The sequence below is a fragment of the Schistocerca nitens genome, chromosome 2, assembly GCF_023898315.1.
Source record: "Schistocerca nitens isolate TAMUIC-IGC-003100 chromosome 2, iqSchNite1.1, whole genome shotgun sequence".
Lineage (NCBI taxonomy): Eukaryota > Metazoa > Arthropoda > Insecta > Orthoptera > Acrididae > Schistocerca > Schistocerca nitens.
Window position 1 is genome coordinate 600,368,942 of NC_064615.1, and position 288,358 is coordinate 600,657,299.

A 288,358-nucleotide genomic window follows, 5' to 3' on the forward strand; every position below is an offset into this window, starting at 1 on the left:
GCCGAACTTCCCCAGGTGGTGCCTGCCTGCCATCAACAGCCATACAGTCATTTCCTTTCATTTTCAAAGCCTGATATTTTACTAGCTATGGCACTGTTGAACGACCTGTTAACTGTCATCTGAGTCCAGTTAGTTATATGAGTACCTATAGTTTAATATGGGAACCTAAAGAAAGTCCATTTCAGAGCTGTTTTTCATATACAGATAGCCAAAGCAACGTCAGAAGAAAGGACAAATGACACAAAAATATCAGATATCCATACTATTCAGTAACAAAAGACGAATTCGCGTAAGCCGTGCTTCAGGAGATGTATTGTTACAGGAAGTGCATGCAGCAATTCCTCTACCAGAACATTACCAAATCCAATAATCAACTTGCCGACCCCTTGAAGATATGAGATATAGGCCAGTAAAGAAAGACGACTCTGAATATAATGTCTTATCTATAATTGGCAACTTTTACACGATTAAAAGAAGAACCGAACTCTATTTAAATTCGCACTGTATAGATCACGGCACCGTGAATAGCGGGCGACATATAGTTACATTAGCTTCTTTCCAAATGCTTAGGTGTAAGAATATGTTCTTAGACTTCAGAAAAAATTCACTGTCCGCATCTTATGAAGATATCCCTACCCTTGATGCGCAACACTTTTCTTATAAAGTTATTTACTGTTGTTTAATGACTATTTAGGGGACTGATGACCATAGATGTTAAGTCCCATAGTGCTCAGAGCCATTTAAACCATTTTAATGACTATTTCCGTGACTTTCTTGTGCTGACTAACAATCGTGTAACAAACTGCACAGCCACCCAACGTCCTCTGAAATTTGTTTTGCAGTTCTAGCCCTTGTCTCCCCTTATACGTCCCCCTCTACTCCTCGTCCTCCTATTTCTGAATATCGTAGCATATATCTCACTAATCTGTTACATTTTCAGATAAGGGTCTTCCATAGACTCTTTTCCTCACATAATGAATTTAGTCCTTCTTCGTGTAGTGCATTACCAGTAACCCCACCCTCGGTTCTTTAAACAATCGAAATTCAAGTGTAAAACAGATTCAGACATCTGATTACTTCACGAATGAGTTGATGCCTTAAACATTTAATGTTAAGCAAGTAAGACCCATATGGATGGACACGAAGAACCATAATTTTAACGTAAGAAGAACGAAAATGTCGTAAAGGATAAACGATATCAGTTTCGTTATTTCGTGCGACTGGAAGCGAAAAAAAATTATAGAAAAGTTTTGAAATTATGTTTAAAGTGTGTTGTGGCTAAGTGCTCTCGTTATCAGCTTGCGCTCCTCTTCAAGAAACGTAGTTTTTCACTAGTGTTAATGTTTATGTCGTACAGTGATATAATTTTTGCAGGTATATTCAGAAGCATATATGGGTACCCTCTGCAAAATGTGTTGCGAAAAGAGTAGTAAAGAAGTAATGAATCAAAATAACTTACTTGATGCTACAATTCTGCTGCAGGAACGGCGAAAAGAGAGTAAGAGACAAACGTTTTTCCTTTCATTATTTTGGAGGAGGTGTCAGCAAGAAAGTTTTGAATTATGCCTAAAGTTTCTTGCAATTCGCTAAGTGCCCTCATTTTCAAATACTTGATGAATATCATTACGGTAATTCGCACGCCAAGAGATACGCTGTCTCGAGACGTACGCACAGTTTCTACGTACCTGTAATGCTTGTCTTATTGTGTTAAACCTGCAACATTATGTTATACCTCCTAAGGAGTAGATTACGTCAACAGTTTAGATTTTTAAATTTGCTTAGTAATTATATGAAATACTGAAATACTGAAATTTTTGAAGAACAACGTACCACTCCCATGAAGTGTTGCTTCCAGAGGTATATTTTGAGGAACTAAAACTCGTTTCCATTTTAAGATCTGGTTCCAGCACAGTTCTTTTCTTGACGAAAGTTTTCTTCATCTGTTTCAGTTTACTTCTGATGTCTTTCTTGCCACCCTTTGTAATGTTTCACTTCTTTCACTCATGTATCGTTTACAGCTTCGTTGTTATCGAGTCGTTACCCTCCACTGCACTTCCCCTCGTCGATTTTACTTTGTTCATGCTTAAGGCATATACTGCGCTCAGTAAGTGGTCTGTTCCTTTGAACAGATGTTCTAAGGCTCCCTTGCAACCACCTAGAATGTCAAGTAGCATACTAGTACTAGAAACTTTCTGATACTTCAGTCACCGCAGAAGACTCGGTTTCTGTGAATACCGTTATCCTTCTGGATATCCACCTGCGAAAACGACCTATATGCAAATGTCTCTTGTCAGTGGAGAGCTGTTCCTATAGAAAAATTTCCAAGATCTAACTGAATCTCTATATGCGATAGCACAGCTGGTGAGAGTTACACCATTCTTTTAGCACTGACGTGACAGGGCCAAAATCCGCTGATTATACGTGTGTGGAAAACGTTTGTAAGTGCCATATCTGACGTTTGACAGAAGAATGACAAAACCGTATACCTCTGTTAGTACGTACCTGATTTGTATCCAAAAAAGAAAAAAAAAGAAGATATTCTGGTACCACAGAATTATATTGTTTTTCGCATCTCCATAAGAAATGAAGGTTCAAATGGCTCTGAGCACTATTGGACATAACATCTGATGTCATCAGTCCCCTAGAACTTAGAACTACTTAAACCTAAGTAACCTAAGGACATCACACACGTCCATGCCCGAGGCAGGATTCGAACCTGCGACCGTAGCGGTCACGCGGTTCCAAACTGAAGCGCTTAGAACCGCACGGCCACACCGGCCGGCAAAAATGAAGGGACGAACTAGAAAATAAATATACTTTATTAAGAGCGTTCTAAGAGCCATACCACAAAGCTGACTGGTTCTAAGAGCCAGTATGAAAGTTCTTACAAACTATTCCATACCAAGAAGAAAACAGCAACTAGCCACCGTTAATAATGCTATTTTTCACACAAATAGTGCCGTTACCGGTTTCAAACTTACAGGTTCATCTTCAGGAGGCAATGTTACATTTGTTGTTGTTTACATTAGTTGTTGCAAAAAACTGCCAACAATAAATGTAAACAGCAACAAATGTAATATAAACGTGAACAGCCGTCTCAAAAAAAAAAAAAAAAAAAAAAAAAAAAGGTTCAAATGGCTCTGAGCACTATGGGACTTAACATCTGAGGTCATCAGTCCCCTAGAACTTAGAACTACTTAAACCTAACTAACCTAAGGACATCACACACATCCATGCCCGAGGCAGGATTCGAACCTGCGACCGTAGTAGTCGCACGGGACAAAATTTAATTTATTTTATTTTTCGTCTGATGTCTTTCCTCCCACCACAATAGTCATTTACCCCAAAACAACAAAACTCATGTGCACTTTCTGTCTGTGAATAGTGTAAACTTGGTTTTGTATTTTATCGTAGATTAAATGTGTACCGTATTTACTGAGGTGAAGACTGGGGGCCAGCCCAGTATTTGACTAATGAGCTGGAAAATCGCTTAAAAACCACACGGACCGACTGCCGTTAAATCTCCTTGTGAATTTGATCCCACTATTGCTCAACTACCTGTCTCGCTTGCTTGTGCCGTGCGCGTTCTGTTATACTAGTAGGAATTAGCTTCCTCCTAGAGTACAGAAAGCGAAGATGCCATGAATATAAAATTAGATTCGAGCTCGTACGGAAGCTTATGAACAGTCCTCCTCTCCACATACGGTTAGCTACTGGAATGGGAAAAGGGAAGCGTGAAGTGGTGCTGCACAGTCAGGCTACACGCGGAGCATAGCTCTAGATGTTCGTGTTATAGCGCTGCTGGGAATGTAGCTTTCGTATCCATGAAATTGCCTGACATGTTTTAGCTTGCACGGGATACAACAGTGCTTTGATGTCAGGCGTTCCACAGGCTCCCGAGAAGACGCTGTAGCTATAGGTCAGAACAGTGTTTTGTATGGCTGGCTCTGAGCACTATGGGACTCAACTGCTGTGGTTATCAGTCCCCTAGAACTTAGAACTACTTAAACCTAACTAACCTAAGGACATCACACACATCCATGCCCGAGGCAGGATTCGAACCTGCGACCGTAGCAGTCCCACGATTCCGGACTGCGCGCCTAGAACCGCGAGACCACCGCGGCCGGCAGTGTTTTGTATATTGCAGGACTTACATACGACCCAGCGTATCTGTACGTGCACCATCGTTCCTTACACAAAGATCAAAGAGTCTCCACGTCCTCCTTGGGATCTTGCGGAGCTTCTGTGGAGCTTCGCTTCGAAAGGCTTCATCAGTGCTTTTGCGCGTTTCTTCGTTAGTCCTCTATCGACAGTGAGCACATGGGATCTGATTATTGCCTACAATGAGTTGTCTGGTGTGGCAAGATCCAGGCCTTGGGGTCGTCATTTCAGTGGTGCCGGAGATGATGTTGAACCAAGTCTAATCCAGTGGACTCGAAGAAGTTGTTCATCAAGGAAGTCACGAAACTGGATAGCAAAGAGCGCTGCTGCTCCGTCTTGTCATAAACACACACCACTTATGGTTACCTGGATTCGAGATGAGATATTAACGACGTTTTCAGTTTGTTCAGGTAAGAATTTCCATTCACGTTCCCTTAAAAGGAATGGGCCTGAACGTCGTAAAGACATCCCGATCCACATAAAAACCTGAGATGAGACCATTTCCAGTTATTGCGTGAAGAGGAGATTTTGCTTAAAACAGAAAAGGGCATCCTCTTGAGTGAAATGCAATATATTGCACATTAATAATGGGTCAAATGGCTCTGAGCATTATGAGACTTAACATCTGAGGTCATCAGTCCCCTAGAACTTAGAACTACTTAAACCTAACTAACCTAAGGACATCACACACATCCATGCCCGAGACAGGATTCAAACCTGCGACCGTAGCGGTCGCGCGGTTCCAGACTGAAGCGCCTAGAACCGCTCGGCCACTAGCGGCCGGCCCATTAACAATGTAAAAATAAAGTTCTTGAATGCGACCCGGAATTTGTATATATTCCCAACATTGCACGGCAGCTTGTTACTTGCTGCCCTACATCGTTGTCAGACAATTCTTTCACAAACATCATTTAATTTCCTTTACTTTGAAATATTTTTTAATGTGCTAATGTGTTATTGACTGCAGTAATCGAAGTTTAGCAGCCCTTTTGCCAGGGGACACCAATTACACAACTGCAGTATGCTCCTTACTATCCAAGTTAATGCGTGCACAAGACTGTACAGATTAACAAAACCACATTCTAAAGTAAACACTGTTTTCACCGGAAACAGCTACTTTTCCGCATATGGAAAACATATCACATGTCTTACCTTACGCGTTACGTATTGGTAACTAATTCACGAAATTACGCATAAAACTTACCGTATTTCGTATCAGCCGCTTCCAGTTCACGGCCTGACACTAAATGGAGCGTCTTCAGTTCACAGTCTCTACAAGGCACAAACGTCTAGGACTTGCACAGGGGAATGAATACATAATATTTTAAATAGGAAACCATGTCAGGAAACATACCGTTTCCTTCCTACGACGGTTTCAATTCAGATGTTTAACTCATTCACTTCCGCTTGAGGAACTGAAGTGGACGTGACGCAGTACAATTGTTAAGTAACAATTCGAAAGTAAACACAACGAAGCATCCCTTTATCACTTACACACATTTGTTTGTATTAATACAGGGTGTATATACAGTCCGGGAACACTTTCAATTATTCAATTATTTATTGCACAAGAATTAAACATTGTACATATGTTATACATATTAAATTTTGAAGCGAAACTCTGAAAGGTTTTTTTTTTTCAGACATTCGATATGCGAACCATGAGCGACCGGCAGGCGTCAATACGGTAATCGAATTCTTACCATACCCGTCCCGTACAATGTTTGGTTCTTGTGCAATAAATAATTGAAAGTGTTCCCCGACGTTATGTACACCCTGTACTTAAACATTACGTGTTTATATTATTCGAAAACAAGAACGAACCCAGCACACTGTGCGTTCAAAGCAGTACTGATGCATTACAACACCCGGTGACAGTCTGACGCCCTTTCTACACTACTGGATACCAGGACAAGCAACTCTGAAACTTTTCTCTTTCCCTCAGCAGATGTGAACAAGTTACATATCCGAATTGAAACCGTCGTAGAACGGAAACAGTGCGTTTCCGGACGTGGGTTCCTATTCAGAATATTATGTACTCACTCCCCTCCACAAATGATAGAAGTCTGTGACGGGAATTTCCGAACACCCCATATATAAAAATTGTTACGGAACGGTTTTTCCCAAAACAACTTCGAACCCTAATTAATAACTCATTCAGTTCTATAAGATGATTAAGCTAATCTCAAGCACCGCATGAGAGGATGCAGATAATTGAAGTAAATAACTGTTGTGGCAAAAAGAGAAAGTATTTGGTATCTCATTTCTTTCTGCAGCGAGGGTAGAGTTGAGTTCTCTTGCTAACTATGGAAACAGGAAGGATCGCAGGAAAAGAACGGCAAGTGCATCGTAAAAATGCTAGCACTGACAGCCGGGACTGTCTTGGGCCGGCGTTCCACACCAGGGTGTCGCAGAGAAAGGAGACCAGCTGCCAAACTCTGCGAGTTTTAAAACTGCATTCAGAAAAGCAGTCGAAGGGACTCCTTCCAAAAGAGATGCTAAGGGACGAGGCGACAGACCATCATCCGAGGAGCTGACTTTTTGCATCAAGGTCTGTCTAAGCATTTAATTACTGCCTAAAATTTAACAGGAGATGACATGCCTTACCAAAATAAGAATGCAGTGGGAGAGCGAGTATAATACACGGGGTGATCAAAAAGTCAGTATAAATTTGAAAACTTAATAAACCACGGAATTATGTAGATAGAGAGGTAAAAATTGACACACATGCTTGTAATGACAAAGGGTTTTATTAGAACCAACAAAATACGAAAGTTCAAAAAATGTCCGAAAGATGGCGCTGGACAGCAAAACGTCAGTGACTGCGCATGACAATCGTGTATAAAAGGAGCTGTAATGAGAGAGAGAATCAGATGCGCCAGCAGTCGCAGCATATTGACGTTACCTGAAAAGGCGCTTTTAGAGAAGCTGTATTATTAGAATGGGGAATGTGCTAGTTCAGCGTTACGATTCAATCGCCATAGGAAGTGGATTCGAACGGGTAAAGGTCCGTTGACAAATGCAGCTGTGGCAAGAATGATTTCGATTGTTTAGATGATAGACCCCGTAGTGGCCGACCGAGCACAAGGCGTAATGCAGCTGAGACAGTTCAGGAAGAGATGGGGACAGTAGGGGATTCGTCAATGCACGGGGAAGTCAGCGCTCGTGCAGTCGCACGTCGCACCGTATTCCATACACTACTGTTTGGTTGGCACTTAGGCGTACCCTCCGATGCTATCCGTACAAAATCCATCGGCATCATGAACTGTTACCTGGCGATTTAGTGAAGCGGAGGGCATTTGCGGTGTGGGCGTTTCAAAAGGTGGCGGAAGAAGACGATTGGTTGAGTAACGTGTTGTGGACCGACGAAGCTTATTTCACGCTCCGAGGGTCTGTCAACGCCCACAACTGCAGAATTTGGGCCACCGAAAATCCTAGAACTGTCGTGGAAACTCCATTGCACGACGAGAAAGTCACGGTATGGGTTGGATTTACCACATGCACCGTTATCGGGCCTTTTTTCTTCGAGGAAATGCGTGATTCTGGTTTTGTAACTGCTACCATGACGGGTGAGAGGTACGCTGATATGTTACAGAATCGCATCATCCGCAGCCTAGCTGAAGAACACCTTCTGGAACGTACGGCGTTTATGCAGGATGGCGCTCCACCCCATATTGCTAGACGCGTGAAAGATCTCTTGCGCGCGTCGTTTGGTAGTGATCGTGTGCTCAGCCGCTTGGCCTCCCAGGTCCCCAGACCTCAGTTCATGCGATTATTGGCTTTGGGGTTACCTGAAGTCGCAAGTGTATCGTGATCGACCGACATCTCTAGGGATGCTGAAAGACAACATCCGACGGCAATGCCTCACCATAAATCCGGACATGCTTTACAGTGCTGTTCACAACATTATTCCTAAACTTTACTTTGTTATGCTAATTATTGCTATTCTGATCAGATGAAGTGCCATCTGTCGGACATTTTGTGAACTTTTGTATTTTTTTGGTTCTAATAAAACCCCATGTCATTCCAAGCATGTGTGTCAATTTGTACCTCTCTATCTACATTATTCCGTGATTTATTCGGTTTTCAAATTTATACTTACTTTTTGACCACCCGGTGTAAGTGCATGAAGTGTTATTGCAGAGATGCGAGAAGGAGTAAGGAGTGGAATTAATTTTCTTGTTGCGTCTCAGCTGCATCAGTCAACTGGTTAAGGATAAATACACTGGGTGTGCAAGGAAGGAGGCTGGTTGTCTAGGAGTGATCGTCGGTCGGCATTCGCAAGATCTGCTGCCATTCGGTAAGCTAAAGAACGCAGAGGAAAAATGTGGGAAGACGAGGAGAAAAAAGATCTTCTAGCCAGGAGTGGCAAGGAGGAAGATTTATCATTTTGTTCCGGATGAAAAAACTTGATTATTGGTCCATAGCGCCCGGCTTACAGATGATGAGCCGCACTCATTTTTTCGGCTAACACCGCAGTCATTCCCTGGCTCTGATTGTGCGAGGTATCGTAAGCATATGTAGCACTGTCGAACGATATTTCGTGGGGACGTTAGTGATACAACGAAAGAGTCGCCGCAACGAGGTTCGCCGCGGATGGCGAAAGGGCGTCGGGCGTACGTGCGAGCAGGGGCCGCGCTCGCTTTTTACACTATTTGTGGAAGCGGAGTCATTGTCCAAACAAAGGTGCGGGTGATCGAACCAATAAGCGAGTGCCGCCCCCTCCCGCGGCCCCCCACCCACCGGCCGCGGTCCGCGCCTCGCCGCGCCGCGCCGCACCACACGCCACACGTCTTCGGCGGGCGTCCAGTACGTCATCCGCTCACAGACACAGCTGCGACACCGACTCCGCTGGCGGCACCACACAGGTACAGCACCACGCCGCCGCCGCCGCCGCCGCCGCTGCTGTTGCTGCCTCCTGGTCCCACTCTCCGCAGACGTACGCTTCTGTCCTCCGCCTCGTCTTAACTTGCTATTCTCTACGGAACAAGTAGCCGTTTTCATACGTAAACAAATGCTCTCATAATGTGTCTTGAATTCGGTCGCTAACGTGCAGAACACGCTCTGTCTAAGGAAAATTTTTACCAGATCTGATCTCAGACTCACGCTTTCCTGGGTTCCGCGAGCAGTCATTACGGTGTCAGTACCCGTCCGTTCACCTGACTCAAATTTGCGCTACGGTTTCCAAACACCACCATCAGGCTTCCTCCCTCGAGTTATGTGGTACATCACCACTGTGGGGGCCGGCTGAGGTGGCCGAGCGGTTCTAGGCTCTACAGTCTGGAACCGCGCGACCGCTACGGTCGCAGGTACGAATCCTGCCTCGGGCATCGATGTGTGAAATGTCCTTAGGTTAGGTTTAAGTAGTTCTAAGTTCTAGGGGACTGATGACCTCAGAAGTTAAGTCCCATAGTGCTCAGAGCCATTTGAACCATTTGAACCACTGTGGGTAGGGAACGATCGTGGCTAAACTCTCCCGCAAGCGACATGCACGAGTGTGGAATGAAGTAAATACCCTTGTACTAGCGTTAGAAAACCGTACGTAGAAACAAGTGGACATGAAAGTTCTAGTTACGCGTGGAGGTGTTCTCAGATAGCCTAGAAAATTTTAAATCCTTTATTAATTTTATCTCTCGCTGAATCATATAATACCGTTTCTCCACAAGCCAAGTTCGACAGCCAAAGATATTGTCTTAGTGTTTCTTCTTTCCTGCTTCTCTCAATATAAATATGAGTCGTTTTTATGAATAATAAAAATTTGTATCGTTATAAGACTAGAACCATTGTTTCCTGCTTTTCGCCATCAGTCATATTAACAATTTTTTTTCAAAAACTATGTATGTAGATGAATAACTTACTAGTTTTTGAAGTAGGCCTACGGTTTTCAGAACATTTTTAACAGATAACAAAAATATACATGGAATATGAAAGCTGGGAACGCTACCAGCGATTGCAGTTTTCATCAATTTTTCCCCGTCATCCACACATTTCAGTTCTAAACATTCTGTTCATTTCATCTTAAGTACAGCGTGTCCTTCCTGACGAGAACAGCTCAAATATTTCATAAACGGCTCAGTAGGTCGTAAAAAATTGCTTAACGCTTCTACTGACATGTTTGTTAAAGCTTTAGAATACTTGACGACATTGATGTGAGGTTTTTAAATGTTAACATCGAAAGCTTTCATGCAAAAATAACCGGGAATACAATTACTTGAGGATTTTTCAGGTTGCCAGTGATACTTCTCGTGAAACTTGCCGGTAAATTTTCTGAATGCCAGTGTCAGTGCGTCAGTCTGATCCCATTTATGCGACGTTTACCCCCCCCCCCCCCCCTCCCGGCAGAGATGCACATTTGCTGTGTTTCCAGCTTTTATCCCCGTACTTGCAACATCATTATGCCACTTTGCAAAAATAATTTACTTTACAGATCTTTTTTCGCTGCACTATTCCTTTCAAGAGAAATAAAGAACTCCGCTCCATTAGATAGCTAAATGCCCTTGCATAACCTTAAAGCTTCACGAACTGATTGATCAATCGCTAAATAACAGCTCATGTGTAAAATCGCATGCATGCTGAGAATGCTGTTCATCTTCCGTGTTTTGTTTGAACAGATGTCGCGTGCTTTTTCGCCTGAGTTTGTTCCGTAATGCAGAAGGACACAGAATTTTGATGCAGTATAAAATAATATATTAATGTGCCCAAGTTTTCAACACTTTTACAGTTAGATGATGCCGTTGTTGCTCATTGCTGAAATGCAGCTTCCGAAACATATTTTCGTACGTTAATAAATTTAGCGGCAGTGATTCTTTAGACGTAAAACGTAGCTTAAATATTCCGTTCGTAATATTTTATATTTGTATCTGATACACAGTTGATTCTCCTTGCTGCTGAATACTAGCAGGCTCTCTTTGGTTGTATAAAATCCATTTTGTCTGTCGATACTATTTGTGTACTTCTGTGATACATTGGAGGTAATTCCACAAATGTCAAGACTGAATACTGACGTCATCTAAAGTGTCTTCCGGGACATTTCAAATTTCACTAGAGACCTCTTCCGTAAACACTAAAGAATGCACTGCCCAAATAAAAGTTCAGAAGCGTAGACGGTATCCGTCTGTTTGTGTGCTCCTGGGCGTCACTTCGATAATCAACACCACGCGGCCACACAGGTGCGTGGGGCAGGAACAGGCGCTGAAGATTAGATACTACGCACCTGCCAGCGTACTATCAACGCAAAAAATTTATCCAGAGGCATTGCCGAGTCTGTATACTTGTTTCAGTGTCACTTTTACAACCGTTTGACAACTATATATAATTTTTCATACTAATTTCCACTCGAAAATTGTTGCCTATTGTGTAGAGGGTTCGAAATGACCCTTGGTGCAGTTTTCGACCTCCTGTCTTACGGTATGTAGCAAGCACTCACTTCCCTCACATATCTCTAGTATCAGATGAGTTTAGCAAAGAAAGGCTGGCTGAGAGGCGCTGAGATTACAAAAACTGCAAGCCACGCTGCTGAGTGTATTTACGACGTAAACCTTACCTGCAGTATTTTATTATTATTAAGAATGAGGAGTAAGAATAAATTTGCTTACTAACTGATTTCTTTACACAAGCCTTCCATTTGGTCGCCATTTTGGCGGACTGTATGACTGACGTCATATGTGTATCTGTGTTTGTCTTCTTAATGACGCTGAGAGCGTCAGCACATGGCCCACTATTTAAAACACAAGATCGTTTCCAATAGGCTGTTATTTTAAAATAATGCAGCTAGCTTAGTCACACCTGAAAATGACGTGCAGCTGCATCGTAGAAATTTTGTGCAGTTAGAACAATACCGTGCGACGGAAGCCCCGACAATCTTTCAAACATTTATTATGTCAGGAAAGTCTCACACCACACTATAGTTAATTATTAAGCTAGCTTAGAGCGTAGCTCATTATAAGCTGCAAATGTGGATACATCATACTTGTAAAACAGAAATCACATGCCGTGCACGGTTACCGTAGCACAGACGTCACTGTACACGATCTCGTAACAGGTAACCAAAACCACACACACACAGAGAGAGAGACAGTTTGCAGTTCCACAACATGTATCCACATCTATTACGCACTTGAGAAATAACACCGCTTGAAACAAGTCAGTAGAGATTAATAAAGCACTACTTTAGAATAACAGGCCTGTGGAAAGAATGCTGTTCTTTAGACTTATCGAGGGCATGGTGTTCGCCGAGGAAAATGTGAAGATAACCTACTCTTGGATAGCATCAAGCGAGTCACCGAACTTCATTTTCCCAGCGTACGAAAGAATAGCCACAAATATTGTCACATCGCCTCACTGCATGAGCCGCAGCAAACAGGTTTCGAACTGAATTCAGGGCAGTGGCACAAGGCCTTTTCTAAGAGCTTCCAGGTGCCTTTGCTCTCTCGAAGATATTATTTCACGATTAGCGTCAGATGAATTTGTTACAAATGCAGCCGTCTCCGCATCTCAGAAGCCAACCTTCTTGATCAACTCACTATCCGGCGTGTGGTCATCGGACTGTGATAGCTTCTCGAACTCCCACGCTCCAGTTCCGTTTATTCCAATGTAATACTTACAGTCCTCATCTTCTCTTCAGTACTGCTCTGTGTACACTTGTTATTAGTATGTTTGCTTCTAAAAGTCCTGTGTTGTAATTGATATTCATGTCATGCACTACAATTTAAGTAATAACAAACGTAATGTTTTGCCTTAAACCGTTTTAAAGATGGTCCATGACGGAAACCAGTAGATATTTTGGTTTGAAATAAAAGCGGCTGATGGTCAAACATGCATTTCATATATCCATTTATTCCGTGCTTTTTTCGTCCCTTCGAGCTGTGTGTACTTTATTATTGTCTTCTGCCATCTGTTCAAATCCGTGTTCTTAACGAGCTGAAACCGCTAAAGTCCGTAATATCCTAAATTGAATTCTCTTTCATGTTTATTGATTCCTTGTCTTATATCTTAATGTTACTCCACGGCGCAGCTGCTAGTTTTCCAGTTTCGTTGCTTTAATTTTCACTTATTCCACATATTTTGCATCATATGTTCTTATACTTTCAACCATTGTACAACTCCTGGTATTCCTATTGCATCGTTACTTCCATGCACTCTATGTAGTTGTTTTATTGCTGTCCTACCGTGATCAACTCTGTTCTGCTTCAGTGTCTCCTTATTACTCTTGACTAATTGTGTAATTTAGTACATTTTATTATTTCTTGATCTGTCCGTTATTAATTACCATTGCCACAAACTACTACGTATTTTGTCTTGTTAGCAAACCCCCAATAAACATTTCTTTTAATTTTCATGGCATACGATGTACATCATCTTCATATGCTGCTAGGATCTCATGATCGTTGGCTAATTTTAGGCGATAGACTGCACTTTCTCCAGAAGGTATCCGAAAATCATGATGTTTATTACTACAGTTGCCCAGAGCATGCTGCACGTAGATAATGTAATGTTGGGCATATAAAACATCCTTGCCTTAATCCCTTAGTGACTTACTTAGTTTCACTAAGTTCTTTCCTCACGCTCATATCTGCTGGGACGTTTTTGTACATATTCTGTACAAGTGTTTTGAGCAGGCAGATTAAATGATTTGGTTTCATAAAGCTGGACAGCATTTTATTTGTAGTGAAAACCAAAACTACGTTTTCCGTTGAGAGTGAAAAGCACCATGCGCTATTTTAGTTTGGATCACCAGAAACAAACAACAAAAGCGAAATGAAAAATATGAAATATATCAGAAAGGGAACCTGAACGACAGACGCCCAGTATAACTAATGAATAGCGTGCTGCTGTCTTGACACCATCATCTCATGTAGCTGTTGCTGTATATCGTCGATTCTCTGACTTTCTACTCCGTATTTAAATCTGCACCATTTATAAACGATTGAAAAGTCATAGGAAAATTTCGTTCCGGTAGTTATGAGGAGCTAACAACTACTAGACAACCGTCAAATTAAAAGAAAAAAGACCATTGTTTTAAACGTAGCTACATGAACAACAAATTGAAAACATGTACATCTCATGGTACAACAGCATAAATTTATTGGCAATGGGTATTTGGTTCAAATACAACAAAAGCGAGAAGGAAACAGCAGCCAAAATATCGCTATTATTGTGCTTTAGGTTGATGGAAGACACACTCTTAGTTTTTGTCTTGAAAGTTATATGTCACTTTTGCGAAGGAGGTCTAAATTGCAAAATTACTTTTATTACAGCAGAAATGCTGGTTTTCTGCAAGTAAATTTTATCACTATTACCATTATTTCTTTAGTCTTCTTTCTCTCTACAGCTATATCTACATCTATATGGATACTCTGCAAATCACTCAAGTGTCTGGCAGAGGTTTCATCAAACCATCTTTACAATTCTCTATTATTCCAGTCTTGCATAGCGCGCGGAAAGAACGAACACCTATATCTTTCCATACGAGCTCTGATTCCCCTTATTTTATCATGGTGATCGTTTCTCCCTTTGTAGGTCGGTGTCAACAAAATATTTTTCGCATTCCGTTGAGAAATTTGATGATTGAAACTTCGTGAGAAGATTACGCCGCAACGAAAAACCCCTTTATTTTAATGATGTCCACCCCAAATCTTGTATCATTTCAGTCTCCCCTATTTCGCGATAATACAAAACATGCTGCGCTTCTTTGAACTTTTTCGATGTACTCTGTCAATCCTATCCGGTAAGGATCCCATAGCGTGCAGCAGTATTCTAAAAGTGCACGGACAAGAGTAGTGTAGGCAGTCTCCTTATTAGATCTGTTACATTTTCTTAGTGTTCCTATACGGATGCTACCTAATCTAGTGGTGCAACTATTCCCGATGATTCTTAGTAAGGTCTTAGCACAGATTTCGTTGATTTCAGTGTACCTAACTGAAAAAAGAATTTGCGATACAAAAATAAAATCGATTATTCACGCTCATTAGCCGTCTAGAGAAAGCAACAGATCACTGCTGCCTCGTAAGCACTCTATAGATGTCTGTAATAACTACTAAAGTGATGAGTAGCGTGTTAACTACGCTGTATGTGCAGTTATCTTAAGCCGCTGAAAATTTTAAGTGAGTGAAAGATGACAGAGCTTCGCTATTTCTGACTAGCACAATCAGCTGGCAGCGCAGTGATACCCGACGGGCCAATGTTTGATTTCGTTTATATGGGGATTATCCGAAGGTATGGGAACACCAAAACCACAACACATTACCATGCCTTAGACAGTTTAGGAAACCCGTTGGCATAGAAAACGGATTCAAGTCGTCTCGGAATGGATAAATGCAGGTTCTGAATGGTTTTCAATAGTTCCTACAAAATAGCTGGAATTTCAGGTAACGATGATGGAAATGGATAGCGATCACACAGAGATCTCTCCAAAGCAGAGCACAAAGGCTCAACGATATTGAGATTTGGTGACTGCGGTGTCCCGGGTAGATGCTACAACTCATCCTCGTGCTCACAAAACCAGTCCTGGGCAATGCTAACTGCTTGACCATGAGCCCTGTCGCCTTGGAACGCAGTAACACCATTGGAGGACAAATCTTGTACGATGAGATTTACCTGATTAGTAAAAATGGTCACATAATCCTTGACAATAAAGCAACCTTGCAGAGTAACAGTGGCGCCCATGGGATGCCACGATATGGCTCCCCAAAGCATTACCGAGCCTCCGTCATGTTTTACTCTTGGGACGTAAACTCGGACAGAACTTGGAAACAGTGCGAAAAAGGTTCTTCCAACCTGATGACATTCTTCCAATGCTTCAGAGCCCAGGTTTTACGGCTTCGGCACAGCATTTTCTTCTTTTGGGCATTTGCATCACTGATGAGTAGTTTTGGAATTTCACCTTGCCCTGTAATTCGCCGCTTATGGAGGTCCCTTCGTGGTTTGGTGTTGACAGGATTCATGAGCGCGGTATTCAGTTGTGCAGTGATTTTTGCAGCTATCTTCCTCCATTTTTCGTCACAGTCCTTTTCAGTAACAGTCTTCCACAGTTACTCAACACATATTTTCATCCGCGATCTGACTTAGCGGATGATGATCTCCTGCTTTCCCTACATGTGGTATAAATTTTCCATATGGTGCCTCTTGAAACACCGAACACTTCGATATCCTTGGTTACGGAAGCCCCCACCATACGAGCACCAACAGTTTACCCATGTTCGAATTCATTTAGTTCCGAAATAATGCACACACTACTACACAGAGCGGTGTCCTGTCCACTGATACTTGCAGCGTATTGAGGACATCGCACAGGTGTCGTTCGTGGTCAAATACAACAGCGCAGCCTGGAAGTTTGGCTGTTGTTGTTGTTGTGGTCTTCAGTCCTGAGACTGGTTTGATGCAGCTCTCCATGCTACTCTACCCTGTGCAAGCTTCTTCATCTCCCAGTACCTACCGCAACCTGTACATCCTTCTGAATCTGCTTAGTGTATTCATCTCTTGGTCTCCCTCTACGATTTTTGCCCTCCACGCTGCCATCCAATACTAAATTGGCGATCCCTTGATGCCCCTGAACATGTCCTACCAACCGATCCCTTCTTCTAGTCAAGTTGTACCACAAACTCCTCTTCTCCCCAATTCTGTTCAATACCTCCTCATTTGTTATGTGATCTACCCATCTAATCTTCAGCATTCTTCTGTAGCACCACATTTCAAAAGCTTCTATTCTCTTCTTGTCCAAACTATTTATTGTCCATGTTTCAGTTCCATACAGGACTACACTCCATACAAATACTTTCAGAAACGAATTCCTGACGCTTAAATCTATACTCGATGTTAACAAATTTCTCTTCTTCAGAAACGCTTTCCTTGTCATTGCCAGTCTCCATTTTATATCCTCTCCACTTCGACCATCATCAGTTATTTTGCTCCCCAAATGACAAAACTCTTTTACTACTTTAAGTGTCTCATTTCCTAATCCAATTCCCTCAACATCACCTGAGTTAAATCGACTACATTCCATTGTTCTCATTTTGCTTTTGTTGATGTTCATCATATATCCTTTTTCAAGACACTGTTCATTCCGTTCAACTGCTCTTCCAAGTCCTTTGCTGTCTCTGACAGAATTACAATGTTAAGTTTGGCTAGCATCTGCATTTATGTTCAGGTACGCATCTCTCAAGGTGTTTCCACATTTTTATTCAACTTCTGTAAGTCTAGCGCGATCGCCATGGTCCAGAGTCTTCTTACCAGTAAGAAACCATTTTATCCGCGTGTTCTCGGTAGGAATTCGTTACGTAAGCCTGAAGTGTTATTGTCTCACACAGTAATAACATTTGCGCAGAATATTCTTGTTTCTACGGATGTTTTCGAAATCCTGCCATAGACAGTGAACAAATGAAATAACAAAGTCCAGAACCTTGCTCGAAATGTCAGGTGCTGAAGGGGAGAGGTGGCAGAAACGTCTACATGAACGAACGTAACGAAGAGCATACCTAGGATAGAGTTGGTGACATTTGTCGCGTCTAGACCTGCTATGACTTTAGCTGACGTTACGTACGAGTGTCAAAAAGATCAGGGCAGTCTTTTAGTAGAGAAAATTTTCATCGGTATACAACCTCAGGAAGTTTCACAAATGCGAGAACTTGATATAACAAGCAAAATAAAAGAGAATTCCCGTGCAACACTTAACTACAGAGACAGTACAACGTGATTACTCACATTTACTTCCCACAGATGTTCAGCAGTAAGCATTGGACGTTTTACACTAAGGAGTGGTTGTAGAAAGAAAGTAATCCACATCATGACTGTTCGATTACATTAATTACTATGAAGATTACATTTCGTTTACCTTTATTCCAACTCTTGCATTCGTACACCGACAAAGCTGCCTCCCCCTCCCCATTCACGTCTCTCTTTTAATTCTGACATACTCATGCTGAAAAATCGAACAAGCTGGCACCGTGGCGAAACTCTGTACTCGTAATCGACAAGAAGGCAGTTCAAATCCCGGCCATCCATACTTAGGTTTTCCGTGCTTTTCGTAAATCGGTTACGAAGAATTCCGTAATAGTTTCTCTGAAAGAGCGCGGTTCATTTCCCTCCCCATCCTTCCCCAAAACGAGCTGCTGTTTCGACTCTGAATGCAAGGTACATTAAACCCTAATCTTCCCTCCCTCAAGCTGAAACGAGATGGTTATTTATGAGTGTTCTGATGTTACAAATTCTTGCATTCTTAGTTATAGCAAGAATTTTCTGGACATCCTTGCAAGTAGTAATCGGCCATTCTTTGATGGAATGTTTTCTTGTCTAGAAGAATATGCGGTGCGGGACTTACGAAACGCTCGTGAAATTACAGTACTAAAAGTAAATGGAAAAATACTCAACAAAACTGAGAATGTAGTGTGTAGTTTTTGCTAAATATTCCATGCCAGCGAATGTTACATCGTTGACTGGCAGCATTTCAACATACATGATTTTTTTTTTCTTAGTCGAGTTTTGGTTATGAGTCGTGATAATTGTAACACTCCTAGAGTGTTCTCTTGATATTTATGACTGTAGTGATAGCAGACATATGCTGTTATACATCTACGTACATACTCCGCAAGCCACAGTATGCTGCCTGGCGGAGGGTACCTTGTACTGCTAATAGCCACTCCCTCTCGTGTTCACTCGCAAACAGAGCAAGAGAAAAACGACTGTCTATGTGCCGCAGTACGAGCGCGAATTTCTCTTATCTTCATGGTCCTTACGCTAAACGTACTTTGGCGGCAGGAGAAACGTTCTCTACAGTCATCTTTGAATGCTAGTTCTATAAATTTTCTCAACAGTGTTCCTCTGAAAGAAGGTTGTCTTACCTCCAGGGATTCCCATTTGAGTTTCCGGAGCATCTCCTTAATATTTGAGCATTGTTCGAACTTACGGTAACAAATCAAGCTGCCCGACTCTGTATTGCTTCTATGCCTTCCTTTTATCCGACCTGGTGGGGATTCCAAACACTCGAGCCGTATTCAAGAATGGGTGGCAATAGTGTTCTATTCGTGGTCTCCTTTACAGATGATTCACTCTTACCCAAAATGCTCCTAATAAACGGAAGTCGACTATTCACCTTCCCTATTACAGTCCTTGCATGCCTGTTCCATCGCTTTGCAACGTTACGCCTAAATGTTTAACCGAAGTGACTGTCAAGCACCATACTACCAATGCCGTATTCGAACATAACGAGATGGTTTTGCCTATTGATCCGCATTAATTTCCATGTTTCTACATCTATAACTAGCTATCTTTCATCACGCCAACTAGAAATTCTGTAAGTAGACATGAATGTCTTACGGAGCGCTACTAAATATATATAGATATACAGATAAAGGCTTCACAACGGTCAATCGCAGTGATGTTGCTTCTTTACCATTACCGCATAATGAGGTTTATTTTAACACGATAAATTTACAATATTGCTTCCTATGACAAAGTTTTTGTGGCTAGATGTTACACATACTTCAGGTTCTCATAATTAATAGCCGACTTATATCATGCTTGTTACATTTGATAATGGTGACTGAGTTTCACCGAAACTAGTTATGTAAGGTTTCTGTAATTTACTGCGACTATGGCTTGACTACTGCACTGAAGTCAAATAAATTTGAAAAAACTAGAGATTTTGTCTAAATCATTTTCTATCCTCGTACAACTACTCAGCTTCTTTACGTTCGTGGCCAGTACATCACAGCATCATCAACAAACAGCATAAGATTGCCGCTCACCCTGTCCGCCATATCATGTATGTATATAGAGAATAAGAGTGGTGCTATCACCCCTACCTGGTGCAATTCTGACGATATCGTTGTCTCTGATGAATACTCGCCGCCGAGGACAACATGCTGGTCCTATTACTTAAGACGTATTCGAGACACATATCTGGGTACCCATTCCATGTACTCTTACATTCGTTAACAGCGGTAATTCGTATCAAACGCTATGCGGAAATTTACTAATGTGGACTCTGTCTGTTGCCTTTCATACAGGGTTCGTTGGATATCATGTGAGAGGAGGGTAAGCTAAGTTTAACAAGAGTGATGTTTCTAATACCATGCTGATCCGTGGAAAAAAGCTTTTCCGTCTCAAAGTAATTTAGTATATTCGAATCGAGAATATATACAGAAACTCTGCAGCAAACCGATGTTAAGGCTATTGGTATGTAATTTTGCGGGTCGGTCCTTTTACCCTTCTTATATACAGGAGACTTCCCGCGAGAGCTTCTCGATAAATGCAAGCTAAGTAAGGGACCAGTGCTATAGAGTACTTTCTGTAAAACCGAGTTGGGATTCCATCTGGACCTGGTGACTTATTTGTTTTCAACTTTTTTAGTGGCATCTCTACGTCTGAAATGCATATTACTATGTCCTCGATACGGAGGCTGTGCGACGGTCAAACGACGGTATGTTTGTACGATTTTCCTGCATGGATGATTTTTTAAACAGGAAATTTAAAACTTCAGTTTTTCTTTTGCTATCCTCTACTGGCACGGACTGGTGAATGAGGGACTGGATGGAAGCCTACGACCCGCTCAGTGGTTTTACGTAGGAGCAGAATTTTCTCAGCTTTTCTGCAAGATCTTTCGCCAGGGTACGATGGTGGTACTTGTTGTATGCTTTATATACTGATTTTTTTAGAGACGCACGAATCTCTACTAACCTTTGCCTGTCGTCTTTGCGCTTTATCTTTTGAACTGTGAGTCTAATAGTTCTGCTTCCTCGGAATTTTCGATTTTTGTTATTAATCGGCGGTGGGCCCTTTCAGTTCTTTCTCCACTTACTCGGGACATACTTCTCCAGAGAACGGTTTAGAATTCGTTCAATGGTTGCCCATAATTCCTTTACGTCCATCATACTGTTCCGCTCTTGTCCGCATGTTAGCTCGAACCCGATCTGTAACGCCCACTAGCATAATTTACTGATTTTTCTCTAGGACTATGGAGTGCTGTGATGCACAGTTTTCCTGTGGTGTTGTAGTTGTTATCAGCTTCGTGGCATTTGAAGCGGGTCTCGATGGCACTCGAGATTGATGTTATCTGAAAACGTATAGCGAGTACTACCTTTCCAGCAGTTAATAAATACTGTTAAGCCTCCTTCCACTTAAATAATATATTTTTTATTGCTTCATCTTCACTTAATGGTCATCTGTATATAAAGTGTTGCATCAATGGCAATGGAAACAATGAGAAAACTGAAATAGTTTTGTTTTCATTCTATCATTACAAGATAGTTAGTGTATGGAATGTTTTACTGGTGTTGCATAACTCTGGGCGTACAGTTATTGAAAGTGTGATCTTTATTTGCCGCTCATATATTTATTGTTCAGTATATACGACTAATATCCCTCTTCTCTTAAGTAACCATGAGCAAAACGGGAATGGGTGTTGTAGTGTTAACATATTATCGGAAATGTCATTGCTCGCCTCTTACTTTCCAGAGCCCGGTGTTGTTTTCGCAGCGAAATTTATCAAATATATATTTAGTGTAAAATAAAGGTAGGTTTTTACATTATTTTAAATGTTTATGTACAGCATACAAATTACAAAACTAACTATTTTACAAAATCACTATAGCTTGATTAGAAGCCATATATTTCTCACACAGGTTCAAAAATTACCAAAGAGTTTTGCGCGAATCCAACCATGTGCAAGCAACACAAATTTCTCTGCGGGAGGAACATGATAATATCAGAACAACCACGCCGTACTTTATAAACATACAAATTACATATATTGTGTTCGAACATTATGAATTACCTCGAAGAAAACGGTCTACATGGGTTTAGAAAACATCGTTCCTGCGAAACACAACTAGCTCTTTATTCACATGAAGTGCTGAGTGCTATTGAAAAAGGATTTCAAATCGATTAGGTATTTCTGGATTTCCGGAAGGCTTCTGACACTGTACCAATGGAATATCGTCTCAGTTATGTGACTGGATTTTTTATTTCCTGCCAGAGAGGTCACAGTTCGTAGTAATTGACGGAAAGTCATCGAGTACATCAGAAGTGATTTCTGGCGTTCCCAAAGGTAGTATTATAGGATCTTTGCTGTTCCTTATCTATATAAACGATTCTGGAGACAATCTGAGCAGCTGTCTTCGGTTGTTTGCAGATGACGCGGTCGTTTATCGATTAATAAAGTCATCAGAAGATCAAAACAAACTGCAAAACGATTTAGAAAAGATATCTGAATGGTGCGACAAGTGGCAGTTGACACTAAATAACGAAAAGTGTGAGGTGATCCACAAGAGTGCTAAAAGGAACTCGTTAAACTTCGGTTACACGATAAATCAGTCTAATCTAAAAGCCGTAAATTCAACTAAATATCCAGGTATTACAATTACGAACAACTTAAGATGGAAGGAACACATAGAAAATGTTGTGGGGAAGGCTAACCATAGAATGCGTTTTATTGGCAGGACACTTAGAAAATGTAACGGACCTACTAAGGCGTCTGCCTACACTACGCTTGTCTGTCCTCTTTCAGAATACTGCTGCGCAGTGTGGGATCCTTACCAGATAGGACTGACGGAGTGCATCGAAAAAGTTCAAAGAAGTGCAGCACGTTTCGTATTATCGCGAAATATGGGAGAGAGTGTCACAGAAATGATACAGGATTTGGGCTGGAAATAATTAAAAGAAAGGCGTTTTTCGTTGCGACAGAATCTTCTCACGAAATTCCAATCACCAACTTTCTCCTCCGAATGCGAAAATATTTCGTAGACACCGACAACATAGTGAGGAACGATCAGCACGATAAAATAGGGGAAATCACATCTCGTACGGAGAGATATAGTTGTTCATTCTTTCTGCTCGCTAAACGAGACTGGAATAACAGAGAATTGTGAAGATGGTTCGATGGACCCTCTACCAGGCACTTGAATGTGATTTGCAGAGTATCCTTGTAGATGTAGATACAGATGTAGGTAAACGTCCCCTGAGACTTTTACTTCGTGATCGAGAACTTGTCACTATTACTTACACTTTTTCTTAAAGTTAAAAGAGGAATCCTGTGGAATGAGTAGTTGATATCTGTAGTATAAAATCTGAATCACCCACTTCCGTTAAGAGATTCTCATCGTTTGCACTATGCAACGCGTTCTTCCCACAGACTTTTGTCGTTGTGTAAGTAGGCTGTTTAGGTTTTTATATTGGTAACGCCACGTAGCGCTCTGTATGAAAATCACTGGCTGTGCTGTGTGCAGTCTGTGGCTGGTTGGCATTGTAATATTCGCCATTGTAGTATTGGGCAGTTGGCTGTTAACAGCGCGTAGCGTTGAGCAGTTGGAGGTGAGCCGCCAGCAGTGGTGGATGTGGGGAGTGAGATGGCGGAGTTTTGAGAGCGGATCATCTGTACAGAGACAGTAAATTTGTAAGAATGGATGTCATGAACTGATATATATATATATATATATATATATATATATATATATATATATAATGACTTTTGGACACTATTAAGGTAAATACATTGTTTGTTCTCTATCAAAATCTTTCATTTTCTAACTATGCCTATCAGTAGTTAGTGTCTTCAGTAATTAGCATCTTTTATTTAGCTGGCAGTATTGGCGCTCGCTGTATTGCGGTAGTTCGAGTAACGAAGATTTTTGTAAGGTAATAATTCATGAAAGGTAATAGGTTATTGTTAGTCAGGGCCATTCTTTTGTAGGGATTACTGAAAGTCAGATTGAGTTACGCTAAAAATATTGTGTGTCACTTTAGTGAATGTCTGAGTACGTTCAGTTTTGCTCAGCTGTTTGAAAATAAAATAATGTAAGACGTTTATCAGCACAGTAATTCACTAGTTTTTCTAAGGGGACGTTTCAGTTGCAAAAATGTTTTAGGTCATAATTAAGTATCAAAGAGCCGGCCGAAGTGGCCGTGCGGTTAAAGGCGCTGTAGTCTGGAACCGCAAGACCGCTACGGTCGCAGGTTCGAATCCTGCCTCGGGCATGGATGTTTGTGATGTCCTTAGGTTAGTTAGGTTTAACTAGTTCTAAGTTCTAGGGGACTAATGACCTCAGCAGTTGAGTCCCATAGTGCTCAGAGCCCTTTTTTGAAGTATCAAAGAGATTGGACATCTCACTTAATGTAAAATACAGTTATTGGCTAAATGTCTTGATTTTTATTAAATCGTACAAAGATATAACGCTTTTTTTAATTGGTGAAGCGTGTTGCAAGGTTCGTTGTATTTGGCTAAATTTGGACTTAAGTATCGTCGACGAACAACGTGAGGCACTATTTAAATCAGTGGAATCGTACTAGGGTGCACAGCAGTTTAAATACCGTCCGATCATTCAGATTTAGGTTCCCTAAACCTAAAAAAAAAAAAAAAAAAAAAGAATGGCTCTGAGCACTCTGGGACTTAACATCTGAGGTCATCAGTCCCCTAGAACTTAGAACTACTTAAACCTAACTAACCTAAGGACATCACACACATCCATGCCCGAGGCAGGATTCGAACCTGCGACCGTAGCGGTCACGCTGTTCCAGAGTGAAGCGCCTAGAACCGCACAGCCACAACGGCCAGCCCCTAAGTCTCTTAAGACATGTGACAAAATGGCTGCTTTGTAAAGGACACAGCCGAATTCCTTCCCTAATCTGTCCCGACCCGAGTTTGTACTGCGCCTGTGATGACCTCGTCGTCGACTGTAATTAAGCCCTAATCGTCTATCCTTCGTTAACTATGTAAGGGCCTGTAAACAATGAGCCTAACAACCGTGAAGAGTAAGAATTGTACACTAATATCGGCCACTTTCGATTACAAATATACCACACCAGAAATCGTCATTTTTTGTGTACTGATGGGGCAAAAGCTCGAGTAGGTGCAACTGTCATTCAAACACAAAAAAAGTTAGTACTCTTCATACTCCGAGTTGCAAGTGAACTGACTTACAATATAGGCTGTGTGGTCCTGTTCCATTGATTGCCACTTGTTGAGAGGTGTTTCCAAAGTTCCGTTGCCCATCAGAATTAGTTCAGCTAATATTTTGACACAAATACAGATGAAGGGTGAAGAGCATTGTCACCAATTGTGAAAATTAATTTCTATTAGATACTTTGTTTTATTTTCTGCCTAGAACTCGTTTACTCAAGCAATAATAAGCTCCAAGATGAAAACCAATCAGGCTTCCGCCAACATCGCAATACAAAATCAGCTTAAATAAAATTGACAGACGACCTGAAATTAGCCACTGACAGACAAGAGGCTACCGTCAAGCGCTTTTTTAAATTTTAGCAAAGCTTATGATATTATTGACTTCGACATTTTAGTTACAGCTCAGAATCCTAACTTTCTCACCAAGTGCAGTGCAATGGTTTCGATCATACGTGACATCTCGCCACCAACGCGTCACGTCTTGGAACAGAAAGTAGCGATGGAGACAGGCGTCGTCGCCAGTTGTGTCTCACTGTGAATATCACGAAGACTTCCAGTGCCACTTGAATGAAAAACCTGACGACTTGATGTCAGCTATGGAGATTGTTAATTCTGTGTGGCTCAGTGAGCAAGTTCCAGAAACAAATCCAGTGGTCTGGGGTTTCATCCTCAGTCGATTCTGATGTTTTTTCTGTCACTCATACTTTCTTTCACCTCTGGAAATGATCTAATAGCTCGAGATATGACAAATTGCAAAATTGCACCATGGTTCCTAGTCCACGTAAAAATGTATGTCTCGAATAACTGGCTGAGTCTAGCCACAAGAAAGGTTGGATGCAAACAAGAGCATGCCATCTCCTATGGGACTGCAGTGTTGAAGTCATCCTTATGGTTTACGACAGCTATACCCTTAGGAATCTAACATTGTAGAATTCGTATGTTATAGTAGAACAAATACTGTCAAGGCACACTTGTAGTGGTAATGTTGTCCGGCTGTGCACTTCTTGGATGATACCTGCGTATAGAAATAATAAACTTGACTAGAGGCCCAGCATATAGTGTAGACAGACACGACATGGCCATGTGTTGTCATCGTCGCGAGGACGACACCGCAGATGCATCTGTAACGAAAGCCGCGCCCAAACTGCGGTCATTGTCGTCATAAGAGACGTCACCGGCCATGACTCACTGGGTCCACATACGTCGAGACTTAAAAACGCACCGTCATTTCGCTGAGGTGCTCTACCACCCCTCTGTCGCAAGACATAAAAGAGATGCCCTTCCTCGAAAAATGTTAGTTGAAATTCTGCTACAACTTCAGAGGTGACTAAACCTCATTTTCTGTCCGCAATTAGTTTCGGACCAGTCCATTTTCGGCACCGTTTCTTCGACACATATTTTATTTATCTCTAAAACTATAGATGACCGTCGTATTTACTGTCTTATCTTACTGACAACAGATACATTTTCCATCTACGCGGTTTATTTAAAGTATAAGGTATACCTCAAATATTTAAGAGAATCGTTGACAGTCCACTAAAGGGTGGACTTCATACCATCAATAATTAGCAGTTCGAGATATATTTATTTTACATGAGTTATAATCTCGAGGAACGAAAGAGAAAAAAGTGCGCTTCTAGGAAGGAAGGCAAAAAAAAAAAAAAAAGAAAAAAGCCGAAGACCACAGATTTTAGTGTCGAATCTATAGGTTTAGATGTCATTAATCTCCAAAATTCAGATTTCGAAATATATTTTACTTTTTACTTTATATATTGTATCCAGAATCTTACACTCTGTAGTGGAACTTGCACTGTTCTGAATGTTTTTAACACATTAAAATGGTGTTCCCAATCAAATACTCTGATTTGACTGTAAATATATGTACATGTATATGAAATTAAGTTGAATTTACACTATACACATGTTTGATTCCTTTTCTAGTGTAACAAAAGTTGAGAAAAGTAAATTATCGACTAACGGCATGTAATATTGAGTGTTACGGGTATTTTATACAGCGCCTCTACAAAAACATTATTTTGTTAACCATTGCTTTACATAAGAGCTAGTTCCGTTTTTCTTTTATGTTACTTTGTTGGAAGCTGTAGCAGTCCAGATAGATCTTTGTGTAAAATAAATTTCCGGATTTCAAAAAATGGTTCAAATGGCTCTGAGCACTATGGGACTTAACATCTGAGGTCATCAGTCCCCTAGAACTTAGAAATACTTAAACCTAACTAACCTAAGGACATCACACACATCCATGCCCGAGGCAGGATTCGAACCTGCGACCGTAGCAGTCGCGCGGTTCCGGACTCAAGCGCCTTAAACCGCTCGACCACCGCGACCGGCTTCCGGATTATTTTATTCTACATTTTTGTCCTCTGTTTTCTAGAATTAAGTGTCCTACACTAGGTAGTTATACTAAAAATACTAGAATTCCACGTTTCTTTGACCACGCGTTTGTAAGAGATATTTTCAATATTTAAAATTATCTGACGGAATGAATTGAAGATTCTCCAATTTCCAGTTTCTTACCGCTCAAAACAAAGGATAATTATCGTATAATATGTAATAATGTCGGACTTAATATCCGTTAGGCGTATGCCATTTCTGGTTGCTAACTCTGCTGGCAACTGCTTTTTCACTTCTACACTATTTGAGAGGTTCCTCGAAGCTCTACATTGATTTTCTTTTTATTACAGGCCACGCTTCTGACACCTCCAATCGATATTTATAAATCCATTACATTACAATCCTGCTGCTAATATTTTATACGAAACATGGTATCTTTCTTATTTTCTAATATGTCCCTACTCAAACTGTTTTATTCTTTATTTATTGGCGACAGAAATCGAAAACTTCAATGCAACATCTTTGCATGATATTTAAAAATTGGCAATTGGCTATTCAGTCATTGCATCTTATTTCGTAAAGCATAGGTTGTGCGTGTATTTTATTTGCAACTGCAGCGTTAAGCGTATTCCTAACATCTGCTAGTACTGCTATAATTTATGAGACGATCGTGGCGCGGGCGCAAAAGTTTGTGTCTCTAGCACACACTTATGATACACTTGCTGTCTAGGCGTGTTCAGTGTACTTCAGTTGGCGAATGCACGTTTGTTGACTGATCATTTACACTACTGTATAGACGCTTGAGTACTCGACCCAGTCGCAAAAGGTGAGCATTATTTTCTCAATAATTCCATTGGCCTTAAGTTCCCGATATGCATGGTGTAAACGATAGCTGCTTACAGAGTACCATAGTACAGGCGAATAATTTAACACAGGGCACTTGTGGTCTATCAAGGCGGGAAACAGCCTTCAACTGGGCTACAATAGCCACCTAAGCTGTAGCGCACGGATTTTCAATACCGTCTCTCTCACGCCACCGGCTTGGTTGACTACCTCATTAGCACTGTTAATTTAAACTTTCCCGCGAAACCAATGAGAGAAAAAAAGACGTTTGTGACAGTTCTGCAAAAACTAATTACTTTTACAATTTGATCTAAACTTAGCCCTTAGAAGTACAGTAATTTCGCAGTAAGAAGGCTAAACAAACAAAACGATTTTATTGTTAAAATTTTAAGACTAGTTTCGGCAACGTAAATTGCCATCTTCAAAACATCTACATACATCGGCCATTGTGCCACTCAGTGCAGAGGACTGTCGTCTAGTCATAAATATATTTGGGAGACACTCGTTGAAGAAGACGTACCAGTGTTATATCACATAAAATAAAAACATACTCGTGGTAAACACTCTCAAAAGTTTCTGATGCATTACATTTGCCTTATTATGTACCTTCAGCTGTCAATACAGACACAGCAAACTAAAAGTATTTTATCAGAAATTTTTGAAAATGTTTACCACAAGTATTGTTTTATTACATATGATTAAACACAGGTGCATCTTCTTCAACGAGTGGCTCCCAAATATATTTTTGACTAGATGACAGTGCTCTATACTGAGTGGCACAGTGGTTGTATATGTAGATGCTGTGAAGATAGCAATTTAAATTTCTGAAACTAGTCCTATATGTATGTATTTATTGCGATGTGGGGAAATAAAACTTCTCAGTTAGCTGTATGTCACTGTGTTATACCTACCAGTTTCGGACCAACAACAGGCCGTCGTCAAGCATAAAAAATTATTGGACGCATAACATGTAATTAATGTCATTTCTTATGCCTGAGGATGGGCTATTGTTCGGCGGCGTAGTTTTAATTAACGACCTACAGGTACTGTGACAAATTAAGATTTTCCGAAAATATCTGTTAAATTCTTAGATTATTTACTTTTAGATATTCGTCGCTGTGAGAATTATGTTTGGGCCTTTTTAGTATCAAGATAGCCTCAGCTCCTTTTAAAACGATTCCTGTCAACTATCATCGCTGGATGAGTGACCCAGGCAGTGGCACAATCGCCTAATAGAACAATATTTATTTATTGGCTCTCGTTGCCACAGTTCTTTCGCTATGTAGTGTCTGTTGAGTCATAGATGTGTCCGACGTTACCGACTGTGGTAGTTCATGTAGAGTAGTGAGTGTATTGACGTGTTGATATCGTGAGAGAGAATAAAACCGTGCTAAGCTCGCCATTACCCCCTATGACAAGAAGGCGACTTTCAAAGGGTAATAATTGTTAGTTGACTTCATTTTATTCTTACGTATAAATTTTATGATAACCCGCTTCTATGCATGGATAATGGAAATAGAGAGCATTGGCCACCCAACATGGCATAAACCAAAGTTGGCAGTAAGTATTTGTAAACAGCAGCCTCAGTTTCACTAATGCTTACACATGCCAAAGTTATATTGTAACGTGTGTCGTTATAAGTATGTTGAGTCCACATGAGTACCTTTAACGGTACAGCTGTGAAATGATACTTGGTTAGTGTGCTTTTTCAATGCCTGAGGCTTGCGTTATTTTTGTATTCATAAAACTGATGATGGTGGTGCCGTCAACCGAAATCAAGATCTGCAACAAAACACAGATGACATTACGACCGATGCTGACCTTCTTTCTGACTTGCATGTCGATTAATAATACATGGATGTCTCGTGTGTATGACTTATGGGTAGCATATAACTCAGTTTGGCACAGGAGAAGAAAAAAATTGGTACAATACTCATATTTATGTAGATGTTTTGATTTTATACGTGGTCAATAAATTAAAATTAAATACCTATGAGTCGTCGTAGGCTCCTTTTCCGCATCACATAGACATTTATTTACACTGAACTAAGCAAGGATGGCAACTTAGGGTATAATAAGCGCACAGAACATATAAAAATACTAATTCCGAAAAATTTCTTCTTATTATTGAAGAGGATGTAGATGAAGATGAAATGGGAGATAAGATACTGCGTGAAGAGTTTGACAGAGCACTGAAAGACCTGAGTCGAAACAAGGCCCCAGGAGTAGACAACATTCCATTAGAACTACTGATGGCCTTGGGAGAACCAGTCATGACAAAACTCTACCATCTGGTGAGCAAGATGTATGAGACAGGCGAAATACCCACAGACTTCAGGAAGAATATAATAATTCCAATCCCAAAGAAATCAGGTGTTGACACATGTGAAAATTACCGAACTATCAGTTTAATAAGTCACAGCTGCAAAATACTAACGCGAATTCTTTACAGACGAATGGAAAAACTGGTAGAAGCGGACCTCGGGGAAGATCAGTTTGGATTCCGTAGAAATGTTGGAACACGTGAGGCAATACTAACCTTACGACTTATCTTAGAAGAAAGATTAAGAAAAGGTAAACCTAAGTTTCTAGCATTTGTAGACTTAGAGAAAGCTTTTGACAACGTTAACTGGAATACTCTCTTTCAAATTCTGAAAGTGGCAGGGGTAAAATACAGGGAGCGAAAGGCTATTTACAATTTGTACAGAAACCAGATGGCAGTTATAAGAGTCGAGGGGCATGAAAGTGAAGCAGTGGTTGGGAAAGGAGTGAGACAGGGTTGTAGCCTCTCCCCGATGTTATTCAATCTGTATATTGAGCAAGCAGTAAAGGAAACAAAAGAAAAATTCGGAGTAGGTATTAAAATTCATGGAGAAGTAGTAAAAACTTTGAGGTTCGCCGATGACATTGTAATTCTGTCAGAGACAGCAAAAGACTTGTAAGAGCAGTTAAACGGAATGGACAGTGTCTTGAAAGGAGGATATAAGATGAACATCAACAAAAGCAAAACGAGGATAATGGAATGTAGTCAAATTAAATCGGGTGATGCTGAGGGGATTAGATTAGGAAATGAGACACTTAAAGTAGTAAAGGAGTTTTGCTATTTAGGGAGTAAAATAACTGATGATGGTCGAAGTAGAGAGGATATAAAATGTAGACTGGCAATGGCAAGGAAATCGTTTCTGAAGAAGAGAAATTTGTTAACATCGAGTATAGATTTAAGTGTCAGGAAGTCGTTTCTGAAAGTATTTGTATGGAGTGTAGCCATGTATGGAAGTGAAACATGGACGATAACTAGTGTGGACAAGAAGAGAATAGAAGCTTTCGAAATGTGGTGCTACAGAAGAATGCTGAAGATAAGGTGGGTAGATCACGTAACTAATGAGGAGGTATTGAATAGGATTGGGGAGAAGAGAAGTTTGTGGCACAACTTGACTAGAAGAAGGGATCGGTTGGCAGGACATGTATTGAGGCATCAAGGGATCACAAATTTAGCATTGGAGGGCAGCGTGGAGGGTAAAAATCGTAGAGGGAGACCAAGAGATCAATACACTAAGCAGATTGAGAAGGATGTAGGTTGCAGTAGGTACTGGGAGATGAAGAAGCTTGCACAGGATAGAGTAGCATGGAGAGCTGCATCAAACCAGTCTCAGGACTGAAGACCACAACAACAACAACAACAATTATTATGTTAAGTTAATATTGTGTGTGTGTGTGTGTGTGTGTGTGTGTGTGTGTGTACGTGCATGTGAGTGTGTGTAAATGACTTTTTATTGTGATACAACGTCAACAGTCAAATACATACATATGACATTGCAGTATTCTACATTTGCTATACGTAAATAATGATGAGTGGTTAATAATTATGAATGTTTTCGTGTAGGGTACATTTAGTAGTAATGCTTAGTATGCGGTTATTTGTTAGTTAGAGTTTGTATTAGGACTTAGGTCTATTATCTGATATTCCTAATGAACGGCTGATGTAAAATGTGAATCATTCTATAAATAACATAAATAGATAGATATGCAACTGACAGGGGGTAAAAATTATGTGGGGATGGATCTATTGGGTCTTCTGTGTCAGACGAGACAACTGCATATTTGGAATTGTTTTCTTTTGTCGTCTGCTCTCAGACAGACCATAGGTTACCCAAAAGTCAGCCATACAGAACATCCAAGCCCTATTAACTTAATGGTGGAGGTAAAATCCTCCGAAATGCTCAGTGAAAAGTAAAATACAGAGAAATGGACTGGTTGCAGCAGTTTCTGTTTCCAGTTTATAAATTACGTAAGTTAATTCCCACACGGATCTCTTAGTGCGACGTGTCAAGGAGGCGAATGTGAAAAGTAAATCCTACCGTCAGCGACGGTGGCAAACTGATGCAGCGCGCGTGACGGTTTGCGCCTCGCGACAGGCGGGCCAGTTGCCGAACAGTGAGGCGTTCCGTCGTCGTCGTCGTCGGCGGCGGCGGATCTCTTTATCAGCGACCGACATACAGAACAGCCCGCCTTTCCTGTTCGTCATTGCCGGCAAACATTCCCTGCCCTTGTGGAACGGGTTACCTACATTTCAGTTGTTTCATTGGATACTGGAACGCGGATGTCACCCGTTGTCAGATTCCGTAAAAAGAAAAACCTCTCGGGTTTTAGTTGTCAAATATTTCATCATCGAGTGCGTAGCGATAGTCATTTTCTCAATACCAAATTCCTGCTCGAGATGAAACAGGCTTCGACGAAAACACTAGTGCATAGTTTCGAGAAGGCGTTGTTAAAAGGAGCGATCCTGACAATAATAAAGAATTTTATGTAAGAGTAGATTTTTTTCTATTTGCTAGATAACACATCTTGGTCACCCAACTCTTTTATGATTGCTAGTTTCGAATCTCACAGAGTTACCTCCAGATCAAAAAGGACACTACAAAAGCTCTGCAGTCACCTTTCTGATCAGAATCGATAATCAATAAATTCTATAAACATGGGCTCTAAAGTGTATACCTTAACAACTACGAACATCTTTCATCTTCATCCAAATACGCCACGTGCTGTTGACATTTTCCCCTTTACTTTTAAGGTAGAGGAGACAGATGGGGTGGAGTGTTGTTTCTTCGCGCCAAAGGTTTTTGATTCAGTTCTCAACTTCTCCACAGTGTCTCATGAAGCGAAGGCATGCGACATTGTTAATGGTGATCCAGTCGTTGGCTGGGGACGTTGAGCTCCGAGGCCCCGTAGTGCTATTTGAGAGGATAGCACCGTGTTTCACACTTTCTTTTCTCTCATCTCATAAAACGCAATCATGAGACCACACTACACACACACACGCGCGCACACACACACACACACATTACATTCATCTACAAGTATCAAATGCGCGAAACACACATATCTCACATTTCGCAAAGGAAATGTGCCAGTGAGCCTGAATAACAGAAAAATCGTATTCAGTTAGCCTGCTGAACCTGACTCTCGGGGTGTCCCAGCCAATCATGTCATACGAATTTACTTTGATTCATTGTTATGTGATATCATAGATCTGCTTGATATTTTGCCCGTCCTTCTGCCTGATATTAACAGGTGACTCTCATGTGAATCAGTTGATAAGGCTGGCAGTGAGAGAAATGCCGGTAATTTATTTTGACATAAGAAGTGAAACACTAAAAGGATAAATAAAACATGCAAAGAAAAGTCGCACTATATCTCGAGTCTGAAATGCTAAGGACTGAACATGCACGAAAGAATCATTAAAAGATTAATAATACGACGTCAGGTTACTATTGCTCACCTGATCGAGCTGTATCGAGTGAAGGTCTTCTCTTATCGACAATTTCTTCAGGTTCGTAATACAGCATGTCCATACATTATCTTTAAATCTTTAGATCATAGTAACTTTAAAAGTTACACTGCACAATAATAATTGTTTTTCAAACCATTACAAGGTAACACACAAAGTTTTGATTCCTCATTCGTACACGTCATGCGTGGACCGCCACTGGCACGGACAACGTCCAGTCAGTATTCATTTCTCTCCAGGCACGCTCCAGGAACTCTACGGCAACATGTTCAGATCCATTGTGAATGCCTGTCTTCAAGTTCTATAGATCTGTAACATTTATTTGGTCCACTTGATCCTCTACAAAACGTCGTAGGAAGTATCTCCATTGTTGTGAGGTCTGGTGATACTGGCAGCCACCGAATCGGACCATCTCGTCCATTCCACTTCTGGACTCTTTTCATCCAGACATTTAGCGGCCAATGCGTGGTGCCCCACCCTACTGGAACATGATGTCATGTTGTAGATATTCCAATTACGTTACGGCAAATTCTTGTAACATGTCCAAGTAAAACTCATTGTTGCCAGTAGACTCGCTGAAAAAGTATGGACTTATGATGCAGTTGACTATCTCTTTCCATTTCACGTTTAATATTAGAACAGTAAAATCCCCATACACAACGATATAACGGTTCAGTTTTCCCGTAACATGAAAAACTGTCTCATCAGAGAAGCAAATCTTTTCCAAAAAGTTGTTCACGACAAACTCAGCTAACATATTCACTGCAGACTGTTCACCCTGAGTTTTGTCCGTCAATTTTAGTGCTTAAAGGAGCTGCATTTGCTAATTATAAAAGCGTCGTAACCTACTATGCAAGACTCTGTGCATTGTTCACTGCGGTATTTTCAGGCCTCTGGCCGCCGTCTGCACTGAATTTGCCGGACACCTTGCAAACGGCTGTCGTTCCGAATACTTGGTCCAACGACGGTTCCCTTCCGTATTGTGTCCGTAACTGTCGCTACACTTGGGCATCGGACTTCGTCGCTATGAACCAGGTTACATACTGAGCTTACTCATGTGCTGAACCTGTAAAATAAAACTAAAAGAGTATGAATTATTGTGCCATATGTTGAAAACGAGTTGTTCTCATACATATATAGTTTTAAAATAGTCTAAAATTCTAAAGATGGTTTATGGGCACCCTCTACTTCCAATTCTGTTTCAGACTGTACATGCATGGAAGAAGGTGCACTTATGCAACTGCTCTCGCTTGACCCTCCCTTAACAACGGATCCCTCTGTTCTAGGCGTGGCTGAGTAGCACCAGAAGGCAAGCAGGTCTTCACAGCCAGCGGGTATGAAACACCTGCTGATGACCGCGGAGCGGCATTCTATAGTAAGTACACCACGGACGTCCACGTCTCCTCCGTGACTGTCACTTATAGTCATGGAAAAACAATTATTCTGGACGAATTTTCTCAAAACTAATGCTCATTTTACAACGTTAATCATCTGAAAAATATTAACCGTACTTTAATCGTCTTGCCTACATTTATCAGTACACAATTACCAGTGTTTGTGAATTAACAACTCCTTGACTGATTTAATCGAGGTGTTTAGTTACCATTTATTTTTCAACTTCTCACTACGAGTATAAGAACTACTTTCCGTTGTTTACTTTCATAATGTCAGTTTTACACTGAAGAGCCAAAGAAACTGGTATACCTGCCTAATAGCGTGTAGGGCCCCGTGAGCAAGCAGAAGTTCCGCACCACGATGTGGCATGGACTTGACTAAAGTCTGTAGCAGTGCCGGGGGAAACTAACACCATGAATCCTGCAGAGCTGTCCATAAACCCGTAAGAGTACGGGAGAGTGGAGATCTCTTCTGAACAGCACGTTGCAAGGCACCCCAGATATGCTAAATAATGTTCCTGTTCGAGGAGTTTAGTGGCCAGCGGAAGAGTTTAAACTCAGAAGAGCGCTTCTGGAGCTACTCTGTAGCAATTATGAACGTGTGGGGTGTCGCATTGTCCTGTTGGAATTGCTGAACTCTGTCGGAATGCACAATGGACATGAATGGATGCAGGTGATCAGACAGGATGCTTAAGTACGCGTCACCTGTCACATTCGTATCAGGGGTCCAATATCACTCCAACTACATCCACCCCACACCATTACAGAGCCTCCACCAGCTCGAACAGTCTCCAGTTGACATGCAGGGTCTATGGATTCATGAGGTTTTCTCCATACCCGTTCACGTCCATCCGCTTGATACAATTTGAAACGAGGCTCGTCCGACCAGGCAACACATTTCCAGTCGTCAACAGTCCAATGTCGATGCTGTCAGGCCCAGCCAAGGCGTAAGGCTTTGTGTCGTGCAGTCGTCAAGGGTACACGAGTAGGTCTTTGGCTCCGAAAGCCCATATCAATGATTTTTCGATGAATGGTTCACACGCTGACACTTGTTGATGGTCCAGCATTGAAGTCCTCAGCAATTAGCGGAAGGGTAGCACTTCTGTCACGTTGCACGATTTTCTCCAGTCGTCGTTGACACCGTTATTGCAGGATCTTTTTCCGGCAGCAGTGATGTTGGAGATTTGATGTCTTACTGGATTCCTGATACTCACGGTCCACTCGTGAAATGGTCGTACAGGGAAATTCCCACTTCATCTCTACCTCGGAGCGCTGTGTCCCATCAGTCGTGCGCCGACTGTAACACCACGTTCAAACTCACTTAAACCTTGATACCCTTCCATTGTAGCAGCAGTAACCGATCTAAAAACTGCACCAGATTCAAATCAAATGGCTCCAAGCACTATGGGACTTAACATCTGAGGTCATCAGTCCCCTAGACTTAGAATCAAATGGCTCTGAGCACTATGGGACTTAACATCTGCGGTCATCAGTCCCCTAGACCTAGACCTACTTAAACCTAAGGACATCTCACACATCCATGCCCGTGGCAGGATTCGAATCTACGACCGTAGCAGCAGCGCGGTTCCGGACTGAAGCGCCTAGAACCGCTCGGCCACAGTGGCCGGCACTGCGCCAGACATTTGTTGTGTTACACAGGCGTTGCCGACCGCAGCTCTGTATTCCCCTTGTTTACATATGTCTGTATTTGAATACGCATGCATAAACCATTTTTTACGCGCTTCACTGTATATCGATACTGTTTGGAAAACATGTCGATATATCGATATTTTATCAACAGCTCTATTTCCTTCATCATTTTTTTTTACTAGTGTAATGCGACCAACGTTCTCTCGAGAGTAAATGAATTCTTCGGTTCGTGTGCGAAACTTCTGCATGGCCAAACTGATGACTGGCCGCAGAAGAAGCAGTTTCCCTGGTGTGCGCGAGCTGTGTGTAGCGCAGGGGGAGTGGAGCGCTGCGAGTGTACCGGCCCAGCTGTCCGGGCCGGTGTTTGCTCTAGATAACGGCGACCTGGCCCGCTCGCGGCGCTCACCTCTACTCTGCTCCGCTTCCAGGGAAACCGCAGCAGTCGCCTTAACGCTCTCGCTCTGACGCTCTCCACCAACTCTCGCACCGCTCACCAGACAGTGGCGGGCCGGTCGTGTTCTGAACTGCGAGCAAGAGACCAGTGGACGTCTTTCTACACACAACGAGTCCCCTTCTTAAAGATGCTGATCCTCTGCCTGCCCTAATGGTAACAGCTTTTCCTCTCTAATGTTCACTACATCAAGCGCATTTTCTCCCTCTACATCTGCCTCTATACAAGTACTCTGCAGACCACCACAAGGCGCATGGTGGAGAGTACGTTGTACCACTGCTAGTCATTCCACTCCCCTTTCCATTCCCAAATGGAGTGAGGGAAAAAATGTTGTCTACATGCCTCCGCACGGGCTCTGAATTAGCTTGTCTTCGCTGTGTATGTTGGTGGCAGTAGGATCGTTCTGCAGTCTCTCACAGATGCCGACGCTCAAAACTTTCTTAAGTGTGTTTTGCGAAAAGAACGTCTTCTTATCTCTAGGGATTCCCGTTTGAGTTCATGAAGCATTTCTTTAATACTCGTGTGCTGATTGGATCTATAATTATAGTAGAAAGCCTCTGAATTGCTTCGATGTCTTCCCCTAGTCCGAATTGGTGGCAATTCTCGAACAGTACTCTCGAATGGGTCGCACATGTGTTCTGTATGCGGTCTCCTTTGTACGAGGCTTATTCGAAAAAAATAAGGACCCTTCGGTCATGTTGTTGTTGTTATGGTCTTCAGTCCTGAGACTGGTTTGATGCAGCTCTCCATGCTACTCTATCCTGTACAAGCTTCTTTTCCGGTCATAAAAGTATGTATACATTCCTTAGAAGAAGGAAACACTCTTATACGTAGGACATCAACAGCTAAAATAATTATACGTACGGGAAGAAACACACGATCATATGAAAATATAGTCAGGTGTTAAAATGCTGGTAAAACTCAATAGAGTCCAATTTGGCGCGTTAGCTGTTTTATTGTAGTCGCTCAGGGTGTGACGCAACCGGTTTCGTACCATGTAGGTACATCCTCAGCTGTATTTAATGCCTAATTTCCCATGTTATCTAAACGTTGTTCAAAGGTGAAACGAAGAGCACCGCTGACGCAACCACTAACGCAAGTAAAACTTAATAAAGCCAGTAGTCACTGTTAATTTACGTTTGGAGAGCACCAGACGTCCCATGAGGTAAGGAGAAACCGTCTACACTTTCGAACATCTGAATATTGAGATGACATCCAGAGTACAACAGTGTCTACCTCTCCCGCTTCGAGAATACCTAAGTATCGTCAGAAATGGTAGGTGTGTTCCAGAAAGTGCTGCTCTACATGTGTAACTGGAATGAACATTCATTCCGCATGGTAGTAAGGCCGTCAGAACTGGTTTCCTGGGTTTAAGGACGACATAGCCTCCGTGAAGAACATACGGAGTCCCCATTATCCCTCTTAGAAGAAGCTTTTATTAGCACTTTTATTTGCCAACAATGAAGCATAAACTCCTTCAACCTGTCCGCATAGACGTTCTCCACCCAGGAATTGAACCAGCTGACAACGGTGTTCTTGAGTATCTCGTCGTCTTTAAACAATTCTCCACCGAGACACTGTTTCAAGTGTTAGAGAAGACAATATTCGCTGTATTTGAAGACTGAACTGTATGGCGGGTGTATAAAAGTTCCCAAAGGAATTGCTGAATCTTAACCTTGGTACGGACAGCGATGTCAGAACGTGTGTTGTTGAGGTGGACTGTCCCAGGCACGTCCGGTACGAGGCAGTTAATGGCAAAGCGGCGACTGTCAATGACATCGCAATCTGTGATTCATTTGTTTTAAGATTTTATCGGACTCGATAATGCACCTCCACCCTGCTTTCCATTACGCACATTTCTTCGCCCAGTTTTAAAGTATCGACACCATTGCGCAATCTTTCCTTTGCACATGACAGCAGGCCCATAAACTAGGTACAGCTGTAGAGCAGCTGTAGATTCTTTTGGGCACTTACATCACGACCTTCGCAACTGGCGGGAGCAACGCTTTTTGCAATCACAGTTATTTGCTTTTACCTACATGTAAATGATTGTGGAAGCAAAACAATGACTTCTGTAGCTTCGTAAACAATCAATGGGCATTGCTACCTTCGTGGAACCTTGTTCTGGATGGCCAACATCCAAACATAAGTAAACCGTCCTTAATTATCGAATGTGCCTCGAAGATGAGCTACACTTTCCTAAGATTATTCCAGTTAATCGAAGACAATCGTTTTCTTTCCTTACTACCGTCCTTGCATACTCGTCCTGTTCATGTTGTTTTGGAATTTTACGTCTAGATGGTTAATCGATGCGACTGGGTCAAGCAGCACGGCACTAACAGTGTTTTCGAACTTCACAGGATTTTTTCCTACTTATCTGTATTAACTTACATTTTTTCCACATTTGGAATAAGCCGCCATTCATCTCTACAGCGTCATCAGCAAGCACTCGCATTTTGCTGCCAACCATATCGATTAGACTGTTTCAGTAAATAGATAACAAGAAAGGTCCTGTAACACTTCCTTTGTGCACTCTCGACGATACCTGTGTCTTCTATGAAGACTCATCGTCCAGGCCAGCGTACTAGGTTGCACTTCCAAAAAAGTCCATGCCTGACACATATTAGAGATCCTATTCCGTATACTTGGGCCTTCGTTCATAGACTGCAGTGTGGCACTGTTTCAAACGCTTTCCAAAATCTCCTTCCTACTTACTGTTCTCTTTTCAATGAGAGAGGAAGGTTGGCTTCCTGCAGCCTGTCAACTTTACGGAGGGACCTATCGGTTCGGATAGGATCCGAGGTATGGATTTCAAATAAATAAAGGATTGCCAGTGTTAAAAGTTGAGTCAACAGACGAAAATCGAATCCGAAATCCTCGAACTTACAATCCATCTAAAGAGCCACAAATCCAAAACACTAACTCCAATAACTTATTCGAGCCGAAAGCTCTCTTGCACGCTATTTATCATTGCATATTCCTTTATGAAATGCAGAAAATGAATCGTATTCATTTATTCTTCAGACTAAATAACTTACGTCGTGGACTTTACCTCATTAAAACGTACGTTCTTTCACTGACATCCATGTTTATTCCAATAGCAGCTTTCTCATCTTGAATCACTGCTATTTGAAAGGACGGAATTTCAGGGCAGACAGTCCCGATGGTAAAGAATATTTTCTTGTCCCTCTTCGTTCCGCTTGTTCTTTTCCTTGAGTTACCTCTATGTACAATAAATACTTCAAAGGAAATCTTATTTTGTCATCTCAGCATTAGTTAAGTTGAGAGCTTGTAGACTAACTTACAGGTCATGTTTGATATTTCGGTTTAGTAGTCATCTTCAAGCATTTTATTTCAACACCGATGCATATAATTCAGCGAAAGATATACAGCGGTGATAATATCGGCGTACTTAACACTGAAAAGCAATGACTGATGTTAGTATCAATCTCCCGTTTAGTCAGGGAATTTTCTGGCTGCTTACAACTGTAATGAGTCGGGAATCAAATCCCGACCTTCGTCATTCAGAGGAGATGATCTTGCCACAGAACCATCCACGACGACTATCACTGTTCCAATATCTCAGTAACCTTTTTCCTACTTTCCAAACTGCAAAACAGCTGGTGAGACACTGACAGGCTGTTTCGTTAGCTAAGCACACAAGGCAAAAAAATTAGTCACCACCCCACCCCCACCCCTCCAACAGACACCGCGCCATTAGCGTGTAACTCTGCCTCTGTCTTGATAACGGCCTCAGTCCGGAGAGTAACAGTCCATAAATTTTTTACAGCTAAGCCGTGTGCAGCTGACGCAGCTCACAGATCACTAGATTCCGTAGAGGTAACAAATATGGGGAATGTTGAGTCTCGTGTTTCATCCTCTGCCCCAGGTAGTCACAGACATTTTCTGTGGGATTAAAGCAGGGTGTTTTACAGACCATTCGACATGCGTTAGGATGCTTGGAGTGTACGCCATACCAGGAGCGTATGCATGCAGCTGTGTGAACAGGCTGCTGCAGTCTGGACGACAGTACTGTCCACAGCACACTAATCATGGTGATGTAGAAGAAAAGGGCAACAACTGGTCGCTGATGATGTTTAAATAAAAGTTCTGCATCATTCTGAAAAGATAAAACCGTTTTACCTGTAAGTCTTTTATTTATAGGCGCGACCTGTTTCGCAGCACTTTAGTAATAGTCCAATGTTTGTGCGTAGGGAGTTCAGAAGAATGGGTTACAATGGTCGAGCGGTTCTCCATAAGCCACACATTTCTATTTTGATAAATGAAGAAACTGCAGAAGAGCTGCTTATTCAACAAACGTTTTGTTGTGTGCGCCACCGGTTTCGGAGCACCTAAAAGTTCTATTATCTGATGTAAAAGAAAGTCACTTAAACATTTGAGATCATCCTCATTCCAATGTTGTCATGGAACCAAAGGCTCCATGACAAAAGGTTAAAAGGGACAAAAAGACCACTCCTCCGTGCTGCGCGACCGGGAACGCAAACAGGAAAGCTACATAATTCTCTTGTTTACATAGTTTCTCTGGCTGTTAAGGAATTTCTGTCCCTTTTACCATTTTGACATGGAACCTTTCGTTCTTAGACAACATTGGGGTGAGGATGATCTCAGATGATTAAGTGATTTTATTTATGATGGAGCTTTAAGTGTTCCAAAGCCGATCGTGTACACAGTAGAAAGATTGTGGGTTAAGCATATGTTCTGCGGTTTCTTCATTCTTCAAATTGGACTTGAACAGTTGCGTCTGACTCATAAGAAGACCTCTTTCTACACATTTCTATAGTTATTGCTAAGTGACGTTTGAGGTGGTAAAAAGAACGATGCCACTGGATGGGTGATGACTGAAGACGAATGTTTTAGAGTGGTGAATCACATTATACCCTGCGACAATCCAATGGAAGGGTTTCAGTTTGGCAAATACCTGCAGAACTTCACCTGCTATCGTGTGTATTGGCAACTGAATTACGGAGGGGGTTATGTTACAGTACGATAGTTTTTTTCCTTGGGTATAGTGTTGTCCACTTCGCCCGCATCTCGTGGTCGAGCGGTAGCGTTCTCGCTTCCCACGCCCGGGTTCCCGGGTTCGATTCCCGGCGGGGTCAGGGATTTTCTCTGCCTCGTGATGGCTGGGTGTTGTGTGCTGTCCTTAGGTTAGTTAGGTTTAAGTAGTTCTAAGTTCTAGGGGACTGATGACCATAGCTGTTAAGTCCCATAGTGCTCAGAGCCATTTGAACCATTTTGTTGTCCACTTCCTGTACTTAAGCAAATACTAAATGCGAAAGGATATGAATACAATTTACATCATTGTGTAGTGCCTAAGATAGACGAACACTTAAGAGATAATTGTTCGTGTCAGCATGACAATGCTCCCTGTCAGCATTTTTGAGACAATGGCTCTGAGCACTATGGGAGTCAACTACTGAGGTCATTAGTCCCCTAGAACTTAGAACTAGTTAAACCTAACTAACCTAAGGACATCACAAACATCCATGCCCGAGGTAGGATTCGAACCTGCGACCGTAGCGGACTCGCGGTTCCAGACTGCAGCGCCTTTAACCGCACGGCCACTTCGGCCGGCTTTGAGACAATGATTTGTGGAAATTAAGTCCTGAAGAAGACTGTCCGGTCCAGAGTCTAGACCTGAACCCATTGTAACAGGTTTCGGATGAGTTAAAACGTCGAATTCGCTGCAGTCACCAGCATCCTGTATGACTACCTTCTCCGGTTTCGGCTCTTGCGAGAGAATGGGTGAAGGGCGCGCATACCTCACGTTAATGTCCACTAATAGGTGTCCGGATACTTTTGATCACACAGTGTGTACTGAGAACATAGAATGAATGTTTCAGTTTCTCTCCAGTCACTGTTAATATACTCATACACGCTCAGACAGAGAACTACAAGACAGCAGAGAACGCTGAACGGCCTTGGCGGGTGTCTGGTGAGGCTTATGAGCTGATGTGTCCTGCAGGAGCATCGGCACGCAGGCATCGCCATGGACGGCGCCGGCGGCAGCGACGCCAAGCAGAAGGCGGCCCATCACCACCACCAACAACATCAGCAGCAGCAGCAACAGCAGCGCGCCTCTGGGCAGCAGGCGTCCGTCATCACGTCAGCTGCACCGGGCTCGAGGAGGGAGCTACAACAGGTGAAGCCCACTCTCCTCAATAGCTTCACAAGTTCTGAACCTGCCTGACCACCAGGCGAAACAAGTCATGAGCCCCAGAATGAAATCTCACTCTGCAGTAGAGTGCGTGCTGATTTAAAAACGCCTGGCAGATAAAACTGAATGCCAGACTGGGACTCGAACCTGGGACCTTTGTGTTTCGTGGGTAGGTGCTTTGGTGACTGAGCTATCCAACTGTCATTAACAGAATAGATACAAGAATACATAAGGGGGGGGAGGTTACATGTTACACTGTTCGACAATTTCTAAGCAACAGAGACATTGTTGGACAGGAATAATCACAGCCAATGTTGGATGACTTGAAACGTAGTACGTATGTAACAGAGGTTGTGTGGTATATTTATAACGAAAAATGGTACAGACATCACTACATGGGAATGCAGGACAACAGAGATAATAAACGTTCATACTTGACACAGGTCAGACTCCCAGCATAAAGGTCCATAGTGCACTCCTAGGGCACTAATGCATAATTTTCACTTATTCATGCTGGCTAGCAATCTGTTGAGGGGTCCTTGGAGAATATTTTCCCACTCGTCTCTCAAGGCAGTTTTCAGTTCTTGCACAGTTCGGGGAGGGGATTTTTGTTGAGAAAAGCGTCTATCAAGAGCATCCCAAGCATGGTCAAGGGTTTAGGTCTGGGAGTACACAGGCCATTCTGTATATTCAATATCTTTCTTTGTGGCTTTAACACGCCTCAGTCCTGTGTGGGGGAAACATTGTTGTGCATAAACAGAAGGTCGGGACCTACCACATCCCTAAACAGATGCACATGATCAAGAATAATCTCCCTGCAATACCTATGCAGTGGCGTTCTGCCATTGTACGTAGCTCCTGCCCACACCATAACGCCTTGGCCGTTTCGATGACGCTCGTGAAGATTCAGCGTTGTATAACGTATTTCCCCCTCTCTCTCTACACCAATTTCTAGTCAGAATGACTTGCCGCAGTGAAGTGTGTTTCGTCGAAGAACATCACTCTCAATCACTGTTATTGACCCCAACCAGTATGTTCCTTACGCGAGCGAACACTTTCTCGACAAAGGCGCCATTGAAATGCGATGTATTTAATAGGCTCCGAGAATATAAAGCCGCCTGATTTAATCACCTCATAGGCAGAGACACGTGTACTGGTAATGGATGTAACATCTGCAGCGATTTTCCTAGGAGCGATTTGTCGGTTCCTCTATGAGACTGTGGCTACATATCGATCGTCTTGCGGTGTGATGGTCCATCTACAATCACCAACATGCTATCGCCTAGTGTTTCTACTTTCAGCGGCCTTTTTTAATCGCGAGATGACACTTTTGGACGTATCCATTACTATGGCCCCAGCAGTGAGACTCTGAGCATCTTCGACCAACCCAACAGTTTGTCCACGATTGTTAGCAATCAAATATGTCTTGCAGACATGTTTCAGACCAAAATGAATCTCACATTAATCGGCTCCACAACTACCTTCCTCAAACACCGTACTGCATGATGAAACTGTATGGTTCCGGAGACTATTTCAAGTCTCAGACATCTATAATGTACACTACTGGCCATTACAATTGCTACACCAAGAAGAAATGCAGATGATAAACGGGTATTCATTGGACAAATATATTATACGAGAACTGACATGTGATTACATTTTCACGCAATTTGGGTGCATAGATCCTGGGAAATCAGTACCCAGAACGACCACCTCTGGCCGTAATAACGGCCTTGATACGCCTGGGCATTGAGTCAAACAGAGCTTGGATGGCGTGTACAGGTACAGCTGCCCATGCAGCTTCAACACGATAGCACAGTTCATCAGGAGTAGTGACTGGTGTATTGTGACGAGCCACTTGCTCGGCCACTATCGACCAGACGTTTTCAATTGGTGAGAGACCTGGAGAATGTGCTGGCCAGGGCAGCAGTCGAACATTTTCTGTATCCGGAAAGGCCCGTACAGGACCTGCAACATGCGGTCGTGCATTATCCTGCTGAAATGTAGGGTTACGCAGGGATCGAATAAAGGGTAGAGTCACGGGTCGTAACACATCTGAAATGTAACATCCACTGTTCAAAGTGCCGTCAATGCGGACAAGAGGTGACCGAGACGTGTAACCAATGGCACCCCATACCATCACCTCGGGTGATACGCCAGTATGGCGATGACGAATACACGCTTCCAATGTGCGTTCACCGCGATGTCGCCAAACACGGATGCGACCATCATAATGCTGTAAACAGAACCTGGATTCATCCGAAAAAAATGACGTTTTCCCATTCGTGCACCCAGGTTAGTCGTTGAGCACACCATCGTAGGCGCTCCTGTCTGTGATGTCGCGTCAAGTGTAACCGCAGCCACGGTCTCCGAGCTGATAGTGTATGCTGCTGCAAACGTCGTCGAACTGTTCGTGCAGATGGTTGTTGACATGCAAACGTCCCCATCTGTTGACTCAGGGATCGAGACGTGGCTGCACGATCCGTTACAGCCATGCGGGTAAGATGCCTGTCATCTCGACAGCTAGTGATACGAGGCCATTGGGATTCAGCACGGCGTTCCGTATTACCCTCCTGAACCCAGCGATTCCATATTCTGTTAACAGTCATTGGATCTCGACCAACGCGAGCAGCAATGTCGCGATACGATAAACCGCAATCGCGATAGGCTACAATCCTACCTCCTTAAAAGTCGGAAACGTGATGGTACGCATTTCTCCTCCATACACGAGGCATCACAACAACGTTTCACCAGGCAACGCCGGTCAACTGCTGCTTGTGTATTAGAAATCGGTTGGAAACTTTCCTCATGTCAGCGCGTTGTAGGTGTCGCCACCGGCGCCAACCTTGAATGAATGCTCTGAAAAGCTAATAATTTGCATATCACAGCATCTTCTTCCTGTCGGTTAAATTTCGCGTCTGTAGCACGTCATCTTCGTGGTGTAGCAATTTTAATGTCCAGTAGTGTATATACGCAGACTGAAGCGGCGAATGAAAATTTTTACCAAGGCTGGGATTCGAATCCGGATGTCCTGCTCACTAGGCAGATGCGTTAACCACCATGCCACCCAGGCACAGTAGTTTTGAGGGAGAATTCCAAGTGGGTTGAGGTGTGGAAGGGAATTTGGGTTGAGGAGGGAATCGTGCTAGGGTAGTCCAGGCAGTTGTGGAAAGCCACTGTTCCAGGGTGGTGTATCGGTTAGCGCATGTGTCTAGCGAGCAGGAGGCCCATATACGACTCCTGGTTTTGGTACCAATTTTCATTCGTTACTTCAGTCTGTATAAACATTATACAGCATGAACTGTCAAATGCATACAACGAGTTCATACACAGGCTTCGGTACCATTAACACGTCCCTTCCTCTACATTTCCTTTTACTATCGTTGGCCGGTATTACCGTAGCAATTGTAGATTGTTCCGTAGCAGTTGGCAGTAGGCCATTAGCAAGTGTCAGTTGTTCCTTGGCAGTAGTGTACATACACATTCATATTCATAATCTGACATGGCTGCACTGTGCAGAGCCCGAGATGTGGGTGGTGACAGGTGTGTGTGTTTGCGCTGACAGCCGTCCCCGCAGCCTCCGCAGCAGCAGCAGCAGCAGCCGCGGCAGCAGGTGATGCGCACCATCACGACGTCGGGCCTGATCGCGGTGGGCCCCGTGCCCGACGAGGCGTCGCCAGCCGCCAGCCCGCAGCACCAGGCGCAGGCCGTCAACGGCCGCAGCCCCGCGACGCACAGCCCGCCCGCCTCCATCAAGCGATCGCCCGACCACCACCCACCCCCGCAGCAGCAGCAGCACGCCGCCTACGCCGCCCACAGCCGCTTCTCCTCGCCGCAGCACCAGTACTCGCCGCAACAGGTGCGTGCGTCTCTTTGACCCTTTGCATTGCTTACAATTGGGCACAATATCTTAACAGAACTTTTGAAGACACTAAATCATTCAACATAGAGAGAGAAGCAAGACTGTAATCGAGTTATCAATGAGAGGAGCTACAGCATTGGTGCTCACGCTGAGGCATAAAGTCTGAAACTTACGCTGAGGTGACAAAAGCCATAGAGTACCTCCCATTACCGTGTCAGACCTTCTTTTGCTCGGCGTAGTGCGACATTTCGATGTGACATGGACTTAACGAATCCCCTGCTGAGATATTGAGCCGTGCTGCCTCGATAGCCGTTCGTAATTGTAAAAGCGCTCCTGGTGCAGGATTTTGTGCACGAAATGACCTCCCGGATTTGTCCCATATACAGGGTGTTACAAAAAGGTACGGCCAAACTTTCAGGAAACATTCCTCACACACAAAGAAAGAAAGTATGTTATGTGGACGTGTGTCCGCAAACGCTTACTTTCCATGTTAGAGCTCATTTTATTACTTCTCTTCAAATAACATTAATCATGGAATGGAAACACAGAGCAACAGATCGTACCAGCGTGACTTCAAACACTTTGTTACAGGAAATGTTCAAAATGTCCTCCGTTAGCGAGGATACATGCGTCCACCCTCCGTCGCATGGAATCCCTGATGGGTTGATGCAGCCCTGGAGAATGGTGTATTGTATCACAGCCGTCCACAATACGAGCACGAAGAGTCTCTACATTTGGTACCGGGGTTGCGTAGACAAGAGCTTTCAAATGCCCCCATAAATAAAAGTCAAGAGGGTTGAGGTCAGGAGAGCGTGGAGGCCATGGAATTGGTCCGCCTCTACCAAACCATCGGTCACCGAATCTGTTGTTGAGGAGCGTACGAACACTTCGATTGAAATGTGCAGGAGCTCCATTGTGCATGAACCACATGTTGTGTCGTACTAGTAAAGGCACATGTTCTAGCAGCACAGGTATAAAATCATGGCGGTGAATCGAGGAAGTACAGTACATACTGACGAAACTAAAATGAGCTCTAACATGGAAATTATGCGTTTCCGGACACATGTCCACATAACATATTTTCTTTATTTCTGTGTGAGGAATGTTACCTGAAAGTTTGGCCGTACCTTTTTGTAACACCCTGTATGTTCGATGGGATTCGTGTCACGTGATCTACGTGGACAGATCATTCGCTCGAACTGCCTGGAATGTCCTTCAAACTAATCACGAATAGTTGTTAGCCGGTGACATGGCGCACTGGCATCCTTAAAAATCCCATCGTTGTTTGGGAACTTAAAGTCTATGAATGGCTGCAAACGGTTTCCAATTAGCATGACATCCATTTCCAGTCAATGATCGGTTCAGTTGGACCAGAGGACCCGCTCCATTCCATGTAAACACATCCCACACCGGATGGGAGAGACAAACAGCTTGCACAGTTCATTGTTGATAGTTTGGGTCCGTGGCTTAGTGGGGTCAGCGCCACACTTCCGTCCCATTCGGATAATTCCTTCATGGCGCGTCAATTTTTGTTTCTTTGTTTTGAAGTGTAAATAGGGATCTGTATGACATCTCTGCAGTGTGCTTGCGGTAAATGCGCAAACGTGACCTATGGCAATGTTATTATCAAATGCATTCAAACACCACGAAAGTGCTGTTATTCCTTTCTTGGCTGCCAAAGGACAAACACGGGTTTACGTCCATCCGAGAAAGAAGAATATGTAAGCTGCAGCATGACTGTAATTATCGTTCTGAAACGGTGAGACAAGTTCCGTGCTGGTAGCGATTCGACACAAGACAACAGGTAGTCTGGGAGGTGAACCTCATCCACCACGCAAACTCGAATGTGAGGCACTAGAGCACCCGCCCTATAGTCTTGATCTCTTCCCCACGCAACTATCATATCTCTGGTTCCTTAAAAAAGGCACTTAAAGGTTGACAATTCCTGTCGGGCGAGGACGTGCATCAGGCAGTTACAGACGCCTTCACGCACCAAGACACGATCTTTTACCAAATGGTGTCTTCAATCCGCTACGTCGTGGAATGATTGCCTCAGTGCTCAGGGCGATTTTGCCTGATTGGCATATTGCTTCTGGGCTGTACGGCCTTCAAATGGACACTTATTTATCTCCCCTTATACGAGGTGCTATCCAAAATTTTCGGGACTGGTGCTGGCATCTGTTGAAAACATTACCGTCACCCTCGAAGTAGTTACCATCAGCACGTACACACCGGTCCCGGCCGTTCTGCCACTGGCCAAACATTTTCTGGAAGTCCTATTCTTTGAGGGTGTTTATCACCGCCAGCGATGCTTCTTGAATCCTCTCTAGAGTGTCGAACCGACGGCCTTTCAACTTGAGTTTCAGTTTTGGGAATAGCGGGAAGTCGCAAGGTGCCAAATCTGGCGAGTACGGTGGGTGGGGTACAACCGACATGTTGTTTTTTGCCAAAAGGTCCTGGTGAGCAAGGACGTGTGACAGAGCGCGTTGTCGTGATGCAGCAGCCAGTTCCCTTGACGCCAAAGTTCGGGTTGTCGTCACCGCACGTTTTCACGGAGCTGTCGCAAAACGTCACAGTAGTACGCAGAGTTCACTGTTTGATTGGGTGGGACGAATTCTTTGAGCACAATCGCCTTGGTATCAAAGAAAACGATGATCATGCTCTTCACTTTGCTCTTCAGCTGTCTCGCTTTTTTGGGTGTTGGAGAGCCTGGGCTCTTCCACTGGGACGATTGCTGCTTTGTCTCTGGGTCCCCCAAACACTTGTTCAATCATTGCAAGAGTCTCCGTAGCACTTTTCCCGAGATTCGCACAGAATTTGATACACACGCGCTGTTCTGTTCGCGAATCCATCGTAAAATCACCACACACCAAACACAGAGTACTACGAAAATCACTGTGGACACACAGCATGTCCTCTCAGATGAATGCCACTCCGCACACTAACTCACCAGATATGCAGCTCTCGCCACCTAGCTGTGCAAAGATCTAAGTCTCCTATTTTCCAGAAGGCAGCACCAGTCCCGAAAATTTTGGATTCCACCTCGTACTTAAGAATACTGTCTGCTTCTTTTCTTGAATTAGTCTTCCACATTTCTATCTGAGCTGGCGGCTCTCTGTGTATGACCTATTCGTCCAGCCTCCCTGTGTGACGAACGCAGAGCCCCCTGCACAGGTGGCGTACTCACCGGCGAGCGTGGCGGTGTCGTCGCCGTACCAGCACCAGCAGCAGGCGGCGACGCCCACGGACCAGTCGGCGGCGGAAGACGCGGGCTCCAGCCCCCCGCAGCTGCTGGAGGCGGCCGGCGGACACCGCTACTCGGCGCGGCCGCAGCCGCAAGCACAGGGCCAGCAGCGGTTCGCGCCGCCGTCGCCGCACCAGCCGCAGTCGCAGTCGCAGTCGCAGGCCCAGCACGAGGTGCTGGCGACGCGCTACGCCCACCACGACGACTACCACGGCCAGGCCACCTCCATCACGCCACCGCCGCCGCTCGAACACATACACCAGCCGCACCACCAGATCACCTACGAAGACCACCAGGTACGGCTACTGTTCTGGCAGTCTTTGGGCAAGGCATATCTCGCAGGTCAAGAACAGATTGCAGTATATAACTCCTAGCCACTTAAATCAAGACTTACGATGGGAAATCATTAAGGGAGGGTAGGACGTCAAACGGGCCGACTTGGAGCAGGAGAGGCACCACAGGACATTTTAATTTCCACTGTCTATACTTTTACAAATAAATTCAGCATGACCACGAAGGATTCAGAATTCACACTCATAGCAGTGGAAGTTCGAAAACATAACGAAGTAATTTTTTTTACATGTGAAATTTCATCATTTTTTTCACATACTAATGGCAGCATTTGTTGCTATAGGTATACTTTTCTTCATAAGTAAGAGAGATGGTTCGATGAATTTTGCACAGCATACAAACCATAATTATAGGTGTATGAAACTCTAGAATTTTCCAAATAAATTGAAAACTGGGGTAAAAATTGAAGTAATTAACTACAAAATTTGTGTTTTTTCTAAACATGAAGTTTAAAATACAACAGATCATTCGTTTTTTTCATAAATTAAATAAATTCTAGAGTTTCATACACCTGTAAGTATGGTATGTGTGCTGTGCAAAATTCATCGAAGAATCTCTGACATGAAGAAAAGTGTACCTATAGCAACAAATGCAGCCATTAGTAAGTGAAAAAATGATGAAATTTCACACGTAAAAAAAATTATTTTGTAATGTTTTCGAACTTCCACTGCAAATAGTGTGAATCCTGAATCCTTCCTGGTGATGCTGACAAAGTTTTATGAATTTATTTGTAAAAGTATAGACACTGGAAATTAAAATGTCCTGTGATGCCTCTCCTGCTCCAAGTCGGCCCGTTTGACCTCATACCCCCCTTAAGTTTTAATTATTACCGCCAAGAAACAAGCTGCGACCATGAAGCCCATTGAGTTTTAATTATTACCGCCAAGAAACAAGCTGCGACCATGAAGCCTATTGAGGGTGTTAATCCAACTCCTCGCATACTATATGATCAAGAGTATCCGAACACCCCTATTAACGCCGAAGAGACCACTAGATCCAATGTACGGTCTACTCAGATCACTAGATATTATGAGAGACGACTCAACCGGCATAAACGTAAGCAGGCAGTATTTTATGTTAGTAGAGAAACAGTAACAGCAGAATGGCTCAGTCAGGAGCGCTCAGTGACTTTGAACATGGAATAGTCATTCGATGTCATCTGAGTAACCAATCATTCGGGGACATCTGAGCCCCTCTAGAGTTGCCCAAGTCACTTGTTGGTGGTTGTGAAATGGAAACACAAAGGAAGATCCACAGTTAAACCAAGACCATGCAGACCTCATGTTCTGATGGATAGGGACGTTTGAACATTACAGAGGGTAGTTGTACAAAAATCGCATGAAATCAGTGGAAGTAATCAGTCGCGAGTTCCAAAGTGCTATCAGCTGTCCGGCGAGCACACTGACAGTTCGTAGGGAGTTAATGAAGTTGGGATACAATGTTCGAGCAAGTCAACGATAGTCGAAACTTGAGGTGGTGTAAATTGCGACCCCACTGGACGAAGGATGATTGAAAATGATTCATATGGAGTGAAAAATCACTCTATAATTTGTGGCAATCCGATGGAAGAGTTTGAGTCAGGTTAGTCAGGGCAATACCTCAGCAATGTTAGTTGCCATCATGTGTAATGCCAACAGTGAAGATGAGGGAAGTGGTGATCCAGTATGGGGATGTTTTTCGTTGTTATTGCCCTTAAGAAACCGCTAAATGCGAAAAGATATGAACACGTTTTACGGCAATGTGTATTGAACGCAGTGGAATGACGGTTCGAAGATGCTCATTACTAGTATCAGGATGATAATGCACATCTGTCAGGCATTGGTTTGTGGACAGTGACATTCCGAAAATGGGCTGACCTGCCCAGAGTCCCAACCTGAACCCACTCGAACATCTTTGGGATGAGTTAGAACGCCAGCTTCGCTGCAGATCCTAGCGTCCAACATCACTACCTTCTCTGGTTTCGGCTCTTGCGGAGTAATTGGCTACCATTCCTCCACAGGCAATCAGGAACCTCATTGAACGTGTCCGCTGCAGAGTTCAAGTGGCCATAAAGGGGAAGGGTGGACACATCCCATATTAATGCTGACTAACAGGTGTCCGGATAGTTTTGATGACATAGCGTTCATTTTTGTTATTCGTGAAACGTTTTACTTCGAAAATCAATTCGTTGTCATTCTGGAAATACCTGCCCGACAATGGCTTCCTGACATGAGGAAAGCTGCTGTGCACGTTGTCAGGGGAATATGGGAATAAAGTAAAATTTTATAGCCCAAAAAAGCAGCACGTGCAACTCTGTCCTGTGCAATGATCTGCTTCCACCTCCTGGCAGTTCGCCTTCATAGCCCCCCGTAACCTCGACGGGCGACTCAGAGTATATTCTTGTGACCGTTGCCCCTTAGGAGCATAGTCTGTTAGCACCACTCCAAAGCAGTCCGAAGAAACTTTCAGCTTGTCCTTGCCCGTTGATGTTTAGGTCTTCTCCTTTTTCTGTGGTGTTGAATCCGCAAATTTCTACTGCTTGCTTGTCTCCTTTGTCTCAAGCTAAATAAGTTATTTGTATTGTCTGAGACTGCTGCAGTATTTCTGTTGCTGCTTCATTTCAGTGGGCTTTTAGAATGGGTGTTAGCAGTTGCAGAACGCAGACAACGGCGACCTTTGTCATGTTCAAAATGTTGAAAACAGATTCGTGAACAATTTCCCTTCTTCCAAATAGTCTCAACTGTGACACGCCTTCTCTGAGAACCAGGACTTCTTGCGATTCGGTGTTCTTCACAGAGAGATTGTCTTCACTTAGTTCTTTGCCATTAGTTACTTGACCTTAATGGAAGAGTCTGCTCCTCCTAACAAATACCTCATATGATGTACCCTTCCACATACTCAGCACGGATTGTTGCGCCGTTGTTCTCAACGAAATACAGTGGAATGAGGCATTTAATTTTGGGTCTTCAGCGATGTGCGAAAGTACAGTAACATGGGAATTTCAATATGAAGCAGGACTGTCAGAATATACCGGGAAACAAGCAAAAAATTAATTGCATAACTTCATTTGTCCGAGCTGATAATTAAAAACTTGTGACTAAACCTCTATTTGGAGATGAAATGTTAAATTGGCTTTCTCATTGAACAGACTCACATTGTAGGTCTCACCTTGTAGGTCAGTGGTTCCCAACTTCTCTGTGGAAATTACCCCGGAACGAGAAGCTACGTCATTCAATATCCTCAACGAAATTTGGGACCCAATTAAACATTAGGCTGGAAGTAATCAACACTTTTTTAAAGTGACAAGTGATTTCATTTAGTTAATATTCACATAAATGGAACTCAAAAATTTTCTATGTTTCTCACTAAACCGAGCGTTAATGAGACAATGAAGTGTCAGGTAACACTTATTTCTAACAATTCTTGCTTATCTTTGGTTTGGTGTCCACCACTGCACATTGTAAGTCATGAGCCAAGTTCATTTACTTCCGCGAAGGTCTGTTTTCGCACCTGTAAATTTGGCAATTCTTAAGAGGTCTTCCGTTATCAGTGACCACTAACCATCAAATTTTTGTTAAAACAATGCCAGTACTGCTTCATGAATATCCGTTTATTAGTGTGTTAACTTTCGAGGTCCAAGAAATTGTACTTTCACTCGAATTTCGCTCTCCGAAAATATTTCTTTATTTACATGAATCGGTCTTAGGACCCAAATATTTAATTGTCAATGTTCCAAAACAGAAAGATAATTGCTATTAGAATTTATGACTCATGATGAGTGATAGCTATTACCGCTGGATTAACAGCAAAAGAAGCGAATAGAAAAGTAAAAACGGCATTGAGTGCTCTTGGTAAACTAAATAAATTTTCAAAATGGAGCTTTCATTATGTATGAAACTGAACATTTAGAAGCAGTTAACATCAACAGATATTAGTCATGCCACGAGACTTGGGTGTTTTTACACGAAGACCATTCAAAACTTGAGGGTGGCTCAGTGACAAATGGAGAGAGGTATTTGACGGATTATTGGGAGTCACAGGATTGCTTGGAAATGGAGTAGGAAACAAACTAGAATGGAAGACGTAGCCATGATATTGGTGAAAAAAGTATAGGTGAGCTGGAGAGGAGTTAGAAAACTGATTGGCAGATGGCCCAAGGAAGTTTTTTTCTGGATTCCTAGATATAATGGAAGATTGAGGAGATCAATTTATCGACTGTAGGCAGACAGCATTAGACAATATGCACGAGCGATTGGGATTCGTGTCGTTGGATATCGTACTACATGGAAAAACCTGGAGGAGGCTTTTATCCAGCAGTGGATGTCAAATGGCTCGTGAAGATGATCTGCCATTCTACAGTAATAGTAATAATAGCGACTTAAAAAAAAAGAATTAGAGTGGTCACTAAATTATCTTTGAAGCCGAAGTTCCATTTTAACCTTCATAGGATAATTACCCCCAGGTTTATAACCACTGTTCTCGGTTGTTATGCTGCGTCATGATCCTCTTTCTTTTTACACAATCGACTTTTCGACCGCTCTGCTGGGATCCTCTTCAGGATCTTCTGGTGTTACCGGTTAGCTGAAAACTGTTAAAGACCAGTGTCGCGTCAACTGCCCAAGAGCAACATACTGATGCAGAAAAGGAAGGTATTAATGAGGTCAAGAGAAACGAAAGGATGGTGGTCACGAAAGCGGATAAGGGAATGCCTCAGTTGTTACGGACACTATCAAGTACTACAAGATGGTGGAACAAGTACTGTTTACGGGAAATTAAATAATCCGAGAAACACAGTCGTTAAGAAATTGAAAAATCAAACTTCAGAATGAATAGATCTATTAGAATCTAATGTCCCAAATAGATCGCTGCCAAAATATATTGCCTACTCCAGATACACAAAGAACAACTCCCAATCGGACCTATAGTGAACGGAATTATCTATCCAACTTACTTTTTAGCAAGTCATTTATAGGGGAAACTGGGACATCGCGTCTTTGTTTTGGGATACGCCCACCGCCCCATATATACACATCTGCTAGTTGCACGTCGCAGGGCGCAGAGATAATCACAGGTTCCAGAAAGTCGCCATTGCAGATTCGTACAAAACCATATGACTGACTAGCCGCGGTCTGCTAGCGTACTTCCCACTTTCCAACAGAGCACTGTGTAGACTGCTTATGTCAGCTGCTATACAATTTTGAACAGGCGAGAGATTTTCTGCAATCTTACCCAGATGTTCATTACTTCTCTTACATTTTCGCCTTCAATGAGCGATAGCATATGGATGGTAAAAGTCGTTGACATACTAGGTTTGGTGGCTCCGCCAAAAGCAGCGGTAACTACGCCATGTGACCACGTGCGAATCAGCGACCTGAGGAAATACGAAAATGCCACTATAAACAGCCACAGCGGAGGCGAAAGCTAACTCTCTTCGGGAAACTCCCTCAAGCACGTCATCGCCAGTTACAAATCAGTTAAACATCCGATGGTTATAATCGTCCATTCTGGGGAAAATAAAACAAATTACGTAAACAACATCCATTCAAACAAGGAAACATATTTATAGATATGATGCCTAAAAATTATGGCTGGTCTATATTCCTAGACGCCAACTTATCTGAAAAAAGGAGGTTTAAACATGATAAGTAGTACGGTTACGTCCTATTTTCAATAAATGAAAAGCACCAGTTTATAATGTTGTTCTACCAAGAACCGACGGAAGATTCTGTTAATATATCCTAATTTTTCTTATGTCTGAGGGCTAATAGATATGAAGAAGTTCTCAATATAAAATTTAACGACCATACCCACGGATTAGCCATCTCTTATTTCATGCCACAACCTTTTTATGCCTATTTAATCTACGAATTCGCATCTCCTTTTTCTCATTCCAGGAAGACCTCCAAATTCGTGACAATGTGCACGGCCCGTAATTTGCGTGTGCCAAGCGTTTTCACTTCAGCAACGTTGGAATGTGGCACCCGATGCACAAGGAGGAGTGGCCTACTGAAAACACTAAAAAATTTCTTAGGCGATGCATTTCGTTCACTGGATTGTCAGTGGACTTTTCGTCTCACATGAAAAATTCTCTGCTTCGCGTGTCGCCGATTGCAGTTCTTTCTAAGTTATATTGGACGCTTAATATTATCAAGAACCAGCAGGTTTATGATAACCGGTCGCCTAAGCCACCGTCTTCTCCCATTGCCGCTGGACACTGAGATATCGCTCTGTTCCGTTGAAGTCTGACGATTTGTCATCTCATCCTGCTGTAATGCTACGAGACTTTGATTGTGTCAGTAGGCTACAGTTGGTAGAGTCGGAAATATTTTCTCTGGATACTTCTCTTACCTTGTCCTGGGTCGTGTGGAACACTAATGAAACGTTCCCACAACCTTATCAAGTCTTACAGATTGCATTGTGGTAGACGCTGAACTTATGGACTTTCAAGTGTGTTTCGTCTGTTTCATTTATTTTCTTGTAGACTTTTAATTATTTCCAGATACATAGTCCGGTGATTTACACAGCAGTGATGTCTGATGGTCAGTAAAACTGAACAAGAAAAGAATTTAATTATTGCTGTAGGTTGAAATACGTCAATAGAAAATCAAACAGGCCATGAAAAATATTTGTAAGCTAAGAAACATGTAAATAACATTTATAGTGTGTAAGAAAAATGTTAAGAAAAACGTTTTGTAAAATTTATTTAAGTTCTTTGCATATCGATGGTGACAGTGAAGTATCCGCACCAAGCTCTTTGTTGGCGGGAGAGCCCACGCATTGATACATAGGGAGCGTGGCGAGAAGCGCGCAGCATTGTCGATAGAACACTCTTTGAGTCAACCTTTGTGCAGTGAAGGTGTGGGTAGAGACAGAGCGGTGTGCCTGTTCACCCACAACTTATATATTACTTGAAGAATACTAGAATTATATAATTCGTAATTATTTATGAATTATTAAAAATCGATGTCTTGAAGACATCAAAGGTATTTGAGTGCTAACTGCATATTATAAGTTCGTTGTTACATTTTTAATCTATTTTATGTAAACGATCCCCAAACTAAAGTCTTATAAATTTAATCATTGTAAAGAGCTAAAAATTTATATTCACTCGTTTTTAGAATAGATCAGTTTATCTCAGTCAATATCGTATTATTTTTCAGCGAACCCAGTAACCACAACATTTAACTTTTGTTGAGTTTTCTCAATTTTTGTTATTTTAATAATGACATCGAATTTTTCACCAGTAACTTAAATCAAAAATGCAAATGAATAATAAGTACAGTTTCAGCTCAAATATTTGCAATCCCAGTAAATAAATGCCAACACAAATAATTATCAACAATAGATCAGTGTGAGTATATTCAGACATGCAGTCAGATGACGTTATGCAGAGGCGACCCAGTAAAATAAAACTTAAGGAAAAAAGATATGTATGTTTCCAGGTTCACTGTATAGACAACCAGTACTAAGGGCCATGACATAAGCTTATGTGTTCACGTTGAAATAATCTTCTTTTGATCAGTCATATTAATGTTGTTACCAATAAAGGCACAAGGCGTACAAAATTGTGTACGCTAAAGACTATCAGATCAGACACGTTATCAAAAGCAAGTACAGACAGGAAAGGTGCAACGCACAAAAAGTTAAATTCTCTTTCTTTCTTTCATTAGATGAAAAGTAAGTTAAATTGTTTAAATTATTTTATTCGACGGGAAGGTTTCAAGGTTACAGGAGCTACCATTGGCATAGTTGTCGGTGACGTTTGTCATTTAAGTCGGTATTGCTCGCGTTATCTGGCTCCGGCGTCAGCGGTTTCCCCCCAATCGTAGTACCCGCGGTACGTACTCGACTCGGTAGCATCTGAGTATTCAAGTGCCCGCGCGAGATCTTAGATGGATTTTCCGGTGCATCGGGCAGCCCCGATGTGGTGGCGACGAAACGTGCCGACATTACGCGTCCTGCCCACTTTACACCTCTGCTGACATGCCGACGGCCAGTAGAAGCTATGACGTCATCACATTTACGTCACCGAACTATTCTATTCGCCTTAATCGGTCTCTCTCGAACGTAGCAGCAACCGCTAATTTCATTGCTCGTGAGAGTTCATAAAAACTACCAGCTGGCTTAAGTGCGTTTACTCATACAAGTCTATGTTCACTGCTGAGCTGATGCCGCCACATCAGCGGGGCGCCAACATATTACTGCCTTCTCACAGGGCCAAAAAAGTGAGGAAAGAAAAGAAAGCACATAACACGAGAAGCCTCGCTGGTGTCAATAACAATACAGAAAAAATTTAAAGTAACTGTCATTTTATTTCAATTATTCTAATTTTTTTCGAGCTTTTGCACGTCTTGAAGTGCATCATAATAAATTATCGTTCCTCTCACGTCATTCTCCAGACAACCCAGCTCACGGCCTCTGCCAAAGAGGTAGACGTGTCATAAAGAGCCAACAAACTGAAATGACATAGCAATGAGGCATAACAGTACAGACCACGAGTTCAAGCAATCCATCATGAGTCACAGGAGTTACTCGAGCCCGCTGTTGGCTGTGCTATTGTTAGGCGAAAATGTTAGGGAAGCACTAAACCGGTCATCGTCCTGGTGTGCCCATGAAGATAGCTGACAGGGCTCCCTGAAATCTAACGTAGACTCTGCGATGCATTTCGGAGACTCGCGCTTTCCTACTATTTGGGAAGACGTACATTGCAGTTCATGTACAATGGCCAAAAACGGAAAGAAACACTGGAAAGCGAAATGACTCGATTTAACGCTCACTCTGACAGTGATATTAACGGTTTCGTTAGTCCGTGAAACAGTAAAGGAAGGTTTTGGATGAGTTACACTGCGTGACGTAACGTTCGACTGTGCAAGTGTGGCTGTGTTGGATACACCCCTTACTCTATTTACATGGGGTTTTGATGGTTATTTGGGTTCGGACAACTGGTTTTGAATTATCGCAAAATGTAAGCAGGTGTTTATGTAACCTTTTCAGACAATGGCAGGTGTCACACAATGCAGCAATAGTTTGAAAAAGGGCTTTTTATCAGCAAAATAATATTAATCCGCAAAGCAAAGACCAATAGGTCTTTATCGACCGCTAGGTCGACTTTTACGCCAGAGAAAGACCCAGGCAGGCTGAGTGGAGCTGGCGCCGTCGTGGAGGGAATGGAACGAAGAAAACTGCCCGCCCCCATCCGGGATAGAGCCCAGTACCTCCAGAGCCAGAGTCTAGTGCTCTACTCTCTAGATTACCACGGAAATACGAAGCACGTTTCCTAATTTCTTTTATCAAGAGCCCTCCTCAGAAACCACTGGACATGTCTAGGGTTAACCTTAGTGTCGACTCTGTGCCAGATTCATCGCCTGGAAACACGGCAACGGCATCGAGAGACACATTCTATAATCCTATGCAAACCAAGTCGGGATTTGCGAGCGGACGGGCTGCACAGCGGTACACCAATGGGTGCCTGATATTTTCAGCTCCCAATGTGTTGCCACGTGTCACTGCGCAACGTGTTGTGCACGCCAGTTCTCAACTAGAAAACTTTTCCCAGTGTGAATATTATCTCTAAGGTAAGAAAATAACGTAACTTTGACCTAAATCAAAATTAAGAAAAGATGATAGATCGACATCACAAGCGAATTTCTGAATTATTAGTTTTGTAGGAGATAGAACTTCATACTTGTTGCGAGTTAAAAGTCGACAAAATAGCACAAAAATCGCTGTTTTCCGTAGCTTATATGCAGCAGACCCAACGTGATGTGAAACTTCGCAAAGATGCTAAGAAGGGTATTCAGTCAAAAAGAATGTAGTTAAGTAGTTCTCAAGATACGAGAATGCCGTAATAAGTTTGGAACATTTTCCCATGTGAGTAAACGTCATCTGTTTCAAAAAAATTAACGTGACAATGGACCTAATTAAAATAACAATCAGATTTTTTACACAGTCAGTAACTCCGTAGATATATACACAATTTTGAATTTCCGATGTTTTTAGGAGTAGATAATTTAAAGTGATACATTATCGCCGCACAGAGAGGAATGCTGTAGTGGCTGTGTTCAAACAGCATTTGCAACTTCGAAACTTAAACATGAAAAGCCAACTAATTTAAACGAGATTGGACACTGATGAGGCAAAATACTGTGACCAGTCCCCACAGTTAGACTGATGCCACATAATGGAGCTACGGGCACATCACGTGGTAAGAAAAGTATACAGTATAAGCGGAGCAGATACAAAAGTAGAATCGTTATAGCGGTGACACAAGCCGAAAATGGGGGAATGCATTGACAAAAGCGGCTTTGACAAAGGGTAGTTTGTTATGGTGCCGTTCCTGGGAACGAACATCTCAGAAACAGCGAAACAGGCAGGTTGTTCGCTTGCTTCTGTCGTGAACATCTGTGGAACATGGTTGAAGGACGGTGAAGCGACGACTAGGCGACGAGGTGCTGGACGTCCTCCCCTCACCAGAGACTGTGCAGAACATAGACTTGCCCGCTCTGTAATGTAGGACAGACAGCGATCTGCGGCAGATCTCACGACAGAACAGGTACAAATGTATGGGAGAGCACCGATCATTGCACATTGTTGAACATGGCGCTCCACGGCAGATGACGTATGCGTGTTCTCATGTTGACCCGACGCCATCGTGGATCGTGATTGCAGTGGGCACGGGATTATCGACAGTGGAGTGCGGATCAGTATGAAAGAGTCGCCTGGTCGGATGAAGCAGGTTTCTTGTTACACCACGTCGATGGCCTTGCCCAGATATGCTTCTCGAAACATGTACCGTACCACGGGCTTCCGAGGGGGGCAGTATAAAGTTATGTGGGACATTCACCTGGTCTTCCATGGGACTTGTAGTAATCGAACGCACCGTGACAGCTGTGGACTATGTGAACGTTATTACGAATCACATGCATCCCTTCATGCATGATGTCTTCCTTGGCATCGATGTGCTCTTCGAGCAGAATAACTGTGTGTCAAAAGGTCACAATTAAGCTTAAATGGCTTTAGGAGCATGATCGTGAACTGACGTTGATTTCTTGCCATCAAAATCAAATCTGCCTTATCTGTACTCGAGGGCCTTCAAACTACCGATCCGTAATTTTCGAGAATTGCATGAGCAGTGAGTAGATATTGGACGCGATATACCTGCGGAGAGCTACTGGGAATATTCCGATACAATGTCAAGCAGAATCGCTGCTGTATTGCGACCGAAACGTGGAGCCACACGATATTAAGTACATGGTCGCAATGTTTTGCCTCATCGGCGTAGGTCACTTCTGCAGCTAGTTTGGCCTGAGAAGTTCTGATGCGGTTGCAGGTGGTGGAGACGACGGAGCTGCTGCAACTGAAGACGGCACCGCTGTCGCCAACAGACGGGGGCGGCGGCGGGGGCGGCGCGCTGTCCGGCGACGGCACCTACACCACCCTGCAGACCGTGCAGCTGGGCACACACCCCGGCACCTACCAGGTCCGTGCCGTCTGCCTGCCCTCTGCCGTCTACTCCAAACTTAAACACTGCTCATCTAACATTATGTTCACTGTTCCATACTTAGAAAAACAATTTAGCGATCCGTTCAAAACTAATAAAAATTGTAGTTACAAATTTCGACAGGTTATATGATAAGTACTAAACCCCGTGTGATGTCGTCAGACATACGTCGCCTTAGAGATCAATTAGCCGGATGCGATTCTCTCGATAAACGAAACAGAAGAACGGCTGTGTTAGCCAAAGAGTACACAGCCAGCCGCAGTTCTTTTGCTTGCCGCGAGGCGCCGCTAGGCCACTTCATGTGTAGCAGGAGAGTAGTGCCAGTCTACAGAATATAGCCGAGCTCAGTGGTCAGCCAGCACCGAGGTTAGTCAGTTATCGTCTGCAGCCCAGTCATTGCTGCCATCAAGTCTTTGTAGCCCAGTGCCAAGTTAGTCTTCAAATTCACCGGATTCGACATTCAAGATTACGAGAGATTAATTCGTCACTGCAAGATTTGTGACTTGTAAATTATGTCATCCTACAGACGCTTAGTCTAGTCGTGTCTTCTATAATTGTCAATCAACAGATCATGGACTACAACAAAGTTAAGTAACAAATATTTTCTTATTTTGTACTCCTGCTAGTTAATTGTGTTTTCCTGTTGTAGCTACCAAGTAGTCTTGGCATAGTAGAACCCACGTTTCCGCCTTCTTGGCTACCTCATATTTGCTACCTCATGTTGATGGACTCGCTTATGGTGGAAGATCGAGAGCCATCACGCCACACCCTTGTCTTTTGAAGGATCCAACTCCCATGTATAAAACAGCTCCAGACATCTGATTACTTTGCAAATGACATAATGTGTTAAACATCTGGCACTAACACCACAGCGATAAAAATTAGAAAATGTTTGAAATTAAGTTTAAAGTTTGATCGAAGTCACTAAGTGCTATTATTATCAGTCACTGTATGTGTGTATTCCAAGTAATTTGCGCTCCGTTTTAAGCAAAATCTGTCCGCATCTGGTGCGTAGTGGTCACCGGCCTGCCATGCAGAGAACCCGGATTCGATTCCTGGTAATGCCAGGAATTTTTTATTAGTAGGAGGACTGTTATAGGTTGCACTCAGTCTCGTGAAACTAAGTGAGGAGCTACTCGATCGATTATAAGCGGTGTCAAGATCAGGAAACCCGACAACTGCCGGCAGTGCAATGCGATGACCACCTGCATCCAGTGACGCCATTGGCGGAGGATGACACGACGGTCGATCAGGTCCGATTGGACCGCCTAGCCACGACGTGCCAAACTTCACCCGTACAACGTGTGCGGGCCACGTACAGGCCAAGGCCCGGGCTGTCACTCCGCCTTGCTCGGTCCTTCTCGGAAGTACTCGGAACAGCGCGAGCTGCGCGAAGTGGCCGCGGGGTTAGAGGCGCCGTGTGTCGGATTGCGCGGCCCCTTCCGCCGGAGGTTCGAGTTCACCCTCTGGCATGGGTGTTTGTGTAGTTCTTATCATTAGTTAGGTTAAGTTAGCTTGAATAGTGTGAAAGTCTAGGGGCCGATGACCTCAGCAGTTTGGTCCCTTAGGAATTGACACACATTTTGAACAGCGCGACATTTGATTTAGCATTGTGGTGTGCCGCATTTCGGTCGGCACAGGACGCTCATTGCGGCAGAATCACTCTGCAAGCACTGTTTAACCTTTGCTATTCGTTCGTGGTGTGAAGGACATCACAGATCTAGTGACTGTTTGCACAAAAACAGGTGGTCTAGCGATCTGTCGTCGCAATCCTTTAAAATCAATGGGAATGAGAGAGGAGAGGGAGAACTTTCAATTCGCATAAACGACAGGCACTGCATATTTGATATGAAACGAAATTACAGTACCATTCAGGAAGAATTTAAAGATCTAGTTGACAATAAAGGAGCAAAAAATTACAACGATTGACAGACAGGATTCATTATTCTGCACATCAAGTAGCACTTGTGCTAGACTTCCAGGACTGGGGCACGCGAAAAAATTGGTGGTACGAACAGTAAACTTTCTGAAGTCGCACGCATTATTCCATTGTCAGTTGCAAATTGATTCAATGGAAATGAACGGAAGAGTTTGGAGGCTTAATATATAACTGCAAAGTACGTTGGTTAAGTCAAGGGGTGTCCCTGGGACGATTTACCGATTTCAAACTCGCTATTTTTGAATTTATGAAGGTAACGTAGTGCAGGAACGAAAATTGGAACATCCACAATGGATTGCAGACTTCGCATTTTAAGATGACTTGACTGCACACTACCAGCAGTAAGAGATTGTAACATAACGTCTTTCTAAATTTATGGGGAGGTATTTAAAAATGAAATCGCGTTATAGAATGGACACATTCTGGCAAAGAATGTCCAGTTCCCCAAGCTTACTGACATTAAAGAAAACGCGAGATCTGAAGAATTCATTGTGGCCTTTAAAGAATTTCAAGGGTAGTTTTATAACGATTTTGAGAACACCCTCAGCCTTACATCTGCTTCTGTGATGTTTTCGAGACCGTTTGCCGTTTCAGTTGAAAAGTGCCTCTGCGCATGTCCAGATGTATCCAACTGATTGACCTGCAAGAAAACTCCAGCTTTAATGCCAAATATTTTTACGTTAAAACTGTCCAGGATGTCTGCAGTGCTTTCCTCAAGTAGAGTTTACAAGTCTCCATAATCATGTTCGTGTGAAAGACCTTTTTGAGGCTATGAAACTAAATAAGTTTTGATTAGTTGCAAATTGAGTGCGAAACTCTGTCAAGCAGTCTGCGTCTGTTTCCATGTCGAGAGTTTGTACCAGATAAAAATTATATTATGTCTTAAGCGCACAAAAATAAATAATACTGAAAATTTGTGTTGACTGTGACCTGTATATTGAGAAATGTCAAATATAAAACAAAGTAGTATGCACTGCGATTGCTTGTCGTTTAAATGCGGTGTATTTGCAGGTTTCCCTCTCTCCCCCCTCCTCGCCATCAGGCAGCGGGGCCGGGGGGGGGGGAGGAGGGAGGGGGAAGGGGTAGAGAATATGCAGTTATTTTGAGCGCTTTGGCACTCTGGTCCAGGCCTGGGACCAGCGCATGAGGCGAACAAAGTTTCGGTTGCCCATGGTCTAGGGCCTCAGCGCCAAAGTTTAACCAAAAGCTAGATTTTCACGCATCTCAATGCTTATGACGTCGTTTCTCCTGACCTACGTGTCGTACAATGATACAATTTTTGCAGGCACATTCAATGGTGTACGTGAATACTACCCTCAAATGTCTTACAAGTAGAATAATACTAAAGTTTCACTGACTCAACAGTGAAAATGTAGTAAGCGATAATTTTGTTTGCTTTTATCATTTTGTGGGGGGGCGGGGGGTGGAGGATCAACAAGAAAAAGTTTCATGGATGTTTGGATTAATGTGCAAATTTTGTTGGCAATCATTAAGTGCTCTCATTCTCAAATACTGGAATAAAATACTGTCGGTAATTTTCGTGCCGTGAGTTTTTAACTGTAATATTTCCTACTGTGTTAAAACTTTAATATATGGTTATACTTTTTAATCAGTACACTATGACAGTGTTCTAAATTTTTAGATACGTCAGTAATAGTACAAAATATTGAAAATCAGATTTTCATTGCCCACGGTAGCAGTTAGACTGGCCATGGCCATGGCCATGGCCCATTCACCATCATCCGGTTTAGTAAGGAAGAAATGCCTAGCAGGAATAATAAGACATATTTTTGAGAGTCGATATCTCTTTCTTCTCCTTCCGCGTCTTCCTTCTCTACTTCCCTTTCTTTTCGTTGTCTTAGCAATTTTCAAGGTGTTATTTAAGTTTCAGAAGGAAAATTCCAATTTCGACACTACAAAATCATGTTATCATTACCTTCGTGTATCAGCTCTCCTTTCGTATGAACACTGATACATTTTTAACGTTGCGTACCTAAATCGGTGATAACGGAACCCGTATAGAATCACTTTCTTGTCCTTCTGTCGGTCTGTCTGACTCTTAAATACGCTTTTTCTGAGGATTCGGTAGACATACCAAGTTTAAATTTGTCACATACTAAACATCTACGATCCCTTGGTGGTATAACAAGTTGAAACTCCAAATTTAATGCAGTTAAAAGACACAGCCAATTTCTGTCATATAATTTGATCTTCACAAACTCACTCATCAAAACCTATAGGGTACTTCGCGTTGACCTAGAAGCATGTATTATCACAAGAAACAATGTTCGACGGTAAAAGTAAAGAAAAGAATCCAAAAAGTGTTTATGTGACTATATTACAGGAAAACATTTCTTTTGTCGTTTGTTATCTGTTTTCAAAATCAAAATTAAAATATTCTCGAAAGCCTTGACATTTATGTGTTGTGGCTGTGCCCTCTTGTAATGTTTTGTGATTCCTGGCCGGATGAGGAGAGTCTGTTATGATAGGTGGGTGGCCGGTTTTCTCTCACAACACGAAATGCACATGTGATTAAAATACACTTTATTACAGGGACCAATGGAGTACTTACTTTCAATGGTGTACAATCTGAATTTCTCTGGCTAACAGCAATCAAATACATGTACTAATTCTTCAATCTTGTGCGTGTCCATATCACAACTATATACAATGAGTAACGTTCCCTCACAGCTAGATAAGGCGCGAGACGACGACTATCACTGTGGAAGACTAGACCACTGTACGAGGTATTGAGGTGCAATGCGAACTGAGTTCTGGTGCGACGTACTGAGGTACGTGGATTGAGCGATCGAGACAGCTCGGTCGGCGGCGGCGGCCTAGATGCTCGCTGTCCAGGAGGCGTTTGTCTTGGTCTTCTCTTGTCATAGGCGCGCCTAGTTCAGCGTCTGCTGCACAATGTTTCATAGTGCCGACCGGCGTGCTGGTGAAGGCGTACGCCAGCACACTATGGACCCATATCTTGCCAGTATCAACGTCGATAACAGCCAAAAATCGTTAAGATTCTCGATTCTCAGAATGGATGAACTGTCATTATTAAAAATCAAGTTTGTATAAACACTCAGAGCGCGAGTCCTACTCGCAGCATCTTTGTTTTATATGCTGTGTACCGAGCAGCGTAATGTTCTTGGAAGACAGAGCTCGCTTCCAACACCCGTTGCAGATGGTGTTAAGATATGTTGCGCATACGGATGTGAGAACAGAAAGTAACGGTTCAAACTTTTGTTTATCTTCATTTGTTGACGAGCTGGCTATTTGGCCTCTCGTTTACCCTACGGTATTGAGAAGGGAAGCTGGTGGTGGAGCCTGGCGTCCACCCTGAGGTGAGCAGCCCGTGGTGACGCCGTGTGTTGGGCCTTTGGCAGGTGACGTTCGCCACCGACCCGTACCCGCCGCCGGCGAGCTCGTCCTCGTCCACGTACCACTACCACCAGCAGGTGACGTCGCAGGCGCACTCGCAGTCGCACCAGGTGGTGCACCGCGCGTCTCCGCTGTACCAGCCGGCGGGCAAGGTGATGGGCGTGGTGGGCGGCGAGACCATCTTCCTCAAGTCGGACCCGACGCTGAGCTCCTCGTCGTCGGTGGTGATCAAGAGCTCGCCGTCGCCGCCGGGCTCGGCGCCGCAGGCCATGATCTACGGCTACGAGCCGGCAGCGCCGCCGCCGCAGCCCAGCTCCCCGCAGATCGCGACGCTGTACGGCGCGGGCGGTGCCTCCTACCAGATACCCTCCTCCAGCAAGGAGCCCGCCGCCTTCCTCTGGACCACCGCCGGCGACTACATGAGCGGCGCCACCGGCACCGCCTCCGCCGCCTCCGCCGCCTACGGCGCCGCCGACGCCGGCGTCCAGCTCAACTACGTGCCCTACACGCCCAACGGCGGTGCCGGGTCCACCGCCACCACGCTCGCCTTCATGGACATCGGCGACGCCAGCATCGACCAAGGTACCCGCACCTTCCCCTTTATGCTCACTTCGGCCCAGGCCGCGGAACTTGATCGAATTCCAAGATAGTTTTCTGAACAAAAATATCCCGACATCTATCAGTCGACACTAATATGAGGTATCAGTGGACATTAATTTTGTGGCGGCCTTCGTAGCGACAACACTTCGCTGTAGAAACGGCCTACGAAGTCACCGCCACACTTTTAATAGCGGGCCGACCGGTCCGCTGGAACAGTGAACAGAAAGATGAAAACCCAAACACTCGGATTAAATGAAAGTCGGTACTTATCTTTATTAACGACGATACAGAACACAGTGGTGAACATGGTCTACAGAAATCTGTCTAGTTCGAGTCGTTGCGGCTAGGTCAGCGTCGGCTGACGACAAACAACAACTCTGCTGCGATGAACACACAACTGACTAGCAGGTACACAATTCGGTGGCGAGTATACAACTGAGCGGCGAATACAAAACTGCCCTAGCGCTCGCGACTCCAGCGCTTAAGAAGCCAGAAGCCAGCGGTGGCGCGCGCAGACTTGCGGCGATTTCCTGTATCGCTGGCGCTGCTTATGCGGACGGCGTCCGGACTTTGGTGCTGCCAACCTTTTTGGCAGCGGGCTCGGTTGGCATTACTGGCTAGGATATAACAATTAATATGGGGTGTCCCCAGCTCTACTGGGGACCTTTTTAATGAGGTTTGTAAACATCTGTGGAAAAACAGCAGATCATGCTTCCTCAAGAACCAAGCCAAGCTGTGGGTCTGGAGTTAATCGACGTTCTATTTCTTTCGAAAGGTGTTTCACCGTGCAGGCCACACCATTTCAGGAATTTTACTGTCCACAAATGTAACTGTAAAAAGTACCCCAAGATCGTTAAAATGTGTGTGAAATCTCATGGGACTTAATTGCTAAGGTCATCTGTCCCTAGCACACTGGACTTGCATTCGTGAGGACGACGGTTCAATCCCGCGTCCGGCCATCCTGATTTAGGTTTTCCGTGATTCCCCTAAATCGCTTCAGGCAAATGCCGGGATAGTTCCTTAGAGAGGGCACGGTCGATTTCCTTCCCCATCCTTCCCTAATCCGAGCTTGTGCTCCGTCTCTAATGACCTCGCTGTCGACGGGACGTTAAAGAGTAATCATCTCCTCCTCCTCATCATCAGTCCCTAAGCTTACACACTACTGAACCTAAATTATCCTAAGGACAAACACACACACCCATGCCCGAGGGAGGACTCGAACGTCCGCCGGGAGTACCCCAAGATTGCACGTGTTTTCATTTAAAAGAAATGTCTTCTAAATTTGGACCTTTCGAAAGTAAAAGCTTTATACTCTTACGAGTAAGACCTACTAAGGAGACTGCCTACACTATGCTTGTCCGTCCTCTTTTAGAATACTGTTGCGCGGTGTGGGATCCTTACCAGACAGGACTCACTGAGTACTTCGAAAAAGTTCAAGGAAAGGCAGCACGTTTTGTATTATCGCGAAATATGGGAGAGAAAAAAAAATGGTTCAAGTGGCTCTGAGCACTATGGGACTTAACTTCAGAGGTCATCAGGCCCCTAAAACTTAGAACTACTTAAACCTAACTAACCTAAGGACATCACACACATCCATGCCCGAGGCAGGATTCGAACCTGCGACCGTAGTGGTTGCCCGGTTCCAGACTGTAGCGCCCAGAACCACTCGGCCACTCCGGCCGGCTATGGGGAGAAATGATACAGGATTTGGGATGCACATCATTAAAAGAAAGACGTTTTTCGTTGCGACGGGATCTTCTCACGAAATTCTAATCACCAACTTTCTCCTCCGAATGCGAAAATATGTTCTTGACACTGACTTACATAGGGAGTAACAATCACAAAGATAAAATAAGGGAAATCAGAGCTCGCACGGAAAGATATAGGTGTTCATTCTTTCCGCGCGGTATACGAGATTGGAATAATAGAGAATTGTGAAGGTGGTTCGATGAATCCTCAGCCAGGCACTTATATCTGTTTTGCAGAGTATCCATGTAGATGTAGTTGTAGACCTTTAATTTCATGCAAAGTTCTACCTTCATTTATACGGAGGATACGTCCTTGCGACTTCCAATGACTAACTGCTCTGTCTAAAAACTTTACCGGTCGCTGTGGTCGAGCGGTTCTAAGCGCTTCAGTCCGGAACCGCGCTGCTGCTACGGTCGCAGGTTCGAATCCTGCCTCGGGCATGGATGTGTGTGATGTCCTTAGGCTAGTTAGGTTTAAGTAGTTCTAAGTCCAGGGGACTGATGACCTTAGATGTTAAGTCCCATAGTGCTTAGAGCCATGTGAACCATTTTTTAAAGACTTTGGTTAACACTTCAGTACACAATGACTCTAATAAAATTTCTATTTACGAGACTACTGTCCGTGATGGTCTGATGCCACACGCGAATTCTACGGATCCAGTATCACTTCTTAATAATTCAGTGTATTACTCTCGTTAGTCGATTAGTTGCTTAAATAACGTTATAACGTTATTACCGAGTATTTCACACGAAAGCTTGCGTACGGATCTCTTGCCACAGTGACACCCAACTCTTGACTTCTCGCCTCTCATGCCTAATAGTCTTGCGGCGACACGCGACACAGTAGCCAGCCCCCACCGTGTTCTAAAGGTATTAAAGCCCCACAGTACACAGGCACGCGGTTGCCACGTTGACCGGCTGGTTCCTCTAAAAAAAGGCTGTGACTGCTCCCTTTCTTATCCTGTAATTGATTTATGCCCTAATGACCCCCACGTCGACGAAGCATTTGACCTTCCTTCGGTTCAGTTAGGAAGAATGCGATTGCATATACCCACATATGTTTCTGCAAAGAAATCACTTCCTCAGTGCCTTTACTGGACTGGTTAGTGAGCGTAGCGCGGCTCTGCACGAGCCTCGATGTCAGGCCGGTAAGAGCGGGTGTTGTCGCAGGTCTGGCGTCGGCGGGCGACATCAAGGAGTGCGTCAACTGCGGCTCGAGCGTGACGCCGCTGTGGCGGCGCGACGGCACGGGCCACTACCTGTGCAACGCGTGCGGCCTCTACCAGAAGATCAACGGCGTCAACCGGCCGCCCGTGCGCTCCCAGCAGAAGAAAAGCAGCTCGGTACGTTACGTACACCTCCAAGTAACTAATGACACTCATTCCTGAACCGATAACAACAAAAGATGTATCACGATTAATTATTGTCCTTCTAAAATAGATACACATACTGCCTGTCTATGCATAACTCAGCAGTACATTACAACATGTGCAGAAGACTCCATTATAATACAGTTCTGTTATTGTGGGCATGTAAGTGTAAAGAGGTGCAAGTCCCAGTTACTGACATGTCTGTGAGCACGTATTAGTAAATACTTGTAGTGTGGCTGGGTGCCTAAGTGAGTCAGTGTCGAGACTACAAGGACAAGGATTCATGACCTAGCACGCAATTTGCCATAGGATTATTTTCAGTCACAGAACTTGGTTCCACGTTTGAAAATACGCGGCATACGCGAAACAGTTAAACTGTAAATTCTTTTTATGACATGCTTGGTGGCCAGCGTAACAGATAGAAGTACGGCAGCTCCATACCATTTGCAATGCGTCGATGCCCAGATAAACCCTTTGGCGTTCAAAGGAAACTCTTTACTAAACTAAGAGGGGCGATCAATAAGTAATGCAATACATTTTTTCGGTCAATTTCTGTTGAAAAAAGCGGAATTTGTGGTGTGGAATCGTGGAATATTCCTGCTGCAGTCCCTTTAGTTTCATAAGCTCCGACTGGTCGCGGCGCCACGCGTAGCCTTCAAAATGGTATCTGTAACGGAGGTGCATTCTAAGCAGAGAGCTATCATTGAGTTTGTTTCCGCCGAAAACCAGAGCATTGCAGATATTCATAGGAAATTCCAGAATATCTACGCAGACCTAGCTGTGAGCAAAATTATGGCAAGTCGTTGGGAGAGTCATGTGTCATCCACAGGGTCGCGCAAATCTGTCTGATCTCCCTCACGCTCGCCGGTCCCATTCAGTTGTGATTCCTACAACGCTGGAAAGTGCGGACACTCTTATTCTAGGTGATCAACGGATCACAATCAAACCCTCTCTGCGCAACTGGAGTCTCTGTTAGTAGTGATGACACACTGGTCCACCTGCCGGGGTACTCAGAGATGTGTGTCCGACGTGTTCCTCGCCTCATAACAGGCGATGCAACATGGGTTCAACACTTCTAACCGGAAACAAAAGCGGTAGTCCATGGAGAGACGTCCTCGAAAGACGAAGTTCAAAGCCGCACCTTCAGCAAGTAAAGTCATGGTGACCGTCTTTTGAGACTCTGAAGGGGTTAATTCTGATGTCCTCCAGCATGGTGTAAAGTTCAGCTCCAAAGTGTATTCTGGTATCCTCAAGAAAATGAAGAAACGACTTCAGAGTGTTCGTTACGTCAAAAATGCAACGAAAGTCTCCATCTCTAACCTAAGGCCTCACACAAGTCTGAGCACCCGAGGAGAGCTCACAAAACTCTATTGGGATATTGATCCTCATCCAGCCTACAGCCCGGATCTCGCACCTCCCGACTTCCATCTGTGTAGACCAATGAAGGATGAACTACGGGGGAAAAAATATGTAGATTATGGAGAGTTTATTGATGCAGCAAAACGTTTATTCCGAATTCGAGTAGTAGATTGATACTGTGCGGGCATATAGGCCCTCCCAGTAAGGTAGGGTAAGGTCGTCGCATTGAAAAAAGGCTATGTTGAAAAACATGGTTTTGAGCCAAGAGAGTGGGGAACAGTGTTCAGTATTGGAATCCTGAATAAAAACAAGCTGCTTTCAGCAAACATTTATTTACTGAACGCCCCTCATACGTACGAGTATAATGTTTCGATGAACGAGTTATTATCTGCAAGACATAAGAGCTTCTTCTTCTGCATTTTCCTCACCAGCTTCTTCTACATTTCTTGCAACCAGCTAAGGACCTTGTTACTGTATACTAGCTTTGAACACTTATGCATTCTTCTTTTCTTTTCTCTCGGAGTGTCATCCCTGTTTCCAATTGTTATATCCATTGGAAACTCTGCGTTCTTGCAGGATGGATTGCGTTGTAGCTCCCTTGCCAAATTTCTCTTATCCACAACTTGATCTATTTGACCATTGTCTCTGACCGTCATACTCGTTATTTGCTGCCAACGCTGCCGACTGTTGCATTGAACAGTCTGGTGGAATAGAGATGACTGGTCAGGGAATAGTTGCTCACCCTGCTTCCAAGTGTGTTCCAGAACTCCCACTGCAAAAATAACCAAATACACTACTGGCCATTAAAATTGCTACACCACGAAGATGACGTGCTACAGACGCGAAATTTAACCGACAGGAAGAAGATGCTGTGATACGCAAATGATTAGCTTTTCAGAGCATTCACGCAAGGTTGGCGCCCGTGGCGACACCTACAACATGCTGACACGAGAAAAGTTTCCAACCGATTTCTCATACACAAACAGCAGTTGATCGGCGTTGCCCGGTGAAACGTTGTTGTGATGTCTCGTGTAAGGAGGAGAAATGCGTACCATCACGTTTCCGACTTTGATAAACGTCGGATTGTAGGCTATCGCGATTGCGGTTTATCGTATCGCGACATTGCTGCTCGCATTGGTCGAGATCCAATCACTGTTAACAGAATATGGAACCGGTGGGTTCAAATGGTTCAAATGGCTCTGAGCACTATGGGACTTAACTGCTGTGGTCATCAGTCCCCTAGAACTTAGAACTACTTAAACCTAACTAACCTAAGGACATCACACACATCCATGCCCGAGGCAGGATTCGAACCTGCGACCGTAGCGATCGCGCGGTTCCAGACTGTAGCGCCTAGAACCGCTCGGCCACAGCGGCCGGCTCCGGTGGGTTCAAGAGGGTAATACGGAACGCCGTGCTGGATCCCAACGGCCTCGTATCACTAGCTGTCGAGATGACAGGCATCTTATCCGCATGGCTGTAACGGATCGTGCACCCACGTCCCGATCCCTGAGTCAACAGATGGGGACGTTTGCAGGACAACAACCATCTGCACGAACAGTTCGACGACGTTTGCAGCAGCATACACTATCAGCTCGGAGACCGTGGCTGCGGTTACTCTTGACGCGGAATCACAGACAGGAGCGCCTACGATGGTGTGCTCAACGACGAACCTGGGTGCACGAATGGCAAAACGTCATTTTTTCGGATGAATCCAGGTTCTGTTTACAGCATCATGATGGTCGCATCGGTGCTCGGCGACATCACGGTGAACGCACATTGGAAGCGTGTATTCATCGCCATACTGGCCTATCAGCCGGCGTGATGGTATGGGGTGCTATTGGTTACAGGCCTCTGTCACCTCTTGTTGGCATTGACGGCACTTTGAACAGTGGACGTTACATTTCAGATGTGTTACGACCCGTGGTTCTACCCTTCATTCGATCCCGTGAAACCCTACATTTCAGCAAGATAATGCACGACCGCATGTTGCAGGTCCTGCACGGCCTTTTCTAAATACAGAAAATGTTCGACTGCTGCCCTGGCCAGCACATTCTCCAGATCTCTCACCAACTGAAAAATCTGGACAATGGTGGCCGAGCAACTGGCTCGTCACAATACGCCAGTCAGTACTCTTGATGAACTGTGGTATCATGTTGAAGCTGCATGGGCAGCTGTACCTGTACGCGCCATCCAAGCTCTGTTTGAGTCAATGCCGAGGCGTATCAAGGCCGTTATTACGGCCAGAGGTGGTTGTTCTGGGTACTGATTTCTCAGGATCTATGCACCCAAATTGCGTGAAAATGTAATCACATGTCAGTTCTAGTATAATATATATGTCCAATGAATACCCGTTTATCATCTGCATTTCTTGTTGGTGTAGCAATTTTAATGGCCAGTAGTGTAGAGTAATCAGGTATGTTGCTAATTTGAATCCTTCTCACATTAATTCAGCATGCTGCTAATGTGGGGCTTCCTTAGTACGGACTATTCTCCAGTATAATGTTCAAAAGAGAGCGCTGAACATTGTACTCTATTATCAGATCTGTCACAGATGGAAGCCTATCCTGCAATACAGAGTAGGCAAGGCTCCGACCTCCACTTTCTGTGATGAGGCGTGGACGTCCAACTCCTTGCCTTCTCGAAACTGTATCGAATGCCTTCCGGAAGTCAAGGAACACGGCATCTGCCTCAGCGCTTGTATCTACTGCTTTCTGGGTCTCGAGGACGAACGGAGCGAGCTAGGTTTCACACGATCGTTGTTTTCGTCTTTTCACCGTACATCAACCCGCTTTTCACAGATGCTCACGACAGTATCACACCTTCAGCCGACCAGCTCCGCCGTTTCAGATACGCTCGTTTCCAGGAGCAGGGCCGTAACAATCTGTCCTTTGTCAAAGTCGTTTACGTGAGCGGTTTTCCCCTTTTGCAGCTCGCATCGTCCCTAGAATGATTCCCAATTTGTCTCTGCTCCATTGAAATACTTTCCTTACCACGTAAGTTGCCCAAAACGTCACTACGCGACATTCATTTTCGCAGTGAGCACTGGTCATAATGTTTTGCCTCAGTGTATGTGGTATTCGTGTCGTCTCGGCAGTAGCAGCTTTTGCATTTGTGCTCTTCACCGACGCCGTGCCTGGCAGTGTGTGAGTGTGTACTTGGTGTGCCGCAGCAACCAGGCAACCGGCGGTGCGGCGTGTCGTGCGCCAACTGCAATACCACCACGACCACGCTGTGGCGGCGCAACAACAACGGGGAGCCCGTCTGCAACGCTTGCGGCCTCTACTTCAAGCTGCACAACGTGAGTACCGCAGCACGTGCCACCTCTGGCTTCGCTGGTAGAAATTCAGCGTCTATAAATGATTCCTAAATGACGCTCTTTCTGATTTTCTTTCGTGTCTTAAGGTGTTTCCCGCTTATTGGCCATTCTTATATTCTGTAGATCCATAACACCCTAAACTCCCTACAATTGTCTGTTCTGTTTTGCAGTTTCGTCATTTCTGTAGTTCAGATCATTTTCGAGTTGGATTCTATTTAATTTTGAGAGGTCGAGGTTACTGTTGAATTAAGCGCTCTCTTTGCTAGTTATCTATTACATGTATCTGGGAAACAAGTCTCAATTTGCTCTAGAGTACATTCAGAGCCCACCATCACCACCCAACCACAATAGAAAAAGACTTAACAATACTAAAACCCAACCACAGTCTATACAGCAAACTGACCATTGAGGAAAACTTCCATATACAGAAGGCAATAGCAGAAGGCCGGCCTGGGTGGCCGAGCGGTTCTAGGCGCTACAGTCTGGAACCGCGCGACCGCTACGGTCGCAGGTTCGAATCCTGCCTCGGGCATGGATGTGTGTGATGTCCTTAGGTTAGTTAGGTTTAAGTAGTTCTATGTTATAGGGGACTCATGACCTCAGAAGTTAAGTCCCATAGTCCTCAGGGCCATTTTTTGAATAGCGGAAGGAAAACAGGTCTCAAACGAATATACTACATTCTGTAAGGGCACAGTATTTAATACATTAAAGGAACTTTACAAATAAAAACAGCACAAACAGATTAAGTCTACACACACACACACACACACACACACACACACACACACACACATACGAAAAACAGATACACTAAAGTCTGCAAAGACGCACCATTTACACACAAAAGGAATACCATATAAAAGACAACACACACAGCTAAGAAGCGCACAGAAAAGACACACAGACGCGCACACACACACACACACACACACGCACACACACACACACACACACACAAAGATAAAATGAAAACAAAATTCAAGTTTGTCGCCGAACTCTCTGGTGAACACTGACTGGGCTGGGGGACACAACAAACCACAATCACACTGTGTTTTGGTGAAGTGAAAAGTGTTTTACCACGTTATTTGTGGAAAATACTTGTTATAGTTACGTGTGCATCACAGCACCTCAGCATGATGCGGAGAATGGAAGGGCGTGCCACACGAAAACGTAGGTAAAAACGAATATAGGCGCGAAAACATCGCGACAAAATAAATTACAATCTAGAACACAGGTTAACTGACAGCAGAAAAATTTCTCATCAGCATCGTTTGGTTGCAGATGTCAAACTACCTGTAGTAATTAACACACAAGTGATCCAGAAAATTCATGCACACCAAATGTAAAGCTATTTACAAAAAGAAACGATCTTTTGTATCCTGCCTGGAAGGCGGCGCGTGAGTCTGCTCCTGTAAATTGAAGGGTAGGCCGAATGTAGGGAGCTAGGAGAAGCAGGTGAGGCAGAGCACTCGGTACTGCAGTGTGAAGTTAAATCAGTTTCACTTTAGCAAGAAGATGAATACATAACTTTGCACTGAGGAGCACGTAGGTGCGAAGCAGGATGTCTCAATCTCACAGAAGTTATACCGGCAAAATCTGTAGTGGCTAGCCCACTAGCCCACTATGAAGCACAAACAATGTTGCTTGGTCGTCTGCTCGGCATAAAATGGGCTGAATGTGGAGTGGCGCTCGTAGAGCTGCACAGCGCCGGCTAGAGGGCGCTGTCGTCGGTGTCTCATAGTGCCAACCTAGCAGAGCGCACCTAGATTGTGGCATCGTAGCTATCGATACCACAGATCTATTGTTTGAACTAAAGGATGCACATAATTTTATAATCATTTAGCAAAAATGTTCACATTACAGAATAAATAAAAACGAAAACTCACTGATGATGCCACAGTGGTGCCGAAACATGTTTGGGTACTGAGAAAAAGAAGCGGTGTTCTGCATAACTGGCGGACCTCACATCGAACAATTTTAACTGCAAACACGGCCAACATAAGGAGCTGCAAATCAAAATGTTGGATATCGGTCATCATATTTTGTCTGATTCTACTACAAGGGACGCATGCGACGTCCTTCAAGTGCAGTTTACATTCATACATATTTCGATTGCGATAGTATACTCAATATAAACGAGTGTTATTGCGAAGTTTCTATATGAATCACCTTTGAACCAATGTCCTGTGATGATGAAGTATTGATTGTAAGAGCAACGTGTCGTGTCAGAAGTGACACAGACGACTAGGCCCACGGTTCTCTACGTTATTGCTTTTCTTGGCAAAAGTATCGCTTGCCGGAAACAGTATGCGCTGAAACACAGCGGCAAGTTGCTGAGGATAAGATTATTTCGTGGGATAAAAGTGTGAATTCCAATGCTCATGCGCAGCACTCTCAGTCCCTCCCTCCTCTCCCCATGTAATTCCACTGCAGATCAGTAACTTCTAGCTGGATATTGTTTATCCATTTGGAAGACAGGATTAAAAATGAAATCGTAATTCTGACGGGAGAGTGATGGTGGAGTATAAATAGAGCGCTCAGTCTGCTGTCGAGGTACTGTCCATCTCTTCCACGAACTTCACCAAGAAGTTTCCATGCATGCATGTGTCTATAAAATGGAAAAACTACGAAACTGAATAAATTCAGTCACGAAGTCGTTCAAAATTTCATCGAAGTGCGCGCCCTTCCTCAGTCTATATTGGCAATTTATCACGTCCTCTTTCCCACTCAAAAATCAGGAAGTCGTTATCGAGACGACGATGCCTCCTGAGCAGTCGAAAAAAATGCCTAAGTCGATCTTAGTCGTCAAGAACTCTGACGGCAGCGCATTAATAACGATTGTCACTTAAGCTCTCCTCAAGCCGCGACGACGTTTCCGTATGACGCAGGCGATGAGTGACTGTTTGCGCGTCACGTGCAGTGGCCATTTATGGAGCGATCAGCCGCGAATCACATTTCCGTTCTTCGTTACCTCCCCACGTCGTAGAATCGGTAGGCCTACTGAGAATGAGACGTTAACTAAGCGTCCTCCGATTCGTGAGATCAAATCGCCATTAACTTTTTTTTACAGGCGGTCAAATAATACGAAAGGTTCCGCATTTTCCCTACAAAATTCTGTTTCAAAAGACGAGCAAATCTAAATCCAGACACCAGATACCAAACCCAAAACCAAATTATTTGATACTTCACATCTAAACAGTGGTGACGGGGACAGCTAATATTTATTAATCATGAGAAACTCGCAAATCAACATGACTTGAAATTCCTTTCTACAAGCCAATTCGATCAATTACATCGGTACCCAATATTCACAATCCTTAATTACTCAAGTAAGGAGAAAAGCAATGTAAAGGGAGCAACAGAAATAAGTTTTTGTGTCCAAAAGGAATAAGACCACATAACCGATGATCTTTTGTAAATAAATGGTCCACATTCATTTGCGTGGCGTGCCGAAAAAATGCAGCGCCTATATGTAATGGAACAAATGGTCACGTTACCTGCGCTAATACAAAACCATACTGTATTGAAGAGGAGATAAATACTTTATCTTTTGTTACCTGCTCACCACCCCTTTCTATTCTTTTCTCATCCCTTTTCATTTCTGTTTTCTTCCTTGCACCTCAGCTCTTAATCTTACCTTATTATTTCTCGCTCTTCCTCTAACCAGTCGACTTCTCCTCTTTCATTCCTTCTGCATGTTGTCAGTCGTTCCTGTTATATGTGACTGCTCACATGAGAAAATTGCTTAATGTTCATAAGACTAACGTTTCTCAAATTCCAAGTATTCGATTCTATTCATATTGTTGTTATTATTATTAATATTATATGTTGCTCATGTGTCACACAAATTGTAATGCAGACTCGCTGAGAAAGTCTGGTTAGATGCCAGAGAGGGTGAGGAAGGCGTAATCTTGCCATTTGTAGTAAATGCATTCATAAATAAATATCACTATGTAAAGGGTTGGCGCATTATTCTTGACCTAAACGTCGGCCGTGGTGTCCGTGCGGTTCTAGGAGCTTCAGTCCGGAACCGCGAAACTGCTACGGTCGCAGGTTCGAATCCTGCCTCGGGCATGGATATGTGCGATGTCCTTAGGTTAGTTACGTTTAAGTAGTTCTAAGTTCTAGGGCACTGATGACCTCAGATGTTAAGTCCCATAGTGTCCAGAGCCATTTGAACCATTCTTGACCTAAAAATAGTAAGCATCGATGTGCCACAGTTTCTTGCTTCTACATCTACACGCGCATGCCGCCTTACGGTGTGTGTCAGAAGGTACTTTGTGTAGTAGTATCACTTCCCCCTTTTCCTGTTCCAGTCGCGTATGATTCGCGGAAAGAACGAGTGCTGGTAATCCTCCGTGTGGGCTCGAATCTCTCTGTTTTTATCTTGATCTTCTTTTCGCGAGATATACGTAGGAAGAAGTTATATATTGGTTGACTCTTCTAGGAACGCACACTCTCGGAACTTTAACAATAGACCATGCCGTTATGCAAACTCCGTCCTTGCATCGTCTGCCACAGGTGTTGGTTGATCACCTCTGTGACGCTTTCGCGCTTACTAAATGAACCTGTAACGAAACGTGCTGCCCTTCTTTGGATCTTCTCTATTTCCTCTATTTGTCCCAGCTGATACGGATCCAATTCTAACGAGCAATATTCAAATATTGGTCGAACGAGAGTGTTGAAGGTATTTCCTTTGTTCTCAAGAAAAGGACATTTACTTTATTTCAGTTTCTACAGTAATGTGTCACATCACCAACAACTTTAGTCTTGGCACAATTCAGTGCACCTTTAACCCATACGGACACCGACTCTGATTCATTTACTTTACGACGATTCCTTGTCCTATGAACCAACGGCATTGTAGACATATACCTAGGATTCTTCCAGTGAATCTCAGTCTGGCAGCAGCTTACCCTCGGTTAATTGTATTTGGTCGTTCAATTTCAGATCTCTCCGTACCCGCATTCCTAGATATTTTGTGGATGTAGCTGCTTCCAGCGATTGTTCTGCAGTTGTGCAATTGTGTAATCATACAGTAAACGATTTTTCTGTCTATACATACGCAGTACGTTACTTTTGTTTATGTTGAGGGTCAATTGCCACTCCTTGAACTAAGTGTCTATCCTCTACAGGTCTTCCTGCATTTAGCTACAATATCCTAACGTCGCGACTTCTCTGTTTACAACAGCATCGTCTGCGAGAAACCTCATTAATTTCTAACATTATTTACTACGTCATTAATATATCCATTGAGAAGTAGTGTTCCTGTAACAACCCCCTGGGGCAATCCCGAGATTAGTTTTACGTATGAAGGCTTCTCTCCGTTCACATTGACATGCGGTGGTCTGTTTGGCAGAAACTCTTCAGTCCAATCACACAATTTGTCCGATATTCCATACCCTCGTAATTTGTTCATTAGGCGGCTGTGCGGAACCGCAAGTCAAGGAACACAGCATCTACCTGGGCGTCTATGTGTACTGCTTTCGGTCTCTCGTGGACGAACAGAGCGAGCTGTGTTTCACATGATCGTTGTTTTCGGAAATTATGTTGGTTCATGCAGAGGAGATTTCCGGTCTCCAGGAATGTCATAAGACGCGAATATAATTTGTAATACATGATAGACCATCTATTAATTTTGATAGAAAATTAACATTCGACCTAGACCGTCTGAGTCTCAAATACAAGGCAATTCTGTTCCCTTTGACTCATTGTTCCCACTTAATGCTTACAGCATTGAAAACTCCAGCGAAATATATTCATTCCCTTTTTAGCACAGCATATATAAACACATAGACCGACAATAACTCCATAAATTGAGTTTATATGTTGTATTTGTCACTTACTTTTGTAATCACGTTTTCTTGCAAATTCGTTGATGTACAGACAATTTTACTAGACAAAATACTATAAAACATTTTTATTCTCCTAGAGGTTTCCATCAAAGGCACACATCCAATATCTTCACTGAACTTTAACTTAAAAGCCTATAAAATAGATGTTGTCAAAAATCGTACCTATTTGTAATGCCTTGTTGTTATTAAGTACAGTTCAGTGCTCCAATATTCGGAAGATATAGGTAATTAATTATAGATTTTAAATTCACTGCAGTCTTCTTCATACACCTTCAACGTATTTTGTACACTGGCTACCATTATGGAACAGAAGTGTACAAATCATCAAAGAGGAATCCCAGTTTGTGCTCCGATCTTGTACAGATATTTGTCTTGTTACAAATGTTCACCTCAGCACATGCAGGTTGATTCCGTATTGATATTACAGACTTTCAGGGACTATGGAAAAGGATAAATGTATCAATACAAAGTAAGGGACTTCTTTCCGGAAACGATCGGGTCGAAAGCTATAACCGAAATTTGTTCTGACATCTCTGACAGTGGAATACATGTATCAATGCTGTTTTTGCTAAGACTGTACGAGTAGGTTAGGCAATTTTCATAGGCTTTACTAGTGACCAGAACAAGAAAAAAAAATGTTCGGTCAATATGGGATGTACAACGCATATTTTAAGAGTTTTGGGCACGTGTCCAGTAAAAGAGACGTGTGTCACAGTAGCGAATATGAATAAGTGCTCATAGCTCTTAAGGTATGCATTTTAGAGCCAATATTGACTGGACATTATTTTCTTGTTTTGGTCCCTACTACCACCTCTGGAAGTTGCCGACCCTACAATCCTAGCAACAACAGCACTGGTAGATGAATTCCACTGTCAGAGGTATCAGAACGATTTTCGCTTATAGCTTTCGACTCGGTCTTTTCCGGAGCAGTGTCCCTTATGTCAAACTGATACGTTTGTCCTAATCAATCATCTTTGCAAGTTTGTACATCACCCTGTATGTCATTCAACAAAAAAATTTGACAGTAACTTTCTTGAATCTATGCTCAAGTCGAATTATGTGCTACCTGTTCTTTCTATGACCGGTGGTAGTTCCACAGTATTCTGGAAGAGCTTGTGTGGAGTTCGTAAACCAAGGAAGAGAAACCGGTAACAACCTCGGCGACTTTAGTTATATACGTATTTGTCCGTCGTCCAAACTATGTTCCCCTAATGCTGGAGATATCCTTAGACGTATTAGGCACAGGCGCAGTCTTTACAACATGGCCTAATTCCCTGTAAATAAAATCATAGGGGATCTAAATACCGGCCATGAAAGCCTGCATTATAAAACCGGTGACAAGCTGAAGCTTCGAGCCGCTGCACGACACCTGATCAGCGGAAATGGAATCGAAATGGCCGCAAGCGGCAGGTATCTGCGTTCGCGCCCCGTGCCGACGTATGATTTAACTTTTCCCGAACGCTCATTATGTTGCCATCTCAGTAGCACTGGTATTTCTTGTCACACAGCAGAAGACCTGCTAAGTTACAAATACACAATTTCTGTGAAATCTAATCGCTTATTGTTGGACCCTCCTCTACAGTCTGTTACTTTGTATTTATTCGTGCCAGTCTTTCTAACTGTTGCTAGTTTCAAAAACTTTAATGTGTGACAGAAAAGTCTTGAGTTGCTATTCTGTCTAAGAGTACAAGGGAAAGCCGGCTGGGGTGACCGAGCGGTTCTAGGCGCTACAGTCTGGAACCGAGCGACCGCTACGGTCGCAGGTTCGAATCATGCCTCGGGAATGGATGTGTGTGATGTCCTTAGGTTAGTTGGGTTTAAGTAGTTCTAAGCTCTAGGGGACTGATGACCTCAGAAGTTAAGTGCCATAGAGCTCAGAGCCATTTTAGCCAAGTACACGGAAAATGCTATGCAACGTGTTTCAGCATAGCAACCCGTTAAGTATGGCAGTTTATTCTGACTTTGCTCCACCAACTGGTTTCTATGATTTTCAGAAGCAATTTTCGATTCATCTTTTCACACAATCCCACTGATTGTCTAATAATTTCACCAATATTGTTGGTTTTGGAATACAGAGAGACATGTATTTCTTCGCTTCATTTAATTTGAATAATAAATATTAGCTCTTTACTTCAGTCTTATGGAAAAACGAAAATAATCGTTACGGCAGAACGATAATACTTAGGAGGACAGAAATATGTGTTGGAAAAATTATATTTAATGGAAGGAAATTATATCAGTGGAAGAGAGCTCATAAGATTCAGAATAGGGATTTGTTAAGAAAAATGTGTTGTTTTCCACCTTATTAGAACGTATCTGCTTGGTCGTGGGCGTCAGTATCTGATCACTGTGATAAAACGAGGATCATCTGGTTAAGCCATTAAGAATTGTTTGATCCCTTAAAACAGCGTATGTTGCTGTGCAGACTGCTTTGGAAAGTGAAAGAGTTGTTTACCAGCCCAGTCACTTATACTACTCATCTCCTACTCTACGGCTGGACTTAACAGTTTGTCCACTAAGTCCTCGAAGCAGTAGGTACGGAATTAGTTGAATGGAAATGATATCGCCCACATTTTTCCAGTCGCAACACACTGAAGTACTATTGTTGTGGCATAAGTGTCTATTCTGAAGTTTTTCCATATCACAATATTTTATTGGAGACAAAAATGTGGCATTTTCATTCACTTTTTACTTTACTCCATTTATTTGATGATTTTGGGACACCAAGCATGATAGCTTGCACCCAGCGTCCCTCAAGCAGAGGTCGTGCCTGGCGTACGTCCTGGGTCCTGGGACGTCCACTCTTAACACGGCGGCGTGGTCTTCGTGCTTCCTAGATGCAGGCAAAGTTCTTCATAATCAGGCACGAGTGGTTATATACAGTGCCACTCAGTTTGTGTAGAAAGAGGCAAACGAGGAATCAAAAATTCAATGAAATGCTTGAAAGGATTGCAATAACTGCTAGCAACCCCAATCCCACAACAAAGGGAATGAAGGGTTAGTGTGAAAGCATAGCTACAATTACTTCCCAAGACTTTACTCTTTCAGGGAAGATACTGAAGAAAGAGCAGAAAAATTTATATCTAGATGATATTGGCAAACTGTTTGTCAACAACTGATGCATAATTTTCACATGGCACGTGTTCTTTATTTTACATTGGCAGTATCGTAGTAAATGTCGTTACCTGCTACATTACCTTTATTACCCCATTTCCGTTTTATGACATTTCCTTTTTGAAGCCCACTGTCTGACATTTTTTGCGTTGGTTCATACATTTTGTACGCAAACGTATTTTTTCTTGTACTCTTTTGAGAAAACATTGACTTTGAACGTCCATATTTGTCGAATTACTAGTCCCATCCAGTTAACCAGTTGATACGATCGTTTTAGGATTCATTAGCTGTAGTTTTCAAGTCATGCAGTACACTCATATGTGGGTAGGCTTCATATTTCGAATATCACCTCCCCGACCGCGCAGCGGACGTTGACTATTTTGTGCACTTCTATCACCTGTGTTCTTTATGCGTGTTTGGTCGAAAGAAAGACTTATTGCAAATAGCTGATAGCGGCATCTCAATGGTGGAAATCTCAGTCTTCGTTTGACACGTAACCGAGAGCAGAAAATTCTCCGTTAGCAGGGGTCGCTGTTATTGAAGTGTTTGTAGCAATAATACTAGCAACAATGTTGCAGATAGTTGACTCGCTCCACTTACACTAGGAAGAAGAAGGAAACTGGAATGAAATTAAGGTTTAACGACGAGGTCCAGAACGGAGCATAATCTCGACCTTGCTCGGTGCAAGGAAGCTGCTGAATTAAACTGAAATGTACAATGAGTTTTCCGTTTTCCTTAATGTCCCCAAGCCAAGAGTACCGATAACACTGCGCATCCTTCCTTGTAGTGTTCCTCTGTATTAGGATAAATAAAGATTAGCGTTTAACGCTCTCCGCATCTTCCCCCCCCCCCCCCCTCCTCCTATGAAGTCATTGCATCTAAGCATCATTCGATAAGGATGGGGAAGAAAGCGGTTGGTTTGTTTTTTGTTATTTATTCAAAGGAGACATCTCGGCATTTGGGACAAGTGATTTACGGGAGTCACGGGTAACATAAATGAGGATCACTCCCTCCCGCGTGCAACTCCAGTGCCTTAGCCGTTGCGCCAAATTGCTCGATAGTGCAATGAGAAGCTCATCATCTAGCTCTTCCGTAGCTGTACTGCATTTAATCTGACGAGGCACTTTTTGCGAAGGTGACAGTAGGACCCTTTAAGAGAAGGGAGAAATTTTAAACTAAACTTTAATCAAAATTCCGTTTGCTTATAAATTTTAATTTGCTTGAAACTGAAGTGGTGTGTAAGCAAGGAGGCAGGTTTGTGATGCGTTCTGCTCGGAGACAGATATAGAATACTTCCCGTTGTTGCCGGTCTCTTCTCCGTCTCTGCCCTACGTCATCGTCTCCAGCCGTTGCCTAAGCTTGGGACTGGCGACGCTAGGCCACATTGCCTGATTCTTAATCTCCCTAGGAAAGGTTGTAAGCTGGGAAAACGCTCGGTGTCACTCGAAGTTACTTGTTAATATAGGCCTACAGGGTGGTCAGAAGCAGCCTGAGAAGCTTGTAGGGTGTCGCAGCGTAGATTGTGCTGAGAAAAAATTGTTAAGAAAAAAATTCGCTACGGTCCGCCGATTGCGATTTAATAAACATTGAAGTTAGCCCATCATGCCTTTGCGCGCACAAATTCAAGCAGCATACAAGATACAATTAGTACGAATTGTTCTACCGTAAAGGATAACGCACGAAACTGCTCAGCCTTTGGCTCGTGTTTGATCGTTACCACCGTCCAATATCCAACTTTAGCGTCTCTCTCTTGTTCCGTTTTAGGAAACCAAACGCATTACGCGTTTGGCGACACCGTCTCTGGTGGGTCGCTTAAATTTGCTCGCGCAACGATCTGATTGGCTAACTTCAGCGCTAATTAATTCAGAAAGATGCAAGGTATTAAATTTTTTTCTCAACAATAATTTCGCAGCAAAATCTACCCTGCAACTCTTTTAAAACCTTTTCAGACTGTTTCTGACCACCCTGCACTACTTGTCTTTATGGCATTATGCCACTCATGATAAACACTGCTATAGCTAAATATTCTTACTGTACTTAAACTAACACGAATTCAACGCTGGATGTACTACAACCATCTCAAAGTGCAGTTTACAGTAAGACGTGGTAGAACGGCGCTATTGGATGCTTTACATTACCCTTAGCTACTGTTCAGTACCCCACTATCCGTCTTTTAGGTGCACACCACTCTAGGAATGGAAATAACAATTCCTTTAAGTGTTCTTTGTATGTGATCATGAATTTCGTTTTGATATATTTACTTATGAATGTGGTACAGTACGTTTTGGTTCTACCTCTAAGTGGTTTTAACATAACTGCCATTTTATGATGGTGTCCACAGCTCTAACACGATGACAAGATACAAGAACTGTTTCGCATTTCACAAATTTTCCTTGAAATGCTGATGTTCAAATGTTCAAATGTGTGTGAAATCTTATGGGACTTATCTGCTAAGGTCATCAGTCCCTAAGCTTACACACTACTTAGCCTAAATTATGCTAAGGACAAGCACACACACCCATGCCCGTGGGAGGACTCGAACCTCCGCCGGGATCAGCCGCAGAAATGCTCATGCAAAACACGTTTCTGTTGACCCAAAACTTTGACCTCATTCCCCTGTTGCTCCTTCTTAACATTTTGTAATTTCACACCTACATCTACATGATTACTCTGCAATTCACATTTAAGTGCTTGGCAGAGGGTTCATCGAACCACAATCATACTATATCCCTACCATTCCATTCCCGAACAGCGCGCGGGAGAAACGAACACCTAAACCATTCTGTTCGATCTCTGATTTCTCTTATTTTATTTTGATGATCATTTCTACCTATGTAGGTTGGGCTCAACAAAATATTTTCGCATTCGGAAGAGAAAGTTGGTGACTGAAATTTCGTAAATAGATCTCCCCGCGACGAAAAACGTCTTTGCTTTAATGGCTTCCATCCCAACTCGCGTATCATATCTGCCACACTCTCTCCCCTATTACGTGATAATACAAAACGAGCTGCCCTTTTTTGCACCCTTTCGATGTCCTCCGTCAATCCCACCTGGTAAGGGTCCCACACCGCGCAGCAATATTCTAACAGAGGACGAACGAGTGTAGTGTAAGCTGTCTCTTTAGTGGACTTGTTGCATCTTCTAAGTGTCCTGCCAATGAAACGCAACCTTTGGCTCGCCTTCCCCACAATGTTATCTATGTGGTCTTTCCAACTGAAGTTGTTCGTAATTTTTACACCCAGGTACTTAGTTGAATTGACAGCCTTGAGAATTGTACTGTTTTTCGAGTAATCGAATTCCAACGGATTTCTTTTGGAACTCATGTGGATCACCTCACACTTTTCGTTATTTAGCGTCAACTGCCACCTGCCACACCATACAGCAATCTTTTCTAAATCGCTTTGCAACTGATACAGGTCTTCGGATGACCATACTAGACGGTAAATTACAGCATCATCTGCGAACAACCTAAGAGAACTGCTCAGATTGTCACCCAGGTCACCCGGCAGATTAACGGCATGAACCAGCGTGCTGGCCGGCCTGGCTGTGGTTTTAAGGTGTTTTCCCAGGTCCGCTAGATGAATAATGGGCTGGTTTGAAATCCCGCCTTAGTTACACGATTCACAAACATTTAGAAAACTATCGCACACTTTCACATGGAACACTAGACGCAGGTAGTTGGGGTTCACAAATTCCATCTTGTGAAAGGGAGGGTGGGGGGGGGGGGGAGGAGGAGGGGCGAGGTAGGAAGAGCATCCGGCCCTCAGTCACTAACGTTGCCAGTCCGAATAATTAACATCCTGACCCCCTTGAAGATACGGAGTAAATACCAGGAAAAAGGAAGACATCAATAAAATACAACGCATTAAAAATGAAAACGAAATTTTAGTTCACGCTCTACCCCAGCAGACAAATGACTGACAACAATGTGTCTGGGGAACATGCACAAAAGAACGCTCTCATGTTAACAGACAGATTCGAAGGAGTTTACCCGGCAGCTTACCTGGCGAAGTAGTGAAGAACTGCCTCCATCCTAAATTACTGTACGGCATATCAGGTCTGTGAAAAGGGGGGGGGGGGGTCGTTGTGATATTAGTTAGCTGTCAAATCTCTCGGTGCTTCCAAAGCCCTAGAAACAAAGCACATGGATGCATCGACGCATATCGCTTCTCTTTGTACATTCACGAAGGAAAAAAATATGACTTTTGAGAGGTCTAGACAAACAAACTTGTAGGTGAAGACAGTGAAAGTGCCAAATCTACGCAGAACACTCCAGAATAACCTCGAAACTAATTCGACCTAAAATGTCTCGCCCCATTGCTAACATAAGTAAGAAAATCACCTTCTTCGTATCCCCCTGGCGCTACATGTCACCCTTGAACGACTCTGCTTCAATTTTCGAACATTCGACTGCCGATGTCAAAAGCCGGTAGCTCTAGGAGATTGTGTGGGCGACTGCGCAATTCCGTGACTCACGCTGCGTGGTGATCTGCCGTAATCCGGCGTGGTGTTTATTGTAAGCTGGCTTTCCTTTGTTCCTGCTCCCAGGCAGGCAAGCCACACGCGAAACTGGAGCGCGTGAGGTGCAAACAATTGAGCGTCGAGGCCAGCGCTGCGTCGCGAGCGCTCACTGATCGATAGTGCGCAGCGACAACATGCGTGACGTCACCGGCAGAGGTCCAGCACGGCGCACTTACTTGCCGCTAACAAGCACTTCTCTTAAATGTGTATACATCGACCTCGAGCCGTTGCGCTGCTGGCTCAAATTCCTCAGTGAAGTTTTCAGTTTTCGTCATGCTACGCTCGCGTCGTTTCATGTGACCGCTTGCTGTCGTACAGCAAACATAATAATTGTTGTAGGTATATTTAATTATACGCCCGTCTGTTTGCAGACGACGTAGTAGTTCTAGCCAACAAAATGACAGAATTTCAATCCTCTAAAAAGGACTGATCAGATAATTGTCAAAAAGTGTGTTCTGAGATAAATCATTCGAAAGCAAATGTTATGCATCACAAAATGCGTTAACTGCGGGAAAAACAATGTTGGACAACATCTGTTTAAAATGTTAACGAATATGTATACCTAATACAGTTTGTTGATACCCAATGAGACTTAAAATCTAACATCTTCGGCCGAATCAAAATAGGACGGAGGGGTTGTGGAAAAAACGCTGCGGTTTTTAAGTCTAATACGCCAAGATACTTAAAAATGACCAGGTGCGAATGTCTCACTCTAAGAGTTCCGTGCAAACTTAATTATGTACATAGATCATCCATCCTGGAAAAAGAGAATCTCGTCGATTTCTGTTATCGTCATTAATACTGACAAGATATCAGTCTCAGGAATTCCAAGACTTTCGGGAATGTTTTAATTTCATGTTTAAAGTCAGATAACAAATCATAAAAGAAATATTTTTTTCGTGTGATATAATTACAAATTAAAATGGTTCAAATGGCTCTGAGCACTATGGGACTTAATTTCTGAGGTCATCAGTCCCCTAGAACTTAGGACTACTTAAACCTAACTAACCTAAGGACATCACACACATCCATGCCCGAGGCAGGATTCGAACCTACGACCGTAGCGGTCGCGCGGTTCCAGACTGCAGCGCCTAGAACCGCTCGGCCACTCCGGCCGGCAATTACAAATTAACAATTTCTTTATTTTTTTTCTTTACTTTTACTGTGAAATATTGCAGTTTCCAAATTTCTAGGTCAACGGGAAGTTCCCTAAAGTTTAGATTAGTTGATTTGCGAGTATTAAAATATATGAGATAAATAGCCATATCTTTTGCCTGCGCTGACTTAGAAGCTTAAGTATTTCACGCCGCTGAGGGACAGTAGACCATAGTATGTTACATAAATTTCAACTTGATGCGTGTAACCATTCATGATGGAATGGAATCTTAAGTGACAGACGGACACGGATTTTTGTATTTAGTTGTAATGCGATACCTTGCTATTGGCAAATTTCAAACGGGAAGTACTCTACTAGTTTTGACGAATGAGTCTGCGAGTATCAAAATATCTGGAATAAACGGCCGTATCCTTTGACTGCATTGACTTAGAAGCTTCAATTTTTTACACCGCCAAGAGACCGTAGGCATGCAATGTACAGTTCATAGAAAGAGCGCCTGAAATTTCATTGGCTAGCTAAAGATTAATGAGGCTACGTCTTGTAAAGGTTCAATTACCTGAACAATAAACAAAATATCCATATACTTCAGATATTTCCATAAAATTTGGCTGACTAGCTCTAACGAATAGTCCCAGGTTGATGCATTCGTAACTTATAAAATTATAATTGTTTCACTTTTTGCGCTTCACGCACCTCAAAGAAAAAACTGGGAATTTGGATGAATAAATTCTTCATACTACAAACTTCTCACGTTTCACAATAAAATATTCATTTTCAGTTTTTGCAGAATTTAAAAATTCAGATTAAAAGGAGATGCTTTCGTTATCCGTATTAAATTATGTGGCGAAAAAATGCAAATTACAAAAGTTAAATTCGTGCACCTCTATCGGCAGTATCTTCTCGCGGTCGCTGAGCGTCGGCTAAAGGTTTCGCTCTCATCGGCACAGCGATAGTCCTTTCCCAACAATGTATTTTCGATCGTGTTGCTGCGATCCCATCTCGTTCAACATTTTCCAATTGAGACACAAAGTTATGATGTATAAAAAGTACTTAACTATGTTTTAAGAAGTATTCACCTTGCGTCGCTCCGGCGGTAAAGATTGCAGTGTGATCGAAATTCGGTCTCACGACATTCACGTACTCCGCATATAAACTAGCTGACTAAATGACGCCGGAGATCGCATTGGTTTCGCTCTGCATCGCATTAGACAACACGTTAAAAAGCGTATAAGTCCTCTCACAATGCGTCATGGCGGTCATGTTTTCTGTCCAAAGGAGTCTACAGAGAAGTGAAGGAAGAAAGGAAGGTAGGTTAGGATTTGCCATACGATCAACGTCGAGTTCATCGGGGAAGGTGCACTATCTCGGATACGCCAAAGGCAGGGAAAGAAATTAGCACCGCTGTTTACTAAGGAACCATTACGGCGTTTCACCATAATTGATTTAGGGATACCAAAGAAAAGTCGAATGTAGATGGTCGATCTGGTTTTGAACGCTGCTCGTCTCGAATGTGAGTCCAGCGCTTTATCAACTATAGAGCAGAAATTCTATCGGTCGTGATTGTATGGGCCCACTAGTTTTTGCTTTGGATCAGATTTCAAGTACCGAGGTCGCTGCCAAGTGGAAATACCAAGAATGTAATAATTAATTATCCTTCCGTTAGGACTAAGAAATCAACCAGTATGTACAACCTAACTATGAAGACTAGTGTACGAACCAATCACAAGGCACTCTTGGCAACTACTGCAGAGTGCTTTAGTTGCAGCTCAGACACAAAGAACCATCGTGAAGTGGCAAGATCTAAGTTTTCGTGGTGGTGCTGCAGCCGCCCCGGAATCACTGAGCATGTGATCGAGCATGCGATGTTGCGCATACTGTTGCAGATGACTAGACCAACGCTCTGTGGAACATGGTTTTATGGAAGGGCAAGTTACGGCACTTAAAAACACAGATTTTTCATGGATTCCTCAAATCGCTTAAGAAAATGACCCGAGACGGCTCATTCGCAAAAGGATACGGTTGAATTTCTACTCCACCCTCTCCCAATCTGAGCTCGCTCTACTATCTAATGTACTTGTCGACGGAACATTACACCTTAATCATAACTTTACGTGTCCATGTACGCTGTGAAAAACTAAGAACCACAGGTGCCACCACGAGCTTCGTGTGGTATTTGTTTACTAGGTGGTGAGAAATTGTTATTTCTTCCGAAAAGCGACACAGTTTCCTCATCTCTCTACGTTCATTTAGAGGCTGGACGCGCCGCGCATTCGGGAGGATGAAAGTCCAAATCTGTGTCCGGCCATCGGGATTTAGGCTGTCGATGATTTCCTTAAATCGCTTATCAGGATGCTGTAAAGGGCAGGGCCTATTTCTTTCCCACCCCTCCATAATTCGAGCCTGTGCTCCGTCTCTAACGACTTCGTTGTCGACGGGACATTAAGCTCTAATCTTCCTTCCTTCGTTCTATGTTCAGATCGTTTCGCTTCAGATATTGAGCGAGAATTTCACATTGTTCCATCTGTAGGAATTTACTGATTCATCATTATTTTGTTATTGTGAAAAGTGACTTCTTAGCGTTGAAAAAAAGAAGAAAAACAGAGTAACATGAGAGTAGGACGAGCAGAATGAAGAGTTTGTTAAGATTTACTGCCTATATTACATTTCAATAAATTCTGAAATTCATTCAAAATACGTCGCTTTCTTAGAACTTTAGTGCTCTACATCTATTTATTCCACTTTGTGTCCTTAAAACTTATTTTCTGTCCATGTATAATTGTGGTACTGAGAACCATAGGAGTCCAAAGCAGAGAAAGAAAGTTTTGAGAATGTATGTTCGAAGAAAATAAATTTGTACACAAACTCCCAGTCCCATAGATCTGAACTGTTTTTAACCAAGTCTCAACATTTCATACTTCCTATGAAAAAATAGGGTATCCACTTCATGTTATGTAACATTAATTAACATTTAAGATATATATTTATTATTTATGTTAGCTCTCAAAATTTCTGTGTATAGGCTACTGGCAATAGTGTCTTTTTACAGTTGTAAAGTTTGTTATTAATGTGAAACCAAATCAGAACTGAAAGAACAGATACTAAATGCACCAAACACACATACACAATTACGACCCATTCCAACACTTTATGATCCTAGTCACTATCATTTTCATTAAGCACATTGTATGGTTTGAAATTCAGATAAAACTGCCGATACACCTCCGACTATGAGGTATTACTACTACATACATGATGTAGACATTAAATTATATTGTATACCCTAGATAAAAACTGAGGAGTACAGAGCAACAAAATTATGCTCTGTGCTTTGATGCCACAAGGAAATTAATCCCCTAGAAATTGGTGAGACAGCTTTTCGTGAATTTTCATATATACAGTGTGGAGTTAAAGGTATATATAAAGCTGATTCACCATGAGATCAACAGATATCAGGAGAAGCCATACATGCTAATATAGCAAAATCGATGACAGTGTACTTTAGGCCCTTATCGTTCTCAGCCCTTCAGTTGTTTTTGTCTATTTTAAGTAGCTCATCCGCATTTTCGCAAAGCTTCAGGTTTCCTAATTTTGCTTTTTCCTTTTATTCAAGCAGTTGTACTAAGAAAACAATCATTTTCTCAATAACAATCGTTTTTCCGTTTCAATTAGTGGTGCTCATACATCTATATTGTTGCTTCCAACAATCAAAAATATCAATGACTGGATTTCAGAGCAGGAGTAAAATTCTTTCACCATCCAGTGACGTGGAATCACAGGGCAGATGGTGGACGAGAGGCTAAGAACCGGTAAACTTAAAAGCGCCAGTGTAGCGAAGCAAATAACAACGTTTCGTTCGAGCTGGTAGCAGATAGCATGCATACTTACTCGTAATCTACGCTACTCAATTGCCCTGAAATCACGATCCACGGAGATTTACGTATGTTGTGGTATCCTCCTTCCGTTATCCTATCTTTCGGCGGGAATTAAGATTAGACATAGATACGGGTCGTTTAGATATTCTCTGCTGGAGTATCTTCACTGTTATGAATGGACCAGACGCTCACTGATTTCGTCTATCTTAACTTATCCGATCTGTTAACTTATCCGTAGGGCACATATGCCCCTTCCGATATGGTATCTCACACAGAACAGGAACTATCTGACATGAAAATTCATGTATTGTACTACCGCTCAGATTGTGACGCTATCTTCGACACACAAGTGTCCCTTATTATCCTTCTATGTACAGTCACGATAATAGGTTCACCAGATTACCGGTACGGGGCAGTTTGTTTGTAAACATAGGCAGGGAAAAATCCTCCTTTTCTAGAATGGCTAGTAAGCTCAAAAATAAGAAGGAACGCAATACAGTGTAGGCAATATGTCGTGTAGTTCTGGCGTCTAGTAACTTGAAACTGTATCTCCTGACACTCTCCGTAATTCTCACTTCCCACATTTTGCTCCCCTTAATTTGTAGCGACTGCTATATGATGTCCTTAAAGTGTTACCTGCTAGAGGTTTTTTCAGAGCTCCACTGAGCACTTTTCTACATTTCCTATCAATTCTTGTACCTTTAGCAAAAAACTTGACATTTATAGTAGTGTGTTGTAAATTCGACATAAATGGCTCGATGTGACAATTTCTCTCTAGAATATTCCTATAGAAAGAGATGGGGGCAAGAAAGACATCGATATCATTTTTCCCAGTGAGTAAATGTCAGGTAGTTAACAACATAGAGTGTCGAAGGAATATTATTGAATGTTATGATAAAGAGCTTAAAGATTTATGGTATTTACGATGTAGAAAGGCAGTCACACTGTTGTTTAAAAAGGCTCCCCTAAATATTGTACGATATACTTTATAACTTTAGCTATTGTCTGTGCAATTACTAAAATTACTTCCTCGTCGCCACATGCATTTTGTTTCATTGCACAAGAACACCGAGAGTGGATGTGATTTCCTCGCCTGTTCCCTGTTTTTCTATACCAATGTACTGCCAGTATGCGCACTTCACTAACTCTTTCACTAGTGGTATTAATTTTATTGCCTGTTTTGAATTTTCCAAAACGCGATACCCGTATTTTTTATTTTGATCCAGCCATGTCTGACAAGCTAACCTACATTAAGGGGAAAAAACTTAGAAAAAATAAAAATCGGATAGAGACAACGCGTTCTATTGCTATTCGGAAGCTCGTTCGAGATGAGTCTGATTCTGAAGCTTATTCGGTGAGGTAACAACTTACTCTGGCTGCAGTCGCTCGTGGCCCACCTTGCTCTGATTTTTTCAAATGCCTCCCTTTGTTTACAAGCGAATTCATAACGACAAAACACACTGTGGAACGATCCACTGCAATTTGTTACATAACGCTCTAACTACCAGGTTTCCTCTTACTAACGACTCGCGGTACCAGAGATTCCCGTAAATATCGTCTAAGGCGGTTCGCCATGTTTACTCGCGTAAAAGTTAACTCTGTCTCCTGGAGGTCCAATACTTAAAGAATTCTCCCCTTTCGGATGTCTGTTTGGCGTGAATATTCGGACAGAATTACCTTCATCCACTTCCTGTGTATCATGAATGGTTGTAGTCCTGAGTCTCACAGGTACAGTTCTCCCCAGGATGTGTAAGAATATGGTGCCGATTTCCAAATTTTTCAGTCCAGAGTAAATAAAAAGTAATTGCAATAAAAAATGCCACACTGTTCAGACTCAGTCCCTAAACGTCAATCGATTAGGTCAGCCAACAGATAGTTCACATTGCTTTGTCAGTTGTCAACGGACTGTGTCGCTCATGAATTCTGTATTTGGAAACAGGTCGTGCGTTATATTTTCTATACGAACTAATGTAAATGACATTCTTGTTTGTCAAAGGAAAAAAAAAAAAAGGAAATTAAACGTGCCAAACCCAACACGCTCTTTCATTAGTTATTCGAAAAAGGGCGATAAATTTTAGAAATAAATGAAAAAAAGATAAACGTTCTATCATGTACTTGAGGTATGTGCGGTATTAATATTTTTACATTGTAACCACTTTTCATGAACGTCGGCAGGTATCATTTCCATTCCAAGTTCTGATACATAGTGAACTTTTGTATCGATAAATGTATGATTTAAAAGTTATAAAGTGCACTTTACTAAGCGATCATATACGTACGAGGTCTACTCGGAAAGTAAGGTACGATGGGCCGCGAAATGGAAACCATAGTGAAAATCCGATGATGCACTGGATAGATGTTTCCGGTTGCTTCTTTAGTATGCCCGTCGATCGCATTACGTCTCTCTTTCAGTTCTGAGCGTACAGTGAGCACGTAAAGATGCCTAGAACAATAGTGTCTCCTGCGAAGTACGACTTCCTGTGAGAGATTCCTCCTGATTTCATGCAGCCCACATAACGTAACTGTCATGCATTTCCATCTCCATGACGATTCTCGGCCGCACACTGCAGGGGCAATGAGCAAACCCCTGCAACGTTTTCGATGTGAAATGTTTGATCACCCATCACACAGCCCTGACTTGACTCCCTCTGATTTTCATCTCTACTCACGTGAAACGATGGCTATGAAGATAACATTTTGTAACGGGCAACAGACTGCAGATCATTGTAGAGAATTGGCAGCAGCCCTCTATGACGAGGGTATTGGAAAGTTAGTACAATGCTACGATAAATGTCTCAGTAACAGCGGCGATTATGCAGAGAAGTAGCTAGAAGATGTAGCTAACAGTTGTAAATAAAACATTTTTGATTTTCACTGTGGTTTCCATTCCGTGACCGATCGGACCTTACTTTCAAAATAGCCCTCATATTTCATTACAACATTAGAGAATCAAGTATGCATGATTCACTAACTGCGATCTGTAGAATATCAATGTCATAATGACAGCAGACATTTTTGCGAAATAATATTTATCATAATTTTAGTGTACTTAAAGTTTTTTATAATTTTGAAGTTTATTCAGTGGACTCTGCCGGCATGTCTGTCTCGTTGCTGCAATATATGCACATGATGTTCCTCTTTTACACTCTAATTTCAGCATAACTTACGGGAGTTATTAACGAAAAATATCAGCTGTCACTATCATATAGATATTCTACAGATTGTTTTTCAAAAAGATTTTTGCTTTTTATCCAATATTCCCTGTTCTCATTCACTATTCGGGTAATCCTCAAAAGACCACCAATCATTGGGTCGAATCCGCGAATCATCAGCGGATGCGCGAGCCGTCCATAGGCAAGCTGTTTACTTTCTCGCCGTCAGTATAACAACACGTGGCCGCGTCCCCTGTACGCGGTTCTGTATACAGGGTGATTCACGAAGGTTGGTTCAAAAATGGCTCTGAGCACTATGGGACTTAACATCTGAGGTCATCAGTCCCCCCTACTTAAACCTAACTAACCTAAGGACATCACACACATCCATGCCCGAGGCAGGATACCAACCTGCAACGTAGCGGTCGCGCAGTTCCAAACTGAAGCACCTAGAACCTCTCGGCCTCACCAGCCGGCGTCACGAAGGTATGAAAATGTTATTCCACAATTAAAACTAAATAAAAAAGTTCATATAAACATAGATCCGCAAATGTTCAGTTACGTAGTTACGGCAAAAAAAATTTGCCTGAAATTTAGCAACTTCGCTAATATGAAACCACCGCAAAACTGTACGAGGTTAAATCAAAGCACGATATGCTTTTATTTTATTGTTATTGATCTAGTGAATCCAATGAAACATGTCCTACACCTGTATCTTCAGTAGTTTTCCACAAAATCCAGAGAGGCGATATTCGTTAACTGCAGCCGTAGCATTACCATTACATTTGCCATAAATAAACACCATATCGGCGTATTTATCTGTTGTAAATTTGAAAGGCATCCCTATTTCATAAATAATCTACAAACTACAACAGTTACTATGTGCTTTCACTTAAATACACTGTTTTTATTATGTTCTTTCACTGAACTATACAGAAAACTAGCTCGTTTCAAGGTTAGGAACTGACTGAAACAACTCACTAACCGTTTCCAACAATGACATAAACGTTTCTACATATTTGATGAAAAGTAAACAAATTTAATTCTATAAGAATCTTTGCTTCTCCTGATGTTATGGAAGGCAGGACCTCTGTTTATATGAACGTTTTTTCTTTAGTTTTACTTGTAGAATAACATATTAAAATATTTCTGTACCTTCGTGGATCAGCCTGTATACGGAACCGCGTGTAGGAGCCGCGTCCGCGTGCTCTGTCATACTGACGGCGAGAAAGTAAACAGCTTGCCTATAGACGGCCCGCGCATCCACTGATGATGCGCGGATTCGACCCAATGATTGGTGGTCTTTTGGGGATTACCCGAATAGTGAATGAGAACAAGGAATATTGGATAAAAAGCACAAAAACTTTTTGAAAAATAATCTGTAGAATAACAGTATGATAGTGACAGACTGTAGATTGGAGAAGCCGTAAGTCTGTTTTCCAGATTCTACTTTTACGCCTATAACTTTCTACTTGACGATTTTGTCTAGGTAGAACATCCCTCCATTTTGTGGCAACCACTTCTTGGTTTTTCATTTTGGCCCTAAATTAGGTCTTAATAGTTTTCATTTATTTTCTCCCTACCACCGGATCACTATGGTACGATTTGTTTAGGACCCGTTCTCTATATTGGAATCCAGCAGTTTTATTCTATAGTTTTCATTTATTTTCTCCTTAGCAACGGATCACTATGGTACAATTTGTTTAGGACCCGTTCTCTATATTGGAATCCAGCTGTTTCATTCTATAGTTTTCATTTATTTCCTCCTTACCAACGGATCACTATGGTACGATTTGTTTAGGATCCGTTCTCTATAATGGAATCCAGCTGTTTTATTCGATGACTTACGGCCTTTTAGCGGTGTTTTTTTCTGACTAACAACGAACGTTGGGTAAAAAGATTCCGAGCTTTTCCGTTCTAATGTTTTGTTTTTAAAGTTTTTAAAACAATTTTAAAATGTTAAAATTTCCATGCCAGTGTATACCTCTGTTTGTTACTCTTTGTGGATTTATTGTTATACAAATGTTCATCTGAAGATATGGCTTTTAGTGCCACGAAATCGGTAGTGATCCAATAATAAAGAACTAAGTACAGCTGAAGCGGTTATTAACACTCAACAAAAAATAAATTTTATAGTACTTTATACTCAAAGATCAAAAGTGTAGGAATGTGTAAGCCAAAAACATTGTATAAGCGAGCGATGGTACATACTACCATGTTACATGAACAAATTCACCAAATGGAAAGTGCAAGTGAAACATGCGATGTGACAAATGTGGATGAAAGAACGCCAGAAATCAGCCAGCTGGAGTATGCAAACTAACAAATACATCTCCAGGACCACACACATGTGTTAACAGCGCTGGAACATCTATCTACATCTACATCTACAGGGTTATTCTGCAATTCACAGTTACGTGCCTGGCAGAGGGTTCATCGAACCATTTTCATACTACTTTTCTACAATTCCACTCTCGAATGGCGCGTGGGAAAAAGGAAAACGTAAATCTTTCCGTTAGAGCTCTGATTTCTCTAATTTTATTATGACGATATTTCTCCCTACGTGGGTGGGTGTCAACAAAATATTTTCGCATTCGGAAGAGAAAGTTGGTGATTGAAATTTCGTAAATAGATCTCCCCGCAAAGAAACCCGCCTTTGTTTCAGTGACTGCCACCCCAACACGCGAATCATATCAGTGACACTCTCACCCCTATCGCGCCATAACACGAAACGAGCTGCCCTTCTTTGCACTTTTTCGATGTCCTCCGTCAATCCTACCTGGTAAGGATCTCACACCGAGCAGCAATATTCCAGCAGAGGACTGACAAGTGTAATGCAGGCTGTCTCTTTAGTGGGTTTTGCGCATCTTCTAAGTGTTCTGCCGACAAAGCACAGTCTTTGTTTCGCCTTCCCCACAATATTATCTATGTGGTCTTTCCAATTTAAGTTGCTCGTAATTGTAGTTCCTAGGTATTTAGTCGAAATGACAGCCCTTAGATTTGTGCGATTTATCGTATACCCAAAATTTATCGGATTTCTTATAGTACCCAAGTGGATGACTTCGCACTTTTCTTTGTTTAGTTCCAATGGCCACTTTCCGCACCATACAGAAAATCTCTCTAGATCATTTTGTAATTGGAATTGATCGTCTGATGATTTTACTAGACGGTAAAATTTCGGCTTCGTCTGCAAACAATCTTCGGGGGTAAATCGTAAGTAACACCAAACGATACATTCGTAATACGGAACTAGTGCTACAAAAGTTGTTTCTAACCTAAAAACCAAGAGAAAAATACGACAAAATGTAATATAGCAGCATATTATATCTATCACATAATACGTTTAACGTATGTATAAAAGGAAAGATGTATTTCAGGCCACTGATGATGCTTCCCAATTAAAAAAGCGAAACGCGTATGTAATAAACAAACTGCCTTCATTTCGTTGGACAGACGGTACGTACCTCCACGACTTTAGAGCAACTAAGGAAAAGACGGAAAACAGATAAAAACAAAGATATTTTATTGCTGTTATTATTAAAATTCTGGACATATGTGGCACGTTAAAATTCTGATGACAGAAGTTATAGTCTGGGATGAGAGAGGAGGATAACAACTGCAAAGTGTGACCCCGCCTCCAATAGACCAAACCATGACACCGTGCCTGGTCCGCTGTTAAGCGCCAGTGTGGCCACAGCCTTTAAGGAATGTCCCAGCGCGTGACGGTCAACGGATGGGCTGGCAGTGAAGTGCTTGTTTTTGCAGGTGAACCGGCCGCTGAGTATGAAGAAGGACGGCATCCAGACCCGCAAGCGCAAGCCCAAGACACCGGCCACGAGCCGCGACAGCCCGCCCACGCGTGGCGGACACGTGGAGCACGTGCTGCACTCCGGCCGCCAAGTCGTCGGTGAGTACTTGCCCCCCCCTGCCAACGGGGTCTCGAGCTGCCAATCTTGGTCCGCATGTCTTCGTAGCCTATTCTCCTACCAGGAGCCCAGGGCTGGTACTGGAATCATTTTTTAATTTTTTTTTTTTAATTTGTGGTAAGGACTATGGGACCAAACTGCTAAGGCCAACGGTCCCTAGGCTTATGCACCACTTATTCTAACTTAAACTAACTTACGCTAAGGACAACACACACACCCATACCCGAGGGAGGACTCGAAACTCCAACGGGGGGAGCCGCACGAACCGTGACAAGACTCCCGTAGACCGCACGGCTACCCCGCGCAGCCTGGAATCATTGCCTCGCTACTCTTTGGTTTCCGGCTAGCATGAAGCATTATATTGCCTTTCGGAGTGGCGATTCAGCAGCCAGCGTTAATAAACACTGAAATATTATTCACGTATCAGTTTTCGAACCTGCCAGTTGAAGACAAGTTTAAAAAATCGTTTATCTACACTTCGCAACAGAATTAAAGGAACACTTTTTGAAAACCCATTATTCCCACCCATTGCGACGCTTAAGTTTGAAATTTGGCTCAAATGCGCGTACGATCTTCCTTTGTAACAGTCCCAAAGTGTACACGAGAGCAAAACTTGCGGTCGCCCCTGCGCTCCAAAGGGCTCAGAACACACGCAGCCCCACAGTGTCGGCCGGCCAAAGTGGCCGAGCGGTTCTAGGCGTTACAGTCTGGAACCGCGTGACCGCTAAGGACATCACACACATCCATGCCCGAGGCAGGATTCTAACCTGCGACCGTAGCGGTCGCGCGGTTCCAGACTGTAGCGCCCAGATCCGATCGGCCACACTGGCCGGCAAACTGTGGTGGTATTTCGTGTCAATGTGACATCATTAACCCACCTTACAGCTTATGTGAACTTATGAGCTGTGGAATTTTCTCGAATGTGTCGACACCTTGCTGTTTGAAACATCACCAAGACCGGGGGTGACGTCACGGGGTGCTAGGCTTTTGCACCATTACAGAGGAAGGCTAAGGTTCCGTTGACCCAAATTTCAAACTTAAGCGTCACAATGGGTGTGAATTATGGGGTTTCGAAAAAGTGATCCCTCAGTTCTGTTGCGCAATGTAGATACTTTTAAAATGTTTAGCGATCCGATCCATTATCACGCGGGTGTCTACTAAATATCTACGGCCGGAAGACGTGTTTGTAATATGTAATGATACTCACAAACCTAGACCATGAATCAGTCTACCTATTAGTGTAAACCGCATCAAAATTCCTTCAGTAGTTTTGGAAAATAGCCATACCATATAGACTGAAAAATGCGGTAGGGGACGTCGTAATGTGTGCAGATATAGTGTGATTCACATGTAACGTATTAGTAACTGCCACAACAGAATACTGCGTGGAAACGAAATAGCAAAGACGTAAAAACTATTAAGAAATGCGCTACCTGAGAGCAAACAACAAGCTCGAAGCTTGTCGCGTTACATAAAACAAACAGTATAAAATTTTGGTACACTGTGTTTTCCGCTATACGCATATTTGTTGTTCTCATTCACAGCTTTACGTCACTTAGATGAAGGAAGGGAGTGGAGAACATTATATCTTAACGGTTCCTTAGCGAGCAGGTTTTTAGAGACGAAATGCTATTTCGACTGTAAAAGGATGAGAGACGACGTTGGCCATGATCTTATTTAGAGAACCATAATAGCATTTGCCTGAAGTGATTACGGGAAGCTAATTCAGGATGTCCGAATAGAGATTTAAGTTTTGTTCCTTCAAGTGTCACTTGTAATATCTTCGTATGCCGATGCCAGAACGAAATCATGAGTTGAGATTTACTAGACTCATAAGTAATGCGAAACAGATCTACATCTACATCTACATGGTCAAATACATCTGCAAGTCACACTGATCCGCCTGGCAGAGGGTCATCGAACTACCTTCACAATAAATCTCTAATACTCCATCTTGAACAGCGCGAGGAAAAAAAAATGAACACCTATATCATTCCGTGCGAACTCTAATTTCCCTCATTTTATTATGATGATCATTTCTTCCTATGTATATCAGAATTCGAATGAGAAATCTGCTGATTGAAATTTCGTGAGAAGATCCAGCCGCAACGAGAAACGCCTTTGTTTTTTTGATCCCCACCCCAGATAGCGTCTCACGCCCGTGACACTATCTCACCTAGTGCTGCTCCTCTTTGAACTTTCTTACGAACAAGCAAAATGCAGGCAATTTCGTTAGTAGATCTGTTCTGCAAAAATAAATAAATAAATAAATCTTTGTGTTCTTTTCAGTTTAAATTGTTCGTAGTTGTAATTCCCAGGTATTTAGTTAAATTTACGGCCTTTAGATTTGGCTGATTCATCGTTTAACCGAAGTTTAACGAATTTCTTTCAGCACTTATGTGGATAACATCACATTTTTCATTACTTAGGGTCAATTTCCATTTTTCGCACCATACAGATATCTTTTCTAAATCGTTTTGTAATTGGTTTTGATCTTCAGGGGACGATGAACGACAGCATCATCTCCAACCAACCTAAGACGGCTGCTCGGATTGTCTCCTGAATCGTTTATACAGATAAGGAACAGCAGAGGGTCTCTTACACTACCTTGGGGAAAACCAGAAGTCACTTCTGTTTTACGCGATGACTTTCCATCAGTTTCTACAAACTGTGACCTCTCTGATAGAAAATCACGAATCCATTCGCATAACTGAATCTATATCCCACAAACACGCAATTTGATTACAAGCCGCTTGTATTGTGTCGCCAGTAGAACAGAAGCAGAAACGGCAGAGTGAGTCGGTCAGGAACGCTCAGTGACTTCGAACGTGGACTAGAGCGCACGCCGCTTAACTTGACGGGTGGCCGGAGACTTTGAGCACCCTGCATTCGGTTATGGTTGGGTAGTCTTCTGATGCGATGTAGTCAGACAGTGCGTTAGCGGGTGTTGTGTGATGTTCTTAGGTTAGTTAGGTTTAAGTAGTTCTAAGTTCCAGGGGACTGATGACTACAGCTGTTAAGCCCCATTGTGCTCAGAGCCATTTTTTTTAGTGCGTTAGCTGCGCTCCATTCCGCAGTCGCCGAGTGACTGCCGACTGTTAAGGTTTCGTACGCATACAAGAAAAGTGACAAGCACAATGATTTACGTCTTTGTGAGGAAGGCCACGTCATCAACCTGTGTGCGTTCGAAATACGGAGCTGTATAAAATGTGTAACGTATAAAATTAATAATGCATGGTAATAGGATGAACAGTGACAACATTAATAGACATCTTTGCATTGTTTGTCGTTTCCATCGATCAATAGAAGAAAATATCGTGATGAGTAATCGGGAAAAACCGCGGCACTTATCTTTCCCGCTATAACTCGGAAAATACGTTGTGATGTCTTGCCAAATAAAAATTAAAAAGAAGAAGAAAGGGAACTTAGCGAAAAATGTAAATTTACTGACACATCCTGGATCTGCAGTGGCCTTTGACCATCCTCAGACAACTTTTATAACACTCATAAAATGTTTTACAATGCGCGTGATTAATTGGAAAAACTGCGGTGCATTTACGAGTATTTTTCTCTCTCTTTCGAACTCGAAGACTACGTATGTTGAGTGATGGCTTGCAAACTGCAGTCACAATTATTTATTTGGTGTTGCAGAGTAAATATTTCAAATGGCTCTGAGCACTATGGGACTCAACTGCTGAGGTTATTAGTCCCCTAGAACTTAGAACTAGTTAAACCTAACTAACCTAAGGACATCACAAACATTCATGCCCGAGGCAGGATTCGAACCTGCGACCGTAGCGGTCTTGCGGTTCCAGACTGCAGCGCCTTTAACCGCACGGCCACTTCGGCCGGCGAGTAAATATTTGCACATATGGATACCTCTCATTTTTAAGTGACTTGAGCAAACATCTGAGCGATCTACATGTAGAGTATCTTTTCTGCGCACAGCTGAAAGAATCTTATTTCAGAAAACATAGAAAGGTCTGTCATACATAAAAAATCCGTATTTAGAAAACAATGGCGTTTTCAGTTTCTAGACACCTATTTATATCAAATAATTGTCGTCGGTATTGTCTCTATTGTACGTAGTTACTACGATACATAATATAAAACAAGTTTCAACTCGCTGTGTGTTGGATCTAATCTCGGAGAAAGCAAGGACAGATTTCGATAATCTTTTCAACACAAATTTTCGAGGAAGATATCAGAATATTTAATCACCGACATATCATGTGGAATGAACGAGTAATTACTGTTTCAAAAGTGAAGACCGCAGCCCGACTAGCACAGATGCAAAATAAATTTTACGGTTAGGAGTCAAACTTTAGATAGAGTTCACAAGAAATCGACGAGTTGTTGAAGACCGAAGAGTAGCTTTAAACAAAGACCACACCGAAGTTGCATAAGGAATAAAAATCTTTTTATCAGTGCATTACCAGCCAAGCAGACCCAGTCTCAAGTTATATACTGTAGGCATAAGCTGAACGGTATAGTTTTAAATGTGGCAATAAGCAATGCTAACACTGTTAGCACAAAACATTGTCTTCACCCTCGCTGTCTGATTCTGACGAATCAGAATCGTGAAGATTAGTTATGAAAGGCTCCATCACCCAATCTCTGTCGATTTCCTTTTTAAGGTTGTTCATTGTTTCAATATGTGTGAGTTTTTCAACGTCAGCAGTCTGGAAGGTAATATTTCTTTCCGCGATACAGGCTTTAACTTGCGCCCGTATCAGTTCAATAGTAATGTAATGGCACTGATATGGCGGTAACCTGATTACTCGGCGACCACGCTGTCTTGCAAGTTCATCTATCTCGTAAGTGCGGTATTGGGCCTTGTATACATTGACGAGCACGACTAACTCTCTCCTGGTCTGTGACGCAGTGTGAGGTGTTCCAGTAGATGACGCCCATGAAGTAATTTCATCCTTTACGGTATTTGAAGTTGAAGCTTTATTCACTTGCACAGCGTGCCCGTTTGCATTGTCCATGACAATAACAAAATTCTTCGCGAGGTACAGAAGTAGCTATTGTACAAACCACTGCTCCAAGTGTAAGTTGTTTCATAGTGATAATCATCTGAATGATTTAAATTTGCTGCTTCAAATATTACTTTACTTTCTGGTATGAAGCCTGTCTCTGCAGAACCAGCGTTAACCACAATAAGGCGCTTCCCTTTTACCACAGGAACTCTCAGGCCTGCAACATCCTGACTTGTCTCCCAGCACATTGGTCTTGAATGGTTCATCGAGGTAAAAATTACATGATTTTTTCGGCTTGTTTCATTTCGTGCATTGTGCTCAAGAACACAGTTCTTGCTGCTATAATGTCACATCTCTCCACGAACAGTTTTCTTTCGTCACTGGTCTTACTGTATTTAAATCCCATTTACCTTCATATTCTGAGCAAGATAGATTTGCTACCGTTGATAATAGCAGTTCTATTGCCATAGTTAAAACTACCATTCACACGACACTGTCTTTTCACGAACTGATGGTAATGGTGTACTGACAGTATCTATCGCAGCGATATAATAAGAATTAACACTGGAATGGGATAGGGTTTATGACAAGATCACAGAAAAAGAGAAAAAGGAAAGATAAAAGGCGTAGGAAGTGAAGATGAGGGAAAAGGAATGGTTGTAGAAGGAATAGAGGAAAATAATAAGACAGAAAAGTGGGAAACAGACAAAAGAGTATCCTTGAGAAAGAAGCAACACTTAAAATAGGAACAACGGTTGAAAAATATAGTACGCGATACATATCATTTATCGCTTACTGAAGTCAGTAAAGACCTACTTTTGACGGCACACAACTCTAGTAATTAATTGAATTACAGCATAAAGGTTCATAGTATTTATAGAACGAGTTGACCGCGAAAAGAAATTAGAGCTAATACAGAGGCTTACCGACAATCATTCTTACTACGTGCGACAGGAAAGCGCTGATCTGTTAGTGGTACCAGAAGTACACTCCACCACACATCGTTAAGTGGCTTGCGGAGTATCTACATCTACATCTACATTTATACTCCGCAAGCCACCCAACGGTGTGTGGCGGAGGGCACTTTACGTGCCACTGTCATTACCTCCCTTTTCTGTTCCAGTCGCGTATGGTTCGCGGGAAGAACGACTGTTTGAAAGCCTCCCTGCGCGCTCGAATCTCTCTAATTTTACATTCGTGATCTCCTCGGGAGCTATAAGTAGGGGGAAGCAATAGTTCGATATTTCATCCAGAAACGCACCCTCTCGAAACCTGGACAGCAAGCTACACCGCGATGCAGAGCGCCTCTCTAGCAGAGTCTGCCACTTGAGTTTGCTAAACATCTCCGTAACGCTATCACGGTTGCAAAATAACCCTGTGACGAAACGCGCCGCTCTTCTTTGGATCTTCTCTATCTCCTACGTCAACCCGATCTGGTACGGATTCCACACTGATGAGCAATACTCAAGTATAAGTCGAATGTAGCTATTATCCAGGAAATGTATATGGAAACTTGCTCACAGCGGACTTAAAAACTATAGGATGTTACGTGATCTACGAAACAGCGAGATGAAATGACAGCCCACAGCATTCCACGAGTTACCCTTTCCGTAGAAGGAGAGCAGTGTACGTCTGATGTAAGTGTTGTAGAAAACTGCCTTTGTATTGTAACCCGGTGGATATAAAATTGTCAATATAATACCTCACCGACGCTGGACAGAAAAGTGTAAGATATGAATCTGAAGTAACCACTTGAAAAAAATGAGATGAGAGTAATGTTATTCTATCTGATTTTCAGGGCTGCTGTCACTCGCCTTTTCTCAGACGAGTCCACATGATAGCTAATTTGTTTCGAGTCTGTCATAGAGTTTTCCTCAGTCGTAATGATTCTGTATACCACTTTCAAATATTTCCTCTTTGCACAGTTCACTGTTAGCTTCTGTTCCTCCACAATAAGACATCGCAAAGTTATACCAACCTGAAGCTGAGCTACAGGAGGTATTTGCAGTTGTTTCGTAACCGACGTCCGCCGACAGGTTCTCCTTATCATAGTCTTCAAATAAACACGTCAAATAAGAGAGCCGGGCCGATCGCCGCCTAATCTACAGCCGATAGCAGAAACACTGCGAGGAACAGGGTTAAGTGGACGCTTGAGCAAATAAGACAACGCGCAGAGGACTGGAGGTCGTTACATCATGCACATATCACGTTGATGAAGCAAATGTAAAAGTCGGCAAACAAGATCTGTTTAGCCGAGACAAAATGGATAGATTTTTTTATATCACAGAAGAAAATTAGTTTGCGAATAAAATCGTTCGGACCGATAAATAAATTTCTTTATTTCTTACGCCGTTTCGGCAGCTGCCATCGTCAAGTATCAGAAATTGAGATAAAAGGAAAATAAAGCGTGACAGGTTGATTGCTACACAACAATCCTCAAAAAATTAGAAAGTTAAAAATTATTTCAAAATATTTACCAACGAAAATATTTCGGACACGCAAACAAGGTTCAGTGTCAATATTGAAATAGACGCCTATGCAGGGCGTCAGCTAAAAATTGGTTCAAAAATTATAAGAAGCTGTAAATCCTAGCCTATAAACGTGAGACATTTCCTTCAAATCTTTATTATTGTTACACATAAACTAGACACCAATTACAGATTGACTCTGTTAATAACATCTGTACAAAACCCATATAAACTTTAGTATTAAATACATTTTGTATTAACAGATAGTTGCGATAATAAAAGTAATACTAACTTTTATAATTATTCTCGTGTCATAAATAAACACAGTGCCCTATGAGCTAAAATATGTAGAACTGTAAAACAGATTATAAAAAATTATCAGTCTTTGTTATTACATTATTTTATAAGGCAGCTCCATCCTACGGAAGAACCAGCAACTTGATTCCCGAGAGCAGTCGTTTGCCGCGTAACTAGAATAATAATCAAACAAAACTAAAAACTGAAGGCAACGTCCCCAACACTAGCACCACCTTTTGGCTAGGAAACACAGCACCACCTGTTGCCAGTACATCTTTGTACAATCTTTTGAGTCAGTTGCTAGCTGACGCCCTGAATTGAGGGTTTGGGTTGATTTGGGGGAGGAGACCAAACTGCGAGGTCATCGGTCTCAACGGATTAGGGAAAGATGGGGAAGGAAGTCAGCCGTGCACTTTCGAAGGAACCATCCCGGCATTTGCCTGCAGCGATTTACAGAAATCACAGAAAATCTAAATCAGGACGGCCGGACGCGGGGTTAAACCGTCGTCCTTCCGAATGCGAGTCGAGGGTGCTAACCACTGCGCCACCCCGCTCGGTCCCTGATTAGATACAGGCTTTAAAACTGAACGCTGAACCTTGTTTCACATGTTTAGAGTTTCTTGGTGAATGAATTTTTTAAATATATTTTTAACTCTTTAATTTTTTGTAGTAGTTGTATTTAAAACGTCTGTCACGCTCTATGTCCAATCTCAATTACTGATAAGTGACGATAGCAGTAGCCGAAATGGTGCAATAAGTAAAGAAAGCAATTTAGCAAAGCCAGACGGATTCATTCACAAAATAATCACGATCGTGGCATACTCGTACAGAAAATTATTTATAACATAGCATTTTTGCGGTATTGAAGGTATTTATTTCAGATAGCAGCGTGCATAAAATATGCAGTAATGTATTTTTCCAATGGATAAGGACTCTAGTAATTACGATGGCAGTTTTTTAGGATAGAGGGTTTCGGGAAAACACAAGAAGGGCTTCAGTCACAAAGGATGCAAGCCGAACACAGGAAGAACGTAGATTCAGGAATCATCGGTGTAACAGTTGTAAATTGTCGTAGCTGTTGGGAAAGTACCAGAGCTCCAAGCTGATGCACCAAATAGTTATAGGCACTGAAAGCTGGCTAAAGCCGGAGATAAGCTCAGCCAAATTTTTGCAAAGAACCTAACGGTGTTCCGAAAGGATAGGCTAAATACGGTTGGCGGTGGCGTGTTCGTTGCTGTTAGAAGTAGTTTATCTTGTCACGAAATTGAAGTAGGTAGTTCCTCTGAGTTACTATGGGCAGAGGTTATTGTTGACAACAAGAATAAAATAATAATTGGATCCTTTTACCATCCTTCCAATTCAAATGATGTAATTGCTGAAAGGTTCAAAGAGAACATGAGTTTGATTTCAAACACGTACCCCACTCATACGATTATAGTTGGTGGTGACTTTAATTTACCCTCGATATGTTGGCGAAAATACATGTTTAATTCCGGAGGTACGCATAAAACAACATCCTAAATTGTGCTGAAAGCATTCTCTGAAAATTATTTCGAGCAGTTAGTTCATGAGCCCACCAGGTTGTGAAAACACTCTTCACCTCTTACCAATAAATAATCCTGAGTTAATAACGAGCATCAAAACTGATACAGGGATTAGTGAACACAGGGTTGTCATAGCGAGACTGAATATTGTAACCCCCAAATCCTCCAAAAATAAACGAAAAATATACCTATTCAGGAAAGGAGATAAAAACTCCCTCGACACCTTCCTCAGAGACAGTCTCCACTCCTTCCAAATTAATAATATAAGTGCAAACCACATATGGCTTGAATACAAAGAAATAATATAGGGAGCAATTGAGAGATTTATACCAAATAAATTAACAAGCGACGGAGCTGACTATCCTTGGTACACAAAACGTGTCAGAACACTGTTGCAGAAACAACGAAACAAACAAGCCAAATTTAAACAGACTCAAAATCCCCAAGATTGGCGATCTGTTACAGAAGCTCGAAATTTAACGCGGAATTCAGTGCGAGATGCTTATAACAGTTCCCGCTACGAAACTTTGTCTCGAAACCTGGCAGAAAATCCAAAGAGATTCTGGTCGCATATAAAGTATGTTAGAGGCAAGAAACAATCAATGCCCTCTCTACGCGATAGCAATGGAGATACTATCGAAGACAGTGCTGCCAAAGAAGAGTTACAAAACACAGCCTTCCGAAATGCCTTCACAAAAGAAGACGAAGTAAATATTCCAGAATTTGAATCAAGAACAGCTGCCAACATGAGTAACGTAGAAGTAAATACCCGCGGAGTAGTGAAGGAACTTAAATCACTTAATAAAAGCGAGTCTTCTGGTCCAGACTGTATACCAATTAGGTTCCTTTCATAATATGCTGATGCGTTAGCTCCATACTTAATAATCATATACAACCGTTCGCTCGACGAAAGATCCGTACCCAAAGACTGAAAAGTTGCACAGGTCACACCAATATTCAAGGAAGAAGTAGGAGTAATCCACTTAATTACAGGCCCATATCATTAACGTCGATTTGCAGCAGGATTCAGGAACATATACTGTGTTCCCACATTATGAATTACATGGAACAAAACGGTCTATTGACCCACAGTCAACATGGGTTTAGAAAACGTAGTTCTTGTGAAACACAACTAGCTCTTTATTCACATGACGTGTTGAGTGCAATTGACAAGGGATTTCAGATCGATTCCGTACTTCTGGATTTCCGGAAGGCTTATTCACATGACGTGTTGAGTGCAATTGACAAGGGATTTCAGATCGATTCCGTACTTCTGGATTTCCGGAAGGCTTTTAACACTGTACCACACAATCGGCTTGTAGCGAAATTGCATGTTTATGGAACATCATCTCGGTTATGTGACTGGATTTGTGACTTCATGTCAGAAAGGTCACAGTTCGTAGTAACTGACGGAAAGTCATCGAGTAAAGCAGAAGTGATTTCTGGCGTTCCCCAAGGTTGTGTTATAGGCCCTTTGCTGTTCTTTATCTATATAAACGATTTGGGAGACAATCTGAGCAGCCGACTTAGGTTGTTTGCAGATGAAGCTGTCGTTTAGCGACTAATAGTCATCAGAAGATCAAAACAACTTACAAATCTATTTAGAAAATATATCTGAATGGTGCGAAAAGTGGCAGTTGACCCTAAACGACAAAAAGTGTGAGGTCATCCACATGAGTGCTAAAAGAAATTAGTTAAACTTCGGTTACACGATAAAGCAGTCAAATCTAAAGGCTGTAAATTCATCTAAATACCTAGGAATTACAATTACGATCAACTTAAATTGGAAGGAACACACAGAAAATGATGTGGGGAAGGCTAACCAAAGACTGCGTTTTATTGGCAGGCTAATTAGAAAAATTAACAGATCTACTAAGGAGACTGCCTTTACTACGCTTGTCCGTCCTCTTCTAGAATACTGCTGCGCGGTGTGGGATAGGACTGACGGAGTACATCGAAAGAGTTCAATGAAAGACAGCACGTTTTGTATTATAGCGAAATATGGGAAAGACTGTCACAGAAATGATTTGGGCTGGAAATAATTAAAAGAAAGGCTTTTTTCGTTGCGGCGGAATCTTCTCACGAAATTCCAATCACCAACTTTCTCCTCCGAATGTGAATATATTTTGTTGGCGCCGACCTACATAAGGCGAAACGATCACCACGATAAAATAAGCGAAATCAGAGCTCGTACGAAAAGATATAGGCCTTCGTTCTTTCCGAGCGCTATACAAGATTGAAATAATAGAAAAATGTGAAGGTGGTTCGATGAACTCTCTGGCAGGCATTTAAATGTGATTTGCAGAGTATTCATGTAGATGTAGAAATTTATAGATTTCACATCTGAAAAGATCTGATTGTTCCGTGGTGAAGACCCAGTCTAGTTTGAAATGCATCACCATTATTGGAGGAGCTCCTTCTAAATCCAGCTTGGTCGCTGACTGTGCAATTGCCTGTATGAAATATCGTCGTTACGTACTCGTGACAAAATGCAAGGAGACTCTGGCAAAATTTTAGCCTGGTGTAATGGATGGCGGCACCCTTAAAATTGGACAGATACCGGTTAACGCCTTTAACAAAGAGAGAATATTCGATACTGTCCAAAAATATGGCAATGAGTGAATATCTCGTACAAATCGCACAGTTTAAATATTTGGGGGTAACACCAAGAAGCGATATAAAATGGGACAAACGCGTAAAATCTCTAATATGTAATGCGAATGGAAGAGCTTGGGCTTGTTGGAAAAGATCAGACAAAGGGCAATACATCTGTGAAGGAAATCGCCTATAAGACGCTGGTGCGACCAGTTCTACAGTACTATTCCAGAATTTGGAGGGAGCGAAGTGGCGCAGTAGTTAGCACACTGGACTCGCATTCGGGAGGACGACGGTTCAATCCCGTCTCCAGCCATCCTGATTTAGGTTTTCCGTGATTTCCCTAAATCGTTTCAGGCAAATTCCGGGATGGTTCCTTTGAAAGGGCACGGCCGATTTCCTTGCCATTCCTTCCCTAATCCGAGCTTGCGCTCTGTCTCTAATGACCTCGTTGTCGACAGGACGTTAAACACTAACCACCACCACCACCACCACCACCACCACCACCACCACCACCACCACGAGAATTTGGAGTCCCTGTACAATAGGCATGACATCGGTCATCGAACTAATTCCTAGCCGCATCACTAGGATCGAAGCAGACGAAAGTGTAACAGAGGTGCTCTGGGAAGTTCCATGGAAATGTCTGGAAGAAAGGCGACGTTGTTGTCGAGAATCCTGCTGGCTAAATTTAGAGAATCTGTATGCATGGAACTTTGTGCACCCATTCTGCTGCCATCATTCTATATCTGGTGCAGGAATCATGAGAACTAGGTAAGAGAGACTGTGTCGCCCACTGTGGCATCTAGACTTCTGTTTTTAACTCACACAACACCTGAATGGAAAGGACGCTGATTTTTTTAGAGAAAACACGGAAAATTAAGTCTAAATAGCGGACTCCAGAATGTGAGTACAGAATCAGAACCGTACGTCTCGCACTGCCGGACTGCAATGGGAAACCCACTGTCGACCACAGTGGAAAAACCCCATACATGTATTGGAAGCTATCTGATGACTGCTTTTCAGCTTCCACTTGAGTCTTCAGTACTAATTAAGACAGGTACGTAAATTTTCCTCTCTGTATCATGCACGACATGGAGGATAAGAAACAGTTTCTTTTTTATGTAATGTTAACTGGTGTTCAAGGCAAGGATGAACAAAAACACCAAGCAGGCTTCTTGTATTTCCGCTTCGTTTCGTATCCCGCAACTGCTTGGTAACAGATCTAGTTTATTTTTAGATGAAAATCTTTTCTTATTGAACAATACGTAATTGTGCTATACAATGAGATTTAATATGTAGTTATAGATGTATGGTGTCTGTTCTGTCGGACATGTCCGGCAAAACACACACCATAAATCTATATTTACAAGCGAGGATGGCTCTTGGTATTTTCGGTGCGGATGCACCATATATTCTGAACCCTTGAGGGAATTAACGAATGCTACGAGCAGTGGGGTTAATGGATAGGGGCGCTACTTGGATGTGACAGGTTGAGAATTTGGATCAGACGGGAAGCATGTCTGGATGACTGATGTTTCTCCTCTCCTCTTCATCCCCTTATAAAGTACTTATTGCTATTATACTGTAAACACGTTTCTCTATTGTTCCTCTTTGATTTTTACTAAAAGAAAAGGTTAAGGCAACCGTTCTGGAGAAGTGGAGCATCTGGGTTCGAGTCCCGGAAGTCCCGGTCTAGCAAAAATTTTCAACCTTCACTGATGATTTATTTTAGTGCCTATAGATGGTCGAATGTCCTAATTTCACTTAATCATATAATATTTAATTGATTTTATGCAGTTCCATACGTAATGTGAACTCCCTTAACATTTCGTGAACTTTAGAGATATGAAATGGAGGTTTCGGTAAGTTATATTACGAACGAGCGTTAATTTTTTCTTGCGTTGTTCGTAACAAATAACTCCTTATCTACCGGTATTGTCAAGTAACTTATTAACTATTAAATGTAGTTATGAGGTTCTCCTCTCAATATTTTATTTTAGATCAACGATACGTGAACAACTTGTTCTGCCAACCTTCTCTCTCTCTGCATGATTAATACCAGCCGGCCGGTGTGGCCGTGCGGTTAAAGGCGCTTCAGTCTGGAACCGCGTGACCGCTACGGTCGCAGGTTCGAATCCTGCCTCGGGCATGGATGTGTGAGATGTCCTTAGGTTAGCCATTTGATTAATACCCGAAGTTCTTTTGTTTACAAGGCAAGAAACTTCCTTTTAAAATGGAGAATTTTACTTTTTCTAACGATGTGAGAACTCCTAGAAAAATGCTTAGTGTGGTATAGCACACGTCAATACACGAAATGGAACAGGAGAGACGTGTAGTAAATGTCAGGGGCATTTGTGTTCGTACCATCACTTGTACTGGCATGTAAACTTTGCGTAACAAGGTTCGCACTGACGCGTTGTTTTTACGAAACTTCCTACTGGAGACATTAACGGCCATCATGATAATGTACTCTTATTTACAAAAGCTGTCGGTTGGCGCTAGAAATATGACGGTTTACTTTAAAAAGTTGCGTCAGAGTATCCACAAATTAGGAATCCAATATTGCTAGCAACACTAGAAAATAGCCTCTCCTACGCGTAATACCACGTATCGAAACCTTCACTCGATATCTGGAACATTAACTTTGAAACCCACATAACATAGTTACTTATCGCTTCAGAAAATATTCAGATAACATTTCAGTCCTCAGAGCGTAATGTCCAAGTCCACTGCTGACATCAACCCACGCATGTACGAAAAGAAAAATTACAAAGATAATTTTTGAGGCTGTGGGTACATTCCTTAGAAGATCTAATGAAAATCTCGTGTCTCTAACTAAAAGAAGCGGAAGGAGATATGTAGTACGTTATCGATCGATCGAAGTTCATGATGAGACAGATTTCTCTAAACTGAAATCTACTTCACTTATCAAACACTTTGCTGGAACTGCCGGCTGGCGATAAAATATCTAAGTACCTGAGATGTGAAACAGGAAAAAAAGAAAAGTCTCTTATGACTGGCGAAACCTTGCAGTTAAGAGTAAACACGCAGGTGGAAAAGTTTTAGTACAAATAACCGTATCTGTGACTACATGATGAGCTGTGAAAGCAACAAAATCACTCTGAATCTGGTAGCGAAAATTTATAGTTATTAGTCTTTACACGTTTCATAGATTTAGGTAGATTTGTAGACAACGGTCTTCGACTTAAGTTTGCCAGAATAATTCTCACAAATCCAACGCCGTTAGGAATTCTAAAATAATTAGATTGCCTAATGAAAATCGAATAACACTACATTTATGACAGAAATACTGCATAAATTCTTACAGTTTGCTCCACTTAGCTGTGTGTTTGCCGAGCTAAGACAAAGAAAATGGGAATACTAACACTGAGCAACACTGAAATTATGAATAGAATCACTAAAAGCAATACAATAATTCTGATGTCAGCAAAAGAAGATTGTATGATATTGCTAAAACGCAAGAAATACGCCAAGTACAGATTTACATAGTCGTAGAAAGCTTTCTTCAATAAAACAGGGCTGTTGAGTCAAATACTAGCATAAAATTGCGAACATTTCTGAAACTTTACCTCTGGGATAAATCAGCGCCGGCAGCTGTGGCCGAGCGGTTCTAGGCGCTTCAGTCCGGAACCGCGCTGCTGCCACTGTCGCATGTTCGAATCCTGCCTCGGGCATGGATGTATGTGATGTCCTTAGGTTAGATAGGTCTAAGTAGTTTTAAGTCTAGTGAACTGATGACCTCAGATGTTAAGTCTCATAGTGCTTAGAGCCATTTGAACCATTTTTGATAAGTAAGGGCATGGAAGCGAAATGTCTCAATGTATCTGCTGTGAGCTACTTTGGAAGACTATTAAAAATTAAATGGACCTGAACAGTACTGAATACTGAGCTACAAGGAAGAGAGGCGAAGACAGAAATGCAAGAAAAAACCATATTTGAAAAAGATGGTGATTAGTGGGATACGTTCTGAATGATTCAGTATCCAGAAACCAGAACGTAACGAAACTATAGAAGCAAATAAAGAGAACAATTATAAAACACATCGTCGAAGAAACTGTGTGTGGCGGAAACGAAAAGATGCAAGGATTCGTGCAGCATCGAATCACAACAGTTGACTTACTGATGATTATAAAAAGAAGAAAGAAAATCCTTGGTCCCGATTCTGGACGTTCTAATCAGTCAGAAAGCTAGAAACAAACAATAAACAGCATAGAGATGAACGTGTAGTGTAAAAGAAATGGTAAGTTTCAACGCCCACGTCAGTGCCCGAGAAATTTCACGTTTTTGCACCACAGCACAAGTTCGGAAGCACGAAACGCCTTACAAATTGTGCTCAACACCGGGTGTGTAAGGGGAAGCGAATGAAGCAGGTTTGCAGACGCCCTTAGTTGTACTGTTGCATGAAGAACTGTTACGCAACAGCGTCGGCAGAAACCTTGCTCATATAAAACGTGGAGAGTAAACAGCAGAGCGACTTACGTAGGCCTATACATGTAGAGGAAATGCGTTATTGCGTTGATATGGGTGTGACGCGATTCAAATCAAAATAGAGTATACGTTTAAGGAGCGATGATCCAAACAACGTTAACTGCACAACTGATCGACAAAACTTACATTCCAGCTCAAAGAGAAACCGTGTCTGGCAAAGAGAAACCGTGCCTGACAGCTAACATAGTTCCAGAATGAAACTATAGCAGGTCTCCCGGTTGGGAATTATTCAAAATAGAATTATAGTATAATCCGACGGCGCTCCACATACCGTCCACGCATAAGACATTCTGGTGGAGAGTTTCAAGTTTTCACGGCAACATGTAATCTTACTACTTCCGAAAGATTCGACGACATTAGCCGTTCCAACAAGGTTACATCCCCCACACTACTCCACAAACTCCTTACAAAGTTTGGCATCACGATGCATACTCGATTTTTATGTGGTATCACCTCTGGAAATATTACCCATTACAAGACGGCTGTTATTTCTCAGATTCAACATTGTTAATCTCCAATAAAAAGTGGATTATTTTTAAGCAAGCTGTACGTGTAGCACAATTTTCCAGTTCCTTGTTAGTGACAGTCTCATGGCGGCGGGCCATAGGATAACATCGAGATTCCAGGAAATTTCTTGAAATTTTGTGGAAAATATGACTCTCGTGTTCTTAAATCACTGTTGTGAGGTGAACCTACGGTCTGCTTGCATTTGTGCCGCAGACCCATTTCAGGGGACATTTTCTCGTGTAACCAGCTAAGCTAATGATATTTACTTTGAAACAACGGTGTTAGACGTGTTCGTCACCTACGTTCCACAAAGGGTGGTTGGAGACTAACCAGTGGCCAGTCAATGGACCCTGACCATCGGTCACAGTATCTAACAAATATAACTGCCGAGCGATGGCGCAGTCGTTAGCACTCTGGATTCGCATTCGAGAGCGGTTCCGCGTCCAGTTTCCAGATTTAGGTTTTCCGTGATTTCCCTCAATCGCTCCAGGGAAATGCCGCAATGGTTCCTTTGAAACGACACAGCCGATTTCCTTCCCCATCTTCGGCACAGTCCGAGTTGTGCTTTGTTTCTAATGGCCTCGATATGGACAGGATGTGAAACCCCTTATCTTCATTTCTTCCAACTGCAAATAGGGAAGTTGTCAAAATATTGCGCAGGAAAATGGAATGGTCAACTTGATTGGTCGCCCAAAAATATGGCTCCAATTACCGAGAAAGTTAGAGAAATCACTAGGGTTATTTCATCTCAGTAGGTAAATCTGACGACAAAAGAAAAAAATAATGAGTTGTCAAGTATATCTTTAACTGTCTCAGAGACTCCACTACTTAAATATTTGTAAGAATTCGTGGGCTTCACCCGCAAACTTCTGTTTCGAAAATGGTCAGACTTCACAAGTATTTACAACGTAACACGTAAGATACACGGAAGGTAAGGTCCGATTGGTCGTGAAATGGAAACACCCGCGAAAATAAAAAATATTGCATCATTTAGCTATATCTTCCAGCTGTTTCTCTACATAGCCGCCGCTCCGACTTAGACATCTTTCGTAGCGTTGTACCAACTTTCCAATACCCTCGTCATAGAAGGCAGCCGCCTTTGCTCATCGCCAATTCTCTGTGCTTGTCTGCAGCTTGTCGTTTGTGCCAAAATGTTGACTACGTAGAAACCGGTACATGTGAGCAGAGATGACAATCAGAGGAAGCCAAGTCGAGGCTGTATGGTGGGTGATCGAACACTTCCCATCGGAAACGCTACAGTGGAGTCTTCGCTGCGGAGAATTGTTGTGTAGAAGGAAATGCATGACAATTATGTTATGTGTTGTTGTTGTGGTCTTCAGTCCTGAGACTGGTTTGATGCAGCTCTCCATGCTACTCTATCCTGTGCATGCTGCTTCATCTCCCAGTACCTGCTGCAACCTACATCCTTCTGAATATGTTTAGTGTATTCATCTCTTGGTCTCCCTCTACGATTTTTACCCTCCACGCTGCCCTCCAATACTAAATTGGTGATCCCTCGATGCCTCAGAACATGTCCTACCAACCGATCCCTTCTTCTAGTCAAGTTGTGCCACAAACTTCTCTTCTCCCCAATCCTATTCAATACCTCCTCATTAGTTATGTGATCTACCCATCTAATCTTCAGCATTCCTCTGTAGTACCACATTTCGAAAGCTTCTATTCTCTCCTTGTCCAAACCAGTTATCGTCCATGTTTCACTTCCATACATGGCTACACTCCATACAAATACTTCCAGAAACGACTTCCTGACACTTAAATCTATACTCGATGTTAACAAATTTCTCTTCTTCAGAAACGCTTTCCTTGCAATTGCCAGTCTACATTTTATATCCTCTCTACTTCGACCATCGTCAGTTATTTTGCTCCCCCAAATAGCAAAACTCTTTTACTATTTTAAGTGTCTCGTTTCCTAATCTAATTCCCTCAGCATCACCCGACTTAATTCGACTACATTCCAGTATCCTTGTTTTGCTTTTGTTGATGTTCATCTTATACCCTCCTTTCATGACACTGTCCATTCCGTTCAACTGCTCTTCCAAGTCCTTTACTGTCTCTGACAGAAATACAATGTCATCGGCGAACCTTAAAGTTTTTATTTCTTCTCCATGGATTTTAATACCTACTCCGAATTTTTCTTTTGTTTCCTTCAGATTGAATAACATCGGGGATAGGCTACAACCCTGTCTCACTCCCTTCCCAACCACTGCTTCTCTTTAATGCTCCTCGACTTTTATAACTGCCATCTAGTTTCTGTACAAATTGTAAATAGCCTTTCGCTCCCTGTATTTTACCCCCGCCACCTTCAGAATTTGAAAGAGAGTACTACCAGTCAACATTGCCAAAAGCTTTCTCTAAGTCTACCAATGCTAGAAACGTAGGTTTGCCTTTCCTTAATCTAGCTTCTAAGATAAGTCGTAACGTCAGTATTGCCTCACGTGTTCCAATATTTCTACGGAATGCAAACTGATGTTCCCTGAGGTCGTATTCTACCAGTTTTTCCATTCGTCTGTAGAGAATTCGCGTTAGTATATTGCAGCTGTGACTTATTAAACTGTTTGTTCGGTAATTTTCACATCTGTCAGCGCCTGCTTTCTTAGGGATTGGAATTATTATATTCTTCTTGAAGTCTGAGGATATTTCGCCTGTCGCATACATCTTGCTCGCCAGATGGCAGAGTTTTGTCAGGACTGGCTCTCCCAAGGCCGTCAGTAGTTCTAATGGAATGTTGTCTACTCCTGGGGCCTTGTTTCGAGTCAGGTCTTTCAGTGCTCTGTCAAATTCTTCACGCAGCATCGTATCTCCCATTTCATCTTCATCTACATCCTCTTCCCTTTCCATAATATTGTCCTCAAGTGCATTGCCCTTGTATAGACCCTCTATATACTCCCTCCACCTTTCTGCTTTCCCTTCTTTGCTTAGAACTGGGTTTCCATCTGAGCTCTTGATATTGATACAAGTGGCTCTCTTTTCTCCAAAGGTTTCTTTAATTTTCCTGTAGGCAGTATCTATCTTATCCCTAGTGAGATAAGCGTCTACATCCTTACATTTGTCCTCTAGCCATGCCTGCTTAGCCATTTTGCACTTCCTGTCGATCTCGTTTTTGAGGCGTTTGTATTCCTTTTTGCCTGCTTCATTTACTGCATTTTTATATTTTCTCCTTTCATCAATTAAATTCAATATTTCTTCTGTTACCCAAGGATTTCTACTAGCCCTCGTCTTTTTACCTACTAGGTCCTCTGCTGCCTTCACTACTTCACCTCTCAAAGCTACCTATTCTTCTTCTACTGTATTTCTTTCCCCCATTCCTGTCAATTGTTCCCGTATGCTCTCCCTGCAACTCTGTACAACCTCTGGTTTAGTCACTTTATCGAGGTCCCATCCCGTTAAATTCCCACCTTTTTGCAGTTTCTTCAGTTTTAATCTAGAGTTCATAATCAATAGATTGAGTCCACATCTACCCCTGGAAACGTCTTACAATTTAAAACTTAGTTCCTAAATCTCTGTCTTACCAATATGTAATCTATCTTAAACCTGTCAGTATCACCAGGCTTCTTCCATGTATACAACCTTCTTTTATGATTCTTGAACCAAGTGTTAGCCATGATTAAGTTGTGCTCTGTGCAAAATTCTGTCAGGCGGCTTCCTCTTTCATTTCTTAGCCCCAATCCATATTCACCTACTACGTTTCCTTCCCTCCCTTTTCCGACTGTAGAATTCCAGTCACCCATGACTATTAAATTTTCGTCTCCCTTCACTATCTGAATAATTTCTTTTATTTCATCATACATTTCTTCAATTTCTTCGTCATCTGCAGAGCTAGTTGGCATATAAACTTGTACTACTGTAGTAGACGTGGGCTTCGTGTCTATCTTGGCCACAATAATGCGTTCACTATGCTGTTTGTAGTATCTTACCCGCACTCCTATTTTTTTATTCATTATTAAACCTACTCCTGCTTTACCCCCATTTGATTTTGTATTTATAACCCTGTATTCGCCTGACCTAAAGTCTTGTTCCTCCTGCCAGCGAACGTCACTAATTCCTACTATATCTAACTTTAACCTATCCATTTGCGAATGACTGCATGCCCTCGGGAAAAATTACGGCTGTAGTTTCCCCTTGCTTTCAGCCGTTCGCAGTACCAGCACAGCAAGGCCGTTTCGGTTAGTGTTACAAGGCCAGATCAGTCAGTCATTCAGACGGTTGCCCCTGCAACTACTGAAAAGGCTGCTGCCCCTCTTCAGGAACCACACGTTTGTCTGGCCTCTCAACAGATACCCCTCCGTTGTGGTTGCACCTATTTCCCTATCCTTTTCCCTTTTTCTAACCTACCTGCTCGATTAAGGGATCTGACATTCCACGCTCCGATCCGTAGAACGCCAGTTTTCTTTCTCCTGATAACGACGTCCTCCTGAGTAGTCCCCGCCCGGAGATCCGAATGGGGGACTATTTTACCTCCGGAATATTTTACACAAGAGGACGCCATCATCATTTAACCATACAGTAAAGCGGCATGCCCTCGGGAAAACTACGGCTGTAGTTTCCCCTTGCTTTCAGCCGTTCGTACTACCACAACAGCAAGGCCGTTTTGGTTAATGTTACAAGGCCAGATCAGTCAATCATCCAGACTGTTGCCCCTGCAACTACTGAAAAGGCTGCTGCCCCTCTTCAGGAACCACATGTTTGTCTGGCCTCTCAACAGATACCCCTCCGTTGTGGTTGCACCTACGGTACGGCTATCTGTATCGTTGAGGCACGCAAGCCTCCCCACCAACGGCAAGGTCCATGGTTAATGGGGGGACACTAATCATAATTTACCCATTTTATAAGCTACAGTATTATTGACAGCTGTCGGCTGGTAGAAAAGTACAACAACACAATTCTGCAGGAGATGTACTGTAGTATGCTTTCCTTCCCTACTGACATGGACCAATAACTCTGAAGGGAACCAATCATACCAAAAAAGTCATTTTCTTTCACCACTGGCTTTCAACGAGTTAGATATTACCAAGTTTTAGCACATACGGGAAAGCTAGGAAATCAGCCGAAAATGTGTAACAAGTATAGAGTCCCACACTCACTAGATGATTAAATGAGTAACAATGGAAAAATATTCCGGGAATTTCCGACGGTGGGCTTCGGGCCCTCGTCGTCTCCCAATGATAAAACATGAGCTACACGGCTAACAGAGTATTATAAACGCACACGGCTAACAGTGTATGGTGAACTATAATATTCGATCCAGCTAGAACAGAATACTTCAGGCTTAGTTTTCTTTTTTTTAGGTTTCAGAAATCGATGACCTGTGCAATGATATCTGCTCGCCAGATAATTCGTGCCGCGATAATCGGAGCGTGCTGTCTCAGGATCTCTCTGAAAGAATGTTCCTGTTTACCAGTCAGGTCTTCCCGCTGACTCATTGCGAGAGAGCGAGAACAATATCTTCGACGTTGATGCATTTTACCTTTATTTACGTTTCTTTAGAGGCTTAACCTGACTAGACACACATGACATCCAATGGTTATTTACTGCGCTGGTAAGTCAGCTGGCAGACCCGAATGACTGCCTGTGACAGTCGATTCGCAGCTTGAAGGAAGCTATGCTTATTTCACTACCTCCGGGAGTGTGTGTAGTAAAGCGGTCCGGTTTTATAACTTTTCTCAGTCTGCACTAAGCCGTATATAAGGTGGTTCGAGAATATTTTTCCACACAAGCGATATATCATTTGGTACACCTCTCTGTTTAAGGAAATCCCTGAGATATCCGAGAGCTGTTAGTAAGACCAGAAATAACTAGGCGTATAGTATTATTCTAGCCTCAATAATAATTTGTTGTCTGTTAAACTGAGTGGAAAACGTGAAAATATAACAATTTCTGTTATCTTTTTAGTTTAATTACGTAACTTCTCCATTCTATAATTTACAAATTGTTCTCTTTCCATTAGAAAAAATTGGACAGGAAAGCAAAGAATATAATCAAATTCGATATTGACTTTCAAAATTGAGGCTCTGTTTAACTATGTAAATTCTATTTTACACGTGAATGAAACCCATCATGAAGTACATCTTTCTTTAAAAGTATTTGGAAAATGATAACATGGTCAAACTTTTTACAGGTGCAATTCAAAAGGATACATAAATTTATGTGTGATACGAAAGAGAAATCGTGCAGGGGGGACTGGACTTGACTGCTGGTAACGATACAAATATAAACTGACACGTCCGTCAGTCGAATGACGACAGACGAAAATACACTGCCGGAAAAAAAGTGAGGCACCCTCAAGAACAAGGCCATTTTATTGACATGGCTGGTGACAGGTACTTCATCATCCTAGAAGTATATGATAACAAATTCAGACAGACGGGAACACACATGTTACAATACAGTGCGCCGAAAGACTCGTATCAATACACGGTGTACCCACTGCCCCCCTCCCTCCCTCCCCCCCCCCCCCTCCTCATCCTCTGGTGGCAACGTAGGCGCGTACTCTCGCATGCAAACGATCATAATTGTGATGAATGGTACACTGCGACAGATTGCATTTTGGTCCGTTTGTTGCAATTCGGCAGCGGTTCTTGCAGGGCCTGGAGAACAATTAGGTTCGCCCTTCATCACGTTCCATACGTGTTCAACTGGCGAGAGATGTAGTGATCTTGTTGGCCACGGCAGTTGGCGTACAGCACGACGAACAGGTTCATTCGCAGTAGCCTTATGTGGACATGCATTGTCCTGCTGAAAAGGCACATCACATTCCTGTCGAAGAAATGGAAGTAGCACGAGGATAACACCTGTGCAATGTAGCGGGTACTGCTTACTTTAGCCTGTATAAACTCCAAATGTGACCACAAGTTGTTACTGACGATCCCCCAACACCATGAAGCTTGGGACGGGACCTAAATGTTGGGGGCGTATGCACTCAGAAATATGGAGCTCACCAGGTCTACGGCATAGACGTGTCCGAATATCTCTTGCATAGAGGCAGAACCTAGGCTACTCTCATCACTGAAGACAACAGTGCGTCATTCCACTTCCCAACCAATACTTTCACAACACTAGCGTAACCATGCTTGGCATTGTGGCCATTGATAGCCTGTCTAGAGGCATATGTGATCTTAACCCTGTTGTAATCTGACGACACGGCAGGTGCAATATGTGCCAGTACTTTGTCCCTGGATGATGTTCGTTCGGCCACCACTGATCGCAGAATTTGTCAGTCTTGACGTGCGTCCGTACTACGCGTATGTCCAGAACCTAATCTACGGGTCTTGGAATGTTCCACAGACCTCTGTTGAAAGTGGCGACACACTAACGATGTATTGTGCTGAACATGTGCAGCAATCCGTCGATACGTCCATCGAACTTCCTACAGGCGCACAGTGCAACCCCGTTCAAATCGCTCAAGCTGTTCAACAGGAGTGTTACTCGTCGATGGACCATGGTTGTACCCTAGAATGAATGTTGCAGACGCCATTAACCTCTAAACTCAGCACAGTTGCTGCCAACAGAGACAAAACACAGGCCACACAGATAGGCTTCAGGCCTCCTGAGCGCCACGTGATCGCTGATGACCGTGTCGAATGAATGGCTAACACTATAACCTCTCAGTATGTCCATTTTATATCCGGATATCACTGAACGCAGTGCTTGAGGGTGTTGCATTTTTTTCCGGCAATGCTCAGTGTAATGCCCAGCGTGTAGTAAACGTCGTTGTTGCCCGCTTCAACCAGTCCTCGTGGACTGTAACCAGATATGTACTGGAACACGAGCAAGTATCAACTCCATGAGGAGTGCAAGGTTTCTGATCTTCACCGCATATAGTCTGACGGCTTTTATGAGAGACTCCCCGTATATACGAGATTGACGACAGTTAATAGCGAATATTCACGAGTGAAAGTGTGCGATAAGCAGTAGTAGAAACGTTCTAGTAAACTTGGGTCCGCGAACACCTTCACATGTCCCCACAAACACAAATCTAATGGACGTAAGTCAGAGAAACTTTGCGGCCACTCCGCCAGATTTCTACGACCTATCCATCTCCGTGGACACTGGATATCCAGTAATGTAATGAGGTAGGGCACTATCGTGCTTAAGGAAATTTTGAAATTTCCCGTCTTCAGATAGCAGCGACCGCAGCACATGTTCGTCCTACAACTGTACATAACGGTGTAACCTGAAAGAACGTTACCGAGCGAGGTGGCGCAGTGGTTAGACACTGGGAGGACGACGGTTCAATCCCGCGTCCGGCCATCCTGATTTAGGTTTTCCGCGATTTCCCTAAATCACTCCAGGCAAATGCCGGGATGGTTCCTCTGAAAAGGCACGGCCGACTTCCTTCCCCATCCTTCCCTAATCCGATGAGACCGATGACCACGCCGTCTGGTCTCCTTTCCCAAAACAACCAACCAACAACCAACCAACCAACCTGAAAGAACGTTCTTAGTCTGTCAATAGTATCGCTCTACAGTCTGTCTTGACTGTTAGTTATTTAACTCTTTTAGCGTGGGTGGTACAACGTGTGTGACACCATTCCTCCTTGTTTAAGTACGTAGTGCTACAATAAACATAGCACTTAATTGGGAAGTCCTGACTCCACCAGCATGCAGGTAGGTATGTCGAACTGTACATAACATGGTTGTCCCCGAGCTCTGAGCCACAAGAGCTTATTTATCTAGAAATATAACGGTAAAACTTTTGTTATTGTACAGGGTGTCTCTTCTAAGAATCGTCAGGCTCATTTTCTCTGGTTTTTCAACAGATATTTGCAATTTCGCTTTTGTAATGTGTAGCTCGAATAAGTAGAAACAACTACTACACATCAGGTATTTCATGAGAGGCACAGTGTCGACAGAATACTGAGCCATGGTGCCTCTATAGCCGTGTATAACTGCGATAGTGTTACCGGTGCAGGATTTTGTGCACGAAGTGACCTCTCGATTATGTTCCATAAATGCTCGATGAATTTAATGTCAGACAATCTTGGGGGCCAAATCATCCGCTCGAATTGTCCAGAATGTTCTTCAAACCAATCTCAAACAGTTGTGGCCCGGTGACGTAGCGCATTGGCATCCATAAAACTTCCATCTTTGTTTGGGAACACGAACGGTTGTAAATGTCTCCAAGTAGCCGAACATAGCTGCTTCCAGTCGATCGGTTCAGCAGGACAAGAGGATCCAGTCCATTTCAGTCCATTCGATGTAAACACAGCCCACAGCATTAAGGAGCCATCAGCAGCTTGCAAAGTGCCTTCTTAACAACTTGGCTCGATGGTTTCGCGGGGTATGCACCACACTCGAACCCTACCGTCAGCTCTCACCAACTGAAATTGAGACTCATCTGACCAGATCACTATTCTACAATCGTCTAGAGTCCAACCGATGTGGTCACGAATCCAGGAGAGACGCTGCCAGTGATATCGTGGTGTCGTAACGGATACGTTCGTCGTATGTCCCACGTCGATTTCTGCGGTTATTTCACACAGATATGTTTGTCTGTTAGCTCTGACAATTGTACCCAAACGGCACTGCTCTCGGTCGTTAAATGAATGCCGTCGGTCATAGCGTTGTTAATGATGAGCGATAATGCCTAAAGTGTGGTATTCTCGGCACACTCTTGACATTGTGGATCATGGAGTATTGAATTCTCTAACGATTTCTGAAATGGAATGTCCCATGTGTATAGTTCCAACTCCCATGCCGCGTCGTGCGGCCATAATGACGTACAAATGACAGCTCCGCAAATGTTTTATATCTTGTGTACGCGATACTACCGCCATCTGTATATTTGTATATCGTTATCCCAAGACTATTCATTGTAGACATAGACGAACAGAATAGTTTTCGGCCTTCTACGAATCTGTCTCGTGGAGATTGCTGCAGATAAATGAGGCAAATGACAGTTGTTAGAAATGTGTGCCAGCCGTCATTTCTCTCGCACCGCAACCATGACTGGAACGGGAAGAGACCTTTAACACATTGAGGCGCCAAAGAAACTGGAATAGACATGAGTATTCAAATACAGAGATACGTAAACGGGTAGAATACGGCGCTGTGGTCTGCAACGCCTATATAAGACAGGTGTCTGGCGCAGTTGTTAGATCAGTTACTGCTCCTACAATGGCAGGTTATCAAGATTTAAGTGAGTTTGAACGTGCTGCTATAGTCGGAGCACGAGAGATGGGACACAGCATCTCCGAGGAGATTTTCCCGTACGACCACTTTACGAGTGTGCCGTGAACATCAGGAATCCGGTAAAACATCAAATCTCTGACATCGTTGCGGCCGAGATAATATCCTGCAAGAACGGGACCAACGACTGAAGAGAATCGTTCAACGTGACAGAAGTGCAACCCTTCCGCAAATTCGCGCATATTTCGATGCTGGACCATCAACAAGTGTCGCCGTACGAACAATTCAACGAAACATCATCGATGTGGGCTTTCGGAGCCGAAGGCCCACTCGTGTACCCTTGCTGACTGCACGGCACAAAGCTTTACGTCTCGCTTGGACCCGTCGACACTGACATTGAACTGTCGATGACTGGAACATGTTGCCTGGTCGGAGGAGTGTCATTTCGAATTGTATCGAGCGGATGGACGTGTATGGTTATGGAGACAACATCGTGAATCTATGGTTGTTGCATGTCAGGAGGGGACTGTTAAAGCTGGTGGAGGCTCTGTAATGGTGTGGAGTGTGTGCAGTTGGAGTGATACGGAACCCTCTGACAGGTGACACGTCGTAAGCATCCTGACTACCGTCTGAATCCATTCATGTCCATTCTGCATTGCAACGGACTTGGGCAATTCCAGCAGGATTATGTGATACCCCTCACGTCCAAAATTGCTACAGATTGGCTCCAGGAACACTGTTTTGAGTTTAAACACTTCCGCTGGCCATGAAACTCCCCAGACATGAACATTACTGAGCATATCTGGGATGCCTTGCAACGCGCTGTTCAGAAGAGACCACCCGCTCGTATTCTTACGGATTTATGGACAGCCCTGCAGGATTCATGGTGTCAATTCCCTCCAGAACTACTCCAGACATTAGTCGAGTCCATGTCATGTCATGCTGCGGCACTTCTGCGTGCTCGCAGGGGCCCTACACGATATTAGACTGGTGTACCAGTTTCTTTGGATCTTCAGTGTATATGGTACAGTAAGAGTTCCCTGTGGGATGCCCTTCTCTGTGATTAACGTGGTATATACCCATGTAGACCTGAAACGCTAGCACGTCTGGTGAAATAGTTTTGGAGGTTTGGCGTCGGAGGCGCTAGACGCCGGCCCGGCAGATAAGCAGCCGTCACGCAGCTTGTAATTCCAGACGAGAGCAGAGCGGCCCGGCCCAGGCGCGCCGATAAGCCGCTATCAATCACTTAGCTCTCGCCCTGTCACGCAGCGCACTTTTATTTTTACAACCTCGCCATACTTACTTACTTTATACCGTGCCACCTTATCAAAGTTCAAACTTTCTTGTTCGGAATATTGGGAATGCCTCAGTCAGTTCGCCACACTGTTAATGCCTTTCCGCGCTTCTGCCCGAGGTCCTATTTACAGATCACTTTTGCGCAGTTGCCTTTCCTGCAGCTACAGGATGGACTCACCACTGTTTTGGCAGAACGAGGTTGCGCAGGAAGACAATGCCCTCAAATTCGGTAGGATTAAACTTAAAATTCGAGTTCGATAACAGGCTTGCAACAAAAGAAAAATTCGGAGTAGGTATTAAAATCCATGGAGAAGAAATAAAAACTTTGAGGTTCGCCGATGACATTGTAATTCTGTCAGAGACAGCAAAGGACTTGGAAGAGCAGTTGAACGGAATGGACAGTGTCTTGAAAGGAGGGTATAAGATGAACATCAACAAAAGCAAAACGAGGATAATGGAATGTAGTCGAATTAAGTCGGGTGATGCTGAGGGAATTAGATTAGGAAATGAGACACTTAAAGTAGTAAAGGAGTTTTGCTATTTGGGGAGCAAAATAACTGATGATGGTCGAAGTAGAGAGGATATAAAATGTAGACTGGCAATGGAAAGGAAAGCGTTTCTGAAGAAGAGAAATTTGTTAACATCGAGTATAGATTTAAATGTCCGGAAGTCGTTTCTGAAAGTATTTGTATGGAGTGTAGCCATGTATGGAAGTGAAACGTGGACGATAAATAGCTTACACAAGAAGAGAATAGAAGCTTTCGAAATGTGGTGCTACAGAAGAATGCTGAAGATTAGATGGTTTGATCACATAACTAATGAGGAGGTATTGAATAGGATTGGGGAGAAGAGAAATTTGTGGCACAACTTGACTAGTAGAAGGGATCAGTTGGTAGGACATGTTCTGAGGCATCGAGGGATCACCAATTTAGTATTGGAGGGCAGCGTGAAGGGTAAAAATCGTAGAGGGAGACCAAGAGATGAATACACTAAACATATTCAGAAGGATGTAGGTTGCAGCAGGTACTGGGAGATAAAGCAGCTTGTACAGGATAGAGTAGCATGGAGAGCTGCATCAAACCAGTCTCAGGACTGAAGACCACAACAACAACAACAGGCTTTCACGTTTATGAAGTCAAACTCAAGTATATTCTTCTCGTTATATGAGCCAACATCTCTACATAACAATGTTTCACACTCCGGCAATGAATGCAGATGCTAGATTTCCTCCCTAATGACGAGCAACTAAAAGCGGTCGAAACGTTTGAGTGTTGCACGTAATGCAGCCGTCATGCACCCAAAACGATCTTTAAAAATGGTTCAAATGGCTCTGAGCACTATGGGACTTAACATCTGAGGTCACCAGTTCCCTAGAACTTAGAACTACTTAAACCTAACTAACCTAAGGACATCACACACATCCGTGCCCGAGGCAGGATTCGAACCTGCGACCGTAGCTGTCGCGCGGTTCCAGACTGATGCGCCTAGAACCGCTCGGCCACACCCGCCGGCCCAAAACGATGTCATGGAATCCTAATTTACGTAGCTTTTCTTCTATCTAGTGAATTCCGGGATAGTTCCTGCAACCTAGCCGCTGCCGCCTCCCTCATCCTTGTCAAACTCTGAAGCTGGAGCTCATACCCTGACGACATCCATGTCTGTGGTTCGTTAAACTTTGATTTTCCTACAAAGTGTCGCACTTCGATAGCATGAAAAATGAAGTTACAGAGGTAATTTCTTCCTATCCGTGTAGTAATACTGCTGAGTTTCAGTAATATTGTGGATGTAGCCACAATTGCCTCCTGAATGCGAAGTGTTTAGTAGCACATCATTTTCCAATAGTTTCCAAACAGATTAAAGAGACAAAATTGGATGGAGAAAACAGCGACCACACACGAACAAGCTGCACGCTCTCTTCACCTCTTGATTTTCCTACAAAGTGTCGCACTTCGATAGCATGAAAAATGAAGTTACAGAGGTAATTTCTTCCTATCCTTTCTTCACCTGCCCCATTACGGCCCGAACTAGATATTTAGCTTCATACCGACACCGACAATATGTTAAAGAGGGTATGTGGTATGTGGGTAAGTTGACAGCCGCGTCAAATTGTCAACAGAAGGAATTTAGAACTACCTACCCTTGAAAATGTCTAGCCAGAAAATCAGACGGCTTCTCATGCTTTCCACTGAACAACCACAATGCCGTTATTACTAATAATGAATAAAGCTGTTAGAAAACTGGTTTTGGAAGATGGCTGATGTAACTCAAAATATCCTGTTTAAAGAATAACAGAGCACATAGCTTGAAGGTTCCACTGTGAATCTGAATAGGCTTGAACAGTTTCCAAAATAATCCTCCCCTTTCTTTCATACTCAGTCTGTGTTCGAGCCTCTTTTTTTCCAAGTTATCTGATACATTTGTCAGATAAGGCATGTTGTCGCTGGGCCACATTGCGAATTGGAAGTGCTAACGGATGTTGAACCAGTCACCAGCTTACTGGCTTAATGGAAAAGGCGTTCACTGCCCGGCTACTTTGCATTTCAGACAGCGCTCAAGTGACTAACTTAGGCCTCATTGTTTCCTCATGTAAAAACCTACATTCTCAGTGAAATAATCAGAAAATCACTGAATTAAGTAGCATAATTGTCTTTAGAACGTATAGCAAACTAATTACTGTATAAAAAACGAGACTGTCATTGCCGACATGATGACTTAAGAAGTCTCTCCTTCTAGAATGAAGATAACTTCAGAAAGATAAAATTTTTAAATAATATCGTCAGGTATCAGCAGGAACTGATGACCTATATCGCCCAAAGCTGAACTCCCTTTAGAGGGCATACCAATTTGTGAATAAAATTCTACCTTGTAGTCCAACCTGGTAAGTTTACGGTTTGGCTTGAATACATTTTTCAATATATGATATTTTTATTACAATTATGGGAACTATTTTTTCAACGATCTTACTTTTCACCACCAGTTCAAAGGGTGAAAATTTCGTATGGCAAAGTAATCATAAGGACATGGGGCTCTTAATTATATCTGAGTAAATACCATTTGGTATGATCACCTCAGTTTACAACACATTCTTTTAACTCGTAAAGTAATCCCATAAGACAGAGGCTTCGCTTTCTTTTCAAGGCAATGGATAGGACCATTACGTTCCTGACCCTAATTCTCTTACTGCGTAATCATAAATGTAGAATCGTCGATAGCGTTAATCAAGAATTAAAAACAACAATCAGTGTGAAAAAACACTGTGTATAACAAACAGCTCAACAACGAGCTTAGTAGTGACACAGCAAGAGAACGTAGCACGGAATCAATCACGAGAATTCTATTTTAATTAGTTCGTGTCAAGGAACCACACAAAAATCTAATCTGAAAAAAAGAGAAACGGAAGAAAACATGGTGACGGAATGTAATCGGAAAGCAAGTGCATAGAGATAACAATGTGTCATCATACAAGTCCTGATATAAAAAAATCTCAAATTTAAATGTTCTCTGTTCTTGATCGTAGGTGCGAAGTGTGATACACAGTTAGTTAATCTGATTTCCACCATCTTTTGTGTTGGCGTTGTTTCATGAGCTGACACTCATTCTGGATTTTCCTACCATTATTTCTGCAGTTGGACGCCGTTCTTATCGTCATATTGTGATATAAACGATTGGAGTCAGGAGGGTAAACGATGAAACGGGGCATCTGCCTATCAGCGGAATGATCTGTATATTTTCCAAAATCTTAATACACTGATCAGCCAGAAAATTATGACCACCTACCTAATAGCCGTACGTCCGTAAGTGGCAAGGATAACAGCGGTGACGCATCGTGGCACGGAAGCAATGAGGCTTTGATTTGTCTCTGGAGGGAGTTTATAACACTACCGCCAGCCACTGTTATACCATAACCTCTAAGCTGGAGGCAATTCGTATAAATGAAATTATTTTTATTAAAGCAATTACAGCATAAAGAAGCAGAGCAGTGTTACCCTCTGAAACGAACTTTGTTGTGATGACCGTGATGTACCTAACGGAGGTGGCTTATCGGAAGTGAAAGTCAGAATTATGTAAATATTTAAACAGTAACAAACAATAATTTACCTATCCACACTGTCCAAATGATAATAAAAAAACGGTCGCCAGCCTAATTAGGCATAAAAATGAGTAACATTCCCGTTCAAGAAACTGAAAATAAGTAACTTCAATGGGCAATCACAGCCTATATTTTGTCACACGAGAGTGCAATGAACTCTGTCACTAACATATGTTGACGTTAAAGAACGTGCTAACACTTATAGAAGAACAAGGCTATTTGCATAAGTACAACAGATCATGACACACACTATTGCCTTCAGGGCTTAGTCTAACTGAATGGTTTCAATAATTTTCCTATTAATATTTATTATAAAATTATAAATTGGGCATAGGTTTAGTCTCTCTTTTACCAATTACTTTTCTATCTGACATTAAAAAAAATATTTTTCTAGCAAACTATTTCTCACTGTCCTCCGAATAGAAGATGTTACTGTTTTCATAGATAGTGGTCTTTCTGTTACTTGTTATCTAGCATGAGCACAATAGACAATCTATGGATCCTGTTACACCATTAATATGCACTTTTAATACACAAGAGGAATCCAATATTGTACAGAACTTGACAGGAATAGCAATAGTAATTGAAACTTTCTGTAATTAAGTAACTTTGAGCATTTGGAGTACCTTACATGGGGGTGGGGCCTTAATATTGACCACTGTAGTAGAGCAAAATAAACGCACTTTCATTACATTAGCGAAACAAGCACTTAACAAGCATGAACATATAACTCTCAACGGTTGCAGTTCTGAACTTTTACTGCAGTGAAAAACAAATCTGAGATATTTGTAAGATCCTTTCAACAAACAGTATTAATTTTAGCACACTCTATTGCCATATTAATTTTAATATGCTTTCAATAAAGGACACTAGGTAAGCATTTTTGGCATGGGAAGGACCCTAAGTGGTTGTGTGACTGGGGATAAAAAATCAAGGTAAGTATAATAGTTCGAGTATAAGCAACCTTATATTTGAGTACACTATAGCATCCAATGAGCTGATACTTCACTGTACATTACTACAATTCCTCGGTTCCTTTTCAGTGATTGAGCAACGTGGTGGCGAGTGCATGTCGGTGGGTGGATTTGCAAGCGTAAATGCTGGACTCTGTCATTTCTTGGTGGCGATGATAGGTACCAATTCCAGAATAGTTCCAGCTCTTTATCCATCCATCCTAGGTAATGGAAAGCGGCATGAAAAGCCTCTCTCGGCACCAGCACAATGCACAACTTTTACATGAGCAGTTGACAATTTGGTAGCTCGCCCCGACTGACTCTCCCTTCCACCTTTCTATCCATGCCAACCACATTCTGCGCGCGCTACCAAGTTCCATTCTCGAGGGGAACCACACCACCTTTTACATACAAAATAACTAAGAACCGTAAGTGAAGATCAGCAATTTACATAACAACAAACAATCACTTTAAATAAAACAGAACATTTGCACGTATTGACATTTCTACAAAAAAATTATTTAAACAAAATTATTCAAACTCAAAGATAACCAAAGAGATTATATGAGAAAGACGAAACATATAATTTGCTCATATTGTACATATTACAGAGATTACACTTCCTACACTCTAAAAGACATCAAAGTTTTTAACAGAGAAAAGAATAAACACTCTCATGATATCGATTCAATCCAACAACATTTACAGAAACTCAGCGTTACAACATTAAACAAAATAAAAGGCAAAATAAATCATTACAGCATTAGAGCTACAGTGTTACAAGTTGACACCACATCTGCACACACTCATTTTTTCAATGACGAGAGCGTGACGATAAGTAACGCCTCCGAATTTCTTACGTGAAACTCTTTGTACATAAACGTTATTAACATTCTACATCTTTATCCTTCAAGTCCACATATTCCCAGTCCTCTATCGCTATAAGACTCCAAACTGTAGCGTGTAACATGTCGGTTGTATCGTAACTATGTCGGTGCGTGACAAACAGCGTGCTGTAATAGAGCTTCGAATTCGAAGAGTTCGTCCACACGTGCAGCCCAATCTGCTTCGGCACGAGAATACCAGACCACGCAAGAGCGCTGCGACATCTACAAAAGGCTAGGATTCACATTCATCGATCGTCCTCCATACAGTTCCAACTTGGCCCCATCCGATTTTCATCTGTTTACAAAACTTAAATAACACCTTCACTTTGATAGTGATGCCGCGGTGCAAGCAGAGATGATGTTATGGCTACGTCAACGAAGTCAAACATTCTACAGTGACGGTATCAACAAACTGGTCTCTGGTTAGGAGAGATGTGTTCGTTGCCAGGGTGACTATGCTGAGAAATAAATAAGTAGACGTATAGAATAAATATGTGGCATGTTAATAAAGTCTATTTATTTAAAAAGCTTTTAGGGGTTCCACATAAAATGTTCTGAGGCATTACGTTTCAGCACGCCCTTGTACATTATTTTTGACATATTATAATAGTCCATCGGTGTGTTTTAAACGGTTTGGGCTTGAGCAGAGGCCGGCCGTGGTGGCCAAGCGGTTTCTTGGCGCTTCAGTCCGGAACTGCGCGACTGCTACGGTCGCAGGTTCGAATCTTGCCTCGGGCATGGGTGTGTTAGGTTTAAGAAGTTCTAAGTTCGAGGGGACTGATGACCTCAGATGTTAACTCCCATAGTGCTCAGAGCCATTTGAACCATTCGAGCTTGAGCAGTAATTAACGTTTCTGGTGACACGGAACAGTTCCCTCCTACGTCATTAGTGTGGAATAAGAAGGGTTCCACAACGGTTAAAAGAGAATAGGAGCCGGGTAAAGACTGGGTCTGCACACCAGACTAATAACCATTGAACTAATGCAAGAGTTAGTCTTGCTTTTAGCGCGTCTATCGGAACGCATATGGGAGTACCGGACTAAGTCCTCCGTCCTCACCTTTCCCTTTGATACATGCATTGATCAGCCAGATCATGTTGACCACCGACCTACTGTCGATATAAACCAGTCCAGGCGAGGAATAATTGCTAGTCAGACACAGGCACGGTGCTTGTAGTATCAGTGAGCGTGCTGTCCGTGTGTAGAATGGAGAGGGCGCGCGATCTATTTGAGTTTGACCGAGGGCAGAGTGTGAAGGCCCAGAGACTCGGCACGAGTCGAGTGTTCGAGGAGTACTGTGATGTCTTCAATACGCGGCGAAACCAATGTGAAACCACATCCAGATGTCGTGGGGTTGGGCACCATCCCCGATAACAGATGTCGGATGTCGTAGGCTGGGCAGACTGGTAAAACAGGGCAAGCGGCGAACTGTGGCGGAGTTAACATCAGACTTTAATGCTGAACTGAGTACAAGTGTGTCTGAGCACATAGTGCAACGAACACTCCTAAAGATGGGGCTCCGTAGCCGATGACCTATGCATGTGCCAATGTTAACACCACGACATCGGCAACTACGACTGAATTGCCACGTGAGCATCGGCATTGGACGCTGGCGCAGTGCCAGAGCGTTGTATCGACCCATGAATCCCGATACCGATACCATCTTCATCATGCCGATGGGGAGGCGCGAATCCATCATCTTCTATGGGAATAGCTTCTTGACATCTGTACTGCGGGACGGAGACAAGCTGGCGGCGGGTCCATTACGCTCTGGGAAACATTCACGTGGTCGTCCACGAGTCTAGTGGAACTCGTGCAACGCACCATGATGGCCAAGCGCTATTGTACACTGATTGCAGACCACGTATACCCTTTCATGACGATCATGTTTCCTGACGGCAGTTGCATTCTACAAGATAATGCGCCATGTCACAAGGCTAGGAGTGCGATGGAGTTGTTCGAGGGACACATTGGCGAGTTACAGTTGTGCTGGCCCCTATTTTGCCAGATCTGTACTCGATCGAACACATCTGTAATGTAATTGAGCGTGGCGTCATAGCTCATCGCTCCACTCCGCGGAATTTACGGGAGCGTTCGATGACTCATTTTATATCATTAAAAAGCAGAAGGGCATATTTTAGTCCTAGTTAAATTTTTTAAAAAAAGTCTAGTGATTATGGCAGATTTCGCTATGTTTTGTGTCGAGGTAGATGATTTTTACGCGAGAGGCAGAGGATAAAGACGGAAAATAGTTTGGTTCCTAGAGCTTGATGCTGACATAAGGATGAGTTGTGGGGGTAGGGGTGTTGTGCCAGTACAGGGATTAAGGATTCTTATACAAGGAAGATGGAACCTGCAGAAATCGGAAGAAGACAAATACGTAAGCGATTATTCCTGGTATAAATAGGGAAAGGGGAGATTATATCAGGAAGGATTTCGTGATCAGGTGGTGGGACAAACTGCTGAGGTCATCGGTCCCTTGCCTTACACACTTCTTAATCTAACTTTAACTTATGCTAAGGACAACTCACACGCCCATGCCCGGGGTAGGACTCGAACCTTCGACGGGGAAAGCCGCGCGAACCGTGGCAAGGCGCCTGAGACCACGTGGCTACCCCGCGCGGCCGTGGTCAGGTGTGGGAAAGTAGCTTCGTTGGGACGGGGCGTGTGGAGAGTACGAATGTAAGGCTAGGAGGTGGGGAGAACGGAAGTGTGGTTTCTGTGCAAGAGCACTTGGATTGGAGATAAACCACGAAACAATTGGAGGTGGTTTCCAAGGGTACATGTAGAATATGGAAATGGGAATTTTATGTTGCAGATGGGATTCATCTTTGGAAGGCGAGGTGGATGTGACAAGTAGGGTTGCGTGAATGGTGTTAAAATATTTAACAGTAGCGACTGGATTTCAGGGAGGAGAATAACTGGACCGCGTTTTCGATGTAGAAGATGAGGTAGATCAAAACTTTTTTGTTTGGAGAATGGTAGAGACGGGCGACTCATATATTCGACAGGATAACAGTTTTGCAACTTCTGGAGCACAGTGAGTCTTCTAATGGATGGTTTGTAGGAAAATAACCAATGTTTAAGATCCGTGCTTAGCCCGAGATATTTTAGGGTGCCATCATGGAATGATGGTCCTTTGGCTGTAGTCACGAGCAGAAATGTATGGACAACGACAGTCGTGCCTGAACTTACGGAAACCATATAGTAACTGCAATAAGATTTTCAAATACCCTCTTCTACGTGAGCATCAGGGTAATTCGTAATAGCACGGGCCAGGTGTGGGCGAGCGCCCCCCGCGCCACGTGGACGACACGTGTGCGCCGCGGAGTCCGGCCTTATCTGCGGCGCTCTAGATAATCTCCGCCTCCCATCTGCAGCACTCCCTTATTAACTTTGATACCCGCAGTACAAGCACGCCTCATTTTGCAGAGGAAGACAGGTATTTGCCGACAAAAGAAACCGTGAGAAATGCTTTTGGAGTGCTTTGATTGCCCTTCCCGTATTCTACACTTCGTGGACAACGACATCGACAATAACGAAAATCTCGTGCTTTATCTGACGCAACAAACAAGCACGCATTTGGGAGACATTTCATTGAGTTAAGAACTAAACAATAGTATGCCCATTAAAAAAAAGAAAGAAAAAAAACAGTAAATTCTGCGAATGGTTATGGACTGTAATACGAATTTTTCTAACTTCTATAAATGAACTGCTTCTAGGGTTCTGTATAATTTGTAGAGCAAAAACCAAAAACAGCCGTATTTCAACCAGTACTTATTTATTTTTCCTTTAAGCTACGTGTTTCGGCACTTCACTGGTGCCACCCTACCACCATACATTAGAGCACCGCCGGCCGTTGTGGCCGAGCGGTTCTAGGCGCTACAGTCTGCAACCGCGCGACCGCTGAGGTCGCAGTGTTCGAATCCTGCCTTGGGCATGGATGTGTGTGACGTCTTTAGGTTAGAGCATCAACAAGTATACAATGTAGAGCATGTCTGGTGCACAACACAAGATAACAATACAGATGCGAAGGAAGACCCATAAAGGTCGCTACACTGTACAAAATGCAACATAAAGGAATGTGAAGAATTAAACGTACTCACAAACTACACTGTAACAGAACATGTTCACGTACTGGTTGGCGTCAATAACCTAACAAATTACACATAAAATACAGCTAAAAGGGAGTGCAAAAAATATGAGATGTGACATAACCAATCAAATGATCATAAATCAGAAAACATGCTAGTAAAGGGGTGCATTTTTTTTATATGAACAGAATGCCTAACCAGGGTAAATACTAAACCTAAACAATCGAGATGTGCGTAAATTACATTCTGTTGGTGATGCAGCTTTCCTCTCCCTCCAGAAACATTCGCATCCTGAAACGTTAACAGACGGTGGTTCCTTTTTCTACTATCATGGTCCTGTAATAGTATGCATACAGCTTATATAATTTTGTTGGTTATTATATACCTTTCCCGCCCCCGCCGCCTCCCCACGTTTTTTTTATCCTTTTTCTACCCCACATAACCGTTCTTTTAAATGCATAGCACGTAGCACGTAGATTAAGTTTCTACATGGAGTCATCTTCATCGTTGTTTCTACAAAACATGTCATTTGTATGACACTTCGTACTTCCCGAGAGAAATGGTAACTAACATAGTTATTTTACAAGGCTGTAACAACGTGTTTTAAGTGATCTCCTCTCTGACTGATATCATGTATGGAACTTCTCGTTAGCCCACCCTTACTTAGTATTTCTCCTCCGGTTAGTTCAAATTACTAGAGATTAAAGGTACGCTTAGCGGATAACTATTGAACTGATATACAGTTTTACTGTATGCCGTTCAGGTTTATGAGTTTCTCCATCGCATAATATAAATAATGTGAGGACTACTGGATTTACCACAGGGTACGTTTTCTTTCATGGTATGCCTGCTGTTTCAGTATTTTTCATATGTGGCGCTTAATACATGGGTGATAGGTAATCAGCACCAACATATACTTCATAAGTTATAACTTTATGTTTTTCATGAAGGAGGGTGGTTTTGTTTTTAGAATTGGTTTTTCGTGTATGACTCGAATGTGTTTTACATTCTGTAAAGAGAGAAAAAAAATGCGCTTTCTACTGGTATGTGTTCTGATTTATTCTGTGAATAACATTCGAACCCGGAACTGCTACTTGTCATAATTCTGTTAACAGTATGGCTCTGAGCACTATGGGACTTAACTACTGTGGTCATCAGTTCCCTAGAACTTAGAACTACTTAAACCTAACTAACCTAAGGACATCACACACATCCATGCCCGAGGTAGGATTCGAACCTGCGATCGTAGCGGTCGCGCGGTCCCACAGTGTAGCGCCTAGAACCGCTCGGCCACTCAGGCCGGCTGTTAACAGTAGTCGCTGTCCTTTTTACTGTGTGAGATACGTAAATATTTAGTGTACATGGCTGACACAGATTTTTTAATATGGACTCTGTTATATGTTTTGTTACTGACGAGTGTGAAATGAAAGATAACAACCAGAGCTGGTAATGGTCCGTTTCGCCGAAGAGCACGAAGGGCAGCCGACCACGACTTCTGCATCCGAATGGCAGGTGGCCATTGCATGATGAGGAAACTCTAGAGAATAAAATACTCTGAGCTTGACGCAGCCCGAGTAACTTTGCAGAAACGTCTCTGGAAGGTTTTGGGGTTACTGACGGGTTACGAAATGAAAAAAAGTATATATATATATATATATATATATATATATATATATATATATATATATATATATATACACTCCTGGAAATTGAAATAAGAACACCGTGAATTCATTGTCCCAGGAAGGGGAAACTTTATTGACACATTCCTGGGGTCAGATACATCACATGATCACACTGACAGAACCACAGGCACATAGACACAGGCAACAGAGCATGTACAATGTCGGCACTAGTACAGTGTATATCCACCTTTCACAGCAATGCAGGCTGCTATTCTCCCATGGAGACGATCGTGGAGATGCTGGATATAGTCCTGTGGAACGGCTTGCCATGCCATTTCCACCTGGCGCCTCAGTTGGACCAGCGTTCGTGCTGGACGTACAGACCGTGTGAGACGACGCTTCATCCAGTCCCAAACATGCTCAATGGGGGACAGATCCGGAGATCTTGCTGGCCAGGGTAGTTGACTTACACCTTCTAGAGCACGTTGGGTGGCACGGGATACATGCGGACGTGCATTGTCCTGTTGGAACAGCAAGTTCCCTTGCCGGTCTAGGAATGGTAGAACGATGGGTTCGATGACGGTTTGGATGTACCGTGAACTATTCAGTGTCCCCTCGACGATCACCAGTGGTGTACGGCCAGTGTAGGAGATCGCTCCCCACACCATGATGCCGGGTGTTGGCCCTGTGTGCCTCGGTCGTATGCAGTCCTGATTGTGGCGCTCACCTGCACGGCGCCAAACACGCATACGACCATCATTGGCACCAAGGCAGAAGCGACTCTCATCGCTGAAGACGACACGTCTCCATTCGTCCCTCCATTCACGCCTGTCGCGACACCACTGGAGGCGGGCTGCACGATGTTGGGGCGTGAGCGGAAGACGGCCTAACGGTGTGCGGGACCGTAGCCCAGCTTCATGGAGACGGTTGCGAATGGTCCTCGCCGATACCCCAGGAGCAACAGTGTCCCTAATTTGCTGGGAAGTGGCGGTGCGGTACCCTACGGCACTGCGTAGGATGCTACGGTCTTGACGTGCATCCGTGCGTCGCTGCGGTCCGGTCCCAGGTCGACGGGCACGTGCACCTTCCGCCGACCACTGGCGACAACATCGATGTACTGTGGAGACCTCACGCCCCACGTGTTGAGCAATTCGGCGGTACGTCCACCCGGCCTCCCGCATGCCCACTATACGCCCTCGCTCAAAGTCCGTCAACTCCACATACGGTTCACGTCCACGCTGTCGCGGCATGCTACCAGCGTTAAAGACTGCGATGGAGCTCCGTATGCCACGGCAAACTGGCTGACACTGACGGCGGCGGTGCACAAATGCTGCGCAGCTAGCGCCATTCGACGGCCAACACCGCGGGTCCTGGTGTGTCCGCTGTGCCGTGCGTGTGATCATTGCTTGTACAGCCCTCTCGCAGTGTCCGGAGCAAGTATGGTGGGTCTGACACACCGGTGTCAATGTGTTCTTTTTTCCATTTCCAGGAGTGTATATATATATCTTTGAGATTCCATCAGACTGATACTTTTGGCGAGCATGGGAAAAGGATTTAATAAAATAAAGGACACGAACTCGCGACTTTTTGTCTGCAATACGCAATGTTTACCACTAGACAACGAGCTGATTCAGCACAACAGCTCGACTGGAAGGCAACACTTCCTCCAGAAACCTTCGCATCCTGAAACGTTAACAGACGGCGCAGATGACCAGACTTACGAATTCTGAGAGGCGACCAATTTTGTTGGAACCTTAAGTGAACGACTCTTACCACGAGTGTCGTAGCCAGCTGGCAGCCAACTTTTATATCAAAGACGGGACGTTTTCCGACATGCCCTAAAAGAAGTGTACTGTAACAACACTGTTACGATAGTGTTTGTGGTGCTTGTGTAGTTTACAACATAATATTAAGAACACGCCATTTTACCTTGCTCTGATGAGCCAAAACATTATGATCACTGCCCACTGCGACATTGCATACCACGTGACGCGGTGAGGAAAGCATGTAAGTGGAGCAGACACAAATCTGGAGTCATTTTAGAAATGATACGGGCCCCAAATGGGGAGTTCCAATAATATAAACAATCTTGACAAAGGGCAGATTGTTAAGGTCCAGCGTCTGTGAACAAGCATCTCGGAAACAGCAAAGCTGATCTGTATTTCATGCGCTTCTGTCGTGAGGCTTGAAGGACAGTTAAATGTCTGTAAAACAAAATAGGCGACGATCTGTGGCAGATCAGATGACGGAGCACAATCCTGGTGCAAGTGCGTAAGTGTTTCGGGGCGTACTGCGTTGTTGAACATGTGGCTCCATACCAGAGCCAGTGACATCAACAGCTACCATTGCATTGAGCAGACGATTATCGAGAGTGAGCCGTGGCACAACAGAAACGTGTCGGCCTGGTCGGACGAATCACTTTTCTTGTTACACCAGGTCGGAGGCAGTGTCTGGATACACCGTCATCCAGGTGAGCGGCTGTTCAAAACCTGCAATGAGCCACGAATAGTGGCTGGTGCGGGGGGGGGGGGGGGGGGGGGGATGCGGGAGGGCACAGCATTAGGCTACGGAGAGTTTTTGTGCGCTGTAAAATAACCTAGATTGCACAAGCTGTTATCTCCAAGCTACTGCCATTTCTTCGACAGGAAAGTGATGTTATTTTTCAGCAGGACAATACACGCCCGCAACGTGCTCTTCGTGGTATACAGCAGCTGCCTTAGCCAGCAAGATCACTAGATCTCTCGCCAATAGAAAACGTATGAGACATGATGAAGCGAGAAAATACTCTGTCTCCAAGGCCTGCAAGAACCAATGCCTAATTGCAACAAAAGGCGCTAAATGCTTGGGACAATCTGTTGCAGGATCCCATTCGGCACCTTTATCTTCCGTTGCATGTGAGAACACACGCCTGCCTTGGTGCCAGAGGGGGACGCTTTGAATTGATGCGTTGTTTGAGTTACGTTTACTGTGACATGTGTGTTTCATCTAGTATGTATTTGTTATCATATACTCCTTCAATAATGAACTACCTGTCATCTCACTTGTCAATAAAATGATGATCTTATCCTGTAGGGTGCTGATTTTTTTCCGGGAGTGTACATTTGTTTATAACAACACGGAAGTTCAAAATATTCTTGTATGTATTAACGTCCTAAAAATTAGTAAGAGCTAATTAATAAGGGCTAACTGTTGGACATAATTATTCTGCAGTGCAGAAGGACTACATTTGCATAAAGCATGCCCTACCGCACTTAAATATTTAGGTACAGTTACTGTAATTACAGTTCCTTGACCCTTTCGGATTTTTTCGATACCCCCTCCGAAACAACAAGCGTTATTTTAATAACAACAGTTTCTACCTCACACTTTGCAGGCTAGTGCCATCTAGTGTCGCCCTTTCCTCACAGCTGAGGGGCGCTTAATTTTCCGTCTCGGTACCAGTTCTTGCTCCTCTCCATTTATCGCCTACTGCCGAAAGCAAGCGAAAGTCCATTTCTTCTCTGACGGAGATTCGCACGAGGCACTTGTTTCTGCACATTATCCCGACAGCACACCTGTTTTTAGAAGGCAACTGCGTGGATAAAATTTATGCAGTGTGGCGCAAATGTAACGTGTTACCCAAACCATAGAGGCACGTTGACTGGTCGCAGTTTTTCCGCTCGAACTATCGACTTTTTTGTCACCATACTTCTGACTGGTTTGATAGAACTTGCCATGATTTTTTCCTCCAGTGTCAAATTCAGACCAGCATACACACCTACCTTCCTGAATAGTTTTTTATATGTATTCAGATCTCCGCCAATCCCTACGATGTTTGCCATCTACGGCTCCCTCTAGTAACATGAAAGTTATTCCTCGATACGTTAAGTCATGTTCCGTCCTTCTGTCCCTTCTTCTAGTCAGTATTTTCCGCGTATCCCCTTTTTAGCCGATTCTGTGAAGAACCTTCAGTTCTCTTACGTTATCAGTGGACTTAATTTTCTGCAATACCTAGAACTGCGGTTCGGTAATTTTGGTAGAATACATGAATGACGTAGTAAATGTTACGATTATCAGTAATATCGATAGCATTGATAGGGAAAGAAACATAAATGAATGTTTAAGAGAGGAACTGGGAGTCGACGACTTTTCTCTGTTTTTTGTTCGTTTTGCACATGATTAGAACCGCACATCGTTGTTCAGTGTTAGTCCGCTGAGTAGTTTATATCCTTAAAAAATATAAATTGCATTTTGTACGTAATAAAAATTAGTTGATGGCGTAACTTCTGCGGTTCTATGTTACCAAAAACAATTACTTTTGATCCAAATACAGTTTATATGCACAGACATAAAAGAACCTATGTAATTATTGTTATTTTGTACTCAATAGAACGTTCAACATCACGATCAAAAGTAAGAACTATTATTGATGTGCGAATTGTCGTTTATGAAAAAAAGGAACATATTTTTTGTAAGCTCAACAAAGTACTGAAGCGATGTTTCATATTTTTTTGCTTTTTTTTTTTAATTTACCCTTTATTGCCGAGGAAACTGCATTTTATAACTCTGTAAGACAAATCCGTATGTTTTAAAAAATTTTATTACAATATCCTACTTTTCAGGTTCCTAATCAACTATTTTCGAATAAAACCAAAATTAAAAATTATAAATTTCAATTTTGCTATAAATACTGCGTATTTTTGAGTAACAGACAGGAGGATAACTACGAGAGTGAGTGAAATGAAAACCTTAAATTTGTAATAACAAATCGAAATTTCGACCCGTTATCCTGTAAGTATGATACAAACAGCGTTCAGAATGGCCTGTAGATGGCAGCATAGTGCAGATGCACACATAACGTCGCAGTATCAGTATAAAGACGACCGCCCTACTTGCGACTTGCATCAGGGAAGAACAGCATTCTGTTATTCGGTTTTTGCGTAGTGAAGGTGTGAAACCTATTACGGTTCAGTACGGTGATGCATGTTTGTCACAGCAGCAAGTCTACGAATGGAGAAGGAAGTCCGCAAATGGCGTGATTTCAGTGGAAGATGCTCCTCGTCCAGGTCAGGCACAACGAGTTGTGAGTCCTCAGAACGTAGCAGCTGTTAAAGCCATAGTGAAGGAAAACCGCCGAGTGACAGTGAATGACATTGCAGCATGTGTACAGATTAGTCGTGGGTCAGCGCACCACATTGTGCATGTTGTGCTCCAGTTTCACAAAGTGTCTGCAAGATGAGTGCCACGGCAGCTGACTCCTGAAATGAGAGAACAACGTGTTAATCCTTGTGAAGAACTTCTTCGGCGTTTTCAACAAGAATTGCGATTGCTTCCTTGCAAGAATCGTTACTGGGGACGAAACCTGGGCTCAATTCCACCAACCGGAAACGAAGAGAGCGAGCAAGGAATGGCGCCATTCCTCATCACCAAAACCAAAGAAGTTTCTAACAGAACCATCATCAGGGAAGGTTATGCTGACTCTCTTTTGGGACGAAAAAGGCGTCATTTTGGAGTTTTACATGCCTAGAGGGACCACTGTCACCAGTACATGATACACAGATCTCCTAAAAACTCATCTGCGGCCTGCAGTCAAATCAAAGCGATGTGGATTGCTGTCAGCAGGTGTCCTTTTGGAACATGACAATGCAAGGCCCCACACTGCCCGTACAACAGTTGCAAGAATCACAGACCTGCATTTTGAGTGTCTTCCTCATCCACCATGCTCACCAGACCTTGCCCCAAGTGATTTCCATATGTTTGGAGCACTCAAAGACGCAAAGGGAGGAAAGAAGTTCCGTTCTGATGAAGAGGTACGCGACGCCGTGCATGAGTGGTTGCGCGGACTACCAAAAGAATTTTTTTCTAAAGGAATTTATGCACTTTGTAAGAGCTGGAGGACTTGCATTGAGCGTGGGGGAGATTATGTTACAGTCCGGAACCGCGGGACTGCTACGGTCGCAGGTTCGAATCCTGCCTCGGGCATGGGTGTGTGTGATGTCCTTAGGTTAGTTAGGTTTAAGTAGTTCTAAGTTCTAGGGGACTTATGACCTAAGATGTTGAGTCCCATAGTGCTCAGAGCCATTTGAACCATTTGATTAGATTATGTTGAAAAGTGATACAGCTTTGTACCACTTCTGCACAATAAATAATATTTAAGGTTTTCATTTGACTCACCCTCGTATAAAGAACAAAAACGTTCCGTAAGTTATGCAGCTCTCTCTCAGTTTCTAGACATTTCACCGCTGCTGGTTTCTAGGAGAACCTAACAAGAGACTGATCGCATACGCAAACAAAGAGAGAGAAACGAGGTAACGAACCTAACACAAGTAACGCGGTTGCGATCTTAACTTGCCAAAGCTACTAGAAAAAGTACCGTAGCCTACGCCGACTTACGATATTCTACGGAAGCTCGCGGTAGTTTTACAACTCTAGTAACACAACATCTCACACGCTTCACTATTCTGTTTTCTTCCTGATTTCCCACAGCCCAAGACTCACTTCCTCACATTGTTATTGATTAGGCAAGTAAGTGAACACTGCAAGTATGTTGGTAGGACAGGCCGTTAGGTGACGTTTGTGGGCGCGGTGTGTTGCAGGGCGCAGCGCGGCCCACACGCAGTACACGGGGCACGGCCACCGCACCGCCGCCTCTGCGGCGGCAGCGGCGGCGGTGCGGCTGCAGTACCCCGAGGTGCCGCTGCTGGAGGACGACCACGACCAGTACCTGCCCGCGCCCGCGGGGTCGCCCGCGCTCGAGCTGCCCACCTCCTCGCTGCTCAACCGCCACATCGCCTCCAAGTGAGTGCTGCTCACATCTCCACCACAGCATTGCCTCCACTACAATAACGTTCGCATCTTTACTCACAAAAAATATCAGGCGGACAAGGAACTGTTCGTGGTTACAGCACGAGACACATGGGGCACCCTTCCTCTTTTTACAATGCGAAAAGTGTATTGTGATGCAGAAATACCGGCCGTTTCAAAAAGAAAGAACAGATTTTAATTGTTTATTACAGACAGATTATTAAAAACAGAGACGCATAGCGCATGTCACTGGATACGCGAGTTCAAACTCTTTATACAGCTGCCCTGTTGTTTGATTGTAGCAACATGGCGACTACACCGCAAGAGAAATCATTTTCTGTGCTGGAATCTGAGTGAAGTCAATCCATTTTTCAAGTGTCCGCTCCCGGTAACGCCGGCACGGTAGCTCTCAGCGTGTTCGGTCAGACGGCTAGCTGCCGTCTGTAATAAGAAAAAATGAGTTAATGGATCAACAACGAACTGAAACGGGTCTCTTTCGACGTCCGCCCAGAGCAGATACAACGAACGAAAACGAACAAAATGAGGAGCTGACGGACTGTCAATCCTAAGGGCCCGGGTTCGATTCCCGGCTGGGTCGGACATTTTCTCCGCTCAGGGACTGGGTGTTGTGTTGTCCTAATCATCATCATTTCATCCCCATCGACGCGCAAGTCGCCGAAGTGGGGTCAAATCGAAAGACTTGCACCAGGCGAACCGTCTACCCGACGGGAGGCCCTAGTCACACGACATTTATTTATTTTAGCTCACTTCCTGAAAAATGTTGGTGATTATAAGCATATTCACTTCAGTATCCGTGTTAAAACGACGGTATTAACTAGCTTCGATAATAAACGTTAAATAGGTATATATTTCTATTAAAGATAAACACATGGTAAATATGCATTTAATGCAACTTGGAATCTGTCATTAGTTAGAAGTAAAGGAATATAAGTGTGATAGCAACGCTTTACTTTTTCTGTAGAACGAATATTTTCACCGTTTCAAATTTGTAGGAGAATGCCTAACCGAGAAGTACAAGCGTAACATGACAATTAAACGAATAACCGATTATTGGGATACAATTAATCGATGTGATTAACCGATTTATTTAAATAATCTAAAAGACCGATTACTCGACTTTTAATCGTACTAGCCTCCCTCTCTTATACTTCAACTATAGCTACCTATTGTTGACTTGTACAGTTACAACAGTGATCAGAATGATTTTTGCCACTGCATAAAGCAGTAATAACACGCATCATCATCATTGTTCAAGTGCATGTTGCATTCCGCCGTCAGTTCAGCGAGAAGCCGCGTCTGCACAAGCAGATTTATGAGAAGTTTTCTTGGAAGTTGGTTGCATATGCAAAGGGAAGAGCAGTGGTCGGCCAAGTGCGTCTGATGAAAACATCGGGCAGGCCAAGGTCTTCGCCTTCCTCCAACAACGGAGTAGCGTGTTCTGAAAGGACGCCTTACAAGTCGCAGTCACTGCAGCAATTGCGTCCCGGTGACCATAACAGAAGGTACGAATTTTGGATTTCAGTCCTCCAGTATATGGAAGAGGACACTTTCTGAACGCCTCATCTTTTCGAACGAATAGATTTTCATCTATCGGGTAAAGTAAACCGGCATACTGTAAGAATTTGTGGGTCACAGATTCCTGGCGTCGTCGTAAAATATGGAAGAGACTCGCCGAAACAGAATGTGTTTTGTGTCCTTTCTGTTCACAAAGTTTATGGACCATTCTTTTCTGCGGAGTAAACTGTGACAGGAATGTCATATCTGCAAACGCTTCAAAATTTGTTCTTTCCTCGGCTTTACGAAGATTCCAATGATTTCACTTTTCTGCATGATGGTGATGTTATCTTAACACCGAGCGAGGTGGCGCAGTGGTTAGACACTGGACTCGCATTCGGGAGGACGACAGTTCAATCCCGCGTCCGGCCATCCAGATTTAGGTTTTCCGTGATTTCCCTAAATCACTCCAGGTAAATGCCGGGATGGTTCCTCTGAAAGGGCACGGCCGACTTCCTTCCCCATCCTTCCCTAATCCGATGAGACCGATGACCACACTGTCTGGTCTCCTTCCCCAAAACAAACCAACCAACCTTATCTTAACAACACCATCCCTCAAAGTCAGATTGCAATAGGTGGACAACAAGATCTTGTTCATTGGCCTCCCGGGTCACTAGATCTCATGACTTGCGATTTCTTTCTGTGGGGTACATAAAAATCTGAGGCTTTGTACCACCTATGTCAGCTACTCTTCAAGAACTCAGAAATCGAATCGTTGAAACTGTCTATTCAATAAACGAGGACTTCTTGTTTCGCTCGTGGAATGAAATGGACTACCGTTTCGATGTTTCTCGAGCAACACATGGTGCTCAGGTTGTCAAGTTAAATACCTTTCAGCCACCTAGTTATGAACCTTATTTTATTTGGCAGCCAGTTTCAACCTTTCAATACGCCATCTTCAGGCCCCCGACCGACGTGCAGGAATGATACCTCGGTTGTGATCGAAACAAGGGCCAGCAGTACTGGTATCAGTAGATTTTTGCTATAGCGAGCACTTCAGCCCACATCTGCCGACTGTTAGATAAACTGTTGAGGGTATGGAGTAGCGTCTGCGCGAACATAATACTTTGAACCTTCCTCTATCCAGTGATATGAGCAATTGTCTGTAATAAACAACTGAAACCCGTTCTTCCTTTTTGACTCACCCTGTATAATGGGTAGCACGGCTCAGGGTTTGTTTCTCTGACTGAAATGCACAAAGTAACCAAATTTCAATTATACAGAGACCCGTAGAGTAGGGCTAGCATCTTTGACAGTAATCAAAGCACCCTGGGTCCCAGGTTCGAAACCACCCAATCCTTAAATTTTCAATGAGAATCATCAGCAATGGCGGTCAAAGACTTCCGATATAAGCAGTCACACTTGTTCTGCTGACGGCCTTGTCAAAGATGGCGAAGGAACGGTTAGAGATCCGAGGCAACCTCTTGGCATTGGGGCAAGAAAAAAAATCAAATGAGCGTATGGCATCGTTGGCCGGGAGCCCCTGTCGGGGAAGTTCAGCCGCCAAGTGCGAGTCTTATTTCATTCGGCGCCACATTGGGCGACTTGCGCGCCGGTGATGAGGATGAAATGATGAGGAGGACAACACAATACCCAGTCCACGAGCGGAGAAAATCTCCAACCCGGCCGGGAATCGAAACCGGGCCCGCCTGCATGGGAGGCAAGCACGTTACCACCCAGCTAAGCAGGCGGACAGGGCAAGAAACTGCCCCTGAAAGGCGGAAGAATAAGCAGTGATACACGGCATGAACATGAAGATGTTAATGGAAACCACTGTATTAAAGACACGTAATGTGTATCCACAGGATATGTGGCCTGTAATTGAAGAAGTGTCATGTTGATCTCTGTATTGAGAAAAAAATTCGGGCATAGTCATTCATTCATAGCTCCGAGAAGGGACTGCCAAGGCGAAGGTGGACATAAGAAAAGGACTCAATAAATAACGAGGGAGTAATATTCTAAGAGTCAGAGTATGGAATGTCAGAAGTCTGAATGTGGTAAAGAAGCCATAAAATACGGCAATGGAAATGCAAGGGCGCAATCTAGATATAGTGGAGGTCAAGTGAAATGAAATGGTAAGAAGATAACGATTTCTCCTTAGAAGAATACAGTATAATATCTTCAATAGCGGAAAGTAGCATAACGGGAGTAGTTGCGAATAAGAACATAGTTTGGACAGGGAGTTACTGTGAACAGTTTAGTGATAGGACTGTTGTCATCAAAATCGACAGAAAACCAACGCCAGCAAGAATTGTTCAGATATACGTGCCGACATTGTAAGCAGAAGATGACGAGAAAGAATATGATAACATTGATTGGATAAATCAGCATATACAGGGAGAAAATAATCTAATTTTCATGGTGAATGGAACGCGGTAATAGAGGAAGGAAAAGAAGAAAACGTTCCGAGAGAATATGGGCTTGGAAGTAGGAATGAGAGAGGAGAAAGACAAACTGGGTTCTGCGATAAATTTCAAGAATTACAGAAGGCCTGGACAAACAGGAAGATTTCAGCTGGATTGCACCATAATCAGACAGAGATTTCGTGTGGCACCAGCATATCCAGGGGCAGATATAAACTCAGGTCATATTTCAGTAATGATGAAGAGTAGACTCAAGTTTAAGAGAATCGTCCATAATAATCAGTGTGGAAAGAAGTGGGGTCCTGAAGCACTGAGGAACGTTGAGACGCGTTGAATTTCTCTAAGGCTGTAGACTCTGTGATAATGAATACCACAGTATGCGCTTCAGTTTATGACGTGTCTAATGTGGGGAGTCAGAGAAGTTGAAAAGACAAACGGGGAAGGTACCTACGAAGAAACGTTGGATAACAGAACTACTACTTCAATTTCCAAATAATAAAACTAACCACATAAATGTTCAGAGAAAGACAAGAATACAGCAATACAAGTCATTCTGGAACGAAATAAATAAGAAGCACAGAAAAACCAAAGCTAAACAGGTGAGAAAAAATATGAAGAAATCGAAAAAGGAATGGTCGTAGGAAGGACACACTCAGCATATATGAAAATCAAAACAGTCTTCGGTGAAACTAAAAGCAAGGTTGGTAACATTAAGAGTGCAAGAGGAATTACACTGTTAAATGGAGAGGAGTGTATGGATAGGTGGAAACAGTACGTTGAAGGCATCTGAGAAGGGGAGGACTTCACTGATGACTTGATAGAAGAAGAAATGGAAGTCAACAGGGAAGACATAGTGGATCCAGTATTAGAGTCAGCATTTACCAGATCTTTGGAAGAGTCGAGGTCAAATAAGTCATAAAGTAATATTTTTTCTGAATCACTGGCTAAGTGGCAACCAAACGACTATTTAAGGTGTTGTGTAGACTACATGAGACTGGAGATGTACCATGAGACTTTCGGAAAAATACAGCCTTATAACCCCGAAGACAGCAAAGGAAAATAAATCGAGAATTATCGCAGTCAGCTTAACTGCTCATATGTCCAAATTTCTGACCGGAATAATATTAGGCAGAACGGAAAATAATTGAATATCTGTTAGACGACGATCAGTTTGGCTGTAGGACACTTAAAGGAACCAGAGAGTCAGATCTGACTTTCCTCTTGATAATGGAAGCAAGACTGAAGGAAAAGCATTCATAAAGTAAAATGGTGCAAGATGTTCGGAATTCTGAGAAAAATAGGGGCAAGCTGTAGGGAAAGACGGGTAATACACAATCTGTACAAGAACCAAGAGGTAACAATAAGAGCGAAAGACCAAGAACGATCTACTCGGATTAAAAAGGGTGTAAGGCAGGGATACAGTCTTTCGCCCCTACTGTTCAGTCCATACATCGAAGAAGCAATGACGGAAATATAAGAAAGGTTCAAGAGCAGGATTAAAATTCAGAATGAAAGGATATCTATTATAAGATTCGCTGATGACATTGCTGTCGTGAATGGGAGTGAAGAAGAATTGCAGATCTGTTGAATGGAACGAGCAGTCTATTGAGTACAAAATATGTATTGAGAGTAAACCGAAGAAACTCGAAAGTTAATGAGATGCGGTAGAAATGAGAATAGCCATAAACTTAAAATCAGGATTGGTGACCACGAAGTAGCGTAAGTTAAGGAATTCTACTACCTTGAAATTAAAATAACACCTAACAGACGAATCAAGTATGACATAAAAAGCGGAGTAGTACAGGTAGAGAGGGCGTTCCTGTCCAAAGGAATCTACTGGTATCAAACATACTCCTCAACCTGAGGAAGAAATTTCTGAGAATGTTTGATGGGAGCAGACGATTGTATGATAGTGAATCACACACTGTGATAAACAGGGTAAAGCACAGAATCGGTGCGTTTGAGATGTGTTGCTTTTAGTAAAATATTGAAAAGTTTGTTGTCTGATAATACAGGGAGTGAGAAGGTTGTCCACAGAATCGGGGAAGAAACGAACATATGGAAAACAGTGGGCAGGATGATAGGTTCTGTATTAAGACATCAGTGAATATCTTCCATGGTGATGATGATGTTGGTTTGTAGGGCACTCAGGATAGTGGTCATCATCGCCCGTATAAGTTCCAAATCTTTCCATTTCCAGCCTCGGCACTTCCCGAATGATGATGAGATGATGAGGACATCACAAACACCCAGTCGCAACCCTGTCGGGAATCGAACCCGGAACCCGTGGTCCAGAGGCGGCAATACTGGCCACTAGACCACGAGCTGCAGAGAAACTTCCATGGTCCTTGAGAGAGCTGTAAAGAGTAAAAACAAGGAAAACGGAGAATGGAATGCGTCAACAAATAATTGAGGACGTAGGACATTGGTGTTCTTCTGAGATGAAGAGGAATTTACGGTGGTCCGCTTCAAACCCAAACAGAAGACTGATGACAATAAAAAAAAATGGGGGAGAGTTCAGATACACAGAAAATTATTGGCTCTAAAAATGTTGCGACGACAATACCTACAATAAAATATGAACAAGAGTAACGAAGCGGAAGTCTTCATGAAAGAAAAACATTAACCGGAAAGTTTCTTTTTTATTTTATTTTCTGTTACTCATAAATTTTCTTTTAAAGCATTTTTCGTTTTTGGTCTACTACAATTAGTTCTAAAAAAGACAGACAAACTATGTGTCTACCATCATTTCGGGCGTGCATATCATTAATTCTTGTTCCACTTTTTCTGCCGTCTACCTTGGAGCCTTTGTCAAGATGAGCCGACTGGAAGATTTTTGAATCACTTTACTTACTCATGCGCATTTTCTCCCCAGCATTGTTTAAAGCGATTTAAAAACATTGCAAGCGGCTCACCTTAAGGACGGCTATAAGGTTGTCAGCTGAAATATCAGCACAAACATTAATAGTATCTACATCTCCATACATCTACATCTAAACGGATACTCTGCGAATCACACTTAAATGCCTGACAAAGGTTTCATCGAACTACCTTCGCAATAATTCACTCTTATTCCAGTCTCGAAGAGCGCACGGAAAAGAAGAACACCTGTATCTTTCCGTGCGAGATCTGATTTCGCTTATTTTATTAACATGATCATTTCTCTCTATCTAATCCGGCATCAACAAAATTATTTCGCATTCGGAAGGGAAAGTCGGGGTTTGAAATTTCTTGAGAAGATCCCGCCAGCTGGACTCCTTCAGTCGATTTCATTTTTTTCTGTTTACGATGTTCAATTTTCGGTGTCATACTATTATACTACACATCAAAAAAGTTTTGCATCACTCCGTGTCCCAGAACTCGTGAAGATAGACGTTGACTGTGGAAATTGTATCATAGACAAAGTCCCTTTGTTCAGAGATGTCACTAAACCCGCCCAAAGATGTAAACAACCACGCATGGTTCAAATGGCTCTGAGCACTATGGGACTTAACATTTATGGTCATCAGTCCCCTAGAACTTAGAACTACTTAAAACTAACTAACCTAAGGACATCACACAACACCCAGTCATCACGAGGCAGAGAAAATCCCTGACCCCGCCGGGAATCGAACCCGGGAACCCGGGCGTGGGAAGCGAGAACGCTACCCCACGACCACGAGCTGCGGACTACCACGCATGAGCAGCGCCTATTCGACAGAGGGGGTCCAACAGCCGATCAGTTCCAGTCATTCCACCAGGAAGGAGGTACACGGCTCGTGCTGTCTGTAGTTCAGCCTTGCTCTGGCGGTCAGTACCTCGGTTTGATTGCGTCCGCATTGTTACTTTGTGCCAGGAAGGACTCTCAACAAGGGAAGTGTCCAGACGTCTCTGAGTGAACCATAGCGATGTTGTTCGGACACGGAGGAGATACAGAGAGACAGGAACTGTCGATGACATGCTTCGCTCAGGCCGCCCATGGGCTACTACTGCATTGGATGACCGCTACCTACGGATTATGGCTCGGCGGAATCCTGGCAGCAACGCCACCATGTTCAGTAATGCTTTTCGTGCAGCCACAGGACGTCGTGTTACGACTCAGACTGTGCGCAATCGGATGCATGATACGCAACATTACTCCCGATGTCCAAGGCGAGGTCCACCTTTGCAATCACGACACCGTGCAGCGCGGTACATGTGGGCCCGACAAAGTGGCGAGTGGACCGCTCAGGATTGGCATCGCGTTCTCTTCACCGATGAGTGTTGCATATACCTTCAACCAGACAATCGTCAGAGACGTGTTTGGAGGCATCCCGGTAAGGCTGAACGCCTTAGACACACTTTCCAACGAGTGCAGCAAGATGGACATTCCCTGCTACTTTGGGGTGGCATTATGTGGGGCCCGTGTATGACGTGGTGGTCATAGAGGGCGCCGTAGCGGCTATACGTTACATGAATGCCATCCTCCGACCGATAGTGCAACCATATCGGAAGAATATTGGCGAGGCATTCGCCTTCAGGACGACAGTTCATCCCTCCATCGTACACATCTTGTGAATTACTTCCTTCAGGATAACGACATCGCTCGACTAGAGTGACCAGCATGTTCTCCAGACGTGAACCCTATCGAACATGCCTGGGGTAGATTGAAAATGGCTGTTTATGGACCATATGCCCCCACTAACCACTCTGAGGGATCTACGCCGAATCGCCGTTGAGGAGTGAGACAATCTGGAAGAACAGTGCCTTGATGAACTTGTGTGTAGTATGCCACGACGAATACAGGCATGCATCAATGCAAGAAGGCGTGCTACTGGGTATTAGAGGTACCGGTGTGTACAGCAATCTGGACCACCACCTCTGAAGATCTCGCTGTATGGTGGAACAACATGCAATGTGTGGTTTTCATGAACAATAAAAAGGGCGGAAGTGATGTTTATGTTGATCTCTCTTCCAATTTTCTGTACAGGTTCCGAAACTCTCGGAACCGAGGTGAAGCGAAACTTTTTTGATATGTGTATGTGAATAAAAATATCTTTTGTGGAATACTCTTTATTTTTAAGTAACAGACAGAAGATTGTTCCACAGTTTACACGGCCCTTTGTATATCTTTACTCAGTTTATATACCGTTCACCACTTCCGATTTCTAGAGGAGTCTGGTAAGGTAGTTATCGCATACGCAAACAATGTGATGGAAATGTAACGTCCGATACGTGTGCAACATACCTAACGCACAAGTAACGCGATTATAGTCTTAACTGAGTAACGCTATTACGGAAACTACTCTAGTTTATACTTACTTATGGCATTCTATGTTAACTTACGGTAGTTTTGCGACGTTACTAATAGTATGAAATAACTTACTTCGCATATAAAAACGAAATGTGTTTGCGTTTTAGGTATACCTTCAAAATAACGTTGAGTGGGTAACTATCAAACGTTTGAGATACATCAGGTTTTATGCATTTACTGCCAAATTTATTTCTTTTGGTTCGATACGTTCTAAAATTCACTGAACTGGCTGTATCGAAAATGACAATTTTTTAATCTTGTCACGTCTTGGATACTTTTCTGCGGATGAACATACTCTGAATAACAAATACCGGTATGCTGCTATACTCACAGAAATTATGCCAATACTGAATCCTTTCTTTGACTAAAAAAAGGCTGATAGACAAATCGGAATTTGTGTAGAGTAAGATATTTAGGAAGAACTTCAGGTCAAAGAACAAGGAACGCGTAGGAGAGACCTAACTAAAATCTCTAGAAGTAAACTGAAATATCAATGCACAAGCGCAAGGAAGAAAAACTCAGACATTTCAGGGGCACATCTCACCTATAGATCGTACCTGAACAAGTGGGCGGTACTGAATACGGGAAGATGACGTAGAACAAAATTGGTCCACAGGTCACACGGGCCTTTGTATGTCTTCACTCAGTTTATATACCGTTCACCGCTTCCGAATTCTAGAGGAATCTAGTAAGGTACTTATCGCATACGCAGACAATGCGATGGAAATTATGTAACGCCCGATAGTTCTGCAACACACCTAACACCTAACAAGTTTAAAGGGAAATAAATGATCCAGTATGGCATACCAACAGACCTCAAGACTTTTTCAGAAACATACTAACCATAAGAGGGTCGAGGACAAATCACCATGCCAAACGACAGGCATATTCTGGGCGGAGAAGAGGAAAAACAGAACTTCATACTCGGAGAACGATGTAATAATAGAAAAAATCAGGAGTCAATCCAAGCAATAAGTTGATCAGAGTGGCCTCTTCAATAGCCTATTCGAAATAAAGAAAAAGTGTATGACTAATCCTCCAATCTTAGCAAGGACTTTGAGAGATTTGCTTCGGAGTAATTGTCGGAGATAAATATATTACCGGTTGGATATCTTCCTAACCCATCCCCATATAGCTAAGATATAAATGACCATTGCAACTATTGGATCGTCATTATCCACTTCTAGAAAAAAATCAGACCTGCCGATATGACATATGTAATTATACTTTATTAATGGCAGGCCGCTTCCAGCTGTAGCGCATGCCTGTTCACTGACCACTCCATCCGTGTTGTACACAAACTGTCTGAGCTTATCCAAAAGAAGCCTGTTCGAGAGGAGGTCGTTTTAAGTAACAGATGGGTCACTGTGCACGGTGTTCCATTGATCGAGATCCCCCCAAATAACTTTTTGTGAGAAGCAAATAACAAAATTTATCAAGCAAATGTTGTTTGCGATATTTCTTTACTTTTTTTCTGGACCGAAACCTATTTGGAGTGGCCCAGATATATGAGACATCTTATGTAGCCCGTATCTCGTAAGTGCATATCCTCATAATTTTGCACAGATAACATAATCTACAAGTTTGTCAAACGAGCCCGAAAGGGATGTTAGCCATTCCCAATAGAGTGTTTGCTGTCAAGGCTTTCATACTCTTTCTTTACGGGTATTAACTGGAGTTTGTAACACGTACTTCATTAGGTACGACACCAATTAATGTTTGCTTACTTTTCTTGTACTATCACTGGTCAGTATATTCTTGTTAATGCAGTTTGACCTCATTGGGACAGCCCTCAGGCACTATATTTTTTAGCTTACTGGTATCCTCATATTCTTCATCGCTTTGGTTTCATATCTTTCTGCCTGCAGCAATAACACTTGGTAGAGATCTTCCTACTCGGCTTCGAACTAGCACAAGGTAATCTAGCACCGCAGAGTATTTTTTATAAAAAATATTTATCCGTAATATTACTGTGTGATTAAATAGTGTCTTTATGACCGGAATTTCCATTCGAGGATTGCTGGCAACGTGGGTGAATTTCGTCTGTTGGCGTGACCAAGCACCTATGCTCATAGAATTAAACGGTCTCTTCTCCTTATATCCTTTCCATACCCTCATGACGCGAAAATTGGCAACTGACGCTAAATAATGAAAATGTTGTGGTCATCCACATGAGTGCCAAAAGGAATCCGTTAAACTTCGGTTACACGATAAATCAGTCAAATCTAAAGGCAGTAAATTCAACTAAATACCTAGGAATTACAATTACGAACAACTTAAATTGGAAAGAGCACATAGAAAATGATGTGGGGAAGACGAACCAAAGACTGCTTTTTACTGGCAGAACACTTAGAAGATGCAACAGATCTACTAAAGAGACTGCGCGGTGTGGGAACCTTACCAGGTGGGGTAACGGAGCACATCGAGAAAGTTCAAAGAATAGCTGCTCGTTTTGTGTTATCGAGAAATAGTGTAGATAGTGTCACGGACGTGTTACAGGACTTTGGGTGGACTTAATTAAAACAAAGGCGTTTCTCGTTCCGCCGGGATGTTCTCACGAAATTTCCATCATCAACTTTCTCCTCCGAATGTGAAAATATTTTTTTGACACCGACTCACATAGGGAGAACGATCATCTTAATAAAATAAGGTAAATCAGAGTTCTGACGGAAAGATATAGGAGTTCGTTTTTATCCGTGCACTGTTCTAGAGTGGAATAACAGAGAATCATTCTGAAGTTGGTTTGACGAATCCTCTGCCAGGCACTTAAAGTGTGATTTGCAGAGTATCCACGTACATGAAGATGTAGATTTAGCGATAGCACAGCTTCGAACGAAGACATACTCGTTTTGTTTGTCTGTCTGTCGAGAACCTTGATCGTCAGTCAGCTCAAAAGGAGTTGATGCGCGGTACGGCTTGGTACAGGATCACGTCGATCATTAAAATGCCTAGCGTGTCCACTTGCGGCACACGACACGAATTTTAATCGTCATGTGACGGGACGGCTTATCTCCCTGATAGCGTTCCTGTCCAGTGCTAAGCAAATACAGACCAAAAAGATTACATCTTGAGGCACAGGTCACCTTCCGCGACTAGACTTTGTAACAAAGATGTCTGAACCGCAAAGAAAGCAGATTTAATCTTTGGAACAGAGTAGAGTCATCAAGATTAACCCAGCGCATGGCAGCGGCTCTTAAGACGTGCCATCTGATAACATTATTCTCACAGGGTAAGCTTATCTGTTCACGTTTCTAGAAACACATTGTGAAATACTGCGGTCACATTTATTTAGAGGACTTAAGGTCTTTTTGCCCCCTATGTCTTCCATTCACAGAGTCCGATAGGTCATGCTCTACTTTCAGAAACATTTTTCGTGTTGTCAGCCATTTTATAGTTGACTTTGCACATAAACTTACATAAGATAAGCTCAGTCTGCGCATAGGATCTTAAAATTCCCGTCAATTATCCAATTTTTACTCACCCTCAAGGTGAAAGAGACTCCGAAGAACCGACTGCTTGTCTCCAGCATACGGCACCAGTCTACACTGCTTTGTTGCCCGATTGATAGTGATATTTATCCGACGATTATTGTATCTAATCATGAATTTATCTTATTTCATACTTAGTGACTACTCTCATTTTACACATTTAATCTTGGCGCTTCTTTAAGCTTTATCATTCGACGTATCTCAAAAAGTGTGGTGGCGAGATCCAAAACCGCTATGTTACATTAATATGATTAGTTCATTAACCGAGGTCAGTATTTCTCCTCCTCTCTTAATAATCAGAACCATGACAGACACTCGCCTGTTAAGAAGATTACCGGTTTGACTTTACTTTTACAACTACCGCTGGCTTTGCTCTATTCATCTTACCTAGTGAAATTATAGATTAGTTAAGAGCCCCTAGACTCCCTTTCCTGAGGAGCAGTGTTCAAATGCCTGTCTGTCCTTCATTGTTAACATTTCCTTCGATATTCCCGAACCACTTCCGACGGATACTCCGATGGGTTCTTCATCAATTCTAAAGCAAATGCTTTAGGGTTGACGCTACGTCTCTTTTCTAACGTTAATGACATCGGAGAAAAGTTAAAATGTACGCTACGTTTGTGTCCCATTCTCGTAAAATAGCGAGAGCATTGTTTATAATAAACTTATAGAATTAATCCAGCCAGGCAGCAGCCGCCCGCGGTGGTCTTGCGGTTCTAGGCGCGCAGTCCGGAACCGCGCGACTGCTACGGTCGCAGGTTCGAATCCTGCCTCGGGCATGGATGTGTGTGATGTCCTTAGGTTAGTTAGGTATAGGTAGTTCTAAGTTCTAGGGGACTAATGACCACAGATGTTAAGTCCCATAGTGCTCAGAACCAGCCAGGCAGCTCTCGGACCATGGATGGCAGTCCTTTTATGAAGAGAGTAAAATGTTACGCATATGAAATTTTGGAGCGTTTAGAAGATCTGAAAAGAAACCCCCTTGTTACATGACAAAAATATCACAGATGCGCCATTTCTACGTTGGGAACCCATGAATGTTTTGACGCTAGCAATGTTCAGACACGGTATTTCAAGTTGCCTGTGATGAATGTTGTTTTAGAGATGTTGCTGACCTCCTGTGGATTCATTTTTGTGGCGGGAGATGAAGTATTTGGAGTAAGGGGCACTGATAGTCTCCAGAAGAATTGGTTGCCTGTTTGGCTGAAGCTGCAGCCATTATTAATGACACACCGGGTTGTTTTGAGAGTTTTAAACAATCATCAGCACGCAGGTGTCATTTGCGCGTCAGTGTAAACGGATGACATTTGCATCGAGTAATTCTGTCTTTACCTTTGTTAGTCTGCTTATTATGTCCTCTTTGCATAGTCACTTTCGCGTTATTTTGCTTCTGAAACAGTAAAATTACTTCACCTTGTCAAGTAGAGGGTCCCCAAATTTTGATATAAAGTTTGTCGCTAATTCCATTTCTACTTCATCCCAATACATTCGTTTTTCATTAGTTTATTCTCTACGGTAGATTATTTTTTCAGTTCAAAGAGTCCTGTATTTTGTCTCACTTACATAGAGGCTAACATTGTCATCAGTGCATGTATTTGACATCGTTCGTATTTCACATGAAACACTCTCTCTTTTTAACCCATTGGTTAAACCAGTTTGGAGGAGGAAGTTAGCTTCACTGGCACCGTGAGTATGAATTCTCTGGGGAGTGGAAACAACTCCAACATCAAGGTTGCAGTCTCTTTCACTTATTGTCCTCATAGAGTAATGTATAGTCTACACTTAGCCCTGACTGCAGATTTGCAGAAGGACCTACAGATGCTGGAGCAACGAAGGGTACCTAGCGATTGGAAAAAAGCACACATCCTTTCCGTTTTCAAGAAGGATCGTAGACGTCAATATGATGTTGAATTATGGAACATGGTTTGTGATCATGTGCTATCAGGTTTTCGGAGAACGAAAATCTCCTCTATAAAAATCAACATGCATTCTGCAAACAGAGATCTTGGGGAATTCAGTTTGCGATGTTCCTCCATGAGACACACAGCGTTGTAGAAATCGTCACTCATGTTGACACCGTTTTCCTTGTCTTGAGGAAGGCATTTCACACCATCCGGCACTGAAATTTAGTGCAAAAATACTAGATTACTAAATATCGGACCATATTTTCGGCTAGATTCAAGACTTCCTTGCGGATGGGACTCAACACGTCGCTCTTAACGGAACAGAAACGACAGAAGTAAAGGTAATTTCGGGGATGCCCCAAGGAAGTGTGATAGGAGCGTTACTGCTTACAACATATGTAAATGATCAAGTAGAATTCGTCGGATGCTATTTAAGGTTGTTCGCGGATGATGCGGTTGTCTGTAAGAAGATAGTAACGCCAGGAGACGGTATCGATCTGCAGAGAGGTCTACAGAGGACTGATGAATGGTATACGGACTGAACGTATATAAATGCAACGTGTTGCGCATACATAGTAAAAGAAATCCACTGCTGTACAGCTAAACTATTAGTGACAAATTGCTGGAAACAGTATCCACGGTAAAATATCTAAGAGTAGTCTATATATTCTGAGTGTCCTTAAGTGAAATGATCACATAAAACATACAGTACGAAAATTAGATGTGAGACTGAGATTCACAGGAAGAATCTTAAAAAAATATAATTCAGCCTCTAAAGAAGTAGCTTGCAATGCTCTTGTTCGACCAATTCATGAGTACTGTTTATCAATCTGGGCGCTTGACATGTAGGATTTATAGAACAGGTAGAGAAGATAAAAAAAAGGGGTGCGTTTCGTCATCGGAGCGTTTAGTCGGCGCCAAACGAACACCCGTGATAGCCACACCGCCATGTGGCTTGCGGAGTATTGACGTAGAAATGTAGTTACGTTTCAATGAAGGAAGGGCTGTGTTCCATACCCCGTGGACAATGTGATCATTGCAGATAGATAATCCGATTAGTTGGAGAGGACGAGAACTGAAATTGTCCGACTTTTCCAACGCAGTACTTCGGGCATTCTCTCGGATTGATTCAGGGAAACGTAAATCTGAATAGCACTTGAATCCCACTCTTTCCGAATACCAATACAGCATCTGAATTACTGCTCCACGTGGCTGGGTTCCGTTTTAATATAGAGGGCAGCGTTATTTGGGGATGAATTCCCTAACGTAGGGATAAACGTGTAACTAACGATCAAGAATATGCTCTCTTCCGTTTTTGTGAAAATAGAAAATGATCACAGGACAGAATGAAAGGCAGAGTACAATGGAATTCTTATTGAAAAAACATCTTTGTTATTTTACTCATGATGGTTCGAGAATACCTCGGTTGTATTCGTAAATCCCACTGATGAAGAAACTGCAACCACCCACACTTTGTGAATGAATGTTTTATTTCATCACAGCTATTTCCGGGCCTTGGACAATAGTCAGGCGGCAGCGAGAACGTCTCATTGAAATTTCAGAGTTTTATACTACAGTGTGTCTAATCGCTTTTCTTTCTTTGGTAACACTTTACTACTTTCGCATAATTTCGATTCGCGTTGCTCCTGTCGAGCAACTTTTCCTCACTGGATTGTTAGACGAAGTAACAAAAGGATGTCAAGCTCATAATACTGAGGATATGACGAGAAGGAAGTTATAATAAACCTGTCACTTTTATATGCGACGATAACCAGACATTGGAGTGAAAATCAGTCGTGAGACATTTATGAGAGACGTAAAGCAAAGAAAGATTGATTCATTTGTTTGTATCATTATCTATGTGACAACTTGCTGCTGCTTCTTATGTTTTCAACTTATTGTACTAATGAAGATACCCTCTTTGTTTCAGCGTTCCCCCACTCGAGCCTATTGCAGCGAGAGCCTCTGCCGACACCCTAACCAGCGTCATAACCTCCACCGCTCTCGCGGCGAGCAGTGAGCCATCTGCCGGAGGCGGGCGGAATCACGGAGACAGCAGCCAGAATAGTCCCTGCTAAAGTTCACTTACTCACCGCAATACGCGCTGATGTCGTGCTCGAGTTTCTCAATTGCGTTTGCGACGAACTCTGGGGAAATGTTATTTACCAAAGATGCGTGCCACGACATCCACTGTGGCCTGGAAGACGAAGATTTCTGGAGGAAGTGTCGTTTGTTTGTAGGGCTGAGAGCTTCAACCTTTATTTAGAGGACATTTCTGACAGACCCAGTCATTTGTCCTAGAAAATGTTCGGGTTATGATTTACAATATAGAGTTTATATCTTTGGAGTCTTCCTTCGACAGTTTCTGCGAGAATGATTTTGATCATTCGTTCACGTTTGGGAGAGATAAGGAAATTTATTCGTACTGTAAACATGGGTTCATGATCATGAAAGACTAACCGACGTCAACACAGAAGAGACTGCTGTAGTGAAAGTGTAACCTGTACCAAAGGAATCGCGGTTAGAAAAGGATGCTTATTAGTTGATATCTATGTTACCAGTTTTACAAGTTTTTATTCGTGTATTTTTGTTGTCATATCCGTAAAAGATGGTTTATAATGGAGGGATAGGATCATGGCGGTACTATCTTTCGTGGTAAGTCTATATGAGACTTGTTTCGTAGCAGGCACCAAAGACAAAGGAGCCTGAAATTGAACTATTTTACCAAAGAAGCCTATCTGCAGCTACAACAAGCTATTAACACTTAATTAAATTTTTCTGCAATGTACAATGTGCACACATCTTCGTTAGTGATTAAAAACTAAGTTCACTGCCTTAATAAGGTCGCGAAAACGTAAACGGGTTTAGTGTAAATAGTATAAGCAGTCAACATTTTCGTAGGTTTTGTACTTCCTTGGCATCATAATAGTTCAAAGAAGAGTAGACTTGCAGCAAACAAATATTGTTCTTTTCCAATGAACGTCAAGAACGAAAATGCTTTTTTCACAAACATCAAACTGTACATGCTTTAAACTTATCAAAGAGGAGGAAAGAATAAGCGTTGACTGCCGATTTGGCTATCTAAATTTAAGCATTGTTTCCAGTTAGAAATAATTAATAGCCTCATGAAGCAACAGACTGTGATTTGTTTCCTGAGACAAAACTTTCAAAGTCAAAATGTTTTTTCTATCTTTTCTTCTGTACATAAAGAAGATGAACCACAAATCGCATTGCACTACGAGTCTACACTGTGTGAGGAGATGGAGAGTAACACTTGCAGCTGAGTACCTTGGAGGAGGCCCTACATGCATGCCTGGCGAAATATTTATCTTTTAATAGAATTCCAACAGTCTATGATTTCTCGTAATGTGTAGTACAATTCCGTATTTTTGTACGAGTCTATGATTTCCTTCAGTAAAAGGGAAATGACTAGAATTTGCACAGACATTATAAAAAGGAACATACACGATTCCTGCAGAATTATGCATTAACGAATACAATGTGTTTGGGTGTTGCATAATAAGCGCTTGTGTTATCGTCCTGGAAGTTTTTCTGTACACTTAGAACTGCAATCAACAAAATATTGTGTGTACTTATTTATTGAAATAAAGTTGTTTTTAAACCGATTTATTCATAGTGAGTCTGTTTATACCACAATTAAGGAAACTGATGTGTAGTCCGAGAGTTATCTAACGTATCAGTGTTGTATGGCTTTCAACTGGTGCACGCAGATGTAAGGGCACTACGCTGAACCAATAAGGCGTCCTAAGTTACCACCGCACCAAGAGAGTTGCAAGTGAAGCAAACGACATCGGTCAGATTTCAGGTGAAACCTTACACGTATTCCACTTCCTAAACTAGCTGAAAGCGCGAAAAGATTGTACTCAACGGAAGTCAGGCAGATTAATGAGATGTAGAGTTGCAGTCTACCAAAACTACGGTTTGGTAGTTTTGATTCACTACATAAATGACGTAGTAAATGGTAGGATTTCCGGCAGTATTGTTAGCAATGGCGGGGAAAGAAACGTTACTAAATGTGTAAGAGAGATTCGGGGAGCCAACGATGTCTCTTTGTGTTTTTGTTCGTTTGCTTTGCACATAATTAGAGCTACACATCATTCAGTGTTAGGCCATGATGTATTTTATATCCCTATATAATATAAACTGCATTTTATAAGTAATAAAAATTAGTTTATCGATTAGCTTCTGCACTTTTATGTAACCAAAGCAAGTACTTTTGATGCAAGTACTATTTCCTTGCACAAACATAAAATATATATACACTCCTGGAAATTGAAATAAGAACACCGTGAATTCATTGTCCCAGGAAGGGGAAACTTTATGGACACATTCCTGGGGTCAGATACATCACATGATCACACTGACAGAACCACAGGCACATAGACACAGACAACAGAGCATGCACAATGTCGGCACTAGTACAGTGTATATCTACCTTTCGCAGCAATGCAGGCTGCTATTCTCCCATGGAGACGATCGTAGAGATGCTGGATGTAGTCCTGTGGAACGGCTTGCCATGCCATTTCCACCTGGCGCCTCAGTTGGACCAGCGTTCGTGCTGGACGTACAGACCGCGTGAGACGACGCTTCATCCAGTCCCAAACATGCTCAATGGGGGACAGATCCGGAGATCTTGCTGGCCAGGGTAGTTGACTTACACCTTCTAGAGCACGTTGGGTGGCACGGGATACATGCGGACGTGCATTGTCCTGTTGGAACAGCAAGTTCCCTTGCCGGTCTAGGAATGGTAGAACGATGGGTTCGATGACGGTTTGGATGTACCGTGCACTATTCAGTGTCCCCTCGACGATCACCAGTGGTGTACGGCCGGTGTAGGAGATCGATCCCCACACCATGATGCCGGGTGTTGGCCCTGTGTGCCTCGGTCGTATGCAGTCCTGATTGTGGCGCTCACCTGCACGGCGCCAAATACGCATACGACCATCATTGGCACCAAGGCAGAAGCGACTCTCATCGCTGAAGACGACACGTCCCCATTCGTCCCTCCATTCACGCCTGTCGCGACACCACTGGAGGCGGGCTGCACGATGTTGGGGCGTGAGCGGAAGACGGCCTAACGGTGTGCGGGACCGTAGCCCAGCTTCATGGAGACGGTTGCGAATGGTCCTCGCCGATACCCCAGGAGCAACAGTGTCCCTAATTTGCTGGGAAGTGGCGGTGCGGTCCCCTACAGCACTGCGTAGGATCCTACGGTCTTGGCGTGCATCCGTGCGTCGCTGCGGTCCGGTCCCAGGTCGACGGGCACGTGCACCTTCCGCCGACCACTGGCGACAACATCGATGTACTGTGGAGACCTCACGCCCCACGTGTTGAGCAATTTGGCGGTACGTCCACCCGGCCTCCCGCATGCCCACTATACGCCCTCGCTCAAAGTCCGTCTACTGCACATACGGTTCACGTCCACGCTGTCGCGGCATGCTACCAGTGTTAAAGACTGCGATGGAGCTCCGTATGCCACGGCAAATTGGCTGACACTGACGGCGGCGGTGCACAAATGCTGCACAGCTAGCGCCATTCGACGGCGAACACCGCGGTTCCTGGTGTGTCCGCTGTGCCGTGCGTGAGATCATTGCTTGTACAGTCCTCTCGCAGTGTCCGGAGCAAGTATGGTGGGTCTGACACACCGGTGTCAATGTGCTCTTTTTTCCATTTCCAGGAGTGTAGTTTCTGTCGTTATTTTGCTCTCAATAGAACGTTCTACGTCGTGATCAAAGGCAAGAATTTTCTGCTGTTCTTGATAAAGCCAGAAGCTTTTTGTGAATAACAGAAATACATTTTATATAAGTCGGATGAAGTACTGAAGCGATGTTTGATATATTTTTGTTTTACTATTTCTTTTTAATTTTACCTTTTTGTTGAGGAAATTGAATTTTCTAGCCCTATATGATAAATCTGTACTGTTTTCTTTTTTTACTACAACGTCCCTCTGTTTTACATTACAAATCAATAGTTTTCGAATAAACCTGAATTAAACATTGACAAGTTCAATTTTACTATGAATGCTGTTTATCTTTAAGTATCAGACAGAAGGATAACTATGTAGAACAAAAACGTACCGTAGATTACGCCGCCCTTTGTGTTTTCTCACTCAACTTCTAGACAGTTTTCGGGAATCTAATAAGACTCTTATCCCATACGTAAAGAAATCGATCGCTATAAGGTAACGCCCGATAGGTGTGCAATACACCTGAAGTACAGATAACGTGAGTACAACCTTAACTGACCAAAGCTACCAGAAAAACTACCATAATCTGCACTTACTTATGAGAGTCTAGAGTAGCCTACGGTAGTCTTAAACAGCTGCAATGAGATACGAAATAAAAACCGTTTTCACAATTCATCTGAAGTGGAATGTTGGATGGAGTACGCAAGCCCTACGGGAAATGGTTGCTGTAAACTTAAAAGTTTTATTTTACATTATTTACGTTGGCTCCCTTTTACATAAGATCAAACTCTTGCTTATGTGTCAGGGGGGAAGAAGGGAAGCGAAGCGATAATTATCTTTCATTACAAGGCTACTGCGAATTGGTAATATACGATAATTAGAAAACAGAGGTAGTAAGAAAATGAGAACGAAAACAGAAGAATAAGAAATGAGCTAATATAGAGCACAAACAGAGTTGATGATGACGATGGTAATAAGATGAAGAAATGAGAAAAATGAGTTGGACAAAAAGAGGACGAATTGTGTTAAGACACAAAATTAATCCTAAAGAACAAAATATCTTTATTCACATTCAAAGTAATTTCCATTGGCCACAGTACACTTTTGGCATCCATTATACAGTAGACATGATTGAATCTATCAGCGAAACTTTATTTTCTAAGTGATCAAAGCATTAATGTCTAAAGTCTTAACAATGTAGTACGGCCGTTATGCATTTAGTGATACATTCAGAATCGAAATGGTGTCACCAGTCGCATTCTCTATGATGATGGTTTAAAGGAAGCGTGTGTCAATCGAATCTCGATCAACTTTCGTCTGTGTCATCGTCCAAGGCTTAGTCAGTTTGAGTAGCGCAGATGAGAAACAAATTACCACTGTGAGCTATAGAGTAATCGCTGTGCTCACTAATCTGCAATTCCTATCTTCATGTCGTCAAAAAAATTGTCACGATGGGGAGGAGGAAATCGGTAATCGAAACAAGAGCGACAGAGCGCAGTGGCATGCTTTAAAGACATTGTGCTCGTACTCAGAACAAGCGGAATTCTAATATCCATACCAGGAGGTATAAAGCAAATGTCAGGATTATTCCTAAAACAATGCCTCGGTCGAATCTCTCCATATCGTTGTTCGATACGAGCTTTGGTATAGACGTGGCAGGGAAGTTAAGACTTGAATTTCCTCTGCTTTTGAAATCGAAAGAGATTTTATGGAGTATGAACCTTTTTTTGAAGGGGGGGGGGGCTGTCCTCACTTTTCCTTCCGTAATTATCACTACTGATGTTTGTTGGGCATACGTCCGTTCGTTTCCAAGAAGACAAGAACTAAGTTTCAAATTGACTGGTTTTCTTGTCAAGGATTTGCGTTATTTTCATACATCCTTCTTTCATGCTTACAATTCCGTATTCGATTTGTTAACTCTTCGTTATATCTGTGTAATTGTATCCGAGACATATCTTACGAAATTAGTAGCACTTCTTTCTTCAATAAAGGTTAGTGCAACATGTCTGACAAAATTCGACTGCGGATGACTTTCCTCTCTTTGACTTCTTATCCATTATGCACAAGGTATTACAATTTCTTAAAACCAGATCGAGTTTAATGTAATCATTTAAGAAATAAAATATTTTGAACCTTACAATGTATTCTTACAGGGTGACAGTTATTGAACTATATGAAATAAAATCGTGATAACTTATGAATGGTTTGCGTTAGGACGTTCACACTGAACGGTTAGCCGCGGGGCACGATGGGAATTAGTATTTCATGCGCACGTGTCTTGTTATTGTCGGCCATTAGCTCGTGAAAATGTCACCGTAGAGCGTGCCTAGGGGTATAGCGTTTGTGAACGCTTACTATGCGAGCAATGACAGCCCAACTGCGGCTCAAAGGAAGTTTGCGACCGAGTTCAAGCTTAAGACAACCGGCCCAAGTGTGCTAACAATCAAGAATGTGATTCGCAAGTTCAAGAGAACGGATAATATTCGTGGTGACAGTGTTGGCAATGTCGGTCGTCCAAAAAGGGGTGCAAACGTCTGAAAATACCGAGAAGACACGCGCTGTGTTTCAAATCAGCCCCAGGAAATCGATCAGACGAGCTGCACAACAGGTGGGAATCAACTGGGAGACACTGAGACAAATTTTTATTGAAGACCAACATCTCTTCCCATACAAAATTCAAACCCATCAGCCATTAAGCCCCACAGCTGTGGAACAGCGGTTGTGTAACACCAACGCTATTGTCCACAGAATTGACGAACAGTACTTTGATGTAAATATGGTTTGGTTTAGCGACGAAGCCCACTTTCATTTGGATGGGTTTTGTTCAATAAGCAAAATTGGCGCATTTGGGGGACTGAGGATCCGCATTTCGCGATCGAAAAGTCTCTTCATCGTCAGTGGGTGACTGTGTGGTGTGCAGTGTCCCGTCACGGAATTATCGGTGCGATATTGCTTGAAGGTATGGTGGCTACCGGAAGGTACGTGAAGACTTTGGAAGATGATTTCATCCCAATTATGCAAAGTGATTCTGATTTCGACAATATATAGTTCATGCAAAGACGGAACTCAACGCCATCGAAGCAGGAGAATGTTTGAAGTCCGGGAGGAGCACTTTGGGGATCGCATTCTGGCTCTGGTCTCCCCATTGGCATGGAACTTGATCGGCCGTCGTATTCTCAACACATGTGACTCCGTTTTGTGAGCTTATATTAAAGACAAGGTGTACAGCAATAATCGCAAACCATTGCTGAGCTGAAAACAGCGACACTTTAGCGGGTCATGCAGAATTTCGCTATTCGTCTGCGCAACATCATCGCCAATGATGGCAGACATATCGAACATGTCATAACCTAAATCCAAACATCTGTAGATAAAGTGTGTGCCCCCTAGTTTGCAATTAACTTAAGTTTTTTTCATCCAGTTCAACAACTGTCATCCTATACTTAATTAAATACAAGGAATGTGAATATGGTTTGGTATAGCGACGAAGCCAACTTTCATTTTGATGGGTTTTGTTCAAGAAGCAAAAATGGCGCATTTGGATAACAACTTATCCAAAATTTTCATGCTCATTCGAGGAACCGCGTATTTTATCTGAAGATTGTGATGCTAATATAGTTTACCGATGTAACAGGTCTTTCGTTAAGTTCTTAGGTTTGACGTCGAATTTCGTTTCCAAACTCCACGCCATTAAGATGACGCAACTATGGTATGGAATACACAAGTGACTTTTAGTTTGCATAGTTGACAAGTGTTTGTCCCGTATAAACCGCGGTGACGAAATTGTGATTTTTCTTTCTCGCATTCGCTTGTGCATCCTACGTGTCAATAATGGAAAACATGTTCCATAAATAGACAGAAATTTAAAAAAAAATATTCAATGTCAAATACTGTAATTTTATAGAGCACGAGAAAAATGCCTGAAAGCAACACGAAACTGCCATGTCACTTTAAAAAAATTACATTTTAACCTCGTGTGTTATTTAATTTCTCGTTGACAAAAATATTGTTTGGAGGTATTGATAGAATTTTAGCATGTGATGAAAGAGATTGCGTCAGATGCACATTAAATACCAATGAATATATCTATGGTTATTCAGTTTAATTTAATTCAGCTTGCTTTCTCGAATTCTATACTTGTTACTTCGAGTCTCCAAATCACGCCCTACTGTTTGGATGACAAAGTAACGTTATGGGATATCTCCTAATATGGTGTCGACCTCCTCTTGCCTGGCGTAATGCTGCAGGTGGATGTGACACGGACTCAACAAACTGGAAGTCCCCTGCAGAAATGTTGACTCATGCTGCTTCCATAGCGATACATAATTGCAAAAGTATTTCGGGTGCAGGATTCTGTGCAGGAACTGACCTCTCGATTATGTCACATAAATGTTCGGTGAATGTTTGATGGGATTCACGTGAGGCGCTCTGGGTGGCCAAATTATTCGCTCGAACTGGACAGAGTATTCTTCAAACCAGCCACAGACAATTGTTGACCGATGACATGACATCGTTGTTTGGGAATATGAAGTCCATGAATGGCTGCAAATCGTCTCCAGGTAGCCGAACATAATCATTCCCGGTCAGTGATCCGTTCAGTTGGACCAGAGGATGCAGTCCATTCCATGTAAACACAACCCACACCATTATGGAGCCGTCACCAGCTTGCACAATGCCTTGTTCACAACTTGGGTCCATGACTTCATGCGATCTGCGCCGGACTCGAACGCTACAATCATCTCTTACCAACAGAAATCGGCTCTCATCTGTAACCAGATCACAGTTGTATAGTTATCTAGGGTCCAACCAAGCCCAGGAGAGGCGCTGCAGGCGATGTAGTGCTGTTAGCAAAGGCACTCGCCTCTATCGCCTAACGTCATAGCCCATTAACGACAAATTTCGCCGAACTTTCCTAACGTATACGATCATCGTATGTCCCACGCTGATTTCTGCTGTTATTCATGCAGTGTTGCTTGCCTGACAGCATTGAAAACTGTACGCAAAAGCAGCTGCTGTCTATTGTTAAGTGAAGGGCGTAGGCCATTGCATTGTCCGTGGTGAGAAGTAATGCCTCAGATTTGGATTCTCGGCACGCTGTTGACACTGTGGACTTCAGAATATTGAATTCCTTAACGATTTCCGAAATGGAGCATCCCATGTGTCTAGTTCCAACTACCATTCCGCGTTCTAAGTCTGTTAACTCCCTCGTGCGCCCATAATCACGTCGGACACCTTTTCACATGAATGGCCGGACTACAAATGACAGCTCCCCCAATACACTGCCCTTATATAACTTGCGTAAGCAATACTACAGCCATCCGTATATGTGCATGTAGCTATCCCATAATTTTTGCCACCTCAGTGTATTTCTTGGTTTAATAGAAGGAATATCAAAAAATATGAGAGTTTTTTAATACTCACTAAATAATCTAACGAGGCAAAATATTAGTTAGCCCCCATTTCAACGCCTAAAAAAAGAAAAAGCACGTCTGCCGCTTTGGACCTCTGTAGAATCTGTGGAAATGGTAACAGGCGATCTAATGACTATGCACCGCTGATGTCACCGAAGTGAAATGCTGTGTATGTGGTAACCTGTTGTATGGAATCAGCACAGTGAGATGGCCCAGTGTGAAGACGGAACTGCATGACAGAGAGGAGATATCGTGTTTAGACGTACCCATGACCACACCGTGAATGAAATTACCCGATTTGTCGGGGTATCGGCATGGACTGTCCAACCAGTCTACAAGAAATAGCGTACCGCTCACACCGATGTGACACCTTAAGAGCAGTGACCGTAAAAAAAAAAAAACATCCGCATAGACAGGCTCCTAAAACGTGAAGCTCTTTCAGCGACAATCAATTTCAAACCCGACAGGCACTCCGTCAATGAATGCATCTTCATATCAATCAGTTTCTGGTCAAAAAATGTGACGTGAACTGCATGCGATGAATATTTAGAGATGTATGACTCGTAAAAGGCCATTGCTCACAACGGCACATTAAGCTGCAAAATTTTGCTGAGTCCAGCTACGCACAAACGGGACAGTACCTCTGCAGTGTTTCCCGACGAGTCTTTCTAAATTATACAAGACGTCGAGTGCCTATTTGACAAAATGAGTGGTTTAATCTATAGTTTGGGAAGGTATTATTCAGGCAGGTTTTAGGGGTGCTTTTAGTGGCATGACCTGGACCCGTTCATTCAGGTTAACGTGGACATAAACCGAGATATTTACCAGCGGAAAAGTTCTCCTATCGAAGCACAAAAAATGCAAATATTTCCCTGTTTATTTAACAGACTCTGATTGAAAGGTGGGGTACCAGCAACCTCATTCTACCTTCCTCAGCGCCTCTAAAAATTTTCCCAAAAATTTGTACATGCTATTCACCTCACACTATCACAAGTTCCTCTGACTCAGACCCAATAGTTCAGTGCTGTAAGTCACTCATACCCATGCACTCCTACTTGCACTTTCTGACTCACTCATCCACCATAACTCATTGTCATTATCCCTTTGTATCTCTCTGCCATTGTCTCCTGCGTCAGGAATCACAGTTCTCTTCGTTCTGTCCTACTACTATAGTCTCCTCTCAGTGTCATTGTCTCTCTCGAGCTCTCTCTTTCTTCCACTCCCTCATTCATCCTTTCCCACTGCTGCTGCCTCTTCTCACTGTCATTACTCTCTTCCGCGTTGTCTTAGACTCTTTCATTATCAATGACTCCCTAAAAGTTCCACTTTATCTTTATTCCTCACCCCGTCTGGCATTACCTCCTTCATTCTTTTGCAAGAACTGTTCTGCCAATGTCCCACTGCCACTACGCCCTTCTCTTTCTCTCACACTGTCGCTGTCTCGTTCGTTCTCTCTATAACGTAACCACTGTCTCCTATCTTCCAGAATTTATTTCTTTTCCATCTCTTTATCACTACCACTGTCTTCTTCACTCTTAGCATAAAAAAGCGGGAATATTTTCACGTGCCATAATTTTTGGGAACATTTTAAAGGTGTTGAGGAATATAGAATGAGGCAGCTGGTATCCCATTTTTCAGTCAGTCTTTTCAATAAGCAGGAACATATTCGCATTTTTTGCACTCCGACAGGAGCATTTTTCCGCTGGTACCCTTCTTTTCCTTGTTTCAGCAGAACATTTAAGTCATACGAAAAGAAATGTATTGGTCAGTAAAATTTAGATAGTTAACTTATGTGATACTGAAATAACGCGAAACTAATTTAACATTTCAGATCAGAATCCACGTGTAAAAATATTTTGCATGTGCTTCATTACTACAATATAGGGTTCCCAGATGATAATGATGACACTTTACAGCATATTTCTCCGTGCTTAATAAACTACGTTTTCGGTTCATGCCCGACCTTGCATGCGTATTTTATGTGTAGAAGTAGGGTAACTTTGAACCTCTGTACCTCGGAAACGGCCGGCCGCGGTGGTCTCGCGGTTCTAGGCGCTCAGTCAGGAACCGCGCGACTGCTACGGTCGCAGGTTCGAATCCTGCCTCGGGCATGGATGTGTGTGATGTCATTAGGTTAGTTAGGTTTAAGTAGTTCTAAATTCTAGAGGACTTATGACCTCAGATGTTAAGTCCCATAGTGCTCAAAGCCATTTGAAGCATTTGTTTCACAAAGGAAATGATAGACACCTTCCAAGTGTATTCTGGCAAGGCTATCAGACAGAACCAATCCGGCGTAAGTGACATGAAAAGTGCAGTATGGGCTACACATTTACACATAACTTCATCAAAAAATCACATTTTCATCTGGTGCAGTTGTTAGAGTTGCAACTAATGATGCAGTTCTTATATTTAATGATGGGAACGCAGGGAGGACGACGGTATCAGAGAGAATGTGCTATAAGCTAGGAAATTTCACTCAAAGACTTCTTGAGAAAACAGATTTACGGTGCCTCTTGTAGCTGAAATGTCAAGTGAAGACTTAATAAGTTTATGTAACTATTTTTCTAGAATTATGAAATTTTGTACACTTATTTCTATTAACCCAATAAATGTTGTCTCAAGTGTAGGTTTTGAGATTTTTAGTGTAAGTTGAGATATGGAGCAAAGTGCTTGGAATTTTGCATGAGTTTTATATTACATTTACAGAATTTTGAATAAAAAATACTAAAATTCTCCTGTTCGATCTATTCAAAAAAATCTCGTGAGAGAAGTTTACTACATGCAGAGAGATTAAATAGAGAAATATCTTGAATAGTTTCTGAGAAAAAAGTGCTTATCTTATGTTTTGAAAATAAAACTTTTAAATTCCATAAAAAATTAAATATTTGTAATCCAAGGAACTTAACAGTAAATGTGTTAATTTCACGTAAAACGTAATACGAAATTTCGTTGCCCTGTCTTCAAAATTGTGGATTTGGTGCATCTTAAAACAGTGTAAATTTGTCATGAACTTCCCCATTTAAGGCCATTATCAAGGTTAGAAGCGGTGTTAGATGGTAACTCACTTGGGGTTGAATAATTTTTTGTTTGATGTGCTTATCATTCATTTGAGGATCACAAATATCAATAGTTTACTTTACAGTCTGATACTAAACTCTGTTAGAAGTATTGGTTGCCATCTGAGGCTAAGCAGCGGTAATGGTGTCTGAAATATTTGGAACCTCTGATTTACGCTCTGTGCGTGAGTCACTGATAGACATGACAAACAAAACGATTCGCCCTCCAGAAATTTCAATGGCGTATCTCCAAAGTTGAAAAGTCAGCGAGCGGGCATTTGGAAATGTATATCTGGCACTGCGGAAGCGCTGTCATCAGAAAAAAGAGCTTAGAAAGAAGACACGCACCACTTTGTCACAAGAATGCTAACGAAACGGAGTGGGACTCACGCGGAAACGTTTGAGTGGAGGGTGTTTGCATGCTGCAATCAGCAGCTTCAAGAAGTCACCAGGTGGGTTCTGTTCTGCTGAAGCAAGGGGGACGACAGCTGATGAAAAATATGTCGCACAGCACTTTCCGTATTTTTCCTGCGGTGACGTCCTTCGTGGGGCCTTGAAACGTACACCAGGCATCCAAAGTAAGCTCCTCTACAACGCATCATTGAAAGACAGCCTCTACCTACAACATGGGTTTTTGTGATGTACACCGTGTGTGGGTGCGCCTAACAACCTACTTTTCTCGCTCCACACTTTTCTCGTCGGTTGCGCATGTGTGCAAATAAATAATATTTTCCGACATCTAAACTCCGTAAGCCACCTTCGGACTGTGGCGGAGGGGGTTTCCTGTACCAATACCACTTCCCCCATTTTCTCTTTCAGTCGCGAGTGCTGTGAAGGAAGAAGCCTCCAGGGGGGCTCCATTCCTCTAATTTTTATTTTCACGGTCTTTTCGGAAGATATGTGTAGGGGGAAGTATGTATTGGTTGGTTCTTCGAGGAACGTATGCACTCGTATTTTTACGGTGAACAATGCCGTGATGCACAACAACTCTCTCGTAGCGTCTGTAATTGGAGTTGATTGAGCATCTCCATGACGCTTCCGTACTTACTAAACGACAAACCGCTCTACTCTTCTTTCTCTCTATTTCCTCTATCAACCCTACCGTAAGCCTCCAGACTGAGGAGCAATACTCAGGTATTGATCAAATTGAAGTACATAATTCCAGAGAACTTTTCAAGCATCTACGATGTAGGCTATATATGCACATTGAAGCTACGGATGAAAATGTCTACCAAGGTTCGGGTTCGAACTCTATCTCCTGCTCACTGGGCAGATGCGCTACTCAATACGCCACCCTGGTACTATGGTTTTGCGGAACTACACGTATTACCCTAACACGAATCCCACAATGAGGAGGAAAGCACAGTAGAGTGGTCCGTGTAGTTGTGCTGGGCCACTGTGCCAGGGTGGTGTAGTGGGTAGAGCATCTGCCTAGTCAGCAAGAGACACAGGTTCGAACCTGAGCCTTGGTACACATTTTCATTCGTCGCTTCACTCTGCAAATGTACTCAAGTGCTGGTCGAACGCTGTTATATTTTCAGGACGAGTATCTGGGGTGTTTTTGCGTAAGTTCCGTAAATGGTTGGAGATGCCCGATAAGATTTTCAACAGATAATAGCCCACAGACCAAAGGCATTATCTGATTGCTAATGTTTGTAGGGAAACTTTTCGAGAGAAAAAGCCCGAAACTTACTAAACGTACTCTAGGTGTAGGTTCGAGCCCCATTCCGTAATTTTCATATAGCAGTAGTGATGAAATGCTGATTTGTTAGCAGGCTTTGTTCGTTTAAGCACATCTTAACGTGAAAGACGCTGTAAACATTAAGCAGTATTGTGTTATCATACTCCGCTTTTCACTACCTCTCAAGCGTCATTAAAAATCATGAAAAAGAATAAAAACGATCAATCGCTCGTCTCGTTAAATTGTATGTAAATAGACTCGTCATTTGAATAATTCCTTCTGCAGAAAACTTAGTTTCAATATCTCTCGAACTATTTGTATAAAATTGCATGCGTTCTATGCACTTGTTGCTGCCTAATTTGCATCCTTCCATCACATTCATTAACGAAACAGAAGTTTTTCCTGCATTCGTTACACAGAAGGGCTCGTGACATTTTAGGAATATTATTTTTTACGTAAGAAATGTTCTCTAAATATATCGTAAATTCTCAGTTAGATTATAGTAAATTTTCTTGAGACGGAAAAGCTTCTGTCCACAAATTAGTACGAAACTACTCAACTGTACCTTTTCTCGCACGATATCCTGCGAGGGGCCACAGGCAGATTCCATATTGCTTGATTTCTGAAAAGCGTTTGACACGATGCCCCACCGCTGACTGTTTACAAAGGTACGAACGTACGGAATAGGTTCCCAGATATGTCTCGAAGACATCAGTACGTTGTCATCGACGGCGAGTGATCATCACAGACAAGGATATCGTCAGGAGTGCCTCATCGATACGTGACAGGACCGCTCTTATTCCCTAGCAGCTGTATGTTGACGGTGCTGTGATATACGGCAAGGTGTCGTCGTTGGGTGACTGTAAGAAGATAAAAAAATGACTTCGACAAACTTTCTACTTGGTGTGATGTAAGAAAATGTCAGTTAATGCAGATGAGTAGCAAAAACAGTCCCATAGTGTTCGAAAACAGCATTAGTTGTGTGTCGATTAAATATCTAGAGATAACTTAGCAAAGCAATTGGAACTACAATGAGGACGTAAGGACTGTAGTAGGGAACGCGAATGATCGACTTCGATTTATTGGGAGAATTCTGGGAAAGTGTGATTCACCTGTAAAGCGTTCGACTGCTTGAGATCGCCACCACGTCGGATTAAAATAAGATGTCGAAGCAATTCGGAGGCGTGCTGCTACATTCGTTACATGTAGGTTCGATCAGCACGTGAGCATTATGGAGATATTTCGTGAACTGAAACGGGAATTCCGGGAGGGAAAACGACGTGTTTCTCGCGAAACACTACTGAAAAAATTTAGAGACCCAGCATTTGACGTTGCTGCAGCACAATTTCACTGCCGCTAACGTGCATTTCGCATTAAGGACCACGAAGATTAGACAAGGGAAATTAGGGCTGGTACGGCACAATATAGACAGTCATTTTTCCCTCGCTCTATTTGTGAGTGGCACAGGAAAGTAAATGACTAGTAGCGGTGCAAATTATCCTTCGCCACGCACCATATGGCGGCTTTCTGTATATGTATGTAGGTATAGATGTAGAAGGATTGTTGGGAAATTGCTTGATGTCTTGGATCTGCCTGGCAAACGTATTAAGATGAGACTAGCTCTGCTTCTTAATTTTTGTTTCAAAAAGCACATACAAGCTTATAACATCTAGTTTGGCAACGGGCCCCTACTCTCGTGGCGCTCCTGCCTTTGATATCTTACCTCACTGTTTCGTATCTCCTCTTAACGCTCCGACGTATACAGCCCGAGGCAGCTAAGTCAGGTAACCAGGGATGCATCCAGACGTCGCACACCTGAATACTCGTGTAAAGAAGTATGTGCCCTCCGTTAAGTTACAGCGAACAATATGGCGAACTTTCTGACACGAAAGTAATGTCAAACATTTATAGCTACCGAATTATGTCACTAACTTTCTTCTTTTTAGATGGAATTACGTTTATTTTTCTGTCTTGGAAAGAGACTTTTAGTATTATTTCACTGACATAACGTTCATGGAACTTCATGAAGTAGTAAACAGGTCAACAGTGCCGCAAAACACTGTCCCACTATCAGCAGCAGAGGTCCACAGACGACTGCCATACAGTTAAAAAAAAAAGTATCACGGAGGAATTATACGACTGGAACGGAAAGCGGTAGATGTATTTCTTGATGCAATAATTTACCAACAGCCGTATGTATTGTAGAAATTTATTTTATGAACTTATATGCTACCAGTTTCGGCATTACATTGATGTCATCTTCAGGCCCCAGACGTCATATTCGTAAAATCGCTATACACGGAAGGAGCCATATAACTGTATCCGTGAATCAAATCGGTGTGCAACAGCTCTTGGTGGCCAGGCGACACAGACTGGGGCGGTTTGCACTGGCCACCAAGAGCTGTTGCATAGCGATTTGATTCACGGATACAGTTATATGGCTCCTTCCGTGTATAGCGATTTTACGACTATGACGTCTGGGGCCTGAAGATGGCATCAATGTAATGCCGAAACTGGTAACATATAAGAAGTTCATAAAATAAATTTCTACAATACATACGGCTGTTGGTAAATTATTGCATCAAGAATTACATGCCAGCCGTTGTCCCACAGTCCATAATGCATCAACAAAGTGGTAGATGTGGTGTGCATTTACAGACCAACAAATGAGAATGATTTCAGAAAGGATGATTTAATCAAGAGATACAGTTTCACAAATGGAAGTCAATAACTCGCTGGCCCACATACGAGCAGTTATTCGGCATGGTATTGATTGACAGTGTTGCTGGATGTCCTCTTGAGGGATATTGTGCCAAATATGGTCCATTTGATACGTTAAATCGTTAAGTCCCGAGCTGACCCCTTTAGTTGTCATCCGTGATAAGCTTACATCGTAGCGCTATGTCGACTTATTCTACGCTCCATTTGGTTGTCCTTCAAGGCAAGTCATCCTCAGATTTCAGCAAGATAATTGCCTTCTGCACATGACGAGACTTTCTGCTGCTTTTATTGGTGCTTCCCAAATCCTGCCTTTGCTAGGAAGGTCGCCGGATCTCTCCCCAATTAAGAACGTTTGGAGCATTATGGGTAGGTCCCTCCAAGCAGCTCTGTATTTTGATGACGTATCACGCCATCTGGACAGGATTCGGCACATTATTCCTAAGTAGGGCATCCAATAACTCTATCAATCAATGTCAAGCCGAATAATTGCTTGCATAAGGGTCAGAAATGGGTCATCGCGTTATTGACTTGCTCAGTTTGTGAAGCTCTTCACCTTGAATAATTCACCCAACTTCTATAAAACTGTAATCATTTGTTTGTCTGTACATGTAGACCATACCTACCGCTTTCCGTCCCCAGTTCTTGTAATTTTTTATTTATTTATTTTTTATTTTTTATTTTATTTTATTTTATTTTATTTTTTTTTTTTTTTTTTTGCCTGCGTGTTTCAGCTTGGTGTTCGGAATGTGCTGCTTAAAATCAACGAATGGCCTAGGTATTTTAGAGTTGCACAGACCTCCACTGCCTTTCCTTCCCAGGAAATAGTTAAATCCTTTTTCACGTCTCTGTTACTCAGTGCCGGCCGGTGTGGCCGAGCGGTTCTAGGCGCTTCAGTCTGGAACCGCGCGACCGCTACAGTCGCAGGTTCGAATCCTGCCTTGGGGATGGACGTGTGTGATGTCCTTAGGTTAGTTATGTTTAAGTGGTTCTACGTTCTAGGGCACTGATGACCTCAGATGTTAAGTCCCATAGTCCTCAGAGCCATCTGAACCATTTGTTACTCGGTGGGATCGGTTTTATTTTCATTCTTTCGTAGTATGTCGGAAGTAAGTCTATGGCTGTCAATAATTTCTTATCGAAGACCGATGATATCATCTGACTTATTTGCAGTAATCGTGTGGTCCAGCTAGATCTGAGTCCGTCGGTAAATATTGCTCTTACCATTAGTGGTGAACTTACAGCTGCACTGAAGAGCAATACATTACGGCCGCCTGCTTAATAACATGTTGGTCTACTTTTGGAAAGCCACGATACTGCCCGGAATGGATTCCGCAAGTCATTAGTAGGTTTCTGCTGGTATGTGGCACCAGGTTTTACGCACAGGCCGTGCAATTCAAATAATTTACAGATCTCTGGTTTGCTGGCCACACGTCTCATGGAAGACCAGGTTAATGTCCAGCATAGCATATCACCTCACTGGCCAGTGACATGAACACAGTGTAATGCTTTTGGGGTGAAATAATACGTCGAACTCGCTCCAGACTCCAGCCCCAACATCGTTACCTTCTCCGAATTAGGCACCCGAGGAAAAATAGGCTGCCATCCTTCCACAGACATTAAGACACCTTATTAAAAGTGTACCCGGCATAGTTCAAGCCGTCATAATGGTGAATTAACATCACTTTGTTTCAGTAAGATGGACGTAGAGGAACTATGGACAAAGTTTAAACAGACTGTAAAACGAGGGCTAAAGAATAATGTGCCTAGTAAGTGGATTAAGGATGGAAAAGGCATAACATGGTTTCATACAGAGATTTGGAAAATGCTTAGGAAGCAGAGGTTGCTTGCATTCTCGGTTCAAAAGAAAATGCGCAGATGACGACAAGTTGAGATTCGTGCGTCTGTGAAAAGATCTATGTCCGAAGCACACAGCTACTACCACCATAATATCTTAGCTAAAGATCTGGCAGAGAATCCGAGAAAATTCTGATCCTGTGTAAATCGCCAAGTCCAGTGACTGTTGACCAGTGTGGTGTGGCAGTTGAAGATAGGAAAACGAAAGCCAAAGTTTTAAATTTCACGTTCAAGAAATCGTTCACTCATTAGAATCATGCAAACATATCGCAGTGTGACCATCAAACAGACTCCCGTATGGACGACATAGTAAAAAGCATCTCTGGCGCAGGAGAACAAATAAGTCAGCAAGTCCGGATGGAATCCCCATTCGGCTTTTCAAAGAGTGCTGTATGGCACTGGTCCATTATTTAGCTTACAAGCTTGCAGTCTCAGGCGACTGGAAAAAGCGTAGGTGATTTCTGTGCATAAAAAGGGCAAAAGAACGGACTCACAAAATTACAGACCAATATTCCTAACATCGGTTTGCTGTAGAATCCTTGAACATATTCTCAGCTCGAACATAATAACTTTACTTGAAGAAACTTATGTCCACGAGTCAGCATGGTTTTAGGAAACTCCGCTCCTGCAAAACTCAGCTTGCCCTTTTCTCACATGATATTCTGCGAACTATAGATGAGGGGCAACAGGCAAATTCCATATTTCTAGATTTAAGGAAAGTGTTTGACGCGGTGCCCCACAGCAGGCCGTTAAAGAAGATACGAGCATATGGTATATGTTAACAGATGTGTGAATGGCTCGAAGACTTCTTAAGTTATAGAGCCCAGTACATCGACCTCGATGGCGAGTGTTTATCAGAGACAAGGGTATCGTCAGGAGTACCCCAGGCAAGTGAGATAGGACTGCTGTTGTTCTCTGTTTACGTAAATAATTTGGCGGACAGGGTGGGCACAATCTCGGGTTGAGTGCCGATTTTGCTGTGGAGTACGGTAAGGTGTCGAAGTTAAGTGACTGTAGGTAGATACAAGATGACTTAGAAAAACTTTCTAGTTGGTGTGATGAATGGCAGCTAACCCGAAATGTGGAAAATGTAAGTTAATGTGGATGACTAGGAAGAACAAATCTACAAAGTTCGGTTACAGTATTACTAGTAGCCTGCTTGACACAATCAAGACGTTTAAATATTGGGTGTAACGTTGCAAAGCGATATGAAATGGAACGAACGTGTGAGAACTTTGGTAGGGAAGACAAATGGTCGGATTCGGTTTCTTGAGAGAATTTTAGGAAAGAGTAGTTCATCTGTGAGGGAGACCGCATATAGGATGCTAGTGCGACCTGTTATTGAGTACTGCTTGAGTGATAGGGACTCGCGCCTGGTAGGATTGAAGGAAGACCTCGAAGCAATTCAGAGTCGGGCTGCTAGAACTGTTACTGGTAGGTTCAAACAACACGCAAGTATTATGGATATGCTAAGGAAACTGAAATGTGGATCACTGAAAGGAGGGTGACGGTCTTTTCAAAGAACACTAAGCGAAAATTTAGAGGACCAGCGTTTGAAGCTGAGTGGAGACAGATTCTGTTGCCTCTAACACACATTGTGCGTAAGGACTACGAAGATAACGTGTGGTGTCACCGCCAGACACCACACTTGCTAGGTGGTAACCTTTAAATCGGCCGCGGTCCGTTAGTATACGTCGGACCCGCGTGTCTTCACTATCAGTGATTGCAGACCGATCGCTGCCAAACGGCAGGTCTAGTCTAGAGAGACTCCCTAGCAATCGCCCCAGTTGTACAGCCGACTTTGCTAGCGATGGTTCACTGTCTACATACGCTCTCATTTGCCGAGACGACAGTTTAGCATAACCTTCAGCTACGTCATTTGCTACGACCTGGCAAGGAGCCATATTCAGTTACTATTGATACTGATATTGTGAATCATGTACCTTCAAGAGCGACGTTCATCATTAACGGGTTAAAGTTAAGTATCAAACTAATTATGTCCGCTTTCTGAATTCTAATTCCTTGTCATGTTCCAGACCTCACGCCAGCCTGCGTGGCTAAAACGCGTGCATTTCGGCCTCCAATCGTAACACGGTGTTGGCTCTTCTGCCAACATAACATAAGGTACTAGGAATCAGGGCTTATCCAGAGGCATATAGCCATTTGGTTTTCCCTAGATCTGTTTGCAAGTGGAATAGAAAAGGAAGCGACTGGTAGAGATTCAGGGTGCCCTCCGCCACGCGCCGTAAGGTGGATAGTGGAGTACAGATGGAGATGCAGAAGAGTGGACATCACCCATATTAATGTCCTCTAACAGGTATCCAGATAGTTTTGATTAGATAACGCACATTCTTAGCCACATTATATCCCCACAACGTCACCAGCATTCAGTCTTTCGGTTGGCATTGATCATCATATTATTTTGGCTAGATAGAGAACGTCGTGTAGCGAAGCAGAGTGTCAGAGTCTCGTGAAACACAAAGACAACTACAGTGGACGATGTTTTAGCAGCTGGCAAGGCGAGAAGTATAAGAGGAGTAGGACGAGAGGGGAGGAGAGGTGAGGTGGTCCCCTGGGGCGGATGGCGCGTGCCGGGCCGTGTTCCGGCGCGGATGTTTGTGGCGGACACTACGCCGCGGCCGGGCCCGCCGCGCCCTCCCTAGGAACACAGGCCGCGTCCGGTCGCGCTTCCGCCGGCAGCGGGATCGCCCCCGCACACTTCACGCGCGCCGAGAAACGTTCCTTATCTAGTCTAGCACAGCGCATCGCTGCCCGGTAACCTAGCCGCGTTGATCGCTCCGCCGTAGAACTGGGGGCAACAGGCAGAAAGACGAATTAAATTATTGCATTTAAATCCCCACCCACGTTACAGAATCTTTCTTACACACCGCCACGGGAAAAGGCACTAATACCCACTGTTAATACTGCACACGAACAGAGGCCTGTAAACAGGTTTTTTTTGGGATGGGGGTTACGCTCTAATGAAACCTCCAGCTCGACGAAACATATTACTGAGTTACTTGAACTACTGTCAGTAATTGTTGCCCTTGGAATAATTACTTGTTTTGGGAACCAACGAGTCAAGGCTTTAAGATATTAATACGTGGGACTTAGGGAAGGCAGGACGGGGCCTAATCAGTTACCGTTGGTTGCACAGTAAGCACGTGTACTTTATTTAAGGACATAATTTTTTAAAAACAATCATTTTAAAAAAAATTGACTGTAACATAAGCTACACTGACGGCTGAATGCCTTATTACGAAAGAATTCAAAATTATTTGTCGGCTGAAAGCCACAAGCAATACTTCAGGACAATTGGCGGCTGAAGGCCAGAATTACAAGTGAGAAAGACGACTACACGTTAAAATACCAAAATAATTTTTAAAATAATCATTAAAAATGGACTGTAACACAAGCTACACTGATGGCTGAAGGTCTTATTAAGAAAGAATTCAAATTATTTGTCGGCTGAAGGCCAAGAGCAATACTTCAGAAAAATTAACGGCTGAAGGTCTGAATTACAAATGAGGAAGACAATTTACACGTTGAAAATACCAGAATCATTTTTAAAACAATCATTTTAAAAAATTGACTGTAACACAAGCTACACTGATGGCTGAAGCCCTTATTAATAAGAATTCAAATTATTTGTTGGAGGAAGGCGACAAGCAATAGGAATAATTTAAACATAATATTATTCTTAAACAATTGACAAAATCAGACCAAATAAAAAAAAACACAATCCACACTGCAAACACTACACGTCATGCCGGTCAGCATCCGCAAGAAGAGGAAAAGTACACTGCCGCAAAAATACGCTAACGTCCAGTGCAGGTAACTGGGGCGCTAGTGGCCACTAGGCAGTAAAATACCACTGGTTGCACTTCACCAATAGTAACACAAAATCCAAAACTAATAACAGGCAGTAGGAGACGACTAATAGATTCCACCAACTCGACACGCTCCACCTGTTGCTGTTCGTCTCATGGGTACCCTGCGAGCAACAACGCACGAACAAACGGCGTGATCACAAAATAGTGGAGGTTTCACTACTGGATTAATGTTCACTCAACTCAACGTCCTGGGTCCGATGAACAACGAGGATGTGGCTCTCGAAACTACAGCCCCTCGATCCGTCAATGCCTGCGTACCGCCAGTCACGGCATGTCCTCGCGCTGCCGCACCTCTCTGCTGCTCCGTCCCAACCGAACTACCACGCACACCCGACCGGAAAAAAAAAAAAAAAAAAATGGTTCAAATGGCTCTGAGTATACGGTGATTAACATCTGAGGTCATCAGTCCCCTAGAACTTGTAACTACTTAAACCTAACTAACCTAAGGACATCACACACATCCATGCCCGAGGCAGGATTCGAACGTGCGACCGTAACGGTCGCTCGGTTCCAGACTGTAGCGCCTAGAACCGCACGGCCACTCCGGCCGGCGATTATTCTGAAAAATAACGTTTTGTAGCGGAAAGAGTGGAGAATAACATGGTGTATTGGAGTCCTGAATGAAACAAAGCTGCTTTAGGAGAAAAAGTGTTGCGTAACTTATTGAACGCCTCCCCTATTTGGCGTACCATTGTTACTCTTCCTTTTCCTGTTCCTGTCGCGAATGGTGCACTAGAAGAACAACTGCTAGAAGTCTCAAAGTGAGTTCGAATCTCTTTAGTTTTATCTTCATTGTCTTTTCTCCAGGTTTACTTACGAGGATGTATTAGCCGGCCACGGTGGTCTCGCGGTTCTAGGCGCGCAGTCCGGAACCGTGCGACTGCTACGGTCGCAGGTTCGAATCCTACCTCGGGCATGGATGTGTGTGATGTCCTTAGGTTAGTTAGGTTGAGAGGTGGCATGAGCCCCCTCTCATATTTCTATCTTACGATTCTCCTCTCTAATTGCATGCGGTGGAAAGTTGCCATTCCTTCACACGCGGACTTCCCACGCAGCGTCTCTCGTCACCCGGGTGGTCCGGTGACAGGCGGGCTCTGTTGAACTGGGGAGGGTTAAGCCGCCGGGTGTGAGGAAGTCGAGTGAATGCTTTGCAGACGCCGACATTGTCAAAAGACGCGCCCGGAGGGGTTTGAAGTAACGGCTGGGCTAGAGGTTCCGTTACTTCGCAGAATCTTAGCGAAAACACTTTCTGGCGGGCTACCAGCGAGGCGTGGGAATGACTTGTGTACCCAGGCAGTTGTGGCGGGAAAATTCCCGCGCTTTCTGCAAAATAGTAACTGTGATTGGCTTGCTCAGGGCATAGCTCCGTGACGTAGCAAAATCAGCACAGAAATTGGCGCCAAGAATCTCCATTGGTGGAATGGTAGTGCTCCGGCAATGGAGTGGAATTTTCCGCCGGTTTTCGAGTTGCTGATTGGAACGTTTAACCACGGCCACTGTCGTGGGGGCGGGAATGTTGTGTGTTCGGCCTGTACGGGTGCTCGAGGTAGTCGGCTCTCGCCTTGCGGTCGAGGACGTCGAAGCAACCAGCCATCGCCGCCGATACGCCAGATCGTGTTCTGGCAGTCAACAAGACAGTTTGGTAATGTACGTCCGCAGCACCGGCAGATAGGGATTTTCCTAGTCAATCAGAGCTCAGCAGAGCGCGCCTGTTCGTCTTTTTCTAACTTTGTTCTGTCTTGAGTAGCAGCAATTACTGTTGGGTTAGCTGTGTGTCTCTCTTGAGATTTGAGTGGCAAGGAATTGGCTCCACATACCACTTCGTCTTAAACCTCACGATCCAGTTTAGGGACAACTTCACCTTTACAGTGTTTGTATGAGTCTCCAATTTGAGCCAATTTGATGTATTATAAATATTTCATGTGTTTTTATTATTATTTTGTGTTTAGTCTTAATAAATCATATTGTTATTTTGGACAGAACTTTCATTCTGTTAATCGGTAGAGCAACCCATCATTTCCCACTATGTTAATGAAACCTTCGTTTATTTAACTTATTTATCAAATTAAATTATTGCAGGTGCCAAACTCTTCTACTCCACTGGCAGGGTTGATTAGAGTCAGATCGCGTGTTTTTTTTTTATCCTTGTGCAACAGCAAAAGTCGGAGTAGAATAGGGGGGGCTTAGAGCATCATTTACATATGTAGATTCAAGAAGAATTAAGTGTCAAATACACTGCTAGCCCCGGCACCTCGCATAATATGGCGACCCTTAGCCTCGGATCTTTCCTGTGAATCACTGATAAGCCAACAGGATTCTTAGTAGGAACATTCAATTGTTTTTCTCTATTTTTTTTAATGAGTAATACCCAACTTGTTTTTCTTGTAGTTCCGCGATTAGTTTTTAAGTAGCGGAGCATGTTTACTGTTTTTGCTTTCAGCGTATATATTTGTTTGTTTGTTCATTGTTTTATATGTTTCTTTGATGTGGTGTCCGTACTACTTCACACTTTGTCGGGTTTGTGTGCAGTTTCTGTGCATGTAGTTACAGCGGTGGAACGGCGTTGTTGAAATTTTGTGTCTATGTCGAAGAATATATGGAGTAGATTAGTTTTATTGTGCATCTTAGATAAAATTGTTTTTCATGAATGATCACGAGAAGTAAGGCACGACTATTATCGAGCGAAGTTAAACCAAAAGAGAATTGCACAATGGATAAGGGGCAGTTTACTGACGGGGATAGGTTCGGAGATGAGATGGGCACATTTTTAGCAGGACAGGACGACAGGGTCATCGATGAGGAAGGTGATTTGGACGCGATCTTAGAGCAACGTCGCCGCCGTGATTATGATAGTGAGGTAGAGGATGAAACAGAGACAGGCACACAGGTCGAGACGGTAGTAGAGGTTTATAATCAAACGAACGAGAGCAGACAGGGGCCAGCTCGGCCACGTCAGAGCTCTAGCGCCCAGGTGTCCAGAGTTACATCACCCATGTGTGACGAGGATCAAAATGATGACATTAACCCAGTACTGAGCTTCCTACGATCGATGAAAGAAGAAGCTGACGAACAGTGTAAGAAGGAGAAAGAAGAAGCTGACGAACAGCGTAAGAAGGAGAAAGAAGAAGCTGACGAACAGCGTAAGAAGGAGAAAGAAGAAGCTGACGAACAGCGTAAGAAGGACACGGAGGCAATAATTTCGCATATAGGGGAAATTCGTGGGGAATTATTAACAATAAAGAAAGAATGTGGAGAAGCAAAACAAATGTCAATGGTAGCACAAAAAGTAGCAGGCCTAGCCAAAACTGCAGCAACAGGGGCAATGAAAATCGCAAGAGTAACTTCTCAACTCGCAGGGCGCTTGCGACGTGCGACACAAGTCCACTCAAAATCCCTATCGGCCTTAAAGACTCAAGGTAATATTGCGGTTACGAACATCACGAAACGAATGAAAGAAGTAGAGAGTCGGATAGCGAAACTAGAGCGAAACGGGCACACGAGCACTGCGCGTTCGGATACCAATGATGGAGTACACAGAATTGTGTCTCCGAGGAAAAGCCCGCGGTGCTCTAGCCCAGTGACAGAGTGCGAACTAACAATGCACACGCAGAAACACCTAGCAATAGCTCCAATAATTGTAGCCCACTTAGGAGAGTGAATTCTGAGTGCCACTGCCACTGTGATACAGAGGTAGTACATCACAGTTATCAGCAAGATAGATCAGGACACTCAGCAGACGTGCAAGTATCGGAAACGAGTGACAACACCCGTGCGAGGATAGGACAGGATTTTGATCACAATCACTTCCTGTCGATACTAAAATTCCAAAAGTTCAGAGATAATGGAGGGTCGATGCATCCCAAGAGCTGGGTGATGCAGTTTACCAACTCATTACCGTCATCATGGCCAACCCTGACAAAATTAGAATTTATGTGTGGAAACATCGAAGGCCAAGCCGCGGAAAAGATGCGGGATGTGGCAGCGACGTGTCAGACTTATCAGGAATTTGTTGATGTGTTCCTGGGGATCTACTGGTCAAAGGAAACGCAAGACAGGATTAAAGAGGAAATAATATTTTGTCCTGAACTGGAAGTGTCCGGGCAAAGGAGCGCAACCAAATTTTTTGATGATTTACTCAAGAAGAATCAATTTTTAGATAGTCCATATAGCAAGGGAGAAATCATCAAATTTTGTTTTTCCAAATTGCCTGTTAGGTATCAACAGACACTTTTCGGCAAGTGTGGATCTGACATAGTAGCATTCAAGAGTCTATTGCGCGAACTCGAAGTAGTCTTCGATAAACAAGACGCAAAGGACAGGAAGAAGGCGCAAAATAATAAATACCACGGGCCAGCAAGGGCAGACGACAACAGATCGCATAATCGCGGTCGTCAGTTAGGAAATCAGGGTTACGGAAATCAAGGTTACGCAATTCAAGATTATGGAAACCAGAGACACGGAAACGAGAACGTTAGGGAACAGGATCAATCTAGACAAGGAATCTGGGACAGGAGGAATAACGAACGGCAAAGCGACCGTAATTGGAGAGAGCGAAACCAAGGACAACAGGAGAACCAGGAGATTGAAACTAGACCCGCAAATCCTAATGCACGTCAGAGGAGGGGTAGTCTGACAAGGGATTGGCGCTAGTCCATAGGACTCCACCACATCTCTCACACAAAGAAGTTCGTGGAATAATAGTAGTTTAAGTGGTGTACATAGTAGAATAGGCAAATATATGAATCTTTCTTCGGGGAACAATAATCGTTGCATTAATGGATTAAGATTGTTAAAGTATTAACACGCTGCGTTGTCTCGCATAAGAATTTACTGCTGCTATCCTTTTTTTTTTGTCTATGTTCAGGATCTCCTCTGTCGTTGCGATAGGAGGCACTACCTTTCCATGAGCAATGTTTTTGTCCTTTCCTATCTGGTGTCCATGTTAAGGGATAAAAGATGAGTGACGAGACGTCGCACAAACGGGCGCATACAAGAACGTGCTCTTAGAAGCGTTCTGAGAAGTCTTGATAAGCTCCATAGCGGCCACAACCAGTTCGTGAGACTTTCATACCAATGCTTGCAGGCACGCGTCAGTGCACTGCAAGATTGTGGTATATTGCGTGATTTCGAGGATGAACATGTGCAGTATAGTTTTTACAGTGATGCGCCAGCATCGTTGTCTTGCAAGTCGGGATGAACTTGTGAGCGTTTGACTCCAATGGTGCCCTAGGGCCTAGACGGTAGAAATGCGGGCATAAAGCCTACCATGCCAATGTGCAGGTTGGGGATTTAGCGTGCTGCTTGTGACTGTCACAGATGAATAACCAAGGAATTATACTTGGAAATTCGTGACATACTGTGTAGCTGATGTGTGGTGGGCGACGGAATCCTCAACAGGAACCAGTCCTGGCTTGGTCATATTACATTGCCTCTGGAAAGGTGTGCTTTGATCGCGAATACTGCATAACATAGAAAAAGAAGTTGCAACTATAAATTTATTGTCTTGTATAGCCATGGCTAACCCAGTCTCTGCAGTTTCAGTGAGGCGTAGTGAGAACTCGGAGGCCATTTCGTACGGCGCGCACATCACTGTCGTCAATAGCGGCGAGCAGCGAGACATCTCAGTGTAACAGGAATTATGTAAGAGTATTGTATAAGGTAAAAAAATAAATAAATAAATAAAATAAATAAATAAATAAATAAAAGGGAAAGTACGATATACTAGGATAAGTTAAACTGTAGGATTTAACAATAACTAGATTATTATTGTGGGGGTTTTCTACCACAAGTGTGGCGCGCGCCTGTTGAGATGCTATTTTTCAGGTCACCAAATCACAGACCCGAGATGGAGGGACGACGGGCGAGCGAAAGTAGCATAGTTGCATGTTCCTTATAGCACAGTAAAACTTAGACCTGCATAACAACATAATTGAATTAAAGGACATAGAATGTAGATCGTTGGCTAATGGTAGTTAATTCTTGAGCATGTCTACTGTCGATCTATATAATTAATAGTAATATTAGTGCGGGCCCGCACATTTAGTTCTTCATCCAATATAGTGTCACACACCATGTACAATAGTGAGATCGGTCTCTACACAAATATGAAGATAAATTATTTCCATGATTTTTGTTATGATAGCTATAGATAAATAACCATAAAATTAAAATTACAGTGTCTTAAATGACAGACCATCAATGTATCGTGATGCAAATTTATTATAACACAGAAGGTCATGAGGAAAAGTTAGGCATAAGATTTTTGTAAGAATTGTGCAGATGACGGGGATCGTGGCAATGCAGACGCCAGCCGGAGGTCATCGGCTACCTGCAAGAAGGGAGCGTCAGCGCGCTACCTGACGTGAAGGGCGCGAGAACATCCGGTCCTACAAGCTGACAGTCACCGGGCCGTATACCTGAGGGATTACGCGGGATCCTCGCCGGGCCACAAGCGAAAGTGAGGCTGGCCGTTGACCCTGACACGCGACCCACATGTGACAGCCTGCTAGCTCTCCGGACGCGGCAGCCGTTTGGAGGGATTCCCTGCGGCAGACCACGTTGTCGTGAGTACACGAAGAAGATCACATATCGTGTCAGAACCTGCGCCTCATGTGCCTCAGGACAGAAAGGGACGCTCTATACTCACCTGTTTGGGTTTTTACAACTCACTAGCATTGGCAGATCTGCATACACAAAGCAGTATCGTGTCACACTAACAAATGTATGGTCTCATTTCTAACTTCTCCTCTCTATTAGAGAGCAGTTTTAGCAATCGTCGCTCCTAGTTCGATCCTGTTTGGATGACCTCACACACTTGTGGAGTCACTCCACGTGCCATCATCCCTCGTCGAACTGCAATATTGGGAAACAAAGTACTGTCCAGCGAGAGAAGAGACCTAGACTAGTGATGTATCCCAACAAATAGACCTCAGAGACAATTAATCGACGTGAGGAGAGCCTATCACTGTGTCTTCCTACCGTACTGCCGTGATCTTATGCATAGGTCTTGGTGCAATCTCAACAGAGTACTGCAGATGCTCCAGCACACCCTATTGCCATTGCAACAACGTAGCAACAACACCCGACGTTTAGCCCTATGTGATGTCAGTACTGTGGAATTTGTGAAGTGCTTCGAATATTTCTAACAATGTGATTTAGTGCCTCATTCTCAGCACAGTCGTGAACTTTGTGCAATGTGCACACACAACTTGATGCCCCATGAACCTTGTTTTTTTTCTTAAATTTCTTTCTCAAGTGTTGTTTTTGTAATGTATGTTATACCTTGTATGTGTTTGTGTTTTACACTGTAATTCTTATTACAAATTACTGTATTTTTCTCCACACCATGTTTTTTTTGTATTTTGTATTTATTGTTGTGTGTATGCAAACAGTTTGCCTGAAGGCCCCATAAACTGAAGCAGATACCACCACTGTCATTGTGAATGGACCATCAGTTCAGGGAACATTTTGTAAAGGTTATTCTTGCTGCAGGGAGACAGAATGAATCGGAGGTTGTAACTAGATTCTGAAAGCTCACAAAGAGATTGTTAACTTAAATAGTATCATGTGTGAGTGAGTTCAGGTTAGTTTCATGATTCAAATTGTAGTAAAATCTTGGGCATTTAATTGAGGAGCACTCCAACTCTGATTGTAAAGAATAAACTGCTCCATATTTGGCTCACATGCCCGGGCCATATTTAGAGCATGAATGTCTGTGTGAATCGGTGTTTGGAAGGGGCTCCCTGGGTATGGATGTGTGATGTGAGTGTTAGTGTTCCATATTAAGAAGGTGAAGTTGGCTACATCATAAATAATCCTCCCTCTATGAGCTGCATTTTTCGGTTGCAGTGATTCTTTTATAGAGTGCGGCATGTGGAGTCAGTTTGTAAGATTGTTCTTGGACTATTGACTCACTACCTTGCTCCTAAGTGAGCCAACCGCTCACCAATTACAATCTAAAATGGCGTAGGGGCAATGAGAGGTGGCATGAGCCCCCTCTCATATTTCTATCTTACGATTCTCCTCTCTAATTGCATGCGGTGGAAAGTTGCCATTCCTTCACACGCGGACTTCCCACGCAGCGTCTCTCGTCACCCGGGTGGTCCGGTGACAGGCGGGCTCTGTTGAACTGGGGAGGGTTAAGCCGCCGGGTGTGAGGAAGTCGAGTGAATGCTTTGCAGACGCCGACATTGTCAAAAGACGCGCCCGGAGGGGTTTGAAGTAACGGCTGGGCTAGAGGTTCTGTTACTTCGCAGAATCTTAGCGAAAACACTTTCTGGCGGGCTACCAGCGAGGCGTGGGAATGACTTGTGTACCAAGGCAGTTGTGGCGGGAAAATTCCCGCGCTTTCTGCAAAATAGTAACTGTGATTGGCTTGCTCAGGGCATAGCTCCGTGACGTAGCAAAATCAGCACAGAAATTGGCGCCAAGAATCTCCATTGGTGGAATGGTAGTGCTCCGGCAATGGAGTGGAATTTTCCGCCGGTTTTCGAGTTGCTGATTGGAACGTTTAACCACGGCCACTGTCGTGGGGGCGGGAATGTTGTGTGTTCGGCCTGTACGGGTGCTCGAGGTAGTCGGCTCTCGCCTTGCGGTCGAGGACGTCGAAGCAACCAGCCATCGCCGCCGATACGCCATATCGTGTTCTGGCAGTCAACAAGACAGTTTGGTAATGTACGTCCGCAGCACCGGCAGATAGGGATTTTCCTAGTCAATCAGAGCTCAGCAGAGCGCGCCTGTTCGTCTTTTTCTAACTTTGTTCTGTCTTGAGTAGCAGCAATTACTGTTGGGTTAGCTGTGTGTCTCTCTTGAGATTTGAGTGGCAAGGAATTGGCTCCACATACCACTTCGTCTTAAACCTCACGATCTAGTTTAGGGACAACTTCACCTTTACAGTGTTTGTATGAGTCTCCAATTTGAGCCAATTTGATGTATTATAAATATTTCATGTGTTTTTATTATTATTTTGTGTTTAGTCTTAATAAATCATATTGTTATTTTGGACAGAACTTTCATTCTGTTAATCGGTAGAGCAACCCATCATTTCCCACTATGTTAATGAAACCTTCGTTTATTTAACTTATTTATCAAATTAAATTATTGCAGGTGCCAAACTCTCTTCTACTCCACTGGCAGGGTTGATTAGAGTCAGATCGCGTGTTTTTTTTTCATCCTTGTGCAACAGCAAAAGTCGGAGTAGAATAGGGGGGGGGGGGCTTAGAGCATCATTTACATATGTAGATTCAAGAAGAATTAAGTGTCAAATACACTGCTAGCCCCGGCACCTCGCAAGGTTTAATTAGTTCTAAGTTCTAGGGGACTTATGACCACAGCAGTTAAGTCCCATAGTGCTCAGACTCATTTGAACCATTTGAGGATGCAATACATCGTTGACTCTTCTAGGAATGTTCGCTCTCAGAATTTTAACTGCACCTCTGGTGCAGGTAGCACAGGTTTCGAGGGATCCAGGCACATGTCCTTGTCATATTCCTATTGGAGAAGTCATGGTCCGAATGAAATGGGCCGGCCGGAGTGGCCGAGTGGTTCTAGGCGCTACAGTCTGGAACCCCGTAACCGATACGGTCGCAGGTTCGAATCTTGCCTCTGGCATGAATGTGTGTGTTGTCCTTAGGTTGGTTAGGTTTAAGCAGTTCTAAGTTCTAGGGGACTGATGACCTCAGAAGTTAAGTCCCATAGTGCTCAGAGTCATTTGAACCATTTGAATGAAATGAAGTAGTCCTATACCTCCTAACAGTAATTTTTCTTTGCCCAAATAGCTGCATATATTTTAATAAACCGTGACAAATAACTGAACGTTGCATCATCCCATGGAGACCCAAGCAACCCGATAGTTTTACATGAAGATTTCATAGCCAGCATTGTTGGTTAGTGTTCTAAAATGGGAGCTCTAGTCTACGATGCCTGTATCATAGCAGACCACCGAAAGATGACTTAGGTTGTGGCCAGGAGGAACGAAAACGGCTTTGATGTCTATTTGGCCCTACAGCGCAACGATGGCAACAGACCAAGCAACTATAAACACGTGGTCAGTAGCGGACTTGCGTCACAGACTACCGCAGGTTTGGCGCGGCAGCATTTTCCGGCGCTACATCTAGCAGAAGCCGCGACAGATACTTAAAAAGTTACGTAAATTTACATGTACATGCTACTTAGAAAACTTATTCTTGTATGCTGCAGACTTTTATTTTCATTTTTTTTCAGTAATCCGGGAACCAACACCTTCTACATACAATGTTGCAAGTGTTATGGAGTTGACAAACAAGGATATCGTCACTGTACCAATAAGCCATTTTAATGTAGATACATTAAACTAAATTATAAATATTCTTCCACAAGTGCAGAGAAACGTGAACAGGGTTCAACATAGCATCCAAGTAAAAAATTTTCTAATTAAATATCAATGAAAAAACTGAACAGACATTTAAAAGAAATGATGAGTAGTGTGAGCGAAATGGAAAACAGTACTCAGTCTGTGGATGAGAAGTTAAGTAAGGGGATGAGAGAAGTGGAAGGAATGCCAAGATCAGAAATAGAGAAAAATGCACACGGATGTGGTAGATTAAGTGAGGAAATAAGGGCGGAAATTCTTAAGCTAGATGAAAAGCGCACAGGAAAAAATTCCAAATTGGAACAAAGGCTGACGGAAGAAACTGAAAAGGAGTCTTGTTGAAATAACGGATACTGTTAGTGGAGTAGAAATTAAAATGAGTAAATTAATGTCACTACTACGATATCAAAGAAAACTGAAAACATGAAGTCAAAGTTTGCTGTTATGGAATAGGGAAATATGTGAAATGTTGCATACGTGCAGCCCATAAATAATGTTCAGAATTTGAAGAGTTTCATAAATGATGGAAAGTACCACTACGTTGATTTTCTTGCATGTTGTACAGATAGACGTGGAGATCGAACGGGTGATGTGCTAAAGGTTCACTATATGAAAAGTTGGAAGGAAAAGTCTTTGTCATGAGTAAATCAAAATCAGAACAATTTTGATACCTATGAAGTCTTTCAAAGGGGATTTTAAATAATTGTTGGGGAAAGGTACAACTATACAAAATTCAAAATAATTTGTCAAATGGGAATGGAAAGAATGAAAGAGTTTTGTATGATAGAAGTTAAAAAGTTGGCATACCTTTACAAATCAGTGGGGCCACTGATTGTTATTTCTATGTTCAAAAGGAGATTGTTTAAATACATACAATAGGACCTCACAAATGCTCCAGGGGACAATGTAGATTCATTCATAGATTATGTAGGGAATAGGGGTGGTGTGTTTAAATACATACAATAGGACCTCACAAATGCTCCAGGGGACAATGTAGATTCATTCATAGATTATGTATGGAATAGGGGTGGTGTTTACCATTTAGAAACAGCAGGAAAATTTTCTAAAATGACAATAATCGTGATTGGGGAGGCAGAAACTTTCACAGGTGCTTCACAAATGATAGTACGACAAACTGGGGACCAAATGGAAGAAAGGATTACAACAAGTCACAGTATGAGCATTCTGAACTGTCGCCTGTTGTCACATAGATCTTACTAATGGAGAAATGAGTAGGTATCCAACCATAAGCCCAAGCTGGGATAAATACTGATAATGCTTGGAAAATGACCAAGAGAGAGAGAGAGACTGACTAAGAGAACAACGTGCATGCAGCTCAATTCATTTCATGTGGAAAAAAAATTTTTGCCAAATATGAATTTTGGGGAGATTTTTTTCAAACAGTTGGGGAGGAAAGGAAGAAGGGAGCAAGTTCAATGAAAATTTGTAAGCGAGAGTGTGAATTACTCATTTCAATGGTCTAAATCTAGTGGGGGGATTGAATGGTGAGAATTCAAATGTGCATGACAATGGAGATGCAAGTTTAAAAAAATATCAGGTATAATAATGTTGTTCGTTCTGATACTGCACTTGCTAATCCAAATATTGAGACTGTGTTTGTCGATAACATTGTGTAGCAGAAGGACACTGAAAGTGAAGTTGAAAAAACCGATATTCACACTATGTGCTGAAGAATTTGCTGATTGATATCAATATCAATTGTCACTGACATTGATATGTAACTGGAGGAAGATCAGTTTCATGAAGTTTTAACCTTGCACGGATTGCTGACATTGCATATGATTTTGCTAATGTTGATTCTAATGTGGAAGCGCAAGTAAATAGTTTAACTGAAGCGAATCTATATGGTAATGTGGATAATGTGTGTATCATGAGATTTTCTTGAACTCATTGTTAGCAACAATGCTGCAAGTGATGGCTTTATTGTAACCAGTATAACTGCAGGGACAGATATGAGTGTAACATAAATGTATTTGTTGTTACTGTGTGTTTGGGCACTGAGGATAAAGTTTATAGTGAAGCGGTGGCATTAGCAGATATAACTAACACAAATAGCAATCCAGAGGCAGCAATCAGTAAGCGTGATGTTATTACAGCAGGAGATGCAAATATGAAAGTAAATGTGCTGAACTAAAATTTAAAGTTGTTGCTGTAAGTAATAATAAGACAGTGAATAATATAGAGGGAGAGTTCAGTATTACAATCACGGATGGCGCTATAGATTAATTTAGAAGTTCTTTGAGGAATCTACTCCAGCAGGAACATTTGATAAGCAAAAGAGAGATAAATGACAACCTAAAATGAAAATAAGTACAGAGAGATTTGAAACTGAAGCACTTCTGGGTTCAGGCAGCGAGATAAGTGGAAACTGAAATGTTTTATGATTATCTGATTTCTATTACACAAACTACTGAATTACTATTAGCTGGAATGGAGATTAGACTTACAACAAACATGTTAAGTAAACTTGTGATTAATTCCTTGGCCCAGCTGTAAGGTTGTACCTGAACTATGTATGAATTTTTATTATTGGAATGGATTGGACGAATGATGTAGGAGCTGTGTTAGATTTTAAAAGAAAATTATTGAAAACAGAAGGAAGTGAAGCTAATCTGATCATAGAATATAACATGGCATTAACTGATAAAATGATGGTTCAAATGGCTCTGAGCACTATGGGACTCAACTTCTGAGGTCATTAGTCCCCTAGAACTTAGAACTAGTTAAACCTAACTAACCTAAGGACATCACACACATCCATGCCCGAGGCAGGATTCGAACCTGCGACCGTAGCGGTCTCGCGGTTCCAGACTGCAGCGCCTAGAACCGCACGGCCACTTCGGCCGGCATAAAATGATGATAGCATCACTTGAAGTGGATAAGAAGGTAAGAGAAAACAGTAAACAGTAGAGGGGCTCTTCAGTCTGATACATATATAATTTTTGGAGAGTTACCTTAGGTTGACTATATTAAATGGTAGTAACATTTATGCATTGATGAAGAAATAAGCCAGGATACACTAGAGTGGCCGTAAAGAACAGTGTGCTAGTAAAACACAGATAAGATTGCAGAAGTAAGGCGTACATAGTCGCAGTAGCACTCTCACACTTGGTATCGAAAAAGTCAGAGTTGACAAGAGTCTTCAAACGAAATGGAAACGTGAAAGTCATTGCCAATATCGCTCATCGATGAGGCAATATGAGCAGAATGATTTAGAACAAGGCGCGATAGCTGGTGTCTGTGAAGCTGTTTTGCCATACCGCTACGTTTCGGCTCGCACAGCGCGTGCTGCGACGTTAACTGTGAGTATTTGGAATAGAAGCAACGTATCCTCCACAGAAATTATAACGATTGAATAGTAGTAGCTACTCTGAGGCAGCCTCTACATTATAAACATTCTCCAGGAGACGGCATGAGAAGTTCTCCGACAGCTCGCAGCACTATTACTAGATTTTGAGTGCGAAGCGCTAACGACTGCGGGCGAAAACAGAAGCCATCTACCAAGCTGTGACAACACTGAGGCGTTGCCATAGAGTCGTTTACAAAATCATGTTAGGTTGTTGGTTGAGGCCGGCCCGCGGAGCTACCGTGCCCAGCCCCCTGCAACTGTCAGGGGTCGACCTTCGCCGACTTAACTTTCAGTTCTACACCATCATGGGAAAGCTTCTGTGGAACTGGAAACGATACGTGTCACGGGTACTAATTTTGACAGGTTTCGTGAAGCGTGATTTTGACTAGTGTGATAGGTAGCGTCTAACATGCGAAATGCAGAAAAGTGAGTTGGTGCCAGTCTGAAACTAAGTTTTACTTTGTCATACACAGCCAACACAACGCCTACTCCGCATACAATAAGGAAAATCAGTCTCAATATCCGCCGTCGTGATTCGATTTAGAAATCTGTAATCATTACCAAGAAAGCGTTAGTTCAATATAAATTTAAGAGAATATGCGACATCTAGCAAAGATAATTAGGAGTAACGTAAATTTGTGTCCACCGAAAGATTAAACACCACTGACGCGCGCTAGTACGACATCGCTGGAATTCTAACAGTGTATGATTCTTCAAAGTTAATGTTTGGAGGAACCGCGTGACTGCTACGGTCGCAGGTTCGAATCCTGCCTCGGGCATGGATGTGTGTGATGTCCTTAGATTAGTTAGGTTTAAGTAGTTCTACGTTCTAGGGGACTGATGACCACAGATGTTAAGTCCCATAGCGCTCAGAGCCATTTGAACCATTTGAATGTTTGGAGAAAGACGGACACTGTGTGGGGTAACTTCTTATGTTTATTCCGTTTACAGTTTTCAACCTTTGGTACATCTGATCTTCAGATGTCAAAAAATGATACACTAGTCCAAAACCGAACGCAATAAGACGTAACAATACAGACAGTGATAATATGCAAGATGAAATATGGCACAAAGGATTCTTACACAAATTAGCAGACCTACAAATTGCAAAAACAATGAGACATTTCATAGCAAATCATATACAAGAAAGGAAATGTTGTTTTCACCTAGAAGACCGAGTCACAAGCTGGAGTACCAGAAGGGGTCAAAATACCAAAGCTCCTCACGCTCTCTCTGTGGTGAACATTTTGGAAGTTGTGGTAAGATCCTATGAGACCAAACTGCTGAGGTCATCGGTCCCTAAGCTTACACACAACTTAATCTATTTTAAACTAACTTACGCTAAGGACAACACACACCCTGCCCGAAGGAGGACTCGAACTTCCGACGGGGGGAGACGCGCGAACCGTCACAAGGCGCCCTGAACCACGCGGTTACCTTGCGCGGCTCTATGGTGAATATGTCTCAACCCATCAGTACCGAAGAAAGGGTAGCACTATCCGCAGACTACACTGCGCACTGGGTAAGAGGCAAGCAGACCACAACAATCAATAACAGAACCACCACACTGCTAAAAAAAAAAAAAAGAGTTGTAAACATGTATGGAAAAATGTCGAGTTTTATGCGAAGCACAATTCTTGAAAAATGTATGCCGAACTGTTTGCGCAAGAACTTAAGACTGGAAGTGTTTTGCAAAACCACCTGTAAAGTCTGAAATGCTAAACTTAGTGAGCAAAATGATACGAAACAGGCTCCATAGAGAATAAAAGCCAGGTCACTCAGGCAGAGCTGCCTCACAGTTTAATAAATAGAGTGCAGCGCCGTACCGACGTCAGTGGTGGCTATTTCCAGCATCTTCTGTGATGTTCGTCAACATGGGTAAAACTCGCGTCAATGTTATTGTAAATATTTTCCACCCAGTCTTATTTTGCGCACCTTGTGTGTGTCAAGTCAGTTCTAACAAGTGACATATTTCTATGAACTGAATTTTACGCAATCTCAGTTACTTGTGGAACATGAACTTTATTTTTTCTCGAGTGTTCGTACCACGGATCTGTCAGAAACGTTCTCGAAACTTATGCAATCAAGGCCGCAGTTAATACTGCTTCCTTTACACTTTGGTTGTTGTTATCTACATCTCTCACAATCGTCTCATTTTTCTTTCTTACAGCTCGTCCACGTTTCTCAATAATTTTGATGTTTCCGCAAGTTCTACAGTACTTCTGTTGTCACACGTATATTAGCCATACTAAGCATCGAGGACACTGATGGCTCATAATATTTGTATTAATAAAATGTTCTTTCAGTCGATTTTAGAGTACATGGTTATCTAACCGAAAGCCGAAACAATATGAAATACAGATTTCGAGGTGGCGTGGATGATGCAACATTTTTATCTTATTGAGCTCCGATCCTACTTTCTGCAAGCAGTGTTCTACGGAAAAGACCTCTCCAAACCACAAGAATCAATCATATTAAATTTTTTATTATTTTCGACAAGTTTCTAAGTTGAAGCATCGTCAATTCGGTAAATATTACCAAAACACAATGGAAGAACTGTTCGTTGGCTCAAATGTCCAGGCGAACCACAGGGATCCACTGTAGAAAGGTTTATGATTTCACAATGTAGTTCAGTTTCTCGACATCAGATGAACAAAATACGAGTGCGTATCAAACTGCGTATTATACTTTGCGACAATTCTGAGAAAAGTTTATGTTCCACGAGTAACTGAAATTTAAATTTCGATCCACCAACATACCATACTGCTGGAATTCACTTGACACATGTCAGGGGAAAGAATGATGAAGGCTGGTAATGGAGAGAAGCTTTAACCGGAACTTCGGTCTTAGTATGGGGTCTCTCATAACAAAGAGAAGAGTTGTGACGCAACATTCCCTCGCGCCACCTGCATGCTCGTCCAGTTCGCTACTGCGGACGCTACGCCGGTTTACAGCGGCAGGGGAACCTCCAGTTGATGGGGCAGTCTTTATCTAATCTCCCAGAAGTAGTGGTCTGGAAATATCAGGCGGATTTCAAGGGCCACTAATTTTCCAGTGTCGGGTGGTGATTCCCAGTACCTGCTGGAAATACATTTCTGAAGGTTCTCGCAGAAAACAGCACATTCTAGAGAGTTTCTATTTGCAGGTACAGTAGTTGGCCAATTAAAGTGCCTGTTATCTGCTCTGGAAGGGGGTGAATGTGAAATCAATTTAGTGTCGCGGCTCGGCGCTCATGAATCCGAGCAGTCGCCCGGCAGCCCTTGCGAGGTTGAGATGGCAGGTCACGGAACTTCTGGGGCAGAATTGCTGTTTTAAAAGTGTCTACCTAAATTGCAAAGTTAACGATACTTCGTTATCAACAGAGTTACTTTTCGAATATAGAAAGACTACAAGAGCCAAAAGCTCATATCTGTGCACTGGTGGGGAATTGGTTGATTGATTCGAGGGACGGAACCAAACAGTCATTAGTCCCATTCGATTAGGGAAGAATGGGGAAGGAAGTCGGTCGTGCCCTTTCAAAGAAACCATCCCGGCATTTGCCTGAAGAGATTTAGGGAGACCACGGAAAACTTAAATCAGGATGGCCGGACGTGGGTTTGGACCGTCATCCTCCCGAATGTGAGTCCAGTGTGCTAACCACTGCGCCACCTCGCTCGGTGGTATGGAATGTGTTCACTCCTTTTCCGGTTTTCCTGGTGACTGTTGCCTTCAGTGAGCATGCATATACTCGACAGGAGGAGGCATGTTACACACATGAACAAAAGTTTTGCATCATCCCTTTATTTCGAAATTCATGTGACACAGAAACAGAAATTGGCTCCGAAGTATGCGCATATATTCAGCTGCAATGTGTCAAGATCGTAAAAAAAATCGTCTTTTTTCACTACACTCCTGAGCAACGATAATACGTGGTATAACGTCTTCTTGCTCCCACTCCTTAATGACTATTCTGCACAGAGTACGTGGTCGTTGTTGACGTCGCAAAACAGCTTATTTCAATGGATCCCACGCCTGTTCCATTGACTTCATTTCCAGGAACATACAAGTCATTCCATTGTGATGATCCTAGCATGCTGAAAGGACGTGTTTTCGTACATGAGGACAGCACGATGAGCACCTATGTTACCATACATCAAGATGAAATTGTCACCTAATGTTGGCGATACGGTTCTTCTATTAGTTGTAGAGTTCGCGCCTGTACGACAGGGCAGTGACAATATCATCAGTTAACACGAGACACGTACGGTGGCTCCGTGTATTGCCATCCAGAAACATTACTCCATCACCACCTTGTTATGCATGCGGGACACAGTGTTGGAGGTGTTAGATATTAACGGGTTGCCTCGAAACAGGGTGTCTGCGATTATCAGGATACAAGCAGTAAAAGTTATATAAATAAATAAAAATACAGGGTGTTACAAAAAGGTACGGCCAAACTTTCAGGAAACATTCATCACACACAAATAAAGAAAAGATGGTATGTGGACATGTGTCCGGAAACGCTTGATTTCCATGTTAGAGCTCATTTTAGTTTCGTCAGTATGTACTGTACTTCCTCCATTCACCGCCAGTTGGCCCAATTGAAGGAAGGTAATGTTGAACATGTGCCTTTACAAGTACGACACAACATGTAGTTCATGCACGATGGAGCTCCTGCACATTTCAGTCTAAGTGTTCGTACGCTTCTCAACACCAGATTCGGTGACCGATGGATTGGTAAAGGCGGAACAATTCCATGGCCTCCACGCTCTCCTGACCTCAACCCTCTTGACTTTCATTTATGGGGACATTTGAAAGCTCTTGTCTACTCAACCCCGGTACCAAATGTAGAGACTCTTCGTGCTCGTATTGTGGACGGCTGTGATACAATACGCCATTCTCCAAGGCTGCATGAGCGCATCAGGGATTCCATGCGACGGAGGGTGAATCCATGTATCCTCGCTAACGGAGGACATTTTGAACATTTCCTGTAACAAAGTGTTTGAAATCACGCTGGTACGTTCTGTTGGTGTGTGTTTCCCAGAGCTGTGATAGTAAATCAACTGTCCTAAAATAAAGGAAAAGCTGCATTCTAATACTAATTAATTGTCGTAATAAAATGGGAGCTCTTTCATACCGTAAAAGTTAGCAATCTGACTGCAAGAATTTTGAACAGTATAAACTGCCTGAGTAATTGACTTGGACATGAAACCTAGAGTAATTGGATTTACAAAATTTGATAAAAAACTGTCTCGGAAAAACGTAAGTTGGCCCTGATTGAATAAATAAAACAATCAAAATATTTCCTCCTTGCCTCTAACCTGTGCAGATCTGGATAACGCGTTGCAGTACTGCTCTGTCTTGCACGCCGCTATGCTAAAGCTGCAGTTACTGTAATTGCAAATCGAACTTACTTGGTTGGATCATCCATTAAAAAAGAACTGTAAGAGAAAGATTGGCAAGAAAATGAAATATGCACATAAATGACAACACTCTGTTTTCTGTATATTGAGATTAACTGCTCAAGGCAGATTTTAAGTTTAATGAACTTCTATATATCCAAACAATACACTTCCCTGTCTCCCAAATGTAACAACTTTCAGTACAATAACCAAGTTAGTTCGATAGCGCAGCAACAGTGAAAGAAAAGTAACATCATTATTGTATTTAACTGACATTCCATTAGATTTGTTCCTTCACAAATCAGTTTCGTACTCATGTTGATTGAACCCAAAGCTTCCTAACTAACACTGCTTATCATTATCAGCCTAACTCTAACACAACTGAACTTCGACTCCAGTCGCTACCAGAGCCAAATATTGTCTGCCCCACTGCGCCCTCGTGCAGCTCAAAGATGTTAGCTTAACTCCTGCGATACAGCTTAAAACATCGCTGCTCGCTCACAATCGACTCAGATACCAAAAATTCACAAACCAAAATTATACATGGCACCTATCAACATATCCGAGTTTCGTCCGTAAACAATCAATACTCAACGCCATTCCTGGGGCGCCATTCTTCACGATTTCTTGCGTGTCTCTAACAGAGTTCATGATGTGATGTACGAGGTGGTGTTCGACATGATCATTGGAAATGGGCATTCGCATCATGGAAACGTCTCCCAATGGTCGGAAGCGTTAAAGAAGTCCTGTAGCTTCTTCTAACATCGTATTCAGTTCTAGAGCATTCAGCCATCGGATCCTTTTACTCAAAAATCATAGGTATCGATCTTCCCACCCATCTGTCTAACCGGACAGCCAGTGCGGTGTAAGTGCTCGATACTACCTGTCCATTGGAACCGATTCCACGTCCGCACCACATAACTTTGACTCTGGTGCAGTCATCGAGCAACCTCCCTGTTTGACAAGTTTCCTGTGCTTAACGTGATGATGAACATTGATCGCGACTGCCCTTCGTGGCATGATAAATCTTCACTCTAAAGTTCCACAGACATCTCTTAAGTGTCCTTACTGGGGCTTTACTTCCAACTGAAATGTTACAATGCATTCGAGTGCGGCTTTCTACCCGTAGATAGCGCTAACGGTAACTGTGTGCGTCTACAAAAAAGTCAGGATGACCGTCCCATCGGTACAAGAACAGTCACAATAGCAACATACCTGCACGAGATATTGGAGTGATACAAAACTTTTGTTGATGTGTGTATATCAGACCGCGGAGCCGTCAGGTAGCTGCAAAAAGTGTTCACTGAACGAAGCGGACTTGACGAGGTAAACTGTAGCAAATATATTCAATTTATCTCTATGAAAATTAGAGAATGGTGTTTTCACATGTCTATCGAAGTGTTGATGTTGAATGGTATTTCTGATATGCTGGTGTGAAGAATATCAGCTGAAGTTGCTAAAAGCTTGTCGGTGGCGGCTGCAGTACAAGTATTCCAGTCGAGTGGTCGGATCCGGAATCTTCCTGGACTAGACTGATAGCTTCAGCAGTTACTACTACCGACTTTGGACTAATGAGAAGGAAAGGAGTGCTTCAGTCGTATTCAAACCAAGCTATTTGCATATGAGCAAAAGCGTGGAGAATTGTTCAATCATATATTACATATGACAAGAAAGCCTCTCAACAACTTTGCGAGATTGAATATTTTCTAAAAATTGTTCCTCTTTAAAAGTGTTGCTTTTTGTTTTTAATGATGTAGGGGTACTCATTCTTCACCATTTACTTATAGGCTAGTATTACAGATTACACGCTTGCCTGGTTAGCATTTAACCAACAAATCACCAATTCTTCTTTCCAGAACCTCTCACTGCTTGCCACCAAGTGAAGAAATGTCATTTTCGACACGCTTCAGAAGTGAAGCTGAAATATTCACGTTATGTTCTCATTTAGGGGTGCAGCTGCTGGCAGGGCTCTCCATGGAGCAGATGGCTCGCTCGCTCTTTCACTAACCGATGTGCTTCGTGTCGAGCAGCAAAAGGCGTTTGGCGTTCTCTGTCTAAAAAGATACGATTGAGTAATAATCACAAAACACGCCAAACAGACGCATGGGGAACGACCGCCTCTCGGCTGGCACAAAGCGCAGACTGCTGTGGTTGATGTGCAGAACTCTGTCTCGCACCATCACACGGGGGGCATCTATGGATTTCTCCTTAAGGGGCTCCGGAAAGGCTCAAAATCATGAAAAGTTCAATTTTTATTTTTTTGCGTTTTCTGAATCTGCAGACTATTACCGTTTAATAGATATATAATTTATTCAATTCCGAAGACTACAACTATTTTTAATTTTTTTTTGAAATGTGTTCTACATGGGCGTGACCCACTGTGGCGCTGTTAAACTGCTGTCAAATGGTGTTATTATTAACGTCCGTGTTCATCAGGTACATTTTAGTGATGTGAGATAAAGTATGTGTTGTGGCTAACCTGTGATGGTTCAATATATATCGCTGGTGTGATTGTCGATTGTTTCATGTTTATTTACTCTGTCGTTATCTCGAAAATATTCGTAATTAACTCTGTTTCTTGAGTCTCTGTTTTGTTGAAGTATAATAATGAGTAAAAGTAAAGTTATTAGAAATCCTCTGAAGGCTTTTAAGAAAAGGAGAAATGTTGGAAAGCCAAAGGTATGTGTTATTACTGTAAACAATAAAGACGATGAAAATCCCCAACATAGCTTTGTGTCCCAAGGAAGAAGACAGTTGGTGTAAATATAACAAAGGATTGCTAACTGGTGAAGTGTACACTGATAAGCATAGTCTGCCTCATGCAATAATGGAGGTGATAAAACCTATTTTCAGAGACTTAGCAGCACCTGAACTGTTGAAAAAGTGTATTCACGGAAAAACTCAAAACCCCAATGAAAGTGTAAATAGTGTTATATGGTCGAGAATCCCCAAGACTGTATTTGTTGGAATAGAAACACTTCACTTTGGTGTGTATGATGCTGTTGCGACTTTCAATGATGGCAACATTGTAAGGTGCAAGGTATTTAGAAATATGGGAATGAAGATAGGTTCTAACATGGTACGAGCGATGCTTGCTTTAGACAAGGAACGCAACGGGCTGCAGAGAGAGCTGTAAAGAGTCTAGAAATACAAGCAAGAGTAAACAGGAGGAGGAACAAGAGGAAGCTGGAGGAGGAGTTTGCAGAGGATGAAGATAATCCATCCTATGGACCTGGAATGCACTAAAAAGTTAATCCAATCTTTGTCGCTCGATTCCCAAAACTTTTATTTTCTCATACTAATTACATGTTTTCTAAGGATCTTCCAAACATATTTGTTTCAAACTTTCAGTAAATGTTACACAGTACCTTCTGCATAATTTAACACAGCCTTTTTCCAAAAAACTGTATATTTTTGAATATATAAATAAAAAATTGCAAAAAAATGTTGTGAATTTTCATTACAATAGAAAAAAAATCATCTTTAATAACTGAACTAAAATTTTGTAAAATCCCTGTGTTAAGTTGTAGCCCATATTCCAATAAATAATCTGTAAAAAGTTCAACTTCCTACCTCAAATACTTTGTGAGGAAAGATGTAATTTATAAGCGTTATTTTAACATTGCAAGTATAGGGCGTTCCGGAGCCCCTTAAATAAACAACCAGTGTCTTGAGACTGCTGATTCCATCGTAGAATACTTTGAGCCGCAGAAGCTCCAGTGCCGTGCTTTCGGTGAAAATTATGTCGCACGTAATTCCAACGTCTTTTGTTGCTGTGTTATCGCAGTTTCGACTCGGCACGCACGGAGTAATGAGCGAGGCAACCACTTGAACTGTACCGGAAATTTACAACTAACACCATGGTAAACTTTTAGTTTCGATGTGCAAATTTACTCTAAGTTTTCATTTTCATTCATGAAGCGGATACGGAGATAAAATGTGAAACGGAAGAATATTTTTGAAAAAACCTGTGTTGCAGTGAGGGTCCTACGTGAGACAGAAGTTTCTAAGAAAAAAGTTCTTCAAAACGCTGACGGTGTGATGAAATGAGTTTATACTGCCAGAAATATCAGGTAGTGGCGACACAATTTGTACTGGGCGCAGTGTACATTTTCTAATGACCTGGGCACAATGCTTCCTATGACGCACATTTCAAGTCGGTTGCAAAAACGGCCTTGTGGCAAAATGGAGGTGCGTCAGCAAGTAACGAGGAAGAAGAGATTATTTACTACATTCATTAAGAAGCACAAAAAGTACACATGAGAAAAATTGTAGTGATATGATTGTAATACAGTCTTTTGCGACTGACTTGTTATTTAGCAAGAAAATAAAAGGCAATGGCTCTTGATCCACCTCTAACTTCCTTTATGTTGCCTATCGCTTGTGTGTCATTATGGCAAGTTTCATCTAAGGATGCCATATGATGTAACACATGCTTCTAAAGTGGAGTTATCGTCATACTCCTAATGAGAAACTCCGCACTGCGGCGGCTAAACATTATGCTATGTAGCCTATCTCCGACAATAAGTAGAAAACAAAATTTAGCAACAAAAGATTTCAACGGAAGAAATGTTGTGCTTCTGTTATGGAGATTCGTAGTTGGCATCTCCGTAAAGATTGTGGGGTATTGGTTAAAAAGCACGTTACTGGAACTTCACAAGCGAAAAGTTAGCTAGATTTTCGAAAGTTGCTACTGAGTTTCAAGAGGAGAATAGTTGAAAAATGTTGGCTGTCCCTGTTACTGTAAGTAAACAATGGCAGCTTAACCAACGTCTTTGCTCTGCAGGTTACACTGATGCAACGGAACGTTAATACTCTGGATTCTTTATCGACAGGTACGCAACGTTAGAGCTCTTTCATAAGTTCACTGCGTCTCTTCTAGGGGTGCACTAATGGCTCCAGTAATAACGACGTTGTTAGTTGTTTTTAGACAGACCCATGGCTATGGCAGATCGTCAGATTTCTAATCAGTCGAGTGATAAACAGCCGGATACCACCGATACAGTGTGTGTGTACGTGTGTGTGTGAGTGTGTGTGTCTGTAAGTAGGAGAGGGAGAGAGTGGATGAGAGAGTGCGAGTGATTGTGTGTTTGTGTGGTGTGCGCGCGAGAGAGAGAAAGAGAGAGAGATAAAATTACGTGAACTGGTATTCTGGTAATTCTAATGCGTTTTTACAGTGCAGTCAAACATCTTAAATAGTTTGAGTCATATAAATAGTTGAAATTTTAAGAACTAATGTTAACTAAGGTGTTCTAATCATCTGGTCCTCGCGTCAGTCGGAATAGAATTGCTTAGTTTTTGTGAAATGCGTGCTTGCAAAAATTTCTTGAAAGCATACTTTTCTTCACGCCTTGATCTCGGTCTATAAAAAAGCGGCTTAGAGCCGCGGCTACCGGCCTGTTATTCGCCAGACAGCAGGTGAGGGTGATAGGCGCTTATCTGGCTCCGCGAGACACTTTCGCTGGCGCCGGCAACAGGTGCCTAGTCAGCGCCGCGGCACGCCGACCGGCCGGGAAGCGTGCCGTGACGTCAGCACTTCCGGCGGGGCGGCTCGCGAGCTGTGTTTGAACACGGGTACAGTCAGCTGCAGTCTCCCGCGTCCTGCGCCAAGGCCACGCACTCTTCCCCATAGCCGAAGGAATTCCTCACTAGGGCACATAAATTCTCGTATGTCCTCCCATTATCTACTTTTTTTTTCCTTTATTTTGGCTTTGGGTTACAAGGACCATACAGCCAAAGACGCTTATGAAGTGCCAGATGAACATAATCGCAAAAAAGCGAAATAGCACAAAATTGCGAAGTTAGCATACAAACACACTGTTAAAGTAAAATAAAAGCGTATTTAGACAAACACCAGACAGCCAGTGGCAGTGACGACAATGACATTGTACCAGAATTGCAAACAGCACTGTACAGCAACATTATGATAAATAGTTCAAATGGTTCAAATGGCTCTGAGCACTATGGGACTCAACATCTGAGGTCATCAGTCCCCTAGAACTACTTAAACCTAACTAACCTAAGGACATCACACACATCCATGCCCGCGGCAGAATTCGAACCTGCGACCGTATCAGTCTCGCGGCTCCGGACTAAAGCGCCTGGAAACGCTTGGCCACCGCGGCCGGCGCTCTTATAGTAAAAGACAAAATATGTGAGGGCAAACATCGTACAACAAACAATAAGTACAACAAAGTTGAAGAACAAAATTGCAAATAACATAATATAACAGTATGAGAAATGTAGCAAGCAGACGGACGTACTTATAATAAAAGAAAAACCCAGAACGACAAACACAATGCATCCAACGGTATGTACAATAGTGCCAGTAGAACAGTGACATAATATGCACAAGAGAGCGCTAATGAAAATTTAATGTACAAATGGATGTCTGTACGCAAATTAAAACACAATATTACGCAACCAATTACGAACCGGCCTGAAGTCATGTGAAAATGAAGATCTCGGCAACTTATAAATTAAATTTGGATGCCGGTGGCTTTCAAATACGCCGGCCGCGGTGGCCGAGCGGTTCTAGGCGCTTCAGTCCGGAACCGAGCGACTGCTACGGTCGCAGGTTCGAATCCTGCCTAGGGCAAGGATGTGTGTGATATCCATAGGTTAGTTAGGTTTAAGTACTTCTAAGTTCTAGGGGACTAAAGACCTCAGATGTTAAGTCCTATAGCGCTCAGAGCCATTTGAACCATTTTTGGCTTCCAAATAGTCTGTGAGTGAACGATACTTATATTTATCAAAACAGCGGAGTAAAACAGGAACACTAGAGCACTGATAGGCCTATCCGAAACATGGCCCCCCAACAGATGACATTCCCTCGGAACTACTGTTAGCCTTGGGAGAGCTAGCCCTGACAAAACTATTCCACTTGGTGTGCAAGGTATTGAGACAGGGGCAGTATCCTCAGATTTCATAACTGCAGTTCCAAAGAAAGAAGGTGCTGATAGGTGTGGTTATTACCGAACTATCAGTTTAATAAGTCATGTTTGAATTATTTACAGATGAAAGGAAAAGTTGGTAGAAATCCGTCTCGGAGAAGAGCAGTTTGTATTCCGGAAAAATGTTGGAACACGCGAGGCAATACTGACCCTACGACTTATCTTAGAAGACAGGCTAAAGAATTTCAAACCTACGTTTATAGCTTTTGTAAAGTTAGAGAAAGCTTTAGACAGTGTTGACTGGAATACAATGTTTGAAATTCAGAAGATATCAGGAGTAAAATACAGGGTGAGGAAGGTTGTACGGAACTTGTACAGAAACCAGACGGCATGAAAGGGTAGCAGTGATTGAGACGTGGGTAAGACAGGGTTGTAGCCTATTCCCGATGTTATTCAATCCGTACAATAAGAAAGCAATAAACGAACCTAAATTTAAACTTGGAGAAGGATTAAATTCCAAGTAGAATAAATAAGAACTTCGATATTTGTCGTTGACATTGTACTTCTGTCAGAGACAGCAAATTACTTTCCAGGGCAGTTGAACGGAATTGAGTGTGACTTGCAGGGAGGATAGAAAGCAAAACAACGGTAATGTAATGCACTCGAATTAAATTAGGTGATGCAGAGTGAATTACACTACTGGCCATTAAAATTGCTACACCAAGAGGAAATGCAGATGATAAACGGGTATTCATTGGACAAATATATTATACTAGAAATGACATGTGATTAGATTTTCACGCAATTTGGGTGCATAGATCCTGAGAAATCGGTACCCAAAACAACCACCTCTGGCCGTAATAACGGCCTTGATACGCCTGGGCATTGAGTCAAACAGAGCTTGGATGGCGTGTACAGGTACAGCTGCTCATGCAGCTTCAACAGGACGAGCCAGTTGCTCGGTCACCATTGACCAGACGTTTTCAATTGGTGAAAGATCTGGAGAATGCGCTGGCCAGGGCAGCAGTCGAACATTTTCTGTGGCTCTGGCTCTGAGCACTATGGGACTCAACTGCTGTGGTCATAAGTCCCCTAGAACTTAGAACTACTTAAACCTAACTAACCTAAGGACAGCACACAACACCCAGCCATCACGAGGCAGAGAAAATCCCTGACCCCGCCGGGAATCGAACCCGGGAACCCGGGCGTGGGAGAACATTTTCTGTATCCAGAAAGGCCCGTCCAGGACCTGTAACATGCGGTCATGTATTATCCTGCTGAAATGTAGGGTTTCGCAGAGATCGAATGAAGGGTACAGCCACGGGTCGTAACACATCTGAAATGTAACGTCCACTGTTCAAAGTGTCGTCAATGAGAACAAGAGGTGACCGAGACATATAACCAATGTGCACCCCATACCATCACGCCGGGTGATACGCCAGTATGGCGATGACGAATACACGCTTCTAATGTGCGTTCACCGCGATGTCGCTAAACACGGATGCGACCAACATGATGCTGTAAACAGAACCTGGATACATCCGAAATAATGACGTTTTGCTATTCGTGCACCCAGGTTCGTCGTTGAATAGACCATCGCAAGTGCTCCTGTATGTGATGCAGCGTCAAGGGTAACCGAGCTGATAGTCCATGCTGCTGCAAACGTCGTCGAACTGTTCGTGCAGATGGTTGTTGTCTTGCAAACGTCCCCATCTGTTGACTCAGGGATCGAGACGTGGCTGCACGATCCGTTACAGCCATGCGGATAAGATGCCTGTCATCTCGACTGCTAGTGATACGAGGCCGTTGGGCTCCAGCACGGCGTTCCGTATTACCCTCCTGAACCCACCAATTCTATATTCTGTTAACAGTCATTGGATCTCGACCAACGCGAGCAGCAATGTCGCGATACGATAAACCGCAGTCGCGATAGGATACAATCCGATCTTTATCAAAGTCGGAAACGTGATGGTACCCATTTCTCCTTTTTACACGAGGCATCACAACAACGTTTCACCAGGCAACGCCGGTCAACTGCTGTTGTAGGTGTCACCATCGGCGCCAACCTTGTTTGAATGCTCTGAGAAGCTAATCACTTGCATATCACAGCATCTTCTTCCTGTCGGTTAAATTTCGCGTCTGTAGCACGTCATCTTCGTGGTGTAGTAATTTTAATGGTTTCTGAAGAAGAGATGTTTGTCAGTACTAAAGATAAATATGAGTGTTAGGAAATCTTTTCTGAAGGCATTTATTCGGAGTGTAGCCTTGTACGGAAGTGAAGCAGTTCACACAAGACAATAGAAGCTTCTGAAATGTGGTCCTGTAGAAGAATGCTGAAGATTAGGTGATTGGATCGTGTAACTAACGAGGAGGTACTGAACAAAATTGGAGACAAAAGAAATTCGTGGCACGAGCTTGACTAAAAGAAGGGAAACAAGGTATCTTCAACTTTGTATTGGAGAGAAATGTAGGGAGTAAAACTTTCAGAGGGAGACCACGAGGTGAGTACAAAGCACGTTCAAATGGATGTAGATTGCAGTAGTTATTCATAGATGAAGAGATGTGTACAGGATAGAATAGCGTGGAAAGCTGCCTCAGACATGCCTTCGAGCTGAGGGCAACAACAACATCAACAAATGTGTTCACCATTCGATTTCTACACCTACATCTACATCTACATATCGTCTCTGTAATTCTAAATGCTTGGCGGTGGGCTCATCGAACCACCTTCAGATTCGTTCTCTGTCGTTCCACTCTCGAACTGCGAGCGGGAAAAACGGACACTTAAATCTTCCCGCGCGAGCTCTTATTTGTCTTATTTTGTTACGAAGATCTTCTCTCCCTGTATAGACAATTTTTTTCGAATTCGGAGGAGGAATTTCGTAATTGAAATTTAATGGAAATATATCACCGCAACGAAAAAGCCCTTTGTTTTAATGAGTGTCACCCCAACTAGTCTTTCATATCCGTGACACTCTCTCTCCTACTTCGCGGTGACACAGAACGAGCCGCTCTTCTTAGAACTTTTTCGATGTGCTCCGTCAATCCTACCTGGTACGGACCCCATACCATACAGGAATACTCTAGAAGAGAGGTGAGAAGCGTAATGTAGCCAGTCTCCTCAGTAGATCTGCTGCATCTTGTAACTGTTCCGTCAATAAAATGCGGTCTTTGGTTCGCCTTCAACACAACAATTTCTATGCGATCGTTCCAATGTAAGTTGTTCATAACTGTAATCCCTACGTATTTAGTAGAATTGACAGCTTTTAGATTTGTGTGATTTATCGTGTAGCCGAAATTTGACGTATTCCGTTTAGTACTTACGTCGATGGTGTCAGACCTTTCACGATTTGGAGTCAAATGTTACTTTTCGCACCATACACGTATCTTATCTAAATCATTTTACAATCGGTTTTGATCTGTTGATGCCTCTATAGACGGTAAACGACAGCGTGACAGGTAAGCAATCTAGGACGACTTTCAGATTGTCTCCTAAATCGTTTATATAGATTAGAACAGAAGAAGGCCCATAACACTTCCTTGTGGAAAGACAGTATTACTTCTATTTTACTCAATGTTTTTCAGTCAGTTACTACGAAGTATGTCCTTTCTGACAGGCAATCGCAAATCCAGTCGCACAGCTGACGCGATACGGCATAGACGCGCAAATTGAGCAGAAGCCGCTTGTGGCACACGATGTCGAAAGCCTTCTGGAAATCTAGGAATATGGTGTCCATTTGAGATCCTCTGTCGATAGTATTTATAACATTTCTATTCAATAAGATCATGTTCCACTTTCTGCATCAGGTCGATATTTCATAGAGATATAACTTCTTATTACAGAATTTTTTACCACAAACAATCCCCTCACACGTAACTTCATCGTTTGCGGAAAGCCTGAGGTCGCAACCTATAGTAACCGCTAAGTAAGCAACTATCCAGTTGCAATTACGCTCCCTTTGGCACACCAGGTATTACTTCAATGTTTGTAGATGACTATCCATCCATGATAACATGCTGCGACCTACTTTTCAGGAAATGTAACATCCAGTTGCAAACCTCCTTGTATAGCTCTTATATGAACGTATTTTTAAAGTCTTAGCAGTCCCGTACTTAGGGAATGAGCATAGGCGAGTAGATACAGAAATCCTGCGTCGCTGTTCTAGGCAAGGTCCTAGTGGAAGAGGTTTGCCATTGCCTACCTCCGACCAGTTATGAAGAGTCGGGTGGATGGCTGCAATGAGTGCGTGTACATTTAGCGTCGGTTTTGTGTTGTTATTAATGAAGGGAAGGGAGAGGGTGAAACACGGTGGCAGCACGCAGCATACTCCCCTCGAAGAGCACCAAAGGGGCCGCCGAGCTTAATGTACCTATCTGACAGACGATCACATCTACATCTATACCTTTATGGATACGCAAATCACACTTAAGAACTTGGCAGAGGGTTCATCGAACTACCTACACAATAATTCTCTATTATTCCAATCTCGTACAGCACGCGGAATAAACGAACACCTGTATCTTTCCGTGCGAGATCTGATTTCCCTTATTTTATTATGATGATCGTTCCTCCTTATGTAGGTTGGCGCCAACCAAATATTTTCTCATTCGGAGGAGAAAGTTGGTGATTGAAATTTCGTGAGAAGACTCCACCGCAACGAAAAACGCCTTTGTTTTAGTGGTGTCCATCACAAATCCTGTATCATGTCCGTGACACTCTCTCCTCTATTTCTCGATAGTACAAAACGTGCTGCTCTTCTTTGAACTTTCTCGATGTACTCCGTCAATTCTTCGTGGTAAGGTTCCCACAGCGCGCAGAAGTATTCTAAAGGAGGGCGGACAAGCGTAGTATAGGCAGTCTATTTAGTAGATCTGTTACATTTTCTAAGTGTCCTGCCAACAAAACGCAGTCTTAGATTAGCCTTTCCCAGAAGATTTTCTATGTGGTTCTTTCAATTCGTTTGTAATCATAATTCCTTGGTATTTAGTTGAATTTACAGCCCTTATATTTGACTGATGTATCGTGTAATCGAAGTTTAACCGGTTCCTTTAACACTCATGTGGATGACCTCACACTTTTCGTTATTTAGGGTCAATTGCCGATTTTTTCACTATGCAGATGTCTTTTCTAAATCGTTGTGCACTTTGTTCACCATGAACAATGTCACATGCCCACACATCATAAGACACTGCAGAGGCTGCAGTTTAATCCAGGACATTGGTGCAAAGATTGGTGATCAAGGATGTTATGCCACGACCTCATCACACTTGACCGGCCAAATACCGGCAGTGAAAATTTCCCACCACCAGGATTCGAACTGGCGTACCTCCGAGTCGAGCGTCACTGCACGGACGTAGACGGCAAAGCCTTTTGAAAATACAGAAACATCGAATCAACCTGATTTCCTCTGTCTACGGCAATAAGGGTATCTATGAAGAATACCCCCCCCCCCCCCCCCCCCGTGAACCATGGACCTTGCCGTTGGTGGGGAGGCTTGCGTGCCTCAGCGATACAGATAGCCGTACCGTAGGTACAACCACAAAGGAGGGGTATCTGTTGAGAGGCCAGACAAACGTATGGTTCCTGAAGAGGGGCAGCAGCCTTTTCAGTAGTTGCAAGGGCAACAGTCTGGATGATTGACTGATCTGGCCTTGTAACAATAACCAAAACGGTCTTGCTGTGCTGGTACTGCGAACGGCTGAAAGCAAGGGGAAACTACGGCCGTAATTTTTCCCGAGGGCATGCAGCTATACTGTATGACTAAATGATGATGGCATCCTCTTGGGTAAAATATTCCGGAGGTAAAATAGTCCCCCATTCGGATCTCCGGGCGGGGACTACTCAAGAGGATGTCGTTATCAGGAGAAAGAAAACTGGCGTTCTACGGATCGGAGCGTGGAATGTCAGATCCCTTAATCGGGCAGGTATGTTAGAAAATTTAAAAAGAGAAATGGATAGGTTAAAGTTAGATATAGTGGGAATTAGTGAAGTTCGGTGGCAGGAAGAACAAGACTTCTGGTCAGGTGACTACAGGGTTATCAACACAAAGTCAAAAAGGGGTAATGCAGGAGTAGGTTTAATAATGAATAGGAAAATAGGAATGCGGGTAAGCTACTGCAAACAGCATAGTGAACGCATTATTGTGGCCAAGATAGATACGAAGCCCACACCTACTACAGTAGTACAAGTTTATATGCCAACTAGCTCTGCAGATGACGAAGAAATTGAAGACATGTATGATGAAATAAAAGAAATTATTCAGATAGTGAAGGGAGACGAAAATTTAATAGTCATGGGTGACTGGAATTCGAGTGTAGGAAAAGGGAGAGAAGGAAACGTAGTAGGTGAATATGGATTGGGGCTAAGAAATGAAAGAGGAAGCCGCCTGGTAGAATTTTGCACAGAGCACAACTTAATCATAGCTAACACTTGGTTTAAGAATCATGATAGAAGGTTGTATACATGGAAGAACCCTGGAGATACTAAAAGGTATCAGATAGATTATATAATGGTAAGACAGAGATTTAGGAACCAGGTTTTAAATTGTAAGACATTTCCAGGGGCGGATGTGGACTCTGACCACAATCTATTGGTTATGACCTGTAGATTAAAACTGAAGAAACTGCAAAAAGGTAGGAATTTAAGGAGACGGGACCTGGATAAATTGAAAGAACCAGAGGTTGTACAGAGTTTCAGGGAGAGCATAAGGGAACAATTGACAGGAATGGGGGAAAGAAATACAGTAGAAGAGGAATGGGTAGCTTTGAGGGATGAAGTAGTGAAGGCAGCAGAGGATCAAATAGGTAAAAAGACGAGGGCTAGTAGAAATCCTTGGGTAACAGAAGAAATATTGAATTTAATTGATGAAAGGAGAAAATATAAAAATGCAGTAAATGAAGCAGGCAAAAAGGAATACAAACGTCTCAAAAATAAGATCGACGGGAAGTGCAAAATGGCTAAGCAGGGATGGCTAGAGGACAAATGTAAGGATGTAGAGGCTTATCTCACTAGGGATAAGATAGATACTGCGTACAGGAAAATTAAAGAGACCTTTGGAGATAAGAGAACCACTTGTATGAACATCAAGAGCTCAGATGGAAACCCAGTTCTAAGCAAAGAAGGGAAAGCAGAAAGGTGGAAGGAGTATATAGAGGGTCTATACAAGGGCGATGTACCTGAGGACAATATTATGGAAATGGAAGAGGATGTAGATGAAGATGAAATGGGAGATACGATACTGCGTGAAGAGTTTGACAGAGCACTGAAAGACCTGAGTCGAAACAAGGCCCCCGGAGTAGACAACATTCCATTGGAACTACTGACGGCCTTGGGAGAGCCAGTCCTGACAAAACTCTACTATCTGGTGAGCAAGATGTATGAAACAGGTGAAGTACCCTCAGACTTCAAGAAGAATATAATAATTCCAATCCCAAAGAAAGCAGGTGTTGACAGATGTGAAAATTACCGGACAATCAGTTTAATAAGCCACAGCTGCAAAATACTATCACGAATTCTTTACAGACGAATGGAAAAACTAGTAGAAGCCGGCCTCGGGGAAGATCAGTTTGGATTCCGTAGAAATACTGGAACACGTGAGGCAATACTGACCTTACGACTTACCTTAGAAGAAAGATTAAGGAAAGGCAAACCTACGTTTCTAGCATTTGTAGACTTAGAGAAAGCTTTTGACAATGTTGACTGGAATACTCTCTTTCAGATTCTAAAGGTGGCAGGGGTAAAATACAGAGAGTGAAAGGCTATTTACAATTTGTACAGAAACCAGATGGCAGTTATAAGAGTCGAGGGACATGAAAGGGAAGCAGCGGTTGGGAAGGGAGTAAGACAGGGTTGTAGCCTCTCCCCGATGTTATTCAATCTGTATATTGAGCAAGCAGTAAAGGAAACAAAAGAAAAATTCGGAGTAGGTATTAAAATCCATGGAGAAGAAATAAAAACTTTGAGGTTCGCCGATGACATTGTAATTCTGTCAGAGACAGCAAAGGACTTGGAAGAGCAGTTGAACGGAATGGATGGTGTCTTGAAGGGAGGATATAAGATGAACATCAACAAAAGCAAAACGAGGATAATGGAATGTAGTCGAATTAAGTCGGGTGATGTTGAGGGTATTAGATTAGGAAATGAGACACTTAAAGTAGTAAAGGAGTTTTGCTATTTGGGGAGCAAAATAACCGATGATGGTCGAAGTAGAGAGGATATAAAATGTAGACTGGCAATGGCAAGGAAAGCGTTTCTGAAGAAGAGAAATTTGTTAACATCGAGTATAGATTTAAGTGTCAGGAAGTCATTTCTGAAAGTATTTGTATGGAGTCTAGCCATGTATGGAAGTGAAACATGGACGGTAAATAGTTTGGACAAGAAGAGAATAGAAGCTTTCGTAATGTGGTGCTACAGAAGAATGCTGAAGATTGGATGGGTAGATCACATAACTAATGAGGAGGTACTGAATAGGATTGGGGAGAAGAGGAGTTTGTGGCACAACTTGACCAGAAGAAGGGATCGGTTGGTAGGACATGTTCTGAGGCATCAAGGGATCACAAATTTAGTATTGGAGGGCAGCGTGGAGGGTAAAAATCGTAGGGGGTGACCAAGAGATGAATACACTAAGCAGATTCAGAAGGATGTAGGTTGCAGTAGGTACTGGGAGATGAAGAAGCTTGCACAGGATAGAGTAGCATGGAGAGCTGCATCAAACCAGTCTCAGGACTGAAGACCACAACAACAACAATGAAGAATACGAGGTGAGTTAGGCATGATTGGTGTCTTCTGAACCCAAGGTGAAGGTTATTTCTTGCCAGGGAGAAGACAACAACTGAATCAGAATATGTTGTAATTGATGTGAGAGATGCAGGCACTTGTTCTGTGGATACGTTCTGTTTACGTTTTGATTGGTGGATCTGAGCAGTTCTGTTTTCCAATCATCGAGAACATAGCGCTGTACAAGGTATCTGCGGTAATTTATGGTCAAGAGTGAAACTGATTCACTTGCAGATAATGTATACGTATTACCTGACAGGGACCTTGTAGGGCACTTGGGCCTCATTGGATGTTAGTGATTTTAGCTGCCTTTCTACACCACTCGAACTGATATGTATGTGATTCCTCTTAGTAGCGATATCTCTGTTCGCATGACATGAACAGTTTTTGATTTTCCTGCGTGAATTAAAGTTTCAATACAGAGTTAAACATTTCTCATGTAGATTTTCTATTTTGTGTTTCTATATCTGACTCGTCTAAAAGTATCTGGACATTGATTTTGAGCCACTAATAGCCTTAACAAACGATCAGACTTCCTTAGGGTTGTGAAATAGATCCTACAATAATATTTTTCTGAAGGCTTCTTGCAAGTTCCTTATGGCGGGCGAAAGTGGTCAGTTAAGATTTGCCTTTCTGTAGATTTATGCTTCGTTTTGTACCTTCAGTGCTATTTCTTAAGAAGCTTCTGGGTACTGACTTTGTACCGTAGGGGACTTTCACCATCTTTCGTATTTCCGTTAGACACGTGTTTTTAGAGCTTAGATGACTGTTTTTTTTTCATTTATAGGAGTTCGGAAAGTTGTTATGCAGTTCCAACACACGTTGAGAATGATGTCCACGGGCGCCTATAAAAGTCTTTAATTCTATTGAAAACATCTGACTGTGACATGTTTCTCACATAGGCAGTTATTTCAGTTTTTAAGCCACAAAACGAACTTGGACGATTGCAGATTTTGGTGCTTCCCAAAGAGTACAATCTGGAGGAGTAAGATTAGTCGAGCGAGGATGCGATAGACTTTTTAGGATGACACATAACCCAAAAAAACTCTTTCAGAAAACGCACGATGGTGTTACCTGTCTCAAAAGGTTCGCTACAACTTCAGTGTGTTGTAGCAGCCGAACTAATTAAGATATTCACACCATGTTTAACTTACGTGACACACTATCTCACAAAGATGTATTTGTGTGTCTTCCAGGTCGCCGTGAATGAAACGAAATGACAACGGTTCGCCGGAGTGACCGAGCCGTTCTCGGCGCTACAGTCTGGAACTGCGCGACCGCTACGGTCGCGGGTTCGAATCCTGCCGCGGGCATGGATGTGTGTGATGTCCTTAGGTTAGTTAGGCGAAAGTAGTTGTAAGTTCTAGGGGACTGATGACCTCAGCAGTTAAGTCCCATAGTGCCCAAAGCCATTTGAACCATTTTTTTGACAACGGTTCAACGAAAGGCTCAGGCAGGCACTCTGGTAGCCTGGCACCCAGTTTGATGTGTAACGCGCCACTGACCCTTTTATGGAGAGCCTGCAGTTCTCAACCTATAGTATCAGGTCTAGGAAGTAGCAGCTCAACTTGGCGTTTGTTCTCCAGCGATACTTATTTCCTTCCAAATTATAATGAACGGTCTATTCTAACACTGCAACATGTGTGACGATATTCCACGAAACCGACGTAAACGAGATTAGAATTGAAACTTACGAGCTAAATTCACAACTATTTGTCTGCTACTCCGACTACCCGTTGTGCATTTTCTAAGTCTTTTTTATCATCACATCCAGAAAATGAAATGTTGTTTCCCCATAGCGTCAGGTACAAAATATACCAGAAACTGAAACATGAAAACATATGGAGCAGACATAGCCTTTCTTTACATATGGCATTCTGATTCCTTTCTTCGAGATAATGTCGTGGCGAGTGAAACAGCATCCGACTACAGAATAAGATGCGACAATCATGATTTGTTGTACGCATCTTACAGAACTCTTAAAAAAAAGTGAGGAGAGAGAAAAAGGTAGGCGATGCAAGAAAAAGAAGGACAAAATCTGCAAACGGAGAATGAAGGACAGGTACTTCAGAGAGCAGAATGAAGTTGTGTAACTCCTCCACAACATTACATGTAGTGTTAATACATACACGAAAAGAAAAACAGTAACGTAGTGAAACTAAAATGAAAAACCTAGGTGTCAGAATCTGTAAAGTTTAATGTCACCCTTGACCTTACATTGTTGACTCGGAACGTTATCTTCGTTCGCAAGCCTTATCGAAGACAACCTCGACGCATTTTATCATTTTCAGCTATCGGTTTTCTTGTCAGACTAAAACAAATTACAAAGTTCATTGCCTTTAGTTTTTACCCATTAAGGAATCATCACGTGTTCAGTATTTATTGCGAAATAATATTGTGTCAATATATTAAGCGAAAGTGTGAGTCCAAGAACGGCACAATATTATTGCGCAATATTTAATCGCGGCACGCGTCAGTTAGAAGTCTGCTATCGTAGCAAACATGTCGGTGCTTCATAATGTAAAACTCCCATGTATTCGAATGCAGTTGCTGTATGCTGGAAAAAGAAAAGTAAGAGGAAGCGGCGATGAGCGAAAAAGTGGTATTGGAAGCGTCCTACACACGACTATACTATGACACTAAGAGAACTTGTAGCAGAGTCAGATGACTATCGGAATTTTTTATTGATAGGCGAGGAATCTTTCAATGAATTAGTGAACTTCGTTGCAGCTTATGTACACACTTTTCACAACGCTCGAACCGATCTATAAACCTGAAAAGTGTAAGTTATATTATGGTAGTCCACCCCGATAGCTGAGTAGTCAGCGTGCCGGATTGCCGTCCTCCGGGCCCGGATTCGATTCCCTGCTGGGTCGGAGATTTTTCTCCGCTCAGGGACCGGGTGTTGTGTTGTCTTCATCATCATTACAGCCCCATCCGGCGCGCAGGTCGCCCAATGTGGCGTCGAATGTAATAAGACCTCCAACGAAGGCGGCCGGACCTCCCCCGTAAGAGGCCTCCCGGCCAATGACGCCAAACGCTAATTTCATCTCCATGTTATTGTAGAGGATCTTCGGTAGGTAGTGCTGTTGTGTATTTCTGCAATAAATAATTCAAGCTTCTGATACGAACAAACAAGCAGTTGTAGTGATGTTTCAATGCATTTAAACACTATTGTCGAATGTTTCTCCATCTAATTACTCCATAAATATTAAATATTAAATCAAATTACTCCCCTGCGTGTACTTCAACAGTTGATTCCCTTACTGATGCTTTATTCTTCATACGGAGTCTGTGTATCAGTTGTTTGAATGTCCGAAAATCACGAAGTCTCGGCAGGAACTGCCGCATGTTGCACAAATCATCCTTACAGGACACGATATATTGCTCAATATATTGATCGGGCAGCTATATTTTTTTTAAAGCTCTGCAGTCTCCTTCAGTGTATTGCGCAAATTGTCAATACCGCTCACAGGTGATCAATATCACTACCAATACTCATCTTGGCACCATAAATATTGAGCATGTGCTGGCCCATTCAGTATGAAGCGTCTATCTGTATTTCATTTTTTTACATCATTAAACGTTCCTTCGTCTGGTTCTCGGAGCTTCCTGGGCGAAATCTCGCTTACGACAGGAGGTCGAATTTACTCCTTCGTGGTGCGAGACAAATCCGAAGACTATACTCATAACGGCGAAAGTTGTTCCCTTGCAACTGGCAACTTTGTTGCCACCTTTCAACAGCGAAGTGCAACAGGCTGCTGTCATCACTGCCTGAAAGCCAGAACTGTGGCAGCAATGAGGCGTCACAATAGAAACGTAGAGAAAATCACGTTACGTCACCGACCGTGACAGACTTGATGAGCAGTCGCGCGACCTTCTCTTCAACTATCTGGGATCTCTCATTCTACAGACAGTAGTAAGCACGGATGTGTAGTTCATGAACAAACTAGTTCAAACGAACTGTTCTGGGAAAGGAACTGCTTATAGCGGTATTCCTTTTCACGAACTATAGTTCCTTTACTCCTCGCTTCCCCTGCCTTTGCAGGAAAGTGCACGAACGAATGTTCCCTCCCTTGTTACTTAGTACACTCCAGTCCCAATACCTAAGTGTCCGTAGTTCTGAACTCCTAACGGTGAACTGCCTCTGACTGGAAGACCGAAACCGTTCCGTCAGTTCAGTTCAGTCTCAAATTTCCGAACTGCGTCGGATCGGGAGACCGAAACTGCTCCGTAGGTTCAGTGCAGTCTCCAGTATCTGGATATAAATATTACTTACCCATCGTAAGTGTTAATTTACGGAAACTATTACATATGAACGAGTTTTTCCTTTCTCCAGGCCTTACCTAATAAGAAATAGAACTAAGAATGTGCACACTTGTTTGTTTCAATTATTTCGTGTTAATTTACGGAACCTATTACATATGAACGAGTTTTTCCTTTCTCCAGGCCTTACCTAATAAGAAATAGAACTAAGAATGTGCACACTTGTTTGTTTCAATTATTTCGTTTCAAATTAGGTATAGCGTTATTAAGGGAAAATTCTTTTAAATAGCGTCGCCACATCTCTTTAAACTGCGAGATAGTGTCCTAAAAGCAATAATTAACGCCCTATATCTATCTATCTGCTTTCGACAAGACGATTTAATCGGCTCACTGGATGGAAAATGTACAGCAATAACAGTGAACACACCTCTTCCATCTAGCAACTACCGACGATAATCTTAACAAAGAAGAAACAGAATAATGATTCAAAGTCAGGAAGTCAAAACACAGGCAAAACATCTCATTTCAAGTTTCCACGAACGCAAATTTAATTAAGTGGCTAGAAACAACAGTTTCGAAGTTCGTCACCCTTCCTGAACTCCTCCATTTACCTAACGAGTGGGTGCGAGCACATTCACTAAGCCATAACATTTGCCGAAAAAAACTGATCGAGACTAATCACAAACCCGTCTTCGAATTTTTGTATTCTTCTCTCATAGAGAAAAAATAACTTTTTGATCTCTAAGGATATCAATGCCAAAAAAAAAAAAATTAATACTCTTGAACACCACCTCGGGACCAGAGGGCTATACCAGGATATTAACACAAAAATAATTGCAAAACTACAAAGAGAATACAAACTCACCTGGTACACGTACAAAAAAAAAAAATATATCACTAAAGAGAAAACTGTGAGACAATACCACAATTATTAAATACACTGAAGCACCAAAGAACTGGTATAGGCACGCGTATACAAATACAGAGATGCGTAAACAGACAGAATACGGCGCTGCGGTCGATAACGCCTATGTAAGACAAGTGTCGGGCGCAGTTGTTGATCGGTTACTACTGCTACAAAGACAGGTTATCAAGATTTAAGTGAGTTTGACCGTGGTGTTATAGTCGGCACACGAGTATTGGGACACAACATCCCCGCGATAGCGATGAAGCGGGGATTTTCCCGTATGACCATTTGACGAATGTACCGTGAATATCAGGAATCCGGTAAAGCATCAAATCTCTGACATCGCTGCGGCCAGAAAAAGATCCTGCAAGAACCGGACCAACGATGACTGAAGTGACTCAATCAACGTGACAGAACTGCAACCCTTCCACAAATTTTTGAAGATTTCAGTGGTGGGCCATCAACAAGTGTCAGCGTGCGAACCATTCATTGAAGTATAATCGGCGTAGAATTTCGGAGACGATGGCCCACTTGTGTGCCATTGATGACTGCACGACACAAAGTTTAACGTCTACATACGACTCTGACAGGTGACACGTGCGTAAGCATCCTGTCTGATCACCTGCATCCATTCATGTCCATTGTGCATTCCGACGACTTGGGCAATTCCAGCAGGACAACGCGACACCCAAGACGTCCAGAATTGATACAGAGTGTCTCCAGGAACACTCTTCTGAGTTTAAACACTTCCGCTGGCCACCAAACTCCGTAGTCGTGAACATTATTGAGGATATCTGGGGTGCCTTGCAACGTCCTGTTCAGGAAAGATCTCCACCCGCTCGTACTCTTATGGATTTATGAACAGCCCTGCAGGATTCATGGTGTCAGTTCCTTACTGCACTACTTCAGACATTAGTTGAGTCCATGCCACGTCGCGTTGAGGCACTTCCGCGTGCTCACGGGCGCTCTGCATGATATTTATCAGGTGTACCAGTTTCTTTGGCTCTTCAGTGTAGAAGCTCTTTGCGAATCTGACAAAGGTACCATCAGGCCAGTTAATCACGAATTTTCGTGAGTCTCAGGTATATTGTAGAGCAGTGTTTCCCAGCCTGTCTGAGACAATTACGCCTAATTGCGATCTCATAATATTAGCTTGTAACACTCACCTCCCCATCCCGCATTCACCACCATCAACATTAGCGCCAAACTAAACACTGGAATGAAAAGGATTCCCTGTCACCACTTTTATTTTAAAAACACAAACGAGAGATATCTAATTTTTAGAGGTGTTCTATTAAATCACGAACTACTGAGTCAAAGACACAGTTGGTATGGGTTATTTTTGAGAAACTTTTTTCTATAGAATGATGAAGCAATTCTCAGTGTATCGCAAGTGGTACTGACAGCTCCTCTGAAAAGAAACTAAGTATCCCAATTGATGGTACACGCTTGTTACAAAATACACTTTCTCTGCACCACTCTCCTCTCTAGCGACACTTGCGTCACCCATATCGAATACCCACATTTAAAATCAGTGAAATGAAAATTATTGCATTATACTCAGCCCTATTGCTTGTAAATCACTTGATTGCTAGATTCCTTACTTTTGAACTGGCAGAAATAAGAAAACGTCGGGCTACGAATTTTGTATAAAGTAGGAAAGTGACTTTATAACATTTATGAAGCAGAGTTACAGCAAGTTAAAGTATATGATATTAGTTACGTACCAAATACTTTACGTCAGAATTTTATGACACCCTAACGAACACGTCTTTAAAACCCCTATCGTCTACTACCCAACATAAAAGCTTGGAACGCCCATTAGTGGGCCGTAGGAATCAGGTTCACAAACAGTGCTCTACAACACACCTAAGATTAGTCAAAATCCTTGATTAACACGCTCGAAAATCCTTTTGTAACACCATGATAAGTGATGGCAGATCCAAAATAAAAATCACTGAAAAACAAGAAGGAAAAATGTTAGGACTAAAATTCGAAAATAGAATTCGAATGAAAAAGAATTTGTCAAATTACTGAAAAAAGCGCACGTACCATAGCGAAACGCTAATTACAGTTCCATGGCCACTTACATAGAATGGACAACAACACGATCACAAAGAGATTTTTACACTTAGGCTTATCGATAAAAATACGTAACAACTGTCTATCAGAAGTTAATGAAGACCCAAAGGGAACTGAATTTCATAAATAAATCGTCCAAGGTACAATGAAATTTAGAACCTTAAAAACTGTTATGAAACCGATCAGACAAAATTCAGGATGGACACAAGAACGTACAAGAAACACAGTGAACAAACGAGGAGATACTAGAAGAAAAAGAAGAAAAAATGCTAAATAAGTTAAAACGCATACCTTAGTTAGGCAAAACAAGTAAAAAAAATATCATTGATGATCTTTCCTTTTGAAACAAATCATTTGATTATTACATGATTGTTAACATGATTTCATTGGAGGAAAACAACAGAATTATAAACTAACATAGACATCACACTACAGTCTTCCATAAAACTTTAAACACCGTAAAGATCTAGAGATTTCTGAAGTGCTAAATCTCTTATGGGCCATATTATACAGAATTGTAGGATCACACACAGTGATTTTACAAAACAAATGAATATGGCGTTGGTGATATGTTGATATGCTGTTGTTTGAAAAATAATTGCAATTCTCAATGAAATGCAAAAATCCTTTGGCAGCTATCGCTTCTTTTAATTTCGAGGATTAGACTTGTTTTATTTGGAATATCTCCATGGTAGTAGCAGGAGCACATTATAGATTACAAAATCCTTGCAGAGGCCCGTGAAATGTTAGTAGTAGTTTTCCAAAGGGTAGAATGTTTTTGTTAGTTGTGTTAGTCCGTATGTGCTCAGTCCGATATACACCTTGTCGGCAATAAAAATTACGTTTTGGCGTACACATTTGCCATAGGCGTATGCCTTACGTGCTGTCCGTGCGTCATCTGTTTATCAGCAGGGAAGCCTTTTCCTATGACGCTGGCCTCACGGCGCGCGATACCTCGAAACTACGCAAAGGCATATCTGTTCGAACGCAACAGACCACGTGAAATGATGACTCATGTCTACCTCTCTCAATTTCTTTCCGTTAACTCATCCTAAGTAAGTTAGGGTTGTATGTATGACTTTTATAGATTCCTCTAGATGAGAGAAAGGTTACAACCGATAATATCTTTGAATATAATTTGACTGTAGGCAGGAAGCTGAAACAAGCGCTAGACCCGGTTCGGAACACAGCTTTGATTTGTCACGTACAGCCATTTGAAGGAAAAGAATCAATTTTCATATTCTGCAATGCCCATCTGATTTATGCACGCGTTCAGGTGCTACGACGCATCTGAAAGAACCAGCCAGTATTAGGTGTGACACGCAGTTCTCCTTCCTATTTTGCGAGTGCGTGGATTTATGAAGATTATCAAGGGCGAGGAATACTGCACGACGACTAAGACGATGGATTCTCAATTGGGCGGGTCTTGGTTAAAGATCTGGTCATTGAATCTAACTTTAATATCTACAGAATGAGATACCTAGACCAGGCGATTCCAAATATATTCATAATGTGTAAATAAATGGAGTTGCGGTTGTCGCTAAGTTATACGGGGAACTTGCTAAAATAGAAACAATATAATAGCGCTTCATCTCACTACCGAGTTGTCGGCCCTGATGTACCAAATGTAGGCAACTCGTAACTAAAGTACAAGTCGTGTGTTTACCTGTGGGCCTGAAACCCACCAGTCTGCACTATGTTTTTGTAGCGATCAGATAACTTGCTTCTAAAACTAGTCGGATCATCACAATGTATACGACTGATGAGAAAGTTGATGTGACTTTCGTTTGTAAAGAGAGCCCTCAAACTGTTAGAGCAGCAACTAGGTTGTGTGCTGAAAAATAAGTTGATCGTGCTCAGCGCTAAGGATCTGTCTTTGCAAACGTTATTAAAAATTCAAGAAATCGGAAGTGTGAAGAGTAAAACACGTCAACGAGAACGAAAACCAAGTAATTATGTATTTGTTTTATTTTTTACTACTTAGAACGTCGACACTTGTCTCCTGGAATCAAATGTCGATGGTATTTTCACATAGCCACAGAATCTTGTATAAAAATAAAGGCAACAGAAAATTTTAAAAAATGAGATAATCCACAAGCCATGGGTCAAGGGATCAAAAAAATCTATTTACTACTTCTTGGACGTTTACTAAAGACACTCCATGAACAGTGTCACATGCCCTCAGATCACGAGACGCTGCAGAGAATCCACAAGCCATGGGTCAAGGGATCAAAAAAATCGATTTACTACTTCTTGGACGTTTACTAAAGACACTCCATGAACTGTGTCACATGCCCTCAGATCACGAGACGCTGCAGAGACTACCACCGCAGCAGCTAGCTGTCTGGCAGCTGATAATCTTAACCGCCGGGAAACATGAGGTTGAGGAATATATATTCTTCAGGAAGCCCATGTTGCGGAATTCTACGTCCATGACTGATGATAGTATTACATACTTCTATGCGATGCCGGCAAGAACATGCCACGTATCCAGAAATGGAGTTCCAAAGCAATTGTGAACCCATTCCGCGATAATCCTGACACGGAGCCATGGGTGAGCTAGCACTATCGGCCGCAACTGACGGGCAACTGATGAGAAAAATGTAACTGATTACTAATATTTTAGCGGTGATAACACACGACGTACCCGTCACTAGGAAGGACCTTGCGTGAGAGCCTGGGATCTGCCATCCTTTTCACATTTTGCTCCATCATCAACAGCATGGCAATGAATTTTGAAATCTTCTCCAGTTCTCCGAACTGTTTCAACTAAAACTGCGAAGTGATCCGCTGGTTCTAGGCAAAACTTTGTTTTCTGATAAAGCACCACTTACAAACCACGAACAAACCAATCTTCGTAGTATGAAGTACTGGTCACTTGAAAATCCTGCCGGCTGGTGTGGCCGTGCTGTTCTAGGCGCTTCAGTTTGGAACCGCGTGACCGCTACGGTCGCAGGTTCGAATCCTGCCTCGGGCATAGTTGTGTGTGATGTCCTTAGGTTAGTTAGGTTTAAGTAGTTCTAAGTTCTAGGGGACTGATGACCACAGATGTTAAGTCCCATAGTGCTCAGAGCCATTTGAACCATTTTTTTGAAAATCCATGATGGTCGGGAGACTTGGGTAAACAACGAACTTGTTCGGTCAACGTGCAGTGCGGGATTTTCCAAGAAGCGCGTTATGTGTCCCTGGGACTCGAAACAGCCACAGTCCACTGGACGTGAGGAAGTCCATTTAATATCATAATGACATGTCGCTCAGATACTTACAAACCGCCGACCGCTGTGGCCGAGCGGTTCTAGGCGTGTCAGTCCGGAATCGCGCTGCTGCTACGGTCGCAGGTTCGAATCCTGCCTCAGGCATGGATGTGTGTGATGTCGTTAGGTTAGTTAGGTTTAAGTAGTTCAAAGTCTAGGGGACTGATGACCTCAAATGTTAAGTCCCATAGTGCTTAGAGCCATTTGAACTTACAAACCTTCTAAACACAACATTATAATCACATTTTTTTCTGACACTAAGTCACACCTGCAGGACCGCATAGAAGTGGAACAGTAACAGAATGAAGGCAACTAGCTCTAAGGTCTCAGAAGACTCGATGTATATTCCGAAGACACAACCCATAGAGCCTGCGTGTATCTTTCTGTTTTCTATTCTCTTTTTAGTTACATTTCTTCAGTTTTCCACATATTTTACATATTTTAGATTACGTAGTAATAGGCTGCACAAATCAATTTTAGAATTCTTATTCTTGATTTTATTGCTCTGCTTTAACATCACTCTGTACAGGATTGTGACTGAATGCTATAGTTGTCTATGGTATTATTACTGTAAATATGATCGTTAGTTGTGTCATTAACAGAATGTTATAAGGCTTGACATGATCAAGAAGGTTGAAAAGCAAACCTTAATGTTTAATATAACCTTTATTTGTTTATATCACGAGTTTATAAAAACGTATGACATGTTCCGATTGTGACAGCAATCATCTTTAGAATTAAAACAGACAGAAAAAATATTGTCCATAAAAAGTTCTATCTACTTAAATACGTTCAATTTAAAAGGAAAAGAACATGACAAAGAGCATACCATTAAATATCGTTACAGAGTGTAGCACGTCACACGCTGTACAATCATTTTTACGGCAGACCATGGAGTTCTTGCTGCAAATAATTAAGAAAACTTACCACATAACCAAACCATCGCCTCGCTGATCCCGCAGAAAAGTGATATAAGCACTTCACAGAATGTAGGGGATGAGAGGAAAAAATTAAATAATCTGCCGATATTAATGTCGACTCAATTCCAGCTTTGATAATCGGACGTGTGACAGTTTTGATGACATTTAAGTCCAAATTTAATAGAGTAACAATCACAGAATACTGCAGAAGTTTTTAAAAGGATCAAAGTGCAATAAATAGTCTTCCTTGATCTTTATGTTCTGAGATATAACTTTCTGGTGATTATCAGTAGCCCTACAGTTTAAAATAAAATAAAAAACCTTTCTCACAATTTATGAGATAAAGAAAGCATTATATTATTTTCACATCTTTGGCTGCTTTGCACTTCTTTGACTCGCCTGTACTGCTGGTTACTCTCACTTAACATGGCAAACAAAACATTTTAACACTTGATCAAGACGTAGGAGCCTGTTCCAAGTATTTGCATCTAAAATTAAATAAGAATCATTAAAATCGCTTTCAACAACCGATATATCAAAACTGGCGTCAATTAAAACAACGCGCGAACAATCGCTAAGGACGAAACTTAGAGGCAGATTAAAACTTTTTGGTCGAGTGGGTTTTGAACTCGGAAGTTTAGCTGTTTGAGAGCAAATGCTCTACCGACTGAGGTATCCAAGCACGACTCAGTCGACAGAGGATTTTTTAGCAAAACATAATCTTTCGGATTCGAGTCCCGGTCGAGTACACGGTTTGAACCTGCCAGGAAATTTCAAATCAGCTCACGCTCCACTGCAGAGCTAAAAATATTTTTTGGAAACCACTAGGAATAATTAATGTGGTGCTAATGCTGTGAAACAGTAGCCATACGCTACTCGTCTATTGTTATGAAATATTTTATCTCCTGTATAACATTCTATCGTTGCGAAGAACACTGACGTAGGTGACGTCGAGACGAACAGTTTGATGCACAACACTTAAAGTCTATTAAGTTGGGAAACAGCATCAAATTGGCCTACAAAAACCACCTAAGCTACATCATATGCGCGTCGATCGAAATTTTCAGTACATTCTCACTCTCTTACGTTTCTTACTTAGTCGGCTGTTTGGCTAACATTACCAATTTAAGTTTTCCCGTGAGGATAATACAAGAAAAAAATCCTTTATTAAACGTTATGCAAAAACTAATTTCATTTACAATTCCATCTAATATTAACACTTACGAACACTGTAGTTTCGTAGTAAGAAGGCCAACCATATAAAACGATTGGGTCAATTCTAGTGTCCGATTGCACTCGTCCGCTCTGAGCGATGACGTCATGCCTAAGACAGAGACGCTACATAGAGGCAATCTTTGAAAGCAACGGATCATATTCGTAAATCAACTAATGTAGCATACGATGAAATTACGGAGTTCACACGATTAATTACTTAGCCACAAATTATGCCAACAAGAATTATAGGCAAGGAAAATAAATAACAATAAAAAAAAGAGACGTATATATGTCTGAAATAAATTACTATCGTAATTTACTCGAGAAAGAAAAGCACGGAGTGTCTTTAAATCAAGTACAGTGCAGCGCATGATGAAGTCATAATACACTACTGGCCATTAAAATTGCTACACCACGAAGATGACGGGCTACAGATGCGAAATTTAACCGACAGGAAGAAGATGCTGTGATATGCAAATGATTAGCTTTTCAGAGCATTCACACAAGGTTGGCGCCGGTGGCGACACCTACAACGTGCTGACACGAGGAAAGTTTCCAACCGATTTCTCATACACAAACAACAATTTTCCGGCGTTGGCTGGTGAAACGTTGTTGTGATGCCTCGTGTAAGGAGGAGAAATGAGTACCATCACGTTTCCGACTTTGATAAAGGTCGGATTGTCGCATATCGCGATTGCGGTTTATTGTATCACGACATTGCTGCTCGCGTTGGTCGAGATCCAATGACCGTTAGCAGAATATCGATCGAATCGGTGGGTTCGGGAGCGTAATACGGAACGCCGTGCTGGAGCCCAACGGCCTCGTATCACTAGCAGTCGAGATGACAGGCATCTTATCCACATGGCTGTAACGGATCGTGCAGCCACGTCTCGATCCGTGAGTCAACAGATAGGGACGTTTGCAAGACAACAACCATCTGAACGAACAGTTCGACGACGTTTGCAGCAGCATTGACTATCAGCTTGGAGACCATGGCTGCGTGTACCCTTGACGCTGCATCACAGAAAGGAGCGCCTGCGATGGTGTGCTCAACGACGAACCTGGGTGCACGAATGGCAAAACGTCATTTTTTCAGATGCATCCAGGTTCTGTTTACAGCATCATGATGGTCGCATCCGTGTTTGGCGACATCGCGGTGAACGCAAATTGGAAGCGTGTATTTGTCATCGCCGTACTGGCGCAACATCCGGCATGATGGTATGGGGTGCCATTGGTTACACGTCTCGGTCACCTCTTGTTCGCATTGACGGCACTTTGAACAGTGGACGTTGAATTTCAGATGTCTTACGACCCGTGGCTCGATCCTTTATTCGATCCCTGCGAAACACTACATTTCAGCAGGATAATGCACGACCGCATGTTGCAGCTCCTGTACGGGCCTTTCTGGATACAGAATATGTTCGACTGCTGCCCTGGCCAACACATTTTCCAACTCTCCCACCAATTGAAAACGTCTGGTCAGTGGTGGCCGAGCAACTGGCTCATCACAATACGCCAGTAACTACTCTTGATGAACTGTGGTATCGTGTTGAATCTGCATGGGCAGCTGTACCTGTACACAACATCCAAGCTCTGTTTGACTCAATGTCCAGGCCTATCAAGGCCGTTATTACGGCCAGAGGTGGTTGTTCTGGGTACTGATTTCTCTTGATCTATGCAGCCAAATAGCGTGGAAATGTAATGACATGTCAGTTCTAGTATAATATATTTGTCCAATGAATACCCGTTTATCATCTGCATTTCTTCTTGGTGTAGCAATATTAATGGCCAGTCGTGTATCATGAATCAGCGTTAACTTTTAATACTAATTGGTAAATCTTAACAGGACGAGTAAACAAGTAACGAAAATTGACAAAAAGTAGGGTCTAACAAATACTGGAATTGGTAACTGGGACTGACCTATATGGGTTCATTCCAACTATTCCACGATTCGTTATTTAGATCATTTTAACAACAAGGGTGTGCACTAAAGTGTTACAATATACATATGGTACTACTCTCTTCATTACTATGTAAAAGAGAAAAATAAGGAAGCTGTACCTACTATATTCATTAGTTTTTCGTAGTACTTATGAGATCGATAAGAAATCTAGAAATCCTACAAAAAAATAGTTCACAGATTTACTGCAAAAATGTCCAGAATTATTAACCATCGATTGTTTGGAATCGGTAACTAGAATTGAACTCCTATGTAGGTCATCGAATGGCTGGAATCGGTAACTAGAATTGACCTCGTATATGGGTCAGTTTTAGTTACCGATTTCAGCCATTCGATGATTCATTAATTAGATCGTGTCTTCAGAAAGTGTGTGCACTGAAATGTAGGATATTATGACTTCTGCACTTGTAATTGCTCTCTGAACTACTGCAAAGAATTACTAATATTGGTATTTGTAACTAGAATTGACCTCTTTAGAAGGTCAGTTCTAGTTCCCGATGCCAATTTTTGTTATATGTCGCCGCAGTTTTAGAGAGATATCACAAATAATGTAGAAATGTTCAAATGTGTGTCAAATCTTAAGGGACTTTACTGCTAAGGTTATCAGTCCCTAAGCTTACACACTACTTAACCTAAATCATCCTAAGGACAAACACACACACCCATGACCGAGGGAAGACTCGAACCTCCGCCGGGACCAGCCGCACAGTCCATGACTACAGCGCCTAAGACCGCTCGGCTAATCCCGCCAGGAAAGTAATGTAGAAATGCTATTACTGTAAGTAGGCTGTTTATGTTTTCTTATTGGTAACGCCACGTAGCGCTCTGTATGAAAATCACTGGCTGTGCTGTGTGCAGTCTGTGGCTGCTTTGCATTGTTGTAATACTCGCCATTGTAGCGTTGGGCAGTTGGCTGTTAACAGCGCGTAGCGTTGCGCAGTTGGAGGTGAGCCGCCAGCAGTGGTGAATGTGGGGAGAGAGATAGCGGAGTTTTGAAATTTGTAATACTGGATATCATGAAGTGCTATATATATTATGACTATTAAGGTAAATACATTGTTTGTTCTCTATCAAAATCTTTCATTTGCTAACTATGCCTATCAGTAGTTAGTGCCTTCAGTAGTTTGAATCTTTTATTTAGCTGGCAGTAGTGGCGCTCGCTGTATTGCAGTAGTCGAGTAACAAAGATTTTTGGTGAGGTAAGCGATTTGCGAAAGGTATAGGTTAATGTTAGTCAGGGCCATTCTTTTGTAGGGATTTTTGAAAGTCAGATTGCGTTGCGTTAAAAATATTGTGTCAGTTTAAGCATAGGCTTGTATAATTGTTCAAAGGGGACGTTTTATATGGCGACCCTGCCAGGATACCTCACTGGAATCTTCTGATTTTCTTCTTGTAGTTTGTGTAATTGGTGTAGCTATTGTTTATTGCTAGCACGTAATTGTGGAGAGACTCTCCTTTGTAGTTGCAGTCTTTCATTATTGTACAGTAAAACAGTTGTGGCATGCATGTAGATTTGCACCAAGTATTTCGCAGCTGCCATTGCAATTAATTAGATATTATTTTCAGTGCTATGTTAATGTGTTCTCTTATTTTTGCTCTTCAAATTGTGCTTTTCTGTGTTATCGTGTGAAATATTGTGACAATAATGGCGTGTGAAAAACGTAACACTAGGCTCCAAAGTAAACTGAGAAATAATAGTGACGACGAGTGTAGCTTATCGGCACCACTGTGTAATGAATTAACAGACATTCGAAGTAGTAATTTGGTAATTGTGCATAGGGAAATGGAGCGGGCGGCAAATAATGGTGTAGACAGTGAAACAGGTAGTGAACAGGGAAGCATTATCGATCGATCGGTCAGCAACAGCTCGCCTCAGGAATCCGAAATGACAGGACACAGTTTCGCAAATACTGTAGATTCAGGTTTTGGGTCCTCACCGTTTTCTCAAATAAGCCAAGACACATTTTCTGCTTGTCAAAATGTGAATGTTGCCGGTGCAAATTCACTGCCGAAAAGCACTGAGGAACATGTTTCAGACACCAGTGCACTGTTATTACAGTTAATGCAACAAATGGGACAAAGGCTTCAAAAGTTAGACACCATGGGACAACACCAGAGACAAACACAGCAACAGTTAGACACAATGGAACAAAATCTTCAAAAGTTAGACACAGTGGAACAAAATCTTAAAAAGTTAGACACAATGGAACAAAATCTTAAAAAGTTAGACACAATGGAACAAAATCTTCAAAAGTTAGACACCACGCTTGAACAAACACGTGAAGATTTAACTACTGAGTTACATAACATCGAATCGAAATGTCAAATAGCCTGTAATGACGTAAAAACACAAATTTGTGAGCATTTCCAACCTATTTTTTCGCGGCATGAAAATGCATTACAGAATCACGAAGCAGCCATAAAAGAACTGCAAACTATTGTTCATGAAAATCACGACACCTTGCAAGCTAAAATTGACTCAGTTGCATCTACCGATTCGGTTACGCAACTTGCAAAAACTCAAGAAAACTTAAAGGACACAGTAGATACGATTTCAACACAAATGGACACTCTGAAACTTGGTTCAGAAAAACACACTGAGGAAATAAGTACACTATCGGAGAAAGTAGCCGAACTTTCGGATCAGTTCACTAACTTATCTGCAAAAGTAGATGATGATCTGAATGACACAAGACCTGTAGCCATCACTGACACAGAAGAGTATGAACAAATTAAGAAATTCAAAGAAAATCAGAATCAAATTAATACGCAATACAAAAGAGAAATCCGGGAAGTACAAGATCAGTTGGCACAAGTAATACAAAAATTTCATATTTCAGAGGACACTCGCGCTCCAACACGGGAAGAGGAACTTAGAAATACGGAAAAGCCGCAAAATAATAACACAGGGCATTTCGGAAATTATGAAAGAAATTGGCAAGGTGCACCGAATTTTGAGATGGAACCGCCGACACGACGTAACAATGACCGATATGCTACTCGCCGACACGATGATTTTGACTATAAGCTGTTCATTACTACACGTAAATTCAAAACGTTTAAGAATTCTGCCAACGACATTCATCCACAAGCATGGCTCCATCAATTCTCTCATTGTTTTCCTCCCAACTGGTCATTGGAGCACAGGTTAGAATTTATGTGTGGCTACTTGGAGAATGAACCAGCTGTAAGAATGCGATGGGTCATTCATGATTGTCACAGTGAAGGAGATTTTTATCATGCCTTCCTCTCAGGATATTGGTCTCAAGCTACACAAGACCGAGTAAAACATAGCATCATAATGATGAAACATTTCGAACAATCTGAATTTTCCAGTCTTGTGAAATATTTTGAAGACACGTTGCACAAGAATCAGTACCTGTCCAATCCATACAGCCGCTCAGAACTCATCCGCATTTGCTTAATCAAATTACCTGAACATTTACGACATATTAATTTGGCAGGACGTTGCAAAGACGACATTGAAGCTTTTCAGGGACTCTTACAAGAATTAGAAATTGACACAGACAGTCGCGGGATGTGAAAACAGGAAAACAATCACTACAGGTTACATCCGTCACAATTCCGTGACGACAGAAACAATAACTGGACGCTACAAGTCTATTCTTACAACGCAAATCGTGACCAAAACAGACACCACCCATATGACAACCACTGGCAGAGTAATAATAGTTACAGAGAAAGATCGCATTTCCGTAGTAATGAATATGACAGAGATTACCATAGAAACAGACAATATGGAAACAAAAACAATTATTATCAAGGGAGACAGAATAACTTCAGACGCAACAGTTCAGCGCGCAGTTACGATTCCGGGAGAAATTCTCCACCACATGACCGACAAACAAGAAACTATGTAAACTACCGACAAAACGACAGACCTGAATTCCATCAGAACTGGCGGGATTCAAACAGAGCAAGGCACTCTCGACAAGGTGAATTTGTAGAAGTTAGGTCTCCTAATCCCAATAACGACACGCGCCAACAAAGAGACAGACAATGACTCGCACCGCAGGCAGCCACGTGCGCCGGCTGGCTCAGAGAAAAATAACATAGACGTTAACCTTGAGAAAAATTCCAGTATTTTTTACCGACGTATACCGCATGATAATTGCATTCAAATCAAACTGTGAGTACTATGAAGAGTAAAGGATTGCACCACATTTCACATTTAAAACCGTTTATTGAAAGCTAATCTGGTTTTTAACTTTGTCTTTGCCATATAACTTTTCACTTTACATTGCTAGTAGGCTTTGTCAGACTTAGAATCTGTTAATATGCAACAATGTTGGAAGTTAAATATTCAGTCAAGAACCAAGAGAACTTATTTCAACAGAAATTATGAATGCATTGTTATAGTGAACAGACGACACAATGTTGTTATTTGTACATTCTTGCTTGTTAGTTGCACGATTACGTAACGACTATAAGGCTCACATACTTAGAACATTTACCAGTACTGCTAATGAGATTTTAATGCAACATTTTCGTTTACTTGAAAATACATTCTGGATTTAAAGTACTTTCTGTGAAATACCAGATGACACAGTGGTTAGTTTATGTGACAGTTACACGATTTTATCACGACGCTACTAATGAGTGACAATTTACAATGTTGCTTTTGTGGTGTATCTGTTTTATATCTGCACAATTTTTCTGAATTCTTCTGGAAAGGAAAACATGTTTTAGTAGTAACTTTCGTCGTATAGCTACAATGAGACATCCTTTTTCGTAGCACAACAATACATTACAGTATAGTACTTTCTTGATCACGCTACTATACGTAATAACTACGATATATATACTCATAGCATTTCACTTTTGTTTATTACGAGGTAAGTACATTGACTTCTACAGAACTTCGCTTACGGACGACGATAATTACGACACTTGGCACATTTTTACTGTTAAGTAATAACAGAGATTATCTTAAAACAAGATGCACAGTTTAGCGCTGCAGTACACGTATTTGAGTGATTAACTTTGTACTTAAAACATTTATTTTTAAAGATTTTTGAATTACAATGATACAAAGGTTTTCTGTGATACATTTCATTCCACTGCTGTAATCTGTAACACCTGAGGGTATAATTACATTAATCCTCAGGGGGGTAGACGCTTACTTTGTGTACCATGTGTTTGGCAAGCAGAAGGAGCCCTAGCTAATATGGTATTTGCTTATACAACTTTACACATCGGTACCATATTTCTCCAACACAAAATACACAGCTACCTGATCATTTAACTGAGAGAGACAAACATTTATTTTACTACATCAGTGACAGATGTTTATGTAATTACACCGTTGGATAACTTCACACTTATGAAATTGTAATTTGTCTGTACTTTGTGAGCTGTTCATATTTTTTCGGAACCATTGTGATATTATGAGAGCTTTGAATGATATATTTGGTATGAGATCATGATTTTTAAAGTATGTTTGAGGTAGATGACACTATTGAAATGAGCAGAGAATTTTATTAGGTTTTGACATTATTGCAGAAAGCTACGACGTTTTTGAGATTTGACTGAGGTTTTATGATGTTATTTTTATGACGACGATGTGTATTATGCTGTTGAAGAATGTTTATGATCAATAAGATGATGCTACCGTATATGAGGAATTTGATTATGCTACGTATTTATTATGATGAAATATTGAAGAAGTGTCAATGAATACGTAGTAGTTAGGTGATCTGGTTTGTGAAAAAGGTTGTTGGAAACCAAGTATCGTATTTTAAGAGTTATGAAATGTGTGCATATGTGTGAATGTATCACAATGCCACAGAAAATTTTTTGGACACTGTTATATTCATAGGATTTTGTTTCTACACATTTGCAATGCAAATTCTCGACCTGTGAAATTTTTTATATGAGACTGCCACTGTAGCGGAAACTGCTGTCGTAAATATTTCCATAAGAAAGTTAAGTGACCACCTGCACGTAATGCGTCGTGGGCACCCAGCTGTGTCAGACGCCTGGAGAAAAAGCCATTAGTGTGTGCCTTTTCAGAGGCACAGGTAGAAAAAGAAAGGGAGGCCATTATCCTCGCTATTGACATTCCTTTGTATAAAGCATCGCAAATACGACACGCTCAAACTTGAAAACATATGATTATACTGTGGAGCTCTTAATTTATGATATTTACTAAAATGCCTAATGAAACGATGAGAAACATTTCACGGCTATTGTCTTGTTAGTTGAGAGAAATGCCATATGGCTTGCTTTATGTATTTATTTACTCAATTTGTTTAATATCTAGTTTCTAGCTGCGCTGCAGCATTGGTTAAAATAAAATTTATAGATGTACTAATACAAATATTTTCTGTCTACAGATCGAGTAAATAATAAATTTTTTTCAAAAAATGAGGGAGCACAAAAAGACATTTACCTTCACAGGAACTGCATTCATAATTTTCTTTTCAAGTACTTGGTAATTTATTTTGTAGAATAAGTTGTGGTGCACCACTTTAATGACATAGATATTAAGATCTGAATAGACATTTCCCTTATCTGCATTGTTGTCTTTACTGTAATATTTTTCTGCTTGAGCTTTGTCATGTTAAGATATAATTTATTGCATTTGCTTCTGCTGTTTGCCAGGCATAGTACTACTAAATTTCACTTTACATTACTCTGTGAAGCCAGTTTTACTACTGATTTATTTTTCTTGTTTGCTGCTCATTGCGTTATATTAGTTGTAATATTGCTGCTTGCTTGGCCAATTTGAATATTTTGTCATTGCTGTTTGTGTTAATTGTTTTGTACTGCTGCATTGCCTCTTTCCTTAGTTTACTATCTGAGCTCAGTAGATTTAAGTTAGCTTAAGATGGGGTAGGCTATATAAGAGAACGAATTGTGATGAATTGGAAGAAATGCATTGAGAAGCTATAAGAAAATGATTTGGCCAAAGAAGTGTTTTGAAAGAGGATATGAACAAAAAAGTAGGGTTTAGGGACAACAGGTTTAGGTAGGATTTTCTTGGTAATAAATGATGAGGTAAGATAATGGAAAATAAATAATGAGGTAAGAAATATGTGAACATATAAATAAAGAAAGCATGCTTGGATTGGATTTTTTTGGTGGAAACAAACGTGGAAATAAGACGAAAGATCTATGGAATGAAGTTTTGGGTTGGACTGCAGTACCAAATGTTACACTGAAAACAAACCCTGTCCTTTCCTTTTGTGTTATCCCACTATGTGTCTGTGTACCCTTGTGTATTTGTTTTCTTCCTGTCTCTGTGTAGTTTCGTAGAATTTTTTCTTCTTCTAATACTAAGCTACATTCACTATGATGAGGAATGCTGTTATCCTCAAATATAATTGGCATTAATAATATGTTATTTACCTTGTAAATATGCTTAGAAATTATTTATTCTGTTTTGTTTTAATGATTATGTGTAAAGTTGATGTTTCAAAAGTTATTCTGATCTTTTATGTATTTACTTATCTCATAATTCCTGTAACACTGATGTATATGTTTATTTCTATTATTTTGTAAAGCCTGTATTATTACAAATGTTATCTGTATTATTATGTCTTTAATGATGTATTTTGTACCTTTGTTATTGTATTCTTATGTTATAAAATTGTAATTGACACCAGTTCATCAAATTAAGTAACTTGTAAGTTACATTTCACTGCACACGTTTCTGTTGGTCATAGTATATGGACAATATGTGAGAAGTAGGGACTGTTAGTGTTTGCACGTGTGTTGATAATTCAGCAAGGGACTGGATAACAGCATTGCTGGTTCTAAAGACATTTCGAAAAAAATTTTTTGTGAGTGCACAAGTGGTGGTTTATGGACTTGCTATATTGTCCGCAAGACACTTTGATGGTGATTGTGCACCTGCACAGTCGCAACAGATGGTTGCTAGCCGTCTCTACAAGGACTACAGTGGATCTGCATCTTTGATGGCCCACCAATACCATTATCTCTACAAGGACTATAGTGGGTCTGCATCTCTGATGGCCCACCAATACCGTAATCTCTACCAGGACAACAATGGGTCTGCTCTGTGATGACCTACCTACCAATATTCTTCAAAACTTCGAATGACTCTGCTGTGGGTTTGCTCTGTTGTGACCCATTACCTGTCTGCATGTCGAGAGTCAGCACTGTCTTTCCATTGGAAGGACAACACTACTGCATGGAAATCCTCTACTTCCGTGTGCATCTTCTTTTACTGCTCAGACTTTGAGAAAAAAAACTGCGATTTTACTGTGATGAATGATCAGGACTGTCTTTATGGACTGTGAGAAAATTTTAGCTTTTGACCAACATTGTATTAATAAGTGTGTGCATTTGATATCTTTCTTACTCTAATTATGAAAAATTTTTTCAAATCATTATTGGCCACTGCCCAAAACAATTTGTAAAATTTTTTTTGTGGGGAGCATGGGGGCTATGTAAGTAGGCTCTTTATGTTTTCTTATTGGTAACGCCACGTAGCACTCTGTATGAAAATCACTGGCTGTGCTGTGTGCAGTCTGTGGCTGCTTTGCATTGTTGTAATACTCGCCATTGTAGCGTTGGGCAGTTGGCTGTTAACAGGACCAGCCGCACAGTCCATGACTACAGCGCCTAAGACCGCTCGGCTAATCCCGCGAGGCAAGTAATGTAGAAATGCTATTACGTTTCAGTGCATACAACTGCAAAAATAATTTACATGTGGCTCATGGAGCGGTTGAAATCTGTAACTGGAATTTACGTACATAGGTTAATTCTAGTTATCGATTCCAATATTCTTTATTTTTGTAGATATTCGTTAGTCATGTACTGGCTTTTCTTTTAGAATTTAGTGTGTTGGTTTCTCCACAGCTTATGCTACTGTTTCGTATTTGTTGTTTCTCTCCTCCCAAAACCCCAACTTTTGCTGCGCTTCTCCCATTAGATTCGATAATCAATAGTAAAATTAATGCTATGTTATAAAAGTATGACTTCTCCATGCGCTTCAGTGTAATGCAATTTAAAGGTTCTCTGTGCTTTTCTAGTCGCCTAAATTACATGATTACGTCTTACCATACATGAAAATTAGTATTTAATTCTTGCTAGTAATTATTTTTGTTCTCTTCAGATCGTTTCGATATAAATCATGACTATGTAAATAACTGCGTGAAGGTGCTGGTAATTTTATCGTATGCTACATTCCTTTGTTTACGAGTATGATCCGCTGCTTTCATAGATTGCCTACACGTAGCGTCTTTGCCTTAGGTATGACGTCTATGATCAAACCCGACGAGTGGAATCTGACACTAGCATATTTATCCAAATGATTTTATTGTTAACTTGTGCTATTGAAAGTAACAATATTTTGAGGGAGAATGTGCGAAAACGTCAGGTTTACATTTTTTGTAAGATCAAGAACAACGGGTATTTAATATTCAAGGACAATGTTAGGCCAGTTTGTGATTGTTTCCCGACTTGAAGGACCACAAATGTCCCGTATCAAATTGTTCGCCACCTACGCCACTGTGATACATTATAAATATTTATCTTTTACATCCTGTATATTGTCAGCACAACGAGACATCCTCGGTAATGCAGTAGCATAATAACACTACGCAGCTACAGAAGCGCAAATCATCACACCGCTACGCAACCACAGAAGCGCTAAATCATCACTTACCAAGTGACACCAATCTTATTTACGAAGAATATCGTTGTATTCTTCTTCTGTTGACTTTTCACATTAACAACGATCATTATTGGTGACGCCTTCCCTTGGTAGCGCTGTGTAGCCTACAGAACACTTATTTACGTCTGTCGCTTAACAACTGATGCCAAATGTCTCTACAAACTACATCGCTGAATCCTACATCCCAACCTGACCCGTATAGTGAGAATATCTATGAAGTGAGCATAGCGTGTCGCCAAAACCAAAACCGAAATGTTCACGTGTCTTTGAGATGTGGCATGTTTCTTTGTTTACATTACCGAACCTTTAATATTACACGAATTTGCCGTTTTCACAGTTTTGTTTCTTGGTAATAATAATCATATTAATAAATCATAAAATCGTAGGGCTAATTTGTGCGCCTCTAAGGACATATATTTATGATACAAGTGCTAAAATGAGAGTCAGTTCACCGGATCTGTGTACATTTCGTGTAATGTTAATCCGCAGGTAAGATATATCTGTGACATCCTGAGTCATTTACGTTAAGGAAGAAGACGCAGCTGTCAGACAGCTCAAAAGCAAACCGTGACGCAACAGATATGTTAAGTTCCCGGAAAATTTCATCACAAACCAGAGGGAAAAGTGCTGCCTTAATGACTACATGAGCAGGATCCAGTTAAAATACGTCTCCAAACCTATATGAAAATTCCTTTGTACGTCACAATAATCACAGGTCCAGAAACAAGCTGTACTTCAGAAAATAAACCGTTTCCGAGGAAAAACGAAAATAAAAACAAACGACTGCTTCCCTAATTTATCTAACAGTGAACTAAAAAGACTAACAATATGAACGTCAGTGCCATTGGTGTTACCGAAGTTGTTAAAACCATGATTTATTACATTTTATTTCAACACAATACTGCTCCCACAAGGTATGAAAAATGAGAAAAATTCCTTGGGAGTGGTGGCGAGATATTTATCTCTATCATTAATATCTACTAACGTTGGAATTTGAAACACAACTATCAACTTGTAATAATATTTTCTATGGTGGCTATGCACTGATTGCATACGAAGTGACCCACAAGCCACGGGTCAAGAAAGTTGAAAAAGCGATTCAGTACTTCTTCGACGTCTAGCAAAGTAGTAGTATAGTGGGGCTACGAGTCCACTTATGATATCAAATTGATATGCAAATTAAGTAAATTGATCACGCACTCGCCCACCAATCACGCCCACCCCCACCCCAGATGACATAACATGTTTTTCTCAGTCTGCATGTGTGCCCCAGACCCCTTCTCCCCCTCACCCCTCCCCACACCCCCAACCGCCAACCTACCCTATTGACAGAAATTTCGAATTTTGGTGGGAATTTCGAATATTGTGTGGGAATTCTTTGTCCCAGGGCTGAACTGACAACCCACTCCATCTCCACCTGGAAACTGACAGGAAATTAAAATTCGCAGTACCTTTCCGGGACTCGAACCCTGGTCCCCAAGGGCAGAAAGCCGAAATGTACCCCTCCTAACACAATTAAACCACCAGAAGCGTTTGAAATTGACCGGAAATTAAAAATGGCTGGGTTCTTTCCGGGACTCGAACCCTGATTCTACTGGAAGGAAAGCCCAAGTGCACCTCCAACACTTGGAATCTGTCCAGATGTGGGAGTGGAAGGTTATGTTAGTGTACTTTATTTAATTTGGTCAGGAAACTGTTGCAAATGCGGATCCTAATTACGAAGTTAATCACAAGGATCGGACCTTATTACACAACCATATGCATATTGCTACAAAAGGATGTCATAAAATTGCAATACAACTCAAAAACTGACAATAACATACGACTGGTATTATCCTGCTGGGAAAAAAACTTCGCAATACCACTAGAAAGTAGCGATAGACACACTCGAACTCTACCCTACACCTACAAGTTGCCCAGAAAAAGGCTGGGGTGTAAGATACTATCTTTATTCTCTCTGGTAGGAAATATGTTCAACTGACAAGATACTGGTGTTGGACAGAAAGAAGTTTAAAAAGTGTATTACCTGTAAGCATGAAGTATCTATCGCTTTTTGATGTCGGAGTTCGCTACAGATGTCTGCTCAAAAACCATCCTGCAGCCCAGGATGATGGAAAAAGAATGCATCGCAATTCTAATTACACTTCGAAATTGTCGTGAAAATACCAGCACTCGTAATGAACTGATCATAATGCAGAACATGTACTGCTTTGCAAACAGCCGACTTTTGTAGTAGCCATCTGGAGCGTGCTCCGGATGGGTGGGGTTATGCTAGTTCATTTCCCTTTTGTGTTGTCTATGACCGCCGCCTCAAAGGCATGCCGCGTATCGTGAGTGCCACCGAGGGGGCAGCAGTCTGCTGTGAGCGGTCGCCGGACACAGGCGCTCTCTGCCTAGGAGGCAGTGCGTGGGAGCTCTGTAGCTATATTTTAGACAAACGAGTTGCCCTTTATTGTGTTGGTGTAGGACAGAGGTTCCAAAACTGGGGGGGCGCGCCCCCCTGGGGGGGGGGGGGGGCGTGATGATGCTGCAAGGGGGGCGCGGGTGGAGTTAGTGGTATACACCTAATATTTCTTTTTAATATCGATATTTTAATAAAAATGAATGTGCAGGTATTAATGATAGATTATGGTGCTAAATGCAATCGTTTGGCGTCCCACTTCCCGCAATCCTATCTCAATAACTTATCCTAGAACATACAGCTTTTGAAGATCACGTTTCGAATGTCACGTTTAGAATGTCACACACAGAGACAATCAAAATTACGAAGGCGATATGCGTTAAATCTAATATATCAGATTTGTAAACAACTTACTTTTGACAATTGGAAAACAGAAAAGTCAGGTATTAACTATTCCGTACATTTGTACACATGAATTGAACGTAATCATGTTATAACTTTTAGCCGTAGTAGGCTATGTTCATCAGAGTAATAATCACTTATACCGCGTAACTGCAAAAATGCCGTTTTATTACCCTGTCAACCCTCGGATCCCCATGTGATATGCAAGCTCATTCTTCACATTGTTTTATTTGTTTGTTTCTTGCCATATGTGTGTGGAAATAATATTTTTATAATAAATACGTCACATTATAAGAGAACTTGTTATTTTCCTCCTAACTATCCTTACATGTAGGTAATACTGTAAAATTATAAAAAACTATTACGAAGAAACAATATAAAATAAACATAGTGAATCTGATTTAAATATAAATACTGCGTGTGATCCTTATGGATTCTGATGTTACATGAGGTATGTTATTTCAAATAATAATAGTATTTCTTCTGGATGAAGACGCAGCGAAAGTTTATCCTAGATATGGCAAGCGAAGAGTAGTCCTAAAATCGTATACAGGTGAAGAAATGGTGTGCAGCAAGGGAATGTAATCAAGGTAAGGAAGTTGTTTTATTCATATTTTTTAAAGTTCTGCGTAGTCTGCACGATTATTGCGTAAAACTAATTTTTTTAGTTTTTGTCTGGTTCTGGGAACTGGGCCTTTGTCGCCGTTCGGTAACTGTCGTCGTTAACATAAATGCCAACCTATGCGCAATGACAATGGGGGGCGCTATAGGCGTACAAATCAGTGATGTTCGTTAACACCGTGACTGAGTGACTATTTTTGATAATGAGTGGAAGTAATAAGCTACACTCAACTTAAAATAATAGCCCGCACCCACTAATCTGCAAAGGTGGCAAATATTTTCCCTTGTTTACCAAGGACCTTCTTTACTTTCGGAGTGGCTTATAATCACAAGACTAGACTGATGACGTAATAACTGCGACTCGATACATTAACAGCCCACCATGTTACATGACGTCACCATCACAAATTTTTCAACAGTTACTTGATAATTAATAAAAATCTCTATTTTTTTAGGGGGGGGGCACGGAAGTTTTCTTTTCGGCAGAAGGGGGGGGGGCCGTGACAAACAAAAGTTTGGGAACCTCTGGTGTAGGAGCATCGCCCCAAGGTGGCGGCCAGATGGTGGAAAGGCGAGTGCGGCCAGCGACTGCAGAGGGTGGCAGCGAAGGGTGGACAGTGACCTGCCCGCACTATGAGGTGGCTGGTAGAGCAACTGGCCATAGGTGGATGGTGGGAGGGAGGGATGGAGCGAGGAAGGTGGCCTAGATTTTTGGCAATTTGTGGACGCCTATCGAGAAGAACGCACATTCAAATACTGCCTCCTCTGCAGTCATTTAGGACAACGATTTTTCCCAGTACATGTTCTGCATTATGACCGGTTCATTACGAGTGCTGGTTTTTTTACAACGATTTTTAAGTGTAATTAGAACTGTAATGCATTCTTTTTCTATCAGTTGTGGTAGCGTGTACTGGCTTCGATTACCTGGGCTGCAGGATGGTTTTTGAGCAGACATCGGTAGCGAACTCCGACGTCAACCGGCAATAGATACTTTATGCTTACAGGTAATACACTTTTTAAACTTCTTTCTGTCCAACACCAGTATCTTGTCAGTTGGATGTATTTTCTGCCAACGAGAATAAAGGTAGTACCTTACACCCCAGCCTTTTTCTGGGCAACTTGTAGGTGTAGGGTAGAGTTCGAGTGTGTCTATCGCTGGTTTCAAGTGGTATTGCGAAATTTTATTCTCAGCAGGATAATACCAGTTGTATGTTATTGTCAGTTTTTTAATTGTATTGCGATTTTATGACATCCTTGTGTAGCACTATGCAGATGGTTGTGTAATTAGCTCCTATCTTTGTGATTAGTTTAGTAGTTAGGATCGATCTTTGCAACAGTTTCCTGACAAAATATATAAAGTACACTAATTTAACTTTCCTGTCCCGCATCTGGACAGTTTCGATGTGTTGGAGCCGCACTTGGGCTTTCCATCCAGTAGAATCAGGGTTCGACCCCGAAAAGGACCCATCCATTATTAATTTCCGGTCAATTCCAACCGCCTCTGGTGGATTAATTGTGTTAGGGGGCTACACTTGGGCTCTCTGCCCAGGGGGACCAGGGTTCGAGTTCTGGGAAGTTACTGCGAATTTTAATTTCCTGTCAGTTACCACGTGGGAATGGAGTGGTTTGTCAGCACAGCCGTGGGACAAAGAAATTCCCCCCAGAATTCTAAATTCCCATAAAAATTCGAAATTCCGGCCAAAATTCAAAATTTCCGCCAATAGGATAGATTGAAAGGTTGGGTCGCCGAGGGAGGAGTCGGAGGAGGGGGCTGGGACTTACGTGCTGGCTGAGAAAAACACGTGACTTCATCTGGGGTCGGGGGTGGACGTGTTCTGGGTGATGGGGTTCGGCGGAGGTGGGCAGGGGTGATTAATTGAGCAATTTAATTATTTTGCATTGAATTTGATATCAAAAGTGGAGTCGTAGCCCCACTGTACTACTACTTACTAGAGACGCTTTATTGATACAGCATAATAGGCAGTAAAAAAGCTGAATTTCGCTCAAATAAATAAATTCTGATTACAGTAAAATTAATACTGAAACCTGTAATTCGGTCTGCACCCGACGGTCAGCTGCATAATGGTAATCAGTATCACCATTTTCAGCAGGAATCTCTGCTCGAAGGCCAACAATGTAGACAAAGACGATTATTTGGGAGCAGTATTTCTAGATTATTTTCACCGTGACTGTGTAAGTCAGCAACAGTGATAGCAGGACGGCTTCATGACATTTGTTTCTGTGCATGTGCACTTATATCGTCCGAAGTCCCACGGGAATCAATAATTTGAGAGTATTGGAACAATGGACGAGGGACGCTGCATTGCAGTGTGCGATAATTTGGAAATTCGGGTTGGTCAGGGACCGTGCCCAGATGGCCGAAGCGGCAGTACGACTTTAGAGGTAACGTCTTATGGGACCAAACTGCTGAGATCATCAGTCCGGCCGGCCGGAGTGGCCGAGCGGTTCTAGGCGCTACAGTCTGGAACCGCGCGACCGCTACGGTCTCAGGTTCGAATCCTGCCTCGGGCATGGATGTGTGTGATGTCCTTAGGTTAGTTAGGTTTCGGTAGTTCAAAGTTCTAGGGGATTGATGACCTCAGAAGTTAAGTCCCATAGTGCTCAGAGCCATTTTTTAATCTGTCAGTAATATTACGCACTATTTAATCTAATTTAAACTAACTTACGCTAAAGCCAACACACACCCACGCCCAAGGGAGGACTCGAACCTCCGACGGGGATGAGCCGCGCGGAACGTGACAAGGCGGCTGAGGCCGCGCGACTAATCCGCGCGGCAAGATCATGGCGAATCAGTACTGAAAACCAACATTGAGAGAACCGACCTTGCTAGACCAAAAGTCCTCGTTGTCGAGCGCTTTTTAAAGGAATAAGGCAATATCCCGGCTCCCGACCCCGTCAGCATCTTCTTTTCGATGGTAACAAGATCTATCTGACACATATTAACGACACTACATGCGATAGTGTTCTTCGAGACATGTAACAAGAACTACGCTTCAGCAACGTAGAGGGAAATGTTGGCAACGTTGAGGTTTCTCATGCCCAACTGGGACTGCATTCGAGCTTCCAGTGGCAGATATCGTGGCTGTGTTCCGCCCTCACGGTACAGTACACGAACATGTGGCAGGAAAGCGGACCCAATTTAAGACGTATCCATTCCTCAACGGAGTACGCCAGGTGCGTATTGTACTCCGAACCACGTACCATCGTATCTCTAAATAAGAGGCTGCTGAGCCCTAGCTATATATGATGCCAGCCTATAACGTGTTCGGGATGCAGCAAGGAAGGTCACCAAAGTTCCGAGTGCCTCCAACGTTGGATCCGTAGGACGTGGCTGTTGTGTCCTGCCTACTCGCTCAAAAAGGAGTGCCTAGGAAAGCTGCTTTCTAGGATCGCTAGACAACAACTCAAGCAAATTCTATTAAAGAAGTTTATTACAAAAGGAAATGATTGCAGTAACTTTGTAAGACACAGATGTGTCGCGAAGAAAAGGCGACAGAGAAAAAAGAAGTCTCTTCAGGATACACAGTTTGTAATACAAGAGAAGTAATACAGTTTCTAAGTCGCTGCTATACAAGTGCCTATTCTTGATGTCGCTGTGGAAGTCTGCGAACTGGGCCGCAGCCAGGCGACACGGCGTTTATGTTCTCATCGCCTAGAGGCCGCTGCTGTACGAGTATTCGTTGTCCTAGAGAGGGAGCGGTCAGCGTGCAATTGGCTGACGTCTTCCCCTCAGCTATCGTTTCCGACCGGCGTGCCGTCGTTTGACTTTACGCCGCAACAGTGGCACCTTCACCTCCACCGACGCCCTCACGACGCGTACGTCTGTCCAGACACAACAGACCGACGTTGCAGTCCTGGTACCACCCTGCGCACACCGACTCCGTGCCGATCAATCGGACTGGCCAGTGGCGGAACTCCGTCCAACTCCATCGACACCATCCGACACTGCAGGCACCGCTGACAGCAGAATGGCAGTCGATGCGCTTATCGTACCAATGGAAGCCTTTGCAGTAGCGAGGTGTGAGTCAGTGCCATCGCCAGACACGGAAGGCCACACACCAGAACAGCGTTCTTCGAAACGCCGAAAACGACGCCTTAGAACCATGTCGAAACACGGCAACCCCCACTCGCAGGAGGAAGAAGAGCTGATCCTACAGGACGCCGACCATGATGCTGACACCAATGCCACTGACTCCAGCCCTGTAGAACGGACGGCGGGGTGGGCGGAGTCCGTCTGGGAGTCCCCTGTGGCGAACAGTGCTCACCGAGAAGGTTCCAATGCAGGCTGCGAAGCCACTCGGTCCCTTCCTATCATCTACGACGACGTTATGGAACGCGGACAGACTTTCGCGCCCACATCGTGGGCCGAGGACATTCAGACCGAGCAGGTCTCCGGCCTGGGGGGCCGTTTAAACAACCTCGGGAGGGCCGTGTTCGATGGGTTATGACGTCACTCACGACGTCAGCTTCTGTACACCATCACCGTGGATAACCGTGCCCAACTACCGCACCGCCAGACTTGCCGCCTGGCCACGATGAATGTGGTGTCACCGCCAGACACCACACTTGCTAGGTGGTAGCTTAAATCGGCCGCGGTCCATTAGTACATGTCGGACCCGCGTGTCGCCACTGTCAGGATCGCAGACCGAGCGTCACCACAAGGCAGGTCTCGAGAGACGTACGAGCACTCGCCCCAGTTGTACGACGACGTTGCTAGCGACTACACTGACGAAGCCTTTCTCTCATTTGCCGAGAGACAGTTAGAATAGCCTTCAGCTAAGTCCATGGCTACGACCTAGCAAGACGCCATTAGTTACTTCATGAATCTAAAGAGTCTCACTTGTATCATCAAGAATGCTGTATACCAACGGACGATATAAAAGTTAAGTGTTCTAGTAGCTACGTTCTTTTCTTTATCACATTCATCACGTATCCTGTTCCAGACTTCGCGCCAGTCGGCGTGTGTGTACGTGTGCCCTTTCGGCTACCCGTCTCTGTGGACTGGCTACCTTGTCAGTCCACTACAATGAATGTTAACAAGGTTAGCTCTCCTGCCAAGATCCTTCTTGAGAGAAACAATAGGAGCCACAGGGGTCGACTTTGCATTCCTGAAAGAAGTGTGAAAGACCGCAATCCCGAACTTTTATGGCTATGCAACGTACGTGACGCCTGGTGGTACCGCAGACACCGACATGGCGATTTTACTGCGTGCCAGTATCGAAGCCACCAACATCACCTATCTCCTCTCTGAACGAGGATTAGCGGTCACGCCACTTGACACCAGATTCATTAATGCTATTGCATTGTAAGGCACCAGCAAACGTCGTGACCGGGCCAGGTTCTATTCCACTGACATTACCCCCCTCTTTCTACGACAGTACGAAAACAGCGTCTTCGCTGGCGATATTAATTGCGTCCTTCACTCCAAGGACCAAATCCCGCACTACACCCCTTGTCCAGAACTGGGTGTGCTGATTGATGATCTTCACTTGTGCGACACTTGGAATAAGGTACACGGTGACAGCCCTGGATACACGGATCTTACTAATCATTCGGCGAGCCGACTGGATCGCATATATGTATCGCAAGGTCTTACACAGGGAATGGTGGCAGCCGAATGGTGGCCTCTGGCCTTCTCTGATCACACTGGCTACATCTGCACGATGCATCCCACTCTCAAGAAGTTTGGCATAGTAAAAGCCTTTGGAAGGCGAATTTAACACACCTCTAATATCCAGACTGACCGTCGGCAAGTCGCAGCAATGTGGGCCAACTCTTAACGACGTCACTCCCGATAGCACTGAACTTTGGCGTGGGCCTCCCCTACGCCAATCCGCAAGACACTTACGCAGTTTGGCAAAGACACGACTGCGCAGCATCAGCAGACCATGGATTTTTACTATGCAACGCTCGTGGACCTCGACGCTCTATCCCCATTGGCAGACAGACAAGGAGAACGACACTGAATCAAGGTTCACATATTATCGTAGACGAAGCGCCGTTTAGAAGGCGACTTACTCCGCCTGCGATGACATGACCGAATGGCTATAGAGGTCCCCACCATGCACCACTTGATGACGGACATGAAGCGACTCCGCCGACTTAATCGCATGCCTTATGACGCCAGAAGATCCCTCCCGTACGAGCCAAGCAACCATACTGAGAGTCCTGGAGGATCATTTTCGTCATCCTTACCAGGAAACAGCTGTAATCGATGGGGCCACAGCAGAAGCGCTGCAATAGATGACACATGCGCTATCGAGAGGGAAACGGTGACAGCATTAATGGGAGAAGTCACGTGACTCTATGGACAAAGATGCGGGCAATAAGTCTGCAGGGCCCGATAAATTACCAGTCGAGTTTTACCAGATGTTCCGTGACATCACGATGCTCCTCTGGCTTACATTGTTCCAAGAACGCATGTCCCTAGAGTGCACAGTATCGCATACGTTCGTCGAAGGATTTCTCATACAAGTACACAAGCCAGCAGCAAGGTAATCAGTCAACGACCATCACCCACTTACAAAGCTGAACGTCGACTACAAGATATTCTTTAGTCTTTTGGCAGGTCACATTAAGAAGACTTTGCCAATGATTATCGGTCCAAACAGACGTCGCAGTGGAGAGACGCCACCACACAAATGGCTACTGGCGACTGCAGGGACTTAATAGCGCATAATTGCCACCAGTTACACTTTTGTAGTGATACATTATCTTCATCTATCATTATGTGAAGGTGGCACTATGATGTAACCTTCAGAGTTCACAATAATGTCAAGATGGAGCTACTTTGTAACTACTGTCAGTTAAAATACAGGGTGATGATAACTAAAGTTAAACTTTCAAAACGCTGTAGAAATAACACCACTTGTCAGAATGACGTCAAATTGCAACGGAATATTAACGGAGAAGGGGGAAAACGTATGGCAGAAGAAAAAAGATAGTGTGAAAATTGATCAATAGATGGCACTGTATGCGTCAGAGTACGTAAGTTGGCATAAACCACACGCAGGGTACACAGCTTTTCCTCCTTTCGCGTCTGCGACGTTCACCATGACTGCCTCAATCCAGGACTGCGCTCTGCTTGTAAAGCTGTATTACAAGAATGATGACTGTGCACACGTCGTTCTGCAGAAGTTACGGACAAAGAAGGATTTGAAAAAAGACGCTGTCCGATGACTACCGTGGGTCTGGAGAAAATGATTCGGAAATTCTAAAATACGGGTTATTCTGTCGTGCAACCTGGTAGAGAGAGGAAACAAATTGATTCGACGTCAGTGGAAGCAGTCGCTCCAGCGTTGCAGGAGGAGATGAGTGGTGGTGTGCAAACGTGTACTGCACGGAGAACTGCCCGACGTACATTGGACATACCCGGGAGCACAGTGTGTAAAATCCCACGAAACATCTTTCTTTGGTATCCATTCAAAATTACCCATGTGCACGAGTTGCTTCCTGTTGATCTGCCAGAAAGAGAGACCTTTGCTTTAGAATTTCTTGCTCGCATGGAGGTGGACAACGATTGGCCGTGGAAGATTTTGTGGACAGACGAAGCCCACTTCAGTCTCACAGGGTATGTTAATACACAGAATTGTGGAATATGGGAAACGGAAAATCCACACGCAAATCAGCCAGTACCACTTCATCCTGAAAAGGTCACTGTTTGGTGCAGGTTTACGGCATCATTTACCATAGGGCCATATTTTTTCGAAGAGACAGGTGCTTCCGTTCCTGTTACCTGTACCGTCACTGGTAAGCGCTATGAGTGTCTTTTGCGTAAACACGTCATTCCAGCTCTCCAACAGCGTGTATGTGTGGATGGGATCATTTTTATGCAAGATGGCGCACCTGCGCACAATGCAAATCCAGTTAAGCAGCTGCTGAAGCGCCATTACGGAAATGCTAGAATTATCAGCCGCCAATTCCCTATAGCCTGGCCTTCCCGATCACCTGATTTTAATCCGTGAGGCTTCTGGCTGTGGGGCTCTCTGAAAGATGTTGTGTTCAGTGTTCCCATTGTGAACTTAGCTGCACTGAAGGCAGGCATTGCGCAACACATTCTGAACGTGGCCTCGGAAACACTTCGATCAGTTGTGGAACATGCTGTTTCTAGATTTCAACTTGTTGCAGAAAACTGTGGACAGCATATTGACATGTTTTGCGTCAGTCACGCGGAAATTAATAACCTGATCTGATTTTTATTTATGTTTTTTATGCGTTTTTGCCTCAGGATAATGAAAAACCGATATGACTGATGCTTTTTATGCTGTTTTTGGCCTGAGGACAATTAAAAACCGATGTGATTCATGCTTTTTATGCGGTTTTGGGCCTCAGGACACTTAAAAACCGATGTGGGTGATGCTCTTTTGCGGGGTTTGGTCTCAGGTCAGCTAAAAACCGATTTCTCCCGTCCGATGTGTTAAGACCTTGCCGTGGTGGTTGGGCTTACGTAACTAACACTATGACACCTGTACACCCATGCACACTGCGTAGTACAGTTTGTTTAACGTAAAAACTTACACCTTAGGCGTTGTTGTATGATTAATTTGTCATTTGTAGTCGACCACTATTAAATTATGATGCCTGCAGCGCCATCTATTGCTACATTTTGTAACTATTTTTCTTTTTTCTGCCTTACGTTTTCTCCCTTTCCCGATAATCTTCCATTGCAATTTGACGTCATTCAGTCCAGTGGTGTTATTCCTACAGCGGTTTGAAAGTTTAACTTCAGGTTTAATCACCCTGTACTAGACCCTAATTGGCTGGGAAAGAGGAGGGGTTGCAAACCACAACTGGGCTAGTTCCACCATCTTGAATTTTGATGGGATGTTTCAGATTAATACTCGGCTGTGATTAGCTAGAGAGAAAGGAGATTTTCCCCTAGTACAAGAGGGTTAGTTCCACCAGCTTAGATTTCTTAGTTTTTTTTTACACTCCTGGAAATGGAAAAAAGAACACATTGACACCGGTGTGTCAGACCCACCATACTTGCTCCGGACACTGCGAGAGGGCTGTACAAGCAATGATCACACGCACGGCACAGCGGACACACCAGGAACCGCGGTGTTGGCCGTCGAATGGCGCTAGCTGCGCAGCATTTGTGCACCGCCGCCGTCAGTGTCAGCCAGTTTGCCGTGGCATACGGAGCTCCATCGCAGTCTTTAACACTGGTAGCATGCCGCGACAGCGTGGACGTGAACCGTATGTGCAGTTGACGGACTTTGAGCAAGGGCGTATAGTGGGCATGCGGGAGGCCGGGTGGATGTACCGCCGAATGGCTCAACACGTGGGGCGTGAGGTCTCCACAGTACATCGATGTTGTCGCCAGTGGTCGGCGGAAGGTGCACGTGCCCGTCGACCTGGGACCGGACCGCAGCGACGCACGGATGCACGCCAAGACCGTAGGATCCTACGCAGTGCCGTAGGGGACCGCACCGCCACTTCCCAGCAAATTAGGGACACTGTTGCTCCTGAGGTATCGGCGAGGACCATTCGCAACCGTCTCCATGAAGCTGGGCTACGGTCCCGCACACCGTTAGGCCGTCTTCCGCTCACGCCCCAACATCGTGCAGCCCGCCTCCAGTGGTGTCGCGACAGGCGTGAATGGAGGGACGAATGGAGACGTGTCGTCTTCAGCGATGAGAGTCGCTTCTGCCTTGGTGCCAATGATGGTCGTATGCGTGTTTGGCGGCGTGCAGGTGCGCGCCACAATCAGGACTGCATACGACCGAGGCACACAGGGCCAACACCCGGCATCATGGTGTGGGGAGCGATCTCCTACACTGGCCGTACACCACTGGTGATCGTCGAGGGGACACTGAATAGTGCACGGTATATCCAAACCGTCATCGAACCCATCGTTCTACCATTCCTAGACTGGCAAGGGAACTTGCTGTTCCAACAGGACAATGCACGTCCGCATATATCCCGTGCCACCCAACGTGCTCTAGAAGGTGTAACTCAACTACCCTGGCCAGCAAGATCTCCGGATCTGTCCCCCACTGAGCATGTTTGGGATTGGATGAAGCGTCGTCTCACGCGGTCTGCACGTCCAGCACGAACGCTGGTCCAACTGAGGCGCCAGGTGGAAATGGCATGGCAAGCCGTTCCACAGGACTACATCCAGCAACTCTACGATCGTCTCCATGGGAGAATAGCAGCCTGCATTGCTGCGAAAGGTGGATATACACTGTACTAGTTCCGACATTGTGCATGCTCTGTTGCCTGTGTCTATGTGCCTGTGGTTCTGTCAGTGTGATCATGTGATGTATCTGACCCCAGGAATGTGTCAATAAAGTTTCCCCTTCCTGGGACAATGAGTTCACGGTGTTCTTATTTCAATTTCCAGGAGTGTAATTTATTAGAAAAATATTCTAATTAGCTGCGCCATTTTAATACTTTTTGTGATTAGCTGGAGACATGGGTCGGGTGGGGCATGGGGAAAGAAGATGAGGGGCATGATTGCGCATTGAAGGTCAAGGTCAAGGTCAGGGTGAAGGCCAAGGGTCAAATGTCATTGCCCTGGCCTTTGCCCAGAGGCAACGCAAAGCTCAATGATGAAATTCGTCTCAGAAGCCCCATTACCAACCTACTGGCTGCACTATTTCTTTTTACCTCCTCTAGTCGTTGCAATGGTATTGTCAATGGAGGTCAAGGTCAGGGTGAAGGCCAAGGGTCAAATGTCATTGTCCTGGGCTTTGCCCAGAGGCAACGCAAAGCTCGGTGATGAAATTCGTCTCAGAAGCCCCATTACCAACCTACTGCCTGCACTATTTCTTTTTTCCTCCTCTAGTCGTTGCAATGGTATTGTTGTGAGGGGATATAAGTGTGCACCGGAACTGCAGACGCTTTTCTGAAACCAAAGCAATTGCTCATGATTGAAAATACCGCTACAGTTGTATTAACTTTTACTACTGATTTTTTGTATACAATATAAAAAAATTAGTTATGAAACTTTACTCTCTCTAGCTAAAAGTCAAAACTTTTTGAGTATCCCTTGTAGACAACTCTTTCTTGATTTGCTCCATGAAATCACAGTTTTAGTAATTTGGTAAGATTCTTTTTTCTGCAATTTTTAATCTTCTCGACAGTATGTGCTTTTCATGGAGCGGTATCATCGAGTACTAACAATAAATATTTTGCAGTCGTGGAGAGTTTTTTTTCCTTCAAGCCACAGGTTAGTGTAATGTTTTGTTTCTGAATTGATAGCTTGTGACAAGGTAGATTAACTGACTTTTGGTAGGTTTGACTTGGCATCCACGTTTCTATAGATATTCGTCTGCAATGCGTTCAGCTGCGCGTGGGCAGGTCTCCGCGTGTCAGCACGCAGTGTTGTCGCCACCGAGATCAAACCTTCGTTCCTGCGGGCTCGGCGGCGTGTATCGGCAGGGTAAAGATTGTAGAGTGTGGACAAGAGAACATTGCACCGATGAACTCTAACGCCAGGTTTGTCCACTGATACTCTCGCAGTCCTGTCTGTTTAATTATATTGATTTACAGCTGGTCACAAAAAATGAAGGGAAGCTTCGAACGCACAGCTGTTAAATTAAACCCTCATGCAAGACCTTGTCAAAGCCCCTTTCTATGTCCAGAAACAGTGTTATGACGCAGTCATGTCTGTTCATGTTGACCACTATGTCACACGTTACCCTAATGATACGATCTATAGTAGAGTGGAAGCTAGCTTGTTGTTCGGAAACAATGTTGAATTCATGTATAAACTGATGAAGACTTACCTTATCACAGTGCGCACGTATCTTGCTCCGTAACTTGACATGATCTTTACAGGTTTTTCGGGAATGAGTGCCAAGGAGATACAAGCTTTTTTCCACAGGGTTGGCGCTGTCATGGGTGCGTAGAAGAGTTTATGTAGGTACTTGCCCGTTGCCGGCCAGAGTGACCGAGCGATTCTAGGCGCTAGAGTCTGGAACCGCGCGACCGCTACGGTCGCAGGTTCGAATCCTGCCTCAGGCATGGATGTTTGTGATGTCCTTAGGTTAGTTAGGTTTAAGTAGTTCTAAGTTCTAGGGGACTGATGACCTCAGAAGTTAAGTCCCATAGTGCTCAGAGCCATTTGAACTTGCCCGTTTAACCTAACGTGCAGCCGTGTCCATGGGAAGTTATTGATAACACGCAAAGAAGCAACCTGTGTGACTGTGTTGCGTGCAGAATGAGTCAGTGTGTTGCGGTGAATAGCCTCCACTCATTATTCATCTTGACAGACTCTTGTAATCTCATTAGGAAATTTCGGTATTATACATTGTGGCGGTTTACCCCTTATGAGCAACACACATGGGCAGTTCCAATAACACTCATCGTTAGCCTGTCAGAATATGGTTGTGTTTTGGGTTGTTTCGGTGGTAGTAAATTCACATGTTTCCCTTGTTTGATTTGTTCCTTTGTATCGGAATCGTAGTCGCGCACCCAGCATTCGTCGACGGTGATTAGCCGCTTAAGGTAGTCACCTCGATTGGCCAGAAACAGCTGAAACATTTTCCCTTCTGCTTCGTACACTATGTGACCAAAAGAATCCGGACACCCTCAAAAACATACGTTTTTCGTATTAGGTGCATTGTGCTGCCACTACTACCAGGTACTCCATATCAGCTACCTCAATAGTAATTAGACATCGTGAGAGAGCAGAATGGGGCACTTCGAGGAGCTCACGGACTTCGAACGTGGTGAGGTGATTGGGTGTCACTTGTGTCATACTTCGGTACGCGAGATTTCCACACTCCTAAACATCCCTAGGTACACTGTTTCCGATGTGACAGTGAAGTGGAATCGTGAAGGAACACGTACGGCACAAAAGCGTACAGGACGACCTCGTCTGTTGACTGACAGAGACCGCCGACAGTTGAAGAGGGTCATAATGTGTAATAGGCAGATATCTATCCAGACCATCACACAGGAATTCCAAACTGCATCATTGCCCACTGCAAGTACTATGACAGTTAGGCGGGAGGTGAGAAAACTTGGATTTCATGGTCGAGCGGCTGCTCATAAACCACACATCACGCCAGTGCATGCCAAACGACGTTTCGCTTGGTGAAAGGAGCGTAAACATTGGAAGACTGAACAGTGGAAAAACGTTGTATGGAGTGACAAATCATGGCACACAATGTGGCAGGGTGTGGGTACGGTGAATGCCTGGTGAACGTCATCTGCCAGCGTGTGTAGTGCGAACGGTACAATTCGGAGGCGGTGGTGTTATGGTGTGGTCGTGTTTTTCATGGAGGAGATTTGTACCCCTTGTTGCTTTGCGTGGCATTATCACAACACAGGCCAACATTGATGTTTTAAGCATCTTTTCGCTTCCCACTGTTGAAGAGCAATTCGGAGATGGCGATTGCATCTTTCAACACGGTCGAGCACCTGTTCATAATGCACGACCTGTGGCGGACTGGTTACACGACAGTAACATCCCTGTAATGGACTGGCTTGCACAGAGTCCTGTTATGAATCCTACAAAATACCTTTGGGATGTTTTGGAACACCTACTTCGTACCAGTCCTCACCGACTGTCATCGATACCTCTCCTCAGCGCAGCATTCCGTGAAGAATGGGCTGCCGTTCCCCAAGAAACCTTCCAGCACCTGATTGAGCGTATGCCTGCGAGAGTGGAAGCTTTCATCAAGCCTAAGTATGGGCCAGCACCATATTGAATTCCAGCAGCGGATGTTGAAAAATGGTACTTGATTGATTTCCGGTCTTAGCCTCCACTGCATTTGACATGTAGCTCGTATGTCATTTCGTTCTTCGTCATTCAGACTTCTTCAACCACACTGGTAGCGTCTGTGACTCTTAACCGCTGTGTTATATGATGGTGCATAATTGCTATTGACTTCCACCATTTTAGCACGGTTTTCTTCCTGTGTTGTTCCCCTTCAGATGCCTAAAACAAATTACTGCATGAATGCGCTAAGCCAGTGTGTTCGGTTCCCTGTAGTTCTGTGCTACAGTGTTGTGGCTTGGTCGCATGGTATTTCTTGGTCAACGTTTGCATGTGCTGAATTATTTCAGAGCCACATGGAGAAATGTACACTAGAAACCGCCATAAACAGTTCCTAGTTTTTTGTTGTTGCGAAACATGAGGTTGCGTTTTGTGCAGTGTCTTTAGATAGTATGATTTATACATATTTAAGTGCCGTATAAGACACAGCCCAGTCACATAAATTTGACCACCACTTACGTCCACTATCAGCCTGCAATAAGCATTAACTGACGTGGCATCATGTGGCAGCACAAGCAAGTTCGTCCGTAGAACGTGGCAAACAGTATAGTCTTGTCGTAATGCGGAAACGGAGCAATTTATGTGATCTCCAAGAGGGGATGATCAATGGCTTTTGGGCCAAGGTTAGAAGCATTTCCGAAACACCTGAGTTTCTAAACTGTTCGAGTGCCACTGTAGTTAAAGTACACCGTAGACTGCAAAATGGCGCTATCCAAAACCGTCGCCGAGGCAACTGTAGCGCACCAAGGGCCATAGATGACAGGGATGAAGGATCGGCTGCGGAGTTGTGTGTGGCAGAATACACGTGCAACTGCTGAGCAAAGGACTCCCCAAAAGAACCAATGAGCATTCGACAGTGTCTCCTCAACAACTGTTCAGCGAACAATGCTGCGTATGGACTTCCGCAGCAAACACCTGTTTCAAGCACCCATGCTGACTGCTATTCATTGGCGACGAAGGCTGGAATTTGCACCCTAATACTGCAACTGGACGTCCACTGACTGGCGACAGCTGGTATTTTCAGATGAATCACGTTTTGTACTGCATCGGACAGATGGCTGTTGGCGTGTATATGAAAATTCTGAAAGCAAACAGCCTTCACCAATCGTCGGAATGGTCCAATCCGAAGGAGGGGGAGTTATGGTTTGGGGAACGTTTCCGTGGCATTCTGTGGGTGATCTCGCCAATTCGGAAGGCAGAAGGGGTCAACACAGGTACGTGTCTATCCTTGGGGACTGTGTCCACCCCTACATGAAATTTGTTTTCTTCGTCACGATGGCATCTGCAGCAAGACAATTCAACGTGTCACAAACGTCACAGTGTACATGCAAGATTCGAAGCGCACACGGATGAGTTCACCGTACTCCTCCCTGGCCGCCAAATTCACCCGACTGAAACCAAATCGAGAATCTGTGGGACCACCTCAATTGGGCTGTTCGCGTCATTGATTCTCAATCAAGAAACCTAGCGCAGCTGGCACAAGCACTGGAGTCGGCTTGCCTCTACAGCCCTGTCGGTACCTTCCATAATCTCACTGACTCTCTTACTGCATGTCTCACAGGTGTCCGCGCTGCAAAAGGTGGTTGTTCAGGCATTTTACAGGTGGTCACATTAAGGCCAGTGGACAGTGAATTTCTTCGTCACTGTCCCTTCAGAGAAATGGTGCTGTCCTCGTGGTTTGTCGGTCACGTCGAACCTTTTCAGAACGATGATAAGAATACAACTACATTAGAAAAAAAAGTTTGTGAAATCTTATGGGACTTAACTGCTAAGGTCATTAGTCCCTAAGCTTACACACTACTTAACCTAAATTATCCTAAGGACAAACACAAACACCCATGCCCGAGGGAGGACTCGAACCTCCGCCGGGACCAGCCGCACAGTCCATGACTGCAGCGCCTGAGACCGCTTGGCTAATCCCACGCGGCAACTACATTAGAACGGACGGATGAAAGCCCAAAACGCTTCTTAGAAAAGTGACATATTTAGCGCGTTCTCCCACAATTTGTACTCCACTGCAGACCATAAATAGCATCATAACTTTCGAAAGACAAATAAATGAAACATTCAACTCTGTCTTTACCTTCATATACCAAAAACCTTTTATGTGTGTGTTCATCTGTTCCAGAAATATTTAATCCTAAAAACATAGGGGACTCTGTCGGTAAGACATTAGCTCTAAATGCAAGCACAAACTCACAGCCTACAGTTCAACATTGTTATGCGACAGTAACGAAATTGGAGTACGACTCTGCAGCGAGGTACCCTTGTGACACTGGTTCCCGGTACCGTGTTATCGGGCTGAGCCCGGAGTGATTGCACTTGTGTTGAGAAGGCGAGGGCGCGGACCGTGTTGACAGGAGAGGAGAGGAGAGAAGAAGCTAATTCCGCCGCCATTTATTGCACGGACAACAGCAGTAAAGGCACACAGCGCCCTTTGTAGACCGCGTGGCACCGCCGGGCCTCCAGGAAGTGGCCCGGGCAGTCTGCAGCACGCGGGCCGGGCTCCGCTTCATCACTGGACAGTCTTCCAGCAAGCACACGGGCCGCGTGGGAATCACAACCACTGCGTAGAGACCGAAAGACTCTCATACCCCTAGGTCAAAACAGTATTTTGCACATTGCATGTTGGAGCACTTACATATAAAATGCATGTATCCAGCGATTCTGTATGTCATGCTTTACACAGAGTTCTATGCTCCTCTGTATCCTCCTTGACAGCTTTCGAAGCGCCTGCGCAATAATGCTACGAAAGGCTTCCTCGAAGCTTTTGCGCAATTTTTTATTAGCTTTGATTCGACAACACTGACTACTTGGGACGTCATTATGAGTCGTCTGGCGTTTTAAGGTCCGGGCTTCGGGGTGGCCGCTACGATAGAGCTGGAGAGGTTGTTGGTTGTTGAACCAGTCCCAACCCAGTGACTTCGAAATTGTTCATCAAGGAGTACTAGAGCTCTGACCTGCGGTAACAACAAATCATCTTCCTTTTTCTTGGCCTTATCCTGCATTTACACGGAACCGGTTAAGTTATGTTAGGTATTGAATATGACAATGTTAATGGTAGAGGGTGGCCGGAAGTAACCCCCACCTTCTAGGCGCTACAGTCTGGAGCCGAACGACCGCTACGGTCGCTGGTTCGAATCCTGCCTCGGGCATGTATGTGTGTGCTGTCCTTAGGTTAGTTAGGTGTAATTAGTTCTAAGTTCTAGGTGACTGATGACCACAGCAGTTGAGTCGCATAGTGCTCAGAGCCATTTTTTTAACCCCCACCCCCACAGCCCTACACTGCCAGGACTTAATGCGTATACCCCGTCTATCTGCCTCTAATGCACGTGTGTCCAACCTTTTAGCTTACCTGCGCCACACTGAAAGAAGAGAGTATTTTTTGGCCCCACATAATATACTTAATAATAACAATAACCGTAGGAAAAAAGGGAACGGTTGAAGGTATATGTAGTCGCAGCAAATCATCGTGTGGCGGGAGTTTCAAACTGAAAATATTCAATTTATCGTAACTTAACGCCAACAGAATTTTATGGAACATTTTATTTACCGATCACGCGACAGATGCCGCTTTGATACTTGGTTTGGGAAGCTTGCGACACGTGGGCTGCTGGTTGGATAGCCCTGGTCTTGTGCTATCCAATCTGAATGTGTGAGAAAGTTTTCGAAGTGTTTCCGAATCGTGTAACTGACGCAGGACGTGGGCACCAGTCCCGTATTCACATTATGCGATGTGGGGAACCTTCCAAAAATCACGTCCAGGCCTGCCGGCCCTCGTCATTAATCCACCGGGTGCACTCGATCCGGCATCGGATCGCCTCCCCAAATCATGGAAGCGGCATCCTAACGCGTGCAGTTCTCCGAATGGGTTTGACGAACCATGAAGCCGTCCGCTGTGACCGAGCGGTTGTACGCGCTTCAGTCCGGAACCGCGCTGCTGCTACGGTCGCAGTTTCGAGTCCTGCCTCGGGCACGGATGTGTGTAATGTCCTTAGGTTGGTTAGATTTAAGTAGTTCTAAGTCTAGGGGACTGATGACCTCAGATGTTAAGTCCCATAGTGCTTAGAACCATCTGAATCATTTTGAACGATCCATGATTCTCTTGTGTTCGTGCGGTGGTATTCACAGCATTTGAAACAGATCCAGACAAGAATTTCCCTGCATGTACGCTTTGAAAAGCGACAAGTATTACGGTGAACTCCCATTCCATACAGTAATATATGGCGAGTTACTTTCTAAATTTTGCACAAAGTAGGATTTTCCTTAGCCCAGAAAACGACATTCATCTTGTGTAAACTACCATATACGTCACTAACTGTGTCAACGAAGCACTGCATGCTGCAATTCGCTGCCTGATTTCTCATTGTCGTGTAATTCATTCCCAAATCACGGACTAAAATCTCTTACTTTCAATGTCGTCATGCATTGTTGACCTCGTTACTTGAAACTCAGCTGTTGTTTTGGTGTGTGCATTTTCTTGGAGACAGACTGACTGAGCGACAGCGGCACAAGTTTCACCTGTCATTTCCTTACGTCAGCTATGTGGCTTGTGTATGTCTTTTATTAAGAGCAATATCACTGATATTCTTGATGTACTTTCTATACACACGAGACCTGGTTCCACCTCTCTGGTCAGGTTAACACCCAAAAACCACGGTTATGGTCGACGGAGAATCCTCTTGCTGTGCTTGAAACGCCATTGCACAATCACAAAAGTAGAGTGTGTGTAGCAATATCCAGACAGCGCATTACCGGACCTTTATTTTGTGAAGAAACAGTGGACAGTGAACGTCATTGTTCAATGATCCACGATTCATTGGCCAGCTAAAGGAAGAAGAAATCAACTACTCAAGTTTTCAACAAGATGGCTCTACTGCCCTACATAGCTGACGACACAAGGCCTCTTCTGGAAGAGTTTTTAGCGGAATGTGTCACCTCCAAAAACCTTTGCTTCTCTCGGTTGGCAGACTTCACCAGACTTTTTCTTGGGAGAGCAGTAAAATTTGTAGTGTACCACAATCACCCACGCACGCTTTTTGACTTAAAAACTGAAACAATTGCGCACATAAGACCCATATTACAATCAAATCAATCAGATAAGCAGAGATTGTTTTCCAATAAAATCAAGCGGAATCACACCTGTACAGCCGCCCGGGTACGCAACATACGTTGCAGCAGGACAGAGACTTCCTGAACACCATGTAGACACATGCCGCTAGAGGAGGTAAGACAAAATGGTTCAGTATTTAAATGGAGTATCGTACGGTAATTTGTTTTCTACATTTGTAAGGGCACTGCGTTGTAACAATCCTTCCGGTCGTAGAAGTGTTCGGGAACAAAACACAACAATGTGACACACCGGCAAGGCGGCGCAGACGTTCCCTCTGTGGAGAACCGGGAGTTGCAGAGGAGCTGAGGCCACGGTGCGGTTCACGGTTCACGTGTCGTCTTGCAAGACATTTTGAAATCGACAAGGGGCAACTTGTGGTTGATGATGCATTGTTGCCAACGCCGTCAGTGGTGTGATTTTAGAGTGATTGTTCTTATTCTTGCGTAATTTATGAAATGGGTGCAAAATTAGGTAACTTTATTGTGTACTTTGGGAAATGTTTGCTCTCCTTTTGGAGACGATAGAGTTAATTTTTCATAATTTTAAGTTCTTCCATGTTACTGTTTCCCATTCATGATTTCATTTACACCTACGTACTGCTATTTTTTGGTTTGCACAGAAACGCATTGTTAAGGGCTTTTATTTCAAGAAAATACTCATGTAGTCTTCTAAATTAACTTTAGTTTATGAGTTCCTAATTTTTATTGATATTTTGTACGTGTATTGTCTATGTTGTCCACATTGTACTGTTTTGTGCGTGTAATCTGGTTTCATGGAGCAAATGGGCTCAAACTGTATTTCCAGATTTTTGCAACGAATCTATGAATGATAATTCTTGAGTTTTAGAGTTCTGTGTTCTCTATGTTATTTGTGTAGTCATGTACAGTAGTCTTGCGCATAACAGTTCGCGACTGGGAACGTTCAGTTTAGTTCGCGGTTCCGTCGCGAACTGGGTCGCTCTTTTACTTCGTTAGCTCCCATCTCTATTTCCAGAAAGGCAGTTCGCTCGCTTTGCTACCGCTACTGCACACGCTCTTTTATTCGTTATGCTAGTCTTTTAAATAATGACCAGTGTTGCCAATGCATGTATTATTACAGTTTTATGTCTAGTAATTAGACTTCGAATGGGCAAATAAACCAGTTATTTACACAGATGGGTTCAAATGGCTCTGAGCACTATGTGACTTAACATCTGTGGTCATCAGTCCCCCAGAACTTAGAACTACTTAAACCTAACTAACCTAAGGACATCACACACATCCATGCCCGAGGCAGGATTCGAACCTGCGACCGTAGCAGTCGCGCGGTACACAAATGGGTAAAATGGGGTAGTAAACTACTTTACTTTACATACAGTGCACTCGTAGTACTCTAATTTTAAAATTTATTTATTTATTTATTTATTAGTTCATTGTAGGAATATTACTTACAGAATATTTTAAATGGCCGGCCGGAGTGGCCGTGCAGTTCTAGGCACTACAGTCTGGAACCGAGCGACCACTACGGTCGCAGGTTCGCATCCTACCTCGGGCATAGATGTGTGTGATGTCCTTAGGTTAGTTAGGTTAAATTAGTTCTAAGTTCTAGCGAAGTCACATAGTGCTCAGAGCCATTTATGCTAAATGCGATTTTTTTGTGAATAAAAATACACTTTCATAAATAATAGACTTTTTTAAAGTTTTGGAAATAACCAACAAAAAATATTTCTTCTTTAGGTACAGGTTAAGTAGTATATGGCAAAAACAATATTATCTTTATCATTAGCAGAAGAAACACTAACACTTATAATTTGTTACCAAACAATTAGACATAGCAAAAATAACTATGACCCCTGAGCGAGATCGTATTCTAAAGCATACTTTTTGTGCTTCGCATTATAATTCTTTAAATAATCAGTCTTCTAATTTTTAAGTGCAATATTACAAAAATTTACATTGTAACGGCTCCATGTAAGCCGCTACATGGCTCGACCCCACAACTAAAGACACCTGAGTGCCCTTCCGACACTCAGGGAAGAGCCTGATGATAATTAGTAAGATAGGGTTATTTAAATATAGACGATCATTTTAACATTAGATATGGTAATTGTCTGCAAAGTGTGAATGCGAACGTATGATGAAGTATGCGTGAGATGTCGGCTGTGGGTGTGCTATAGGCATAGTGGAAGTGTAGCCAACCTCGAATCTAGTAGAGCGCGACCGCACTGGACCAGAGAGGCATAAGCTCCACGCGCGTCATTAGCGCTCGTTAGGTTGTCAAATAACCGTGTGCGGTATCTCTGAGTCCTTGCGGCCACGATGTGTGGACCCGGAGGAGGGAGACCGTATCGGGGTTGTTGCTGGGAAGACCTGGGTGAGTAAGCACGCTCTGCTCTATCGCTCCGATAGTTAGCGAAGATTTAGAATTCCATGTTCACCTTGAACTTGGAAGCAGCTTCCCTGCTGAGGAAGGCCACTATGGTATTTCCTAGAATCATCTCGGTTAGGAGAGATAGGGAGATGATTTCTTTTGCCAAGTAATTTCATGGGAATTGTGTTCACTGAACTTGGGAGTGAACAGGCGCTCATTGCCGAGAAATACTCAGAATTGCTCAATTTGCATTTCAGTGTGAGTGTGAAGTATATATGCAAAGTGTATTTTATTTAAATGTGTTTATTGACTACTGATTGTGGAGAGATTGGTAACACGTGGTTCGCAGACCCCGTGCATTTCTTGGTGAGAAGCTTCAGCTCGACGTAATCACATTTCGTGATCGAGCTGGATCTTCTACGTAAATTCACGCGTGTGATTTAATTGTTCCTTCATAATATCCAGTAAAACTCGCGGAGTTACTTAAACGAGAAGACGGGACTTGCCCGAATTAAAGTTACAGTTGGAACCATGTGCTCTCCCCCAATGTTGTCCCACTTGGTGTATGGGAACCTTCCTCTTTTAACTGTTAGATAAAATGAATAGAGTGAGTGTTAGTGTGTGTGTGTGTGGCTAAATGATGATAGAAATATGCAGGCGGTAGTCATTGTCAATTCACGGCACGTGTTGGCCGGATGTTTAACTAAATTTACTTAGATATTATACTATTTGTATCACGCCAGCATTCCGTGATAAGTGAGAGGAAATATTTGAGATGGTAATGTTTATTGAATAAATGTGATTGTGTTATTGTATAAAAATGTTACAGTGATTTCTCCCAGCCACAACATATTCCCTTATCATTTCACAGAATATTTGGTATGCGTATTTCAGTTAATCACCTGTCTATGTCCCACTCATGGGCATATTTCATTTAATAAACTCTGTAAGGTGGTATTAAAACTTCATTATAATAACATTCTAATTAAGGAATGGGGGAAAGACATACAGTAGAAGAAGAATGGGTAGCTCTGAGGGATGAAGTAGTGAAGGCAGCAGAGGATCAAGTAGGCAAAAAGACGAGGGCTAATAGAAATCCTTGGGTAACAGAAGAAATATTGAATTTAATTGATGAAAGGAGAAAATTTAATAGTCATGGGTGACTGGAATTCGTCAGTAGGAAAAGGGAGAGAAGGAAACATAGTAGGTGAATATGGATTGGGGGGAAGAAATGAAACAGGAAGCCGTCTGGTAGAATTTTGCACAGAGCATAACTTAATCACAGCTAACACTTGGTTCAAGAATCATAAAAGAAGGTTGTATAGCGGTGGTGGTCTAGCGGTTCTGGCGCTGCAGACCGGAACCGCGGGACTGCTACGGTCGCAGGTTCGAATCCTGCCTCGGGCATGGGTGTGTGTGATGTCCTTAGGTTAGTTAGGTTTAAGTAGTTCTAAGTTCTAGGGGACTTATGACCTCAGCAGTTGAGTCCCATAGTGCTCAGAGCCATTTGAACCATTTTTGAAGGTTGTATACATGGAAGAATCCTGGAGATACTAAAAGGTATCAGATACATTATATAATGGTAAGACAGAGATTTAGGAACCGGGTTTTAAATTGTAAGACATTTCCAGGGGCAGATGTGGATTCTGACCACAATCTGTTGGTTATGAACTGCAGATTGAAACTGAAGAAACTGCAAAAAGGTGGGAATTTAAGGAGATGGGTCCTGGATAAACTGAAAGAACCAGAGGTTGTAGAGAGTTTCAAGGAGAGTATAAGGGAACAATTGACAGGAATGGGGGAAAGATATACAGTAGAAGAAGAATGGGAAGCTCTGAGGGATGAAGTAGTGAAGGCAGCAGAGGATCAAGTAGGCAAAAAGACGAGGGCTAATAGAAATCCTTGGGTAACAGAAGAAATATTGAATTTAATTGATGAAAGGAGAAAATATAAAAATGCACTAAATGAAGCAGGCAAAAAGGAATACAAACGTCTCGAAAATGAGATCGACAGGAAGTGCAAAATGGCTAAGCAGGGATGGCTAGAGGACAAATGTAACGATGTAGAGGCTTATCTCACTAGGGGTAAGATAGATACTGCCTACAGGAAAATTAAAGAGACCTTTGGAGAGCCAGTCATGATAAAACTCTACCATCTGGTGAGCAAGATGTATGAGACAGGCGAAATACCCACAGACTTCAAGAAGAATATAATAATTCCAATCCCAAAGAAAGCAGGTGTTGACAGATGTGAAAATTACCGAACTATCAGTTTAATAAGTCACAGCTGCAAAATACTAACGCGAATTCTTTACAGACGAATGGAAAAACTGTTAGAAGCGGACCTCGGGGAAGATCAGTTTGGATTCCGTAGAAATGTTGGAACACGTGAGGCAATACTAACCTTACGACTTATCTTAGAAGTAAGATTAAGAAAAGGCAAACCTACGTTTCTAGCATTTGTAGACTTAGAGAAAGCTTTTGACAACGTTAACTGGAATACTCTCTTTCAAATTCTGAAGGTGGCAGGGGTAAAATACAGGGAGCGAAAGGCTATTTACAATTTGTACAGAAACCAGATTGCAGTTATAAGAGTCGAGGGGCATGAAAGGCAAGCAGTGGTTGGGAAAGGAGTGAGACAGGGTTGTAGCCTCTCCCCGATGTTATTTAATCTGTATATTGAGCAAGCAGTAAAGGAAACAAAAGAAAAATTCGGAGTAGGTATTAAAATTCATGGAGAAGAAGTAAAAACTTTGAGGTTCGCCGATGACATTGTAATTCTGTCAGAGACAGCAAAGGACTTGGAAGAGCAGTTGAACGGAATGGACAGTGTCTTGAAAGGAGGATATAAGATGAACATCAACAAAAGCAAAACGAGGATAATGGAATGTAGTCAAATTAAATCGGGTGATGCTGAGGGGATTAGATTAGGAAATGAGACACTTAAAGTAGTAAAGGAGTTTTGCTATTTAGGGAGCAAAATAACTGATGATGGTCGAAGTAGAGAGGATATGAAATGAAGACTGGCAATGGCAAGGAAATCGTTTCTGAAGAAGAGAAATTTGTTAACATCGGGTATAGATTTAAGTGTCAGGAAGTCGTTTCTGAAAGTATTTGTATGGAGTGTAGCCATGTATGGAAGTGAAACATGGACGATAACCATTTTGGACCAGAAGAGAATAGAAGCTTTCGAAATGTGGTGCTACAGAAGAATGCTGAAGATATGGTGGGTAGATCACGTAACTAATGAGGAGGTATTGAATAGGATTGGGGAGAAGAGAAGTTTGTGGCACAACTTGACTAGAAGAAGGGATCGGTTGGTAGGACATGTTTTGAGGTAACAAGGGATCACAAATTTAGCATTGGAGGGCAGCGTGGAGGGTAAAAATCGTAGAGCGAGACCAAGAGATGAATACACTAAGCAGATTCAGAAGGATGTAGGTTGCAGTAGGTACTGGGAGATGAAGAAGCTTGCACAGGATAGAGTAGCATGGAGAGCTGCATTAAACCAGTCTCAGGACTGAAGACCACAACAAAAACAACAATTCTAACTTGATCAAAACCACCGAATAAAACTTTAGTTTGAGTATTGATGCTTGTTGCTGCAAATGGCCACCGGCGTCTTCTATAGTACAGGTGCCATTTATAAAATTGAGGAGGCCTGCCGAGGGTGCGGAAAGCAAGTATCGTTCATAATGGCGACACTTTAGCCTAGGATCTCGTTCAGTTTAGGAACCCTTTGTGATGCTGGGAGATTGCTAGGATGTGCTAACAAAATTAAATTTCCACAGGATTCACAATTCCTATTCGTAAATAGAACCAGCGTTGAGAATACGGCGTTGAATATACTGTGTTGCTTGTGATTTTATTTGTGTGATTTTGGGGGCAATTTTCTTCTGTGTATTTATCCATGTATTTTGGGGGAATTTCAAACGTGTTAGGCTGCGTGTGACTAAATAAATGTGTTGGGTTGCGTGTGACCAAATAAATGTACTAGGTTGCGTGTGAAATTAACTTACGTTAAGCTACGAGAATTTGTCGCGATTCGTGCAGCGAAAGTAGGAAGTCTGTTTTCCGCGAGCGAAGGCGTTATTTAAGCACTTAGCCCGAAAAGTAAGCCTAGTGTCCAGAATGGAGACACGTGCTCGCTCGAGGAGCGGTGCTAGGGAAAACCGGCCGGGTGAGGAGGAAGTTATCCTCAATCAGGTAGCCGCGGAGAGAGACGAGGCAGGCAACGGGAATTACCAAGATTTCAGCGGCGCTACGGCAATGTTGAACTTGGAAAATGAGCAGGCCAATTCCACACCAAATAGCGGGTCTTCGGACCCGAGCGCGAGCGCAGATGAATTAGAGAATGCAACGAGTAGCCAAAATGCGCCGACCAATGCAGACACAAATAGTAACACGTGGATGACCGAATTGGTCAAAATGACGGAAAAGAATGCGAGAACGATCTTAAGCGGAGTAAATTCCAGATTAGAAGAAAATAATAAAAGGCAGGAAGAATATAATAAAAGGCAGGAAGCGAAATTCGAGGGCATGATGTCCGAAATCGAAGGGGTTCGAAAGGACGTGAATGAGAAATTCGAAGTGGTTGGCAGTAAACTAAACGCCCTCGAAAAGGAACAAAAAAAAGTTAGGATCGAAATGAAAACCCGCGGAGAAAAATTAGAAAAGGGGCTCCAAACTTTAAGGGAACGATGCATTACCGAAAGGAAAAAGGTAATAGCGCGAGTAAAAGCAGTAGAAGCAACGCAAGAAAAGGTTCACGAAAACAGTAGGGCAACTGTGGATCTTGAGGAAAAGATAGATACGGTTAAGACATTAAATAGCGAGGAGACAAAGAAAGTAAAGGAGGAGTTAGTAAAACTCGCGGAGAAGGTTGCGGACTTAACAATATCAGAGGGAAGCGAGAGTGCTGCAATTCTGAACTCGAGGGATAACGAGCAGATACAGGCATTGCGGAAATTTCAAGAAGGCCAATGCGAAGTCAATAGGCGGCAACGGATAGTTACCAATGACATATGTCAACGCATGGCCCACGTGGAAAATCTCACTCGCGGTGACGAGAGGGACTACCATGTGCGCAATGGCGCGTGCGAAAGCGAGGGACGCGATTCCGGACACGAGGATGATTACGAGGAGGCTAGCGAACGCAGAAATGTAGGGAGATGTCGGGAACGACACCTAAAACCGTGCGCAGATCCATACCGAAGGGAAGTGGAAGGCTTCGACTATAAGCACTTTCTCTCTGTACGGAAGTTCGAAGTCTTTAGAAATTCTGTGAACGGAATCCACCCACAGGCTTTCTTGGAACAGTACCAATTCTGTCTTCCACCCAGTTGGCCGGATGAGTATAAAATCGAGTTCATGTGCGGGCATCTTGAGGCTGAACCCGCAGTACGGATGAGAGCCATAGCGAGAAATTGTAAAACGGTGAAGGAATTTCAGCGTGAATTTATCTCGGCATATTGGTCCCAAGCTGTGCAAGATTGGGTGAAACATCAGATAATGATGCTGCCGAGTCTTAGTCAATCCGGTTTCGCGAGTCCTGCAAGACTGTTTGAAAACATGTTGCAGAATAACCAATTCTTGTACAACCCTTACAGTCCGGGCGAATTGATAAGGCTGTGTATAATGAAGCTTCCAGCGCAGCTTCGCCATATCATATTAGCCGGGCGTTGTAAGGATGATTTAGAGTCGTTTAAATTACTCCTACAAGAGTTGGAGTATGATATAGGACAATGTATACCGGAAAGGGTACAGACCGCAGGAGGAGAGGACGTAGGAAGAAATAGGAGAGTGAGTCGCGGCCGCAGTAAAACGCGGAAGCGTACAAGCTCACATGTAGCGGAGGATGCGAATACCAGTTTCCAGCCATACAAGGCGAATTGGAAAAATGGTAACAAGCATGGCTACTACAAAGCCCAGGGACACAATGGCCGGCACGACGGGCACGATAACCGGGATAAAGGTAGGAACAACCACGGGAATCGTGCGAATTCACCACAAAATAGCGGTGAAGGAAGCGAACAGGCCACAGGGAGAAAGAGAAGGGAAAATATCACCGACGACGTAGAAATCAGATCGGCCGATCCACGGAGGAATGCTCCAGAACCAGGAGGAAATCAAACATTATGACCTGTGCCAATCGAGGGAGACAACCTTAGTCGACACCGATAACGAATAACCGCGAGATAAGGTACATTGGTCAGGACGACATTAGGGAAACATTACTGGAGGAGCAGACGGATAACCGGATTTGGGCCGTCAGCCCAGTAATTGCGATCTCGGTGAAAGGAATTTCACTGGACTGCATAGTCGACATGGGAAGCCCGGTTTCGATCGTTAGTGAGGCCGCATTCCAGAAATGCGAGGAGACGGGAACTTTGCCGACTTTGCCGTTGCGAGGTACAAAGGTGAAGGGAGCGATATACGGGAAAAGTGTAGAAGTCAAGTGGCAGACTAGGATTACGTTCCAATGCCAGGGCGAAGAGTCCGAGGCAAACTTCTTCATTGTGCCCCTAATGAACACAGAAATGATTCTCGGGATGGATTTTATGAGCGCTCACCAGGCAATTGTAGAACTGGGTGGAGGCATCATGTCTCTGAACAGAGATGGAAACCCCATAGAATTAAAGTTCAATAATTGGGCTAAGCAGGGATGGCTAGAGGACAAATGTAAGGATATAGAGGCTTGTCTCACTAGGGGTAAGATAGATACTGCCTATAGGAAAATTAAAGAGACCTTTGGAGAGAAGAGAACCACTTGTATGAATATCAAGAGCTCAGATGGCAACCCAGTTCTAAGCAAAGAAGGGAAGGCAGAAAGGTGGAAGGAGTATATAGAGGGTTTATACAAGGGCGATGTACTTGAGGACAATATTATGGAAATGGAAGAGGATGTAGACGAAGACGAAATGGGAGATAACATACTGCGTGAAGAGTTTGACAGGGCACTGGAAGACCTGAATCGAAACAAGGCCCCGGGAGTAGACAACATTCCATTAGAATTACTGATGGCCTTGGGAGAGCCAGTCATGACAAAACTCTACCATCTGGTGAGGTATGAGACAGGCGAAATACCCTCAGACTTCAAGAAGAAAATAATAATTCCAATCCCAAAGAAATCAGGTGTTGACAGATGTGAAAATTACCGAACTATCAGTTTAATAAGACACAGCTGCAAAATACTAACACGAATTCTTTACAGACGAATGGAAAAACTGGTAGAAGCGGACCTCGGGGAAGATCAGTTTGGATTCCGTAGAAATGTTGGAACACGTGAGGCAATACTAACCTTACGACTTATCTTAGAAGAAAGATTAAGAAAAGGCAAACCTACGTTTCTAGCATTTGTAGACTTAGAGAAAGCTTTTGACAATGTTAACTGGAATACTCTCTTTCAAATTCTGAAGGTGGCAGGGGTAAAATACAGGGAGCGAAAGGCTATTTACAATTTGTACAGAAACCAGATTGCAGTTATAAGAGTCGAGGGGCATGAAAGGCAAGCAGTGGTTGGGAAAGGAGTGAGACAGGGTTGTAGCCTCTCCCCGATGTTATTCAAACTGTATATTGAGCAAGCAGTAAAGGAAACAAAAGAAAAATTCGGAGTAGGTATTAAAATTCATGGAGAAGAAATAAAAACTTTGAGGTTCGCCGATGACATTGTAATTCTGTCAGAGACAGCAAAGGACTTGGAAGAGCAGTTGAACGGAATGGACAGTGTCTTGAAAGGAGGATATAAGATGAACATCAACAAAAGCAAAACGAGGATAATGGAATGTAGTCAAATTAAATCGGGTGATGCTGAGGGAATTAGATTAGGAAATGAGACACTTAAAGTAGTAAAGGAGTTTTGCTATTTAGGGAGTAAAATAACTGATGATGGTCGAAGTAGAGAGAATATAAAATGTAGACTGGCAATGGCAAGGAAATCGTTTCTGAAGAAGAGAAATTTGTTAACATCGGGTATAGATTTAAGTGTCAGGAAGTCGTTTCTGAAAGTATTTGTATGGAGTGTAGCCATGTATGGAAGTGAAACATGGACGATAACCAGTTTGGACAAGAAGAGAATAGAAGCTTTCGAAATGTGGTGCTACAGAAGAATGCTGAAGATATGGTGGGTAGATCACGTAACTAATGAGGAGGTATTGAATAGGATTGGGGAGAAGAGAAGTTTGTGGCACAACTTGACTAGAAGAAGGGATCGGTTGGTAGGACATGTTTTGAGGTAACAAGGGATCACAAATTTAGCATTGGAGGGCAGTGTGGAGGGTAAAAATCGTAGAGGGAGACGAAGAGATGAATACACTAAGCAGATTCAGAAGGATGTAGGCTGCAGTAGGTACTGGGAGATGAAGAAGATTGCACAGGATAGAGTAGCATAGAGAGCTGCATCAAACCAGTCTCAGGACTGAAGACCACAACAACAACAACAATTGGGTCCTACGGGACGGAGCGGAAACTAGCTGCCTACGAATTCTCATTTACCCGGAATTGCGCCCTGAGCCGGAGATCCTCATAAACTATGTAAATGGCGTGAGTTTACCGTCCTCCACGCATGGAAAGGATGAGGTCTTCGAGCGAATAATTGAGGAAAGCATGCGCAATGTAGGAGACATGCCAGAGGATGCCCGTGTACGATTATTAGAAGTTCTGAGGAACCGTGAGAAAATATTCTCAGACGCACCGGGTGCGATAAGGAACTTCGAGTACAAATTCCAAATACGAGAACATAAAAGGTTCTTCATCAGGCCATACCCGATTCCACTTGCGCACAAATGAAAGGTCAAGAAGGAGATTGCGAAGATGTTAGAACAAGACGTTATAGAACGCGCCGTGAGTACATACAACTCACCATTCCTAGTAGTACCGAAAAGGGACGGATCGGTGAGGTTGGTGCTGGATTCTCGGCAAATAAATACGGTAATAAAGGCAGAAACAGACAGACCGGAAAGCCTGGAGCAATTATTGCAACGGTTTCATGGAGTGAAACTGTTATCCTCCATAGACCTGCGAGCTAGTTACTGGCAAATCGTGTTGAATCAAGAGTATAGGCAGTATACCGCGTTTTTATGCTACGGTAACTGCTACCAATTCAAACGGCTTCCGTTCGGGTTGAATGTTTCGGCGGCGGCGTTCATACGAGGCTTGAACAGCATCCTTCCGGAAGACCAGCGTGAAAGAATTACGGTCTACGTCGACGACGTATCAATCTCGGAAAGTTCCTGGGAGGAACATAATGAAGTATTAAATCGATTATTAGACGCCTTCGAAAGAGCAGGAGTAACCGTAAACCTGGAAAAGTCGCAGTTCGGGCGCCAGAAGATAAAGTTCCTGGGACATATAGTTTCGGTGGACGGGATACAAATGGACCCGGACAAAATCAAGGCAATTGCGGAGTTCCCAAGATCCACGACTAAGCGACAACTAATAGGATTCTTAGGAGTCACGAATTTGTTTAAGAAATTTGTAAACCTAAGTGTGCTGTCGACGCCACGTCTTTGCGCGCTTACTGGCAAGAACACGATCTGGTACTGGGACGAGCAGGCACAGAATGAGTTCGTGAGGTTAAAGAAAGCATTGGTGAGTGCACCGATTCTCGCGCATCCAGATTTGAGTAGGGAATTTTATCTGATGACGGATAGCTCGTTAAACGGCCTCGGCGCGGTTCGCTTCCAAGGGGAAGACGAGAAGGATATGTTGACAGGGAAGCCCGTATCTTTCGCGAGTAGAGTGCTGTCGAGGGCAGAGAGAAATTATTCGGTGACGGAACTCGAGGGACTCGCTGTCGTCTTTGCGTTTAGCAAATTTCGGTACTTCCTGTATGGGAGAAATACTAAAGTGTTCACCGACCATCGGGCATTACAATTTCTGATGTCGGCAAAGTTGGCCCACGGCAGGTTAGCTCGCTGGGCGCTGTATCTACAGGAGTTCGATTTCACAATTAAATACATTCCAGGAGAAAAAAACCTGATAGCAGATGCGTTGTCTCGGGCTCCGATAGGCCTAAAACACGGCATAGACGGTGACCCGGGCGAGAATAATTTCAGTTTTCTGAAAAACGTCACGTTCGAAAACTTTGTGACGATGCCACTAAAGAATGTCGGGCGCGGACAAGAGAAGGACCCGATACTAAAGGAGGTGAAAGAGAAGTGGAAGGACAGGTCCCAAGCTGCTATTCGGCGGTACTACCGAATAGAGAACGGAATCCTCTTCCGGAAACGGAGCATAGAAGATCCGCGATGGCTGGTGGTAATACCTGAGGAGCTAATAAATAAGGCTAGTGTGGTATATACACCTAAGTTACGGACACTTCGGAGCACGGAAGTGCTTCCAGAAGTTACGAGAGGCCTGTTACTTCAATAACATGCTAAAGAGGATACAGCGGGTAATTAGAGTGTGTAAACCATGCCAAAGGACGAAACCGTCCTCCACATCTTTTGCTGCACCGATGTACCCGATCATTCCAAGCAGGTTGCTAGAGGTCGCCGCGGTGGACTTGTTCGGGCCAACTCGAACGAAATCTGGCTACGCGTTCATTCTTGTAGCCGTGGAATTGACTTCGAAGTTCGTTTGCTTTACTCCGCTGAGGAAAGCAACGGGGAAAACGGTGGTGGCGGCATTCGCGAACGATTTCGTGCGCAAGGTCGGGCCAGTGAAACTAGTGATATCGGATAACGGACCGCAATTCCGATCTAAACATTGGCTGCGGATGTTGAGGCGGAGGAAAATAAAGCCGAATTTTATATCCTTGTTCCACCCGTCGTCTATCCCCGCCGAGAGAATAATGAAGGAATTAGGGCGGCTGTGCAGGCTGTACTGTTATAGGAAGCATAACACATGGGACATACACCTAAAGGCGTTTCAGGAGATCCTAAATGAATTGCCAAATGCCTCCACGATGTTGCCACCAGTGTTAGTGCTAAAGAATAAGGAGCCCCCTAACCGAATCAGGGAAGTCATACCTTGGCCAAAGGAAAGACAACCAAGACACAAAGAGGTCGTTGATCTCGCGCTGGAAAATATCAAGAGTGCGGCAGACCGGAGGCAAAAGGCGTACCAAAAGAAAACGAGAAAAATAAAATTCTTCATTGGACAGAAGGTGTGGGTTCGGTCACACAAACTGTCAAACAGAGGTAAGGGAATCTGCAAGAAGTTCCTAAGCCTGTACAATGGTCCGTACCGTGTGTGCCGTATCCCTCATCCGAACGCAATAGAAGTACAGACACTGAGTACGAGAAAATCGAGAGGGCTTCATCACGTATCAAACGTGAAACCCCTCACTGAATAAAAACTGTGGAACAATAGAATATAGGTAAAATAGATTTAGAATATATTGTATATGATGTGTGTAAAATGTATTAGGATAAATTGTATTCCGAGCAATAAGATGTACCATGTGATCAATGAGCAGACAAGTCGCACATGAAAGTAAGGAGAGTAAGGACGAAATACTCCAGAAGGATATAATTATGTAAGGAGAAAGATTAATCCGTATCCAGAAATTGTGTTACAGGAAGGAGCGGTAACCAGAATGAAGAGGAACGATGCAAAAACCTCAAATGAGGTGTACAAAGGAAAAAGGGTGTAAGTTATCGTAGAAACCGGTTGTAGTGGGAGTAGCGGTAATTATGTGTGTAGGATTTTGTTACTATAAGGCATGTTTTGGTTGTGTCGTGGTTGTTACAATAGTGCATGTTTTGTAGTTAATTCTCTGTTATACCTGTTACAGTAGCGCATGTACTGTAAACTAGAGGGGAAGGTTGCCCTAAGTGAGAAATTGTGGATGCGAAATGTGTGACGTCACAAGGAATGCTTCTATGTAGCTAGTAAAGAGTGCCTATGTGTGTATGTTGCATTTATGTGAGAAGAGTGAGAAATGAATGACTGAAGGACGTGGAAGTGTGATAGTCTTGAGAATACTATAGATCATAATCTAAAACAAATGGAATTCTAGTTCCATCCATTTCTTGTCCATCAGTAAAGAAAATATCGTAGATTAATGTTGATTAAAATATCCCTATTATAAAGCCACTGAAGGGATTAAATAAGGAATAAAAAATTGTTGTAAATTGATAGGATAATGATTCATGTATGAAAAGGCGGCTAAATTAAAAGCCATGTTAAAATATCATTGGAAGGATAACGCCCATAAGGCACAGTAGGAGAAGGAGAGAGAGAAATAGAATCTGAGTAATGTAGGAAGACCTTATGGATTGCTGAGAACAGTCGGGGACTGTGATGGAAAATTTGTCTGAAATGTATCGGTATAGCCAAGCTTCCCTGAGTTTAGATTAGCAACCAGGGGAGAATGCAGCCGAGGAGACCGGGTCGCCGATGCAAGCAATTGGCGGCTAGACGTCGGGCGAGCGCACGGCACTTGGGATTCCCTAAGTGACGGCCGTTGTCCGCGACTGTGTCAACACGCGCCGGAGGCGATTACCGGGTCTCCCACATGCAGGAACAAAGCGGTGGCTACCCAGGTAGCCGGCCGCAATCACGAAACAGACGAACAGCGAGCGGCGGTGACCTACATATGCCGAGCGCCCGCCCCAGCAGGTGACACGCCCCCAACTCTGAGGGCGCCGCACAGCAGCAGATGGTAACGCGCTGCCACGCCTGGTAGACATCGTCACAAACAAACCCGGGATGGAAACTGCAGCACCCGCAAGAGGCGAGCTTGGCGTATCCAGGTCAGGCGTCGCGGTGCAGCAGATCAAGGAAGGAGAACCGGTGCGCGCCAGGGGCGTGGCACCAGTGGCGGCATGTCAACAACGTCACCACCACACCTACAACGTCCGCAGTACCGATTCAAGAGGCATGTCAAACTCACCACTTGAGTCGGACTTGCCGGGACTGCAGACGGAAGAGAGAGGCGAGTGACGTTACCGGGGGGGGGGGGGGGGGGGGGTGACGCCAGGAGTGTGGCTGTCGGCAATAATTGCGGATATGCTCACATATCGACGAGAGGTAGCCAGACGGGTCCGGGCGCTCACGATGCGGCACGCGGCGACGACTGCTAGGGGGATGCTATTCTGCCCTGGAGGTCGACGCCCACCTGACGCGGAAACGCGTGCCACCACGTCCTGAGGCAGCCATCAACGCGAGGCAACATGGGTCCTGGGGAGCTGACAAAGGTGAGGGAGCGGCCTGATGCAAGGAGGCGGCCGGCATGATCGACGGAGAGCCTGCAGTCGCTGACCCCTGCAGAATAACTTCCTCCCCTGTCCTCCAAGTAGCCCAAAACTGTGGTCCTCCAAGTACCCCGATCCCATAGTGAAGTGCAAGGTGTTTGAAAGTGCCACGTACATTCAATATGTAGCGCGTGTGTTTACGCTTCAACAGAACTGATTTTGCATATATTATGGCTAGTTACTAAAGTAAATGGGGAAAGACATAAAGAAAAAACTTTAACACGTCAATCCAGAAGTGAAAGAACGAAATTGCCTAAAGATGTAATGTGATTTACTGAAAATTTCTCTAACTAGTAGATTTTGTATGTTTTCTATGCTTCGCAAATGTTTCAAAGTGGGATACAAATGCGAAAAGACGCTAAGAATTTAAATGCCCACAAGCTTAATACCAACTTATCTATATGTTGTATGAAATTCAATTCATTATATAATTTGTTTAAATTGTGCAATTTCAAGAATTTATGTGTTTTGATAGATCTTGTGAAATATTTCAAAGTGGGACACACTGGCAACAGGACTTTAATAATTTAAGTGCCCACAAAGATTTAAATGTCTAGTATATAAGAACTAATTATGTTTGTCGAAAAATTTAAAGTTTTCACTCATGTTACATTTGAAAAACGGATGATTGGCCTAGATTATAGGTAAAATTTATGTTAAATTGTATATGTTTCAATGATGATGTTTAAGAGGGGCATAGGCCCATATGTTTATGTGTTAATAGCTGCATAATGCTCTCAGAAGGAGATAACCATGTGTGAGGGTTTTTAATGTTAAATTTTGTAGTCTGAGTTTTGAATTTGAATACTATGTTCTACGGAACAGATGAGGAGGATGTGTAATAAACTCAGTAAAGAACCAGACAGATAAATGACACACCTCCGACCACTAGGTTTAAAAAAAATGCTTGAAAGTGCCCTTCCAAAAGCAAGGACACTTGTTGCCCATTTTTCCGTCAGAAGGGGAGGGTTATGTAACGGCTCCATGTAAGCTGCTACATGGCTCGACCCCACAACTAAAGACACCTGAGTGCCCTTCCGACACTCAGGGAAGAGCCTGATGATAATTAGTAAGATAGGGTTATTTAAATATAGACGATCATTTTAACATTAGATATGGTAATTGTCTGCAAAGTGTGAATGCGAACGTATGATGAGGTATGCGTGAGATGTCGGCTGTGGGTGTGCTATAGGCATAGTGGAAGTGTAGCCAACCTCGAATCTAGTAGAGCGCGACCGCACTGGACCAGAGAGGCATAAGCTCCACGCGCGTCATTAGCGCTCGTTAGGTTGTCAAATAACCGTGTGCGGTATCTCTGAGTCCTTGCGGCCACGATGTGTGGACCCGGAGGAGGGAGACCGTATCGGGGTTGTTGCTGGGAAGACCTGGGTGAGTAAGCACGCTCTGCTCTATCGCTCCGATAGTTAGCGAAGATTTAGAATTCCATGTTCACCTTGAACTTGGAAGCAGCTTCCCTGCTGAGGAAGGCCACTATGGTATTTCCTAGAATCATCTCGGTTAGGAGAGATAGGGAGATGATTTCTTTTGCCAAGTAATTTCATGGGAATTGTGTTCACTGAACTTGGGAGTGAACAGGCGCTCATTGCCGAGAAATACTCAGAATTGCTCAATTTGCATTTCAGTGTGAGTGTGAAGTATATATGCAAAGTGTATTTTATTTAAATGTGTTTATTGACTACTGATTGTGGAGAGATTGGTAACACGTGGTTCGCAGACCCCGTGCATTTCTTGGTGAGAAGCTTCAGCTCGACGTAATCACATTTCGTGATCGAGCTGGATCTTCTACGTAAATTCACGCGTGTGATTTAATTGTTCCTTCATAATATCCAGTAAAACTCGCGGAGTTAGTTAAACGTGAAGACGGGACTTGCCCGAATTAAAGTTACAGTTGGAACCATGTGCTCTCTCCCAATGTTGTCCCACTTGGTGTATGGGAACCTTCCTCTTTTATCTGTTAGATAAATGAATAGAGTGAATGTTAGTGTGTGTGTGTGTGGCTAAATGATGATAGAAATATGCAGGCGGTAGTCATTGTCGATTCACGGCACATGTTAGCCGGATGTTTAACTAAATTTACTTAGATATTATACTATTTGTATCACGCCAGCATTCCGTGATAAGTGAGAGGAAATATTTGAGATGGTAATGTTTATTGAATAAATGTGTTTGTGTTATTATATAAATATGTTACAGTGACTTCTCCCAGCCACACCATATTCCCTTATCATTTCACAGAATATTTGGTATGCGTATTTCAGTTAATCACCTGTCTATGTCCCACTCATGGGCATATTTCATTTAATAAACTCTGTAAGGTGGTATAAAAACTTCATTACAATAATATTCTAATTCTAACTTGATCAAAACCACCGAATAAAACTTTAGTTTGAGTATTGATGCTTGTTGCTGCAAATGGCCGCCGGCGTCTTCTATCGTACAGGTGCCATTTATAAAATTGAGGAGGCCTGCCGAGGGTGCGGAAAGCAAGTATCGTGCAACGTATTATTATGTAAAAACGTTAATTTGGAAACTATGTTCGTTGATAACAGTGTTCTTCGTTCATTAAGGATTTGTCCCGTCGCCGAGAAAAAGCGTTCGCAGAGCACTGATGTCGCTACTATGCAAAATCTCTTTAACACACATGCATACACATGAGTTTATAACTGACGACGTTCAAGCGGATCTTTTTTTCGATCTAAATACTCTTCATTTAGGTATTTATCGAGTTCGTGAATACCAGCAGCAAGTTGGTTATCTGGTCTAGTGATTTTTCTTATTTCTTGGTCATACTCGTCCCATATAGAGTCTTTTTATTTTCATTACTGCTGCTACTAGAAGAAGAGGCCGAAGGGTCGCTAGCAGTAGGATCAGCGATTAAAATATCTCGATTCTCCCTCTGAAGTAACTACACTCTACCAACATTATTTTTGAGGCGTTGTATTGCAACTTCACAAGCTTTTTGATTTCTAAATCCTCTCTGTCTAAATCGGGGTCCAGAATAGTACACTCAGCGTATAGAATGTAATTCTCTAAATCTTTAAAACGGTCTTCCATGCCTTTCTTGACCACTGATTGCACAGCGACAATTTTTTTATTGTTAGAAGCATGCTTCTGCAGAAAACTGTTGAGCAAGTTACAAAACACAATGACTTTTGAGAAAGTCACATTTCTTTCGGCACTTACTTCTACCGTAATTTCATAGAATGGACTAAGTAAGGCCAAAACTCCTATTATTTGCCAGTCACTTTCTTTTATTGTTAGGTCAGAGCGCAGAAGTCCTAACGTAGCAATCACTGCATCCTTTACCTTCATTATTCGCTGAAGCATGTCAAAAGTGGAATTCCAGCGGGTCTGGACGTCCTGTTTGAGCTTGAGGACATGCAGATTCATTTTCTGTTGTGCAGGAATCAGTTTTTTTTTTGGCCTTGTGTACTACGATTGAAAAACTCGACAATATTTTCAACTTGCGCCAAAACGTCAGCTATTTCTTTAGTAGCTTCTTGTACAACAAGATTTAGAGAGTGGGCGAAACATGAGACTGATCGCCACTCACCAAGTCTGACAGCAGATAAGATATTTGCAGCATTATCGCTAACAATAGCAGCAATTTTGTGGGAAATATGCGAGTCTGTCATAACGTCTTTCATGAAATTGCACACGTTTTGGCTGGTATGCCGCTCTTGATAATTAATACAACCAAGTAATGTCGACTGAAGTTTAGTCTCTTCATCTATAAAGTGGGCTACAATGGCTATATAGCTTGCGTTATTCCTCGACGTCCAACCATCGGTACTGAGAGATAACGCAGATACAGCTTGCACCTTCTATTGTACTTCATCCATTATGTCATTG

At 42.9% G+C, this 288,358-nt stretch overlaps 1 protein-coding gene across 4 annotated transcripts; it reads left to right on the forward strand.

Moving 5' to 3' along the window:
* The first annotated feature begins 8,950 nt into the window (after window positions 1-8,950).
* Window positions 8,951-166,908, forward strand: LOC126236679 (box A-binding factor-like). Of its 4 annotated transcripts, XM_049946168.1 has the most exons (13): window positions 9,002-9,029; window positions 34,924-35,069; window positions 35,321-35,409; window positions 43,516-43,692; window positions 47,273-47,566; window positions 50,744-51,109; window positions 62,473-62,622; window positions 67,966-68,542; window positions 71,479-71,651; window positions 76,210-76,338; window positions 101,753-101,894; window positions 148,483-148,684; window positions 165,223-166,908. In XM_049946168.1, the coding sequence occupies exons 3-13, from the start codon at window positions 35,371-35,373 to the stop codon at window positions 165,368-165,370; spliced, it is 2,397 nt and encodes a 798-aa protein (XP_049802125.1). In that variant the 5' UTR covers window positions 9,002-9,029; window positions 34,924-35,069; window positions 35,321-35,370; the 3' UTR covers window positions 165,371-166,908. The 4 variants fall into 4 exon arrangements, with proteins under 4 accessions (XP_049802123.1, XP_049802126.1, XP_049802125.1 ...); XM_049946166.1 differs by lacking the exon at window positions 34,924-35,069 and having other exon boundaries at window positions 8,951-9,029; XM_049946167.1 differs by lacking the exons at window positions 9,002-9,029; window positions 34,924-35,069 and adding an exon at window positions 9,039-9,100.
* Window positions 166,909-288,358: the final 121,450 nt, after the last annotated feature.

Bases quoted from the DNA above. Each gene is read 5' to 3' on its own strand.
- LOC126236679 (XM_049946166.1), top strand. From the start codon at position 35,371: ATGAAACACCTGCTGATGACCGCGGAGCGGCATTCTATA. The intron at 35,410-43,515 runs GTAAGTACACCA...TGTGTCCTGCAG, and splicing joins CCGCGGAGCGGCATTCTATA to GAGCATCGGCACGCAGGCAT. The intron at 62,623-67,965 runs GTCCGTGCCGTC...GGCCTTTGGCAG, and splicing joins CACACCCCGGCACCTACCAG to GTGACGTTCGCCACCGACCC.